The sequence below is a fragment of the Pavona decussata genome, unplaced genomic scaffold, assembly GCF_977016875.1.
Source record: "Pavona decussata unplaced genomic scaffold, jaPavDecu1.1 SCAFFOLD_87, whole genome shotgun sequence".
In the NCBI taxonomy this organism is placed as follows: domain Eukaryota; kingdom Metazoa; phylum Cnidaria; class Anthozoa; order Scleractinia; family Agariciidae; genus Pavona; species Pavona decussata.
The window spans coordinates 285,559-571,709 of record NW_028145504.1 but is presented as its reverse complement, the minus strand read 5'-3'; the positions used below and the strand labels follow the sequence as shown (position 1 = coordinate 571,709).

General features: G+C 37.8%; 17 protein-coding genes and 2 pseudogenes across 22 annotated transcripts; 9 read left to right on the top strand and 10 right to left on the bottom strand.

Annotated features, from left to right (window-relative positions):
* Positions 1–6,587: 6,587 nt before the first annotated feature.
* LOC146474629 (CUB and peptidase domain-containing protein 1 pseudogene) lies at positions 6,588–8,769 on the bottom strand (annotated as a pseudogene).
* Positions 8,770–9,205: 436 nt separating this feature from the next.
* Positions 9,206–41,701, bottom strand: LOC146474628 (MAM and LDL-receptor class A domain-containing protein 1-like). Its single transcript, XM_085116846.1, has 44 exons — positions 41,635–41,701; positions 40,296–40,442; positions 39,216–39,339; positions 38,333–38,424; positions 37,629–37,712; positions 36,266–36,408; positions 35,361–35,433; positions 34,650–34,694; positions 34,417–34,548; positions 33,895–34,124; positions 33,508–33,637; positions 32,779–32,858; positions 32,495–32,595; positions 31,694–31,935; positions 31,215–31,322; positions 28,832–29,086; positions 28,469–28,528; positions 27,894–27,953; positions 27,427–27,558; positions 26,803–27,032; positions 26,264–26,393; positions 24,168–24,247; positions 23,862–23,962; positions 23,159–23,400; positions 22,166–22,273; positions 21,449–21,703; positions 20,458–20,502; positions 20,107–20,166; positions 19,337–19,468; positions 18,391–18,620; positions 17,991–18,120; positions 17,327–17,406; positions 16,886–16,986; positions 16,081–16,322; positions 15,191–15,298; positions 14,771–15,025; positions 14,347–14,406; positions 13,648–13,779; positions 13,213–13,298; positions 12,044–12,393; positions 10,692–11,323; positions 10,112–10,243; positions 9,524–9,756; positions 9,206–9,352 (listed from the first exon to the last, which is right to left on the bottom strand). The coding sequence occupies exons 1-44, from the start codon at positions 41,699–41,701 to the stop codon at positions 9,206–9,208; spliced, it is 6,606 nt and encodes a 2,201-aa protein (XP_084972972.1).
* A 4,995-nt stretch (positions 41,702–46,696) lies between these two features.
* LOC146474627 (trypsin-3-like) lies at positions 46,697–50,588 on the top strand. Of its 2 annotated transcripts, none has more exons than XM_085116372.1 (5): positions 46,697–46,765; positions 47,352–47,544; positions 48,534–49,150; positions 49,895–50,014; positions 50,469–50,588. In XM_085116372.1, exons 1-5 carry the CDS (start codon positions 46,708–46,710, stop codon positions 50,555–50,557), a joined length of 1,077 nt encoding a protein of 358 aa, XP_084972498.1. In that variant the 5' UTR covers positions 46,697–46,707; the 3' UTR covers positions 50,558–50,588. The 2 variants fall into 2 exon arrangements, with proteins under 2 accessions (XP_084972498.1, XP_084972499.1); XM_085116373.1 differs by having other exon boundaries at positions 50,461–50,588.
* A 4,314-nt stretch (positions 50,589–54,902) lies between these two features.
* LOC146474626 (CUB and peptidase domain-containing protein 1-like) lies at positions 54,903–57,637 on the top strand. The gene is made up of 4 exons (XM_085116379.1): positions 54,903–55,003; positions 55,574–55,772; positions 56,268–56,815; positions 57,506–57,637. The coding sequence occupies exons 1-4, from the start codon at positions 54,946–54,948 to the stop codon at positions 57,508–57,510; spliced, it is 810 nt and encodes a 269-aa protein (XP_084972505.1). The 5' UTR covers positions 54,903–54,945; the 3' UTR covers positions 57,511–57,637.
* A 1,813-nt stretch (positions 57,638–59,450) lies between these two features.
* On the bottom strand, positions 59,451–64,243 carry LOC146474625 (trypsin-like). Its single transcript, XM_085116845.1, has 5 exons — positions 64,186–64,243; positions 63,095–63,287; positions 61,651–62,213; positions 60,041–60,204; positions 59,451–59,570 (listed from the first exon to the last, which is right to left on the bottom strand). The coding sequence occupies exons 1-5, from the start codon at positions 64,241–64,243 to the stop codon at positions 59,451–59,453; spliced, it is 1,098 nt and encodes a 365-aa protein (XP_084972971.1).
* A 1,831-nt stretch (positions 64,244–66,074) lies between these two features.
* LOC146474624 (uncharacterized) lies at positions 66,075–101,500 on the bottom strand. The gene is made up of 33 exons (XM_085116844.1): positions 101,342–101,500; positions 100,622–100,753; positions 99,152–99,384; positions 98,043–98,133; positions 97,108–97,303; positions 95,913–96,565; positions 95,329–95,454; positions 94,979–95,104; positions 94,512–94,637; positions 93,789–93,958; positions 93,257–93,354; positions 92,085–92,326; positions 90,875–90,982; positions 90,209–90,442; positions 88,304–89,068; positions 87,653–87,847; positions 81,268–81,399; positions 79,790–80,022; positions 78,525–78,615; positions 77,609–77,804; positions 76,417–77,069; positions 75,833–75,958; positions 75,047–75,172; positions 74,330–74,499; positions 73,799–73,896; positions 72,391–72,632; positions 71,138–71,245; positions 70,463–70,711; positions 69,759–69,901; positions 69,236–69,333; positions 68,156–68,397; positions 66,804–66,911; positions 66,075–66,370 (listed from the first exon to the last, which is right to left on the bottom strand). Exons 1-33 carry the CDS (start codon positions 101,400–101,402, stop codon positions 66,132–66,134), a joined length of 6,810 nt encoding a protein of 2,269 aa, XP_084972970.1. The 5' UTR covers positions 101,403–101,500; the 3' UTR covers positions 66,075–66,131.
* A 4,864-nt stretch (positions 101,501–106,364) lies between these two features.
* On the bottom strand, positions 106,365–130,245 carry LOC146474623 (transmembrane protease serine 9-like). The gene is made up of 21 exons (XM_085116843.1): positions 130,219–130,245; positions 129,927–130,115; positions 129,378–129,475; positions 129,040–129,047; positions 128,209–128,445; positions 126,999–127,106; positions 126,333–126,566; positions 124,429–125,193; positions 123,778–123,972; positions 117,414–117,545; positions 115,950–116,182; positions 114,778–114,924; positions 113,901–114,097; positions 112,707–113,359; positions 112,123–112,248; positions 111,306–111,431; positions 110,588–110,757; positions 110,056–110,153; positions 109,087–109,328; positions 107,104–107,211; positions 106,365–106,661 (listed from the first exon to the last, which is right to left on the bottom strand). The coding sequence occupies exons 1-21, from the start codon at positions 130,243–130,245 to the stop codon at positions 106,423–106,425; spliced, it is 4,332 nt and encodes a 1,443-aa protein (XP_084972969.1). The 3' UTR covers positions 106,365–106,422.
* Positions 130,246–131,422: 1,177 nt separating this feature from the next.
* On the bottom strand, positions 131,423–147,710 carry LOC146474622 (transmembrane protease serine 9-like). Its single transcript, XM_085116842.1, has 14 exons — positions 147,698–147,710; positions 147,348–147,473; positions 146,882–147,007; positions 146,164–146,333; positions 145,632–145,729; positions 144,663–144,904; positions 142,681–142,788; positions 142,005–142,235; positions 136,806–136,937; positions 135,327–135,559; positions 134,127–134,273; positions 133,247–133,443; positions 132,054–132,706; positions 131,423–131,595 (listed from the first exon to the last, which is right to left on the bottom strand). The coding sequence occupies exons 1-14, from the start codon at positions 147,708–147,710 to the stop codon at positions 131,423–131,425; spliced, it is 2,649 nt and encodes an 882-aa protein (XP_084972968.1).
* A 490-nt stretch (positions 147,711–148,200) lies between these two features.
* LOC146474621 (transmembrane protease serine 9-like) lies at positions 148,201–169,786 on the bottom strand. The gene is made up of 20 exons (XM_085116841.1): positions 169,622–169,786; positions 168,933–169,064; positions 167,445–167,677; positions 166,328–166,418; positions 165,393–165,588; positions 164,200–164,852; positions 163,616–163,741; positions 163,266–163,391; positions 162,799–162,924; positions 162,081–162,250; positions 161,549–161,646; positions 160,580–160,821; positions 158,518–158,625; positions 157,842–158,075; positions 153,728–153,823; positions 153,034–153,165; positions 151,549–151,781; positions 150,409–150,499; positions 149,476–149,671; positions 148,201–148,933 (listed from the first exon to the last, which is right to left on the bottom strand). The coding sequence occupies exons 1-20, from the start codon at positions 169,680–169,682 to the stop codon at positions 148,201–148,203; spliced, it is 4,077 nt and encodes a 1,358-aa protein (XP_084972967.1). The 5' UTR covers positions 169,683–169,786.
* Positions 169,787–175,435: 5,649 nt separating this feature from the next.
* Positions 175,436–177,877, top strand: LOC146474620 (CUB and peptidase domain-containing protein 1 pseudogene; annotated as a pseudogene). Its single transcript, XR_014866127.1, has 3 exons — positions 175,436–175,656; positions 176,433–177,028; positions 177,777–177,877. The product of XR_014866127.1 is annotated as a CUB and peptidase domain-containing protein 1 pseudogene (transcript).
* A 4,570-nt stretch (positions 177,878–182,447) lies between these two features.
* LOC146474619 (transmembrane protease serine 9-like) lies at positions 182,448–211,468 on the top strand. The gene is made up of 22 exons (XM_085116840.1): positions 182,448–182,577; positions 187,817–187,984; positions 188,884–189,007; positions 189,342–189,433; positions 190,128–190,211; positions 190,621–190,763; positions 192,689–192,764; positions 193,883–193,924; positions 194,508–194,639; positions 196,688–196,923; positions 197,805–197,946; positions 198,497–198,689; positions 202,726–203,354; positions 203,736–203,867; positions 204,739–204,974; positions 205,855–205,996; positions 206,894–207,019; positions 208,006–208,100; positions 208,988–209,085; positions 209,671–209,912; positions 210,907–211,014; positions 211,218–211,468. The coding sequence occupies exons 1-22, from the start codon at positions 182,448–182,450 to the stop codon at positions 211,454–211,456; spliced, it is 3,609 nt and encodes a 1,202-aa protein (XP_084972966.1). The 3' UTR covers positions 211,457–211,468.
* Positions 211,469–217,337: 5,869 nt separating this feature from the next.
* Positions 217,338–226,331, top strand: LOC146474618 (serine protease hepsin-like). Its single transcript, XM_085116839.1, has 6 exons — positions 217,338–217,398; positions 218,458–218,650; positions 222,022–222,650; positions 223,031–223,162; positions 224,949–225,184; positions 226,059–226,331. The coding sequence occupies exons 1-6, from the start codon at positions 217,338–217,340 to the stop codon at positions 226,329–226,331; spliced, it is 1,524 nt and encodes a 507-aa protein (XP_084972965.1).
* Positions 226,332–226,393: 62 nt separating this feature from the next.
* On the top strand, positions 226,394–228,488 carry LOC146474617 (CUB and peptidase domain-containing protein 1-like). The gene is made up of 3 exons (XM_085116838.1): positions 226,394–226,403; positions 226,735–226,927; positions 227,849–228,488. The coding sequence occupies exons 1-3, from the start codon at positions 226,394–226,396 to the stop codon at positions 228,486–228,488; spliced, it is 843 nt and encodes a 280-aa protein (XP_084972964.1).
* Positions 228,489–228,832: 344 nt separating this feature from the next.
* On the top strand, positions 228,833–239,951 carry LOC146474616 (chymotrypsinogen B-like). Its single transcript, XM_085116837.1, has 8 exons — positions 228,833–228,989; positions 231,308–231,543; positions 232,431–232,572; positions 234,694–234,788; positions 235,563–235,660; positions 236,281–236,522; positions 239,392–239,499; positions 239,713–239,951. The coding sequence occupies exons 1-8, from the start codon at positions 228,833–228,835 to the stop codon at positions 239,949–239,951; spliced, it is 1,317 nt and encodes a 438-aa protein (XP_084972963.1).
* A 1,689-nt stretch (positions 239,952–241,640) lies between these two features.
* Positions 241,641–252,693, bottom strand: LOC146474615 (ovochymase-1-like). Of its 3 annotated transcripts, XM_085116363.1 has the most exons (14): positions 252,637–252,693; positions 252,121–252,180; positions 251,657–251,701; positions 251,460–251,513; positions 250,366–250,564; positions 249,264–249,832; positions 248,687–248,737; positions 247,801–248,175; positions 247,273–247,311; positions 245,834–245,919; positions 244,974–245,074; positions 244,268–244,512; positions 243,318–243,425; positions 241,641–242,016 (listed from the first exon to the last, which is right to left on the bottom strand). In XM_085116363.1, exons 1-14 carry the CDS (start codon positions 252,659–252,661, stop codon positions 241,778–241,780), a joined length of 2,196 nt encoding a protein of 731 aa, XP_084972489.1. In that variant the 5' UTR covers positions 252,662–252,693; the 3' UTR covers positions 241,641–241,777. The 3 variants fall into 3 exon arrangements, with proteins under 3 accessions (XP_084972489.1, XP_084972490.1, XP_084972491.1); XM_085116364.1 differs by lacking the exon at positions 251,460–251,513; XM_085116365.1 differs by lacking the exon at positions 244,268–244,512 and having other exon boundaries at positions 241,881–242,016.
* A 630-nt stretch (positions 252,694–253,323) lies between these two features.
* LOC146474614 (zinc metalloproteinase nas-15-like) lies at positions 253,324–260,394 on the bottom strand. Its single transcript, XM_085116836.1, has 8 exons — positions 260,265–260,394; positions 259,501–259,619; positions 258,580–258,741; positions 257,326–257,449; positions 255,708–255,799; positions 254,586–254,669; positions 253,903–254,039; positions 253,324–253,473 (listed from the first exon to the last, which is right to left on the bottom strand). Exons 2-8 carry the CDS (start codon positions 259,595–259,597, stop codon positions 253,324–253,326), a joined length of 846 nt encoding a protein of 281 aa, XP_084972962.1. The 5' UTR covers positions 259,598–259,619; positions 260,265–260,394.
* A 2,942-nt stretch (positions 260,395–263,336) lies between these two features.
* Positions 263,337–275,376, bottom strand: LOC146474613 (ferrochelatase, mitochondrial-like). 2 transcript variants are annotated; one of them, XM_085116369.1, is made up of 11 exons: positions 275,250–275,376; positions 275,041–275,173; positions 271,329–271,466; positions 270,446–270,594; positions 269,303–269,375; positions 268,257–268,425; positions 266,998–267,096; positions 266,434–266,541; positions 265,416–265,580; positions 264,736–264,795; positions 263,337–263,731 (listed from the first exon to the last, which is right to left on the bottom strand). In XM_085116369.1, the coding sequence occupies exons 1-11, from the start codon at positions 275,287–275,289 to the stop codon at positions 263,597–263,599; spliced, it is 1,269 nt and encodes a 422-aa protein (XP_084972495.1). In that variant the 5' UTR covers positions 275,290–275,376; the 3' UTR covers positions 263,337–263,596. The 2 variants fall into 2 exon arrangements, with proteins under 2 accessions (XP_084972495.1, XP_084972496.1); XM_085116370.1 differs by having other exon boundaries at positions 275,041–275,152; positions 275,250–275,320.
* A 1,007-nt stretch (positions 275,377–276,383) lies between these two features.
* Positions 276,384–278,653, top strand: LOC146474612 (histamine N-methyltransferase-like). The gene is made up of 2 exons (XM_085116374.1): positions 276,384–276,461; positions 277,737–278,653. The coding sequence occupies exons 1-2, from the start codon at positions 276,422–276,424 to the stop codon at positions 278,651–278,653; spliced, it is 957 nt and encodes a 318-aa protein (XP_084972500.1). The 5' UTR covers positions 276,384–276,421.
* Positions 278,654–284,476: 5,823 nt separating this feature from the next.
* LOC146474611 (sulfotransferase 1B1-like) lies at positions 284,477–285,664 on the top strand. Its single transcript, XM_085116835.1, has 2 exons — positions 284,477–285,061; positions 285,510–285,664. The coding sequence occupies exons 1-2, from the start codon at positions 284,761–284,763 to the stop codon at positions 285,662–285,664; spliced, it is 456 nt and encodes a 151-aa protein (XP_084972961.1). The 5' UTR covers positions 284,477–284,760.
* The last annotated feature ends 487 nt before the right edge of the window (positions 285,665–286,151 follow it).

Genomic DNA, 286,151 nt, shown 5'->3' with positions numbered 1-286,151 from the left:
ATTATGACAAGTTAAAATCTATGAAGTTGTTTATATGGGAGCACTTAGTGTTCGCGACTTATTGTTGTTTGTTCAAAAATCAAAGCTTTACAAACAGACGCCTTTTACAGCAATTTTAAAACCGATCCAAACCTTTTAAGAGCTGAGAATGCAAATGTTTCAAGAGCTTCTTAAAAGTACTCTTTAATATTTGATTGCGGCTTTCAATCATCAGTTATATTTGTCAGCAATTTCTAAACTGCACGAGATAGTACTAAAATAAACCCACTTTCCTTAGATGCACTGAATTTTACAATGTTTTCTAAGTCTTCTTTACTATGGTGGATGGATCATTCTTAGCTCAAGTTGTACAAATCTGGAATAGTTTGCCTTTTCCCCTAAAAAAATAAGCTTCTATTAAATCTTTTAAAAGTATGAAGTTGTTTATATGGGAGCACTTAATGTTCGCGACTCATTGTTGTTTGTTCAAAAATCAAAGCTTTACAAACAGACGCCTTTTACAGCAATTTTTAAAACCGATCCAAACCTTTTAAGAGCTGAGAATGCAAATGTTTCAAGAGCTTCTTAAAAGTACTCTTTAATATTTGATTGCGGCTTTCAATCATCAGTTATATTTGTCAGCAATTTCTAAACTGCACGAGATAGTACTAAAATAAACCCACTTTCCTTAGATGCACTGAATTTTACAATGTTTTCTAAGTCTTCTTTACTATGATGGATGGATCATTCTTAGCTCAAGTTGTACAAATCTGGAATAGTTTGCCTTTTCCCCTAAAGAAATAAGCTTCTCTTAAATCTTTTAAAAGTGCCCTCGGCGATAATTTTTTAAAGGAGCAATAAGATTTCCCCCGTTTTTATCCATATTTCTTTCTTGTTATCGAAACATTTCATTATTATTGGTATTATTACTGTTATTGTTAGTTTTTTAATTCGGAATATTGTAGATCCTGCTGTAAATAGTTTTTAACTTTGTAATTTTCTAGTTTTATTTAGGTTTAGACAGAGGGCGACAAGTTAATTATTGTTTTTCCACTGTTGAGTGCTACCCTCTTTAAATTAAAGATTTTTATTTATACTTACGTTTGGGCTAATTTTCCGATTTAGTTCTTTAAATGGATAGTACAACACAACAGTGGTAAATGAAACGAACATTGTTATGGCAATCCTTTGAGAACGATTTAAACTCTAGCTGACAGATAAAAAGGATTTGAGGTTATTAAACATAAAAAGCTGATAAAACGAAAGATATTTTAATGAATCTTGACCACTATTAACTAGCTTTTAGGGTGCTCTAACATTGATAACGTAGATACAGTCATTTCAACTAACGTTGTCGGTTCAAAGCATGAAGCTAAAAGACAAGACCGAAAGTTTACGTGGGGTTTAATGAATAATTTCATCAAAATCAGTCATGCCTGGAGAAAACAATAGGTTGTAATTAGCAGTACAATGACTTGCACGTGCCGGGATGATTTTGATGAAATTATTCATAATAACTGTATACAATGAGTTGCTCGTTTCGGAAATACCCACAAAAGGGGGTTACCGACTTCGTTTCCCAGGTATGTTGCTTGAAAGGCCATTCAAGTTTCGAAAAATCGGTCTTCTTTTCTCCATATGATTCCAGTGTCTGTTAGCCTAAATCAAGAGAGGATCTCTTGCCTAAAAATATTGCAACTGAATACCGAGATGTGCAACTTTCTACGTCAAATTTTATGAGTGGGTCTATTGATCAAATTCATTCAACTGGTTAGCGGGATTCAGATGTCGCGTAAAAGAATTGGAAAATGTTTTACTTCCTACATTGACTTTTTTGTGGAGAATTGGAAAAGACCATTTGAAGGAGTAAACTGAAGTGCAGGCAAAGTGAACGCAACTCTCTCCAATATGTGGTTAGATTTCTAAGTGTGCGCGCGCTTGTGCGTGACGGTACGTAGCTTGACATTACGACATTAATTGCTTGCGCAGTAAAGATGCGCATAAACAATAAGTTAAGTGCTCAATTCAGATACCACAAATGCATTGAGTGAGATCTCACTTGCTGCTAAAGCCTCACTAGTTGCCAAAATGGGGACAGATTCTCTAAGCCCCACTAAGTTAAGATGGTACTAGTAAGTATATTGGATTGCTTCCAAACATTAGTCTGTTATTAAGAAACATTACATCTAAAATTAGGAGCCCTTTATGAATTTGGTCTCCGGACAGCTTGACAATTCCACAAAATGTAAAATAAGCAAAACTAACTCAGAAGCTGTATCTCAGTTTACTGAACATTGCAAACACAGTTTTAGTGCTGTTCAACATTTATATCTCCAAATGCAGCTATATCTATATTTGCACGCATCGCAAACATTTCCGACTTTATTTCAACACGTTTAAGTTAAATTTTTGGAAGGTAAATCTAGTTTCCATCGACATTGCTCTTTCGTTTGCTGCTATTCCATGTTGAAAGTTACACATATACCAGGCTACAGACCTGCGTGCAGATTCTAAAAGAGGCATTTAGGAGAACGTGTTGTCTTGAGGGATTTTAGTCTGTTCAATTTTAGTAGATCGCGCCTTATAAACATAAGTACAAATAAAAAAAAATCTGAAAACTTGAAGATCAATTTTTTTTTACCTGATAGTCAAAGATGGAATTCTGAACGTGCCGTGATTGGTAAAGTAATATCATCATGGAGTCACACAAAAAATTACTCTGAGACGAGTTTGAAGGAATAGTGAACAAAAAATCTCAGCGGAGAATTCGAAGGAAAGAAGGTTGGCTTAGCCTTTGACTCTTTATTATAACTAAGTGACCAGAATTTCAACTTGCCATCGGTCTCCTTGTTGCTCAGTTGCTAAAGCAACCGATCTGTGAGGCAAAACGCATAAATTCGACTCCAATTCAGGTTTTGGAAATCTGTAGACAACAGGCCGGAAGTTCACTAGTTCAGCAATATGACCAGTCAGTGCTCAAACATACTCACAGCCAGAAGACGGACATCTGTGGGAGAACTGTTTTCTCCTTGTTAGGAACCAATTAGCACGATGCAGTCTCAGGCAAGACGCGAGACCGTAGCCTGCCAACCACCCTTATTACATTTACAGTCGAACCTCCTCGATTGACCATTGTTTGTGAAATATCTGCAAAACCAACCACATGACCCTTTTTATCTTTTTAGATTTCTATCCACATTGTTGTTTGCCAACTGCCGTGAAAATTTAAGGGAAATAGTATATTTAGAAAAATCAAATTTTGCGCCTAAATCTAGCCAATGGACATTTTGGCGTACGTTCAGTTTTTTTGAATATCTAGGTAGTACTGGATAGGGATAGCTTTTAAACAGATTTCACATTGAAAATAATTTATGCAGAGTGAAAAAATTATATGAAATGAGCTGTTAACTATTCTTTTTAGAAAATAATTTCTGTTTTTGGTATATGCTCTATTATAGTCCTTTTTGTTAAAAAAATGGGTAAATTACCATATTTCAATTCTTCGCTTCTAAAGAACGAGCAGGGTGACCCCATCTTTTTATTTCAATTTTGTATCAAACATTTTTATTTAAGTAACTTGACGAAATATGAACAAAATTTTATGTTGGCTTTTACTTCAGAGGAAGTTCCGGTATAAAAGGGGCATGGCTTGACCATTATTACCTTCAGCTGTCAATCAACCATGAGAGCGTTAACACCTGACAAACAACACGAGTCTTTTTCGACGGCCTTTACCGATAAAATTGGCTTAGTGTAAAGTACAAACCCTGTTAAATAAATACGAACTTGTTATTGTAATTGTTGTGGTGATATTATGAAACTTTGAGGCATACCACAACTGAAATACGTCTGAATTTGCATCTCACACCCACAAAGGTGTGAAATGAAGGATGTGCTTGCACTTTAATTTTATAGCAGAAATTCTTGTTTAAAAAAATTTGGGCTGTCTAAATAGCTGCAAAGAGATCGAGATATCTCTCTTAGCTTAATAGACTTATCACATCCACTGAAAAAATGACGTCATAAGTGGTACTCCGAAAATACAAACCGCAGAATCAACGATATCGTTGGAAATATGTTATAACTAAAACTGGGCACTGTAATGTACTTTGAGAAAGACACACACTGATGCATTCTGCAATGTTGCCATGACAACACTTTGGCTTCCAAATCTCTTTCTTTCCCCTTCTTTGGTCTTTGCAAACATCGAACATTCCTTATTTTCCTGAGCAGACCAAAAAATAGTATGGATATTGCGTTCGGTTTAAACAGGACTGTGTTGTTTTCCTTAAAGAGTAAAAAAAGGGCAACATTTGGCATCAAAGCAAAAAGAAATTGGGACCAAAAGTGTTGCCATAGCAACATTACAAAATGTATTGTCCGGTGTCTTTCGTAAGGCACAATACCATGACCTAATATTTCCAGAGGTATTCTTGATTTTGTGTTTTATCTGACTTTTCTGACCACTTGTGACGTCATTAAATTCCCTCATAATATTGAAATATCTCTGCAATCAGAGGAAATATGACCAAAAGGATAATATATTCGTTCCCCTTTTTATAAAAACTTTCAGATACATTTAACTTGTCTTTCACTTCATGAAAAATGATTCAAATTGGATAACACTTGACAAAATGGAAATCTAGGACTTGGGTTTCTATCAATACAACAAAATGAGTTTGTTTAAATCCACAAGCTTCAAGAGTTTAACGGTAGCTAAAGAGAAACACCGAGGGCAATTTCTGGGTCTGTTGTATTCTTCAGAAGAAGAAACGCAGCAATGTGTATAGACATAAGATTTTTCTTGACGAATGGTCGCACGGATGTGCTTTTTGCTTTATGTTTGGTAGTTTATAAGGTAGAAAGTTTTAGTGACGTTCAACTAAAACTCGCAAACCGAAAACGGAAGTTATTATTTCCGTTGTGGCTTTCCGTCCATGCTAATACGGCACCAACTGACAGGTTGAGAACACCGCTTACGTGAGGAAGGAAGGCCAAATCATATGAAGGAAGTTCTTTCTTCCAACATTGTGAAACAATAGTATGGATAGGGCCTTAATCAGCCTAGAAATAAAAACCAACATTGACTGAGATTTAATTGGTGAAAATCTAGTATGCTTAATGATAACTACGCTGACGTTGTCTGTAGTGTCTATCTGAGGAAATTGTTGGCCTTTTATGCTGAGATATAATTTAAAATTGACCATTTTTTTTTTTATTATTTTAATTATGTCTATTTTGCCATGGACAAATGTAGCCCAGTGAACTGCAAAAACGATGCCTAAACGCTGGTGCGGACGAAATCTTCTGATGTGCCAGCTTAAACACGAGAAATCAGGTCTCAGCAAAAAAATGCAAATTGGCATTTAATGGCAATTATCAATCAAATCCCACTTAAACTGAAAAAAGAAAACAAAGAAACACACAAATTAACGGCAAAGTAGGTAAGTGGTTTTTTATGTTTCCAGTAATATTGAGACAGAGGTCAAAATAAACTGTTTACGTCACTAGAAAACATAAGCAAAGTAGTGGATTATTTTCTGGCATTTATTTCACCATTTATTTCACCAACTGACAGTTGATCAAATGACATTCGACAAAATAAAATGCAGTTATGCTTATGCTTTTTGTCCTTCTCCAGTAGTTTGCAGATCATCTTTAGGCTGCAAATGAAAAAGTGAACAAGTCATCTTATTATCCTCCCTTTTCCCATTTTGAAGTTGAAACTGAATCCATGAAACATCGACAATGTTGCGGTTTTTGTTAATTAACACTTAACGTTTTAGTCTCTGTTTTCTGTTTCTCTTTCGTGGTGTTAATTGTATCCAGCACTTTCATTCCACGCGAACAATTTTCGCACCATATGCAAATTATCTCTGTTAATTCTTATATAACATCCACTTCGTTTTCATTTTATCACTCGCCCACGTAAATCCAGCAATTGGGATCTACGATGAAGTGCCGTGGGTCATTTGGTACACACGAGGCTATCGGGCTTGAAATCCAACGATTTATTTACTAAACCCCTCGGTTTGAGTAAAATTAATTGTTGGATTTCTAGCCCGTTAGCCTCACATGTACCAAATAGCCCTCGTCACTTCAGAAAATATTTTTCGAAGAAAATTCAAGTCGATTGTAAAGCTTCGTCTTTCAGATCGAACCATATGAAATTGGTCACAGAATCATCCCGCAGTCAATCAGGGACATTTTAATATGACTTAATATAATTTCTTTCTCCTGATTCACATATGGCTTACATTAACAGGTACGCTATTAAATTGTAACTTTCCTAAATTAAACATAATGGGAAAGTTAGTTTATTTCAGTTTACAGTTTTAAACTGATTGCCTTTCTAGAGTTCTAAGAATGGTCGGTATTTAATTTCTGTTTGCTACTTATGCCGCTTTTTATTTCTTTCCGCAATCGGAATGGCCTTAGCTACCACGAGTCTCCTGTAGCTCAGTGGTAGAGCATCCGAATCAGTAATCGGAAGGTCTTAGGTTCGACTCCTGATAGAAGCACTCGGATTTTTTTCAGAGTATGGCTGTGTCATTTACTGATTAAATACGTCATTCTCAAAATATTTAAATTACCAAACGCATAAATAACTACTTACAGCACCAGCCGCATGATTTAGCACAATACTTCTTCGTCCATTTATGGTGAGTTTTACAATAACCCGGACTAGCTGCTAGAGCTGGGCACTGGTCCTTGTACCACTCGCTATCTTTGCAAACTGTACAGATGATAGAGTAACGGAAGTTATTCGTAAGAATTCACCATGTAAAACTTATCATAAAACTGATATAAACAGCTTTACCCCTTGTTTTCATGATGAATAATATGATGCTAAGGGGTTCTGTTACGCGTGAACATATTATTAAGCTTTAATCTTCAATATTTTAGCTGTATATTTCTCATGTAGGAACCTTACCCGTCGACATCTGTTTAACGCCAGAGAGGTGCATTTTTTGGATATCTTTAACTTGAACTTTTTAAAGACGTTCGCTTGTCGTTTGCCTATCGCTTTTCGCTTAGCATTTTCCATCCCGGCGGAAAAAAAATTCCCGCATTTAACTTCTAAAATTGAATAAACTTAAATAAAAAGTGAAAAAAAAAAAAAACTATCGGAAATATACATTCAGAATGTATTTGCGTCCCATGATTTTGTCACTCACCAGTTATCGTTGGAGCGGACGTTGACAGGGGTGCCTGGGTTGTTGTTGAAGGAGATGGTGTTTGTGGTGGGACAACAGTGCCATTCATTTTCCTTTGAATCCATGGCAAGAGCTCACGAACCTTAGCATACACTCCATACTTATTTGGGGCAGCACATCCATGCCCCCAACTAGTGGCTCCTTCGAGGTACCATCTGCCATTGTACTCACAAACCAATGGTCCGCCGCTGTCACCCTGGCAGGCATCGACTCCTCCTTGATCAAGACCAGCACACAGCATGGAATCATGGATTTGGCCAGGGTATCCCTTCAGACAACGTTTTTTTGAAACAAGTGGCACAGAAGCTTGCATTAAGGCATTTGGTTGACTACCTCCAGAAGACAGTGTTCCCCATCCAGTGATCCAGCACTTTTTGTTGGGGTTGTCGATGGGTAGAAAGTCATTAACAGAATGAGGCAAGCAGGCAAGGCCAACTCCTTTGCCCAGTCTAGCAGGTTGGGAGAGTTTTAGTAAAGCGATATCGTGGCTATATCTTAATGGCGAGTGGTAGCTTTCATGAGTAATGATTTGTGCAATATTTATATCTTGTTCTGTTCCAACTAATCCACTCCTCCTGTAATGGGCTCCCATTCTAAAAATCAGAAGACCAGAAATTGTTAGACAGACTTATAAAACTAGAATTACTTAATTTATATATAACTGGAATTGAATGCAATGCTATTGATTGCCACGGAAAGTTTTCTCTTCACGGCCATTACAATTTTTAAATTTGTTTGGAACAAAATGAGCATCCTAAGATCAGCTAAAACAAAAAAATCCGGCGATAACCAGGACTCCATCTTACGAGGCATTTTTTTTAATGACTTGTAATTATAGAAACCTGAAGGATCAACTGAATTCAAAATTCCCCCTCTGTTAAGACGTATTCAAAGTCACAGAGTAATACAAGCATAGTCTATGGTTATATTATTCCAATAAATTTAGACCAAGAAACAGTACTGAAGATACGTTTTTCTTTTAAGAGGGCTTCGTGAATCGATGTTTCAGAATCAAATTTAATGTCATTGTCGTTGATAATTGAGGCCCTCAAAGCGCATAAAAGAGGGCAAATGTGTGGCTCAGCAGTCTGTATATAATTATGGGATTCAAGAAAAGCAACGTTTGGCAATAGGTTGTTTATACATTTTGTTACCAGTATTTATTTAAATTATATGACAGAGGTAACCGTGGTGTTGCATTGACTTGGTGAGACATTTGTCCATTTGTTTTGGTACGCCTGGCGTAAAAAGGCACAATTTCGAGTAAGAGCTTCTAAGGTTTCTCAATTAGAAAAGGTCACTCATACCTGACTATTATGCTCGATGCTGATGTACCCCTTACACAATGAGCCGCTGTAACAACCCACAAAGGATCGACTAAGGTTCCACCACAGAACTGACGGCCGCCGGCTTTGCGTGCTAACATTGCTTGCCACGGCCAACTGTTAATATTTGCCTCTGTACCACCGACTATGCGAGTGCCACTGCTTGGACGTGAACCACAATTACCTGGTGGAAGAATTGGACGAAAAGGTATGTAAAGTTTCCCACGCGGTAAGCGTTTACGTGACATTACTTGGGATCTAGGTTTATTAATTATTTTTTTGCGTTTCGCTATGTTTAGCAGCTCATACAGTCGACTCCCGGTAACTCGAACCTTTAAGGGAAAGTGAAAAAGGTTCGAGTTATCGGGAGTTCGAGTTATCGAGGGTGCAATTATATAGAAAATGACCTGAAAGGAAAGGAAAATTGGTTCGAGTTAGCGCGAGGTTCGAGTTATCGGGAGTCGACTGTATATTCTTATATAAATTGATGTCATTATCACTCAAAATGACCCACAAATTATAAATAAAATGTATGGTTATCCCCACCCCCATCCCTTGCCTGAAGCTTTTAATCTAGCAACAGTATTTGTTTTAATAAGTCTTAACACAATTCAAGGCTTTTGAAATAGGCCTTGAAATGATTTTTTACATTATCAATGACATAATGGCAATACGCGAAATCCTCTAACCTGGATTTATTGGCGGTCCTTGACTGGGAGGTGCTGTGTTAGGAATAGTTGGCACTCCACCACATTGACCATCAGACACGGACATGTCATCAATGGCTATGTCACTTTGAAAGGAGTTTCCTACTGAAGCTATAAACACGAGCTGAAAGCAAACAGACAGTGAACAGTTTTGTTTGGGTCCAAAATAGTTTTGCCGGTGGTCCACCAATGTTTGGTCGTTCTGCCATCCGATTCCGGACAGAATCTTCATCATGCTGTACGGATTACAAACAAAAATGAAAGCCAAATCAATGAATACACCATATAAACTTACATCATAGTCCCCAGTGATTGTGATTTCCGCCTTCCTCCAAACATCTCCTTGATTTCCAACCATCCTCCATGCTCTTTTTCCACGACTATAAAGGCCGATTTCGTCCACATCATTCCCATACATATGGAAATAGAATGAAAAACAAACCGCACTTTTGGTGTTTCTTCCCTTGAATCTCAAGATAGCTACATCGCCAACTGCTCGACCAGAAGCTTCCATGTAAATATAATATCCTTTCAAAAAAAAACAACAACAACAACAACAACAATAAAGTAATAATAATAAAAATTAAAAAAGTACATAATAAAAAATGTAATTGAACGACTGCCATTCGCAATCAGCGCACAAAGGGCTATGCTAAATTTCAGCTGATAAATTTTTGCTCAATGCTCTCGTTGACAACGAATTGAGTCTAGTTTGCATAGGGGTTAATGTAATCGCATGAGAATTCGTTTGGAGACTATTTCACTGGCGACGATCGTACGAATGACGTTGTACAAAGGAGGTTTCATTTGCTGCAATACTAACCTCAAAATACCGTTATCTTTTAAGAGCTTTATATTTGCAGATATGAAAATACGCACTTACCATTTCCACTGTGATCAGTAGAAGGTCCTGTACCAGACGATGGAGTGCTGCCAGCAATCCGGCTCCAGTCAAAATCATCTGAGGTTTGTTGTTGCCATGAGCAAAGATCCCTTTCAAAATCACAGCTTGGATCTAAAGAAAAAAGAGCAAAAATACCCAAATTTGTTCGTTATTGTGGGCGGTTGGTCACGAGCAAGCTTTCTTTGACTATTTCTTTTTTACTTGTTCGTGTCAGCAGAGTGCAGAAGTTATTAAACTGTTACTAAATGGTTCAAACCCAGGAGTCATGTTATTACTACGTAAATTATATGATAATCCGGGTGTGTGTACTCCCGAGAAGGACAGATGGTATAAATATCCCTGGCTGCTGACCTTATTGGTCAACGAAGTCCAGATATTGTTAGTGGTTAATCAGTTGAGCCGTGATGTCATTGGCTGTGATACCATGACTGTAAAAAGCCGATTGGTGTGTTTCAATTCGTCTTTGTCGTTGGATATCTTTAACTTAAGTGAAAAAAAAAAAAACCTATCGGAAATATAAATTCAGAATGTATTTGCGTCCCATAATTTTGTCACTCACCTGTTGTCGTTGGAGCGGACGTTGTCAGGGGTGCCTGGGTTGTTGTTGAAGGAGATGGTGTTTGTGGTGGGAACACAGTACCATTCATTTTCTTTTGTATCCACGGCATGAGCTCACGAACCTTAGCATACACTCCATACTTATTTGGGGCAGCACATCCATGTCCCCAACTAGTGGCTCCTTCGAGGTACCATCTGCCATTGTACTCACAAACCAATGGTCCGCCGCTGTCACCCTGGCAGGCATCGACTCCTCCTTGATCAAGACCAGCACACAGCATGGAATCATGGATTTGGCCAGGGTATCCCTTCAGACAACGTTTTTTTGAAACAAGTGGCACAGAAGCTTGCATTAAGGCATTTGGTTGACTACCTCCAGAAGACAGTGTTCCCCATCCAGTGATCCAGCACTTTTTGTTGGGGTTGTCGATGGGTAGAAAGTCATTAACAGAATGAGGCAAGCAGGCAAGGCCAACTCCTTTGCCCAGTCTAGCAGGTTGGGAGAGTTTTAGTAAAGCGATATCGTGGCTATATCTTAATGGCGAGTGGTAGCTTTCATGAGTAATGATTTGTGCAATATTTATATCTTGTTCTGTTCCAACTAATCCACTCCTCCTGTAATGGGCTCCCATTCTAAAAATCAGAAGACCAGAAATTGTTAGACAGACTTATAAAACTAGAATTACTTAATTTATATATAACTGGAATTGAATGCAGTGCTATTGATTGCCACGGAAAGTTTTCTCTTCACGGCCAATACAATTTTTAAATTTGTTTGGAACAAAATGAGCATCCCAAGATCAGCTAAAACAAAAAAATCCAGCGACAACCAGTACTCCATCTTACGAGGCATTTTTTTTTTTAATGACTTGTAATTATAGAAATTAACCTGAAGGATCAGCTGAATTCAAAATTCCCCCTCTGTTAAGACGTATTCAAAGTCACTGAGTATTACAAACATAGTCTATGGTTATATTATTCCAATAAATTTAGACCAAGAAACAGTACTGAAGATACGTTTTTCTTTTAAGAGGGCTTCGTGAATCGATGTTTCAGAATCAAATTTTAATGTCATTGTCGTTGATAATTGAAGCCCTCAAAGCGTATAAAAGAGGGCAAATGTGGGGCTCAGCAGTCTTATATAAGTATAGGATTCAAGAAAAGCAACGTTTGGCAATAGGTATTTTATACATTTGTTACAAGTATTTATTTAAATTATATGACAGAGGTAACCGTGGTGTTGCATTGACTTGGTAAGACATTTGTCCATTTGTTTTGGTACGTCTGGCGTAAAAAGGCACAATTTCGAGTAAGAGCTTTTAAGGTTTCTCAATCAGAAAAGGTCACTCATACCTGACTATTATGCTCGATGCTGATGTACCCCTTACACAATGAGCCGCTGTAACAACCCACAAAGGATCGACTAAGGTTCCACCACAGAACTGACGGCCGCCGGCTTTGCGTGCTAACATTGCTTGCCACGGCCAACTGTTAATATTTGCCTCTGTACCACCGACTATGCGAGTGCCACTGCTTGGACGTGAACCACAATTACCTGGTGGAAGAATTGGACGAAAAGGTATGTAAAGTTTCCCACGCGGTAAGCGTTTACGTGACATTACTTGGGATCTAGGTTTATTAATTATTTTTTTGCGTTTCGCTATGTTTAGCAGCTCATACAGTCGACTCCCGGTAACTCGAACCTTTAAGGGAAAGTGAAAAAGGTTCGAGTTATCGGGAGTTCGAGTTATCGAAGGTAAAATCATATAGAAAATGACCTGAAAGGAAAGGAAAATTGGTTCGAGTTAGCGCGAGGTTCGAGTTATCGGGGGTCGACTCTATATTCTTATATAAATTATGTCATTATCACTCAAAATGACCCACAAATTATAAATAAAATGTATGGTTATCCCCACCCCCATCCCTTGCCTGAAGCTTTTAATCTAGCAACAGTATTTGTTTTAATAAGTTTTAACACAATTCAAGGCTTTTGAAAAAGGCCTTGAAATGATTTTTTACATTATCAATAACATAATGGCAATACGCGAAATCCTCTAACCTGGATTTATTGGCGGTCCTTGACTGGGAGGTGCTGTGTTAGGTGGAATAGTTGGCACTCCACCACATTGACCATCAGACACGGACATGTCATCAATGGCTATGTCACTCTGAAAGGAGTTTCCTACTGAAGCTATAAACACGAGCTGAAAGCAAAAAGACAGTGAACAGTTTTGTTTGGGTCCAAAATAGTTTTGCCGGTGGTCCACCAATGTTTGGTCGTTCTGCCATCCGATTCCGGACAGAATCTTCATCATGCTGTACGGATTACAAACAAAAATGAAAGCCAAATCAATGAATACACCATATAAACTTACATCATAGTCCCCAGTGATTGTGATTTCCGCCTTCCTCCAAACATCTCCTTGATTTCCAACCATCCTCCATGCTCTTTTTCCACGACTATAAAGGCCGATTTCGTCCACATCATTCCCATACATATGGAAATAGAACGAAAAACAAACCGCACTTTTGGTGTTTCTACCCTTGAATCTCAAGATAGCTACATCGCCAACTGCTCGACCAGAAGCTTCCATGTAAATATAATATCCTTTGAAAAAACAACAACAACAACAACAACAACATTAAAGTAATTAAAAATTAAAAAAGTACATAATAAAAAATGTAATTGAACGACTGCCATTCGCAATCAGCGCACACAGGCTATGCTAAAATTCAGCTGATAAATTTTTGCTCAATGCTCTCGTTGACAACGAATTGAGTCTAGTTTGCATAAGGGTTTAGTAAACCGCATGAGAATTCGTTTGGAGACTATTTCACTGGCGACGATCGTACGAATGACGTTGTACAAAGGAGGTTTCATTTGCTGCAATACTAACCTCAAAATACCGTTATCTTTTAAGAGCTTTATATTTGCAGATATGAAAATACGCACTAACCATTTCCACTGTGATCAGTAGAAGGTCCTGTACCAGACGATGGAGTGCTGCCAGTAATCCGGCTCCAGTCAAAATCATCTGAGGTTTGTTGTTGCCATGAGCAAAGATCCCTTTCAAAATCACAGCTTGGATCTAAAGAAAAAAGAGCAAAAATACCCAAATTTGTTCGTTATTGTGGGCGGTTGGTCACGAGCAAGCTTTCTTTGACTATTTCTTTTTTACTTGTTTGTGTCAGCAGAGTGCAGAAGTTATTAAACTGTTACTAAATGGTTCAAACCCAGGAGTCATGTTATTACTACGTAAATTATATGATAATCCGGGTGTGTGTACTCCCGAGAAGGACAGATGGTATAAATATCCCTGGCTGCTGACCTTATTGGTCAACGAAGTCCAGATATTGTTAGTGGTTAATCAGTTGAGCCGTGATGTCATTGGCTGTGATACCATGACTGTAAAAAGCCGATTGGTGTGTTTCAATTCGTCTTTGTCGTCCCGATGTCATCTTGTTCAAAAGTTGAAATGTCAGTTGTTGAACATGGGCACTGTCAAAAAAAGAATTAATGAATTTTGTCGCACAGAAGTTAATAGGCTATAAAGATTTTCATGTTACAATCAGCCTCAATCTTCGGATCTCTCATATAAGAGGTGAAATACAATCATCATCCTTCAAGTGTCGACATAAACACCAGCGTGACTTACCATTGGAAGATGGGACATTAGTTGTCGGCGGTGCCTGAGTTGTCGTTGGTTGTGGTGGAGCTATTTAAAAAAGTATATATAAACTGTTCGTAAAAAAAATATATCACTATTACCTTTTGTGTAATTTCTTTAATTTATCAAGTTAGCTTTATCTGTGATTGCACTTTCTTTATCTAGCCTGATAAAACTAAAAAATAATTATCATGCTCAACCTTAAGGAATATTTGCTAATTTTAGCCAACCAAGTTCCTCGGCCTCTTCGGCTAAGTATCCGGCGATATTCCACGCGATTTCGAAAGATGATCTTTGTGGATATGTCCAAAGTTTAAACAAAACGTTTAGTAAAATAACGTGAGAATATGGGGCGCAATACAACCGAATGGTTTTTCTAGAACTTGAGCAACATGTTAAACCACACTTTTACCTATACTAGGAGTAGGAGTCAGTCCCATGTTCTGATCGATCCAGTTTCTAAATTTGGCGACACGTGCAAACACTGTGTATCGCTCAGCAGCAGAGCATCTCGGGGAGCCCCAGCTAACAGCGCCCTGTAGAACCCAGTTTCCAGCAGAAGTCTGACAGACGAACGGACCACCACTATCACCATGACAACCACTTAAAATCGTTCCATTAACACCAGCACAAATCATCTTGTCAGTAATTGTTAGAGAAGAACCACCTGAAAAGAAAAATAAATAAATAAAAGGTTAACTCAGATTTACCGCGGAATGGGATTTCATTTCATAGAATAGGAATTTTCATAGAATAACTTTTACTCAGCGAGCCTCCTCAATCTTCAAGACCCCAGTAGAAGGACACTGTTCTTATAAATTTACATAATTACCTGGTGACAAAGCTAGCTTCTTTGCACACTCGGCGTTTGTAACTGTTGGCAAATGAGCTTGCTGTAAAATGTGATGAGAGCTTCCGGGATGAGCTATTTTTCCCCAGCCTACAAAAGAGATAGGCAAATTATTATTCATGTTATTATTATTATTATTATTATTATTATTATTATTATTATTATTATTATTCCAATAAAGCACATCTACCTCGCAATGGCGTACAATTCAACAATCACTGTTTATGAGGTTTCTCCCCACACCCCCCCCCCCCCCCAAAAAAAAATTATAATAATAAAGTTAAATTTTTAAAAGTGCTTTTTTCTACTGAAAGAAACTGTGGTGCTAAATCAGTAGGCTGTGGAAATGAATGCTTGGTTTTATCAACAAAGTTGCTACGGTAATTTGACCATTGTAAAGAGATTCGAGCGCTGACGTTTCAAGCGTTAGCCCTCTCCTTAGAGCGGATCCAGGAATTGCCGGATGAGCTGTGTATGAATATATACTACCCAAAATTCCTTGGTTCGCTCTGAAGAAGAACTAACGCTTGAAACGTCAGCACTTGCATCTCTTTACGGTAGCAAAATTACCTCATTAACTTTTTTTTTATAAAACTAAACAACTGATAAAATATCCATGGTAAAAGCCTTGAGCAAACACCAATTAGCCTGATTAAAGCTTAATAATTTGTTGAAACAAAAAGACAATAAAAGACCAATAACATTTCAACGAGAATGCAAAGATATCAAACTAAAAAGTTTATCTTAAAGGGCGGTACGTGACCCTGTTATTTTTTTTGAGCTTACAGAACTTTAAATTCCACCTCTTCATTTGTAATTAATTGTACAAACAAACAAACAAACACGATTCAGTGGCATAATTTTCTCCTTACCAGTTATGTAACATTTGGAACCTGCAGGAACTACTTCATTGTAAGAAGGCAAGCACACTGTCTTAACTTTGGAGGTCAAGGTGGCTGGTCTCGATAACTGTATCAAGGCGATGTCAGAATCTATTGGGATCTTATTGTAATCAGGGTGCACTATCACTTGTTTTGCCAGAATATTCTGCTCTGATACTTCATTAACCTTGCGATTGTGATCTCCGAGACGGATGGTGTAATAGCTAGCAGGTCTGAAATGGAGCAGATCTGTATTATTACATATTGATCGATTATGCAGTAATGCAAAAATAATAACAGTACCTGAAACATCCAATTCACTCATCAAAGGGCAGATGGTCTTAAGCATGACATTCTTGTTTTATAAATATGTTTACTTGTGGAATTTGGTGTGAAGGAGAACGAAGTAACTACAAACAAGCTTTATCTAAAACTGGTTTGCAATTGCATAGAGTATAATGAACAGGCCCCGATTGTTCAAAGATCGGACAACTCTATGCAGTGAATAAATCGTTATCCCGTAGATAAAATGTGCTCCAATCAATATGTTTTATCCTCTGAATAGCATCTTATTTGCTGGATAAAGTTATTTCCTCTTTAACCAACGGGGCCAGGATGATAAAGATCGATTAAAGGATGGTATAAATAATGTAATATGTAGACTGAGGTATATTCGCATTCCTGAGCCATGATGAAATCAGATTAAATATATAGGTTGTCCATTAAAAAGAGAAATGTAAATGAAGAACACATAAACTGTTTACCGTGATAATTGGGTGTGTTTCTCAGTACTTACTGTCCTCGCGAAATGCAATGCGCTGCTGTGACCACCCAATCAGGAGAGATCAGAGATCCACCACAACTGAACGACTTGGAGCTTCCTCGAAGGAGGGCGATCTAAAAGCGAATGAATAAGCAATGAAAATTTGGCATAATTTTAATGCCCTTTTTAGAATTTTCGCTAACAAAAATAGCCTGCGAATAGAGCCGCCTCTCATTCGCTTCTGCTACTACGTGCGAAATGCGAAGTAGTAGCGGGAGCGAATGAGAGGCGGCTGTATTCGCAGGCTATAACAAAAACAGTATTTTTCCTTTACTTTTAAACATTTGCAAGGGTTTATGTCCTTAGACGTCCCTTGCATTGGACGATGAAACGGATGAACAAATGATGTCCGTGAACAAGTATATTATTTTCTCCCCAAATAAAAAAATTGTTTATTCACGTCATGCATTATACCTGCCAAGGCCAATTTCCTGGTGCTGCATCAACTCCGCCAATAACTCTTGACACTGGTGAAATACCACAAGTTTGAGGCCCTGTTGTAAAAACAGATAATTCGTACTTCCCTGTAAATTTAAATTACGTGTAAAGAGAGAGAAGGGGTTACATGGAAATCTGGTCGTCTCTCTTCATAGGGTCATTATTTTTCTGCAACGAAAATCGCTCGTGATTTGTTAGCAACATTTTGCTTAACTTGAAGAAGAATCAGCCCATCACTGAAAAGAAACTTTGTGTCAGAATTATTTTTGCGCCATTCTCGTGAATTTGCTAGCTAATTCTTTTTTGGAACTGTAGGCGAGAATCTGACGTTTGCCTGTTACAAAAAAGCTGCTGCACATCAAGTTTAGAAAAAACTGCGGTCGCGTTACTGAACCTTACAGAGTAAGCTGCGTCGTTTACGTCACATTCATGTGTTTCAAACCTTTATGTGTGAACTGGCAAAAAAAATAAGCAATTCAGCTTGATCACATGCAATGTAATATTTTTCAAACAGAAACGTCAGTATGTGCTAAATCATGTTGCATGCTAACTGCTTTCGAGGAGGACCAAAATCATGAATGCGCTTTAAAAAGAATAAGGAAGATGCTTCAAATAAAACTAAGTTTACCTGGTCCCTGACTAGGGGTGGGCGGGGAAGGTGGTAGAGATGGTGAAGGTGGCACTGTACTACACGCGCCATCTGTGACGGATATATCATCGATGGCGATATCTCCTTGGTAACTGTCTCCTGTGACACCTTCAATTTTGAGCTAAGTAGAAAAAAAAACAAGTTAATCAGGTAAAAAGAGACCTATTCACTAAAAAACATCGTTTGTCATCGATTTGTTTTAATTTATTTGAAGAAATACAATTGACGTAAAAACGTTTGATGTGATTTCGGACTTCCCAAATAAAAACTTCTCAGAGTGCCTCTAACAAAAAATTCAAAGAAGACTAAGGAATTTACCATTTTTCTAGGAGTTTACTATAGTTGAAACTGAACTTTTAAAACCTTTTTAAAAACCATTGCTGTCACTTACGTCATAATTTCCTATAATTGTCACTTCCGCTTTGTTCCACCTATTTCCTTGCTGGCCACTCTTGCTCCAAATCTTTACACCATTATTAAAAAGCCTCAATGCATTTATATCAATCCCATTCATGTGATAGTAGAAAGACAGACACACCGTCCTGCTGTTTGCCGCTTTGAATTTTAATATGGCTTTATGGCGATATCTAGGGCTTGAGCTCTCAATATAGACGTAATAACCTGTTGAAATAAAGGATGGTTGAGGATGGTTTTGCCAGGAAAAATAATTCTACTTGCGAACAAAGCAATATTCTCCAAAAATTAAATTAAATTAAATTCATCGCCAGTAACTTAGGTTGTTGATTATTCAGTGTACAGGCAAGAGAAAATAAGGAAACAGTGAGGGAAACTAGGGGCGTTGGCTGGAATATGTGAATTTCACTTAATTTATCTTTAGACATCGTCTAAACGGGAGTCGGTTCCCCGAGACGTCCTCAAAAAGGTCAGTGTGACGTCAGGGGAAGTCATCGGTGCGCACCAACGTCACGTGGTGTAATTAAAATAGTGGCTGTTGAATATTCAGTATGCCTTTCCCAAGTGGCATTTACAGGCTTCTAGATACGTTTGCGGACATCCCGGGAAACAGACATCCGTTTCCACAACGCCTTAAAATAACTTGAGTTAAATTCACATATCCCAAGGGCTAATCTGTCCCCTTTTTTCACTTGGTACAGGGAGTTGGAATTGCACGCGAAGGCAAATGGAATGACAGTAAGCTGTCAAACTCAGCAAATTTTTTCCCTTACTTTTAAAACATCCTTTTGCAGAGAGGTATAATGAAACATATGAGCATTCTGTTTCACTTGCGATGATCCTTCATTTGCTGCAATACTAACCTCTAAATGATGTTAATTTTTAAGAGCTATTTGTGTGCAGATTCGAAAAAACCCACTAACCATTTCCGCTGTGATCAGTAGAAGGTCCTGTACCAGACGATGGAGTGGTGCCAGCAATCCGGCTCCAGTCAAAATCATCCGAGGTTGCTTGTTGCCATGAGCAAAGACCCGTTTCAAAATCACAGCTTGGATCTAAGATAAAAGAAGAGTCATCTTATGCATGGTTGATCACCAGAATGCTTTCTTTAATGTTTTGTTCTTTACTTGTTCTTGTCTGCAGAGTGAACAAATTGCCACATAAACTTGTTCAAAAGTTATGTCAGTTTCTTGAGCATGTGGAGTCGACAAGAAAGGAAATAATTAATTTTGTCGTATAGACACATACAGCTACAACCAGCCTGAATCTGAATCCTGATCTGCGATATCAATATTGGTAATTGAACTGAGTGGAGTGCAATTTGGTCTGAAATCATACGCGTGATTTCAAAATCAAACGAGCGCGTAGCGCGAGTTTGATTTGAAATCACAAGTATGATTTCAGACCAAAATTGCACGACACGAAGTTCAATTACCACTTAATTACATCCATTTTGAAATCACAGAGTATCATTGTCAATATTAATATTCTATTTGTGTTACTTCATTTCCATTTTGATGGGCTAAAGAAAGGATGCAATTAAGACCAAAAAATGGTGCAATTTGGGAATAAATTGCATCATTTTGGACCAATCAGATTCCAAGGATCACCAGTGATTTCAAAATGGATGTAATTAAAGGTGAAATACTATCATCATACCTTGAGTATTCACACGAACACCAGCGTCACTTACCATTGGAGGATGGGGCATTAGTTGTCGGCGGCGCCTGAGTTGTCGTTGGTTGTGGTGGAGCTATTTAAGAAAATTAGTCTGTTAGCATTAGTAATAGCTTTTGTGTATTTTCTTTTATTTATTAAGCTAGCTTTGAATGCTACAGTGTGAACGAATTTCCCGATAAACTTGTTCAAAGGTTGAAATGTCAGTTCTTGAATATATATATATTAATGAATTTTGATTGCGCAGAAGTTAATAGGCTATAAAGAATATAAAGGTACAACCAGCCTGTATCTTCCGATCTGTGATAAAAAACGTGAATACAATTATCATACTTTGAGTGTCCACATGAACACCAACGTCACTTACCATTTGTCGTCGGCGGCGCCTGAGTTGTCGTTGGTTGCGGTGGAGCTATTTAAGAAAATATAGACTGTTCGTAAAAAAAAATTAGTAATATCTTTTGTGTATTTATTTTGTTTATCAAGCCAGCTTTAACTTTGATCAACACTTTTAATGTTTGAACATTGAAACATTTTACAATTATTTCTTCATTGAACCAGCCAACCACCCAATGCTATAAAATAGATAATATGTACACGATGAAAATTCTCGGAAGAAATTTCCCGAGCCCACAGCAGAAATCGAACCCGCGACTTTACAGCCACAGAGCTATGAGCGACTCATGTGGCGATCAGATCACAGGACAAGCGTTTACAAAACATGATTCTTACTATTTTTAAATGTCTTCATTTTTCTGATTATCCAAGATATTTAAAAGATATGTTTCATTTACGCTCTAGCACCTATTTTTTAAGAGGACATAATATACTCTGTTTGCCCAAACCACTGACCACTTCTTATGATATCAATTCTTTTAGTTACTTGGCAGCAACATCTTGGAATTCTCTTCCTGACTATTACCGCATTATTTCTGATTTTACTTCTTTTCGACGACTGATATCTACTGGGAACAATAATTTACTTAAAAGGGCAGGAACTGCAAACCTTTCTACATCATGATAATTTGCAAGTTAGTTGTCTAGGTAGTTAGTTATCTTATTTGTTATATAGAATTAACTTTTTATTAAAATTACTTATTAATATAGTTGGCTCGAAGATATTAGCACTTCAGTGCTACACTGTAAATTCGAGGGTAAATAAAGTTTATTGATTGATTGATTGATTGATTGATTGATTGATTGATACGTCTCAGGACTTTTTTTCATTATCAAGTGAAGAATTGTGGGTATGTAAAAAATTCAAAGAAAACGTTAGTAAAATAAAGTAAGGGGATGAGGCGTTAGAAAAAAAAAAAAGATGAATTTCAAGTTCGAATTTGAGGAACCCGCACATTTACCTATACTAGGAGTAGGAGTCAGTCCCATGTTCTGATCGATCCAGTTTCTAAATTTGGCGACACGTGCAAACACAGAATATCGCTCAGCCGCAGAACATCTCGGGGAGCCCCAGCTTACAGCGCCCTGTAGAACCCAGTTTCCAGCAAAAGTCTGACAGACGAACGGACCACCGCTGTCACCATGACAACCACTCAGAATTGTTCCGTTAACGCCAGCACACAGCATGTTGTCAGTAATTTTTAGAGAAGAACCACCTGAAAAGAAAAAATAAAAGGTGTTAATAAACGGGTTTAAGTTGAATGAAAGGTTCTTTGCTATTCGCTGTGCCCCAGGAGAAAAATGGTCGTCAATTTCGCCGCGGAAAAGAATCAAAGGCTGGTTTCCATATGATCGCCGGATCGCAGATCGCAGATCGCAGATCGCAATAAGGTCTGCGATCGTCTGCGATCATATGGAAACCGGCCCTTAGATAGAACATGGTTCTATCTTCTGCGATCGTCTGCGATAGCGATCGCAGGATCGCAGACGATCGAAGAAGTAGTTTCCATATGATCGCAGACGATCGCAGACCTTATTGCGATCTGCGATCCGTGATCATATGGAAACCAGCCTTAAATTTTAGAGTAAACGGAATGTTTTTATTCGGCGATTCCTCTTCCCCTTCAAGATCCTAGTAGGAGGACGCGAGTTTTATTTATTAACATTTTAATAATTACCTGGTGACAAAGCTAGTTTCCTGGCACACTCGGCGTTTGAAACTGTTGGCAGATGAGCTTGTTGTAATATGTGATGAGAGCCTCCGGGATGTGCTATTTTCCCCCAGCCTATAAAAGAGATAAGCAAAACGTTATTCATGAAATTTTCAAATATAAAACACATCTACCTTACGATGGCGTCCAGTTCAACCTTTATTGTTTATGAGACAGTCCCTCTCTCAAAAAAAACCAAGTGATGAGGACATTAGTTTCTACTGAAAGAAACTATGATGCTGCCTCGTGGGAAATGGAAACGAATGCTTGGTGTTATCAACGAAGTTGATAATTCATAAGTTTTTTGGCCTCCGTAAAGGGATTTAAGTGATGACGTTTCAGGCGTTAACCTTACCTTAAAGCAGATCGAGAAATTGTGAATGGCAACTTAATATAAAATCCACCATCCCTTACAATTGATTCGCTCTGGGAAAGAGCTAACGCTCTGGACCGCAGAAATCGTATGTCTTTACCGTAGCCAAATTAAGTTATCAATAATTTAAACCCCTGTATTGTAACTTTATATAAAGTATCTTGTAAATACAGAAAGTAATTGTGTAATTAGAGAACAATGTAGCGTGAGATTTGTATTTTCAGTTGTGTAGGCAGAGTATAATTGTAAAAAAGAGTGACATTAAAAAAAAACATTTTCGATATTAAAAAAAAAAAGTTATCCAGTGCATTTCAATGATGAAACTAAAAAAACCCTTAAAATATCCATGGTAAAAGCCTTGAACAAACAATACTTGGCTTCACCAAGGATTAACAATTTGTTGAAACGACAAGCCAATAAAAGGAATCGAAGAAAGTTCAAGGATAAAAAACTGAAAAGTTCATCTTAAATAGTAGTGACTCTATTGTCTTTTTTGAGCTTACAGAGTTTCAATCCCAGCCCCTCGGTAATGCGATTAACTCAGTGTAAAACAGCGACATGCATGTTAAGCATAGTTTTCCCCTTACCAGTTATGAAGCATTTGGAACCTGTGGGAACAATTTCATTGTGAGAAGGCAAGCATACTGTCTTAACTCTTGAGGTCAAGGTGGCTGGTCTCGACAACTGAATCAGGGCGATATCAGAATCTATTGGGATCTTGTTGTAATCAGGGTGCACTATCACTTGTTTTGCTGGAATATCCTGCTCTGACACTTCTGAAACCTTGCGGTTGTGATCTCCGAGACGGACGGTGTAATAACTAGCAGGTCTAAAACAGAGCAGAGCCGTATTATTATTTTATATTGATCGATAACTCAGTAATGCAAAAATGATAGCAAAAAAAAAATCAAATTAATTCATAAAAGAGCAGACAGGTTTGAGCACCGACGTTGTTGTTGTTGTTGTTGTTTTTACATTTCGGTGGGACGAAAGACGAAGTTAATATGAACGAGCTTTATCATTCTAAAACTGGTTTGCAACTGCATAGGTCTGGTATAATTAACAAGGTGATGAAAAGAAAATGATATAAATAAAAATAACATGTAGGGGTGGTATCTTCGTCTTCATGAGCCATGATGATATCAGATTGATAAAAATATAAAATTTTGAGCATCAATTTAGAATCATGATATAGGTTTTCCATTAAAAAAAGCCATGTAAATGAAGACCTTAAACAAATCAAGAATAAACTATATGCTGTGATAAATGGATGTGTTTCTCTGTACTTACTGTCCTCGCGAAATGCAATGCGCTGCTGTGACCACCCAATCAGGAGCTATCAGAGATCCGCCACAACTGAACGACTTGGAGCTTCCACGAAGGAGGGCGATCTAAAACGATTTAATCAGCAATGACAATAAGGTGTAATTAATCAAGATAATGATCTCTCAAATATTGTCGCTATTAAGACAGAAGTAGCTTTCTTTAAGATTGAAAAATTTGACGTCATCTGGTCTTGGATGAGGATGCGGATGAAAGAATGATGTACGCGAACAAGTAAATGTTTTTCCGCAAAAAAAGTCGGTCAGTATGTACCTGCCACGGCCAATTTCCTGGTGCTGCATCAACCCCGCCAATAACTCTTGATACTGGTGAAATGCCGCAGGTTTGAGGTCCTATAATAAAAACAGATAATTTATACACTAATTCATAAATTATTGAAATTTTGGGTAAAACGATTGAACAGGTTTGTATTGGAATAGGGTGGAGAGTCATCAATTTTCTTTGTAGTAGATAATGCTTGCGATTTGTTGGCACTATTTTGGTTAACTTGACATTCTGTTATGGCTAACAAATTTCACTTCAAATTAAGAATTTTTTCATGCTTAGCTTGCGTATATCCAGTTATGGATGCACGCGGGAAGTTTGGAGAGCACGAGAGCAGCGTAAGAGTTGTCAAGGCGTAGCCGAGAGCAACTCTATCTTCTTGAGTGCTCTCCAAACTTCCCAAGTGCATCCATAACTTGATATACGCACAGCTAAAAGCATGAACCAATTCTTTTATGGCATAGTGAAAATATAGGAAATGATTCCTGGAAAACAGGTTTTTTCCTGATTAATTGCAAAATTTTCTGTACAAAAAAAAAAAAGTGAAAGTGGTTTCTCATATCGGTTTAACCTTAACGTTTCATTAAACTTTAACAAGCTCGTATAAATAGACATTTTTTTATGGTGTTGTCTATCTGTAAAAAGGTTTTTTATAACTTAGCACATACATGCTTCCTCCATCATCGGATGGACGCACGGCCGTGCGTATAATAATAATAATAATAATAATAATAATAATAATAATAATAATAATAATAAAATCTACTAGATACAGTTTGATTCTATTAAAACCTGAGTGATTTCACAGTTTGCTGTCATAAAATTGTAAAATATCAACATCTTATATATAAAAGCTAATTTATATGGGTTTGGTTCAGAAGATAAAAGAACAATTTCCACTGAAGTAATAAAATAATAACCCTCATACTAAGAATATTCTAAATAAATGCCCAGTCACAGTGTTTCCAATCGTACACTAAAATGAGAAAAATTCAGAAACCTATCAATCAACCCATAATAAAGTTTCTATAGCAGTCTAGGAAAGTCCAGCTTGGCCGTTCTCTATTTAACGTCTAAGTTCCTCCTTCTCGGGGTTCTCGATCCTCTTAGGCATAGGAGCGCGCTCCGCAAAATTACAAAGGACACTTTCGCCCTGACCCACGAAATTGTTGTGGCTTAGCTCTCTTGCTTTTTTGCTGATAATAGCTCGGCTAATCTTGAGTGGTATATCAGGCATTCGTCAGCCATCCCTCCCGTCGTTGTAAACACCAGTGGGGTGAATAATAATAATAATAATAATAATAATAATAATAATAATAATAATAATAATAATAATAATAATAATAATAATAACAATCTTTTATTAGGAAGCTCCATCGCTAAGACAGGTTTACATAGAGGTCCTAAAACTAGATATATATTGTAAAATGGCACGACTAGAAATCATAAAAATCGAAATAAGACACTTCTTAAAAATTTGCTATCTTGCTGAAATTCTTACAGTTCTCTCTAACTCAAGTAATGACGTCGATAAGAATTAGATTAGGATGCACGCGCGCTATATATGTTATAAAAAACTGTTAGTCCATATTCGCAAAGAAAGGTTAGAATTATTTGCACTGCTTTCACGTATTTACTGGTTTATTCGACCAAATGTAGGCAAAAATCTGGCGTTTTTTTTTATTTTCAGAAAACGCAAGAGAGAATCATCCTCTCTTGGAAAACGCTGTTTAATTTTTTTTTTTTTTTCAAAAAATGCGTTTGAAGTACAGAGTTACAATGGTGTTTGTGTCACATTGATGTGTTTTGAATCTTCATGAGTAAGAATAATGAACAATTCAGCTCAACCAACATATAAGAGAATCATTTTTTTGTGCAAATCATGAGTGCGCTATTCTAACATCATTTGCAAAGATGATTAGTGACGAGGAAAAATTAGAGGTTTATGTAAGAAGAAGAAGAAGAAGAAGAAGAAGAAGAAGAAGAAGAAGAAGAAGAAGAAGAAGAAGAAGAAGAAGAAGAAGAAGAAGAAGAAGAAGAAGGACAATACAATGGCTGCATGCATAGTTCACCTGGTGCCTGACTAGGGGTGGGCGGGGAAGGTGGTAGAGATGGTGAAGGTGGCACTGTACTACACGCGCCATCTTTGACGGATATGTCATCAATGGCGATATCTCCTTGGTAACTGTCTCCTGTGACACCTTCAATTTCGAGCTAAGTAGAAAAAACAAAACAAGTAACACAGGTAAAGAAGAGACCCATGCACTGAAAACAAATCGTTATTATCGATTTGTTTTACTTTAATGAAGAAATACAATTCCTAGAAACGTTTCCAGGTGTGCCTTCCCATATATTTTTTTTTCGTTATTTTTATTATCTTGCCACACAGAAAAAAATTACAAAAAGAATAGTCGTTACAGCATTTTATAAGCAGTGTCATATAAAAATCTTTTTTTCGAGTGCCTCTAATTGTTCTATGTTTGTAATGCGAGAGCTTTTTCATTTACTCAACTAAATAATCCAAAGAGCACTAAGGAATTAACCATTTTTCTATGAATTTTATGAAGTTGAAACTGAACTTTTAATACCTTTATGAAAAAAAAAAAACATCGCTGTCACTTACGTCATATTTTCCTGTAATTGTGACTTCCGCTTTCTTCCACATATTTCCTTGCTGGCCACTCTTGCTCCAAATCTTTACACCATCGTTATAAAGGTTCAATGCATTAATATCAATCCCATTCATGTGATAGTAGAAAGACAGACACACCGTCTTGCTGTTTGCCGCTTTGAATTTTAAGATGGCTTTATCGCGGTATCTAGGGCTTGAGCTCTCGATATAGACATAATAACCTGTTCATATAAAACCAGATTAATTTTATAGAAAATAATAATAAAGTGGCTGGTTCATCTCATTCTACTTCAAAGCAATATAGACCAAATATGAAATTAGATGAAATTCATCGCAATAACCTTAAGGTCGTTGATTATTATGTACAGGGTGTTGGAAATGCACGCCAAGGCAAATGGAATGGCAGTGAGCTGCCGAAATCAGCAAAATTTTGTCCATAATTTTAAACCATTCGTGTACAGTCAGAGGGTTTTAATAAGACATATGGGCTTTCTGTTTTATTTGCGACGACCTTACGAATGGCGTTGTACAAGAAGAGTTTGCCGCAATGCTAACCTCCAATGCCGTTAATGTTTAAGATCTTTTTTGTATGCAGATTCGGAAATACGCACTAACCATTTCCACTGTGATCAGTAGAAGGTCCTGTACCAGACGATGGAGTGCTACCAGCAATCCGGCTCCAGTCAAAATCATCTGAGGTTGCCTGTTGCCATGAGCAAAGACCCGTTTCAAAATCACAACTTGGATCTAAGAAAGAATGGAGCAAAATACAAGCATTTGTGTGGCATTAATGGTGGTTGACCACGAACAAGTTTTTTTTTTTTGACTAATTTTTTACTTGTTCGTCTCTACGGAGTGAACGAATTTCCCGATGAACTTGTTCAAAAGCTGAATGTCAGTTGTTGAAAATGGAGACTGTCAAAAAAAACAAAAAAGAATTAATGAATTTTGTCGCACGGAAGTTAATAGGCTATAAAGACATAAAAGGTACAACCAGCCTGAATCTTCTGATCTGCTATATCAAACGTGAAATATAATAAACATTTACTTTCAGTGTCCACATGAACACCAGCGTGACTTACCATTGGAAGATGGGGCGTTAGTTGACGGCGGCGCCTGAGTTGTCGTTGGTTGAGGTGGAGCTATTTAAAAAAAAAAACATACACCGTTTTTTTTTTTTTTTGATATAAAGGTGTATATATTATTGACTTTTATGTTACTTTTTTAAATTTATCAAACCAACTTTAACTGTAATCATCATCTCTGAAATTTAAACATTGAAAAGTTTGACAATCATTTCTCAATCAAGTAAAGATTGGGATATGAACCAACTTCAATGAAAACCTTAAGTAAAATAAAATAATGAGATGTTCGTGGTTGACCACGAACAAGCTTTCTTTGACTAATTTTTTACTTGTTCGTCTCCATGGAGTGAACGAATTTCTCGATGAACTTGTTCAAAAGTTGAAATGTCAGTTGATGAAAATGGAGACTATCAAAAAAAAGAAAAGAATTAATGAATTTTGTCGCACGGAAGTTAATAGGCTATAAAGACATAAAAGGTACAACCAGCCTGAATCTTCTGATCTGCTATATCAAACGTGAAATATAATAAACATTTACTTTCAGTGTCCACATGAACACCAGCGTGACTTACCATTGGAAGATGGGGCATTTGTGGTCGGCGGCGTCTGAGTTGTCGTTGGTTGAGATGGAGCTATTTAAAAATACATGCACTGCTTTTTAATAAAAAGGTGTATATATTATTGACTTTTATAATAAAAAAAACCTTAAAACCTTATGTGTACTTTTTAAAATTTATCAAACCAACTTTAACTGTAATCATCATCCCTGGAATTTAAACATTGAAAAATTTGACAATCATTTCCTAATCAAGTGAAGAATAGGATATGAACGAATTTCAAAGAAAACCTTAAAGTAATGAGATGGAAGGCTGTATATGCAACCAAGAGAATTGGATTTCCTTGCATTTGACAAACTTTGTAACCCACACTTTTACCTATACTAGGAGTAGGAGTCAGTCCCATGTTCTGATCGATCCAGTTTCTAAATTTAGCGACACGTGCAAACACTGTGTATCGCTCAGCAGCAGAGCATCTCGGGGAGCCCCAGCTAACAGCGCCCTGTAGAACCCAATTTCCAGCAGACGTCTGACAGACGAACGGACCACCACTGTCACCATGACAACCACTCAGAATTGTTCCATTAACGCCAGCACAGATCATGTTGTCAGTGATTTTTAGAGAAGAACCACCTGAAAAGAAAAAATGAATAAATAAAAAAATAAATAAAAGGTGCTTGAATGAAAGAATGAATGAAAGAATGAATGAATGAATAAATGAATGAATGAACGAATGAATGAACGAACGAATGAATGAATGAATGAATGAATGAACGAACGAATGAACGAATGAACGAATGAACGAATGAACGAATGAACGAATGAACGAATGAACGAATGAACGAATGAACGAATGAACGAATGAACGAATGAACGAATGAACGAATGAACGAACGAATGAATGAATGAATGAATGAATGAACGAACGAACGAACGAATGAATGAATGAATGAATGAATGAACAAACGAATGAACGAATGAACGAATGAACGAATGAACGAATGAACGAATGGACGAATGAACGAATGAACGAATGAACGAATGAACGAATGAATGAACGAACGAATGAATGAATGAATGAATGAATGAATGAACGAATGAACGAATGAACGAATGAACGAATGAACGAATGAACAAATGAACGAATGAACGAATGAACGAACGAATGAATGAATGAATGAATGAACGAATGAATGAACGAACGAACGAACGAATGAATGAATGAATGAATGAATGAATGAATGAATGAATGAATGAATGAATGAATGAACGAACGAATGAACGAATGAACGAATGAACGAATGAGCGAATGAACGAATGGACGAATGAACGAATGAACGAATGAACGAATGAACGAATGAATGAACGAACGAATGAATGAATGAATGAATGAATGAATGAATGAATGAATGAATGAATGAATGAATGAACGAATGAACGAATGAAGGAATGAACGAATGAACGAATGAACGAACGAATGAACGAATGAACGAATGAACGAATGAACGAATGAATGAATGAATGAATGAATGAATGAATGAATGAATGAATGAATGAATAAATGAATGAATGAATGAATGAATGAATGAATGAATGAATGAATGAATGAATGAATAAATGCTAATAAATGGTTTAAGTTGAACGAGAAATTATTTTCTTTTCGCGGTGCACTTGCTCAGAGATTACGTCAGAATGTAGTAACGACAAAAAGTGCACAGTTATACTTTCTGCGTATCTTCTCGGTCTCCTCGATCTATAGTTAAAAAGACCCTCAGTAAAATGGAATCAATTTCTTTTAACAGTAACAAAGACAGTCGCTGAGCTCTCGCACTGTAGAAGCGTAGGCAAAATGTTTTACCAAAAGAAAACGTCCAACACTTTTAAGCAAAAAAGAAAACAACAAGAATTCAGAATACAATCGTAAAACTGAATATAAGTTTAAAAACCTTGATTCGACTAGAATAGTCTTGATAAAAAAAAACAACAACAACAAAAACAAACAAACAAACGCAAACATATGCATTTGTCCACACAGCGCAGCGTACTTAAACAGTTTGCAAAACTTCCGTTTTCACTTAACGAACCCTGGAATTTTATTAAACACGCGGGTCATACTTCGTAACGACGTCATCTGTGTGTATCTCACTTAGGGCGTCTTCATATGATCCCGGTTACCGGGATGGCTCGGTAAGCGGGATGAATTTTGCAGTCCGTTCATATGGGAAATTTCATCCCGGTTACCGAGATGAAAAGTGGTGACGCGGTCAATCGAGCGTGACATTTACCGAACAAGCCCGGCAAGAATTTTTCATTTTTATCGGTTCTACAAACCTCAAAAGTATTATATTTTTATCTCTACTACGAAAAGGAATTATTTTGAACTAGAACATCTCAGAAATGAGCCGTAATAATCAAATATATCCGTTCTAAGACGCGAATGTTTGGTTATAGACTTCATCCTGGTAACCGGGATACCGTGTTCATATGAGAAAATTTCATGAAATTTTCGTCCCGGACTCCCGAGATCTCGGTCGCTGAAACCGAGATCTCGGTAACCGGGCTGGCCCGCCTTCTCATATGAACACATCGAATCTCGGTAAGCGGGCTAGCCCGGTCAACCGGGATCATATGAAGAGGCCCTTAATAGATCAGAGGCAAGGGCCAATCATAACCCGTGTAGATGCTTAGATGTTGTGCAAAATGAGAACTATAAAAGAAAATAACAACTGCAACAATAAATCCTACTCATTAACCTAATTACCTGGTGACAAAGCTAGTTTCCTGGCACATTCGACGTTTGTAACTGTTGGTAGATGAGCTTGTTGTAATATGTGATGAGAGCCTCCGGGATGTGCTATTTTTCCCCAGCCTACAAAAGAAATATGCAAGACGTCATTCCTCGTTAGTGTCCAATTTACAATTCAATCTTCACTGTTTACGAGACGCCTTCCCTCCGAAAATAAAGCCAGTTGATAATTTACTCATGCAAATGAATGAGGTTTTAAACCCTAAAATAAAATATTGTAAAGATTAAATATTGTTTTAGAGCAACTGACCAATAAAAGACATTCCTGTTAAAATTTCATCGAGAGTACAGGAATATCACAATAATGCTCTTTTACCTTAAATAGCGGTGACTCCGCTATCTCTGTTGAGCATACAGAATTTCAATTCCAGCCCCATTATAATATCATTAATTCAGGGTAAAACAACCACATGACAACCACAATATTTCCTTACCAGTTATGTAGCATTTGGAACCTGCGGGAACTACTTCATTGTGAGAAGGCAAGCACACTGTCTTAACTTTGGAGGTCAATGTGGCTGGCCTTGACAACTGAATCAAGGCGATATCAGAATCTATTGGGATCTTGTTGTAATCAGGGTGCACTATCACTTGTTTTGCCAGAATATTCTGCTCTGATACTTCTGTAACCTTGCGATTGTGATCTCCGAGACGGATGGTGTAATAACTAGCAGGTCTAAAGCAGAGAAGATGGTATTTATTGATGAATGACACAGTTATGCAAATTAAAATGAAAACAGCAAATATATACAATTTATTGATCAAAGAGCAGGGCGTTTTACCCACGCTTCCTTTTTTAAGGTAGGTTTATTGGCGGTATTTCCGTTGGAAGGAAAAACGAACATAGAATTTATATATAACGAACAAGATTGTAAAAAAACAACAGGAACAAAAACAACCACCATTCAACTTGAGAATTCGCCGATAGCTATCAAGCTATTCGAGGCGAACCAGAGGAAAGGTAGAAGAAAAAAAAGAAGAAATACAAAAGCATTGATCCAAAGACTACTAGACTAGTGTTTAGCATAGTCATAGATCATGATAAAAAAAAATAATAAATAAAACGAACAGGAATTTTCTTATTCCTGAGGAATTATAATATCAGATTATTGAAACGACAAACTTTTGAGAAACAATTTACAATGTATAGAGTAGGTCATAATGTCCCTGAAGAACTTAACAAATCAAGCATAAAGTATTTACCGTGATAAATGGATGTGTTTCTCGGTACTTACTGTCCTCGCGAAATGCAATGCGCTGCTGTGACCACCCAATCAGGAGCGATCAGAGACCCACCACAACTGAACGACGTGGAGCTTCCTCGAAGGAGGGCAATCTAAAACCATTTAATCAGCAATGACAATTTGATAAAATTAAAATAATGATATCTCAAATATTTTCACGAATAAAAAGGTCACTTTCTTTTGGGTTCATAAAATGTCCAAGACTATTGGTCCTTAGACGTCATCTTGTCTTGGATGACAAATAAAAATTTGTTTCTACAATTCATGCATTGTACCTGCCAAGGCCAATTTCCTGGTGCTGCATCAACTCCGCCAATAACTCTCGACACTGGTGAAATGCCACAAGTTTGAGGCCCTATTATAAAAAAAGTGATAATTTTACTTCCTTGTAACTTTAAATTATTTAAATTACGTGTAAAGAGAGAGAACGGGTTGCATGGAAAACCAGTCGTCTCCCTTCGGAGAGTCTTTAAATTTTTTTGTAGTGGAAATCCCTCGTGATGTGATAATAACATTTTGCTTGTCTTAACATTCTGTTAAAGCTGATCTGAAATTTGCCTTCCAGAAGACTATCGGCTCATCACCGAAAAGAAAGGTCAGAGTTATTTTGCACTATTCTTAAGGAAATGCACTATGCAGGAAATGTAGGCGATAATCTGGCGTTTACCTTTCCCAGAAAAACCTGTCCTGCATCAAGTTTGGAAGAAAACTGTGGTCGCATTACAGAGTAAACTCTGATGCTTACGTCACATTCCTATATATTAAATCTTTATATGTGGAAAAATAAACAATTCAGCACGATCAACATTAATACAATTAATTTTTTATGTTAACGTCAGTGTCAAACCATAAGGTACTCTAGCTGTTTTTTTTTTTTTTTCAAGAAGGACTGAAAAATCTTTGTAAAGTTAATGAGCATCGCGGAACCTTAGTAATATATTAAAGTATCATGACACATTTTATTAATAAAAGGAAGACGAAACTAAGTTCACCTGGTCCCTGACTAGGCGTGGGCGGAGTAGGTGGTAGAGACGGTGAAGGTGGCACTGTACTACACGCGCCAACTGTGACGGATATGTCATCAATGGCGATATCTCCTTGGTAACTGTCTCCTGTGACACCTTCGAATTGAAGCTAAGTAGAAAACAAGTTAAACAGGTAAAAAAGAGACCCATGCTTTGGAAAGTAGACCTTGTAATCACTTCCAGTGAGATTTCGGACTTCCCAAATAAAATGTTCTTCGAATGCCTGTAATTGTTATAACGCGAGATTTTTCCGTTTACTTGTTAAATAATCCAAAAAAAACAAAGAGTTTTGCCATTTTCCTGTGAATTTGATATAGTTGAAACTGAACTTTTCGCACCTTTATAGGAAACGTCGCTATCACTTACGTCGTATTTTCCTTTAATTGTGACTTCCGCTTTGTTCCACACATTTCCTTGTTGGCCACTCTTGCTCCAAATCTTTACACCATCGTTATAAAGGTTCAATACATTGATATCAATCCCATTCATGTGATAGTAGAAAGACAGACACACTGTCTTGCTGTTTGCCGCTTTGAATTTTAAGATAGCTTTATCGCGATATCTAGGGCTTGAGCTCTCAATATAGACATAATAACCTGTTGAAATAAAACCAGAGGATGGATTTGTTAGGAAAAAAAATTAGATTTCTTGTTCATCTTCTTCTACTAGCAATAAAGGCAATATAGACCAAAAATTAAACCAAATTAAATTCATGGCCAATGTATCTATATTGTTGGTTATGATGTACAGGATACCAGAATTGCACGTTGAAGCAAAGGAAAAAAGAATTTTTGTTTTACTTTACTCTCAACAAAAATATACTAAAAGTTTCGTTTCGTCTACAAAAGTTACCAATAGCTATTATTTGGTTAGATCATTATTACTTACCATTTCCACCATGACCAGATGAGGGACCTGTACCAGATGATGGAGTGGAGTTCTGGTATCGGTTCCAGTCAAAATCATCGTTAGTTTCTTGGCTCCACGAGCAAAGATCTTTCTCAAAATTACAGCTGGGATCTTTCAAAAAAGGACAAAAGAGGTAAATAGACAAAAATCTGATCATGTATCCTATTTTTTAACAAAAGATGTTCCTTTAATCTCAAGCTGACTAAGCTTACCAGTGGCAGTTGGTGGTGATGTTGTTGGGGGCGCCTGAGATGATCCTAGAGTAAGAAACCAAAATTTTACTTTATTAAATGAATTTTAGTGGTTAAACAATTTTTACCACTGATACATAATCCTTGTTTCAAAGGCCAAAATACACTGAGTAAGTTTTATGCTACATGTAAGACAACGTTGAGAAATCGAACGACTGGGTCAGGGTGACAATTTTCTTAAACTGGGCAGGAAAATCACAGATAGTTTGCATAAAGAGAACTAGGCGTTTTATTATTTATAATGAATTCCAAGACTTAAAGCGCTTTCCATTTTCCAGAACTGGCCAGCCAAACCAGCCAGTCTGTAAATCTAATGTGTTATTTCGAATGCATACTTCTGCAAAATCTTGAGAAATAATTACCCCGAAAATGGTCCGCGTTATTTTCGAGAGATTTAAAGGACTAGGATACAACTTATCAGTCAAATTTTTTACATTATGTTTACCGGCCTGACCGGTGAGGCCTGCCTCAAATGGAAAGCGCCCGAACCTTAGCTGAGTAGTATACGCAATATGGAAATGCTGTTTGCTCCTTCAGTGACTTCATAACCCTGCCAAGCTCTTGTCTTTGGCCCAATCTGGTTGAAATAACTGGGTACTTAACCGAAACATAATTAGCAAGATTCGAAAGCTGGTTTGCATTCATTTGGCATAAAGCTACACAAAGGACTACCTGGACAGTTGTATCGAAGATTCATCTGATTGGCGTCAATTGCACTTAATCCGTTTCTTTGACCAATAGTAACCTTAAAAGATAAATATTAAGCTAAGAAAACATGTCGTCGAAAGTAACAAATAACATAATTTTATTTAATCAGTTATGTAATTAAAATGAGTCACTTCAGGTCTTCACGTTTTGAAGCACGGTCAACGGTCATGTAAAGAGGATTGGTCAAAAACATAACGCCTTAAAGATGAGTGGAATTATTATTATTAGTAGTAGTAGTAGTAGTAGTAGTAGTAGTAGTAGTAGTAGTAGTAGTAGTAGTAGTAGTAGTAGTAGTAGTAGTAGTAGTAGTAGTAGTAGTAGTAGTAGTAGTAGTAGTAGTAGTAGTAGTAGTAGTAGTAGTAGTAGTAGTAGTAGTAGTAGTAGTAGTACTATTATTATGGTCATCATTATTTTCACAGCGTTTACATTTTTCAACAATTTTAGCATTACTTTATTGTTTTTGACTATTTTCTGGGCAGTTTGTTTGACCGACTTATACGAAATACTTTGCGACAATCTCTAAAGTGTGTAATTCTCTTTGTATTTCAATAATTTGTCAGGAGCATGACACCCTTGTAAAGCACGAAATTTTCTTGTTAATTAATTTTGTTGCTTTTTAGATTTTTTAATAGGTAGAATAGGTAGAATATTACTGAGATGGAATAGACTGGTATGTTTAAGAAAATTTGTCTTGCTTGCGAAGTCTTTTTAACTGAAACACCATGGGTAAATAAGATATGACTACAACTATGACTTAATGGCTATGCTTTCCATTCCAAAATTGCGGTTTTCCGATCACCCTGTGCATAAGGTTTGTAAAAAAAAAAAAAACAATTTTCAAAAGTGATGTGTTAAAAATATTTTCTTACCCCTGATTTCTTCGGGACAATTGTTGGTTTACCATTTTTGGAGAAATACCTCGACCCATAGTGCATGATGGATCCATAATCATAAGGCGTTCCATGGGAATCAATAATTGCAGTGCTGTATTTATTGAAGTTGTGCTTGTTTCCTACAAAACGTTGCATACACGAATTATTCATGTTTATAATGGACTCACCAGGACACATCAGTTTTCAGTAGACTTTCAGTAATCCGTTTTTTCTCCCACTCACGGTGTATGAAGCAATATTCTCTTATTCGGAAACACATCGGTTTCCTTGCGCGTCTGTGCGCCATTGGCTTTGTGTTCATATGAGTTCGACTTCACGGAATAACTGACTTAAATCGTAAGTAAGTAAGTAAGTAAGTAAGTAAGTAAGTAAGTAAGTAAGTAAGTAAGTAAGTAGGTAAGTAAGTAAGCAAAACACGAGAAGCTACGAGAGTCAACTTAAATCTCTTTGCTTAAAATTAACACGTACGACATTTGTTTTGCTTAGCATGTGCTACAACATTCCCATTTCCATCTCGGCTCTCTCGATTTTTCTATTTTCTGCTTCTCTGTTATGCTTATAAGAAAGATTCAAGTTTGGCTTTCTTTTGTGCGCACTTGCTTTGTCTCTGTACTGAGGTTTGGTCATGTAGTCAATTATTATTCATGGACTTTGATGTTACCACGTCAACCATTGCAGGAAGTTTTTTTAAGAAAATGGAAAGTTGGTTTTGAAAATAACGAGGAATTACTTTTCTTATCGTAATTGTTTCGTTTTTATATAAGCTTGTGTTAGTGTTATTTTATTGGTTTTGATTACTTTTCGACGCTTTCCGGAAGTTTTGGGGAAATCTAGAAATCTAAGAAGACTGATCCAAAATGGCCGCTGTCTGGCAATCATGGCATAATTGCCACGTTATATGACGTCATTACTTCCCGTTGCGGGCCTCAACGGAAACAACTTTGGACGAAATATCCATTCTGTTTTATTGCCATAGCTTACATACTTGAGAAGTTATGGATGAGTAGTGGAATCTGCATCCCTTGGTCCCAGAAGACAAAAACCAGCCCGTTCTAGACAGGGTTAACACGCAGCCTTTTCACTAGATTCCGCACAAGGCAAATTAAAAGATCTTGTGGAGAGGTGGACTCTTTGAGGTGATACTCAGGATCATGCTATACTCCGGCTCCATACTGCAGTTTTTTTTTTCTTTTTTAAATAAACTGCTAAAGTAAACTGTTCACTACAAAGCGAGGTGCGTCCTCTTGGATAGCTCAATGAACAAAAACGTTCTAAAAACTTCTCAGAAATCTACTTTTAATGACATGGCTTGAAAACGGAGAAAAACAGCTGGCCATACCGTCGTAGATGTTTTCAAACTTGATTTCGACGAAGTCATCACGGTCAGGTCTGGATTGTTCATGGTAGAAGCCAAGTGCGTGGCCTGTAAATGAAATAATTGCTCATAAACTGTATTTCTTGCCTCAGTTAACCTCCTTCCTCCTTCCCTCTTTCCTTCCTTCTTTTGGAACTGCTTTCTTTTAGTAGTACAGGTATCAGTAATAGCCTCACCAAACCAACCACTTTGTAACACTAACATTAACAAGCCCTCTGGAGACATGCCAAAAAGGGATTGTTTTAAACATAATAATAACTTTTTATCAATGATAATAGGGATTCTCGTAGCTGATGTCCCTATAAGCCCAATAACAGTTTTATGATACAGAAGAGATTACATCAAATCTGACATTAATACAGAGCGACTCAGCTATTCAACGGCACCTTCATTGTAGGAAAACGACATTTACAATACATGATTAAATTTTCCTTCTTTTTTTGTTAGGGAAATGTTGAGAGTTTTCTTCCAAAACAACAACAAAATTGATTCCTCTTGCCTGCTAAAGACCGAGCCGTGCAATAAATAAATGTATTATTCATCATGTCACGAACGTGGGACTAACGAAAAAAGTATGTTTCTGCAATGATCTTCCGTACCCCGGCCCCTTGGATCCATTTTTACTGAAAACCACGATGTGGCCTCATTCTCGCAATGGTTTTGCTTACCAATTTCGTGGACGATTGTACCCTTGTGCCAGCAGCCAGACGCAAGTGATAGCTGTTGTCTGCCTCCGTTCATCCCCACATATGACCAACATCTGTAAACAGAAACAAGTTAACAAACTTCTATCACAGAAGTCGATAATCGAATTGTGTCATACCGCCATACATGAGAGAAGGACATTGGACGATTATGGAAACCGCAATACCACGATAAACATGCAACAACAAACCACAAAACCGTGTTTAAAAAAAACGACAAAAGTAACGCAACCACGTTCACAATGCAAGGTTTGAACAGTTCGGTATCGTGAGAAAAATTACCCAACTCCACAGTACAGTCAACCAACATGCCTTCTTCATACATATGTGAGGTTAAAAGTAGTTGACACTCGTCGTTGTTAATCGCCCACAGTTCATAACTCGCTATAACTTAAAAAAAGGCATTTTTATGTAATGTTTAAAACACGAGGAGGAGTGGTTTTTTGGGATTTAAAACCACGAGGCGCAGCCATCTTCCTTTTAGCGAAAAAAGGTAGGGAGAATTTTTCTCTCGTTTTCCTGTATCATTCACTTCACATTTCCTTTCATTGGGCATATGCCTACATTGACATTCCATTTCTAGCAGTATGCAGGATGTTTGTCCCATGAACCTGATTTAATGGCCGTGGCTCCCATGAGTCTCCTGTAGCTCAGTGGTAGAGCAACCGAACTAGTAATCGGATAGTCTTAGGTTCAATTCCTGATAGGAGCACTCGGAATTCCTTTGTCTAAGTTTGCCTGTGTAATTACTGACTAATACATCATTCTCATCATTTAAATCATTTTAAAAGTTAGTAGGTGACAGGCAGTAAGAAAGGCATCAGTTACCATTAAATTTAGCTCCTACCCTGATCCCCTGAAAAATTCCACGTAATCGAGCTCCGTTGTTCGATTTCTGAATCGAATGCATGTCATCTTTTCCCATTCTTCCATTGCTACACGAATTCTATCCATTGCCCTCGGCTCGTTGGCTATTGGGTAACGTAAAATTGAATGTAAGCATAAGCTAAGTAAATATTAAAATACCTAAATAATGACTCTTTTTTTTTTAATTTACCGTATATTGTCCCATCAACCACCTACGATCATTGACAGGATTAATGCACGTTCCAGTAACATCAAATGTCCATACAATTGGTCGATGTTAGAGAAATGTTATGAAATACTTGCAACAAAATGAACTATCCTCATATTTGAGCTGTATCGTAAGACACAAATTACTTGTGGTTAATTTGACTATGATTTCTTGGAATAAATTAAGAAAAAATGTAATTATGTTCACCGTAAAAGACTCCAAATGCTCTAATACACTACAGTTTTCTGATATTATTTGCCCAAACTTTTTTGGGCCGGCTCTTTAAACCCAAAATCGAAGCAAAGTTTAAAGAATAGTTATGCAAGGTTCAGCTGAAAAGCAATGCACCGACACAAAAATTTGAGATTTATACTGGAGTATGACAGCCCTTGTTACTTCCAGACTTAACAGTATTTTGGTTGGTCGCCACCGTTCTGGGCTAATGAAAAATCTCCAGATCAACAATCTGCAGCTCTATCTCACTATCTCAATGCTGAGTTTTCAAAGAACGTTTTGAATGGAGGATTCGGCTTTATTCCGGATCGTTGTTATGCTTGCAATTTGATGATAGCCGGTTAGTATAACCACAATTAATTTTCATTATATTGTTCCTTTACTTTTTTCAAGAAACAAACACAATTTAGCGATGACTAAAGAGATCCTGATCTCTTCGAGGCGATGCTATATTTGATATTTTTACCTTTAGTGTAGTTGATAGTTTTATCTTTCGAATTAAACATCATTACTTTTAGAAACATCATCACTTAAAAATCAAAACTTAACGGCATTTAAACAATGATAGAATATCGTCTAGAAAATGACTGTAATATTGTACTGACTGTTTCCACTTACCCAGCGATGAATGGATGGTATATGTTAAAACTGCTCCGGTCCATTTTTTAGTCTTTATCGATCCCCGGCCTCCGTTAGCAACAGCTCTTTGTTCAAGGTTGAGCCGCATATCTCCTTCGAATAAATCTGCGTCCCCACCCACATTTTCTGTTGAAATTAAACGGAAGCAGAAAAGATGGAACAGCTGTTTCAAAATTCAGTGTCCAGCAATGCATTTTAAACTGGCTGAGATGCATGAAGATCAGACGACAACAATTTTAGTTATCACTGTTATTTTTTGTCGACTTTACCTTTGCTTGTTAAAGTAACTTTTAATTTTTACCACATAAGAACGTAATCAAAATACACTACAATCATGACGAAAATAAAGGTTGTTTTTTGTTGTTGTTGTTGTTGTTGTTGTTGTAAAGCGCGCGATCACTTAACAGGGGGAATTGGTAGTTCTTCTTCATTTCAGGCCAATTTTTTGTGGGATTAAATTTATAGCAGTTTCTTTCAACGTTATCTCCACAGAGTATCGATGTTTTACGTTATTTGATTGGCTAACTTCTCAAGATGTATAATACAATACACCATCATTGTCTATTTTTAGAAAGCCCACGTTCTGGAAACAAATAAGAAAATTACGCTTCTCTTTTTGCTGACTTTGGCGGTGGTCGACATGCCATCCTCTGCTTGGGTACTGTTGTTGTAAAGCAGTAATTATTAATAAATCGCGTCATATCATGGGAAGACCTAAGCGACAGGTTGACGAGGATGCAGCCTCGACCTTAAGAAGTAAAAATACCAGATTTGCCTCTTTGAAAAAATGTATTGTTTTAAACATTTTGCTTTGCCTTATTCAAAATATTTCTGTTTTAGCACGCCTTTTGGCCGCTCTCATCTCTTCTACTGCATCAGAAGGGTTTACGCCGACTGGCGAGCTTCTTAATGTCAATAAAAAAATCCTGAATCCTCTCCGGATGCAGATGTGAATTAATAGCCAAGTTGAATCATTTTAAATATGACGTCTTGGAATAATCGGTAACTCACCAAAAAAGTGTGGGTTTAATAATTAAAAGGACTCTCTTCCTACTTGCTGCTCCGAGCTTACTTTGCCAAGGACGAGAGTTTTCCTATTAACCTTTTTCTGTGAACCTTAATGGGCTCGTGGACAAATATATGAGAATTCAGTATGAGTAGCAAATAAATGGAATTGTCTCAAACTAGGATATGCTTTTCTAAAAATCGTCATCATGAGCATCATCATGTAATCAGCAACCAACGTGAAAGAGACCGGCTAAATAAGTGGATACACAGGAACTAGATAGTTCATTAAACTTATCAGAGAAAAACAAACCTTCTGGGTTGAAAGCAATAGTAGAAGTTAAGAAACAAAGGAAGGCCACAAACTGACCAAACCTCATGTTGGCTCCGGGCTCTGCAACAGAATGCTTTTGCAACAAGCTTGCTGATTTCAAAAGACTTATGTGAAATTACACAAAAGAGAGCCGCACTCTAACAATTGTATATTCATCTGTAGCAGTTAACCAAACATGTTTTGTTCCCGAGAACCTTTTCACAGTCAAGAGACAGAAAACATAAAGGTTTTACTTTTATCATATTTTGTTTGTTTTGTTCCTACTTGTTTAGAATTCAATAGAAGTAAGTATACTCGCTTGCAACTTAAACACGAGAATAAACATTATGTTTCAATTAATTTTGAAACTTCAAATGTATGACTGTCGTCGTTTCTCTCTGAATATGCTGTTTCCGTGTTGCCACACGGCTTCTTGGTCTACTCTTTAGTTATCGGTCAATAGAAAAAATAAAAACCTGAATACGGATATCTTTTTGAAACTCTTGCTCTATTTAAACAGCTTGTGGACCGTGCAAACTCCACAACTATGCGGTTTGAAAATATGAAATTGCTGGATTTGAACTAGGCAACTTGTGTACAATAGACGTTCTACTATCTCCTCAAGTGATCCGTTCAATTAAGAAATGTGTTCACTTACGAGTTTATCATTCACGCCTTACAAAAAAAATTACTACTGCTATTGTTATTTTAAGATGAGAATGAATCGATAAATCTGTGAGTGAACGCAAGTGTGGTGTATATAAATATTCATCGCACGAAAATATCAGTGAAATGGACCAGGAAAAACAAAATGAAACTCGTGTTGAAAGAAAGAGAACAAAGACTGATACTTGATCGAGTTTCAGCCTTCTTATCTAACACCGAAATAGTGTTTAAACCTAAAACTTGATCTAACATCAAAACGGACTGATTATTCTAACGCCCCACAATTGAAAAACAAAATTTGTTGGCCATTTTTGAAATATTTTGATTTGGGCAAATTACAAATGGCTGTGTGACCAGTTTTATGTTTCAAGTGATTTTAACAAAGGATGCGTTAATAACTAAAATCAACGTCATCGTTGTTATGGTAACAGCTGTTGCTTAGACCAACAAAAAAAATATCATTTGATCATAGTAGGTTGAAAAGGTGTAGAAATTTCCCTAGTTTATTGACAGCATAAAGCTATGATTCTTTTTTTTTATTACAGCATTAAGCAGAGATGTTTTCCGAAAATTTTCACATATCTTTTTCAGTAAATGTTCAAGATTCCATTCAATTGACGGACATTAGAAACAGGAATTCGACTGTAATTCAACTCAATTCAATTCAGTTCATTTATTTGCTATTAACCAAAAAATACAACATAAATACATTAAAGATGATACACAATATTCCTACTATTACAATATTCCTACTAAACTATTTACAAGATGAATTTTTGTAAAGGCTTGGAAGCCTATATAGAAGCCTGGGGCTTATTAACTATAGGCTTCCTGGAACTATAGGATAAACCAAAGAAGATAAGGGTACTGAATGAAAATTCCAATCATTTTTTTTAAAAGAAGAGAAAAAGAAAGAAAGAAAAAAAAAAAAAGAAAAGGCGTGTAGCTCAACAAAATGTCAATTTAACTAAGAAAGAACGAATTTTTTTAAGTCTTTTGCCAAAAAAACTGATACTTCACTGTTTTGAATTTTACGACTTAGCAAGTTGAAAAACGTAGGACCTTGACACCGAATTGAGAATTTTCTGTCCATTTCATTCTCGAAAATCATTCAACAGGACTGCCACACTAGTGTCTTTTGGATCTCTAGGGATTGGTTCCAAACCACTTATATCGTCAGCTGCAGCGCTAGCATACAAGCGAGGGCTGGTACGAGCTGAGTATATGTACTACTTGAGTGTGTTATTGCGTAAGCACATGTCTGAAATGGAATGAAATGCTATTTATCTTTCGAAACATTTCTTCTTGCTTCAAATAAATGACAGGAATTAATATTTGAGCATAGGGAGATCAATATATTTAAAGGAAAAGGGGTTTTTGGGACAACAAAGGAAAAAATTCGATCGGGGCGCGCAACCAAAGAAATTTGGTTGTGTATAAGGCTGTACCTCAAATTTCTAATAAATTCTTTATTCATAATTTTTCTGCCAAAAGTGTTGAATTTGTTACCAATATGACAACGAACATTTTCACGGTTATGTAGCTACTAGGCCATGTATTCAGAGTGAAGTATAATTGTATGTTCTATGAGTTAAGTCTGTAATTTTTGAAAATAGAAGGAAATGTAAAATAATGCTCTTGTTGTCACTTTGATCGTGAGCTTATATCACCCAGTGTTTAGTCAAATATGGTCAGAGTTTAAGCTGCTATCAGCTTCTTGTTGCACCAAAGTTTAATGTTATCTGAACCCGTACCGTACGACACTGAATACTGAGATATAAATAGTAGTTCGAAGGATATCTACTTTAAGTCCACAATCGAACGACTCGAACGAAGGCCATCCGGGATATCCGCCATCGAAACCAATAAAACAATGCTAAATTGATATAAAAAAATGAACGCTGACGAGTGCAAAAGTTTTTTTTTTTCTTAAATACAGGAATATTTCAATTTTTAAAAATCTGCCCGTCAAAATTAGATGCTATCAGGTACCCAAATTCAATGAACATCGACTTACCACACCAAATTATTCCTAGATAAATTTCTAAAAAAAGTTGCAAGGTTTGGTGGCGCTTCTCACATATTGGAAAGGTTGTAAACGTTCAAAGTCAACCCGACTAGAATCCGCCCCCCACCCTCTCCCCGATCTTGATGGGGTGAAGTTGGCTACACCGACTCATAACACTTTGTACTAGCTCTCGTAAATAACTCGTTGAAATCTAACTTTTAAAAAATTTACAGTGTATCAACCCGCCTGACACTCTAGACAGATTCACGTTGTCTGAATTCGGCCTCCTTGAATTACAGACTAGAAACTAGACTATACTCTCCAATTTACCGGTTTTTGTCTACATAATCGTTAAAGTGCCTTCATTTGTATGTTAAACCACATAATATATTCGTCTCCTAGTCTTCCCTGTAAATTGAAAGCAACATAGATCTACTAAGAATAGTTCTACCCAACAAGGCTCATATCTTTCATCTAATATCCAAAGCGCTGAACTGGAATAATGAAACCCAAACTAAAGCCTATTTACAGCCTATTTATAGAGGTAAAGATCAAGTATCTAACAAGATGGAAGAAGTATCTGAGTTGACGATTTAAAACTTCAAATTCCTTGGCCTAAAGAATTGTTACTGGAATAGTTTACAGATGAGCTATAGATAGTAATCGGTTTAATTCCCTATTCATGTACTCATGTATGGCTGGTCATAGGAAATAAATTAAAACACACTGCGTTCACCTTCAAAAAAAAAACGCACAAAAATCAATAAGTGCAGTTCTTTGCTTATACTGCGAAACAAATATTTTGACCTGTGTATTTTTAAAGGTGTCAGTATCTTTTAAAACATTTGTGCAATGGTGCAAGCCATTTTTCCCGAAGACTTAACACACCTCATCGCCCCTGACGTTATTACATATTTACAACCCAGGGTGAAAAGCATTTAATATCAAGTATGTTATCGACAATAAATAAAGACAACAACCGGTTACATCTACAATAAAAAGAAGCCAGAAAATAGCTATCAAACTACTACAACATGGTAGCAATACAAAAAGTTTAATGTAACAAGGAAAATAAAAATAAAATACAAGACTTTGTGATTGCTTTGACAAAAGGTAATTACAACTGAAGAACTACGTAACATGCAAATAATTATTTACAATTTTACTGAGGTTTATTCAGCTTTGTTAAAAGGCACATTTGATACACAATTCAGTAAAAAAGAAAACTAAGGGCTAATGTTACTGCAATATATAAAGTAACGATATATCTAATTTATGTCTCCTCTCTGCGATTGTGAGCAACATTAAAATACATCAATTTTGATTGCCATCAGCCAAGCTTGTTTGCTAGAGCGCTTCTAAAAAACCTTAAAAACATAATACAAACCCACTTCGTTTGGGGATAAAAATTTGGCCATTGTTCATGGCCGCTTTTAATTTAAAAGAACAAAACTTAAACTAATATATAAAAAAAGGGTAAGGAAAGAATCAGGTATTAAAAGCTCTAGCAAAGGTGAGGGCAAGAAAAAAGGCAAGCTAGAAAATTAAAAACAAGAAATACGAGGGTGGAAGACGGGGATGGGGGCGGGTTGATTGTTTGATTTTCCTGAAATCTGAAGTTTAAGGCTGCAGACTGAGAGGGCGAACTAATGGATAACGCACCCTTATAAAGGGTCTTTGCCTAACTATGAAAGCGAGAGAAAGTATTTTTATTGTGAGTGAACATTTGGCCAAAAGCCTCGTGATGTTGCGAAACGGTTATTGTCCTGAGAGTCTCGTGATAATTATACGATGGTGATCTGGTTCTGGTAAAGGTCCAAGGTTCAAACGAGGAACCTGGGCCATTATTTCACAACCAACTTACCCCTAGCCTGTCTCCTGTGAAAAACCTAATGGACGAAGAAACCTGGGAGGGAGACATAAAAGCTTTTATTTGGTCAAAATAAAATTCATTAAACTGTCAGACAAATAAAGTAAAAGAAAAAATTCTCCGAAACGCACTGATTGTAATCTTTTTATTACAAATAATCCAGTTTACTCGCGTACAACAATGTGGCATAAAAATGTTACCGAAAGACCGGAAGATTTATGTTTATTATGTAATTTTATCTGCCTCTGATAAATGACTATATCAGATGAAAACTTTTTACAGCTACATTAACACAAGACAGCTGTGTCCAAATCCATTGAATAGAGGTTCAACAGTTTACTAGAGCGGTATTGAGAATACAGTCTGGAGTATGACAACTTTGTTTTCAAATTGGGAATAAGTAAACCCATTTGATATTTCCTTTTGAAAGGTGTTTAGCCAGATGTTTTCACCTTATTTCTCCTGCAGGCAATAAAACCTGGGTAGCAAGTTCTTTCAATCTACTTTCAATAGTTAACGTTGCGACATCATGAATGTGTTGCTCTTGGTCGTTTCTTGCCTTCTAAGTGCCGTCGCATCTTCCGAGGGTAAGTATTTTTTATGCCTTTTTACCCCCTACATTAATTCAGAAATATCATTTGAAATCATTTCGTATTTGAGAGATTTGAAACGCACATCAAATAAAGATTACGGTCTTGCTGGTATATATCGATACATCAGCAAAAATAAAATTTGAATGGTCATCCTTAATACAAATCAGATTGGTTAAAGGGGCAGTGTCCAAATTTTTAGTGTCGCTATGAAAAGCCAGAAAAAAACGTATTTGTTTCAATGGAATCGTTAAAATAATGGTTAAGAATTGTTAACAATAAACCTACTAGTACAAAGAAACTAGTATTAATATGTTTTGGCTACGGATGGCTAGGATGGAAATGGATTGCAACTTGAAAAAATTGGCCATTTTTTTTTTCAAACTCTCCCCGTGTATTTTATAGAAGTCGCTAAAAGTCAGTGTTATGGTTCGGTTCTTCGTAGAAGAAAAACCTTAACATTTTCTTTCCTGCATTGTAAGAGCAATTTCATGTTACAAAATCGCTAATGACATTTTAATTTAGTTAACGAATGATTTAATGCATGATCTAAAATTGATATTATTGCCTTATCTCAAAACAGGAAGCTGTGGTTCTCGTCCCCAGACAAGGATTGTTGGTGGCCATGAAGCCTCGGTGAACAGTTGGCCATGGCAAGTCCAGCTAAGGACATCCTGGGGTTTCCCTTTCTGTGGAGGATCCCTGATTGATCCTTACTGGGTTGTCTCAGCGGCACATTGTGTTGTTCAAAAAAGATCAACAGACGTTGTAATCAGGTATCATTGATTTTTCATAATCGGCCAGACTATTATTATCAGACTGCCATCCTCGAGAAGGCCAAGCTATACGTAGCTTATAAGAAATGCCTGCCACCGATAATTTTCGTCACTTATATAAAATAATTTCGTTCTTCCACAAATGTTTAAAATGGCTTTGAAGTGAGGTGAGAATGATTGGTTAGTTTGTGAGGAAACAATAGTACTTGAAAAACTTTAACACGCTTCTCTAAAGCGCTTCTCTTGAAAGCTGGGCCAACGTCATAGCAATATTTTACATGCGCTTAGGATAAAAATAATCTTTTACAAAAACAGTCGTGTAGCTATATAGCTACATTGAATTTTATCTCGCGATGAAAGCTCGGCCGTACGGGAACACAGTAATTTTGCAACCCAAATACAATGAAGATTCGTTGGAATAAGCGTTTCTTTTTTTTTTTTTTCGTTTGATTGAATCATTACATAATGCAATTTTAGAGTTTTAATTGGCTTACTGGTGTCGTCAGCCATTGCCTTGACCATTCTCCTCTAAAACAGTAATTTAAAATTTTGATGAAAGCAGGGTAAAGAAAAAACATTGACACTTCTGTAAAAAGCACCTTAAAATTCATAATTAGGCAAAGTTTGAGGTTATTTTTCTTTTGAGAAATTGTTAAGTCTGAAAGTTATATAATTATACGTTTATCTGGAAACGTACAAGCTTTGCCCCTCTTCATACAAACGCCGGTATCTAGCCTATATATTATGATAAAATTCTTAAATTCCCGTACATGATATAGAAATATGCCTATATAAGTTTTCTTGTTCTTATAAAATGAAATCAACAAGATCTAACAATTAGCAGTTGCAATAAAACAATCAAAAAAACATTCCATTCACCCTTGTTTGGTATGGATAAATTATAGCCGACGGGATGCTATGCGTCTCAGTGGAGCTATCATCTCACATTCAATACGCGATGAATATGAATATGCGATTTCTTTGCATAGGTTGGGAGCACACTTCCGCAAAAACGAGCATGGATCCGTGGGTACAGAGCAAGATGTTAAAGTTGCAGAGATCATCAGCCATGAGAGTTATCACTCACCGAAGAGATACAGCCACGATATTGCATTGATCAGACTAGAGAAACCTGCCAAGATCGGCAAAGGAGTTGGTCTCGTTTGCATGCCAGATTCCAAACTGCCCTTACCAATCGATGACATCAACAAGAAGTGTTGGATAACAGGCTGGGGAACACTGTCTTCTGGCGGTTCCAGCCCGGATAAGCTAATGCAGGTCGATGTGCCACTCGTCTCAAAGGCTCGTTGCCTGAAGGGGTACCCGGGGAAGATCCATGATTCCATGCTGTGTGCTGGCCTAGATCAAGGAGGAATCGATGCTTGTCAGGGTGACAGTGGAGGTCCTCTGGTCTGTGAATACAATGGCAAATGGTACCTGGAAGGAGCCACTAGCTGGGGATACGGTTGCGCTTCTCCAATGAAGTATGGGGTGTACGCTAAGGTTCGCTACCTCAGTTCTTGGGTAAAAAGCAAAATTTCAGGCGTTGTACCTCCTTCGCCATCACTTCCGCCGAAACCAACACCTCCAAAGCCAACTTCGTCAGGTAAGTCACCTAAATATACATTAGAAAAGTAGCAAAGAAGATAAACCTTCCATGTCAGGTAAAAAAAAACCCAAGCTGCTTTAATTATTGTGACTGTCGGGTGTTCAAGAGCTATACTTTCTAAAACCTATGAATCTTCAAATCCATCAGTCGACAACATCAGTAACAAATAGAAGATTGTCTTGCAAGCGAGCTATCGGGAAAAACGCATGGCACAAACATTTAAAATTGAATGGCCCTTTCATAATTTATGATTGCATCCAAATTCTTCTTTAGACTGAAGCGCTATATATTTTTGATGTTTAAAGTTGGTTTCCTTGTTTTAGTTCTGGAATGGTCAAGAAAGTTACAAATTACCCTCGATGCCATGTAGTATTAATTGGACATAAGCAATTCAGCTTCGTGTACTTCAGGCGTACACGGAATAAACTACAATCGCGGAGAGCAGGATGTGCACAGTCTTGTAGGCGGAATCGGGAATCAGCATCCAGCACATGCCGACGCATCTTTAGGCAAGGATAGAGATGAGAATTTAGCCTAGTCAGTCAAAGTCGCGTGGTTCTGCTCTAATGGCGTGCATAATTTGCTGAACATTTACTTTGTAGAACGATCAGATACTCATTTTGAGGATATTTTCGAAGCTCCTTACAAACCTCAACCTGTTATTTACCAACCGGTTAAGAATAGATTATTCATTCAACCTGGCTCGTGCTCCTGTCATTTCATTTATTTCCATCTATCTAGATTGCAAAGACAGTGACGCTTACGCTTCCCAGTGCCCGACTCTTGCAGGGTATAAAAATTACTGCAAACATCACCACAAATGGACTAAGAAGTATTGCGCCAAATCGTGCGGCTGGTGTAGTGAGTATCCTTCTTTTGATTTATTACTTTCTAAAGGACTTGTTTTGAAAGACTGTTACCTAATTAACGTCGCCAACCGGATGAGACTTAAAGTTCAGTGCGCCTTGCATTTTTTTTCCGTTCATTTTTCCTTTGTCCTGGCCTCACTGTCATAAACGTTCCATTTAATATTTCATATAATGATACTCCGACTTCTTGCTGAAGGCTTCTTTAGCATTTATTGACTGTCCCAAGCAAATTCATATGCATGTACGTTTATGGTATAATTGAAAGTCGCCAGCTTATGCGCTTTTTGTTGACAGAGATAATATAGCTATTGAATAGAATACTGACATAGTAAATAGTGAACAAACTTTCTACTTTGTTTGAATTCGTCATTTTCCCACGCACACAAACATTGTCAATTATTTTATTCCTGACTCTATGTCCTCTTTGTTGTCTTGCAGCGTAAAAGTGACCCCAAGGAGAAAGCAACGTTGCAAATATTGTGGGGAAAAAAGTTACGTTTTAAAATTCTGGTGCTTGGTCATTGTAGTTTTATGAACTAGTTTGGAAGAATAAATTTGAAAAAGTGCTTTTCTTCGTTTGTATGATTTTTTTGTACGCGCTTCATCTATTGCACACTTTGTTGTCCTCCCACTTTGAATCAATACCTAAGCAGAATTGACGGTAAAGAAAGTTTCCAATGACTATTTCCGGTTGCTCAGTACATATCATGGCCCTCGTTGTGAATTTTCTTCCATCACTTCCCACATCGTATCACGCTCTTAATGGCACCTTTGCATTCTCTTCATGGCAAATCTAACTAAATGTACTGTGGTATTGCAATCTACTGGCGACTCTTTCAATAGCCGGTGCTGATAGCGATGGCTAGAACTTCATATTTATAGTGTAAAAACAACACACTCATTATTGATACAAGACACTCATTTATCTCGTCAAATTGCACCCCTTGACTAATTTGTTAAATTTTCTTATATTGTGCGCACTCATGATACGGGACTAGATACGAGAAGGCTCTCGACTCTGAAGTAACATTCATTACTATAAACACGTATCTCTCATCCGCACAACAGAAAACTTTGTTTATCGGTGATTGTTTAACAGGAGATGCTTCAATCAAAATGATTATTTTAGAACATCGGTGGATAATTTGCGGGTAAGGTTTGAGTAAACAAGTCCATTGAAGGATTTTATTTCAACTTTGTCGTTTGCTATCGGTTGTGTGCCTCGTAAAACTAAACGTTTCCTTGTGAGCTTAACGTAAACGCGAAAAAAGGAAAAAATGGGTATCAAATTAAGGCGGGCAGTTGTTTTGAAGTTACTCGTAGCCTGAGCAAAATTAATCCAGGCCTTTATGATCGGTAGCCAAACATCTATTCATTTTCTCGAACGTTTTTCTTCATACTTGCGTAAAAGCTGGAAGGGTAAGCGACAAGGGTAAAAAAATTGCGGGAAAATCGGGACCAAGCGATGATTGTCATTCCTCTCGTCTTTTGTAAACGTTATGTTTATATCCGGTGGATAGTAACAAAACAGAAAAAGGGGTTTGACCATATCATTCTTTCAAATTTTGCCCAGGCAATCAATGGTTGTTGTTTAGTGTAAATGGTATTTTTCATTTTTTTCACATATATTCTGATTAAGTGCTTTGTACATGTAATAAAGGAAGCACTGTTCATTTTCTATCTAAGAAAAAAGGCTCAGTTTATTCTTATGGCGAGCACACATCGAATAGACCATTTCCGAGTTGCTTTGAAGCTCATTATGAAAGCGAGGCTAAGTGCAAAGTTTTTGTTATGAAAATTAGTTTTCATTCATATGCAAACAAAACTAATTTTCATATGAAAAGTTTTTATTAAAAAAAAAGGTTGTGAATAGAACCTATTTGTAGGCTGTCGAAGATGCCGAGGACTTTTTACTGCTGCCATACAGGAGTGAAATATATAGTTCGCAACAGCAGAATACAGTTTATGAAGTAGAATCCACATGAAAATTAGCCATGTGAAATTGTTCGTGTTGAGCCAATGACGTCACTTCCTGTAATTTGAGCCTTAACTTCCGGAACAAGGCCAAGTAATGGCCGCCGTGAAATCTCGAATAAAAAGCTAAAAAAAATACTTCCAATCGCCGTAAAGGATTGAAATTTGGTAACATGAGTAAGAAGGTCATATTCTACACGAAAATGCAAAAGGATGGAAAATGAAACTTTCGTCCCAGGGGCACTTTAAAGGGGCGGGCACTGTGACGGAGATTTTGCTGTATGTTGGTCAAAACTGCTCAAGTTTTTTAATTTGAACCACTTCTCTAACACGAAATTGCTCTAAGAGCAGCGCGGAGAAAATATGAAACGATTTCTCTGAACAAGAATACACTATAAAACGTTTTGTAGCCATTTTTCCCATTATACATAGGAGGAACTTGAAAAAATTGGCTATTTTTTTTCAAGTTGCAATCCATTCCCGTGCTAGCCATCTGCAGGCAAGGATGAATGATACTAGTTTCTGTGCACTAGTAGAGATATTGTTAACAACAATTTTGGCTGATCAAAGGGACACTAAAAATAGGTGACACTGCCTCTTTAAAGGAGACTCTGTCCATCTTCCATATAAAAAGAGTTGTTTCTAGTTGTGATAAAAATGCTTATTTAGTTTCTTTGCGTTTTTATTTTTATGGAAGGACGTACGTCCAATTCAATAGTAATAAGCTTTCCCTTGCAAGAAATATTAGTTTGAGACTAAGATTCATCTGATCTGTGTAAAAACGGGTGAGATGTATGCATTAAAGCAGCTATCAGTGAGAGAGAATTTACTTTACTTAAAAAGTGACAGGCTGTCTTCAAATGTTATTGTAAAACATTTATTGGGTATTTGCTCAGTTGGGGCTTGTATAATTTTAATTTTAAACGTTTCTCAAATTTTAAGGAATGGATGCGCCATTTAACATTTTGTATGTCAGGTAAACTGTAAATAAAATGTAATTCTGTTAAAAACAGAAATAACAATGTTTACCAATAATTCAGCTTCAATTTTAAGGTGTTTAATTTCCTTTAACTTTAAAAGTGGTAATTCAACTAGTCCGTACCAAAGCTAGCTGTCTGAATGTATAATACGTCACAATTATAGAAAGATGCACTAGCTAGTGTTAAAGATGATTCAAAATTCTACTATTCACAGTGATTATAGTATCCAAAAAAGTTGAAATATTCCATACACAAAATGAATTAATATTATAATCTACTTAAACACTTTGCGACTTTTGTTCGCATTTTATTTTTTAGCCAAAAAGGTGAAAACATAGTCTTTTCAGTAATGGCTCCTTTTAAGTTCACATTTCGTACCACTAACAATCGATTTTCGTCAAAAATTTTGCCAAAATGTGCATTAAAGACAAAAGACAACGGCAACTTGGAAGAGTGTAGTTGCCGACCAAAAACTGATCCTTTTGAAACACTCAGAGGAAAACCATACAGGAAGGTGGCATGCATTTTGATCAGTTCTACGCCCGGGGTTTAAGTTAGCAAAGTGATTTTCAATAATCTATAAAGGGGGCATTACAATTTTGCAATGCACTAGCCGGTGTAAAAAACAAACGTTATCTTTCTAAGTGCATTCATCAAGTTGTTTAAATGTTTAATGTTTAAGTCAATTCAAAGACAAATAGACCGCAAATGCGAGGGCGGGATTTGTTACAAAAAGTGGTAGTAATAATGCACAAAATCACTGGAGAAGTCACTTTATTTTTGCACCTGTTTAGTAAAGCAATACTGCTTCTTTTTTATTATTTTTTTTTTAACAGTGCAAGGAGCAGTGCCAAAGCACTTGTAGGTAGTTGCTCCTCTGCAATCGACGCAAGAAATTGCGGACATTTACTTCAGAAAATTAGTTGCTTCTTCCAACTTAAGTACAAAAGACCCTTGTCATCATCAAACTGAATGAAAGATTTGTTCATACTCTCATTACGCTTTTAAACTCTCTATTTCAAAAATGATTTTTAAAACATCTGAAAACAAACAATTTGAGTGTCATTTGCTCTGTAAATTATTGGTCAGCTCTAGGAAGCAGAAATGTGTACGCTTCAACCATATTAGTTAATCTTGAAAATTAAAAAAAAAAACGTGCTTTAAAATGAAACGAAGTAATGCTACTTTATTCTATCCCAAATTTATCCCTCTCGTCTGCAGATTTAGCTCTTAAACGACTTAAACATTAAATGTGTAAACAAGCCACGTACACTTTTTAAAAGAGAAATTAAAAAATGTTCTCAATTTGCTTGTGCAATAGGTCTTGTTGCTCCTAGATAATTACAATGGACCTCATTAAACTTTATATGCAAGACCGACTAGTTTATTTTTCATCTCCATTAACAAGTAAATAAATAGCCGTTGTTAATGGCAAGTCTTTGCAAATTAAATATTTAACCAACGACAGTGTACTCAAACGGTAGTTACATACGTATGGGAATACTATTTCACGCGAACATTTAAATTCCAGCTCAGATGAGAATTACGTTAATTTTTAGAGTGGTCAGTAAGGCTCATGAGAGAACTTAAATATCTAAAAAAAAAACTGGTTTAAGAAAACGCAGTTACACGAATATAAAGGAGTTATACTGACGCTTCGGCTAATGGACTCCTGGCAAAATCGAGTTTATTTTCTATCAGCATTCATCAAGTAAATCAAAAGGCTATTGTTAATGGCCAAGTGGTTGCAAATTAAATATTTAACCATTGTAGCAGTGTACTCAAAGGTAGAAACAATAAACATTTCTTTAATTGTGTGTCATTATACAGACAGGTAGTCTCGGTGAAAGACGTTCCTAGCAGGTGTATTGAGAAATGCCCTCCGCCCTACATTTCCCTTTGTCCTAATTCCTAATAAAAGTTGATAGCCTCAGTACATGCCTTGTAGTTTGGAAGGAGATTTAACAAGATGCATCATTTCGTTCTAATACTTGCTGTAATTGCTGGATTAACATCTTTCACAGAGGGTAAGCGAAGTTTATTGATTAGCTTCTAGCAGTAGATTTAGTATTCGAAGAAATCAAAAATCTGTTTCCTTGATTTATGTTGCTTTTTTCGCGAAGAGTTTCCTTGGGTTGCTCATTAACCTATGTCCTTCTTTTTTCTCTGCAGTTTGAAGGTATTGAGTAATTCAATAAGTATTTGCACATTTTTTTCATAGTGACATAGATAGATTTTCTGAATCTTTTCTCTTGATAACAGTAAACTGCAGCCGTAAATGTTAATTGCAGCAAAAACAAAGTTTGTGTTTGTTTTACCCTAAATTAAGGCCTTACTTTGATAGTTGAAACTGAGTAAAAGTAGAAGTGAAGTAAAGTAACGGTACCACTGTGTGGTATAATTGTCCTGATTCTAGCAATATTTAGATTCAGATGCAGCTCCCTAGAAATATACAACTACTGACGGCTTTTTTAGTTGAATAGTTATTAGTAACTTTGATGAACATCCAGAGGCTTAATACTGGCTAACATATATCAGATTTAAAACAGCCCACGGAGAGAGAATCTCATTCTTCAGTGTCTTTGTTGTTTTTGCAGCTAAATGTGGCCTTAAACCACCTGGCAGTCGTATTGTTGGTGGAATTGCGGCTGCTAGAAATGAGTGGCCATGGCAGGCCATGCTGAGAGCAAAGTTTGCGGACCGCCAGTTCTGTGGGGGATCATTGATCTCTCCAAATGTTGTGGTTACTGCCGCGCATTGCGTAGATGGTGCACCAGCGAGTGCGATAGTTGTCAGGTAAACTTGCTGCGTACGGATAATTATGATTTTACCACGAAATTAATCAATCAATCAAATCGCAACATGAAAGATCATTTATGTTCCGAAAGATTACTGATTAGCGTCTTGCATTGGCCTTTTGTTGTTGATTAACAAGATTATAACGCGTGAGAGATACCACAGAAACTTCTTTCAACTCATTATTGAGATTGACTAAAATTTCAGTTGATTTTCCACAATTCAAACATACTTTAGACCTGGCCATTTTAAATTATCGTCCATGATTGTCGATAAATAGCCAAAGAGACTAACATACCGTACGTTCGGTATTTCAAGAGCTTTGATAACATGAACTTTTCACTAACAAGGGAATGTCTGCCGCCAGCTTGACGTTTCTGATAATTGTGTCAATGGCTCAAACTTTATGATGAAGTTTATGATGAACGCTACATTCAGGCGTAATACTTGATAATAATATTTCAGTCACCTTTTATATATTGCATACATATATAGAATGGGTGCCCATTACAGAGAGAACTGCTCCTTGGGAACAGAGCAAGATGTTGATGTCACTGAAATTATCGTGCACGAAAACTACAACCCAAAAAGTAACAGCCATGACGTTGCCTTGTTGAAGCTTGCCCAGCCTGTTCTTATTGGTCAAGAGGTCGATACTGTGTGCCTGCCAGATAGACGTAACTCGCTGCCAATCGATGATCTTACCAAAAGGTGCTTCATCACAGGATGGGGAACTCTTTCTTCCGGTGGATCGCAGCCAGACATGCTGTATGAAGCAAGCGTACCACTCGTGTCCAAACGCCGCTGCAAAAAAGGTTACAAAGGGATCGGAAAGATACATAAATCCATGCTGTGTGCTGGTCTGGATGAGGGTGGAATTGACTCTTGCCAGGGCGATAGTGGTGGACCACTGATGTGTGAGTTCAATGGGCGATGGTATCTGGAGGGAATCACTAGCTGGGGATACGGCTGTGCATTTCCTAAAAAATACGGAGTGTACGCAAAAGTGCGGTATCTCCAATCTTGGATTGAATCAAACATGGGTAAGATTTTATCGCTGATATAGTGCTTGAGGCCATCCGATCCGAAATGACACTACCTTGACATGCAAAAATCGCTGAAACCTTTTTACCACTTCTTTGCGTTGATTTCTATAGCGAGGTAATAAAAGCGTAATGAGGCACTTTAAGTGATGTTACGCAGACTTAAGTTGATTAACTGAACTCTGAAACAGTTCGTATGAATTTCATGACAATAAGCAATGTTTGAACTTGATTTCCAGCCTTGGCTAAGGTGTTGTGGCCTGAAAAAGTCACTTAAACCTCAACAAACACGCCCCCATAAGGTGTCACCTGAGTAGAGGGGAGAGCAAAAATATTTACAAAAACTATCCAACTCCATTAGTCTTCTTTAACTTCTCCTTTCCTGGGAGATCGGACTAAAAATCCTCATTGGCTAGTTTCAAAGGGGCTTGTTAAAATGTATTAGTTCTTCTATCACTGTATCAGAAACGTAAAATGAAATAAAATGAACAAAAATCACCACTGGCCACCATTTTTGTTCACACATGAAACTCTTCATAGTTTATAATTATAGATTTCATCCTACATGCGCACAAAGGAAAGGACATTGCGCGGTCAGTGTTTCAGTCTAGACCTCCAACTCATGTGTACTTGATTTATCATAACTTATGTATGATGTTTGATGTTATTTTCATTTTTTGTTTTATACAGCCTAACTCGACAGAGGACCAATGCCTTGCAGAGCAAAGGAAAACAGAAAAGAGAAAATAAGCGTAAAATTTAAAAGAAAGTAAAAGTCGATTTAGATTAACTAAAATAATAAAATGATTATTCCAAAATGCATATGTTTGCATTTTTTTTTTTTTGTACTTTGCGTTCTTAAGCCTGGTTTTCACTAGGACATAGGCAAAAGCAGAAGCAGAAGCAGAAGCATAAACGCCGTTTTATCACGTGAGAACACGTGCTACATAAGCATATGCACAAGCATAAGAAGAACGAACAGTACATGTTCGTCCTTCTTGTACTTATGCTTATGTTATGTTATGTCGCCGTTTTCACCAGTGAGAACAGTGACGACATAAGCACAAGCACAACACAGTCAACCATTCCGTCCGCCATCTTGCTTAACATTGAGGGGAGCTGGTATCGAGAATTCCGTCAAGAAATGGTTTTCTGCGCGTGCGTCTTTCCTTATGCTTATGTAGCAAGTGTTCTAACTTGCTTATCTTTATGCTTATGCTTATGCTTATGTTTTAGTGAAAACCAGCCTTTATATTTAGCTATACGTAGTGAAATGAATCTTTCTGTGATTGAAAATCCAACGTTTATAAGTTTATATTGTCTGTCAGGCATCGATTTTCCTTAAGAAAAGTCAAATTGAGAATTTCCACAGACATCGATGATTTGAATTTTGGCTCTGTAATTTTAGGATTGGTCAGACAATAATAGCCAAATTCAAAACTGTTGAATAAGTGGATCGGCCGATTCCCACCATATTTCTGTTGTTTGTTGCATTTGATTTAGTATAGCTATGGTAACATTGTTTTTTTCACTGGCTTCATCTCTCTGAAAACAAAGCACGGCCTCCCAATCCCTTCGCCAGAAAACTATAGCTTAAAGGAGTTAGTGAAGAAGAAGGTTCAACTAGCATAAGATTTAGACTACCGTTTCAGTGCCCTGTACAAGTTTCCCATCATTTTCAGTTTGGCTGCTCCGAAGTTGTTTCTTAGAATAAGGAATGGTAATGTCCGATCTTAAATTTTAGAGTACGCAATGGATGTTAGGCGGCGCAGAGATTTATCAACAAAAATGTTTTTAAACATTGCATTTTATTTCTACTTCTTCGACGAGAACTCGCATATTGTTTCTCTCTCTCTTTCTATCCTGAAAAGAAGGAGAAAAGGAAGAAAACTGTTACCCACCGGTGTAACTATTACGTTGCTACTTTAGGTGAGGAAACTGCCAGGCCAAAACATTAGATATATCACTGGTACCCCTCCCCTAACCATGCACGCACGCACACACACACACACAACACCCCCTTCAGATGTAAGCCCCAAAATCTCACACACCCACATTTTTTCTAAACCCTTCCAAATTATGTACCCCCCATCAAGTGTCACGGCTAACTGCTATCATCAGATATCAAACCTTATGAATTTTGAAACGCAAAATTCCCTCCAGCAATGCTCCCACTCGCCAACCCCGGGAAAATAAGTTCCTAAAAAGTCATCTGAAGGAATCTAAGCCCATTCATACGTCTTATTGTGCCATTTTTTGAAAATTTTAATAAATTAGTAAATGAACCTTTGAAATTGGTTCCTCAAGAGATTCGTTGATCATAAAATACAGTATAAATTTTATCTTCCTAGTCGTGATGGAAATTAATCCTCATGGCTTTCTTTGGAGGGAATTAAGGTTGATTGGTTGAATCTATTCATTGCTGCGTTGGTTACATTATTTTAATCCAACGACATATTTCCTTTTTATTTCAATGAAGCTTAAGAGAACGCAAGCTGTTTTGGCATATTTTTCCTATTTTGTTTCCACAAAAACATTAATTTTTCTTCTTGTTTTCTGTGGCTTAAATCAAGTTACAAAATTCCTAAAAATAATATTTAAAAAATCACGCCATAGGAGTATTCACCCATACATTTCATTCACACTTGTACTTGATGTGGATGTACTTGGAGGCATACACAGGACAAGGATTTCCATACACCTCATTAGATGCGTAAAGCCAACAAGATTCTTTTCCATCGCAGGCCTTCGCGATCTGAGGATAATAAAGATAATATCATTGATTTTATAACTTAGGTGGTAATATAAATTCTTGTAAATTCAATTGCGCGTGCGTGCTTCATATTCCCGTTGTGCACGCTAATAACGTCAGCAAAGTAATGCCTCGAGGAAAATAATTCAGTTATAAAACAATTGTTTCATGTGTCAACTGTGCGTTCATCGAGATTCGAAGCACTTGGGGGGTTTGGAGAGCACTCAAGAAGCTGGAGTACGCCTCGAGCAACTTTTCGTTATCTCGGGAATCGAACCCATATGCAACATATATTTTGAACTGCGGATGGAAAATCTGAATAGAAGAAATATCCTCGCGATTAGTACGCAACTTAAGCATTTGCGAAAAGAAAGCTTTCCGAACAGTAATAGTTGTCGATTCAATCAAGTAGTCAATTAAAGATTCGAAAACAATTTGAATCGTGTGTTGAGGCCCTAAGTGTTACTGGGTACCTTTGAACCAGAGCCAGCTGCTTTGCAGTTTGTTGTCAGTCCCATGCCACATTTAAACATCGTCGTCCTTCCATAATAAGCGGAAATAACTTTTATCTTTCTCCCATTGCACGAAATGTTCTTCCTTTTGTCTTGACAAATTATATCTTCGTGGTGATTTGAAGCTGTAAATGGAAGACAAGTTACTGGTAGTACCGTAGTTCTGTGTTTGAGCCCTTATCACTGCACGGTCAAAGCAGTCTAAACCGACAGCAGTGCAAACGTATTACCATTAAATTATATTCACGAAGATTGTGACTTCGAAAATCAAAAAAAAAGAAACTTTAAGAAATTGTGCACACATTTATGATTCGCCGAAATTAGTATATGTACAATGCAAAGTCGGAGTTGAGAGGCTTTAACTTATGACTTGAATTACTAGGTTAATGTTATTACATGTACCTAATAAGGAAAAATATTTCTGTTGGCCTTGCTACTTTCATCATCATTTATTTGCCTTAGTAAAAGAGGAAAACATTCAACTTACAGGTCAAGGTAATGGCGAGGAGACCTCAAGAAACCACAAGGCTTATAAGAGAGGCCACCTCGACTGTCATAAATATGATGCTGCGTAAGTGGAGCTTGGTCAATTTATGATTTTACAAGTAAAAACTCCAACGTTTTTTCCTTAAAGGTGAAAAAACTAGATGAAGAAGTTGTTGGGAGAGATTTCCAGATTTTGGGACCTTGGTAAACTGAAGGATTGTTAGTCCGACAAGGATGCGATCGATGGCGGTTGACTGTTCTGGTGCGATAATTATGTATTTGGCTACTTCTTAAAACAGATTCAGAAATATTGGAGGTAATAATTGATTTTGATAATGAAACAAATTTGGCTATTTGAAATGAATTAACTTGAAAAATGTCTAAGATACCCAATTTAGCAAAAACAGGAGCAGAGTGTGCTCGATAATCTGAATTGGCAATGGCTCGCACAACACGCTTTGTGGGCGACCAGGTGGAGTTACCACTAAGTTACAGTAAGTGATGTAAGGATGAATTAGCGCGTAGTACAAAGTTAGTTTTGTTTTTGAAGATGATTAAATTCGGGACCTGAATATGATACCCACTGACTTGGAAATTTGTTTACATGTAAAGCTGACGTGATGCTTCCAGGTTAGAAGCTCATCAACATAGACACCTAAGATATTTGGTCAGATTAGCTTGGTTCAGAGACTGACTTCCAAAAAAAAGAAAAATTAGTTAAGTTTCTTTTGTCGGCTAGATTTAAAGATAATCCTTTTTTTTTTTTTTTTTTTTTTGTAGATTGACCGAGAGCTTATTACATTTCAACCAAACATCAAAATTGCGTAGCTCGTCATTTAGTATGGAATGTAACTTGTTTGGGTCTTTAATGAGAGTATAAGATACCCGTGTCATCAGCAAAAAGCAAGGGCTGTGTTAATTTAGAGGCATTTAAATTTATCAGAAGCATACTAATGTATTTTTTACATCGGTGTGCAACCAATTCTCAAGTCACTTACGCAGAACTTCCACCAAATCTATAAATTTAGGAGAGGTTTGCCATTCGACATAAAACAGTCCATTTTCTAATAAAATAAGTCACTTACTCATCACGTCACCGCCTGTTGTCTTTGTTATCCAAGGAAGAAAGTGACGAATTTTGGCATACACTCCAGGGTACCCTGGGCTAGCACAACCAACTCCCCAGCTCGTGGCTCCCTCCAGATACCATCTACCATTCAACTCACAGACCAGGGGTCCACCACTATCACCCTGACAGGAGTCAATTCCACCCTCCTCCACACCTGCACACAGCATGGAGTCGTCGATCAAGCTACGAAAGCTACCAACACAGCGATCGTGTGAATAGAGAGGCACATCAACCTGCTGAAGAGAAGTCGGGCTGGCTCCACCTTGGGACAATCTTCCCCACCCTGTTATCCAACACTTCTTATTCAGGTCATCAACTGGCAAGGGAAGGCCAAGGTCTGGAATACAGGCAAGCCCAACACCTTTTCCAAGTTTGGCAGGTTTTGAGAGCTTGAGAAGGGCAACGTCGTTGCTGTTTTGTTTTGGTTTTTGATAGCTGGGGTGTATGATGATCTTTTCAACCTCCAGATCCTGTTCCGTGCCAACCTTTACTTTGTTACTCTTTGAATGTGCGCCCATTCTTCAAAAGAAAACGAGTCATTATAAATCGATCATAAATAATAAGGTATTGGATGTCATCTGAAACAGCTCTTTCTACCCCACTCACAAAAGAAAGCATAAGCATAAATTTCTCTTGTGTACATCCGTTCTGAAATCGTCCTGTTGCTGTACATGTTAGAATATCCTTACTGACTAAAAACAACTAACCCAAGTTTATTTTTAACGTTGTTAAATCTAATACGAGTTCAATAGTTCGCATGCAATCATCCTTCATTGCATCACGTTAACGATACTACTAATGCTAGTGCTACTACTACTACTACTACTTCCGCTACTATTACTACTACTACTACTACTACTACTACTACTACTACTACTACTACTACTACTACTACTACTACTACTACTACTACTACTACTACTACTACTACTACTACTACTACTACTACTACTGCTACTACTACTACTACTACTACTACTACGATGACGACGACGACGACGACGACAAAGACTGCTACTGCTACTACCGCTTTACCGTTCAGTTTAACGTCGAGATCATCTAAAGTTATATTATTTAATGTAACTGGCGAGATGCAAAGGTTCCAAACTCTTTTATCCTTGTGCGCTCAAGCCAATACGACAGATAAGTTAGTTAAAGTTTGAGCGGTTTATCCTGATTTTTGATGGCAAAAGTTACGGTAAAATACGTTTTTATGTTGATTCTATTTTGTTTTTTGCACCATTTTAATCATATTTTTGAACAAGCAATAATAAGGACGTTTATCAACAATTGCGATATATTTCTTAGTGTCTTAGTGATACTCCGGAAACCTAGTTTTCTTTCCGTCTTGTTGCAGAAAGTTTATCTAAGAGGAAAACGTAATAAATATTTCCTGTTACCTTACAATAATATCATCGGGTTTCTTACTGCCCACACAGTGTGACGCCGTCACAACCCATGATGGATGAACCAAAGTTCCTCCGCAAAACTGAGATTTCCGTGAAGTCATTATCATTGCTTGCCATGGCCAAGAATGTTTGGGCGCTGTGTGTCCACCTACAATACGAGTGTGGGGACGGGCTCCGCAGTTTCCTATTTATTAAAGCAACAATCATTTTAGATTAATTAGTTCAGATTTAACTGATGAGAAAAGTAGTTTCAAACTTAATAAAAAAAATTAAAAGCAACATTCATCTCAGATAGGTCACAGTGGTCTCCCTTTAATTTTTTTAAGAGAAATGCTTCAAGATTTCAAACTATGCCGGTATTGTGTAAAATTATGTAAGGGTAAAAATTACAAGTAAGTCTCAGTTACTGTCGTTTAAAGTTCATCCATATATCTGTGGAGAGCGTCCAATGTTTCTGGTCAATGATTAAACAAAGAAACCTTTTATCAACATTTAATGCTCTAACAGTACCAGGACGAAACCATTGAGTATGTGATTTTTTCAAGGAAAAAATACCCTTAACAGTTTGTATCTTTTTCTCCGCAATACACGGGAAGAACTCGAAAGAAAGGGCACTATTTTTCAAGATGCAATCCATTTCCATGCTATTATTCACAACCAAAGATGCCCAATACTAGTTCAGTTCTGTGCACCGGTTGGGCAATTGTTAATGAAACTAAACCTGTATGTATTATTTTAACCTTGCCATCGATATAATTATGCCTTTAAGCATTTCAAAGTGAATTTAAAAGTACTATGGCGACATTCCCCAATAACTAACATTAATTTTGAAATGGATGTGCAGTGCTTGGAATACATTTATTTCCAGTAGACGCAGCCTATTTTCTATTCAACTTAAACGACTAGAATGGTATGTTTGAAGAAAGATAAATCAGGTAATCAACGTAAGTGAGAAAATTCAGATCGATAATTGTTTATCTATCAGATATAATTTTCAAACTGAGAGCCACTGCAAGTTATCATTAAGGGGAGAGTGCAAATTCAATCAGGATTAATGATTCAATGGTCTGAAGAGAACATACCTTGCACTAAGGCATAGGGCGCCACAATCAAAGCCAAAACATACAGCAGGAGATGCATGGTATAACAGTTAACCAGAAGTAATAACTGCCTTCCATTCAGCGCAGGGTTCTTATAAAGATTATTGAATAGAAGTTTGTTTCATTCTCAAACACTGCTGCAAAAATAAAACGCTCTTGTTAAGTGCATGGGTGTCTAAATAGAAGAGGCAGCTAAGCACATCGTAAAGGTACATGCTGTTTACTTACTGTTTTCTCTTGACCGATGCCGATTATTCCTCTCCAAACCAATTTGCTTTGGCGTTTTTACGTAAATAAACATTACAGGAAAAGATATCCTGATCGTGAAGTCAATAAAGAAAATAAGCAATATTTTTATCGTTTTTATCCTAAAAACTTAAAAAGAAAACAAAACTGCAGGCGTGTAATCGATAGTAAATTTCATTGGATGTCTGTCGAAAATGAGTCGAGATAGAAAACTAATTAGTTCACCGGAAAGCTTGGCATTTCAAGGGTAACTATGTTCCCGTTCGTTTTTTATCTCGTTTTCTTCCACATTTTACTTAATTCTCAACGTAACATTGTTACAATAGTGAATAAATATTATCATATTTAGCTAGCGCATGACTTTGATCTTGCCAAATAGCCCATTTAATGCCCATTGTATGATGGAAAGAAACAGATAAATGTTTGAGCAGCTTCTGAAAATATTTCAGCTGGAATACTGATATTTGAATTTCCAGTTAGATAATTTTTTATGTTGTTGTTCAATAATCCCAAAGACTGTGAGGACTTTCTATCGGAATCGGCTTTCTTGGTTTCGATTAAAATGGTCCTTTAGGAGTCGTTGTGTAAAAGAAAAACCAAACATTTAGTGGAAATTTGATATACACAATCACCTTCTGGAGTGGAAATTGTTCAGTTTTTCAATCATTTCCGTGGACAGATTCAGATCTGACCGTGGTGACAAAGTAGAACGACTATGAAAATCAATGCAAAAATGCAGAATTTCATCGTGAGAAAGAGAAGAAGGAAAAATTACATACGAATGAAATTCTCAGATTGCAAATACGTCGTATTGATGCTACGAACAGCGCTTTCGTTGAACAGTTCGGAGAGCAAGGTCTAAAGTCTAATAAATCACAAAAATTATAACCAAAGCGGTTGTAGAAAGAAGTTAAGCGCTTCGCTAGTTTCATTTTAGCTTCCATTTACCGTGCAGACACACTTTCACCCACACCTGAGAAACGAATAAAGAGAACAATTTATTTACGTAACAATTATTTCTGTGGTGCGGGATTTGAACAAATTTCTCTGAAAATGAAGCGCGTTACAAGCGCGAGAACTCGGCCAGTGCAATAGTTGAAGTAATGGATAAAGTGCTTTGCTGATATCCAATTAACTCGGTCAGAGTGTGCGTCGCAAGCAAGACATTTGCTCACGCAGAACGAAGCTCATTTAAAAACCATGAGAACTAAACTAGTGCGATTATTGAAGCAATGATCAATTGAATGATTTTATTAATTTTCTGCATTGTTATCCGATCAACTCAGCTGGAGTATGCCTCGTCGTGCCAATTATTAAACTCTGTCCCTCCCCCAGGGTGCAAATTGCTCCTTACTTCGGTCTCGACGAAGATATCAAATCTACCGCCTGAATAGTAAAAAAAATTTTGAATGTCCCTCAAAGCGTTAAAAGTCTTTGTTTTAGCCCAAATCGTACACGGTCAACTATAAAAATACCTATTGTTCGCGAATTTGAGCCGTTTTTCTTGATACGAGCTGTAGAAAGCTTATTGTAGACAAGGCTAATAACTAACGGCAGTAAGAATTCAAATCCTAACTTAACGCACTGGGATATCTTTATCTTAAATTAGGAAAACAACAACAACATTTCAGTGCCTCAAATTTCCTTTATTTCACGCTTTAACAACTTATTTTACAAAAACTTCAAGATTTCATTGTCTGGTCAATCCAGTTCCTGAACTTAGCAACCCGTCCAAAAACAGTGTATAGCTCAGCCGCAGAGCACCTCGCGGAACCCCAACTGACGTCACCCTGGAGAACCCAATTACCGTTAGCACCCTGGCAGACGTAAGGGCCACCACTGTCTCCATGGCAACCACTAAGAATAGTGCCACTTACACCAGCGCACAGCATGTACGGGGTGATCTTAAGAGAGGATCCTCCTATTAAAGACAATAAATTGGGTTAACTAAATGTGATAGCAGAATGTCTCGGACATTAACCGAGACGATCCAACTGCAATTAAAGCAGGTCGTGATAAGTTTGTTTGTTTGTTTTTTTCGCCACACACGTTATAAAAAGCAAAATAAGAGTACAAAAATATATATTACAGAGAAGGTGGTGAGTAAGCCTTAGGAGAAACCATAGGACTTAAAGAATAAGGCTTCCTCAAATGCCGAGAGCTGAAAGGTCGGAATTAAAAGTGATTTTTTTTTTTAAAGTGGATTTTCCTGTGAGCTCTTTAAGACAGGCTTATGTTGTTTTCAAGCTTTAGTTTGTACTACCATGCGATGTAAATGTAAAGCCACTGTGATGAAAACCGCTAAGAAATTAATCTTAACCTGGACCAAAACAACAATTAATGTAACCGCGTACCTGGTGATGCTGCTAGTTTTCTTGCACATTCACTGTTGGTAACCGGTGGCATTTGGGCTTGTTGAAGAATGCTGTGGGAAGATCCTGGGTGTTTTATCTTGCCCCATCCTAAATTGAAATGAAAAAACTACACTGAGAAGTAATTTGGTGTGTTGCGTAAATATTTATTCCATTGCGACTGCTATCAGAGTTGCGAGGATTCCTGTTCGCTTAATTATTACCTCTGATGCGCAAACATGAGGACTTCCTCAGTGGGAAGGCCAGAAAACAATATCTGTCTTTATCAACTGAGTTAATAAAATAAATTTGTCAAAACACGAAACAAACGCTAAAGTGTCGAGCACTAGTCCTCTCGTTAACGAGTCCAAGTGGATACACCCAGGCGAACAGGTAATTACAGTCAAAGCTCTGCTTGCTACCACTCTCGTAAGCGATCAGCCACCATTATGAAACTCCGTTTGAATTGTCCGTTAAGTGACTTAAACTCTGTACTCAAAAGCTCTCGTAAGCAACTACGACCACTTTTGGTTATTGCCAACTTGTTGTTTCGTTACGTGACTTAAACTCTGTAATCAAAAGCTCTTGTAAGGGATCACTCAAAGATTCTGATACGTATTACGGCAACTCTCTCGTGATCACATTTACAGTAATATTGCGCTGCCTAATAATGTTTGTAGATTAAGATCTCGAATTTAAAATTCAACATGATTTACAGCTGGATCAAGGGTGTTACCCTGAAACCGAGGCTATCATAGAAAGCTTTATGCTAAAAGCTCTGGTAAGTGACCAGCTTCTATTGTTTCAGCTTTTGATCGCTTACGGGACTACATTCTCGCAAGCGACCAGTTATAGTGCGACCAGTTTTTTTCAATTCCCGAGGTGGTCGCTTACGGGACTACATTCTCGCAAGCGACCAGTTCTAGTACGACCAGGTTTTTTCAATTCCCGAGGTGGTCGCTTACGAGAGCTTCGACTGTTTAATCGAAAAGTAAACGTCTGTGGCCAATTCACCTATCAACTCAGGTTGTAAGACCAAGCATGCATTTTCTTAAGTTTTCAGACCCGAGAAACTGTACACTAACATGGTAGGCGGTTGAGTGAGCCCTGTCCTAAACTGGCATATTAATTGGGCCATCAACAGGAGATTCTATATTCCGTCTTCTCTATAACTTGTTTTTGGTTGGTATCATTTTATAAAGAATGTTTCAGAGTTTTCAAACGCCCCCTCAAAATTTAATTGCATCTTCTTTCACGGCCGATTAAATTTTCATTTGTTTAGTTAACAAGGTGAGAACTAGAGAACGAAACAGTTGCATCGCTTCCCAAGAGAACCTAGACTCTAAATAACTCACCCGTAATGTAGCATCTGGACGAGGTCGGAACCATTTCATCTTGGGTTGGCAGACACACAGTTCCAACTCGAGCGTTCAGAGTAGCCGGCCTCGACAGCTGAATCAAAGCGATGTCTTTGTCAATCGTTCTCGATGAATACTGGGGGTGTTTTATCACTCGCTTGGCTTTTATATCTTGCTCAGTTCCTTCGGAAACCAAACGGTTATGATCACCCAGGCGGATGGTGTAAAAACTGGCTGTCCTGTGGAAAAAATACAAATAATAGCCTGAACTTTATCTGTTGGTAAAAAATAACGGTTAAAAAATCCGAACGACATTTTGATGGCTCTTCGGTCACTATCAAGTTCAATGTGTGGTATAAAAATTAACATATAAAATAAATAGAGAGAAAAAGAGTGCCAATGACATAAGAGTCTAAAATATGTAAAAAGTATGTCAATTTTTTTTAAGAAAAGAGTGATAAAAGGCATGCAAGAGATTTAATGAATTAAAAACTTTTGCACGAATTGAGTCTGATTGATTATCGAGACTTGATCGTCGTTAATAAAAAAAAAACATCTCGTACACAAGACAGTCAAACTTGTTTTTGCAGGTTTTTTTTGAAACAGTAAAATTCCTGCTCAGATCCCATGGAACCCCATAGTGCTTGTCCCGAAAATGTTTGCCAACGTAGGAAGAAGGGTTTTTTATGTTCCTGGATGCACTGATATAAGTGCCAGCGAGTAAAAACAACATAACCCACATCACACAGGTGACATTCAAATTTGTAAACAAGACATTTTTGGTCCACAACCGGCGTCTTAGTCATCGTTCGGATTTTTTACCGTTAGATGTAAAAAAAAACTCATATAATTTGCTGCCTAAGTATTAAAACAATTGTCCTAAGTACAGCGCATACAGGTGTCATATCCTCATGTATTCACGTAATTCGATCAGACGCGTTGCTTTTATTGTTGGCAGTAAAACGTGGTTAAAAGTTTACTTGAACGCAATTTATGTTATTGATTTAAAAAGTTTTTTTTTTTATTTGGTTGACTACCCAGAGAAAGAACAACAGCCACCCCTCCACATTTACTTACGTTGTCGAGATGCAATGCGCTGCTGTGACAACCCAATCAGGAGCGATCAGAGATCCACCACAACTAAACGACTTGGAGCTTCCCCGAAGAAGAGCGATCTAGCAAGAGTGACAACCAAATTTAACATATTAATGTTAAGAACTCATGGTAAATACCTGTGACTTTATTTGCCTGCAGGCTTTGTACAATCTGTAATGTCATTCTAACTGGAGCCAATTTTAGGATACTATCGTGACCAAGGTTGGTCATCTAGCCTGCAATTTTAAACATATCCGAATGCAATAGCAATGCTGGGTTGTTTGACTTGACAAACCAATACGTCACGAGTCACCAATCTGAAAATCTTGCTAAAAAAAATCCTCAGTAATTGTTGGTACCTCTAGAACGAAACTTGAAATCAGGTAAAATTGTATAGAAAACGAGTTTTTTAAACTGAAACAAATTAAACGAGACTGTTTGAAATGCAATGCTCAAAAGACTTAGTTCGCCTCAGGTCAAAAATATGTTAAGCATTTCGCCTCACCTGCCAAGGCCAATTTCCTGGCTTTGCATCCACTCCTCCAATAACACGTGTCACTGGGGACCTGCCACATGACCCGGGCGCTGGAGTTGGAGGTGCCGGAGAGGGTGGCGGAGTTGGAGGTGCCGGAGAGGAAGGAGCTGGACCTTTGTTGACCAAACAAGTTTATGTTATATCATGACAGTGATCTATCGAATTGAACGCTACTTAAAATCAGCTCTCTTTATGTTTGTTTTGTCACTGTATTTAGATTTGTTTTTTACATGTTGTCCGTAGAAGACAACAGCAATGTGGTCGAGAGCTCGAACTTTCTAATGATTGCTTTTTGTTTTTAAAAAGAGAATTTGAGAGATGAATAACTTCGTATTATGGGTATTTCTCTAACTCCAACGAAACAACGTTAAACGATTAAGCGTATACACTAAAACGAGACTTGTGTTGCAGTACATTGCACAGTTTTCCTGGGCCTATGTTCATAATTCCGTATAGTAGTTTCCTTCAGAATGAAACTAACTGGGCGTATGTCAACGAACTCTCGATCGTCCGCACAATTTGGAAAATTACTCAGGCGGCCAAGTGCAACAACTAAACTTTAGCATATAATGGCCTCGTATTGGACGATTTTTTCGGAGACTTCATGAAGTCTTTTTTCTCAACTTCATAATTTTCTCAATTTCATAATCATAAGAAACAAGAATACAACCTACCAGTTGGACACATTTTACACATTGTCTGGTCAATCCAGTTCCTGAACTTAGCAACCCGTCCAAACACAGTGTATCGCTCAGTAGCAGAGCACCTCGGGGAACCCCAGCTGACGTCACCCTGGAGAACCCAATTGCCGTTAGCACCCTGGCAGACGTAAGGGCCACCACTGTCTCCATGGCAACCACTGAGAATAGTGCCACTAACACCAGCGCACAGCATGTACGGGGTGATCTTAAGAGACGATCCTCCTATTAAAGACAATAGATTGGGTTAACTAAATGTGATGCAGAATGTCTCGGACATTAACCGAGACGATCCAACCGCAATTAAGGCAGGACGTGATAAGTTTGTTTGTTTATTTCGCCACACACGTTATAAAAAGCAAAATAAGAGTACAAAAATATATATAACAGAGAAGGTGGTGAGTAAGCCTTAGGAGAAACCATAAGGCTTATAGAATAAGGCTTCCTTAAATGCCAAGAGCTGAAAGGTCGGAATTAAAAGTGAATTTTTTTTTTAAAGTGGATTTTCCGGTGAGCTCTTTAAGAAAGGCTTATGTTGTTTTCAAGATTTAGTTTGTGCTACCATGCGATGTATATGTAAAGCCACTGTGATGAAAACCGCTTAGAAATGAATGTTAACTAACCAAAACAAAAATTAATGTAACCGCGTACCTGGTGATGCTGCTAGTTTTCTTGCACATTCGCTGTTGGTGACCGGTGGCATTTGAGCTTGTTGAAGAATGCTGTGGGAAGATCCTGGGTGTTTTATCTTGCCCCATCCTAAATTGAAATGAAGAAACTACACTGAGAAGTGAGTTGGCGAGTTGCGTAAATATTTATTCCATTGCAACTGCTATCAGAAATGCGAGGATTCCTGTTCGCTTAATTTTCTCTCTGATGCGCAAACATGACTTCGTCAGTGGGAAGGCCAGAAAACAATATCTGTCTTTATCAACCGAGTTAATAAAATAGATTTGTCAAAACACGAAACAAACGCTAAAGTGTCGACCACTAGTCCTCTCGTCGACGAGTCCAAGTGGATACACCCAGGTAAAGAGGTAATTACAGTCGAAGCTCTCCTTGCGACCACTTTCGTAAGCGACCAGCTCTAGTTACGACCACCATTGTGAAACTCCGTTTGAATTGTCCGTTAAGTGACTTAAACTCTGTAATCAAAAGCTCTCGTAAGCGACCGCGACCACTTTTGGTTATTATTAACTTGTGTTTTCGTTAAGTGACTTAAACTCTGTAATCAAAGCTCTTGTAAGCGACCACTCAAAGATTCTGATACGTATCACGGCAACTCTTTCTTGATCACATTTACAGTTATATTGCACTGCCTAATAATGTTTGTAGATTAAGATCTCGAATTTAAAATTCAACATGATTTACAGCTGGATCAAGAGTGTAACCCTGAGACCGAGGCTATCATAGAAAGCTTTGTGCTAAAAGCTTTGGTAAGTGACCAGCCGTTCTATTGTTTCAGCTTTTGGTCGCTTACGAGACTACATTCTCGCAGGCGACCTTTCTATTACGGCCAGTTTTTCCAATTCCCGAGGTGGTCGCTTACGAGAGCTTCGACTGTGCAATCAAAAAGTAAACTTCTGTGTTGTAAGACCAAGCATGCAATTTCTTCAGTTTTCAGAACCGAGAAACTGTACACTAACATGGTAAGCGGTTGAGTGAGCCCTGTCCTAAACTGGGCCATCAACAGGAGATTCTATATTCCGTCTTCTCTATAACTTGTTTTTGGTTGGTACCATTTTATAAAGAATGTTTCAGAGTTTTCAAATGCCCGCTCAAAATTAAATTGCATCTTCTTTCACGGCCGATTCAATTTTCATTTGTTTAGTTAACAAGGTGAGAACTAAAGAACAAAACAGTTGCATCGCTTCCCAAGAGAACCTAGACTCTAAATAACTCACCCGTAATGTAGCATTTGGACGAGGTCGGAACCATTTCATCTTGGGTTGGTAGACACACAGTTCCAACTCGAGCGTTCAGAGTAGCCGGCCTCGACAGCTGAATCAAAGCGATGTCTTTGTCAATCGTTCTCGATGAATACTGGGGGTGTTTTATCACTCGCTTGGCTTTTATATCTTGCTCAGTTCCTTCGGAAACCAAACGGTTATGATCACCCAGGCGGATGGTGTAAAAACTGGCTGTCCTGTGGAAAAAATACAAATAATAGCCTGGCTCCAGTTGTTCAAAGGCCGGATAACTTTATCCTGTGGATAAGTCACTATCCGACACTCTCAATCTGTGCAAAGATTTCAGTATTTCCCCTTGTAAAAGCGAATATGCACACTCTAACTTCTGTTAAGTTTGGGAGAGTACGAAAACCTTGGACAACGTTTAACGTGAAGTAAATTTCAGACCCTGAATAGCGCCTTATCCACCGGATAAAGTTGTCCGGCCTTTGAACAACTGGGACCTGAACTTTAACTGTTGGTAAAAAATAACGGTTAACAAATCCGAACGACATTTTGATGGCTCTTCGGTCACTATCAAGTTCAATGTGTGGTATAAAAATTAACATATATAATAAATAGAGAGAAAAAGAGTGCCAATGACGTAAGAGTCTAAAATATGTAAAAAGTATGTCAATTTTTTTTTAGAAAAGAGTGATAAAAGGCATGCAAGAGATTTAATTAATTAAAAACTTTTGCACGAATTGAGTCTGATAGCTTATTGAGACTTGATCGTCGTAAATAAAAAAAAACATCTCGTACACAAGACAGTCAAACTTGTTTTTGCACTTTTTTTTTGAATTAGTAAAATTCCTGCTCAGATCCCATGGAACCCCATAGTGCTTGTCCCGAAAATGTTTGCCAACGTAGGAAGAAGGGTTTTTATGTTCCTCGATGCACGCATATAAGTGCCAGCGAGATAGTAAAACCAACATAACCCGCATCGCACAGGTCACATTCAAATTTGTAAACGTGACATTTTTGGCTCACAACCGGCGGCCTAGTCGTCGTTCGGATTTTTTACCGTTAGATCTTTTAAAAAATCCTTGCAAATAAGGACTTTATCTGTTGGCGGGAAAAGAATGTCTTAGTTTATCGACTGTTAATGGTTTAATTGTTTCACTTTTTATATAATTTGCTGTCTAAGTATTTAAACAATTGTCTTAATTACAGCGCATGCACATGTCATATCCTCATGTTTTCACGTAATTCGCTCAGCCGCGTTGCTTTTATTGTTGGCAGTAAAACGTCGTTAAAAGTTTACTTGAACGCAATTCATGTTATTGATTTAACCAAAGTTTTTTTTTAAATTTCGTTGACTTACCAGAGAAAGAACAACAGCCACCCCTCCACATTTACTTACGTTGTCGAGATACAATGCGCTGCTGTGACAACCCAATCAGAAGCGATCAGAGATCCACCGCAACTAAACGACTTGGAGCTTCCGCGAAGAAGAGCGATCTAGCAAGAGTGACAACCAAATTTAACATGTTAATGTTAGGAACTCATGATAAAGATTTGCGACTTTATTTGCCTGCAGTAATACTTGGCTGCAGTACAATCTGTGATGTCATTCTAACTGGAGCCAATTTTAGGATACTATCGTGACAAAGGTTGGTCATCTCTCTTGTCAACGTTAAACATATCCGAATCCTATAGCAATGCCGGGTTGTTTTACTGGACAAACAACATACGTCACGAGTAACGAATCTGAAAATCTGTTGCAGAAAGCGGTTAATTACTTAATTGTTGCTACATGTAGGACGAAACTTGAAATCAGGTAAAATTGTAAACTGAAACAAATTAAACAAGACTGGTTGAAACGCAATGATCAAAAAGGCTTAGTTTGCCTCAGGTCAAAAATGTGTTTAAGATTTGAAACATTTTGCCTCACCTGCCAAGGCCAATTTCCTGGCTTTGCATCCACTCCTCCAATAACACGTGTCACTGGGGACTTGCCACATGACCTGGGCGCTGGAGTTTGAGGTGCCGGAGAGGGTGGCGGAGTTGAAGGTACCTGAGAGGGTGGCGGAGTTGGAGGTGCCGGAGAGGAAGGAGCTGGACCTTTATTGACCAAACAAGTTTATATTATATCATAACATTGATCTATCTAATTGACCGCTACTTGAAATCAGCACTCTTTGTGTTCATTTTGTCACTGTATTTAGATTTGTTCTTTACATATTGTCCGTTGAAGACAGCAGCCATGTGGTCAAGAACTCCGCGCAGTTTTAATTGATTGCTTTTCGTTTTCAAAAAGATAATTTGACAGATAAATAACTTTGTATTATAGGTATTTGTTTTAACTCCAATAAAACGTCCTTAAATGATTAAGTATATACACTGAAACGAAGGACTTGTGTTACAGTGTATTGCACAGTTTTCCTGGGTCCATGTTCATTAGTAGTTTTCTTCAGAATGAAACTAACTAGGCGTATGTCAACGAACTCGATCGTCGGCACAATTTGGAAAAATTTATTACTCAAGCGGCTAAGTGAAACAACTAAACTTCAGCCTATAATGGCCTCGTATTGGACGAATTTTCGGAGAATTCATGAAGTCTTTTTTCTCAACCTATTTCATAATCATAAGAAAAAAGAATACAACCTACCACTTGGACACATTTTACAGGATTCTGGACAGTTTTTCTGTGCCCAGGCTTTGTTATCATTGCAGTAGTTTCCGCAGGCAGCAAGAGATGGACAAATGTCAGCGTATTTTGGATTGTTTACACAAGCTAGAGTAAACGTTTCAGAAAGATAAGTACAAACTCAAAATAAAAAACACCTTGTCATAATATAACAGCTGTTAATACAGCTCTTTGCAACAATCATTAAATTATTGCTGTAAGTTTTAAGACTAAACTTCAAAACACAAGGCATCTCAAGAAATATCGCTTGCGCAATGTACAAAACTAAATTGCAACATTTGTGTTTTTAGTTTGTGGGTCAATGCCTTGATAAATTTGAGTTATAAAGCAGTTTGAGTTATAAAGCAGTTTATTAATCGTTGTCCTGCAAGAAATATAATCAACGTCTAACACCTACCAGTAGGGCAAATGTTGCACGATTTTTGACAATTTTTCTTTGCCCATACTTTGTTAGCATTGCAGTAGTTTCCGCATGCGGCAATAGATGGACAAATGTCGGCGTATTTTGGATTGTCCACACAACCTACAGTAAGATTCCAGAAAGTTTAAAAAGCTAACATTTATGGAATACTTAAAAAAGTCATCAAAACATTTCTTCACTAAATGTAAAAAACAACTGAATTGCAGAATTTGTGTTTGTAGTTTGCGGGTCGTTCCTTTTTCCTTCGTCAATAAGTAACAATGCCTACACGTTATTTCCTTAGTCGTTGCACTGCAAGAAATATAACGAAAAAGTCAAACACTTACCAATAGGGCACATGTTGCACGATTTTTGACAATTTTTCTTTGCCCAAACTTTATTAGCATTGCAGTAGTTTCCACATGCGGCAATAGATGGACAAATGTCGGCGTATTTTGGATTGTCCACACAACCTACAGTAAAATTCCAGAAACATTAAAAAGCTAAAATTTACGAAATACTAAAAAAAGTGATCAACCCATTTCTTTACTCAGCGAATGACATTAAACTTAAGAGTTAATTAATTTTTGCAGATTTCCCCGAGAAAACGTGAAAGCAAACACAAACCATCTCAAATTCAATCAATGACTTTCGAGGAGGCATCTCAAATCTTATGCGCAGCATTTGACGAGTATAATTTTTTAGCGTCAAAGGTCATTAAACAATTGTGCGTGTTTTACTGATGTTGGCGTTTCTTCGAATAATCTACTGACGCTGGAATAATCTTGGGTAAAAGAACGTAGATGAAACATATAAGATGATCATCCGGCAGCCTTAATAAAAATCTGATTTTAACAAGTTTGCTGCTTGGTATTCAATGGCCCATTTAACGAACAATTAAGTTTGTGCATTTTTCTCTTATTAAACAAACCTGGTGTCGGAGAGGGAGTTGGAGGCTGTGGTGTGCTCGGTAGTGGTGGTGATGGCGGCTGTGTAGATGGTGATGGCGTGAGTGGTTTAGGAGTAAGTGGGTTCGAACCAACCTTGCTGAGTATCCAGGATCTCAAGTAGCCAACCTTAGCATAGACGCCGTACTTTTTAGCCGCAGCACAGCCATATCCCCAGCTGGTCACACCCTCCAGATGCCATTTATTGTTATACTCACAAACCAGCGGTCCACCACTATCACCTTGGCAGGAATCAACTCTCCCTTTGTCCAGACCAGCACATAACATGGAGTCATCAATCTTTCCCGGATAAGCCACCAAACAACGTGATTTTGACACCAGTGGAACCGAGGCTTGCTGGAGGATATTAGGTTGACTTCCGCCAGATGACAAAGTTCCCCATCCAGTTATCCAGCACCTCTTATCTTTATTGTCAATCGGAAGAACGTTGCTTGGGTTTGACACACAAACAACACCAATTCCTTTTCCGAGAAGAGCAGGCTTAGCAAGTTTGAGCATTGCAATGTCGTGGGCGTAGCGTACTGGTTTGTGATATTTTTCGTGTGGAATAATTTGGGCAACGTTGATGGTCTGCTCTGTTCCCACAGATCCACTTACTCTATAATAAGCTCCCAATCTAAAAAAAAGGTGCAATCAAATAAATTATTTACTGACGATTGAAAGTCTGAATGCAAAACAACAAACAAAGGAAAAATCTGGAAATGACCATAATTTATCCGCCTTTAAAAACAGCTGACAATGTCACACGCGCTTACAAAGAATTGCAATAGCTCAACAAGTATTTATTACTTATCTTCGCGGTTAGACGATCTACAGTTAAAGTTGCTGAAACAGTGGAGCGGAAAAACGATTGTCATATATCAAGTCCTAGGCAGAACAACTAATTAATATATCTCGAATGATGGGAAGCTAGAACACATAAGTTTTTTCTTCTCCAATACATTAAGTAACTAGCAATGACGTATTGTCTTCGTTCATACTGCAAAAATATTTTAATTTCTTTCACATGTTAGAGACCTGCAAAATATATTGGCAATCGCGCGCACCCTATCACTTAGATACCAACTACCAACTAATATGGTGGTAGTCGTATAGCAAGAAAATACTAAGAATCCTTGATTCACTGTAACTGACTGATTCTTTTTTGATACTCACTTCACTCTCAAAGATGACGGACTCCGTCCTTTGACACAATGCGCGGCTGTTACAACCCACAAGGGATGCACGAGTGACCCTCCACAGAACTGCCTACCGGAAGTACTGACCAACATTGCTTGCCATGGCCAGCTGTTAACCTTCGCGTTTTCGCCACCCACGATACGAGAGTGAGATGGTCTTGAGCCGCAACCTCCTTAAAAATGAAGAGTTTTAACGTTAAATTGTTGGATACTTCTGAGTCTTGACCAAAAGTACAAACGATCACTTTGCTGGTAAGGTTTGAAATTTATCTTAATGGACACTATGACGAAGTCCCAAACCAGTATTTTAAAAACATGTTTATACCGCCTTGATCTCTTTAAAAGTCGGCTTTAGAATTACTTGATTTTTTGCGTTGTATTGGCAAGAATCGATCATTATATATACTTTATAACATGAAGTAGTTAGGTGTCTTTTAACGCACTGTATAGTAGTATTGATCGATCGTATGTATATTTTATGATGTAAAGTAGTAGTGTCCCCAATTAGCGTACATTCCAGTACGCTAAAAGCTACGACATGTTGATAAAGTTCATTTCACTTCAATTACAATGAAACCAAGGAAGATGTTTAAAACGTTAAAAAAAGTTACCACGGCAGGCGGCATTTCTTGCAATTCTTTACACTGAGGCCTCTGAATTTGACTAATGCATTTACTTTAAAAAATATATCTTTTTGAAGGAAGAAACTTTACCAGTGAAACCAAATTATCAGCGACAAAATGTATCATTGAGAGCTTGACATGTCAAAAATGTTAAAGATTGGACCTTATCCTTATATTCTGAATAGTTTGTTAAGATAGCGATTCGTAAGAGAACGCAAACTCCATCTGGTGGAGCTGGTGTTTGTGGTGGTAATGGGTTTGGTGGCATACCTGAGCAACTTCCTGGTCTCAGTGAAAAGTCGTCAATAGCGATGTCACCTTGCCAGCTTTTACCTCTTACACCCTCAAATGTTACTTGGACCTAATATTAAAAAGAGTCATAAAATCATTGTCTGCAAGCAAACCAAATTTGTTTAAGACTTAAAATTTCATTTCAAAAGTCTCAACATTTTAGCTGAAATGCTTTTCCCGCGATAACATGCACCATCATATATGGTGACCGCCCGTTAAAACTGAGATTTTTGATCAAAATTTGTCTGAGAAAAATAAAGTCCATGTCTCCGTTTATTCCTATGATCTCAGGAAAGCGTTAAGCAATTTTGGACCTGGACTAAAACTTTTTAATCAGTGAAGCGATACTTTTGTTCCTGTATCTTAAAGGAAATCTCCACTCACGTTAAATTTTTAGAAGTATCTTATATTAAAAGTGAAGATAGCGTATTAGCGTTATTCAGTTTAAAATTGGATATAATCATGGACATTTTGATGTCGTGCCGTTATACCGTTGCCACTGTGGTCAGAAAGCAGAAGTTCTTTTATGTAGAATACTTGAGGAACCGTATGACGTAATGGAATCCAAAATGGCGGTGTGCAGAAGCTTTAAAAGCGTAACAGGCGGTAATTAAGATCCAAATTTTTCACTAGCTTTAAAATTTTACGCTATTAAAAGTATATTTTTAAGTACCTCTGATTATTTGGAAATAGTGGAAAATATAATATATTCACTAAATTTAACAATGTCAATATATGTTTTCTTTGGTATGAACAATTAAATACCTTATGGGTTATCGTACCACTCCACTTTGATTTCTCTCTAGAAGAGTTCCTTTTGAGGTCGGTTAGTTCTTGTGTTTGTTTGTTTGTTTGTTTCTGTCACTGCGCACATTTTACTTTTCACATTTATGTAATTTAATGCTATCTTTATATTACTTTTCTTATATATTGTAATTTCCTTTTGTTGTGAGCCATTGAAATAGTGCACAATAATAAAAACCTTAACCTTTGTGCCTTTTAACCTTAACCTTTGTGCCTTTTAACCTTAACCTTAACCTTAACCTTTGTGCGCATACTCATGGTGACTTCGCTGGCACCTCAAGACTTCACTTTGACTTTGATGACCACTTCCGCAGAGATTGTCCATTGACCAACAATAGCCCTTTATATTACTAAACTCACGATGATGATCACATTTTACCGACATGCTAAATACACTGGGTTCTTTTTTTGTCACGGATTTCAAAGTATGTGATACTCACACTTCCACTCGCAGTGATATCCACTTCGGCCTTCTTCCAGGCATTTCCTTGGCTTCCTGACTTGGAAAATTTTATTTGACCACCACTGTATACTTTCAGTGCACCAATATCTCTTCCATTCATGTGGTAATAGAAGGTCATGCAAAAACTACCGCTTCCAGAAGAAGTAAATGAAAGCTTGGCGTTGTCATTTGGCTGCCTTGGACTCGAAGACTCAATGTACATGTACATTCCTAAATTAAGAAAAGGAAAAGAGTGGGGAGGGGGTTATATTTCCTTAATTTAAGCAGCGCTAAATAACTAATAACTCCATGTAGCAAAATCAAACGGAGAAAGAAAATTAATTTTATTATATTTTATTGGCTTCTCCCTTGTCTTGGGTCTTACCATTTGTAGATATTTTGTGTACATCTTGGACTGATTCTATCGCATCAAAATCAGCCCTGGCCAAATTTCATCATGAAAACGAGAAAACCTTAGGCTTTTTTGTTTTGTTTCTGTTTTTTTAGTTTATTTTAACTTTTTTTATTATTTTCCTCATTTTTTTTTTTGGGGGGGGGGGGGGTTTAGCTTGCTTTTCTATGTATACTTTAGTTGTGTAACATCCGATATTAGGTAAGTTGATAACTATTTATATTTCATTGGTAAATGAAACGTCCCTGAGGGAGGTGTTCAATAAATAATACATTTTATAATATTATTTTGTGTTTGTTTTTCACCATTTATTTGCACAAGAGAACTGGAGAGGGTTTGCGAAACGTACGACGCGTCTTCCATGTTGGGCGTTAAATTGGTCACCCATCGTATTTTTTTAATTTCGTACAAATAGTTCGAAGTAAAGCAATAACAACAGAAATGACAAGTTCTTTCGTTCTTTCAGTCGAACTTCTTATTTCTTATTTTTTCTTTTTTGCTAATACCGACAAACTAATACAAGGAACCTCGAAATCTAACTTTCTCCTTACAAACAAGAGAGTGTTTCTAGGGAGTGGTCCCATTAAGATGAGTTTAAGTTAGCGAGTGCTCCAATTTTAATAGCCACAGCAGTGCTGTTCTAAGCGCCCTTTTTGCGTAAGCGCTTCTTGTTCTCCCTTCCCTGAGAGTTTTGAGGTTTTGAGAGAAAACTACCATTGCAATCTGAAGTGAAGCAGAAAAGGCTTGTATTTCAAACTCCTCTTAATTTTGTTAAGTTTTCTGAGGCTCGCTAATTATATTCTCTTTTAGAAAATTCCCGTCTTCCTCATACTTTCAGACATTTAATTTAGCTTTTAAAAGTTTTCAGCGTGCTTCCAGTAAAAAGTCAAATGAAGACCCTCTCCGTGAAGAGTGCCAGAAGCGTCGAAATAAAATTGAATAATTACTGTGATAAGAAAGAAGATGGGGTGACCTGCACCGTTTTTGCAAAGTCTTACACTGTTGGTCGAGAGGACAAAAGAATGGACAACAAAACAATGCTTATAGAGTCCATTGACACATACCTGAACCCCCATGACCTGATGATGGTCCTGTACCAGAGGATGGCGTAGACACAGACCTCAGTGTCCAGTCAAACTTGTCTGATGTTCCCTGTTTCCATCCCAAGCACAAACCGCTGTCAAAGGTGCACGACACTGAAGAGGAAGGTAAGCAGGTCATTAAGCGTAAAAACTCAGCATAACAAAGTATCTCATTCTTCTGCTTAAATAGGAATGGATTAACATACATCCCGTAAATGTCAAAGAACAACCACAATCACTAAAGAAAAAATTTTAAAACGCTGCTAATTTTTCATCTTGATTCAGGTTAACATTAATTTAATGTACAGGAGACTGTAATAATTTGTTTTCGTTGTACGCTGTTCGCCTATATGAGGTTTTAGCAGGTTAGTGTGATTTCTCAAAGTTTTTCACTAAATTTTAATCCTTCTCATAGATTCTAGTATTCTATTCCAACAAAATTGTGTAATACTTACACAATGGGCTCTTATTGCTATATCGCTAGCTGCTTAAGTGATTTAAAAGCTTAAATCGATTAGAAATAACTTGTAATAGTGTCCGAAATTCTGCTATATCTATTGTGGAGAGAGTTAAGCTATCACTGGTGCCTTCTTGCTGTTTGCAATTACAAGCAAGTTTAATTTAGGGCCTAAGCGCAAAACAAAATTTTAGGCTAACCGCGAAACAAGTACGAAAGATAAATGTTCTATAATCAATCCTGACTTACCCTCATTACTTGAGGAATAACTTCCAACAATGAAACAGCACAGGAAAATCACAGCCTTCATGTTTCTCCAGCTACCTTCTTGATACCGCAAGCTGGAGACACCTTATAACGATCAAATCAGTTCACTGTATCTCCAGGTTTGAATGTTCTGATGGTGGTTCTGACTTCAAGATAAACCTCCGTCTCTCTTGCTATCCAACTTAGCCGAATGTTAATTTTGGTGCCTTTATAACCCTTCCTTGAAAAAAGGCATGACACCTTTTTGGAATTTAATGATGAAAAAATAACTGCATGTATTTGGCAAGTGGTTAGTACAATCTTCATTTACCCTTCGGGATTACATAATTGCGTTTTGGATTACCATAACAAATTATATTGTGATGGACAACACCTTAACTGGTAGCGCAGCCGTTCAAAAGCCAAGGTCAAAAACACTATAGGAGAAAGGAAAAGTTATAATTAGACGATGATTGTACTCTTTTTAATTTCTCCTCTTGGTCATTAAGTAAAATTCTTTAGCTTTGTTTTCTGTTCTTTGTTTTGATAGATGCCCTTACAACTATGTAGTGGTATCAAACGCCAACGAAAGGCACATTGGAATTGGAATTGAAGTTTCCAAACAACTGAGACAGCAAAAATGTCCAATTAGTGTTATGAAAAAACGTGCTAACGGGAAAACAAATCAACCAAAATGCAAAAGGTTTTTGGTTTCAACTGGCACGCCTTCGTTACCAACAACTAAAATTATTCCATTTATGTAAAAGTGACACGTTCAAGCGGAAATGTCAGCTCTGTTCATTTGGCTGCCGTAGCACTGGTCACAACAGGATAAATGGTGTAAAAAGTTTGAAGCCTATAGTTTTGTTACTCTCCTTTCACTACGTATATAAAGTTTTAAACATGAAGAAAAAAAGATGAATAAGAAAGATTCGAAGTTTCGATATTAGTGTTGCCAGTAATATCATTATTGAGACAAATTTTGACATGAAGATGAATGTGATTAAAAATAACAACTCAAAAATGACATTCCAGTGGCTACATTAAAAAAATTTTCGCGCCTACATCAACCTCTTCGGCGCTCTTTAATTTCTTTAATTTGCTCTCGTTTTTATTGTTTTACGAAGATACAAGAAAGGAACGTTCAAAAACTAATCAAGATATTACAATGCGGTTTTTCACGTAAAAAAAATCGGAATAGAGACTTGTATACCATTATGGCTTTCTGTAGATGACGATGAATACACAGATCTTTCCAGTCAAGTTGCTGTATCAGTAAGCACCCAGCGACAGCATCATAAAACGAGAAAGTTAAAACGCAACACGTTTCGGAAGCTTTTGTAGTCTATCTAACACTGGCATTGACTAAATCTAATGAATCTTTGTTCTATGAATACACAGTTGATTGCAAAGTTGAATGAGCAAATTCCATAGAGCACACTTCTTGCCTGGAAGTCGCGGAAAAAAGAACCTCAATTCATGTCTAAGCGGCCAGCTACTTCGCGCATGTCTTATTTAACTGACGGAGAGAAAGGAGCAACTTGTGAAGTTAACAGTGGTAAAATTGAATCAAACCTGAACCGATGGGATATCGATCATTTTACCCTGCCTGAGAAATGAGATGCCATTAAATCGTGTTCTAGTCTACGGGCTTGCAAAATATAATTAGCAAGGTCTACTGTGGAAGATTTCTCCGTTTTTTCTTTTTAATTAAACAATTTGTTCCACTCCCATGTATTGTATATTGGCCATGTCATTTCTTCATCGAAGCCTAATTAAGAAAAGGCCCTCAAAGAGGTATTTAAAAAATAAAAGAGACGTGAGACGTGATCGGACCTCAGCATATTCAGTGAAGGCGTCTTGTCTGACTGCCGCCTCAGTCCATGTACGATCTCACCCTTCCCACCTTGACCTATGATGGCACAAGTCAGATATACCATGACACCCGCACCTCCACGCTCTCTTTTCGATCACTAGTTCTTCCAAACAAATGATATTGGAATGAGATTAGATTTGGACAAACATTTAAGAATAAAATTAGCGATAAGAGTTAATTAGCGATAAGAGTTTTGTACAACGTTTCGATGTCGCCGTGACATCATTTTCAAGTGACAAAAATAAAGTTTAAACAGTGTAATGTATGCGGTGAGATGTGTGAGGTGAATAAGACATTAAAACGGTCGCATGGGATCGAATAAGTACATTTCAAAACAAGGATTGATTACGGCTTGGCTTGAGAGTTTTTCTTCTCCTAGGAAATGGCAGAATTGTTTGTACGTTTGGGAAATTAATTTTAAAGCTGATCTATTAACAGTCTCAAAGAAAAACGCTTCGTTTAGTCAGTTGTGTCCACAAAAGCCTAAGCTCCTTTAGTCATTGCGCATATTTTTACTTTTCACATTTATGTAATTTAATGCTCTCTTTATGTTACTTTTCTTATGTGTAATAAAGTGGCTAAAGCCGTTAAACAGTGCTCAATACACCTTTTTAGTGTAGAGCTTTGAATACAAAACTGTCTGATGAGTGCGCGAGCACGAAACTCGGAGTAACAGAGAATTTTGTCTCTTTGTTACTTTTCCTATATATTGTAATTTCCTTTTGTTGTAAACCATTGAAATAGTGCATATTAATAATAAAAACCTTCACCTTAAACCTTAAGTGATAGAATCGCCGGACATGATAGTAGAACTTTAAGTGCAACAGTACATCTTTTGTTAACCTTTATTTTGCCTGGTAAAAACAGTGGTTTTTGGCTTTTCTTCTTGCTCAATAATTATGCCGCGCCGTGAGATTCAAATTATCGTAATGTAAACTGTAATGAGCGGAAGGAAGAACACCGCAAAGATCCTCATACCTTCTTCCTCCCCTTCACCTTTCTCCTCTTCTCCTATATGATAGAACTTATTTATTTATTTATTTATTTATTTTTTATTAATTCTTTTATCAAATCTTTATGTTGTTCTTGTGTAAAAATCGAGAAAATTTTCTATTAATTTTTCTCCCTCGGGTTTGAGATGGTGGTAGCACGAATATTGAAACCACTTGTCAACAATGCCATGTAACAAGGCAATATCTACCGTGCTACACGGCAATCGCAAGTACGACTTGGTTTCAAACATCGCACTAGCCCAGGGGCGGATTTATGGTGGTGGGTGAACGAGGGGGTCGCCCCCCGCTTTTTTATTATTATTATTTTTTTCTTTTAAAAAGTTTCTGTAACCGTCTTTCGAGTGGTATTAAGCACTCAACGGTTTTGAAGAAAATCCTCTTGGGGTACGTGTTCCGAGCCTTAACATTTGGTCCAAATTCTCCCAGAATGTTGGTAAAACAGAATCTCCACAAAGACGAATTTTTCATTGTGGTCGTTGAACAGTTCTGAGAGCAAGGTCTAAAGTCTAATAAATTACAAAATCATAACCAAAGCGGTTGTTGAAAGATGTTAAACGCTTCGTTAGTTTCATTCTAGCTTTCATTTCCAATGCAGACAAATTCTCACCCGCGCCTGAGAAACGAATAAAGAGAACAATTTATTTGCGTAACAATTATTTTTGTGGCGCGGGATTTGAACGAATTTCTCTGTTAAAAGCGCGAGAACTCGACCAGTGCAATTGTTGAAGCACTGGATAAAGTCCTTTGCTGATATCCAATTAACTCGGCCAGAGTGTGCGTCGAAAGCAAAACATTTGCTCACGCAGAACGAAGCTCATTTAAAAACCATGAGAACTAAACTAGTGCGATTATTGAAGCAATGATCACCTGAATGATCTTATTAATTTTCTGCATTGTTATCCGATCAACTCAGCTGGAGTATGCCTCGTCGTGCCAATTATTAAACTCTGTCCCTCCCCCAGGGTGCAAATTGCTCCTTACTTCGGTCTCGCCGTAGATATCAAGTCTACCGCCTGAATAGTAATAGCAAAAAATTGAATTTCTCTAAAAGTGTTAAAAGTCTTTGTTTTAGCCCAAATCGTACACGGTCAACTATAACAATACCTATTGTTCGCGAATTTGAGCCGTTTTTCTTGATACGAGTTGCAGAAAGCTTATTGTAGACAAGGCTAATAACTAACGGCAGTAAGAATTCAAATCCTAAGTTAACGCACTGGGATTTTTTTTTTTTTTAATGCAAATCTTTATTGGAAATAACAAGATTACAATTTGTAGTTTTACATTTCAGAAATACACACAGTTACACAACACTGGACACATGCACAAAAAACGTACACACAAACACAAGTTGTAACAGGCATGTTAAATATAGACTAAGTAGACTAAGTCACCTTCATTACAGTATAGACATTCTTTGTTATTTTCAATACCAAAGTAATACAATTCCTTCTTTGTAACAATAATTCTATGTAAAAATTTATAACAGAATTCTCTAAGTTTAGGTTCCTTACAGATTATCTTCAATTTACTAAAATAGCAAGGCCAACTCAAATTCATCGACTGAATTTCGTGTTCCCATTTCCTTGAACCAGTAGCCTTAGTTACAAATTTTTTTGTAATAAGCCAATAGAAATCTTTGCTTTTCACCTTGAGTAAGTTTATTGAAACTGTAGATGCGAATGTAAACCAGCCGTAAATTTCAACGTTTATTTCGACACGAGGCAGCGTGAGACAAACTCGCAATTCCAGTTACACCGATGGGCCTTAATAAAAGTCGACTTAACTGCCATTTAAACCATGAAAACTAATAAACCTTAGTGAACTTAAAATTGAGGTAAGAACTCGGTGGCCCTCGTGGTAAACATTAAAGGCCACCTATGCGCATGCCCGAAACTAAATGTCTGCTCAGGGGACCCAGCTGGGAAACGCGAAGCCCAGCAGTAACAGAAACAGTTGGCGACAGAGAGAATATAAAGTTGTCTTTTTCGAATTTGCGTTTGTTAAGCGAGGTCTGACTTGCCTTTTCTCGCAGATGTTTCGGAATTGCTGCAAGGACTTGAAAATATCGAAGAAAATTGCACTTAAGGTGACGGTATTTTTGGAGGAATTCCTGGTAGGAAAGAAATTTCCCCTCATCATTTAAAACATCCCGGATAGAGAATATACCATTAAGATGCCATTCGTTGTAATAAAATGGCTTCCCGTTTATTAAGATTTCTCTATTATTAAATAGCACTAAATCTTGCTCTTGGTAATATCCATACAACTGTTTTAACTCCAACATGTGGATTAGGATTTCTTTATAAAAAAGTGGAAGGTCAATCTGTTTAATAAAATGGTTATCGTAATTACATCGAAGTAAGAAGTTAAGTCCACCGTACCTTTTAAAATAATAGCTTGGGATATATGACCAAGATTCATCTGAGCAGTTTTCACTTTTTAAAAGTCTGGGTATCCATGCTAAATTAAGGGACTTAAATGTAGTCAGAATATTTGGTACGCGCAAACCGCCATCCATATAGTCCTGGTACATTACTTGCCTTTTTATTTTATCAGGTTTTTTGTTCCATATAAAATTAAATAAATAGTTGGTGATCAACTTGACGCTCGCTTCTATAGGCATGCTCGACATTGAAGCCGAATAAATCAGCTGTGGAACTCCTAAGCTTTTAAAAATTAGACATCTACCAAGTAGAGTTAGACTTCGGGATCTCCAGAAGTTAAGCCGGTTGTCCATTTTCTCAATTTTTTCGGTAATGTTCTTCTTGTAGTTACCTTTTTCATCGTAAGAAATAAAAATACCAAGAGTTCTGACGGGATCTTTAGTCCATTTTAGACCCAACGGTTTAGAATCACTAAAACGCCAAGGTCCCAGCCATAGTGCTTTTGTTTTAGACTGGTTAAGCTTCAATCCCGATACACGTTCAAAGACATTGAGTAAGGCAATGGCATTTTCAACTGAATTTAGATCTTTACATAATAAGGAGGTGTCATCAGCAAATTGACTAATTTTGAATTCGTAACCGTGGATTTTTATCCCCTGTATATTTTGATGTTGTCGTATCTTACTCGCTAAAATTTCCGCTCCTAGAATAAAGAGGAGAGGGGATAATGGACAGCCTTGTCTAACTCCTCTAGACAATGGAAAGGATTCTGTACAAAAGCCATTGTTTAAGACTGAACTTTCACTTTTAGCGTACAAAATTGAGATCCAACGTTTGATACTTTCACCAAAGTTGAATACAATAAGAGTCTGTTGAATAAAGGGCCATTCCAGGGAATCAAAAGCTTTCCTAAAATCAAGCAAAAGAAGGATTCCCGGAATGTTTTGCCGTTTTGTTTGTTCAAGAACGTCTGTTAACAAACGAATGTTCTGCCCGATGTATCATCCGGTTTGGTCTGGATTAATTAACTTCGGTAGTATACTTTCTATTCTTTTAGCAATAACTTTAGATGCGATCTTATAGTCGACATTTAATAAAGTGATGGGGCGCCAATTTGACAGAAACAATAAGTTAGAATCTTCTTTTGGAACAAGTGTTATGACACCTCTTCTTTGAGAAATTGACAGCTCGCCAACGTCGTAAGAAGCATTAAGACTGTTCAATAGATCCTGACCAAGAATTTCAAAAAAACAGTTGAAGAATTCAACAGTATAACCATCTTCTCCTGGAGACTTTCCTAATTTAAATGTCCTCAATATATTCTGGCATTCTTCAAGAGTTAGCTTTCCTTCAATTTCATCCCTTTCATCGTCAGATAGTTTCGGCAGGTCTAGATTGGCAGTAAAGTTATTGAAGTCACTGTCATCGCTTTTATCACTATCCACCTCCGATTTATATAAATCAGCATAATAAGAGTGAATTTCGCACATGATTTCTTTTTCATCTACAATGACATTACCGTCGGGATCTGGTTTAAGTTCCGCAATGACCTTCGTGTTAAAATTCCTTTTTTCTATGTTGAAGAAGTATTTGGTCGGCTTCTCGCCTTCCTCCGTCCAACGCACTTCAGAACGAAATATTGCCCCTTTTCCTCTAGTGTCATAAATGGCCTGAAGATCGCGTTTCAACCGATCGTATTCGTTTAGTTCAGGGTCGATGTTTTGAAGGCCATTACTGTTTGTAATCAACGTATCAATTTCATCCAAACGTTTTTGAATGGCTGTTTCCACATTCCTACTCTGCTTAGCTTTGTATTTAGAATAAGGAATTGTTAGGCTTCTGATTTCTATTTTGATTAACTCCCATTTGAGTCTTTTTTTCCTCAATGTCATTAAATTTTTCTTTTATTTTTGGATAATTGTTCTTGATTAAATTTACATATTTCTCATCTTCAAGCAAAGAATTGTTAAATTTCCATAGGCCAGGGCCGCGACAACAATTGCTAATTTTTAATTTTAGTCGGACCGCTTTGTGATCAGGAGCTATAGAAGTTCTTGAGTCGGTAGCAAGAACGAATTTCATAATGGAAGTTGACACCAGTAAAAAATCTATTCTTGATTTGACTTTTAGATATTTAGATTCGTACGTAAAACTTTTTTTAGATGGGTTCTTCTTCCTAAGTACGTCGGAGAGATTCAACTCTTCCATCATTAATAACAATTTGTCACGATAGGTTGTTGGTTTCCATTGCGCGCCACCTTTTTTATCAATACGCTCCAAGGTTACATTCCAGTCACCGCCAATAATTACGTTATCAATTTCGGCATTGCTTAGCAATGCCTCATTGGATAAAGTTGTTCTGTTGCACCAAGTTATTAGGAGCATAAATGTTGCAAATAGAGAGTTTTACCTTATGAATAATCAAGTTGATGATTACGATCCTCCCTTCTGGATCGCTGAAATGGCTGGTGACGGATAGATCATAAGAAGAGTTAATCAGAATACAAACTCCTTTCTGACGATTGGTCCCATGGGAGAAAAAGTTGCCACCTCCCCATTCATTTTTCCATACTACTTCATCTTTTGGTTCAGAGTATGTTTCTTGTAGGAGATAAAATAAACATTTTTGGCTCTTCAAATAACTGAAAATACTTCTTCTTTTAAGTTGGCTTTTCAAGCCTCTCACGTTCAAAGAAAGTAAACTGCACTTAGCTAAATCTAACATGTCGGAGAAAAAAAAAACACAATATTACATCAACACCCAAAACACAGGTACACAAACAACCCAATAATAGGACACTAGGCACAAGAACACAAACATAAAGTCTATGAAATCAAGAGGCACTGGGATATCTTTATCTTAAACTGGGAAAATACGACAACATTTCAGTGCCTCAAATTTCCTTTATTTCACGCTTTAACAACTTATTTTACAAAAAGATTCAAGATTTCATTGTCTGGTCAATCCAGTTCCTGAACTTAGCAACCCGTCCAAACACAGTGTATAGCTCAGCCGCAGAGCACCTCGCGGAGCCCCAACTGACGTCACCCTGGAGAACCCAATTGCCGTTAGCACCTTGGCAGACGTAAGGGCCACCACTGTCTCCATGGCAACCACTGAGAATAGTGCCATTTACACCAGCGCACAGCATGTACGGGGTGATCTTAAGAGAGGATCCTCCTATTAGAGACAATAGATTGGGTTAACTAAATGTGATAGCAGAATGTCTCGGACATAAACCGAGACGATCCAACTGAAATTAAAGCGGGTCGTGATAAGTTTGTTTGTTTGTTTATTTCGCCACACACGTTATAAAAAGCAAAATAAAAGTACAAAAATATATATTACAGAGAAGGTGGTGAGTAAGCCTTAGGAGAAACCATAGGACTAATAGAATAAGGCTTCCTCAAATGCCGAGAGCTGAAAGGTCGGAATTAAAAGTGAATTTTTTTTTAAAGTGAATTTTCCTGTGAGCTCTTTAAGAAAGGCTTATGTTGTTTTCAAGCTTAAGTTTGTACTACCATGCGATGTAAATGTAAAGCCACTGTGATGAAAACCGCTTAGAAATTAATCTTAACCTGAACCAAAACAACAATTAATGTAACCGCGTACCTGGTGATGCTGCTAGTTTTCTTGCACATTCACTGTTGGTGACCGGTGGCATTTGAGCTTGTTGAAGGATGCTGTGGGAAGATCCTGGGTGTTTTATCTTCCCCCATCCTAAATTGAAATGAAAAAACTACACTGAGAAGTGATTTAGTGTGTTGTGTAAATATTTATTCCATTGCAACTGCTATCAGAGTTGCGAGGATTCCTGTTCGCTTAATTATTCTCTCTGATGCTCAAACATGAAGATTTCGTCAGTGGGAAGGCCAGAAAACAATATCTGTCTTTATCAACTGAGTTAATAAAATAGATTTGTCAAAACACGAAACAAACAAAGTGTCGACCACTAGTCCTCTCGTCAACGAGTCCAAGTGGATACACCCAGGTAAAGAGGTAATTAGAGTCGAAGCTCTGCTTGCGACCACTCTCGTAAGCGACCAGCTCTAGTTTCGACCACCATTGTGAAACTCCGTTTGAATTGTCCGTTAAGTGACTTAAACTCTGTAATCAAAAACTCCTGTAAGCGACCACGAAAAGATTCTGATACTTATTACGGCAACTCTTTCTTGATCACATTTAAAGTAATATTGCGCTGCCTAATAATGTTTGTAGATTAAGATCTCGAATTTAAAATTCAACATGATTTACAGCTGGATCAAGAGTGTTACCCCGAGACCAAGGCTATCATAGAAAGCTATATGCAAAAAGCCTTGGTAAGTGACCAGCCGTTCTATTGTTTAAGCTATTGGTCGCTTACGAGACTACATTCTCGCAGGCGACCTTTCTATTACGACCAGTTTTTCTAATACCCGAGGTGGTCGCTTACGACAGCTTCGACTGTGCGATCAAAAAGTAAACGTCTGTGTCCAATTTACCTATCAACTCAGGTTGTAAGACCAAGAATGCAATTTCTTCAGTTTTCAGAACCGAGAAACTGTACACTAACATGGTAGGCGGTTGAGTGAGCCCTGTCCTAAACTGGCATATTAATTGGGCCATCAACAGGAGATTCTATATTCCGTCTTCTCTATAACTTGTTTTTGGTTGGTATCATTTTATAAAGAATGTTTCAGAGTTTTCAAATGCCCGCTCAAAATTAAATTGCATCTTCTTTCACGGCCGATTCAATTTTCATTTGTTTAGTTAACAAGGTGAGAACTAGAGAACAAAACAGTTGCATCGCTTCCCAAGAGAAGCTAGACTCTAAATAACTCACCGGTAATGTAGCATTTGGACGAGGTCGGAACCATTTCATCTTGGGTTGGTAGACACACAGTTCCAACTCGAGCGTTCAGAGTAGCCGGCCTCGACAGCTGAATCAAAGCGATGTCTTTTTCAATCGTTCTCGATGAATACTGGGGGTGTTTTATCACTCGCTTGGCTTTTATATCTTGCTCAGTTCCTTCGGAAACCAAACGGTTATGATCACCCAGGCGGATGGTGTAAAAACTGGCTGTCCTGTGGAAAAAATACAAATAATAGCCTGAACTTTATCTGTTGGTAAAAAATAACGGTTAACAAATCCGAACGACATTTTGATGGCTCTTCGGTCACTATCAAGTTCAATGTGTGGTATAAAAATTAACATATATAATAAATAGAGAGAAAAAGAGTGCCAATGACGTAAGAGTCTAAAATATGTAAAAAGTATGTCAAATTTTTTTTAGAAAAGAGTGATAAAAGGCATGCAAGAGATTTAATTAATTAAAAACTTTTGCACAAATTGAGTCTGATTGATTATTGTGACTTGATCGTCGTTAATAAAAAAAACATCACGTTCACAAGACAGTCAAACTTGTTTTTGCACTTTTTTTTTGAATAAGTAAAATTCCTGCTCAGATCCCATGGAACCCCATAGTGCTTGTCCCGAAAATGTTTGCCAACGTAGGAAGAAGGGTTTTTTATGTTCCTCGATGCGCTGATATAAGTGCCAGCGAGATAATAAAACCAACATAACCCGCATCGCACAGGTCACATTCAAATTTGTAAACGTGACATTTTTGGCTCACAACCGGCGGCCTAGCCGTCGTTCGGATTTTTTACCGTTAGATCTTTTTAAAAATCCTTGCAGATAAGGACTTTATCTGTTGGCGGGAAAAGAATGTCTTAGTTTATCGACTGTTAATGGTTTAATTGTTTCACTTTTTATATAATTAGCTGTCTAAGTATTTAAACAATTCTCTTAATTACAGCGCATGCACGTGTCATATCCTCATGTATTCACGTAATTCGCTAGGCCGCGTTGCTTTTATTGTTGGCAGTAAAACGTCGTTAAAAGTTTACTGACTTGAACGCACAATTAATGTTATTGATTTAACCAAAGTTTTTTTTTAAATTTCGTTGACTACCCAGAGAAAGAACAACAGCCACCCCTCCACATTTACTTACGTTGTCGAGATACAATGCGCTGCTGTGACAACCCAATCAGGAGCGATCAGAGATCCACCGCAACTAAACGACTTGGAGCTTCCGCGAAGAAGAGCGATCTAGCAAGAGTGACAACCAAATTTAACATATTAATGTTAATAACTCATGGTAAAGACCTGCGACTTTATTTGCCTGCAGTAATACTTGGCTGCAGTACAATCTGTGATGTCATTCTAACTGGAGCCAATTTTAGGATACTATCATGACAAAGGTTGGTCATCTCTCTTGTCAACGTTAGACATATCCGAATGCTATAGCAATGCCGGGTTGTTTTACTGGACAAACAACATACGTCACGAGTAACGAATCTGAAAATCTTGTTGCAGAAAGCGGTTAATTACTTAATTGTTGCTACATGTAGGGCGAAACTTGAAATCAGGTAAAATTGTAAACTGAAACAAATTAAACAAGACTGGTTGAAACGCAATGATCAAAAAGACTTAGTTTGCCTCAGGTCAAAAATGTGTTTAAGATTTGAAACATTTTGCCTCACCTGCCAAGGCCAATTTCCTGGCTTTGCATCCACTCCTCCAATAACACGTGTCACTGGGGACTTGCCACATGGCCTGGGCGCTGGAGTTTGAGGTGCCGGAGAGGGTGGCGGAGTTGAAGGTACCTGAGAGGGTGGCGGAGTTGGAGGTGCCGGAGAGGAAGGAGCTGGACCTTTAATGACCAAACAAGTTTATATTATATCATAACATTGATCTATGCAATTGACCGCTACTTGAAATCAGCACTCTTTTTGTTCATTTTGTCACTGTATTTAGATTTGTTCTTTACATATTGTCCGTTGAAGACAGCAGCCATGTGGTCAAGAACTCCGCGCAGTTTTAATTGATTGCTTTTTGTTTTCAAAAAGATAATTTGACAGATAAATAACTTTGTATTATAGGTATTTGTTTTAACTCCAATAAAACATCGTTAAATGATTAAGTATATACACTGAAACGAAGGACTTGTGTTACAGTGTATTGCACAGTTTTCCTGGGTCCATGTTCATTTTTCCTTATAGTAGTTTTCTTCAGAATGAAACTAACTAGGCGTATGTCAACGAACTCGATCGTCCGCACAATTTGGAAAAATTTATTAGTCAAGCGGCTAAGTGACACAACTAAACCTCAGCCTATAATGGCCTCGTATTGGACGATTTTTTCGGAGATTTCATGTCTTTTTCTCAACCTATTTCATAATCATAAGAAAAAAGAATACAACCTACCAGTTGGACACATTTTACAGGATTCTGGACAGTTTTTCTGTGCCCAGCCTTTGTTATCATTGCAGTAGTTTCCGCAGGCAGCAAGAGATGGACAAATGTCAGCGTATTTTGGATTGTTTACACAAGCTAGAGTAAAAGTTTCAGAAAGATAAGTACAAACTCAAAATAAAAAACACCATGTCATAATATAACAGCTGTTCATACAGTTCATTGCAACAATCATTAAATTATTGCTGCGAGTTTTGAGACTGAACTGCAAAACACAAGGCATCTCAAGAAATATGGCTTGCGCAATGTACAAAACTTAATTGCAAAATTTGTGCTTTTAGTTTTTGGGTCGTCCCTTTTCCCTCGTTCAGTTATTATAACAGTGCCTTGAGAAATTTGCGTTATAACGTTGTTTATTTACAAGTTGTTTCTTTAGTCGTCGTTCTGCAAGAAATATAATGAAAACGTCTAACACCTACCAGTAGGGCACATGTTGCACGATTTTGGACAATTTTTCTTTGCCCATACTTTGTTAGCATTGCAGTAGTTTCCGCATGCGGCAATAGATGGACAAATGTCGGCGTATTTTGGGTTGTCCACACAACCTACAGTAAGATTTCAGAAAGTTTAAAAAGCTAACATTTATGACATACTTAAAAAAGTCATCAAAACATTTCTTCACTAAATGTACAAAACAACTGAATGGCAGAATTTGTGTTTGTAGTTTGCGGGTCGTCCCTTTTTCCTTCGTCATTAAGTAACAATGCCTACACGTTATTTCCTTAGTCGTTGCACTGCAAGAAATAGAACGAAAAAGTCAAACACTTACCAATAGGGCACATGTTGCACGATTTTTGACAATTTTTCTTTGCCCAAACTTTATTAGCATTGCAGTAGTTTCCACATGCGGCAATAGATGGACAAATGTCGGCGTATTTTGGATTGTCCACACAACCTACAGTAAAATTCCAGAAACATTAAAAAGCTAAAATTTATGAAATACTAAAAAAAGTGATCAACCCATTTCTTTACTCAGCGAATGACATTAAACTTAAGAGTTAATTAATTTTTGCAGATTTCCCCGAGAAAACGTGAAAGCAAACACAAACCATCTCAAATTCAATCAATCACTTTCGAGGAGGCATCTCAAATCTTATGCGCAGCATTTCACGAGTACAATTTTTTAGCGTCAAAGGTCATTAAACAATTGTGCGTGTGTTACTGATGTTGGCGTTTCTTTGAATAATCTACTGACGCTGGAATAATCTTGGGTAAAAGAACGTAGATGAAATATATAAGATGATCATCCGGCAGCCTTAATAAAAATCTGATTTTAACAAGTTTGCTGCTTGGTATTCAATGACCCATTTAACGAACAATTAAGTTTGTGCATTTTTCTCTTATTAAACAAACCTGGTGTCGGAGAGGGAGTTGGAGGCTGTGGTGTGCTCGGTGGTGGTGGTGATGGCGGCTGTGTAGATGGTGATGGCGTGGGTGGTTTAGGAGTAAGTGGGTTCGAACCAACCTTGCTGAGTATCCAGGATCTCAAGTAGCCAACCTTAGCATATACGCCGTACTTTTTAGCCGCAGCACAGCCATATCCCCAGCTGGTCACACCCTCCAGATGCCAGTTATTGTTATACTCACAAACCAGCGGTCCACCACTATCACCTTGGCAGGAATCAACTCCCCCTTTGTCCAGACCAGCACATAACATGGAGTCATCAATCTTTCCCGGATAAGCCACCAAACAACGTGATTTTGACACCAGTGGAACCGACGCTTGCTGGAGGATATTAGGTTGACTTCCGCCAGATGACAAAGTTCCCCATCCAGTTATCCAGCACCTCTTATCTTTATTGTCAATCGGAAGAACGTTGCTTGGGTTTGACACACAAACAACACCAATTCCTTTTCCGAGAAGAGCAGGCTTAGTAAGTTTGAGCATTGCAATGTCGTGGGCGTAGCGTACTGGTTTGTGATATTTTTCGTGTGGAATAATTTGGGCAACGTTGATGGTCTGCTCTGTTCCCACAGATCCACTTACTCTATAATAAGCTCCCAATCTAAAAAAAAAAAGGTGCAATCAAATAAATTATTTACTGACGATTGAAAGTCTGAATGCAAAACAACAAACAAAGGAAAAATCTGGAAATGACCATAATTTATCCGCCTTTAAAAACAGCTGACAATGTCACACGCGCTTACAAAGAATTGCAATAGCTCAACAAGTATTTATTACTTATCTTCGCGGTTAGACGATCTACAGTTAAAGTTGCTGAAACAGTGGAGCGGAAAAACGATTGTCATATATCAAGTCCTAGGCAGAACAACTAATTAATATATCTCGAATGATGGGAAGCTAGAACACATAACTTTTTTCTTCTCCAATACGTTAAGTAACTAGCAATGACGTATTGTCTTCGTTCATACTGCAAAAATATTTTAAATTCTTTCACATGTTAGAGACCTGCAAAATATATTGGCAATCGCGCGCACCCTATCACTTAGATACCAACTACCAACTAATATGGTGGTAGTCGTATAGCAAGAAAATACTAAGAATCCTTGATGCACTGTAACTGACTGATTCTTTTTTGATACTCACTTCACTCTCAAAGATGACGGACTCCGTCCTTTGACACAATGCGCGGCTGTTACAACCCACAAGGGATGCACGAGTGACCCTCCACAGAACTGCCTACCGGAAATACTGACCAACATTGCTTGCCATGGCCAGCTGTTAACCTTCGCGTTTTCGCCACCCACGATACGAGAGTGAGATGGTCTTGAGCCGCAACCTCCTTAAAAATGAAGAGTTTTAGCGTTAAATTGTAGGATACTTCTCAGTCTTGACCAAAAGTCCAAACGATCACTTTGCTGGTAAGGTTTGAAATTGTTTTCAATTATCTTAATAGACACTTTAACGAAGTCCCAAACCAGTATTTTAACCAGCACAGAAACATGTTTATACCGCCTTGATCTCTTTAAAAGTCGGCTTTAGAATTACTTGATTTTTTGCGTTGTATTGGCAAGAATCGATCATTATGTATACTTTATAATGTGAAGTAGTTAGGTGTCTTTTAACTCACTGTATAGTAGTATTGATCGATCGTATGTATATTTTATCATGTAAAGTAGTAGTGTCCCCAATTAGCGTACATTCCAGTACGCTAAAAGCTACGACATGTTGATAAAGTTCATTTCATTTCAATTACAATGAAACCAAGGAAGATGTTTAAAACGTTAAAAAAAAGTTACAACGACAGGCGACATTTCTTGCAATTCTTTACACTGAGGTCTCGGAATTTGAATAATGCATTTACTTCAAAAAATATATCTTTTCGAAGGAAGAAACTTTACCAGTGAAACCAAATTATCAGCGACAAAATGTATCATTAAGAGCTTGACATGTCAAAAATGTTAAAGATTGGACCTTGTCCTTATATTCTGAATAGTTTGTTAAGATAGCGATTCGTAAGAGAACGCAAACTCCATCTCGTGGAGCTGGTGTTTGTGGTGGCAATGGGTTTGGTGGCATACCTGAGCAACTTCCTGGTCTCAGTGAAAAGTCGTCAATAGCGATGTCACCTTGCCAGCTTTTACCTCTTACACCCTCAAATGTTACTTGGACCTAATATTAAAAAGAGTCATAAAATCATTGTCTGCAAGCAAACCAAATTTATTTAAGACTTAAAATTTCATTTCAAAAGTCTCAACATTTTAGCTGAAATGCTTTTCCCGCGATAACACCGTCATATATGGTGACCGCCCGTTAAAACTGAAATTTTTGATCAAAATTTGTCTGAGAAAAATAAAGTCCATGTCTCCGTTTATTTCTATGCTCTCAGGAAAGGGTTAAGCAATTTTGGACCTGGACTAAAACTTTTTAATCAGTGAAGCGATACTTTTGTTTCTGTATCTTGAAGGAAATCTCCACTCACGTTAAATTTTTAGAAGTATCTTATATTGAAAGTGGAGATAGCGTATTAGCATTATTCAGTTTGAAATTGGATATGATTATTGACATTTTGATGTCGTGCCGTTATAAAGTTGCCACTGTGGTCAGAAAGCAAGTTCTTTTATGTAGAATACTTGAGGAACCGTATGACGTAATGGAATCCAAAATGGCGGTGTCCAGAAGCTTTAAAAGCGTAAAAGGCGGTAATAGATCCAAATTTTTAACTAGCTATAAAATTTTACGCTATTAAAAGTATATTTTTAAGTACCTCTGATTATTTGGAAATAGTGGAAAATATAATTTATTCACTAAATTTAACAATGTCAATATATGTTTTCTTTGGTATGAACAATTAAATACCTTATGGGTTATCCTACCACTCCACTTTGATTTCTCTCGAGAAGAGTTCCTTTTGAGGTCCGTTAGTTCTTGTGTTTGTTTGTTTCTGTCACAAGAATTAATTTTGTGCACATACTCATGGTGACTTCGCTGGCAACCGGGTCGAATCCTCAAGACTTCTCTTTGACTTTGATGACGACTTTCGCAGAGATTGTCCAGTGCTACCAACAGCCCTTATTATTACTAAACTCACGATGATGATCACATTTTACCGACATGCTAAATACACTGGGTTCTTTTTTTGTCACGGATTTCAAAGAGCAGTGAAAAATTTTAAGTTTGTGATACTCACACTTCCACTCGCAGTGATATCCACTTCGGCCTTCTTCCAGGCATTTCCTTGGCTTCCTGACTTGGAAAATTTTATCTGACCACCACTGTATACTTTCAGTGCACCAATATCTCTTCCATTCATGTGGTAATAGAAGGTCATGCAAAAACTACCGCTTCCAGCAGAAGTAAATGAAAGCTTGGCGTTGTCATTTGGCCGCCTTGGACTCGAAGACTCAATGTACATGTACATTCCTAAATTAAGAAAAGGAGGAGAGTGGGGAGGGGGTTATATTTCATTAATTTAAGCAGCGTTAAATAACTAATAACTCCATGTAGCAAAATTAAACGGAGAAAGAAAATTAATTTTATTATATTTTATTGGCTTCTCCCTTGTCTTGGGTTTTCCCAATTGTAGATATTTTGTGTACATCTTGGACTGATTCTATCGCATCAAAATCAGCCCTGACCAAATTTCATCATGAAAACGAGAAAACCTTAGGCTTTTTTTTAATTTTTTTTTTTTTTTTAGTTTATTTTACCTCTTTTTTTATTATTTTCCTCATTTTTGGGGGGTTTAGCTTGCTTTTCTATGTATACTTTAGTTGTGTAACATCCGATATTAGGTAAGTTGATAACTATTTATATTTTATTGGTAGATGAAACGTCCCCCTGTGGGGAGTGTTCAATAAATGTTACATTTCGTAATACTATTTTGTGTTTGTTCTTCACCATTTATTTGCACAAGAGAACAAGAGAGGGTTTACGAAACGTACGACGCGTCTTCCATGCTGCGCGTTAAATTGGTCACCCATCGAATTTTTTTAATTTCGTACAAATAGTTCGAAGCAAAGCAATAACAACCGGAACGACAAGTTCTTTCGTTCTTTCAGTCGAACTTTTTATTTCTTATTTTTTCTTTTTTGCTAATACCGACAAACTAAAACAAGGAACCTCGAAATCTAACTTTCTCCTTACAAACAAGAGAGTGTTTCTAGGAAGTGGTCTCATTAAGATGAGTTTTAGTTAGCAAGTGCTCCAATTTTAATAGCCACAGGAGTGCTGTTCTAAGCGCCCTTTTTGCGTAAGCGCTTCTTGTTCTCCCTTCCCTGAGAGTTTTGAGGTTTTGAGAGACATCTACCATTGCAATCTGAAGTGAAGCAGAAAAGGCTTGTATTTCAAACTCCTCTTAATTTTGTTAAGTTTTCTGAGGCTCGCTAATTATATTCTCTTTTAGAAAATTCCCGTGTTGCTCATACTTTTTAAGGCATTTAATTTAGCTTTTAAAAGTTTTCAGCGTGCTTCCAGTAAAAACTCAAATGAAGACCCTCTCCGTGAAGAGTGCCAGAAGCGTCGAAATAAAATTGAATAATTACTGTAATAAAAAAGAAGATGAGGCGACCTGCACCGTTTTGCAACGTCTTACACTGTTGGTCGAGAGGACAAAAGAACGGACAACAAAACAATGCTTATAGAGTCCATTGACACATACCTGAACCCCCATGACCTGATGATGGTCCTGTACCAGAGGATGGCGTAGAGACAGACCTCAGTCTCCAGTCAAACTTGTCTGATGTTTCCTGTTTCCATCCCAAGCACAAACCGCTGTCAAAGGTGCACGACACTGAAGTGGAAGGTAAGCAGGTCATTAAGCGTAAAAACTCAGCATAACAAAGTATCTCATTCTTCTGCTTAAATAGGAATGGATTAACATACATCCCGTAAATGTCAAAGAACAACCACAATCACTAAACAAAAAATTGTAAAACTCTGCTTATTTTTCATCTTGATTCAGGTTAAGATTAATTAAATGCATAGAAAACTGTAATAATTTGTTTTCGTTGTATGCTGTTCGCCTATATGAGGTTTTAGCAGCTTTGCGTGATTTCTCAAAGTTTTTCACTAAATTTTAATCCTTCTCATAGTTTCTATTCTATTCCAACAAAATTGTGTAATACTTACACAATGGGCTCTTATTGCTATATCGCTAGCTGCTTAAGTGATTTAAAAGCTTAGATCGATTAGAAATAACGTGTAATAGTGTCCGAAATTCTGCTATATCTATTGTGGAGAGAGTTAAGCTATCACTGGTGCCTTCTTGCTGTTTGCAATTACAAGCGAGTTTAATTTAGGGCCTAAGCGCAAAACAAAATTTAGGCTAACCGCGAAACGAGTACGACAGATAAATGTTCTATAATCAATCCTGACTTACCCTCATTGCTCGAGGAATAACTTCCAACAATGAAACAGCACAGGAAAATCACAGCCTTCATGTTTCTCCAGCTATCCTCTTAATACCGCAAGCTGGAGACACCTTATAACGATCAAATCAGTCCACTGTGTCTCCAGGTTTGAATAATCTGATGGTGGTTCTGACTTCAAGATAAACCTCCGTCTCTCTTGCTATCCAACTTAGCCGAATGTTAATTTTGGTGGCCTTTATAACCCTTCCTTGGGAAAGGCATGACACCTTTTTAGAATTTAATGATGAAAAATAACTGCGTTTATTTGGCAAGTGGTTATTACAATCTTCATTTACCCTTCGGGATTACGTAATTGCGTTTTGCATTACCATAACAAATTATATTGTGATGGACCGACACCTTAACTTGAAGCGCAGCCATTCAAAAGCCAAGGTCAAGAACACTATAGGAGAAAGCAAAAGTTATAATTAGACGATGATTGTACTCTTTTTAATTTCTCCTCTTGGTCATTAAGTAAAATTCTTTAGATTTGTTTTCTGTTCTTTGTTTTGATAGATGCCCTTACAACTATGTAGTGGTATCAAACGCAAACGAAAGACACATTGGAATTGGAATTGAAGTTTCCAAACAACTGAGACAGCAAAAATGTCGAAAAAGTGTTATGAAAAAACGTGCTAACGGGAAAACAAATCAACCAAAATGCAAAAGGATTTTTGGTTTCAACTGGCACGCCTTCATTACCAACAACTAAAATTATTCCATTTATGTAAAAGTGACACGTTCAAGCGGAAATGTCAGCTCTGTTCATTTGGCTGCCGTAGCACTGATCACAACAGGATAAATGGTGTAAAAAGTTTAATGCCTATAGTTTTGTTACTCTCCTTTCACTACGTATATAAAGTTTTAAACATGAATAAAAAAGATAAATAAGAAAGATTCGAAGTTTCAATATTAGTGTTGCCAGTAATATCATTATTGAGACAAATTTTGACATGGAGATGAATGTGAATAAAATTAACAACTCAAAAATGACATTCCAGTGTCTACATTAAAAAATTTTCCGCGCCTACATCAACCTCATTGGGGCTCTTTAATTTCTTTAATTCCTCGCGAAGCGAGGGCCGAAGGCCCGAGCGTAGCGAGGTTAATAAATTTGTCGGGCCGAGCCGGCCCGAGCGGAGCTAAGCCGCGCGAATTCGAGCGAAAAATATATTTATATATATATATATGTTGATATATGTTTATATCTTTGAAGGTGTCCGCACAATGACGTCAGACTGTCTGGCGTCGTCTGGAGCAAAATTTGCATACATCGAAAAAGATATGCGTGCATGATCAAATTTCAACTGCAATGTTCATCAATATTCACTGGATACAGAACTATCTCTCCAGAATCTTTTTCCCTTTCTTTTATAAATCTTTTTTGTGAAAGATTGCATTAAAGAAATTACACGTTTTGTGGCCGCGGTGAATAATTTTCCGTGGGAAATAAATTGATCGAACACGACAGTGCTGCACGCCCGTTGTACATTACGTCTCGACAGAAATAGATTTTCAACCGCAAACTAGCCCGTGGAACTACGAAAACACTATGCTCATCAAAAAGAAATCTTATGCGCCTTTTAATCTCCTCGTTTGATGCTACAATACGAGTAAAGAGGGCTTTTCACCCAGCCCCAGCTTCGCGAGGTTTTGCGAGTCACGTATTTCTAGTTTGCTCTCGTTTTTTATTGTTTTATCGAATATACAAGAAAGGAACGGGCAAAAACTGATCAAGATACTACAATGCGGTTTTTCACGTAAAAAAAAATTCGGAATAGAGACTTGTATACTATTATGGCTTTCTGTATATGACGATGAGTACACAGATCTTTCCAGTCAAGTTGCTGTCTCTGTAAGCACCCAGCAACAGCATCGTAAAACGAGAAAGTTAAAACGCGGCACGTTTCGGAAGCTTTTGAAGTCTATCTCACACTGGCATTGACTAAATCTAATGAATCTTTGTTCTATGAATACACAGTTGATTGCAAAGTTGAGCGAGCAAATTCCATAGAGCACCCTTCTTGCCTGGAAGTCGCGGAAAAAAGAACCTTAATTCATGTCTAAGCGGTCAGCTACTTCGCGCATGTCTTAATTTTGAACTGACGGAGAGAAAGAAGCAACTTGTGAAGTTAACAGTGGTAAAATTGAATCAAACCTGAACCGATGGGATATCGATCATTTTACCCTGCCTGGGAAATGAGATGCCATTAAATCGCGTTCTAGTCTACGGGCTTGCAAAATATACAATACATGGGAGTGGAACAAATTTGTTCCACTCCCATGTATTGTATATTGCACATGTCATTTCTTCATCGAAGCCTAATTGACAAAAGGCCCTCAAAGAGGTATTGAAAAAATAAAAGAGACATGAGACGTGAGACGTGATCGGACCTCAGCATATTCAGTGAAGGCGTCTTGTCTGACTTCCGCCTCAGTCCATGTACGATCTCACCCTTCCCACCTAGACCTATGATGGCACAAGTCAGATATACCATGACACCCGGACCTCCACGCTCTCTTTTCGAACACGAGTTCTTCCAAGCAAATGATACTGAGATTAGATTTGGACAAACATTTAAGAATAAAATTAGCGATAAGAGTTTTGTACAACGTTTCGGTGTCACCATGACATCATTTTCAAGTGACAAAAATAAAGTTTAAACAGTGTAATGTATGCGGTGAGATGTGTGAGGTGAATAAGACATTAAAACGGTCGCATGGGATCGAATAAGTACATTTCAAAACAAGGATTGATATACGGCTTGGCTTGAGAGTTTTTCTTCTCATAGAAAATGGCAGAATTGTTTGTACGTTTGGGAAATTAATTTTAAAGCTGATCTATTAACAGTCTCAAAGAAAAATGCTTGGTTTAGTCAGTTGTGTCCACAAAAGCCTAAGCTCCTTTAGTCACTGCGCACATTTTTACTTTTCACATTTATGTAATTTAATGCTGTCTTTATGTTACTTTTCTTATGTGTAATAAAGTGGCTAAGGCCGTTAAACAGTGCTCAATACACTTTTTAAGTGTAGAGCTTTGAATACAATACTGTCTGATGAGTGCGCGAGCACGAAACTCGGAGTAACAGAGAATTTTGTCTCTTTGTTACTTTTCCTATATATTGTAATTTCCTTTTGTTGTAAACCATTGAAATAGTGCATATTAATAATAAAAACCTTCACCTTAAACCTTAAGTGATAGAATCGCCGGACATGATAGTAGGACTTTAGGTGCAACAGTACATCTTTTGTTAACCTTTATTTTGCCTGGTAAAAACAGTGGTTTTTGGCTTTTCTTCTTGCTCAATAATTATGCCGCGCCGTGAGATTCAAATTATCGTAATGTAAACTGTAATGAGCGGAAGGAAGAACACCGCAAAGATCCCCATACCTTCTTCCTCCCCTTCACCTTTCTCCTCTTCTCCTATATGATAGAACTTATTTATTTATTTATTTATTTTTTATTAATTCTTTTATCAAATCTTTATGTTGTTCTTGTGTAAAAATCGAGAAAATTTTCTATTAATTTTTCTCCCTCGGGTTTGAGATGGTGGTAGCACGAATATTGAAACCACTTGTCAACAATGCCATGTAACAAGGCAATATCTACCGTGCTACACGGGAATCGGAAGTACGACTTGGTTTCAAACATCGCACTAGCCCAGGGGCGGATTTATGGTGGTGGGTGAACGAGGGGGTCGCCCCCCTCTTTTTTATTATTATTGTTTTTTTTTCTTTTAAAAAGTTTCTGTAACCGTCTTTCGAGTCGTATTAAGCACTCAACAGTTTTGAAGAAAATCCTCTTGAGGTACGTGTTCCGAGCCTTAACATTTGGTCTAAATTCTCCCAGAATATTGGTAAAACAGAATCTTCACAAAGACGAATTTTTCATTGTGGTCTTTGAACCGTTCTAAGAGGAAGGTGTAAAGTCTAATAAATCACAAAATCATAGCCAAAGCGGTTGTTGAAAGAAGTTAAACGCCTCGCTAGTTTCATTTTAGATTCCATTTCCCATGCAGACAAATTCTCACCCGCGCCTGAGAAACGAATATAGAGAACAATTTATCACGTGGCTTTCAATTTGTCGCCAAACTCGCTAGAATTTGTCAATCGTGTAGCCAACCCCTCGCGATAGCGACGCGACAAAATTTGAAAAAACGCATCACCTGCGCGAGCAAAAAATAGCTTCTGTGGCCGCGGCTTAAGCGTGAGAACTCGGCTACTAAACTAGTGCGATTATTGAAGCAATGATCACTTTAATGATTTTTTAATTTTCTGCAAGTATATCCGATAGCAACCCTCTCGCGCTGGCGACGGGACAAAATTTGAAAAAAATTGCATCACCTGCGCGAGCAAAAAATCGCTTGTGTGGCCGCGGCTTAAGCGTGAGAACTCGGCAAGCGCAATTGTTGAAGCACTGGATAAAGTGCTTTGCTGATATCCAATGAACTCGGCCAGAGTGTGCGTTGCAAGGAAAACATTTGCTCACGCAGAACGAAGCGCATTGGCTAAACTAGTGCAATTATTGAAGCAATGATCACCTGAATGATTTTATTAATTTTCTGCATTTATATCCGATCAACTCAGCTGGAGTATGCCTCGTGAACAAAACTTTCGCTTAACCCTCGACCCAGCGCTCTTGGTTTCGTCGTGCCAATTATTAAACTCTGTCCCCCTCCCCCACCCCACAGGGTGCAAATTACTCCTTCCTTCGGTCTCGTCGAAGATATCAAGTCTCCCGCCTGAATAGTAATAGAAAAATTTTGATTTTCCCACGCGTGTCGAAAGTCTTTGTTTTAGCCTAAATCCTACACGGTCAAAAACGACCAACTATAACAAAAGCTATCGTTTGCGAATTGGAGCCGTTTTTTTTTTATACGAGCTGCAGGAAGCTTATTGTAAACAAAGCTAATAACTACCGGCAATAAGAATTCAAATCCTATGTTAACGCACTGGGATATCTTTATCTTAAATTAGGAAAATACGACAACATTTCAGTGCCTTAAATTTCCTTTATTTCACGCTTTATCAACTTATTTTACAAAAAGATTTAAGATTTCATTGTCTGGTCAATCCAGTTCCGGAACTTAGCAACCCGTCCAAACACAGTGTATCGCTCAGTAGCAGAGCACCTCGGGGAACCCCAGCTGACGTCACCCTGGAGAACCCAATTGCCGTTAGCACCCTGGCAGACGTAAGGGCCACCACTGTCTCCATGGCAACCACTGAGAATAGTGCCATTTACACCAGCGCACAGCATGTACGGGGTGATCTTAAGAGAGGATCCTCCTATTTAAGACAATAGATTGGGTTAACTAAATGTCATAGCAGAATGTCTCAGACATTAACCGAGACGATCCAACTGCAATTAAAGCGGGTCGTGATAAGTTTGTTTGTTTGTGTGTTTGTTTGTTCATTTTGCCACACACGTTATAAAAAGCAAAATAAGAGTACAAAAGTATATATTTCAGAGAAGGTGGTGAGTAAGCCTTAGGAGAAACCAAATGGCTTATAGAATAAGGCTTCCTTAAATGCCGAGAGCTGAAAGGTCGGAATTAAAACTGATGTTTTTAAAAATGTGGATTTTCCGGTGAGCTCTTTAAGAAAGGCTTATGCTGTTTTCAAGCTTTAGTTTGTGCTACCATGAGATGTAGATGTAAAGCCACTGTGATGAAAACCGCTTAGAAATTAATCTTAATTAACCAAAACAACAATTAATGTAACCGCGTACCTGGTGATGCTGCTAGTTTTCTTGCACATTCGCTGTTGGTGACCGGTGGCATTTGAGCTTGTTGAAGAATGCTGTGGGAAGATCCTGGGTGTTTTATCTTGCCCCATCCTAAATTGAAATGAAAAATCTACACTGAGAAGTGAGTTGACGAGTTGCATAAACATTTATTCCATTGCAACTGCTATCAGAGTTGCGAGGATTCCTGTTCGCTTAATTATTCTCTCTGATGCGCAAACATGAGGACTTCGTCAGTGGGAAGGCCAGAAAACAATATCTGTCTTTATCAACTGAGTTTATAAAATAAATTTGTCAAAACACGATACGAACGCTAAAGTGTCGAGCACTAGTCCTTTCTCCAACGAGTCCAAGTGGATACACTCAGGCGAAGAGGTAATTACAGTCGAAGCTCTCCTTGCGACCACTCTCGTAAGCGACCAGCTCTAGTTACGACCACCATTGTGAAACTCCGTTTGAATTGTCCGTTAAGTGACTTAAACTCTGTAATCAAAGCTCTTGTAAGCGACCATTCAAAGATTCTGATACGTATCACGGCAACTCTTTCTTGATCACATTTACAGTAATATTGCACTGCCTAATAATGTTTGTAGATTAAGATCTCGAATTTAAAATTCAACATGATTTACAGCTGGATCAAGAGTGTAACCCTGAGACCAAGGCTATCGTAGAAAGCTTTATGCTAAAAGCTCTGGTAAGTGACCAGCTTCTATTGTTTCAGCTTTTGATCGCTTACGGGACTAGATTTTCACAAGCGACCAGTTATAGTGCGACCAGTTTTTTTAATTCCCGAGGTGGTCGCTTACGAGAGCTTCGACTGTACAATCAATACGTAGGTGTCTGTAACCAATTTACCTATCCAGGGGCGTAGCGTGGGATTTTGAAGATGTACAAAAGAAAATAAATTTTTCGTAAGCGCCAACGGCGCTTACAACTAGGGGGGTGTGGGGGCATTTTGAAATTTAGGGTCTCGGAAATGCCATCTCCTGGTTTTTCTGCTGGGCATTTTCAATAAGTAATGCGGCAAAAATGCAGTAGAAAGTTGTTTATTTGAACCGTTTCCCTAGTGATTTCTGTAAGCTACAGTGTTCCGAAAAGAAAAAAAAAATACAAAGACAATGAAGACAGGTCACAAGCAAAGGGCGAGGCGTCGACCCTTAAGACGGGTTAATTCGTTACCAACCTGTCAATATCAACGTTCTTATGTTTATGTATATGAAATATTGCTAGGGAGCTTAATCTTTCGTCCATCACCGTACTTCGCAGAGGAGATTTTAGTCTTTTCATGCTGCTGAAGCCACGTGCGGCAGTGCATGTAGACACAGGATAAGTTAACAATGTTACGAGAGCAACATAGTACACCGGGATAAAATTGGGAGTTTGCGTGATCAAGAGTCTTAACCAAAGTCTGCGGCGTCGCATTCAGATCCATGCCACTCAATTTGTGCTTCCATCTTGTGAGGCGTTTTTCCTATTTTTGCTTACCAATGGGAATGCTAATAAAAAACACCAGTATAATGTGAAAATATGAAATTATTTCCCAGCAAATTGAATGAGAAAAAAAGTCTTATCTCAGATCTCAGCTGTAAGCACGGGCGTACGTGCGTATATGGACGCTACACCCCTGCTATTAACTCAGGTTGTAAGACCAAGCATGCATTTTCTTAAGTTTTCAGACCCGAGAAACTGTACACTAACATGATAGGCGGTTGAGTGAGCCCTGTCCTAAACTGGCATCTTAATTGGGCCATCAACAGGAGATTCTATATTCCGCCTTCTCTATAACTTGTTTTTGGTTGCTACTATTTTATAAAGAATGTTTCAGAGTTTTCAAACGCCCGCTCAAAATTAAATTGCATCTTCTTTCACGGCCGATTCAATTTTCATTTGTTTAGTTAACAAGGTGAGAACTAGAGATCGAAACAGTTGCATCGCTTCCCAAGAGAACCTAGACTCTAAATAACTCACCCGTAATGTAGCATCTGGACGAGGTCGGAACCATTTCATCTTGGGTAGGTAGACACACAGTTCCAACTCGAGCGTTCAGAGTAGCCGGCCTCGACAGCTGAATCAAAGCGATGTCTTTGTCAAGCGTTCTCGATGAATACTGGGGGTGTTTTATCACTCGCCTGGCTGTTATATCTTGTTCAGTTCCCTCGGAAACAAAACGGTTATGATCACCCAGGCGGATGGTGTAAAAACTGGCTGTCCTGTGGAAAAAATTACAAATAATAGCCTGTTGGTAAAAATTAACGGTTAAAAAATCCGAACGACATTTTGACTGCTCCTCGGTCATTATCAAGTTCAATGTGTGGAAAAAAAAATGTAGATATATCATAAATAGAGAAAAAGAGTGCCAATGACGTAAGAATCTAAAATATGTAAAAAGTATGTCAATTTTTTTAGAAAAGAGTGATAAAAGGCATGCAAGAGATTTTAATTAATTAAAAACTTTTGCACGAATTAAGTCTGATTGATTATCGAGACTTGATCGTCGTTAATAAAAAAAACATCTCGTACACAAGACAGTCAAAGTTGCTTTTGCACTTCGTTTTTTGAAACAGTAAAATTGCTGCTCAGATCCCATGGAACCCCATAGTGCTCAGTTGTCCCGAAAATGTTTGTCAACGGAGGAAGAAGGGTTTTTATGTTCCTCTATGCGCTGATATAAGTGCCAGCGAGCTAGTAAAACCAACATAACCCGCATTGCACAGGTCACATTCAAATTTGTAAACGTGACATTTTTGGCTCACAACCGGCGGCCTAGTCGTATTCACGTAATTCGCTCAGCCGCGTTCCTTTTATTGTTGGTAGTAAAACGTCTTTAAAAGTTTACTTGAACGCACAATTAATGTTATTGATTTAACCAAAGTTTTTTTTAAAATTTCGTTGACTACCCAGAGAAACAACAACAGCCACCCCTCCACATTTACTTACGTTGTCGAGATACAATGCGCTGCTGTGACAACCCAATCAGGAGCGATCAGAGATCCACCGCAACTGAACGACTTGGAGCTTCCGCGAAGAAGAGCGATCTAGCAAGAGTGACAACCAAATTTAACATATTAATGTTAAGAACTCATGGTAAAGACCTGCGACTTTATTTGCCTGCAGTAATAATTGGCTGCAGTACAATCTGTGATGTCATTCTAACTGGAGTCAATTTTAGGATACTATCGTGACAAAGGTTGGTCATCTCTCTTGTCAACGTTAAACATATCCGAATGCTATAGCAATGCCGGGTTGTTTTACTGGACAAACAACATACGTCACGAGTAACGAATCTGAAAATCTTGTTGCAGAAAGCGGTTAATTACTTAATTGTTGATACATGTAGGACGAAACTTGAAATCAGGTAAAATTGTAAACTGAAACAAATTAAACAAGACTGGTTGAAACGCAATGATCAAAAAGGCTTAGTTTGCCTCAGGTCAAAAATGTGTTTAAGATTTGAAACATTTTGCCTCACCTGCCAAGGCCAATTTCCTGGCTTTGCATCCACTCCTCCAATAACACGTGTCACTGGGGACTTGCCACATGACCTGGGCGCTGGAGTTTGAGGTGCCGGAGAGGGTGGCGGAGTTGAAGGTACCTGAGAGGGTGGCGGAGTTGGAGGTGCCGGAGAGGAAGGAGCTGGACCTTTATTGACCAAACAAGTTTATATTATATCATAACATTGATCTATCTAATTGACCGCTACTTGAAATCAGCACTCTTTGTGTTCATTTTGTCACTGTATTTAGATTTGTTCTTTACATATTGTCCGTTGAAGACAGCAGCCATGTGGTCGAAAACTCCGCGCAGTTTTAATTGATTGCTTTTTGTTTTCAAAAAGATAATTTGACAGATAAATAACTTTGTATTATAGGTATTTGTTTTAACTCCAATAAAACATCGTTAAATGATTAAGTATATACACTGAAACGAAGGAATTGTGTTACAGTGTATTGCACAGTTTTCCTGGGTCCATGTTCATTAGTAGTTTTCTTCAGAATGAAACTAACTGGGCGTATGTCAACGAACTCGATCGTCGGCACAATTTGGAAAAATTTATTACTCAAGCGGCTAAGTCAAACAACTAAACTTCAGCCTATAATGGCCTCGTATCGGACGATTTTTTCGGAGATTTCATGAAGTGTTTTTTCTCAACCTATTTCATTATCATAAAAAAAAAGAATACAACCTACCAGTTGGACACATTTTACAGGATTCTGGACAGTTTTTCTGTGCCCAGCCTTTGTTATCATTGCAGTAGTTTCCGCAGGCAGCAAGAGATGGACAAATGTCAGCGTATTTTGGATTGTTTACACAAGCTAGAGTAAAAGTTTCAGAAAGATAAGTACAAATGCAAAATAAAAAACACCATGTCATAATATAACAGCTGTTTATACAGTTCATTGCAACAATCATTAAATTATTGCTGCGAGTTTTGAGACTGAACTGCAAAACACAAGGCATCTCAAGAAATATCGCTTGCGCAATGTACAAAACTTAATTGCAAAATTTGTGTTTTTAGTTTTTGGGTCGTCCCTTTTCCCTCGTTCAGTTATTGTAACAGTGCCTTGAGAAATTTGCGTTATAACGTTGTTTATTTGCACGTTGTTTCTTTAGTCGTTGTTCTGCAAGAAATATAATGAAAACGTCTACCACCTACCAGTAGGGCACATGTTGCACGATTTTGGACAATTTTTCTTCGCCCATACTTTGTTAGCATTGCAGTAGTTTCCGCATGCGGCAATAGATGGACAAATGTCGGCGTATTTTGGGTTGTCCACACAACCTACAGATGGATTTCAGGAAGTTTAAAAAGCTAACATTTATGACATACTTAAAAAAGTCATCAAAACATTTCTTCACTAAATGTACAAAACAACTGAATTGCAGAATTTGTGTTTGTAGTTTGCGGGTCGTCCCTTTTTCCTTCGTCATTAAGTAACAATGCCTACACGTTATTTCCTTAGTCGTTGCACTGCAAGAAATAGAACGAAAAAGTCAAACACTTACCAATAGGGCACATGTTGCACGATTTTTGACAATTTTTCTTCGCCCATACTTTATTAGCATTGCAGTAGTTTCCACATGCGGCAATAGATGGACAAATGTCGGCGTATTTTGGATTGTCCACACAACCTACAGTAAAATTCCAGAAACATTAAAAAGCTAAAATTTATGAAATACTAAAAAAAGTGATCAACCCATTTCTTTACTCAGCGAATGACATTAAACTTAAGAGTTAATTAATTTTTGCAGATTTCCCCGAGAAAACGTGAAAGCAAACACAAACCATCTCAAATTCAATCAATCACTTTCGAGGAGGCATCTCAAATCTTATGCGCAGCATTTGACGAGTACAATTTTTTAGCGTCAAAGGTCATTAAACAATTGTGCGTGTGATACTGATGTTGGCGTTTCTTCGAATAATCTACTGACGCTGGAATAATCTTGGGTAAAAGAACGTAGATGAAATATATAAGATGATCATCCGGCAGCCTTAATAAAAATCTGATTTTAACAAGTTTGCTGCTTGGTATTCAATGACCCATTTAACGAACAATTAAGTTTGTGCATTTTTCTCTTATTAAACAAACCTGGTGTCGGAGAGGGAGTTGGAAGCTGTGGTGTGCTCGGTGGTGGTGGTGATGGCAGCTGTGTAGATGGTGATGGCGTGGGTGGTTTAGGAGTAAGTGGGTTCGAAACAACCTTGCTGAGTATCCAGGATCTCAAGTAGCCAACCTTAGCATAGACGCCGTACTTTTTAGGCGCAGCACAGCCATATCCCCAGCTGGTCACACCCTCCAGATGCCATTTATTGTTATACTCACAAACCAGCGGTCCACCACTATCACCTTGGCAGGAATCAACTCCCCCTTTGTCCAGACCAGCACATAACATGGAGTCATCAATCTTTCCCGGATAAGCCACCAAACAACGTGATTTTGACACCAGTGGAACCGACGCTTGCTGGAGGATATTAGGTTGACTTCCGCCAGATGACAAAGTTCCCCATCCAGTTATCCAGCACCTCTTATCTTTATTGTCAATCGGAAGAACGTTGCTTGGGTTTGACACACAAACAACACCAATTCCTTTTCCGAGAACAGCAGGCTTAGCAAGTTTGAGCATTGCAATGTCGTGGGCGTAGCGTACTGGTTTGTGATATTTTTCGTGTGGAATAATTTGGGCAACGTTGATGGTCTGCTCTGTTCCCACAGATCCACTTACTCTATAATAAGCTCCCAATCTAAAAGAAAAAGGTGCAATCAAATAAATTATTTACTGACGATTGAAAGTCTGAATGCAAAACAACAAACAAAGGAAAAATCTGGAAATGACCATAATTTATCCGCCTTTAAAAACAGCTGACAATGTCACACGCGCTTACAAAGAATTGCAATAGCTCAACAAGTATTTATTACTTATCTTCGCGGTTAGACGATCTACAGTTTAAGTTGCTGAAACAGTGGAGCGGAAAAACGATTGTCATATATCAAGTCCTAGGCAGAACAACTAATTAATATATCTCGAATGATGGGAAGCTAGAACACATAACTTTTTTCTTCTCCAATACATTAAGTAACTAGCAATGACGTATTGTCTTCGTTCATACTGCAAAAATATTTTAATTTCTTTCACATGTTAGAGACCTGCAAAATATATTGGCAATCGCGCGCACCCTATCACTTAGATACCAACTACCAACTAATATGGTGGTAGTCGTATAGCAAGAAAATACTAAGAATCCTTGATGCACCGTAACTGACTGATCCTTTTTTGATACTCACTTCACTCTCAAAGATGACGGACTCCGTCCTTTGACACAATGCGCGGCTGTTACAACCCACAAGGGATGCACGAGTGACCCTCCACAGAACTGCCTACCGGAAGTACTGACCAACATTGCTTGCCATGGCCAGCTGTTAACCTTCGCGTTTTCGCCACCCACGATACGAGAGTGAGATGGTCTTGAGCCGCAACCTCCTTAAAAATGAAGAGTTTTAACGTTAAATTGTTGGATACTTCTCAGTCTTGACCAAAAGTCCAAACGATCACTTTGCTGGTAAGGTTTGAAATTGTTTTTAATTATCTTAATGGACACTATAACGAAGTCCCAAACCAGTATTTTAACCAGCACAGAAACATGTTTATACCACCTTGATCTCTTTAAAAGTCGGCTTTAGAATTACTTGATTTTTTGCGTTGTATTGGCAAGAATCGATCATTATATATACTTTATAATATGAAGTAGTTAGGTGTCTTTTAACGCACTGTATAGTCGTATTGATCGATCGTATGTATATTTTATGATGTTAAGTAGTAGTGTCCCCAATTAGCGTACATTCCAGTACGCTAAAAGCTACGACATGTTGATAAAGTTCATTTCATTTCAATTACAATGAAACCAAGGAAGATGTTTAAAACGTTAAAAAAAGTTACAACGACAGGCGGTATTTCTTGCAATTCTTTACACTGAGGCCTCTGAATTTGACTAATGCATTTACTTTAAAAAATATATCTTTTTGAAGGAAGAAACTTTACCAGTGAAACAAATTATCAGCGACAAAATGTATCATTGAGAGCTTGACATGTCAAAAATGTTAAAGATTGGACCTTATCCTTATATTCTGAATAGTTTGTTCAGATAGCGATTCGTAAGAGAACGCAAACTCCATCTGGTGGAGCTGGTGTTTGTGGTGGCAATGGGTTTGGTGGCATACCTGAGCAACTTCCTGGTCTCAGTGAAAAGTCGTCAATAGCGATGTCACCTTGCCAGCTTTTACCTCTTACACCCTCAAATGTTACTTGGACCTAATATTAAAAAGAGTCATAAAATCATTGTCTGCAAGCAAACCAAATTTGTTTAAGACTTAAAATTTCATTTCAAAAGTCTCAACATTTTAGCTGAAATGCTTTTCCCGCGATAACATGCACCATCATATATGGTGACCGCCCGTTAAAACTGAGATTTTTGATCAAAATTTGTCTGAGAAAAATAAAGTCCATGTCTCCGTTTATTCCTATGATCTCAGGAAAGCGTTAAGCAATTTTGGACCTGGACTAAAACTTTTTAATCAGTGAAGCGATACTTTTGTTCCTGTATCTTAAAAGGAAATCTCCACTCACATTAAATTTCTTAGAAGTATCTATATTGAAAGTGGAGATAGCGTATTAGCGTTATTCAGTTTAAAATTGGATATAATCATTGACATTTTGATGTCGTGCCGTTATACCGTTGCCACTGTGGTCAGAAAGCAGAAGATCTTTTATGTAGAATACTTGAGGAACCGTATGACGTAATGGAATCCAAAATGGCGGTGTGCAGAAGCTTTAAAAGCGTAAAAGGCGGTAATAGATCCAAATTTTTAACTAGCTTTAAAATTTTACGCTATTAAAAGTATATTTTTAAGTACCTCTGATTATTTGGAAATAGTGGAAAATATAATATATTCACTAAATTTAACAATGTCAATATATGTTTTCTTTGGTATGAACAATTAAATACCTTATGGGTTATCCTACCACTCCACTTTGATTTCTATCTAGAAGAGTTCCTTTTGAGGTCCGTTAGTTCTTGTGTTTGTTTGTTTCTGTCACAAGAATTAATTTTGTGCACATACTCATGGTGACTTCGCTGGCAACCGGGTCGAATCCTCAAGACTTCTCTTTGACTTTGATGACGACTTTCGCAGAGATTGTCCAGTGCTACCAACAGCCCTTATTATTACTAAACTCACGATGATGATCACATTTTACCGACATGCTAAATACACTGGGTTCTTTTTTTGTCACGGATTTCAAAGAGCAGTGAAAAATTTTCAGTTTGTGATACTCACACTTCCACTCGCAGTGATATCCACTTCGGCCTTCTTCCAGGCATTTCCTTGGCTTCCTGACTTGGAAAATTTTATCTGACCACCACTGTATACTTTCAGTGCACCAATATCTCTTCCATTCATGTGGTAATAGAAGGTCATGCAAAAACTACCGCTTCCAGCAGAAGTAAATGAAAGCTTGGCGTTGTCATTTGGCCGTCTTGGACTCGAAGACTCAATGTACATGTACATTCCTAAATTAAGAAAAGGAGAAGAGTGGCGAGGGGGTTATATTTCATTAATTTAAGCAGCGTTAAATAACTAATAACTCCATGTAGCAAAATTAAACGGAGAAAGAAAATTAATTTTATTATATTTTATTGGCTTCTCCCTTGTCTTGGGTTTTCCCAATTGTAGATATTTTGTGTACATCTTGGACTGATTCTATCGCATCAAAATCAGCCCTGACCAAATTTCATCATGAAAACGAGAAAACCTTAGGCTTTTTTTTATTTAATTTTTTTTTAGTTTATTTTACCTCTTTTTTTATTATTTTCCTCATTTTTGGGGGGTTTAGCTTGCTTTTCTATGTATACTTTAGTTGTGTAACATCCGATATTAGGTAAGTTGATAACTATTTATATTTTATTGGTAGATGAAACGTCCCCCTGTGGGGAGTGTTCAATAAATGTTACATTTCGTAATACTATTTTGTGTTTGTTCTTCACCATTTATTTGCACAAGAGAACAAGAGAGGGTTTACGAAACGTACGATGCGTCTTCCATGTTGCGCGTTAAATTGGTCACCCATCGAATTTTTTTAATTTCGTACAAATAGTTCGAAGCAAAGCAATAACAACAGGAACGACAAGTTCTTTCGTTCTTTCAGTCGAACTTTTTATTTCTTATTTTTTCTTTTTTGCTAATACCGACAAACTAATACAAGGAACCTCGAAATCTAACTTTCTCCTTACAAACAAGAGAGTGTTTCTAGGAAGTGGTCCCATTAAGATGAGTTTTAGTTAGCAAGTGCTCCAATTTTAATAGCCACAGGAGTGCTGTTCTAAGCACCCTTTTTGCGTAAGCGCTTCTTGTTCTCCCTTCCCTGAGAGTTTTGAGGTTTTGAGAGACAAGTACCCTTGAAATCTGTAGTGAAGCAGGAAAGGCTTGTATTACAACTCCGCTTAATTTTGTTAAGTTTTCTAAGGCTCGTTAATTATATTCTCTTTTAGAAAATTCCCGTGTTGCTTATACTTGAAGGCTTTTAATTTAGCTTTTAAAAGTTTTCAGCGTGCTTCCAGTAAAAACTCAAATGAAGACCCTCTCCGTGAAGAGTGCCAGAAGCGTCGAAATAAAATTGAATAATTACTGTGATAAAAAACAAGATGAGGCGACCTGCACCGTTTTGCAACGTCTTACACTGTTGGTCGAGAGGACAAAAGAACGGACAACAAAACAATGCTTATAGAGTCCATTGACACATACCTGAACCCCCATGACCTGATGATGGTCCTGTACCAGAGGATGGCGTAGAGACAGACCTCAGTGTCCAGTCAAACTTGTCTGATGTTTCCTGTTTCCATCCCAAGCACAAACCGCTGTCAAAGGTGCACGACACTGAAGAGGAAGGTAAGCAGGTCATTTAGCGTAAAAACTCAGCATAACAAAGTATCTCATTCTTCTGCTTAAATAGAAATGGATTAACATACATCCCGTAAAAGTCAAAGAAACAACCACAATCACTAAAGAAAACTCTGCTAATTTTTCATCTTGATTCAGGTTAAGATTAATTAAATGTAACTATAGGAAACTGTAATAATTTGTTTCCGTTGTATGCTGTTCGCTTATATGAGGTTTTAGCAGCTTTGTGTGATTTCTCAAAGTTTTTCACTAAATTTCAATTCTTCTCATGGATTCTATTCTATTCCAACACAATTGTGTAATACTTACACAATGGGCTCTTATTGCTATATCGCTAACTGCGAAAGTGATTTAAAAGCTTAGATCGATTAGAAATAACGTGTAATAGTGTCCGAAATTCGGCTGTATCTATTGTGGAGAGAGTTAAGCTATCACTGGTGCCTTCTTGCTGTTTGCAATTACAAGTGAGTTTAATTTAGGGCGCGCCTAAGCGCAAAAACAAAATTTTAGGCTAACCGCGAAACAAGTACGAAAGATAAATGTTCTATAATCAATCCTGACTTACCCTCATTGCTCGAGGAATAACTTCCAACAATGAAACAGCACAGGAAAATCACAGTCTTGATACCGCAAGCTGGAGACACCTTATAACGTTCAAATCAGTTCACTGTATCTCCAGGTTTGAATGTTCTGATGGTGGTTCTGACTTCAAGATAAACCTCCGTCTCTCTTGTTATCCAACTTAGCCGAATGTTAATTTTGGTGGCCTTTATAACCCTTCCTTGGTAAAGGCATGACACCTTTTTGGAATTTAATGATGAAAAAATAACTGCATGTATTTGGCAAGTGGTAAGTACAATCTTCATTTACCCTTCGGGATTACGTAATTGCGTTTTGCATTACCATAACAAATTATATTGTGATGGACAACACCTTAACTGGTAGCGCAGCCATTCAAAAGCCAAGGCAAAAGAACACTATAGGAGAAAGGAAAAGTTATAATTAGACGATGATTGTACTCTTTTTAATTTCTCCTGTTGGTCATTAAGTAAAATTCTTTAGCTTTGTTTTCTGTTCTTTGTTTTGATAAATGCCCTTACAACTATGTAGTGGTATCAAACGCAACCGAAAGACGCATTGGAATTGGAATTGAAGTTTCCAAACAACTGAGACAGCAAAAATGTCGAATTAGTGTTATTAAAAAACGTGCTAACGGGAAAACAAATCAACCAAAATGCAAAAGGTTTTTGGTTTCAACTGGCACGTCTTCATTACCAACAACTAAAATTATTCCATTTATGTAAAACTGACACGTTCAAGCGGAAATGTCAGCTCTGTTCATTTGGCTGCCGTAGCACTGGTCACAACAGGATAAATGGTGTAAAAAGTTTGATGCCTATAGTTTTGTTACTCTACTTTCACTACGTATATAAAGTTTTAAACATGAATAAAAAAAGATGAATAAGAAAGATTCGAAGTTTCGATATTAGTTGTGCCAGTAATATCATTATTAAGACCAATTTTGACATGAAGATGAATGTGAATAAAATTAACAACTCAAAAATGACATTCCAGTGTCTACATTAAAAAAAATTTTAGGCGCCTACATCAACCTCTTCGGCGCTCTTTAATTTCTTTAATTTGCTCTCGTTTTTATTGTTTTATCGAATATACAAGAAAGGAACGTTCAAAAACTAATCAAGATATTACAATGCTGTTTTTCAAGTAAAAAAAAAAATCGGAATAGAGACTTGTATACCATTATGGCTTTCTGTATATGACGATGAGTACACAGATCTTTCCAGTCAAGTTGCTGTATCAGTAAGCACCCAGCAACAGCATCATAAAACGAGAAAGTTAAAACGCGGCACGTTTCGGAAGCTTTTGTCGTCTATCTAACACTGGCATTGACTAAATCTAATAAATCTTTGTTCTATGAATACACAGTTGATTGCAAAGTTGAATGAGCAAATTCCATAGAGCACACTTCTTGCCTGGAAGTCGCGGAAAAAAGAACCTCAATTCATGTCTAAGCGGCCAGCTACTTCGCGCATGTCTTAAGTTAACTGACGGAAAGAAAGGAGCAACTTGTGAAGTTAACAGTGGTAAAATTGAATCAAACCTGAACCGATGGGATATCGATCATTTTACCCTGCCTGAGAAATGAGATGCCATTAAATCGTGTTCTAGTCTACGGGCTTGCAAAATGTAATTAGCAAGGTCTACTGTGGAAGATTTCTCCGTTTTTTATTTTTAATTAAACAATTTGTTCCACTCCCATGTTTGTATATTGGCCATGTCATTTCTTCATCGAAGCCTAATTAAGAAAAGGCCCTCAAAGAGGTATTTAAAAAATAAAAGAGACGTAAGACGTGATCGGACCTCAGCATATTCAGTGAAGGCGTCTTGTCTGACTTCCGCCTTAGTCCATGTACGATCTCACCCTTCCCACCTTGACCTATGATGGCACAAATCAGATATACCATGACACCCGCACCTCCACGCTCTCTTTTCGATCACTAGTTCTTCCAAACAAATGATATTGGAATGAGATTAGATTTGGACAAACATTTAAGAATAAAATTAGCGATAACAGTTAATTAGCGATAAGAGTTTTGTACAACGTTTCGATGTCGCCGTGACATCATTTTCAAGTGACAAACATAAAGTTTAAACAGTGTAATGTATGCGGTGAGATGTGTGAGGTGAATAAGACATTAAAACGGTCGCATGGGATCGAATAAGTACATTTCAAAACAAGGATTGATTACGGCTTGGCTTGAGAGTTTTTCTTCTCCTAGGAAATGGCAGAATTGTTTGTACGTTTGGGAAATTAATTTTAAAGCTGATCTATTAACAGTCTCAAAGAAAAACGCTTCGTTTAGTCAGTTGTGTCCACAAAAGCCTAAGCTCCTTTAGTCATTGCGCATATTTTTCCTTTCACATTTATGTAATTTAATGCTCTCTTTATGTTACTTTTCTCATGTGTAATAAAGTGGCTAAAGCCGTTAAACAGTGCTCAATACACCTTTTTAGTGTAGAGCTTTGAATACAAAACTGTCTGATGAGTGCGCGAGCACGAAACTCGGAGTAACAGAGAATTTTGTGTCTTTGTTACTTTTCCTATATATTGTAATTTCCTTTTGTTGTAAACCATTGAAATAGTGCATATTAATAATAAAAACCTTCACCTTAAACCTTAAGTGATAGAATCGCCGGACATGATAGTAGAACTTTAAGTGCAACAGTACATCTTTTGTTAACCTTTATTTTGCCTGGTAAAAACAGTGGTTTTTGGCTTTTCTTCTTGCTCAATAATTATGCCGCGCCGTGAGATTCAAATTATCGTAATGTAAACTGTAATGAGCGGAAGGAAGAACACCGCAAAGATCCCCATACCTTCTTCCTCCCCTTCACCTTTCTCCTCTTCTCCTATATGATAGAACTTATTTATTTATTTATTTATTTTTTATTAATTCTTTTATCAAATCTTTATGTTGTTCTTGTGTAAAAATCGAGAAAATTTTCTATTAATTATTCTCCCTCGGGTTTGAGATGGTGGTAGCACGAATATTGAAACCACTTGTCAGTGAATGCCATGTAACAAGGCAATATCTACCGTGCTACAAGGCAATCGCAAGTACGACTTGGTTTCAAACATCGCACTAGCCCAGGGGCGGATTTATGGTGGTGGGTGAACGAGGGGGTCGCCCCCCGCTTTTTTATTATTATTATTTTTTTCTTTTAAAAAGTTTCTGTAACCGTCTTTCGAGTGGTATTAAGCACTCAACGGTTTTGGAGAAAATCCTCTTGAGGTACGTGTTCCGAGCCTTAACATTTGGTCCAAATTCTCCCAGAATGTTGGTAAAACAGAATCTCCACAAAGACGAATTTTTCATTGTGGTCGTTGAACAGTTCTGAGAGCAAGGTCTAAAGTCTAATAAATTACAAAATCATAACCAAAGCGGTTGTTGAAAGATGTTAAACGCTTCGTTAGTTTCATTCTAGCTTTCATTTCCAATGCAGACAAATTCTCACCCGCGCCTGAGAAACGAATAAAGAGAACAATTTATTTGCGTAACAATTATTTTTGTGGCGCGGGATTTGAACGAATTTCTCTGTTAAAAGCGCGAGAACTCGACCAGTGCAATTGTTGAAGCACTGGATAAAGTCCTTTGCTGATATCCAATTAACTCGGCCAGAGTGTGCGTCGAAAGCAAAACATTTGCTCACGCAGAACGAAGCTCATTTAAAAACCATGAGCACTAAACTAGTGCGATTATTGAAGCAATGATCACCTGAATGATCTTATTAATTTTCTGCATCAGGTTATCCGATCAACTCAGCTGGAGTATGCCTCGTCGTGCCAATTATTAAACTCTGTCCCTCCCCCAGGGTGCAAATTGCTCCTTACTTCGGTCTCGCCGTAGATATCAAGTCTACCGCCTGAATAGTAATAGCAAAAAATTGAATTTCTCTAAAAATTGTTAAAAGTCTTTGTTTTAGCCCAAATCGTACACGGTCAACTATAACAATACCTATTGTTCGCGAATTTGAGCCGTTTTTCTTGATACGAGTTGCAGAAAGCTTATTGTAGACAAGGCTAATAACTAACGGCAGTAAGAATTCAAATCCTAAGTTAACGCACTGGGATTTTTTTTTTTTTAATGCAAATCTTTATTGGAAATAACAAGATTACAATTTGTAGTTTTACATTTCAGAAATACACACAGTTACACAACACTGGACACATGCACAAAAAACGTACACACAAACACAAGTTGTAACAGGCATGTTAAATATAGACTAAGTAGACTAAGTCACCTTCATTACAGTATAGACATTCTTTGTTATTTTCAATACCAAAGTAATACAATTCCTTCTTTGTAACAATAATTCTATGTAAAAATTTATAATAGAATTCTCTAAGTTTAGGTTCCTTACAGATTATCTTCAATTTACTAAAATAGCAAGGCCAACTCAAATTCATCGACTGAATTTCGTGTTCCCATTTCCTTGAACCAGTAGCCTTAGTTACAAATTTTTTTGTAATAAGCCAATAGAAATCTTTGCTTTTCACCTTGAGTAAGTTTATTGAAACAGTAGATGCGAATGTAAACCAGCCGTAAATTTCAACGTTTATTTCGACACGAGGCAGCGTGAGACAAACTCGCAATTCCAGTTACACCGATGGGCCTTAATAAAAGTCGACTTAACTGCCATTTAAACCATGAAAACTAATAAACCTTAGTGAACTTAAAATTGAGGTAAGAACTCGGTGGCCCTCGTGGTAAACATTAAAGGCCACCTATGCGCATGCCCGAAACTAAATGTCTGCTCAGGGGACCCAGCTGGGAAACGCGAAGCCCAGCAGTAACAGAAACAGTTGGCGACAGAGAGAATATAAAGTTGTCTTTTTCGAATTTGCGTTTGTTAAGCGAGGTCTGACTTGCCTTTTCTCGCAGATGTTTCGGAATTGCTGCAAGGACTTGAAAATATCGAAGAAAATTGCACTTAAGGTGACGGTATTTTTGGAGGAATTCCTGGTAGGAAAGAAATTTCCCCTCATCATTTAAAACATCCCGGATAGAGAATATACCATTAAGATGCCATTCGTTGTAATAAAATGGCTTCCCGTTTATTAAGATTTCTCTATTATTAAATAGCACTAAATCTTGCTCTTGGTAATATCCATACAACTGTTTTAACTCCAACATGTGGATTAGGATTTCTTTATAAAAAAGTGGAAGGTCAATCTGTTTAATAAAATGGTTATCGTAATTACATCGAAGTAAGAAGTTAAGTCCACCGTACCTTTTAAAATAATAGCTTGGGATATATGACCAAGATTCATCTGAGCAGTTTTCACTTTTTAAAAGTCTGGGTATCCATGCTAAATTAAGGGACTTAAATGTAGTCAGAATATTTGGTACGCGCAAACCGCCATCCATATAGTCCTGGTACATTACTTGCCTTTTTATTTTATCAGGTTTTTTGTTCCATATAAAATTAAATAAATAGTTGGTGATCAACTTGACGCTCGCTTCTATAGGCATGCTCGACATTGAAGCCGAATAAATCAGCTGTGGAACTCCTAAGCTTTTAAAAATTAGACATCTACCAAGTAGAGTTAGACTTCGGGATCTCCAGGAGTTAAGCCGGTTGTCCATTTTCTCAATTTTTTCGGTAATGTTCTTCTTGTAGTTACCTTTTTCATCGTAAGAAATAAAAATACCAAGAGTTCTGACGGGATCTTTAGTCCATTTTAGACCCAACGGTTTAGAATCACTAAAACGCCAAGGTCCCAGCCATAGTGCTTTTGTTTTAGACTGGTTAAGCTTCAATCCCGATACACGCTCAAAGACATTGAGTAAGGCAATGGCATTTTCAACTGAATTTAGATCTTTACATAATAAGGAGGTGTCATCAGCAAATTGACTAATTTTGAATTCGTAACCGTGGATTTTTATCCCCTGTATATTTTGATGTTGTCGTATCTTACTCGCTAAAATTTCCGCTCCTAGAATAAAGAGGAGAGGGGATAATGGACAGCCTTGTCTAACTCCTCTAGACAATGGAAAGGATTCTGTACAAAAGCCATTGTTTAAGACTGAACTTTCACTTTTAGCGTACAAAATTGAGATCCAAGGTTTGATACTTTCACCAAAGTTGAATACAGAAAGAGTCTGTTGAATAAAGGGCCATTCCAGGGAATCAAAAGCTTTCCTAAAATCAAGCAAAAGAAGGATTCCCGGAATGTTTTGCCGTTTTGTTTGTTCAAGAACGTCTGTTAACAAACGAATGTTCTGCCCGATGTATCATCCGGTTTGGTCTGGATTAATTAACTTCGGTAGTATACTTTCTATTCTTTTAGCAATAACTTTAGATGCGATCTTATAGTCGACATTTAATAAAGTGATGGGGCGCCAATTTGACAGAAACAATAAGTTAGAATCTTCTTTTGGAACAAGTGTTATGACACCTCTTCTTTGAGAAATTGACAGCTCGCCAACGTCGTAAGAAGCATTAAGACTGTTCAATAGATCCTGACCAAGAATTTCAAAAAAACAGTTGAAGAATTCAACAGTATAACCATCTTCTCCTGGAGACTTTCCTAATTTAAATGTCCTCAATATATTCTGGCATTCTTCAAGAGTTAGCTTTCCTTCAATTTCATCCCTTTCATCGTCAGATAGTTTCGGCAGTTCTAGATTGGCAGTAAAGTTATTGAAGTCACTGTCATCGCTTTTATCACTATCCACCTCCGATTTATATAAATCAGCATAGTAAGAGTGAATTTCGCACATGATTTCTTTTTCATCTACAATGACATTACCGTCGGGATCTGGTTTAAGTTCCGCAATGACCTTCGTGTTAAAATTCCTTTTTTCTATGTTGAAGAAGTATTTGGTCGGCTTCTCGCCTTCCTCCGTCCAACGCACTTTAGAACGAAATATTGCCCCTTTTCCTCTAGTGTCATAAATGGCCTGAAGATCGCGTTTCAACCGATCGTATTCTTTTAGTTCAGGGTCGATGTTTTGAAGGCCATTACTGTTTGTAATCAACGTATCAATTTCATCCAAACGTTTTTGAATGGCTGTTTCCACATTCCTACTCTGCTTAGCTTTGTATTTAGAATAAGGAATTGTTAGGCTTCTGATTTCTATTTTGATTAACTCCCATTTGAGTCTTTTTGTCCTCAATGTCATTATATTTTTCTTTTATTTTTGGATAATTGTTCTTGATTAAATTTACATATTTCTCATCTTCAAGCAAAGAATTGTTAAATTTCCATAGGCCAGGGCCGCGACAACAATTGCTAATTTTTAATTTTAGTCGGACCGCTTTGTGATCAGGAGCTATAGAAGTTCTTGAGTCGGTAGCAAGAACGAATTTCATAATGGAAGTTGACACCAGAAAAAAATCTATTCTTGATTTGACTTTTAGATATTTAGATTCGTACGTAAAACTTTTTTTAGATGGGTTCTTCTTCCTAAATACGTCGGAGAGATTCAACTCTTCCATCATTAATAACAATTTGTCACGATAGGTTGTTGGTTTCCATTGCGCGCCACCTTTTTTATCAATACGCTCCAAGGTTACATTCCAGTCACCGCCAATAATTACGTTATCAATTTCGGCATTGCTTAGCAATGCCTCATTGGATAAAGTTGTTCTGTTGCACCAAGTTATTAGGAGCATAAATGTTGCAAATAGAGAGTTTTACCTTATGAATAATCAAGTTGATGATTACGATCCTCCCTTCTGGATCGCTGAAATGGCTGGTGACGGATAGATCATAAGAAGAGTTAATCAGAATACAAACTCCTTTCTGACGATTGGTCCCATGGGAGAAAAAGTTGCCACCCCCCCATTCATTTTTCCATACTACTTCATCTTTTGGTTCAGAGTATGTTTCTTGTAGGAGATAAAATAAACATTTTTGGCTCTTCAAATAACTGAAAATACTTCTTCTTTTAAGTTGCCTTTTCAAGCCTCTCACGTTCAAAGAAAGTAAACTGCACTTAGCTAAATCTAACATTTCGGAGAAAAAAAAACACAATATTACATCAACACCCAAAACACAGGTACACAAACAACCCAATAATAGGACGCTAGGCACAAGAACACAAACATAAAGTCTATGAAATCAAGAGGCACTGGGATATCTTTATCTTAAACTGGGAAAATACGACAACATTTCAGTGCCTCATATTTCCTTTATTTCACGCTTTAACAACTTATTTTACAAAAAGATTCAAGATTTCATTGTCTGGTCAATCCAGTTCCTGAACTTAGCAACCCGTCCAAACACAGTGTATAGCTCAGCCGCAGAGCACCTCGCGGAGCCCCAACTGACGTCACCCTGGAGAACCCAATTGCCGTTAGCACCTTGGCAGACGTAAGGGCCACCACTGTCTCCATGGCAACCACTGAGAATAGTGCCATTTACACCAGCGCACAGCATGTACGGGGTGATCTTAAGAGAGGATCCTCCTATTAAAGACAATAGATTGGGTTAACTAAATGTGATAGCAGAATGTCTCGGACATTAACCGAGACGATCCAACTGCAGTTAAAGCAGGTCGTGATAAGTTTGTTTGTTTGTTTTTTTCGCCACACACGTTATAAAAAGCAAAATAAAAGTACAAAAATATATATTACAGAGAAGGTGGTGAGTAAGCCTTAGGAGAAACCATAGGACTAATAGAATAAGGCTTCCTTAAATGCCGAGAGCTGAAAGGTCGGAATTAAAAGTGAATTTTTTTTTAAAGTGAATTTTCCTGTGAGCTCTTTAAGAAAGGCTTATGTTGTTTTCAAGCTTAAGTTTGTACTACCATGCGATGTAAATGTAAAGCCACTGTGATGAAAACCGCTTAGAAATTAATCTTAACCTGAACCAAAACAACAATTAATGTAACCGCGTACCTGGTGATGCTGCTAGTTTTCTTGCACATTCACTGTTGGTGACCGGTGGCATTTGAGCTTGTTGAAGGATGCTGTGGGAAGATCCTGGGTGTTTTATCTTGCCCCATCCTAAATTGAAATGAAAAAACTACACTGAGAAGTGATTTAGTGTGTTGTGTAAATATTTATTCCATTGCAACTGCTATCAGAGTTGCGAGGATTCCTGTTCGCTTAATTATTCTCTCTGATGCTCAAACATGAAGATTTCGTCAGTGGGAAGGCCAGAAAACAATATCTGTCTTTATCAACTGAGTTAATAAAATAGATTTGTCAAAACACGAAACAAACAAAGTGTCGACCACTAGTCCTCTCGTCAACGAGTCCAAGTGGATACACCCAGGTAAAGAGGTAATTAGAGTCGAAGCTCTGCTTGCGACCACTCTCGTAAGCGACCAGCTCTAGTTTCGACCACCATTGTGAAACTCCGTTTGAATTGTCCGTTAAGTGACTTAAACTCTGTAATCAAAAACTCCTGTAAGCGACCACGAAAAGATTCTTATACTTATTACGGCAACTCTTTCTTGATCACATTTAAAGTAATATTGCGCTGCCTTATAATGTTTGTAGATTAAGATCTCGAATTTAAAATTAAACATGATTTACAGCTGGATCAAGAGTGTTACCCCGAGACCGAGGCTATCATAGAAAGCTATATGCAAAAAGCTTTGGTAACTGACCAGCCGTTCTATTGTTTCAGCTATTGGCCGCTTACGAGACTACATTCTCACAGGCGACCTTTCTATTACGACCAGTTTTTCCAATTCCCGAGGTGGTTGCTTACGAGAGCTTTGACTGTACAATCAAAAAGTAAACGTCTGTGTCCAATTTACCTATCAACTCAGGTTGTAAGACCAAGAATGCAATTTCTTCAGTTTTCAGAACCGAGAAACTGTACACTAACATGGTAGGCGGTTGAGTGAGCCCTGTCCTAAACTGGCATATTAATTGGGCCATCAACAGGAGATTCTATATTCCGTCTTCTCTATAACTTGTTTTTGGTTGCTACTATTTTATAAAGAATGTTTCAGAGTTTTCAAATGCCCGCTCAAAATTAAATTGCATCTTCTTTCACGGCCGATTCAATTTTCATTTGTTTAGTTAACAAGGTGAGAACTAGAGAACAAAACAGTTGCATCGCTTCCCAAGAGAAGCTAGACTCTAAATAACTCACCCGTAATGTAGCATTTGGACGAGGTCGGAACCATTTCATCTTGGGTTGGTAGACACACAGTTCCAACTCGAGCGTTCAGAGTAGCCGGCCTCGACAGCTGAATCAAAGCGATGTCTTTGTCAATCGTTCTCGATGAATACTGGGGGTGTTTTATCACTCGCTTGGCTTTTATATCTTGCTCAGTGCCTTCGGAAACCAAACGGTTATGATCACCCAGGCGGATGTTGTAAAAACTGGCTGTCCTGTGGAAAAAATACAAATAATAGCCTGAGCTTTATCTGTTGGTAAAAAATAACGGTTAAAAAATCCGAACGACATTTTGATGGCTCTTCGGTCACTATCAAGTTCAATGTGTGGTATAAAAATTAACATATATAATAAATAGAGAGAAAAAGAGTGCCAATGACGTCAGAGTCTAAAATATGTAAAAAGTATGTCAAATTTTTTTTAGAAAAGAGTGATAAAAGGCATGCAAGAGATTTAATTAATTAAAAACTTTTGCACAAATTGAGTCTGATTGATTATTGTGACTTGATCGTCGTTAATAAAAAAAACATCACGTACACAAGACAGTCAAAGTTGCTTTTGCACTTTGTTTTTTGAAACAGTAAAATTCCTGCTCAGATCCCATGGAACCCCATAGTGCTCAGTTGTCCCGAAAATGTTTGCCAACGGAGGAAGAAGGGTTTTTATGTTCCTCTATGCGCTGATATAAGTGTCAGCGAGATAGTAAAACCAACATAACCCGCATTGCACAGGTCACATTCAAATTTGTAAACGTGACATTTTTGGCTCACAACCGGCGGCCTAGTCGTCGTTCGGATTTTTTACCGTTAGATCTTTTAAAAAATCCTTGCAGATAAGGACTTTATCTGTTGGCGGGAAAAGAATGTCTTAGTTTATCGACTGTCGATGGTTTAATTGTTTCACTTTTTATATAATTTGCTGTCTAAGTATTTAAACAATTGTCTTAATTACAGCGCATGCAGTTGTCATATCCTCATGTATTCACGTAATTCGCTCAGCCGCGTTGCTTTTATTGTTGGCAGTAAAACGTCGTTAAAAGTTTACTTGAACGCACAATTAATGTTATTGATTTAACCAAAGTTTTTTTTAAAATTTGGTTGACTACCCAGAGAAAGAACAACCACCCCTCCACATTTACTTACGTTGTCGAGATACAATGCGCTGCTGTGACAACCCAATCAGGAGCGATCAGAGACCCTCCGCAACTAAACGACTTGGAGCTTCCCCGAAGAAGGGCGATCTAGCAAGAGTGACAACCAAATTTAACATATTAATGTTAAAAACTCATGGTAAAGACCTGTGACTTTATTTGCCTGCAGCAATACTTGGCTGCAGTACAATCTGTGATGTCATTGTAACTGGAGCCAATTTTAGGATACTATCGCGACAAAGGTTGGTTATCTCTCTTGTCAACGTTAAACATATCCGAATGCTATAGCAAGGCCGGGTTGTTTTACTGGACAAACAACATACGTCACGAGTAACCAATCTGAAAATCTTGTTGTAGAAAACAGTTAATTACTTAATTGTTGCTACATCTAGGACGAAACTTGAAATCAGGTAAAGTTGTATAGAAAACGAGTTATTTAAACTGAAACAAATTAAACAAGACTGGTTGAAATGCAATGATCAAAAGGCTTAGTTTGCCTCAGGTCAAAAATGTGTTTAAGATTTGAAACATTTTGCCTCACCTGCCAAGGCCAATTTCCTGGCTTTGCATCCACTCCTCCAATAACACGTGTCACTGGGGACCTTCCACATGACCCGGGCCCTGGAGTTTGAGGTGCCGGAGAGGGTGGCGGAGTTGAAGGTTCCTGAGAGGGTGGCGGAGTTGGAGGTGCCGAAGAAGAAGGAGCTGGACCTTTATTGACCAAACAAGTCTATATTATATCATAACATTGATCTATCTAATTCAATTCAACGCTACTTAAAATCAGCACTCTTTGTGTTCGTTTTGTCACTGTATTTAGATTTGTTCTTTACATATTGTCCATTGAAGACAGCAGCCATGTGGTCAAGAACTCGCAGTTTTAATTGATTGCTTTTTGTTTTCAAAAAGATAATTTGACAGATGAATAACTTCGTATTATAGGTATTTGTTTTAACTCCAATAAAACATCGTTAAATGATTAAGTATATACACTGAAACGAAGGAATTGTGTTAAAGTGCATTGCACAGTTTTCCTGGGTCTATGTTCATTTTTCCTCATAGTAGTTTTCTTCAGAATGAAACTAACTGGGCGTATGTCAACGAACTCGATCGTCCGCACAATTTGGAAAAATTACTCAAGCAGCTAAGTGAAACAATTAAACCTCAGCCTATAATGGCCTCGTATTGGACAATTTTTTCGGAGATTTCATGAAGTCTTTTTTTCTCAACCTATTTCATAATCATAAGAAAAAAGAATACAACCTACCAGTTGGACACATTTTACAGGATTCTGGACAGTTTTTCTGTGCCCAGCCTTTGTTATCATTGCAGTAGTTTCCGCAGGCAGCAAGAGATGGACAAATGTCAGCGTATTTTGGATTGTTTACACAAGCTGGAGTAAAAGTTTCAGAAAGATAAGTACAAACTCAAAATAAAAAACGCCATGTCATAATATAACAGCTGTTTATACAGTTCATTGCAACAATCATTAAATTATTGCTGCGAGTTTTGAGACTGACCTGCAAAACACAAGGCATCTCAAGAAAAATCGCTTGCGCAATGTACAAAACTTAATTGCAAAATTTGTGTTTTTAGTTTTTAGGTCGTCCCTTTTCCCTCGTTCAGTTATTATAACAGTGCCTTGAGAAATTTGCGTTATAACGTTGTTTATTTGCACGTTGTTTCTTTTGTCGTCGTTCTGCAAGAAATATAATGAAAACGTCTAACACCTACCAGTAGGGCACATGTTGCACGATTTTGGACAATTTTTCTTTGCCCATACTTTGTTAGCATTGCAGTAGTTTCCGCATGCGGCAATAGATGGACAAATGTCGGCGTATTTTGGGTTGTCCACACAATCTACAGTAAGATTTCAGAAAGTTTAAAAAGCTAACATTTATGACATACTTAAAAAAGTAATCAAAACATTTCTTCACTAAATGTACAAAACAACTGAATTGCAGAATTTGTGTTTGTAGTTTGCGGGTCGTCCCTTTTTCCTTCGTCATTAAGTAACAATGCCTACACGTTATTTCCTTAGTCGTTGCACTGCAAGAAATAGAACGAAAAAGTCAAACACTTACCAATAGGGCACATGTTGCACGATTTTTGACAATTTTTCTTCGCCCATACTTTATTAGCATTGCAGTAGTTTCCACATGCGGCAATAGATGGACAAATGTCGGCGTATTTTGGATTGTCCACACAACCTACAGTAAAATTCCAGAAACATTAAAAAGCTAAAATTTATGAAATACTAAAAAAAGTGATCAACCCATTTCTTTACTCAGCGAATGACATTAAACTTAAGAGTTAATTAATTTTTGCAGATTTCCCCGAGAAAACGTGAAAGCAAACACAAACCATCTCAAATTCAATCAATCACTTTCGAGGAGGCATCTCAAATCTTATGCGCAGCATTTGACGAGTACAATTTTTTAGCGTCAAAGGTCATTAAACAATTGTGCGTGTGTTACTGATGTTGGCGTTTCTTCGAATAATCTACTGACGCTGGAATAATCTTGGGTAAAAGAACGTAGATGAAATATATAAGATGATCATCCGGCAGCCTTAATAAAAATCTGATTTTAACAAGTTTGCTGCTTGGTATTCAATGACCCATTTAACGAACAATTAAGTTTGTGCATTTTTCTCTTATTAAACAAACCTGGTGTCGGAGAGGGAGTTGGAGGCAGTGGTGTGCTCGGTGGTGGTGGTGATGGCGGCTGTGTAGATGGTGATGGCGTGGGTGGTTTAGGAGTAAGTGGGTTCGAACCAACCTTGCTGAGTATCCAGGATCTCAAGTAGCCAACCTTAGCATAGACGCCGTACTTTTTAGCCGCAGCACAGCCATATCCCCAGCTGGTCACACCCTCCAGATGCCATTTATTGTTATACTCACAAACCAGCGGTCCACCACTATCACCTTGGCAGGAATCAACTCCCCCTTTGTCCAGACCAGCACATAACATGGAGTCATCAATCTTTCCCGGATAAGCCACCAAACAACGTGATTTTGACACCAGTGGAACCGACGCTTGCTGGAGGATATTAGGTTGACTTCCGCCAGATGACAAAGTTCCCCATCCAGTTATCCAGCACCTCTTATCTTTATTGTCAATCGGAAGAACGTTGCTTGGGTTTGACACACAAACAACACCAATTCCTTTTCCGAGAACAGCAGGCTTCGCAAGTTTGAGCATTGCAATGTCGTGGGCGTAGCGTACTGGTTTGTGATATTTTTCGTGTGGAATAATTTGGGCAACGTTGATGGTCTGCTCTGTTCCCGCAGATCCACTTACTCTATAATAAGCTCCCAATCTAAAAAAAAAGGTGCAATCAAATAAATTATTTACTGACGATTGAAAGTCTGAATGCAAAACAACAAACAAAGGAAAAATCTGGAAATGACCATAATTTATCCGCCTTTAAAAACAGCTGACAATGTCACACGCGCTTACAAAGAATTGTAATAGCTCAACAAGTATTTATTACTTATCTTCGCGGTTAGACGATCTACAGTTAAAGTTGCTGAAACAGTGGAGCGGAAAAACGATTGTCATATATCAAGTCCTAGGCAGAACAACTAATTAATATATCTCGAATGATGGGAAGCTAGAACACACAAGTTTTTTCTTTTCCAATACATTAAGTAACTAGCAATGACGTATTGTCTTCGTTCATACTGCAAAAATATTTTAATTTCTTTCACATGTTAGAGACCTGCAAAATATATTGGCAATCGCGCGCACCCTATCACTTAGATACCAACTACCAACTAATATGGTGATAGTCGTATAGCAAGAAAATACTAAGAATCGTTGATGCACTGTAACTGACTCATTCTTTTTTGATACTCACTTCACTCTGAAAGATGACGGACTCCGTCCTTTGACACAATGCGCGGCTGTTACAACCCACAAGGGATGCACGAGTGACCCTCCACAGAACTGCCTACCGGAAGTACTGACCAACATTGCTTGCCATGGCCAGCTGTTAACCTTCGCGTTTTCGCCTCCCACGATACGAGAGTGAGATGGTCTTGAGCCGCAACCTCCTTAAAAATGAAGAGTTTTAACGTTAAATTGTTGGATACTTCTCAGTCTTGACCAAAAGTCCAAACGATCACTTGTTTGCTGGTAAGGTTTGAAATTGTTTTTAATTATCTTAATGGACACTATAACGAAGTCCCAAACCAGTATTTTAACCAGCACAGAAACATGTTTATACCGCCTTGATCTCTTTAAAAGTCGGCTTTAGAATTACTTGATTTTTTGCGTTGTATTGGCAAGAATCGATCATTATATATACTTTATAATATGAAGTAGTTAGGTGTCTTTTAACGCACTGTATAATAGTATTGATCGATCGTATGTATATTTTATGATGTAAAGTGGTAGTGTCCCCAATTAGCGTACATTCCAGTACGCTAAAAGCTACGACATGTTGATAAAGTTCATTTCATTTCAATTACAATGAAACCAAGGAAGATGTTTAAAACGTTAAAAAAAGTTACAACGACAGGCGGCATTTCTTGCAATTCTTTACACTGAGGCCTCTGAATTTGACTAATGCATTTACTTTAAAAAATATATCTTTTTGAAGGAAGAAACTTTACCAGTGAAACAAATTATCAGCGACAAAATGTATCATTGAGAGCTTGACATGTCAAAAATGTTAAAGATTGGACCTTATCCTTATATTCTGAATAGTTTGTTAAGATAACGATTCGTAAGAGAACGCAAACTCCATCTGGTGGAGCTGGTGTTTGTGGTGGTAATGGGTTTGGTGGCATACCTGAGCAACTTCCTGGTCTCAGTGAAAAGTCGTCAATAGCGATGTCACCTTGCCAGCTTTTACCTCTTACACCCTCAAATGTTACTTGGACCTAATATTAAAAAGAGTCATAAAATCATTGTCTGCAAGCAAACCAAATTTGTTTAAGACTTAAAATTTCATTTCAAAAGTCTCAACATTTTAGCTGAAATGCTTTTCCCGCGATAACATGCACCATCATATATGGTGACCGCCCGTTAAAACTGAGATTTTTGATCAAAATTTGTCTGAGAAAAATAAAGTCCATGTCTCCGTTTATTCCTATGATCTCAGGAAAGCGTTAAGCAATTTTGGACCTGGACTAAAACTTTTTAATCAGTGAAACGATACTTTTGTTCCTGTATCTTAAAGGAAATCTCCACTCACATTAAATTTTTAGAAGTATCTTATATTGAAAGTGGAGATAGCGTATTAGCGTTATTCAGTTTAAAATTGGATATAATCATTTCCATTCTGATGTCGTGCCGTTATACCGTTGCCACTGTGGTCAGAAAGCAGAAGTTCTTTTATGTAGAATACTTGAGGAACCGTATAACGTAATGGAATCCAAAATGGCGGTGTGCAGAAGCTTTAAAAGCGTAAAAGGCGGTAATAGATCCAAATTTTTAACTAGCTTTAAAATTTTACGCTATTAAAAGTATATTTTTAAGTACCTTTGATTATTTGGAAATAGTGGAAAATATAATATATTCACTAAATTTAACAATGTCAATATATGTTTTCTTTGGTATGAACAATTAAATACCTTATGGGTTATCCTACCACTCCACTTTGATTTCTATCTAGAAGAGTTCCTTTTGAGGTCGGTTAGTTCTTGTGTTTGTTTGTTTGTTTGTTTGTTTGTCTGTTTGTTTGTTACTGTCACAAGAATTAATTTTGTGCGCATACTCATGGTGACTTCGCTGGCAACCGGGTCGAATCCTCAAGACTTCACTTTGACTTTGATGACCACTTCCGCAGAGATTGTCCATTGACCAACAATAGCCCTTTATATTACTAAACTCACGATGATGATCACATTTTACCGACATGCTAAATACACTGGGTTCTTTTTTTGTCACGGATTTCAAAGAGCAGTGAAAAATTTTAAGTATGTGATACTCACACTTCCACTCGCAGTGATATCCACTTCGGCCTTCTTCCAGGCATTTCCTTGGCTTCCTGACTTGGAAAATTTTATTTGACCACCACTGTATACTTTCAGTGCACCAATATCTCTTCCATTCATGTGGTAAAAGAAGGTCATGCAAAAACTACCGCTTCCAGAAGAAGTAAATGAAAGCTTGGCGTTGTCATTTGGCCGCCTTGGACTCGAAGACTCAATGTACATGTACATTCCTAAATTAAGAAAAGGGAAAGAGTGGGGAGGGGGTTATGTTTCCTTAATTCAAGCAGCGCTAAATAACTAATAACTCCATGTAGCAAAATCAAACGGAGAAAGAAAATTAATTTTATTATATTTTATTGGCTTCTCCTTTGTCTTGGGTCTTACCATTTGTAGATATTTTGTGTACATCTTGGACTGATTCTATCGCATCAAAATCAGCCCTGGCCAAATTTCATCATGAAAACTAGAAAACCTTAGGCTTTTTTGTTTTGTTTTTGTTTTTTTAGTTTATTTAACTCTTTTTTTATTATTTTCCTCATTTTTTTTTTTGGGGGGGGGGGAGGGGGTTTAGCTTGCTTTTCTATGTATACTTTAGTTATGTAACATCCGATATTAGGTAAGTTGATAACTATTTATATTTTATTGGTAAATGAAACGTCCCTGTGGGGGGTGTTTAATAAATAATACATTTTATAATATTATTTTGTGTTTGTTTTTCACCATTTATTTGCACAAGAGAACTGGAGAGGGTTTGCGAAACGTACGACGCGTCTTCCATGTTAGGCGTTAAATTGGTCACCCATCGTAATTTTTAATTTCATACAAATAGTTCGAAGTAAAGCAATAACAACAGGAATGATAAGTTCTTTCGTTCTTTCAGTCGAACTTCTTATTTCTTATTTTTTCTTTTTTGCTAATACCGACACACTAATACAAGGAACCTCGAAATCTAACTTTCTCCTTACAAACAAGAGAGTGTTTCTAGGAAGTGATCCCATTAAGATGAGTTTTAGTTAGCAAGTGCTCCAATTTTAATAGCCACAGAAGTGCTGTTCTAAGCACCCTTTTTGCGTAAGCGCTTCTTGTTCTCCCTTCCCTGAGAGTTTTGAGGTTTTGAGAGACAATTACCTTTAAAATCTGTAGTGAAGCAGAAAAGGCTAGTATTACAACTCCTCTTAATTTTGTTAAGTTTTCTGAGGCTCATTAATTAAATTCTCTTTTAGAAAATTCCCGTCTTGCTCATACTTGAAGGCATTTAATTTAGCTTTTAAAAGTTTTCAGCGTGCTTCCAGTAAAAACTCAAATGAAGACCCTCTCCGTGAAGAGTGCCAGAAGCGTCGAAATAAAATTGAATAATTACTGTGATAAAAAAGAAGATGAGGCGACCTGCACCGTTTTGCAACGTCTTACACTGTTGGTCGAGAGGACAAAAGAACGGACAACAAAACAATGCTTATAGAGTCCATTGACACATACCTGAACCCCCATGACCTGATGATGGTCCTGTACCAGAGGATGGCGTAGACACAGACCTCAGTGTCCAGTCAAACTTGTCTGATGTTTCCTGTTTCCATCCCAAGCACAAACCGCTGTCAAAGGTGCACGACACTGAAGAGGAAGGTAAGCAGGTCATTAAGCGTAAAAACTCAGCATAACAAAGTATCTCATTCTTCTGCTTAAATAGGAATGGATTAACATACATCCCGTAAATGTCAAAGAACAACCACAATCACTACACAAAAAATTGTAAAACTCTGCTTATTTTTCATCTTGATTCAGGTTAAGATTAATTAAATGCATAGAAAACTGTAATAATTTGTTTTCGTTGTATGCTGTTCGCCTATATGAGGTTTTAGCAGCTTTGCGTGATTTCTCAAAGTTTTTCACTAAATTTTAATCCTTCTCATAGTTTCTATTCTATTCCAACAAAATTGTGTAATACTTACACAATGGGCTCTTATTGCTATATCGCTAGCTGCTTAAGTGATTTAAAAGCTTAGATCGATTAGAAATAACGTGTAATAGTGTCCGAAATTCGGCTGTATCTATTGTGGAGAGAGTTAAGCTATCACTGGTGCCTTCTTGCTGTTTGCAATTAGAAGTGAGTTTAATTTAGGGCGCGCCTAAGCGCAAAAACAAAATTTTAGGCTAACCGCGAAACAAGTACGAAAGATAAATGTTCTATAATCAATCCTGACTTACCCTCATTGCTTGAGGAATAACTTCCAACAATGAAACAGCACAGGAAAATCACAGCCTTCATGTTTCTCCAGCTATCCTCTTAATACCGCCAGCTGGAGACACCTTATAACGATCAAATCAGTCCACTGTGTCTCCAGGTTTGAATAATCTGATGGTGGTTCTGACTTCAAGATAAACCTCCGTCTCTCTTGCTATCCAACTTAGCCGAATGTTAATTTTGGTGGCCTTTATAACCCTTCCTTGGGAAAGGCATGACACCTTTTTAGAATTTAATGATGAAAAATAACTGCGTTTATTTGGCAAGTGGTTAGTGCAATCTTCATTTACCCTTCGGGATTACGTAATTGCGTTTTGCATTACCATAACAAATTATATTGTGATGGACCGACACCTTAACTTGTAGCGCAGCCATTCAAAAGCCAAGGTCAAGAACACTATAGGAGAAAGCAAAAGTTATAATTAGACGATGATTGTACTCTTTTTAATTTCTCCTCTTGGTCATTAAGCAAAATTCTTTAGATTTGTTTTCTGTTCTTTGTTTTGATAGATGCCCTTACAACTATGTAGTGGTATCAAACGCAAACGAAAGACACATTGGAATTGGAATTGAAGTTTCCAAACAACTGAGACAGCAAAAATGTCGAAAAAGTGTTATGAAAAAACGTGCTAACGGGAAAACAAATCAACCAAAATGCAAAAGGATTTTTGGTTTCAACTGGCACGCCTTCATTACCAACAACTAAAATTATTCCATTTATGTAAAAGTGACACGTTCAAGCGGAAATGTCAGCTCTGTTCATTTGGCTGCCGTAGCACTGATCACAACAGGATAAATGGTGTAAAAAGTTTAATGCCTATAGTTTTGTTACTCTCCTTTCACTACCTATATAAAGTTTTAAACATGAATAAAAAAGATAAATAAGAAAGATTCGAAGTTTCAATATTAGTGTTGCCAGTAATATCATTATTGAGACAAATTTTGACATGGAGATGAATGTGAATAAAATTAACAACTCAAAAATGACATTCCAGTGTCTACATTAAAAAATTTTCCGCGCCTACATCAACCTCATTGGGGCTCTTTAATTTCTTTAATTTGCTCTCGTTTTTATTGTTTTATCGAGTATACAAGAAAGGAACGGGCAAAAACTGATCAAGATACTACAATGCGGTTTTTCACGTAAAAAAAAATTCGGAATAGAGGCTTGTATACCATTATGGCTGTCTGTATATGACGATGAGTACACAGATCTTTCCAGTCAAGTTGCTGTCTCTGTAAGCACCCAGCAACAGCATCGTAAAACGAGAAAGTTAAAACGCGGAAGGTTTCGGAAGCTTTTGAAGTCTATCTCACACTGGCATTGACTAAATCTAATGAATCTTTGTTCTATGAATACACAGTTGATTGCAAAGTTGAGCGAGCAAATTCCATAGAGCACCCTTCTTGCCTGGAAGTCGCGGAAAAAAGAACCTTAATTCATGTCTAAGCGGTCAGCTACTTCGCGCATGTCTTAATTTTGAACTGACGGAGAGAAAGAAGCAACTTGTGAAGTTAACAGTGGTAAAATTGAATCAAACCTGAACCGATGGGATATCGATCATTTTACCCTGCCTGGGAAATGAGATGCCATTAAATCGCGTTCTAGTCTACGGGCTTGCAAAATATACAATACATGGGAGTGGAACAAATTTGTTCCACTCCCATGTATTGTATATTGCACATGTCATTTCTTCATCGAAGCCTAATTGACAAAAGGCCCTCAAAGAGGTATTGAAAAAATAAAAGAGACATGAGACGTGAGACGTGATCGGACCTCAGCATATTCAGTGAAGGCGTCTTGTCTGACTTCCGCCTCAGTCCATGTACGATCTCACCCTTCCCACCTAGACCTATGATGGCACAAGTCAGATATACCATGACACCCGGACCTCCACGCTCTCTTTTCGAACACGAGTTCTTCCAAGCAAATGATACTGAGATTAGATTTGGACAAACATTTAAGAATAAAATTAGCGATAAGAGTTTTGTACAACGTTTCGGTGTCACCATGACATCATTTTCAAGTGACAAAAATAAAGTTTAAACAGTGTAATGTATGCGGTGAGATGTGTGAGGTGAATAAGACATTAAAACGGTCGCATGGGATCGAATAAGTACATTTCAAAACAAGGATTGATATACGGCTTGGCTTGAGAGTTTTTCTTCTCATAGAAAATGGCAGAATTGTTTGTACGTTTGGGAAATTAATTTTAAAGCTGATCTATTAACAGTCTCAAAGAAAAATGCTTGGTTTAGTCAGTTGTGTCCACAAAAGCCTAAGCTCCTTTAGTCACTGCGCACATTTTTACTTTTCACATTTATGTAATTTAATGCTGTCTTTATGTTACTTTTCTTATGTGTAATAAAGTGGCTAAGGCCGTTAAACAGTGCTCAATACACTTTTTAAGTGTAGAGCTTTGAATACAATACTGTCTGATGAGTGCGCGAGCACGAAACTCGGAGTAACAGAGAATTTTGTCTCTTTGTTACTTTTCCTATATATTGTAATTTCCTTTTGTTGTAAACCATTGAAATAGTGCATATTAATAATAAAAACCTTCACCTTAAACCTTAAGTGATAGAATCGCCGGACATGATAGTAGGACTTTAGGTGCAACAGTACATCTTTTGTTAACCTTTATTTTGCCTGGTAAAAACAGTGGTTTTTGGCTTTTCTTCTTGCTCAATAATTATGCCGCGCCGTGAGATTCAAATTATCGTAATGTAAACTGTAATGAGCGGAAGGAAGAACACCGCAAAGATCCCCATACCTTCTTCCTCCCCTTCACCTTTCTCCTCTTCTCCTATATGATAGAACTTATTTATTTATTTATTTTTTATTAATTCTTTTATCAAATCTTTATGTTGTTCTTGTGTAAAAATCGAGAAAATTTTCTATTAATTTTTCTCCCTCGGGTTTGAGATGGTGGTAGCACGAATATTGAAACCACTTGTCAACAATGCCATGTAACAAGGCAATATCTACCGTGCTACACGGGAATCGGAAGTACGACTTGGTTTCAAACATCGCACTAGCCCAGGGGCGGATTTATGGTGGTGGGTGAACGAGGGGGTCGCCCCCCTCTTTTTTATTATTATTGTTTTTTTTTTTTTCTTTTAAAAAGTTTCTGTAACCGTCTTTCGAGTCGTATTAAGCACTCAACAGTTTTGAAGAAAATCCTCTTGAGGTACGTGTTCCGAGCCTTAACATTTGGTCTAAATTCTCCCAGAATATTGGTAAAACAGAATCTCCACAAAGACGAATTTTTCATTGTGGTCGTTGAACCGTTCTAAGAGGAAGGTGTAAAGTCTAATAAATCACAAAATCATAGCCAAAGCGGTTGTTGAAAGAAGTTAAACGCCTCGCTAGTTTCATTTTAGATTCCATTTCCCATGCAGACAAATTCTCACCCGCGCCTGAGAAACGAATATAGAGAACAATTTATCACGTGGCTTTCAATTTGTCGCCAAACTCGCTAGAATTTGTCAATCGTGTAGCCACCCCCTCGCGATAGCGACGCGACAAAATTTGAAAAAACGCATCACCTGCGCGAGCAAAAAATAGCTTCTGTGGCCGCGGCTTAAGCGTGAGAACTCGGCTACTAAACTAGTGCGATTATTGAAGCAATGATCACTTTAATGATTTTTTAATTTTCTGCAATTATATCCGATAGCAACCCTCTCGCGCTGGCGACGGGACAAAATTTGAAAAAAATTGCATCACCTGCGCGAGCAAAAAATCGCTTGTGTGGCCGCGGCTTAAGCGCGAGAACTCGGCAAGCGCAATTGTTGAAGCACTGGATAAAGTGCTTTGCTGATATCCAATGAACTCGGCCAGAGTGTGCGTTGCAAGGAAAACATTTGCTCACGCAGAACGAAGCGCATTGGCTAAACTAGTGCAATTATTGAAGCAATGATCACCTGAATGATTTTATTAATTTCTGCATTTATATCCGATCAACTCAGCTGGAGTATGCCTCGTGAACAAAACTTTCGCTTAACCCTCGACCCAGCGCTCTTGGTTTCGTCGTGCCAATTATTAAACTCTGTCCCCCTCCCCCACCCCACAGGGTGCAAATTACTCCTTCCTTCGGTCTCGTCGAAGATATCAAGTCTCCCGCCTGAATAGTAATAGAAAAATTTTGATTTTCCCACGCGTGTCGAAAGTCTTTGTTTTAGCCTAAATCCTACACGGTCAAAAACGACCAACTATAACAAAAGCTATCGTTTGCGAATTGGAGCCGTTTTTTTTTATACGAGCTGCAGGAAGCTTATTGTAAACAAAGCTAATAACTACCGGCAATAAGAATTCAAATCCTATCTTAACGCACTGGGATATCTTTATCTTAAATTAGGAAAATACGACAACATTTCAGTGCCTTAAATTTCCTTTATTTCACGCTTTATCAACTTATTTTACAAAAAGATTTAAGATTTCATTGTCTGGTCAATCCAGTTCCGGAACTTAGCAACCCGTCCAAACACAGTGTATCGCTCAGTAGCAGAGCACCTCGGGGAACCCCAGCTGACGTCACCCTGGAGAACCCAATTGCCGTTAGCACCCTGGCAGACGTAAGGGCCACCACTGTCTCCATGGCAACCACTGAGAATAGTGCCATTTACACCAGCGCACAGCATGTACGGGGTGATCTTAAGAGAGGATCCTCCTATTAAAGACAATAGATTGGGTTAACTAAATGTCATAGCAGAATGTCTCAGACATTAACCGAGACGATCCAACTGCAATTAAAGCGGGTCGTGATTAGTTTGTTTGTTTGTGTGTTTGTTTGTTCATTTTGCCACACACGTTATAAAAAGCAAAATAAGAGTACCAAAGTATATATTACAGAGAAGGTGGTGAGTAAGCCTTAGGAGAAACCAAATGGCTTATAGAATAAGGCTTCCTTAAATGCCGAGAGCTGAAAGATCGGAATTAAAACTGATGTTTTTAAAAAAGTGGATTTTCCGGTGAGCTCTTTAAGAAAGGCTTATGCTGTTTTCAAGCTTTAGTTTGTGCTACCATGAGATGTAGATGTAAAGCCACTGTGATGAAAACCGCTTAGAAATTAATCTTAACTAACCAAAACAACAATTAATGTAACCGCGTACCTGGTGATGCTGCTAGTTTTCTTGCACATTCGCTGTTGGTGACCGGTGGCATTTGAGCTTGTTGAAGAATGCTGTGGGAAGATCCTGGGTGTTTTATCTTGCCCCATCCTAAATTGAAATGAAAAATCTACACTGAGAAGTGAGTTGACGAGTTGCATAAACATTTATTCCATTGCAACTGCTATCAGAGTTGCGAGGATTCCTGTTCGCTTAATTATTCTCTCTGATGCGCAAACATGAGGACTTCGTCAGTGGGAAGGCCAGAAAACAATATCTGTCTTTATCAACTGAGTTAATAAAATAAATATGTCAAAACACGATACGAACGCTAAAGTGTCGAGCACTAGTCCTTTCTCCAACGAGTCCAAGTGGATACACTCAGGCGAAGAGGTAATTACAGTCGAAGCTCTCCTTGCGACCACTCTCGTAAGCGACCAGCTCTACTTACGACCACCATTGTGAAACTCCGTTTGAATTGTCCGTTAAGTGACTTAAACTCTGTAATCAAAGCTCTTGTAAGCGACCATTCAAAGATTCTGATACGTATCACGGCAACTCTTTCTTGATCACATTTACAGTAATATTGCACTGCCTAATAATGTTTGTAGATTAAGATCTCGAATTTAAAATTCAACATGATTTACAGCTGGATCAAGAGTGTAACCCTGAGACCAAGGCTATCGTAGAAAGCTTTATGCTAAAATCTCTGGTAAGTGACCAGCTTCTATTGTTTCAGCTTTTGATCGCTTACGGGACTACATTTTCGCAAGCGACCAGTTATAGTGCGACCAGTTTTTTTAATTCCCGAGGTGGTCGCTTACGAGAGCTTCGACTGTACAATCAATACGTAGGTCTCTGTAACCAATTTACCTATCCAGGGGCGTAGCGTGGGATTTTGAAGATGTACAAAAGAAAATAAATTTTTCGTAAGCGCCAACGGCGCTTACAACTAGGGGGGTGTGGGGGCATTTTGAAATTTAGGGTCTCGGAAATGCCATCTCCTGGTTTTTCTGCTGGGCATTTTCAATAAGTAATGCGGCAAAAATGCAGTAGAAAGTTGTTTATTTGAACCGTTTCCCTAGTGATTTCTGTAAGCTACAGTGTTCCGAAAAGAAAAAAAAATACAAAGACAATGAAGACAGGTCACAAGCAAAGGGCGAGGCGTCGACCCTTAAGACGGGTTAATTCGTTACCAACCTGTCAATATCAACGTTCTTATGTTTATGTATATGAAATATTGCTAGGGAGCTTAATCTTTCGTCCGTCACCGTACTTCGCAGAGGAGATTTTAGTGTTTTCATGCTACTGAAGCCACGTGCGGCAGTGCATGTAGACACAGGATAAGTTAACAATGTTACGAGAGCAACATAGTACGCCGGGATAAAATTGGGAGTTTGCGTGATCAAGAGTCTTAACCAAAGTCTGCGGCGTCGCATTCAGATCCATGCCACTCAATTTGTGCTTCCATCTTGTGAGGCGTTTTTCCTATTTTTGCTTACCAATGGGAATGCTAATAAAAAACACCAGTATAATGTAAAAATATGAAATTATTTCCCAGCAAATTGAATGAGAAAAAAAGTTTTATCTCAGATCTCAGCTGTAAGCACGGGCGTACGTGCGTATATGGACGCTACACCCCTGCTATTAACTCAGGTTGTAAGACCAAGCATGCATTTTCTTAAGTTTTCAGACCCGAGAAACTGTACACTAACATGATAGGCGGTTGAGTGAGCCCTGTCCTAAACTGGCATCTTAATTGGGCCATCAACAGGAGATTCTATATTCCGCCTTCTCTATAACTTGTTTTTGGTTGGTATCATTTTATAAAGAATGTTTCAGAGTTTTCAAACGCCCGCTCAAAATTAAATTGCATCTTCTTTCACGGCCGATTCAATTTTCATTTGTTTAGTTAACAAGGTGAGAACTAGAGATCGAAACAGTTGCATCGCTTCCCAAGAGAACCTAGACTCTAAATAACTCACCCGTAATGTAGCATCTGGACGAGGTCGGAACCATTTCATCTTGGGTAGGTAGACACACAGTTCCAACTCGAGCGTTCAGAGTAGCCGGCCTCGACAGCTGAATCAAAGCGATGTCTTTGTCAAGCGTTCTCGATGAATACTGGGGGTGTTTTATCACTCGCCTGGCTGTTATATCTTGTTCAGTTCCCTCGGAAACAAAACGGTTATGATCACCCAGGCGGATGGTGTAAAAACTGGCTGTCCTGTGGAAAAAATTACAAATAATAGCCTGTTGGTAAAAATTAACGGTTAAAAAATCCGAACGACATTTTGACTGCTCCTCGGTCATTATCAAGTTCAATGTGTGGAAAAAAAAATGTAGATATATCATAAATAGAGAAAAAGAGTGCCAATGACGTAAGAATCTAAAATATGTAAAAAGTATGTCAATTTTTTTAGAAAAGAGTGATAAAAAGCATGCAAGAGATTTTAATTAATTAAAAACTTTTGCACGAATTAAGTCTGATTGATTATCGAGACTTGATCGTCGTTAATAAAAAAAACATCTCGTACACAAGACAGTCAAAGTTGCTTTTGCACTTTGTTTTTTGAAACAGTAAAATTCCTGCTCAGATCCCATGGAACCCCATAGTGCTCAGTTGTCCCGAAAATGTTTGTCAACGGAGGAAGAAGGGTTTTTATGTTCCTCTATGCGCTGATATAAGTGCCAGCGAGCTAGTAAAACCAACATAACCCGCATTGCACAGGTCACATTCAAATTTGTAAACGTGACATTTTTGGCTCACAACCGGCGGCCTAGTCGTATTCACGTAATTCGCTCAGCCGCGTTGCTTTTATTGTTGGTAGTAAAACGTCTTTAAAAGTTTACTTGAACGCACAATTAATGTTATTGATTTAACCAAAGTTTTTTTTAAAATTTCGTTGACTACCCAGAGAAACAACAACAGCCACCCCTCCACATTTACTTACGTTGTCGAGATACAATGCGCTGCTGTGACAACCCAATCAGGAGCGATCAGAGATCCACCGCAACTGAACGACTTGGAGCTTCCGCGAAGAAGAGCGATCTAGCAAGAGTGACAACCAAATTTAACATATTAATGTTAAGAACTCATGGTAAAGACCTGCGACTTTATTTGCCTGCAGTAATAATTGGCTGCAGTACAATCTGTGATGTCATTCTAACTGGAGTCAATTTTAGGATACTATCGTGACAAAGGTTGGTCATCTCTCTTGTCAACGTTAAACATATCCGAATGCTATAGCAATGCCGGGTTGTTTTACTGGACAAACAACATACGTCACGAGTAACGAATCTGAAAATCTTGTTGCAGAAAGCGGTTAATTACTTAATTGTTGATACATGTAGGACGAAACTTGAAATCAGGTAAAATTGTAAACTGAAACAAATTAAACAAGACTGGTTGAAACGCAATGATCAAAAAGGCTTAGTTTGCCTCAGGTCAAAAATGTGTTTAAGATTTGAAACATTTTGCCTCACCTGCCAAGGCCAATTTCCTGGCTTTGCATCCACTCCTCCAATAACACGTGTCACTGGGGACTTGCCACATGACCTGGGCGCTGGAGTTTGAGGTGCCGGAGAGGGTGGCGGAGTTGAAGGTACCTGAGAGGGTGGCGGAGTTGGAGGTGCCGGAGAGGAAGGAGCTGGACCTTTATTGACCAAACAAGTTTATATTATATCATAACATTGATCTATCTAATTGACCGCTACTTGAAATCAGCACTCTTTGTGTTCATTTTGTCGCTGTATTTAGATTTGTTCTTTACATATTGTCCGTTGAAGACAGCAGCCATGTGGTCGAGAACTCCGCGCAGTTTTAATTGATTGCTTTTTGTTTTCAAAAAGATAATTTGACAGATAAATAACTTTGTATTATAGGTATTTGTTTTAACTCCAATAAAACATCGTTAAATGATTAAGTATATACACTGAAACGAAGGAATTGTGTTACAGTGTATTGCACAGTTTTCCTGGGTCCATGTTCATTAGTAGTTTTCTTCAGAATGAAACTAACTAGGCGTATGTCAACGAACTCGATCGTCGGCACAATTTGGAAAAATTTATTAGTCAAGCGGCTAAGTCAAACAACTAAACTTCAGCCTATAATGGCCTCGTATTGGACGATTTTTTCGGAGATTTCATGAAGTGTTTTTTCTCAACCTATTTCATAATCATAAGAAAAAAGAATACAACCTACCAGTTGGACACATTTTACAGGATTCTGGACAGTTTTTCTGTGCCCAGCCTTTGTTATCATTACAGTAGTTTCCGCATGCAGCAAGAGATGGACAAATGTCAGCGTATTTTGGATTGTTTACACAAGCTAGAGTAAAAGTTTCAGAAAGATAAGTACAAACTCAAAATAAAAACACCATATCATGATATAACAGCTGTTTATACAGCTCATTGCAACAATCATTAAATCATTGCTGCGAGTTTTGAGACTGAACTGCAACACACAAGGCATCTCAAGAAATATCGCTTGCGCAATGTACAAAACGTAATTGCAAAATTTGTGTTTTTAGTTTTTGGGTGGTCCCTTTTCCCTCGTTCAGTTATTATAACAGTGCCTTGAGAAATTTGCGTTATAACGTTGTTTATTTGCACGTTGTTTCTTTAGTCGTCGTTCTGCAAGAAATATAATGAAAACGTCTAACACCTACCAGTAGGGCACATGTTGCACGATTTTGGACAATTTTTCTTTGCCCATACTTTGTTAGCATTGCAGTAGTTTCCGCATGCGGCAATAGATGGACAAATGTCGGCGTATTTTGGGTTGTCCACACAACCTACAGTAAGATTTCAGAAAGTTTAAAAAGCTAACATTTATGACATACTTAAAAAAGTCATCAAAACATTTCTTCACTAAATGTACAAAAAAACTGAATTGCAGAATTTGTGTTTGTAGTTTGCGGGTCGTCCCTTTTTCCTTCGTCATTAAGTAACAATGCCTACACGTTATTTCCTTAGTCGTTGCACTGCAAGAAATAGAACAAAAAAGTCAAACACTTACCAATAGGGCACATGTTGCACGATTTTTGACAATTTTTCTTTGCCAAACTTTATTAGCATTGCAGTAGTTTCCACATGCAGCAATAGATGGACAAATGTCGGCGTATTTTGGATTGTCCACACAACCTACAGTAAAATTCCAGAAACATTAAAAAGCTAAAATTTATGAAATACTAAAAAAAGTGATCAACCCATTTCTTTACTCAGCGAATGACATTAAACTTAAGATTTAATTAATTTTTGCAGATTTCCCCGAGAAAACGTGAAAGCAAACACAAACCATCTCAAATTCAATCAATCACTTTCGAGGAGGCATCTCAAATCTTATGCGCAGCATTTGACGAGTACAATTTTTTAGCGTCAAAGGTCATTAAACAATTGTGCGTGTGTTACTGATGTTGGCGTTTCTTCGAATAATCTACTGACGCTGGAATAATCTTGGGTAAAAGAACGCAGATGAAATATATAAGATGATCATCCGGCAGCCTTAATAAAAATCTGATTTTAACAAGTTTGCTGCTTGGTATTCAATGACCCATTTAACGAACAATTAAGTTTGTGCATTTTTCTCTTATTAAACAAACCTGGTGTCGGAGAGGGAGTTGGAGGCTGTGGTGTGCTCGGTGGTGGTGGTGATGGCGGCTGTGTAGATGGTGATGGCGTGGGTGGTCTAGGAGTAAGTGGGCTAGAACCAACCTTGCTGAGTATCCAGGATCTCAAGTAGCCAACCTTAGCATAGACGCCGTACTTTTTAGCCGCAGCACAGCCATATCCCCAGCTGGTCACACCCTCCAGATGCCATTTATTGTTATACTCACAAACCAGCGGTCCACCACTATCACCTTGGCAGGAATCAACTCCCCCTTTGTCCAGACCAGCACATAACATGGAGTCATCAATCTTTCCCGGATAAGCCACCAAACAACGTGATTTTGACACCAGTGGAACCGACGCTTGCTGGAGGATATTAGGTTGACTTCCGCCAGATGACAAAGTTCCCCATCCAGTTATCCAGCACCTCTTATCTTTATTGTCAATCGGAAGAACGTTGCTTGGGTTTGACACACAAACAACACCAATTCCTTTTCCGAGAAGAGCAGGCTTAGCAAGTTTGAGCATTGCAATGTCGTGGGCGTAGCGTACTGGTTTGTGATATTTTTCGTGTAGAATAATTTGGGCAACGTTGATGGTCTGCTCTGTTCCCACAGATCCACTTACTCTATAATAAGCTCCCAATCTAAAAAAAAAGGTGCAATCAAATAAATTATTTACTGACGATTGAAAGTCTGAATGCAAAACAACAAACAAAGGAAAAATCTGGAAATGACCATAATTTATCCGCTTTTAAAAACAGCTGACAATGTCACACGCGCTTACAAAGAATTGCAATAGCTCAACAAGTATTTATTACTTATCTTCGCGGTTAGACGATCTACAGTTAAAGTTGCTGAAACAGTGGAGCGGAAAAACGATTGTCATATATCAAGTCCTAGGCAGAACAACTAATTAATATATCTCGAATGATGGGAAGCTAGAACACACAAGTTTTTTCTTCTCCAATACATTTAGTAACTAGCAATGACGTATTGTCTTCGTTCATACTGCAAAAATATTTTAATTTCTTTCACATGTTAGAGACCTGCAAAATATATTGGCAATCGCGCGCACCCTATCACTTAGATACCAACTACCAACTAAAATATGGTGGTAGTCGTAGAGCAAGAAAATGCTAAGAATCCTTGATGCACTGTAACTGACTGATTCTTTTTTGATACTCACTTCACTCTCAAAGATGACGGACTCCGTCCTTTGACACAATGCGCGGCTGTTACAACCCACAAGGGATGCACGAGTGACCCTCCACAGAACTGCCTACCGGAAGTACTGACCAACATTGCTTGCCATGGCCAGCTGTTAACCTTCGCGTTTTCGCCACCCACGATACGAGAGTGAGATGGTCTTGAGCCGCAACCTCCTTAAAAATAAAGAGTTTTAACGTTAAATTGTTGGATACTTCTCAGTCTTGACCAAAAGTCCAAACGATCACTTTGCTGGTAAGGTTTGAAATTGTTTTTAATTATCTTAATGGACACTATAACGAAGTCCCAAACCAGTATTTTAACCAGCACAGAAACATGTTTATACGGCCTTGATCTCTTTAAAAGTCGGCTTTAGAATTACTTGATTTTTTGCGTTGTATTGGCAAGAATCGATCATTATATATACTTTATAATATGAAGTAGTTAGGTGTCTTTTAACGCACTGTATAGTAGTATTGATCGATCGTATGTATATTTTATGATGTAAAGTAGTAGTGTCCCCAATTAGCGTACATTCCAGTACGCTAAAAGCTACGACATGTTGATAAAGTTCATTTCATTTCAATTACAATGAAACCAAGGAAGATGTTTAAAACGTTAAAAAAAGTTACAACGACAGGCGGCATTTCTTGCAATTCTTTACACTGAGGCCTCTGAATTTGACTAATGCATTTACTTTAAAAAATATATCTTTTTGAAGGAAGAAACTTTACCAGTGAAACAAATTATCAGCGACAAAATGTATCATTGAGAGCTTGACATGTCAAAAATGTTAAAGATTGGACCTTATCCTTATATTCTGAATAGTTTTTTAAGATAGCGATTCGTAAGAGAACGCAAACTCCATCTGGTGGAGCTGGTGTTTGTGGTGGCAATGGGTTTGGTGGCATACCTGAGCAACTTCCTGGTCTCAGTGAAAAGTCGTCAATAGCGATGTCACCTTGCCAGCTTTTACCTCTTACACCCTCAAATGTTACTTGGACCTAATATTAAAAAGAGTCATAAAATCATTGTCTGCAAGCAAACCAAATTTGTTTAAGACTTAAAATTTCATTTCAAAAGTCTCAACATTTTAGCTGAAATGCTTTTCCCGTGATAGCATGCACCATCATATATGGTGACCGCCCGTTAAAACTGAGATTTTTGATCAAAATTTGTCTGAGAAAAATAAAGTCTATGTCTCCGTTTATTCCTATGATCTCAGGAAAGCGTTAAGCAATTTTGGACCTGGACTAAAACTTTTTAATCAGTGAAGCGATACTCTTGTTCCTGTACCTTAAAGGAAATCGCCACTCACGTTAAATTTTTAGAAGTATCTTATATTAAAAGTGGAGATAGCGTATTAGCGTTATTCAGTTTTAAATTGGATATAATCATTGACATTTTGATGTCGTGCCGTTATACCGTTGCCACTGTGGTCAGAAAGCAGAAGATCTTTTATGTAGAATACTTGAGGAACCGTATGACGTAATGGAATCCAAAATGGCGGTGTGCAGAAGCTTTAAAAGCGTAAAAGGCGGTAATAGATCCAAATTTTGAACTAGCTTTAAAATTTTACGCTATTAAAAGTATATTTTTAAGTACCTCTGATTATTTGGAAATAGTGGAAAATATAATATATTCACTAAATTTAACAATGTCAATATATGTTTTCTTTGGTATGAACAATTAAATACCTTATGGATTATCCTACCACTCCACTTTGATTTCTATCTAGAAGAGTTCCTTTTGAGGTCGGTTAGTTCTTGTGTTTGTTTGTTTGTTTGTTTTTTTGTTTGTTTGTTACTGTCACAAGAATTAATTTTGTGCGCATACTCATGGTGACTTCGCTGGCAACCGGGTCGAATCCTCAAGACTTCACTTTGACTTTGATGACCACTTTCGCAGAGATTGTCCATTGACCAACAATAGCCCTTTATATTACTAAACTCACGATGATGATCACATTTTACCGACATGCTAAATACACTGGGTTCTTTTTTTGTCACGGATTTCAAAGAGCAGTGAAAAATTTTAAGTATGTGATACTCACACTTCCACTCGCAGTGATATCCACTTCGGCCTTCTTCCAGGCATTTCCTTGGCTTCCTGACTTGGAAAATTTTATTTGACCACCACTGTATACTTTCAGTGCACCAATATCTCTTCCATTCATGTGGTAAAAGAAGGTCATGCAAAAACTACCGCTTCCAGAAGAAGTAAATGAAAGCTTGGCGTTGTCATTTGGCCGCCTTGGACTCGAAGACTCAATGTACATGTACATTCCTAAATTAAGAAAAGGAAAAGAGTGGGGAGGGGGTTATGTTTCCTTAATTCAAGCAGCGCTAAATAACTAATAACTCCATGTAGCAAAATCAAACGGAGAAAGAAAATTAATTTTATCATATTTTATTGGCTTCTCCCTTGTCTTGGGTCTTGCCATTTGTAGATATTTTGTGTACATCTTGGACTGATTCTATCGCATCAAAATCAACCCTGGCCAAATTTCATCATGAAAACTAGAAAACCTTAGGCTTTTTTGTTTTGTTTTTGTTTTTTTAGTTTATTTAACTCTTTTTTTATTATTTTCCTCATTTTTTTTTTTTTGGGGGGGGGGGGGAGGGGGTTTAGCTTGCTTTTCTATGTATACTTTAGTTATGTAACATCCGATATTAGGTAAGTTGATAATTATTTATATTTTATTGGTAAATGAAACGTCCCTGTGCGGGGTGTTTAATAAATAATACATTTTATAATATTATTTTGTATTTGTTTTTCACCATTTATTTGCACAAAAGAACTAGAGAGGGTTTGCGAAACGTACGACGCGTCTTCCATGTTAGGCGTTAAATTGGTCACCCATCGTATTTTTTTAATTTCGTACAAATAGTTCGAAGTAAAGCAATAACAACAGAAATGACAAGTTCTTTCGTTCTTTCAGTCGAACTTCTTATTTCTTATTTTTTCTTTTTTGCTAATACCGACACACTAATACAAGGAACCTCGAAATCTAACTTTCTCCTTACAAACAAGAGAGTGTTTCTAGGAAGTGGTCCCATTAAGATAAGTTTTACTTAGCAAGTGCTCCAATTTTAATAGCCACAGGAGTGCTGTTCTAAGCGCCCTTTTTGCGTAAGCGCTTCTTGTTCTCCCTTCCCTGAGAGTTTTGAGGTTTTGAGACACAATTACCTTTAAAATCTGTAGTGAAGCAGAAAAGGCTTGTATTACAAACTCCGCTTAATTTTGTTAAGTTTTTTGAGGCTTGTTAATTATTTTCTCTTTTAAAAAATTCCCGTCTCGCTCATACTTTAAGACATTTAATTTAGCTTTTAAAAGTTTTCAGCGTGCTTCCAGTGAAAACTCAAATGAAGACCCTCTCCGTGAAGAGTGCCAGAAGCGTCGAAATAAAATTGAATAATTACTGTGATAAAAAAGAAGATGGGGTGACCTGCACCGTTTTGCAACGTCTTACACTGTTGGTCGAGAGGACAAAAGAACGGACAACAAAACAATGCTTATAGAGTCCATTGACACATACCTGAACCCCCATGACCTGATGATGGTCCTGTACCAGAGGATGGCGTAGACACAGACCTCAGTGTCCAGTCAAACTTGTCTGATGTTTCCTGTTTCCATCCCAAGCACAAACCGCTGTCAAAGGTGCACGACACTGAAGAGGAAGGTAAGCAGGTCATTAAGCGTAAAAACTCAGCATAACAGTGTCTCATTCTTCTGCTTAAATAGGAATGGATTAACATACATCCCGTAAATGTCAAAGAACAACCACAATCTCTAAAGAAAAAATTGTAAAACTCTGCTAATTTTTCATCTTGATTCAGGTTAAGATTAATTAAATGCATAGAAAACTGTAATAATTTGTTTTCGTTGTATGCTTTTCGCGTGATTTCTCAAAGTTTTTCACTAAATTTTAATCCTTCTCATAGTTTCTATTCTATTGCAACAAAATTGTGTAATACTTACACAATGGGCTGTTATTGCTATATCGCTAGCTGCTTAAGTGATTTAAAAGCTTAGATCGATTAGAAATAACGTGTAATAGTGTCCGAAATTCTGCTATATCTATTGTGGAGAGAGTTAAGCTATCACTGGTGCCTTCTTGCTGTTTGCAATTACAAGCGAGTTTAATTTAGGGCCTAAGCGCAAAACAAAATTTTAGGCTAACCGCGAAACAAGTACGACAGATAAATGTTCTATAATCAATCCTGACTTACCCTCATTGCTCGAGGAATAACTTCCAACAATGAAACAGCACAGGAAAATCACAGCCTTCATGTTTCTCCAGCTATCCTCTTTTAAAATACCGCAAGCTGGAGACACCTTATAACGATCAAATCAGTTCACTGTGTCTCCAGGTTTGAATAATCTGATGGTGGTTCTGACTTCAAGATAAACCTCCGTCTCTCTTGCTATCCAACTTAGCCGAATGTTAATTTTGGTGGCCTTTATAACCCTTCCTTGGGAGAGGCATGACACCTTTTTGGAATTTAATGATGAAAAATAACTGCGTTTATTTGGCAAGTGGTTAGTACAATCTTCATTTACCCTTCGGGATTACGTAATTGCGTTTTGCATTACCATAACAAATTATATTGTGATGGACAACACCTTAACTGGTAGCGCAGCCATTCAAAAGCCAAGGTCAAGAACACTATAGGAGAAATGAAAAGTTATAATTAGACGATGATTGCACTCTTTTTAATTTCTCCTCTTGGTCATTAAGTAAAATTCTTTAGCTTTGTTTTCTGTTCTTTGTTTTGATAGATGCCCCTACAACTATGTAGTGGTATCAAAGGCAAACGAAAGACACATTGGGATTGGAATTGAAGTTTCCAAACAACTGAGACAGCAAAAATGTCCAATTAGTGTTATGAAAAAACGTGCTAACGGGAAAACAAATCAACCAAAATGCAAAAGGTTTTTGATTTCAACTGGCACGCCTTCATTACCAACAACTAAAATTATTCCATTTATGTAAAAGTGACACGTTCAAGCGGAAATGTCAGCTCTGTTCATTTGGCTGCCGTAGCACTGGTCACAACAGGATAAATGGTGTAAAAAGTTTGATGCCTATAGTTTTGTTACTCTCCTTTAACTACGTATATAAAGTTTTAAACATGAATAAAAAAAAAAGATGAATAAGAAAGATTCGAAGTTTCAATATTAGTGTTGCCAGTAATATCATTATTAAGACAAATTTTGACATGGAGATGAATGTGCATAAAATTAATAACTCAAAAATGACATTCCAGTGGCTACATTAAAAAAATTTTTAACGCCTACATCAACCTCTTCGGCGCCCTTTAATTTCTTTAATTTGCTCTCGTTTTTATTGTTTTATCGAATATACAAGAAAGGAACGGGCAAAAACTAATCAAGATATTACAATGCGGTTTTTCACGTAAAAAAAATTCGGAATAGAGGCTTGTATACCATTATGGCTGTCTGTATATGACGATGAGTACACAGATCTTTCCAGTCAAGTTGCTGTATCAGTAAGCACCCAGCAACAGCATAGTAAAACGAGAAAGTTAAAACGCGGCACGTTTCGGAAGCTTTTGTCGTCTATCTAACACTTGCATTGACTAAATCTAATAAATCTTTGTTCTATGAATACACAGTTGATTGCATTAAGTTGAATGAGCAAATTCCATAGAGCACACTTCTTGCCTGGAAGTTGCGGAAAAAAGAACCTCAATTCATGTTTTAGCGGCCAGCTACTTCGCGCATGTCTTAATTTAACTGACGGAGAGAAAGGAGCAACTTGTGAAGTTAACAGTGGTAAAATTGAATCAAACCTGAACCGATGGGATATCGAGCATTATACCCTGCCTGAGAAATGAGATGCCATTAAATCGTGTTCTAGTCTACGGGCTTGCAAAATATAATTAGCAAGGTCAAGTATGGAAGATTTCTCCGTTTTTTCTTTTTAATTAAACAATTTGTTCCACTCCCATGTATTGTATATTTCCCATGTCATTTCTTCATCGAAGCCTAAATAACAAAACGCCCTCAAAGAGGTATTTAAAAAATAAAAGAGACCTGAGACGTGAAACGTGATCGGACCTCAGCATATTCAGTGAAGGCGTCTTGTCTGACTGCCGCCTCAGTCCATGTACGATCTCACCACCTATGATGGCACAAGTCAGATATACCATGACACTCGGAACTCCACGCTCTCTTTTCAATCACGAGTTCTTCCAAACAAATGATATAGGAATGAGATTAGGTTTGGACAAATATTTACGAATAAAATTAGCGATAAGAGTTTTGTACAACGTTTCGATGTCACCATGACATCATTTTCAAGTGACAAAAATAAAGTTTAAACAGTGTAATGTATGCGGTGAGATGTGTGAGGTGAATAAGACATTAAAACGGTTGCATGGGATCGAATAAGTACATTTCAAAACAAGGATTGTATACGGCTTGGCTTGAGAGTTTTTCTTCCCCTAGAAAATGGCAGAATTGTTTGTACGTTTGGGAAATTAATTTTAAAGCTGATCTATTAACAGTCTCAAAGAAAAACGCTTGGTTTAGTCAGTTGTGTCCACAAAAGCCTAAGCTCCTTTGGTCACTGCGCACATTTTTACTTTTCACATTTTTGTAATTTAATGCTGTCTTTTTGTTACTTTTCTTATATATTGTAATTTCCTTTTGTTGTAAACCATTGAAATAGTGCATAGTAATAATAAAAACCTTCACCTTAAACCTTAAGTGATAGAATCGCCGGACATGATAGTAGAACTTTAGGTGCAACAGTACATCTTTTGTTAACCTTTATTTTGCCTGGTAAAAACAGTGGTTTTTGGCTTTTCTTCTTGCTCAATAATTATGCCGCACCGTGAGATTCAAATTATCGAAATAAATAGTGCCGTTGAAACTGTAATGACCGGAAGGAAGAACACCGCAAAGATCCCCATACCTTCTTCCTCCCCTTCACCTTTCTCCTCTTCTCCTATATGATAGAACTTATTTATTCATTTATTTATTTATTTTTTATTAATTCTTTTATCAAATCTTTATGTTGTTCTTGTATAAAATTCGAGAAAATTTTCTATTAATTTTTCTTCCTCGGGTTTGAGATGGCGGTAGCACGAATATTGAAACCACTTGTCAGCAATGCCATGTAACAAGGCAATACCTACCGTGCTACACGGCAATGAGATGGATGACTTGGTTTCAAACATCGCACTAGCCCAGGGGCGGATTTATGGTGGTGGGTAAACGAGGGGGTCGCTCCCCGCTTTTTTATTTTATTTTTTTTCCTTTAAAAAGTTTCTGTAACCGTCTTTCGAGTGGTATTAAGCACTCAACGGTTTTGATGAAAATCCTCTTGAGGTACGTGTTCCGAGCCTTAACATTTGGTCTAAATTCTCCCAGAATATTGGTAAAACAGAATCTCCACAAACACGAATTTTTCATTGTGGTCGTTGGACAGTTCTGAGAGCAAGGTCTAAAGTTTAATAAATCACAAAATCATAACCAAAGCGGTTGCTGAAAGAAGTTAAACGCTTCGCTAGTTTCATTTTAGCTTCCATTTCCCATGCATACAAATTCGCACCCGCGTCTGAGAAATGAATAAAGAGAACAATTTATCTGCGTAACAATTAATTTTGTGGCGCGGGATTTGAACGAATTTCTCTGTTAAAAGCGCGAGAACTCGGCCAGTGCAATTGTTGAAGTACTGGATAAAGTGCTTTGCTGATATTCAATTAACTCGGCCAGAGTGTGCGTCGCAAGCAAAACATCTGCTCACGCAGAACGAAGCGCATTCAACTAAACTAGTGCGATTATTGAAGCAATGATCACCTGAATGATTTTATTAATGTTCTGCATTTATATCCGATCAACTCAGCTGGAGTATGCCTCGTGAACAAAACTTTCGCTTAACCCTCACCCCAGCGCTCTTGGTTTCGTCGTGCCAATTATTAAACTCCACCCCCCCCCCCCCCCCTAACACAGGGTGCAAATTACTCCTTGCTTCGGTCTCGTCGAAGATATCAAGTCTCCCACCTGAATGGTAATAGAAAAATTTTGATTTTCCCTCGCGTGTTAAAAGTCTTTGTTTTAGCCTAAATCGTACACGGTCAAAAACGACCAACTATAACAAAAGCTATCGTTTGCGAATTGGAGCCGTTTTTCTTGATACGAGCTGCATGAAGCTTATTGTAAACAAGGCTAATAACTACCGGCAATAAGAATTCAAATCCTATGTTAACGCACTGGGATATCTTTATCTTAAATTAGGAAAATACGACAACATTTCAGTGCCTTAAATTTCCTTTATTTCACGCTTTATCAACTTATTTTACAAAAAGATTTAAGATTTCATTGTCTGGTCAATCCAGTTCCGGAACTTAGCAACCCGTCCAAACACAGTGTATCGCTCAGTAGCAGAGCACCTCGGGGAACCCCAACTGACGTCACCCTGGAGAACCCAATTGCCGTTAGCACCCTGGCAGACGTAAGGGCCACCACTGTCTCCATGGCAACCACTGAGAATAGTGCCATTTACACCAGCGCACAGCATGTACGGGGTGATCTTAAGAGAGGATCCTCCTATTAAAGACAATAGATTGGGTTAACTAAATGTCATAGCAGAATGTCTCAGACATTAACCGAGACGATCCAACTGCAATTAAAGCGGGTCGTGATAAGTTTGTTTGTTTGTGTGTTTGTTTGTTCATTTCGCCACACACGTTATTCAAAGCAAAATAAGAGTACAAAAGTGTATATTACAGAGAAGGTGGTGAGTAAGCCTTAGGAGAAACCAAAGGGCTTATAGAATAAGGCTTCCTTAAATGCCGAGAGCTGAAAGGTCGGAGGTAAAACTGATGTTTTTAAAAAGGTGGATTTTCCGGTGAGCTCTTTAATAAAGGCTTATGCTGTTTTCAAGCTTTAGTTTGTGCTACCATGAGATGTAGATGTAAAACCACTGTGATGAAAACCGCTTAGAAATTAATCTTAACTAACCAAAACAACAATTAATGTAACCGCGTACCTGGTGATGCTGCTAGTTTTCTTGCACATTCGCTGTTGGTGACCGGTGGCATTTGGGCTTGTTGAAGAATGCTGTGGGAAGATCCTGGGTGTTTTATCTTGCCCCATCCTAAATTGAAATGAAAAATCTACACTGAGAAGTGAGTTGACGAGTTGCATAAATATTTATTCCATTGCAACTGCTATCAGAGTTGCGAGGATTCCTGTTCGCTTAATTATTCTCTCTGATGCGCAAACATGAGGACTTCGTCAGTGGGAAGGCCAGAAAACAATATCTGTCTTTATTATCTGAGTTAATAAAATAAATTTGTCAAAACACGATACAAACGCTAAAGTGTCGAGCACTAGTCCTTTCTTCAAAGAGTCAAGTGGATACACCCAGGCGAAGAGGTAATTACAGTCGAAGCTCTCCTTGCTATCACTCTCGTAAGCGACCAGCTCTAGTTACGACCACCATTGTGAAACTCCGTTTGAATTGTCCGTTAAGTGACTTAAACTCTGTAATCAAAAGCTCTCGTAAGCGAACGCGACCACTTTTGATTATTATTAACTTGTGTTTTCGTTAAGTGACTTAAACTCTGTAATCTAAGCACTTGTAAGCGACCATTCAAAGATTCTGATACGTATCACGGCAACTCTTTCTTGATCACATTTACAGTAATATTGCACTGCCTAATAATGTTTGTAGATTAAGATCTCGAATTTAAAATTCAACATGATTTACAGCTGGATCAAGAGTGTAACCCTGAGACCAAGGCTATCGTAGAAAGCTTTATGCTAAAAGCTCTGGTAAGTGACCAGCTTCTATTGTTTCAGCTTTTGATCGCTTACGGGACTACATTTTCGCAAGCGACCAGTTATAGTGCGACCAGTTTTTTTAATTCCCGAGGTGGTCGCTTACGAGAGCTTCGACTGTACAATCAATACGTAGGTGTCTGTAACCAATTTACCTATCCAGGGGCGTAGCGTGGGATTTTGAAGATGTACAAAAGAAAATAAATTTTTCGTAAGCGCCAACGGCGCTTACAACTAGGGGGGTGTGGGGGCATTTTGAAATTTAGGGTCTCGGAAATGCCATCTCCTGGTTTTTCTGCTGGGCATTTTCAATAAGTAATGCGGCAAAAATGCAGTAGAAAGTTGTTTATTTGAACCGTTTCCCTAGTGATTTCTGTAAGCTACAGTGTTCCGAAAAGAAAAAAAAAATACAAAGACAATGAAGACAGGTCACAAGCAAAGGGCGAGGCGTCGACCCTTAAGACGGGTTAATTCGTTACCAACCTGTCAATATCAACGTTCTTATGTTTCTGTATATGAAATATTGCTAGGGAGCTTAATCTTTCGTCCGTCACCGTACTTCGCAGAGGAGATTTTAGTCTTTTCATGCTACTGAAGCCACGTGCGGCAGTGCATGTAGACACAGGATAAGTTAACAATGTTACGAGAGCAACATAGTACACCGGGATAAAATTGGGAGTTTGCGTGATCAAGAGTCTTAACCAAAGTCTGCGGCGTCGCATTCAGATCCATGCCACTCAATTTGTGCTTCCATCTTGTGAGGCGTTTTTCCTATTTTTGCTTACCAATGGGAATGCTAATAAAAAACACCAGTATAATGTGAAAATATGAAATTATTTCCCAGCAAATTGAATGAGAAAAAAAGTTTTATCTCAGATCTCAGCTGTAAGCACGGGCGTACGTGCGTATATGGACGCTACACCCCTGCTATTAACTCAGGTTGTAAGACCAAGCATGCATTTTCTTAAGTTTTCAGACCCGAGAAACTGTACACTAACATGATAGGCGGTTGAGTGAGCCCTGTCCTAAACTGGCATCTTAATTGGGCCATCAACAGGAGATTCTATATTCCGCCTTCTCTATAACTTGTTTTTGGTTGGTATCATTTTATAAAGAATGTTTCAGAGTTTTCAAACGCCCGCTCAAAATTAAATTGCATCTTCTTTCACGGCCGATTCAATTTTCATTTGTTTAGTTAACAAGGTGAGAACTAGAGAACGAAACAGTTGCATCGCTTCCCAAGAGAACCTAGACTCTAAATAACTCACCCGTAATGTAGCATCTGGACGAGGTCGGAACCATTTCATCTTGGGTAGGTAGACACACAGTTCCAACTCGAGCGTTCAGAGTAGCCGGCCTCGACAGCTGAATCAAAGCGATGTCTTTGTCAAGCGTTCTCGATGAATACTGGGGGTGTTTTATCACTCGCTTGGCTGTTATATCTTGTTCAGTTCCCTCGGAAACTAAACGGTTATGATCACCCAGGCGGATGGTGTAAAAACTGGCTGTCCTGTGGAAAAAATTACAAATAATAGCCTGTTGGTAAAAATTAACGGTTAAAAAATCTGAACGACATTTTGACTGCTCCTCGGTCATTATCAAGTTCAATGTGTGGAAAAAAAAATGTAGATATATCATAAATAGAGAAAAAGAGTGCCAATGACGTAAGAATCTAAAATATGTAAAAAGTATGTCAATTTTTTTAGAAAAGAGTGATAAAAAGCATGCAAGAGATTTTAATTAATTAAAAACTTTTGCACGAATTAAGTCTGATTGATTATCGAGACTTGATCGTCGTTAATAAAAAAAACATCTCGTACACAAGACAGTCAAAGTTGCTTTTGCACTTTGTTTTTTGAAACAGTAAAATTCCTGCTCAGATCCCATGGAACCCCATAGTGCTCAGTTGTCCCGAAAATGTTTGTCAACGGAGGAAGAAGGGTTTTTATGTTCCTCTATGCGCTGATATAAGTGCCAGCGAGCTAGTAAAACCAACATAACCCGCATTGCACAGGTCACATTCAAATTTGTAAACGTGACATTTTTGGCTCACAACCGGCGGCCTAGTCGTATTCACGTAATTCGCTCAGCCGCGTTGCTTTTATTGTTGGTAGTAAAACGTCTTTAAAAGTTTACTTGAACGCACAATTAATGTTATTGATTTAACCAAAGTTTTTTTTAAAATTTCGTTGACTACCCAGAGAAACAACAACAGCCACCCCTCCACATTTACTTACGTTGTCGAGATACAATGCGCTGCTGTGACAACCCAATCAGGAGCGATCAGAGATCCACCGCAACTGAACGACTTGGAGCTTCCGCGAAGAAGAGCGATCTAGCAAGAGTGACAACCAAATTTAACATATTAATGTTAAGAACTCATGGTAAAGACCTGCGACTTTATTTGCCTGCAGTAATAATTGGCTGCAGTACAATCTGTGATGTCATTCTAACTGGAGTCAATTTTAGGATACTATCGTGACAAAGGTTGGTCATCTCTCTTGTCAACGTTAAACATATCCGAATGCTATAGCAATGCCGGGTTGTTTTACTGGACAAACAACATACGTCACGAGTAACGAATCTGAAAATCTTGTTGCAGAAGGCGGTTAATTACTTAATTGTTGATACATGTAGGACGAAACTTGAAATCAGGTAAAATTGTAAACTGAAACAAATTAAACAAGACTGGTTGAAACGCAATGATCAAAAAGGCTTAGTTTGCCTCAGGTCAAAAATGTGTTTAAGATTTGAAACATTTTGCCTCACCTGCCAAGGCCAATTTCCTGGCTTTGCATCCACTCCTCCAATAACACGTGTCACTGGGGACTTGCCACATGACCTGGGCGCTGGAGTTTGAGGTGCCGGAGAGGGTGGCGGAGTTGAAGGTACCTGAGAGGGTGGCGGAGTTGGAGGTGCCGGAGAGGAAGGAGCTGGACCTTTATTGACCAAACAAGTTTATATTATATCATAACATTGATCTATCTAATTGACCGCTACTTGAAATCAGCACTCTTTGTGTTCATTTTGTCACTGTATTTAGATTTGTTCTTTACATATTGTCCGTTGAAGACAGCAGCCATGTGGTCGAGAACTCCGCGCAGTTTTAATTGATTGCTTTTTGTTTTCAAAAAGATAATTTGACAGATAAATAACTTTGTATTATAGGTATTTGTTTTAACTCCAATAAAACATCGTTAAATGATTAAGTATATACACTGAAACGAAGGAATTGTGTTACAGTGTATTGCACAGTTTTCCTGGGTCCATGTTCATTAGTAGTTTTCTTCAGAATGAAACTAACTAGGCGTATGTCAACGAACTCGATCGTCCGCACAATTTGGAAAAATTTATTACTCAAGCGGCTAAGTGAAACAACTAAACTTCAGCCTATAATGGCCTCGTATTGGACGATTTTTTCGGAGATTTCATGAAGCGTTTTTTCTCAACCTATTTCATAATCATAAGAAAAAAGAATACAACCTACCAGTTGGACACATTTTACAGGATTCTGGACAGTTTTTCTGTGCCCAGCCTTTGTTATCATTGCAGTAGTTTCCGCAGGCAGCAAGAGATGGACAAATGTCAGCGTATTTTGGATTGTTTACACAAGCTAGAGTAAAAGTTTCAGAAAGATAAGTACAAACTCAAAATAAAAAACACCATATCATAATATAACAGCTGTTTATACAGTTCATTGCAACAATCATTAAATCATTGCTGCGAGTTTTGAGACTGAACTGCAACACACAAGGCATCTCAAGAAATATCGCTTGCGCAATGTACAAAACGTAATTGCAAAATTTGTGTTTTTAGTTTTTGGGTGGTCCCTTTTCCCTCGTTCAGTTATTATAACAGTGCCTTGAGAAATTTGCGTTATAACGTTGTTTATTTGCACGTTGTTTCTTTAGTCGTCGTTCTGCAAGAAATATAATGAAAACGTCTAACACCTACCAGTAGGGCACATGTTGCACGATTTTGGACAATTTTTCTTTGCCCATACTTTGTTAGCATTGCAGTAGTTTCCGCATGCGGCAATAGATGGACAAATGTCGGCGTATTTTGGGTTGTCCACACAACCTACAGTAAGATTTCAGAAAGTTTAAAAAGCTAACATTTATGACATACTTAAAAAAGTCATCAAAACATTTCTTCACTAAATGTACAAAACAACTGAATTGCAGAATTTGTGTTTGTAGTTTGCGGGTCGTCCCTTTTTCCTTCGTCATTAAGTAACAATGCCTACACGTTATTTCCTTAGTCGTTGCACTGCAAGAAATAGAACAAAAAAGTCAAACACTTACCAATAGGGCACATGTTGCACGATTTTTGACAATTTTTCTTTGCCCAAACTTTATTAGCATTGCAGTAGTTTCCACATGCAGCAATAGATGGACAAATGTCGGCGTATTTTGGATTGTCCACACAACCTACAATAAAATTCCAGAAACATTAAAAAGCTAAAATTTATGAAATACTAAAAAAAGTGATCAACCCATTTCTTTACTCAGCGAATGACATTAAACTTAAGAGTTAATTAATTTTTGCAGATTTCCCCGAGAAAACGTGAAAGCAAACACAAACCATCTCAAATTCAATCAATCACTTTCGAGGAGGCATCTCAAATCTTATGCGCAGCATTTGACGAGTACAATTTTTTAGCGTCAAAGGTCATTAAACAATTGTGCGTGTGTTACTGATGTTGGCGTTTCTTCGAATAATCTACTGACGCTGGAATAATCTTGGGTAAAAGAACGCAGATGAAATATATAAGATGATCATCCGGCAGCCTTAATAAAAATCTGATTTTAACAAGTTTGCTGCTTGGTATTCAATGACCCATTTAACGAACAATTAAGTTTGTGCATTTTTCTCTTATTAAACAAACCTGGTGTCGGAGAGGGAGTTGGAGGCTGTGGTGTGCTCGGTGGTGGTGGTGATGGCGGCTGTGTAGATGGTGATGGCGTGGGTGGTCTAGGAGTAAGTGGGTTAGAACCAACCTTGCTGAGTATCCAGGATCTCAAGTAGCCAACCTTAGCATAGACGCCGTACTTTTTAGCCGCAGCACAGCCATATCCCCAGCTGGTCACACCCTCCAGATGCCATTTATTGTTATACTCACAAACCAGCGGTCCACCACTATCACCTTGGCAGGAATCAACTCCCCCTTTGTCCAGACCAGCACATAACATGGAGTCATCAATCTTTCCCGGATAAGCCACCAAACAACGTGATTTTGACACCAGTGGAACCGAGGCTTGCTGGAGGATATTAGGTTGACTTCCGCCAGATGACAAAGTTCCCCATCCAGTTATCCAGCACCTCTTATCTTTATTGTCAATCGGAAGAACGTTGCTTGGGTTTGACACACAAACAACACCAATTCCTTTTCCGAGAAGAGCAGGCTTAGCAAGTTTGAGCATTGCAATGTCGTGGGCGTAGCGTACTGGTTTGTGATATTTTTCGTGTGGAATAATTTGGGCAACGTTGATGGTCTGCTCTGTTCCCACAGATCCACTTACTCTATAATAAGCTCCCAATCTAAAAAAAAAGGTGCAATCAAATAAATTATTTACTGACGATTGAAAGTCTGAATGCAAAACAACAAACAAAGGAAAAATCTGGAAATGACCATAATTTATCCGCCTTTAAAAACAGCTGACAATGTCACACGCGCTTACAAAGAATTGCAATAGCTCAACAAGTATTTATTACTTATCTTCGCGGTTAGACAATCTACAGTTAAAGTTGCTGAAACAGTGGAGCGGAAAAACGATTGTCATATATCAAGTCCTAGGCAGAACAACTAATTAATATATCTCGAATGATGGGAAGCTAGAGCACATAAGTTTTTTCTTCTCCAATACATTAAGTAACTAGCAATGACGTATTGTCTTCGTTCATACCGCAAAAATATTTTAATTTCTTTCACATGTTAGAGACCTGCAAAATATATTGGCAATCGCGCGCACCCTATCACTTAGATACCAACTACCAACTAATATGGTGGTAGTCGTATAGCAAGAAAATGCTAAGAATCCTTGATGCACTGTAACTGACTGATTCTTTTTTGATACTCACTTCACTCTCAAAGATGACGGACTCCGTCCTTTGACACAATGCGCGGCTGTTACAACCCACAAGGGATGCACGAGTGACCCTCCACAGAACTGCCTACCGGAAGTACTGACCAACATTGCTTGCCATGGCCAGCTGTTAACCTTCGCGTTTTCGCCACCCACGATACGAGAGTGAGATGGTCTTGAGCCGCAACCTCCTTAAAAATAAAGAGTTTTAACGTTAAATTGTTGGATACTTCTCAGTCTTGACCAAAAGTCCAAACGATCACTTTGCTGGTAAGGTTTGAAATTGTTTTTAATTATCTTAATGGACACTATAACGAAGTCCCAAACCAGTATTTTAACCAGCACAGAAACATGTTTATACGGCCTTGATCTCTTTAAAAGTCGGCTTTAGAATTACTTGATTTTTTGCGTTGTATTGGCAAGAATCGATCATTATATATACTTTATAATATGAAGTAGTTAGGTGTCTTTTAACGCACTGTATAGTAGTATTGATCGATCGTATGTATATTTTATGATGTAAAGTAGTAGTGTCCCCAATTAGCGTACATTCCAGTACGCTAAAAGCTACGACATGTTGATAAAGTTCATTTCATTTCAATTACAATGAAACCAAGGAAGATGTTTAAAACGTTAAAAAAAGTTACAACGACAGGCGGCATTTCTTGCAATTCTTTACACTGAGGCCTCTGAATTTGACTAATGCCGATTTACTTTAAAAAATATATCTTTTTGAAGGAAGAAACTTTACCAGTGAAACAAATTATCAGCGACAAAATGTATCATTGAGAGCTTGACATGTCAAAAATGTTAAAGATTGGACCTTATCCTTATATTCTGAATAGTTTTTTAAGACAGCGATTCGTAAGAGAACGCAAACTCCATCTGGTGGAGCTGGTGTTTGTGGTGGCAATGGGTTTGGTGGCATACCTGAGCAACTTCCTGGTCTCAGTGAAAAGTCGTCAATAGCGATGTCACCTTGCCAGCTTTTACCTCTTACACCCTCAAATGTTACTTGGACCTAATATTAAAAAGAGTCATAAAATCATTGTCTGCAAGCAAACCAAATTTGTTTAAGACTTAAAATTTTATTTCAAAAGTCTCAACATTTTAGCTGAAATGCTTTTCCCGTGATAGCATGCACCATCATATATGGTGACCGCCCGTTAAAACTGAGATTTTTGATCAAAATTTGTCTGAGAAAAATAAAGTCTATGTCTCCGTTTATTCCTATGATCTCAGGAAAGCGTTAAGCAATTTTGGACCTGGACTAAAACTTTTTAATCAGTGAAGCGATACTTTTGTTCCTGTATCTTAAAAGGAACTCTCCACTCACATTAAATTTTTAGAAGTATCTTATATTGAAAGTGGAGATAGCGTATTAGCGTTATTCAGTTTAAAATTGGATATAATCATTGACATTTTGATGTCGTGCCGTTATACCGTTGCCACTGTGGTCAGAAAGCAGAAGATCTTTTATGTAGAATACTTGAGGAACCGTATGACGTAATGGAATCCAAAATGGCGGTGTGCAGAAGCTTTAAAAGCGTAAAAGGCGGTAATAGATCCAAATTTTGAACTAGCTTTAAAATTTTACGCTATTAAAAGTATATTTTTAAGTACCTCTGATTATTTGGAAATAGTGGAAAATATAATATATTCACTAAATTTAACAATGTCAATATATGTTTTCTTTGGTATGAACAATTAAATACCTTATGGGTTATCCTACCACTCCACTTTGATTTCTCTCTAGAAGAGTTCCTTTTGAGGTCGGTTAGTTTTTGTGTTTGTTTGTTTCTGTCACAAGAATTATTTTTGTGCGCATACTCATGGTGACTTCGCTGGCAACCGGGTCGAATCCTCAAGACTTCACTTTGACTTTGATGACCACTTCCGCAGAGATTGTCCATTGACCAACAATAGCCCTTTATACTACTAAACTCACGATGATGATCACATTTTACCGACATGCTAAATACACTGGGTTCTTTTTTTGTCACGGATTTCAAAGAGCAGTGAAAAATTTTAAGTATGTGATACTCACACTTCCAACCGCAGTGATATCCACTTCGGCCTTCTTCCAGGCATTTCCTTGGCTTCCTGACTTGGAAAATTTTATTTGACCACCACTGTATACTTTCAGTGCACCAATATCTCCTCCATTCATGTGGTAATAGAAGGTCATGCAAAAACTACCGCTTCCAGCAGAAGTAAATGAAAGCTTGGCGTTGTCATTTGGCCGCCTTGGACTCGAAGACTCAATGTACATGTACATTCCTAAATTAAGAAAAGGAGAAGAGTGGGAAGGGGGTTATATTTCCTTAATTTAAGCAGCGTTAAATAACTAATAACTCCATGTAGCAAAATCAAACGGAGAAAGAAAATTAATTTTATTATATTTTATTGGCTTCTCCCTTGTATTGGGTCTTACCATTTGTAGGTATTTTGTGTACATCTTGGACTGATTCTATCGCATCAAAATCAGCCCTGACCAAATTTCATCATGAGAACGAGAAAACCTTAGGCTTTTTTGTTTCGTTTTTTTTTTTTTTAGTTTATTTTAACTCTTTTTTTTTTATTTTCATCATTTTTTTTTTTTTTGGGGGGGGGGGGGGGGGTTTAGCATGCTTTTCTATGTATACTTTAATTGTGTAACATCCGATATTAGGTAAGTTGATAACTATTTATATTTTATTGGTAAATGAAACGTCCCTGAGGGGGGTGTTCAATAAATAATCCATTTTATAGTATTATTTTGTGTTTGTTTTTCACCATTTATTTGCACAAGAGAACTGGAGAGGGTTTGCAAAACGTACGACGCGTCTTCCATGTTGGGCGTTAAATTGGTCACCCATCGTATTTTTTTAATTTCGTACAAATAGTTCGAAGTAAAGCAATAACAACAGAAATGAAAAGTTCTTTCGTTCTTTCAGTCGAACTTCTTATTTCTTATTTTTTCTTTTTTGCTAATACCGACACACTAATACAAGGAACCTCGAAATTTAACTTTCTCCTTACAAACAAGAGAGTGTTTCTAGGAAGTGGTCCCCTAAAGATGAGTTTTAGTTAGCAAGTGCTCCAATTTTAATAGCCACAGAAGTGCTGTTCTAAGCACCCTTTTTGCGTAAGCGCTTCTTGTTCTCCCTTCCCTGAGAGTTTTGAGGTTTTGAGAGACAACTACCCTTGAAATCTGTGGTGAAGCAGAAAAGGCTTGTATTACAAACTCCGCTTAATTTTGTTAAGTTTTCTGAGGCTCGTTAATTATATTCTCTTTTAGAAAATTCCCGTCTTGCTCATACTTTTTAAGGCATTTAATTTAGCTTTTAAAAGTTTTCAGCGTGCTTCCAGTAAAAACTCAAATGAAGACCCTCTCCGTGAAGAGTGCCAGAAGCGTCGAAATAAAATTGAATAATTACTGTGATAAAAAAGAAGATGGGGTGACCTGCACCGTTTTGCAACGTCTTACACTGTTGGTCGAGAGGACAAAAGAACGGACAACAAAACAATGCTTATAGAGTCCATTGACACATACCTGAACCCCCATGACCTGATGATGGTCCTGTACCAGAGGATGGCGTAGACACAGACCTCAGTGTCCAGTCAAACTTGTCTGATGTTTCCTGTTTCCATCCCAAGCACAAACCGCTGTCAAAGGTGCACGACACTGAAGAGGAAGGTAAGCAGGTCATTAAGCGTAAAAACTCAGCATAACAAAGTATCTCATTCTTCTGCTTAAATAGGAATGGATTAACATACATCCCGTAAAAGTCAAAGAACAACCACAATCACTAAAGAAAACTCTGCTAATTTTTCATCTTGATTCAGGTTAAGATTAATTAAATGTATAGTAAACTGTAATAATTTGTTTTCGTTGTATGCTGTTCGCCTATACGAGGTTTTAGCAGCTTTCTGTGATTTCTCAAAGTTTTTCACTAAATTTCAATTCTTCTCATAGATTCTATTCTATTCCAACAAAATTGTGTAATACTTACGCAATGGGCTCTTATTGCTATATCGCTAACTGCTAAAGTGATTTAAAAGTGTAATAGTGTCCGAAATTCGGCTGTATCTATTGTGGAGAGAGTTAAGCTATCACTGGTGCCTTCTTGCTGTTTGCAATTACAAGCGAGTTTAATTGAGGGCCTAAGCGCAAAACAAAATTTTAGGTTAACCGCGAAACAAGTACGAAAGATAAATGTTCTATAATCAGTCCTGACTAACCGTCATTGCTCGAGGAATAACTTCCAACAATGAAACAGCACAGAAAAATCACAGCCTTCATGTTTCTCCAGCTATCCTCTTAATACCGCAAGCTGGAGACACCTTATAACGATCAAATCAGTTCACTGTATCTCCAGGTTTGAATGTTCTGATGGTGGTTCTGACTTCAAGATAATCTTCCGTCTCTCTTGCTATCTAACTTAGCCGAATGTTAATTTTGGTGCCTTTATAACCCTTCCTTGAAAAAAGGCATGACACCTTTTTGGAATTTAATGATGAAAAAATAACTGCATGTATTTGGCAAGTGGTTAGTACAATCTTCATTTACCCTTCGGGATTACGTAATTGCGTTTTGCATTACCATAACAAATTATATTGTGATGGACAACACCTTAGCTGGTAGCGCAGCCATTCAAAAGCCAAGGTCAAGAACATTACAGGAGAAAGCAAAAAGTTATAATTAGACGATGATTGTACTCTTTTTAATTTCTCCTCTTGGTCATTAAGTAAAATTCTTTAGCTTTGTTTTCTGTTCTTTGTTTTGATAGATGCTCTTACAACTATGTAGTGGTATCAAACGCAAACGAAAGACACATTGGAATTGGAATTGAAGTTTCCAAACAACTGAGACAGCAAAAATGTCCAATTCGTGTGATGAAAAAACGTGCTAACGGGAAAACAAATCAACCAAAATGCAAAAGGTTTTTGGTTTCAACTGGCACGCCTTCATTACCAACAACTAAAATTATTCCATTTATGTAAAAGTGAGACGTTCAAGCGGAAATGTCAGCTTTGTTCATTTGGCTGCCGTAGCACTGGTCACAACAGGATAAATGGTGTAAAAAGTTTGGTGCCTATAGTTTTGTTACTCTCCTTTCACTACGTATATAAAGTTTTAAACATGAATAAAAAAAGATGAATAAGAAAGATTCGAAGTTTCAATATTAATGTTGCCAATAATATCATTATTGAGACAAATTTTGACATGAAGATGAATGTGATTAAAAGTAACAACTCAAAAATGACATTCCAGTGTCTCCATTAACAAATTTTTCGCGCCTACATCAACCTCTTCGGCGCCCTTTAATTTCTTTAATTTGCTCTCGTTTTTATTGTTTTATCGAATATACAAGAAAGGAACGGGCAAAAACTAATCAAGATATTACAATGCTGTTTTTCAAGTAAAAAAAAAAAATTCGGAATAGAGACTTGTATACCATTATGGCTTTCTGTATATGACGATGAGTACACAGATCTTTCCAGTCAAGTTGCTGTATCAGTAAGCACCCAGCAACAGCATCATAAAACGAGAAAGTTAAAACGCGGTACGTTTCGGAAGCTTTTGTAGTCTATCTAACACTGGCATTGACTAAATCTAACGAATCTTTGTTCTATGAATACACAGTTGATTGCAAAGTTGAGCGAGCAAATTCCATAGAGCACACTTCTTGCCTGGAAGTCGCGGAAAAAAGAACCTCAATTCATGTCTAACCGGCCAGCTACTTCGCGCATGTCTTAATTTTGAACTGACGGAGAGAAAGGAGCAACTTGTGAAGTTAACAGTGGTAAAATTGAATCAAACCGGAGCCGATGGGATATCGATCATTTTACCCTGCCTGAGAAATGAGATGCCATTAAATCGTGTTCTAGTCTACGGGCTTGCAAAATATAATTAGCAAGGTCTACTGTGGAAGATTTCTCCGTTTTTTTCTTTTTAATTAAACAATTTGTTCCACTCCCATGTATTGTATATTGCCCATGTCATTTCTTCATCGAAGCCTAATTAACAAAAGGCCCTCAAAGAGGTATTGAAAAAATAAGAGACGTGAGACGTGAGACTTGATCGCACCTCAGCATATTCAGTGAAGGCGTCTTGTCTGACTGCCGCCTCAGTCCATGTACGATCTCACCCTTCCCACCTAGACCTATGATGGCACAAGTCAGATATACCATGACATCCAGACCTCCACGCTCTCTTTTCGATCACCAGAAAGAATTGAGAAATTTTTCTACTAATTTTTTTTCCTCAGGTTTTAGAAGGTGGTAGCACGAATATTGAAACCACTTGTCAGCAATGCCATGTAACAAGGCAATATCTACCGTGCTACACGGCAATGAGAAGCAAGAATTGGTTTCAAACATCGCACTAGCCCAGGGGCGGATTTATGGTGGTGGGTGAACGAGGGGGTCGCCCCCCGCTTTTTTATTTTTTTTTTTCCTTTAAAAAGTTTTTGTAACCGTCTTTCGAGTGGTATTAAGCACTCAACAGTTTTGAAGAAAAATCCTCCTGACGTATGTGTTTCGAGCCTTAACATTTGGTCCAAATTCTCCCAGAATATTATTAAACAGAATCTCTACAAAGATGAATTTTTCATTGGGGTGGGAGGGAGGATCGCCATTGCGCTCTCGCCACAATTTATTCGGCCCTCCTTTTCTAAATTTTCAGGATCGGCCGCTGGGCTACTGCCGTGCCGAATTTAATTCATAAATTATGGATGAAATGTAACTACATTACAAAACTTGATTAATTGCATGGCTATCTTGGATTTATTCCCACTGTTGTTAATTTGGACTCCGATAGCTGCGTTAAAAATTATCAAGTTTTAACATCGGCTGTTGAAGACAATATGTCCTAAAAACGTACCTTTGTTTCCGCTTGTTAAATGAAACTGACGCCAAGTAGATTCTAAACAACAGAAACATAACAGCCAAGGGCTAAATTGCATATCGTTAAAGTGCATTAACTACAGCGGAACAAAAAAAATGGTGCGCATGTTCTTAAAGTACTGGTTTAGACAAGCCCTCTTCTTAACCTGATTTAATATCCAGTGGACCAAAATGACAGTTTGAAGCAAAATGGAGGATTGGTGAATCAGTCAGTAGAGTTCAGCATCGATAACATTGTATTTGAATTTGAAATGGAGAAATTAAATTCATTCTACAACAATGTCTTGAGGAGTGCAGAAGAACCATTTCAAAAAAGCCTTAATTGACAAAGTATAGACAAATAGGGCCTTGAATCAAAGCTGCGTTGTCCCAATCTTAAGTTTGTCAACAAAGAGTCATTTGCAGAGATTGCTGACGTAGGAAGTCGTTTATTCAGCCTGCCGGTATTCAAAGCTTTGTTATACTGACCGCTAACAAGTCTTTCAATGACAAAATGCGCACTTTCAGCTTGTTGTCGAGCTACCATTTTACACAACATTAAAATCCTACCAAAATAAGATGTTACCAAGAAGAATTTATTCCCGGCAACAAAATTTTCCACTGTTGGTGGCTGGAGGACAGTTAATTGGTGCTCCCAAAGTAGCGAGCGGCTTCTATTTTTATTGAAAACAGCTTCAATGTGTTAATTGTGGCTGGACATTAAAGTAGGGGTGAATAAAGCAATCAATTAACAGAGCAAACCATTTTTATCCTGAGCTGCAGGTCATTGTTTAACCTTGTTTGCGTTAGCAGCAGGTGAATACTAAAGAAGATATATTTTATCGATTCCAAGGGTTCCTACTTTCACAGTAGTAGTGGGGACAACATGAAGGTTATAATTTTGTTGTGCTGTTCGTTCTTTGGAACCGGTTTATCCTCAAATGGTAAGTACGCAAGGCTTTGTTCAAACTATATTTTAGCAATCTAATTTAACTTGTGATATTCAACGTTTTGTCCTGCTCATTCTGAAATAAAATGAGTTTTAGCCATTTTTAAAAAGAGAAACTGTTAAGTTTTCCTGTTTTACTATTTCCACAATCAATTGACAGGTAAGACCGGAAAACCTATCAAGAATATTATTTGCTGTAATGTGAACTGTCCCTTCCCAAATCTTAAACCATGATTTATGGTATTCACCCTTTTAGACACCTGACTACAAATTCTGGAAGGCCCTTTCTGTTAATATTAGGTCCTTTTCGACACTTGAATGCAGGACAAAGATCAAATAGGGTGTTAGCTTTTCACCATCATAAGCTGATTATGTATGGCGTGTAATTTCATATATACAATATTTTAATATTTTATTTTATTTTACTCAGTTTTGAGCATGCAAAGCGAAACTCTGAATTTCGAGTTTAAATAAATTCCATGACGTTAATAGGTATAGTGTATGTATGTGACGTACGCGTGGCTTACTCTTGTAATGCGCACAGTCTTATGTCATACACTAAATATTTTACGTTCTAACAGTGTTCATAAGTCTCAATAAATGGCCAAACTGAACCTTTCTTAACTGACTCTCAGCATGAAGTATTTCCTTGGTATTTTCTGCCAGTCTCAGCCTCAACTTTGTTATAAAAAGGTTTTTAATAGAAAAAAAAGAACGTCTGAGTAAAAGGACAAATAGGGGGATCATGTTGGATTGGGCAGCTAGAACCAGTGGACCTTGAATCAAAGCTGCATTGTCTCGATCTAAAGTTGTTAACAAAGAGCCGTTGCAGACACTGCTGACGGAGGAAGTCAGCGTTTATTCAGCCTGTATTCATAGTTTGTTACAATTGTAAGCATGTTTTATAACCTCAAGCTCATACGGTCCGTGTCGAGTTACCATGACACACGTCATTAAAATTTGGCACAATACGACCAAAATAAGATGCTTTCAAGAAGAATTTATTCTCAACACTGTTCATGAGTGAATGGAGGACATTTTGTCAGCGCTAAACTAGCTAAGTAGTGAGCTACTTCTATTTTTTATTGGAAACTGGCTAGACAGTGTTAATTGTGGTTAAACATTAAAGAAGCGGAGATAAAAGCAATCAATTAACAGAGCAAACCATTTTTATCCAAAGCTGCGGCACATTGTTAAACTTTGTTTGCGTTAGCAGCAGGTGGATACCAGAGACGATATTTTTTTATTTTAGCGTTAAAATGGGGAGCAGTGATAACGCATTAGTGAGACCACTCGCCTCTCACCAATGTGACTCGTTCGGGTTCGATTACCTGACTCGGCGTCATATGTGGGTTGAGTTTGTTGTTGGTTCTCGTCCTTGCTCCGAGAGGATTTTCTCCGGTTTTCCTTTCTCCTCGAAAACAAACATTTCCAATTCCAATTTCATCTGGAGAGTGCCTTCATACTGTAAAGTGCATTTGATTATCTCGTCATGGATCTATGCACTATAGAAATTTACAGATTTAAATGCATAACAGTGTATACGTACGGAACTTGTTTCTTCTTTGAAGTTTTCTTTTATCAGAAAAATGCGTGGCTACGTACCCCGAATTTTGTTTTGGATTTCAATAGCTGTTGCTAATATCTACTTTTTCTACGTAGTCATAAACCCTCCAAAAAAACTTTTGAACTACAATGTAGTATCAAAGATCCTTATATGATGACGCACCCGGTCCTCAGGGTCATTCTCTCTCGAGGCAATTTGACCTAATTTCCCTAATTTTTCTCGAACTGTCACGTAATGTTTCGAAATGCGCGAGAAAAACAATTTGTGATCTTGATACTAGAAGAGATAAAATGGACTCTACTTACTCCACTACTCTTTGTACTCAAAAAGGAAAATGAATTCCTATTTATTGTGCCTTTCATCTGGTAAAAATAATAAATGCAGATCCCAGAAGGAAGGAGTGTTGTCCTCACCTTAATTTTCATGCCGTGATCTAAATATCGTTCTGATGTGATGGATCGCGTTACCGTAACGAACACGGGAAAAAATCCAAAACTTTCTGTCTCGCTACTAACTAAAAGACAAAGATGTTGAAAACGAACAGGGAGTAATTGAGAAATTCAAGGGCGGAACACTTGTGCTAAGTTCCTTCTAATGTCCTCTAATTATAGTTGTAGTTCATGTTCACTAAACTCGCAGCACTCTATACTGAATGCGGTATGCTAACTTCTTTCGTACTCTCAAACAAGCAGCCTGTGGATCCGGGCCTCCTAAATCTCGTATCGTGGGTGGCGAAAATGCAAAGGTTAACAGCTGGCCATGGCAAGCAATGTTGGTCACCACTTCCGGTAGGCAGTTCTGTGGAGGGTCACTCGTGCATCCCTTGTGGGTTGTAACAGCTGCACATTGTCTCGGTGGAAGAATGAGAGTAAAGTAAGTCTCATTTCTAACTTCTAATTAGCATTTGCAGAGATGTAGAATTCTTGTGAACGCCATTTATGTTGGACTCAGTCTCTACCTTTTCTTTATATTGGAAAAATTACCATATTCCCTCTCCTTCGTTATTTACTTTCATCATTTGGTAAACAATTCGCTGAACAATTCAAAACAAACTCAACCGAAGTTGCGTCCCAGACTTTTAAAGCTAAAATTAGGTAACTTGCGTTTCAAAGCAAGGATATTCTACAAAAGAAGATGTTCTATAACTATTTTTGAATCCTACATTTTTCTTAGTTATGACATTTCCAGTGTTGCGTCTGAAACATTAAAGGGGCTGCAACATAAGAAATTGTTGTTTTTCATTTATTTATTTATTTATTTATTTATTTATTTATTTATTTATTTATTTATTTATTTATTTATTTATTTAAATTTTTGTTTGGAAGGGGGGGTCGAAAATATCTTGTTTTTTTTGTTTTGTTTTGTTTTTGTTTGTTTTTTTGAAAGATAAATAGCTTTTAGCATATCGGTAATGCGCCTAGATTACCGAAAGAGAAGATGCTATGTGATTTTCTCAAACGAGGCACAACTAATAATCAGGGTTTTTTTTGGCGAATTTCGCACAGAAGGCGCGAGAGGAGAGCATGAAAAAATTAGCCCAATTTTTGGTAAAATTTTCTGGATTTTCTTGATTCTAGCGGGTTCTCTATCTCGAACGATTTTTTCTCCCTACAAGAGAATTGCATTTAATTTTAATTTTAATGTAATAGAGTTGGAGCACACTTCAGAACAAGCGGGTCAGTGGGAACAGAGCAGACCATCAACGTGGTACGAGTCATTCGCCACGAAAGATATAACAAACCAACACGATTTGCCAACGACATAGCTCTGCTGAGACTTGAAAAGCCTGCTGTTCTTGGGAAAGGGGTTGGTCTCGTTTGTTTGTCAAACCCAAACCATACTCTTCCAATTGACAATCAAAACAAGAAGTGTTGGATAACTGGATGGGGAACTTTGTCATCGGGTGGAGGAAGCCCCAATGTACTCCAGGAAGCCTCGGTTCCACTGGTCTCTAAATCGCGTTGTTTGGTGGCTTATCCAAGAAAGATCGATGACTCCATGTTATGTGCTGGTCTGGACAAAGGAGGAGTTGATTCCTGCCAAGGTGATAGTGGTGGACCCCTGGTTTGTGAGTATAACAATAAATGGCATCTGGAGGGTGTCACCAGCTGGGGATATGGCTGCGCTGCAGCTAAACAGTATGGCGTCTATGCTAAAGTTCGTCATCTAAGGTCGTGGGTGCTCAGCAAGATAGGTGGCATAGAGCCTCCACCGCCAGGTACTCCACCTCCACCCCCAAAGCCAGGTAATGTCTGTGTGTCAAAGTGGTTGCTAAAACGTGTCAATAATTCCATCGTGAAACATTTCAGTCATTACTGCATGCTCATTTTGGATTGAGGTATAAAATCATTGCTTGGGATTGAAACCAAGCTAAGCTTCTTCGGAAAAAAGGTAAGATTTACACCTTTGTTTTGATATAAAGGGCACCCTAACAGGAAAATGAAAGAAAATTCATCTTATGTGTCTACTGCATTAATTAAGTAGCAAAAAAAAAAAACGTAAAAGAAAAAAAGGAGGTTTAACCTCAAAACACTGGCACCCGGCAATAGTTACTTTCGGTGGATATCTGTAAATTGCCTCAGAAATTCTTCGGAAAGTGAATTTGAACGTTTTCCTCGCGAAATGTCTTAATACTGAAAAATAATTTCTTTCATTTTCGAAGAAGCAAATATACCGTTAAAAATGCGAAAAAAAATTTCAGATAGAATTTTCGAAAAAGCAGCGGCAGCTCGTAAATTTGGGGAATAAAATTATTTTACCTTAAAAAAATTCTGCGACTTGTATTTTTAACTTAAGCATCTAAACAGATCAATCTGTACTACTGCTGATATCTCTTTAAAAGGGCACAACACCGATCTGGGAACACAGGAGACAGCGTTTTAAATATTTTGCTTACTGATTTTCTTGTTGGGTGCTCAGTCTCTCAAAATTTCGTTACTTTGGAAAACTAGTTCCTTTCGTTTTGTAATTATATTCTTTGAATTTTGTGACAGGTTGTCTTCAACTGAACAAAAAGGCTGTGAAGAAGACACTGAAGGCGTGTAAGAAGGAAAAAGGTTGCAAGATCTGCATAAGTAAGGAAAGCTCACAATAAATATTACCAAAATGGAGAAAAAATGGAGGCTTATTGGAAATGGGAGGAGGTTTCGCTTATTAGACGGGTGGGGTGGGATGGGGTGAGATTGGCTTGTAGTTTTCCTTTATCAAGAAGGCCAAGACTGAGAGTGGATCATGATTGCACGTCTAGACTGGGTTTTCCGAAAGAACTAGTTTAAACGTCCAATCAGACGCGATTTGAGCTAACGTATTGCTGTATTTCTATATTTCTCGGGGGAGGGCAGGGATGGCGTAAGAAGTGAGAGCACTCGCCTCCCACCAATTTAGGCCCGGTTCGATTCCCGGACTTGGCGCTATATGTGAGAAGATTTTTCGTTGGTTCTCACTTTCGTCAAAACCCGGTTTTTATCCGGGTACTCCCTGAAAACCATCATTCTAAATTCCAATTCGATCTGTAGAGTGTCGCCAATAAGTCCATACATTGTCACTTAAATAAAGTGATCTTAATTCGCCTTTGAACAACTTGGCCATGAGGCACTTTAATTACCTGGCCCCGGCTGTTCAAAGAGCGGATAACTTTATCCAGCGAATACGTCGCTATCCAGCTAATAAAATGTATTGGTTGGAGTACATTTCCTCTGCTGGATTGTAATTTAACACTGGATAGAGTTATCCGCTGTTTGAACTACCAGTGCCTGGACAATGGCGACATGAATGCATCGAAACGTCCGTTTTTGTCTTTTAGTTTTATTTTTCTTTAAATTGGAACTGGAAAAAAAAAGGACTTTTCAGCTCCTCCCTCATTAACCAGCACCCTTTTGAAAAAAAAAAACGTTTATACTGTTATGAAGTGGAATTTCATTATTTAGTAATTTAGAGAGTTGAGTTATTTTAGTTGTATGACTTAATAACTTGTGACCTTGGCTTGGACCTCTGTGAAAGTTCCAGTCCTTAGTATGTTGCCTTTAATTGTCGTTCCTTCCAAGTTTTGATTGGATACCTGTTATTTTCATGTCTGGTCGTGTACTCAACTATAGTTTTGGGAGTTTTCTTTGTTGAGTGATTCTGAAAGTTCCCACGGTCAGCTGACCCAAACATGACTACACGTCAGGTGTATAGCCGTAAACCCTTTGTAATAAAGTCAGTTGCAGTTGTGTTGAGTTGCAGTTAGTTTTAGAAGACTCTTGGTACTTTTCCTGCAGCGAGACACATTCGGAGTATTCAATAATACACATACATGGGGATAACGTTTATACGAGTAGTGATAAATGTTAACCCTTGTTTAATTTAAAGAAGTACTCTAGGTTTACGTTTTAAGATTTAGAAGGAACCAAGTAAACAGATAAAAAAAAAATAGTAATAATTATGTGAAAACTGTCAAACAGTACGTTTGCCAGTAGAAGCATAAAACCATGGTAAGAAACACCAGGGCCCATTTGTTCAAAGCCCGATTAAGCTAATCCTGGATTAACGTGAACTTTGATTCCAGTTTAATTACTATCGGTAAAAATTCTTCTAAAAGATTCTTTGCTCTCAGTTTTGACTTAGACTTTTCTTTACCTTTCGCTTGAAATTAGCCTTTAAAACCACTTTTCAAGAGCGAGATGAAAGCCTCAATTAAGTTTAAATCGTAGATTAGTGTTAATCGGCTTTCGAACAACCCGGCTCAGAAGTTTACGAACAATTTTAGATCCCCAGTGTAAATTTATCTATTTACACACTTTTATTACCGATCGGATGTACCTTTCCAATTTATTATTTTAACATCGTAGCAAAATCGCAGTTCCCGTTTTTTTTAAAGTACAATGATTTTGATAATAAGCTTATAGTATTTTTTAATTGTCTAGACTGTCTTAACATTCTGAAATGCTAATAACAAATGTAATTACTTTTCAGAATCTGGTGGATGTACATTTGGTGACTCTGGAAATTTGGGTATAACAAATTAACTGTAAATTATTCACCTATAGATCTCTGCGCTGCCAGCTATTTTTACATAATATTTTCCTCCTGGAAAACACTGATACAGCATAGTGCTAGTTAATTTGAAGGTTAAGATAAAAGTCAGTATTCATGTACAGTTGATATTAGATAGATCGAGGATACTAGCGTTCAGTTTACGGTAAACGTCAAAATTTACGTTTGCTCTTCACAAATAATTAGTAGGTGACAACGCGAAACTTCTCCACTTCACATAGAGACGAAAAATAGCGAGTGGCAAAAATGGGGCAATCATGGTCACCTGCTCATTTTTCCGTTTGTTGTTGCCGTAAACGTGATGACACTAAATCTGAGTATTGACTTAAAAAGAGTGAATTGGATCCATGGCAGGAAGAAATTTGAAATGAAATCTTGGGAATGTTAACGGAAGGTGTGACCTTGAGGTGACAAAGATATAAACTGCAGTGGTAGAATAATTATGACAAGTTTATTACTTTCTCATTCGTTCACAGTTAACATGGAATTAAAGGGCTCTCAAATAGACAAAAAAGACAGAATGAAATTAATGGAGCTGGCAAAGAAACCATGCAGTGGCTGCAACATTTGCAAAGAGTCTAAAGGTTTGTGGGTGTTCTTTTCTTTTCTGTTCGTCTATTTTTTCATCCATCCATCCATTCATGAAGGCAATTAGAGCCATGATTTTGATTTAGTTAGAGAAAGCAGTTGCTTCAATTACTGGATCAATCACTTTTCAGGCGTAAAAGCTACAATACTCAATTATTCCACAGAACCATATTCTTTATATGGCAGGATCTTTGTTTACATATTGAGCAGGAGTCATGCACTTAAACCTATGTTAAATGCATCGGGAGAAATGAACTTTAAAAGTTTGAAAATTTTACCAAGAATTTACGGCTGGGTATCAGTACTTGCCACCCAGCCTTATATATTTAGTTGTGACGAGTTTTGAAAGCTTATTTCTCTGAGAATATTTAAGATATTGAACGTTGATATTTAAATTTCTCGTAGTCATCTGATGAAGACCAGCAACATGGCGGTCGAAACGTCGCGATCCACATCTATGTGACTCAAACACCTCTCATAATATTATCTTTGTTGTCTCAATAGCATGAAACAAGTTTACAGAGACACAGCAGACAGTCCAACCATGGAACTGGAAGCTGCAGGGAGATATCCTCTAACAGTGTTGCGATTAATTAATCCGTGTATTACTGAAAGAAATAAACCTTGGGGATTTAATCACTGAACACTGGCTGTTATGTTTTTATAAAACAAACAAATAAGGGGGTTAGTTTTTAAAGAAACAGTGCTGATGAGTCGGAGGGGAACTTGAAGCGAACATTTGGCTTTATGAGGGAAATTTATCCATCGTGGATCGAGGTCACATTGCGTTATGACGTCAGTTGATAAAACCTAACGTTATATATAAAACAGCCTGTGATAGCGTGATTTATTTTTCTCTGTTCGTAAGCAGGCGGTATCCTGAAAATCCTGCAATCTGATTGGCTCCGGGAGCGGATAGAATTTTCTTATCTGTGACCACGGTCACGGTAACCGGAATCTGCCGCAAAATCGAGAAGTGAAATCAATTTACTCTATCGCGCGTGGTGAAACGTTGGAGTTTTTCCTCTTGAAATGAAACTTTTCGCGCACTAAAAGATGTAAAACGAAGGAAAAAATCAGGAATGGAATAAAAGGGCGGGTTATTCTCCAAAGAGGTGAATATTAACGTGATTTTGTTGACAAAACGTAACTTAAACAATTTAACTATAAATCATTGCGATAAAATTGAAAAGTTTAAAACCATCTTGGTTAAAAGTTTCAAAAGGGACGACGTTTCGACGTTCGCCTAACGTCATTATCAAGTCAAGAATGAATGAAGTAAGAACAACTATAAATGTAAAAAGAATTCCTAAGAGACACGAATAACGAGCGAACATTGGTGATGATAATGCAATGAGGTACGTATTCACACGCAAAGTCATGGCGCGAATAAAGTCTTTCTGAGTATTTACCTCAGGGTTCAATTTCTTAATGAACAACATCTCAAAAATTAGGCAATCAAACTTTGATCTGCATTCCTTCAGAACAGAGAATTGTTGGTCATCCAAATCAGTCTTGGATAGACAATGTTCCTCAAGATGCCTCCTGATCGCAAAATATTTGTGTTCGTTGATGCACTGGTATAAATAACGGGCGGTGTACCCGACATAATCGTCGCACAAATCACATTAAAATTTGTATGATCACGCATTTATTGTTAACAATAGAGAGATTCTTCTCTTTTAGAGCGAAAACTTGGCCAATCTTCTTAGTTTCTTAATCTTCTTAATTCGGACACCAACGTTAGCGCTCAAAATTTGCAGTTGCCTCTTGACGGAGTTAGCTGTTTGCTGATCTTTAAATGTTAGCGGGGCCAAGATGGTAGGGCTGTCGTCTCTTGTATTCTTGGCTGCATCGATGTTATCAATATTATACTAAAACTTGTTGATCGCTGAATTGATCAACTTAATTGGGTAGTCGAGGTTAAGAAAAGTAGAGCGGAACTTGTTGCACTCATCAGAAAATGCAGTAGGAATAGATGACAGTTGATGTGCACGCTAGATCATAATGTTGAGCAAGCAGTCTTTGTGTCATTTGTCCTCATGGCTGTGGTGGTGCAGAGGCAAGCTAGTGTTCGTGGACTTTCTGTAGACTGGTGTTTCGAGCCTGATGCCACTTTTAGTTATTTTAATGCCAACAAAAGAGATGGTATTCTGTTCAGCTATCTCCATGGTAAATTTCAAGTTTCGGTGGCAAGAGTTCAATTTGTCGAGGAAAATGTTAGCTTTGTTGAGTTCAGGCATGATGCTCAATGTGTCGTCAGGGGCGTAGCTCCCGTTAAGCCAGTAAGCCAGGGCTTACAAACTTTTCTTGGTATATTTATTATGCGATTATTTTTTTTATATATATTTCATAGAATTAGTTTTTTTGGGTGATTTTGTTACGAAAAAGTAGAAAGCCTCCCAATTTACAAGAGAAAACCCCTGGGAACACGGTTGACAAGATGGGAGAGTAGGTCTGATGCGTTTCATGTCTTCCTTGCAGCGTTCCCAGTCGTACTTCAGGCGCTCGAGATCTTGCCCCAGAATGGCTATGGAAAGGCAAGGGGATACTTATGCTCTACCGATCAGTTTGATTTTATTATTGCTCTATATATGCAGCAGAGCAATGTCTTTTCCAACGCAGTTGCCTTGTCAACTATGGAAAGAGCGTAGATCTCATCGAGGCATCCCAGGAACCGGGCGAAAGTCGTGATAAATGTCACGAAAGCTGAGAAAGGCGATTCGTCGGTTTGCAAAACAGATTGCAGCTGAGTTTGACATTTGGCCATGCATGCCAAGAGCAACTGGAAGGCAGCAATACAGGATGATTGTCACAAACCCAGAGACCAACTGGCAGAGAGCAGTGCATAATCGCTCTTATTGATCATCTCACTCAAGAAACGAATGACAGGCTATTATCACAGAACGATCGCTTCCTTGGCCAGTACACACACTTATGAATTTGAAAGACATGATTCGGATACAACCGTATCCATCATCAGTTTCGGGATGTTAGAAGTTGTGAGAAAACAACAAGCGGTAGAAAATTACAATAATGAACAATGTAGCTAAAAACCTGTTAAATAATACTAAAGGAAATACAAAACAATGATTGGACAGTGTGGCTGATTACAAAAACAGTTGTGAAAAAAATTGCATAATACTGTTTATTGAAAGCAAGTAACTACCATTCGGATAAACCTGGGTTTGAAAAAGACGTCATATCCGCTACACACGGCCCTTGGAACAGTCTGTCTTAGTAAAAGGCCCGCTTATACGATACAAACTAACTTCCGAGTTGGGATTTCGGGTTGGATTTTCAAGTTAGGATTCAGTCGAATTGGATTTTCGAGCAAGTATGTAGAGTCGGTTTTTTCGAGGTGGTTACTAGTAATCCAACTGCAACAAATCGGCTAGTTTGTCTGTAAACCGTCTCGTAGATTTCCAGTCCAATACAGTCAACAAAAGAATTCCTGTAGGGGTGAAGTTAGTTTTTTTGTCTTTTTATCCGAAGCATGGGATTATAATTTGAAAAGAACGCGATTGTTGAAATGATACCGAGAACTCATCTCTATCATTTCTAAAGAATCGAAAACTGAAGAGATCCACAAGATTAGGATCGAAACCGCAGTCTTGCCTGACCATAGCCTAAAATGCCACATAATTTACTAACGGCCGAAGGACTCGTACCAGCCCCTGGCCAGAGCAACACAGAAGAATTGCCTAATCATTCTATGACGTAATCAAAACACAGGAGGAAAATACTAAGCTACCGCAACACAAACCCCACAATTACAGAGCGGAGCGATAACAAAATCAAAGCCGTAACTAAAGCGGCCTTTAGCCCTCAATTTAACCCATTGCATAGCTTTCAAAGAAGATACAATGTTAAAGAAAGGATCAAGATACAAATAACCGTGATAAGAAAAACAACATCTCGCCACAGAAGCTAATAGCCGGGCCCTGCGATACAAAAGCTGCAAGATAATGATTATTAAACGGTTCAAATCCTATCCTTACAAAGATAAAAAGAGACTCAGGCTACACTGTCACAAGACCCACTGAACCAAATGCCACAAACGGCATAAGGACGACAGTCGCTAAAGATAAACAACAGAAGTCAAATAGGTTGAACGCATAACCCAGAAGTGACCTTTGAGATCAAAATACAAAATAAGAAGAAAATCCAGCGCTAAAAGAAAATTTACAGGTAGCACCGCTCATTTCATAGAGAAAAGGGTGTTCTCTGAAAGACATACCCGTGAGGGCAAAACTTTTATTTAGGCTAAAACACGTACATGAGAATTGCGCAGGCCTGTCAACCCCATTATTGCCTCGTTCTCCTCGATCGTCTTAAAAAGACCTCAAGACGATGTGCAACACCACTGAAACTTATTGGAAACCCCGCCAAAAAACTCCTAACTCGAAAATCCAACTCAAAATCCTAACTCGGTAAATAAGCAACCTTCGTTTATACTTATGATTTTTCTCACTCTGCTTTAAAGAACGGGTGTCACCTACTTTTAGTGTCAGTTTTGAATAGGGAAAAAACACATTTGATCAATGGAAACTTTAAAATAATGACAGCTTTTAATAAAAATGCTCCTACTACAACTTCGAAAAAATTGGCCAACTGAAATAATTTCATATTTACCCCACGGTTCCCTGAGAGCGGGTTTCAATTTAAAGAAGGGGTTCTTTGTAAAATATTTGGGCAAAATCTCCGTGACAGCATCCCGTTAATGTAATTTAAACACAAATCAATGAACAATTTAAGTTCGTCGGGATTTTCATATTAACTCATTTGTTTTCTTTTGTTGAAGGCGAAGAGTTGCCGGTGGCATTTTTGTGCAGGCCTTGTTTATTCAGCAATCAGTAGTACCTGTATTCCATTAAAAGAAAACAAAACATATTTATTTATGGTAATAATGTTTAAATGTAGTCCAAATATTTAAAAGTAGTCAAAAGCGGCGTTGTAAATGGTTGGTAATGAGCCTGAAATGTGTACGGTAATTTTACATCAGGCGAATTGCGTTTGGTGTAAGCTAGTGTCAACATCTGCTTAGCTACTTCATATTTAATCAAACAAAATGAATGATGTATTGATATTATTAAACACTTACTGTCTTTACCAACAAATGCTGACAGTTTCCAATTTTCCTTGTAAGGAAACTGTTTGAAGTGAACGAACAACTAATACTGTGTATTTTAAATAAAAATTAGCTGTTTCACCAGCGACGTTCTTTTTTCGAGGTTCTAAACGTCATAGTGCATTTTAAACTTATTTTCTGGAGTTGAAAAAAATGTTTTTCGACTATTTTTACCTTGATTTCATGGAGTAAGACCATCATACTTAATTGTCGCTGTAGTTCTCTTTCCCTTTTCTTGGTGGTTTTAAGAAGACTACATCACGCTCATTTATGCACTTTTGTTCAATCAAATTTTCAAATTCTCCTCAATTGTTGCATCTTTGACAATGAAATGAAATGATTGATTCATAACTGGAACACTACTTACGTACTTTGACACAAGTAAAGTTATTGTTGTTTCTTACGTTCCATTATAAGAGGTGGGAAAGGCATTCAAAGGATGGTGCCTCTTTATATAATGGTATTTATGCGCGATTTACGATTAGGCGCGAAAAGCCGGTCTTTCCAACGGCACGTATTTTCAGAGAGAATTAAACAACAATTATTCTAAGAGGCTTTGAAAATTAAAATCATCCGTACGAACTACGTAGTTACCCCTAATTTTTTTTAGCACCATAGTAACTCTTTGCTCTGCTTTTCCTGCATAATAATAAACCATGTTACTGATGCAAAATACGTTTGTATCCGGAGGCACCGTCCTGAAGAAGACCCAGACTAAAATCAAGGGTAGAGTTATCTCTAAAACTTAAGTCATTATACCTTAACCCTCCCTACAACTATTATATTTTGACAGTCATCCCTAATTCCTTAAATAATTTCGCCCCCGTGCTTTGTCCTATAAAGTGGGCTTCAGGTTGTCTATTGTGGTGTTAATTGTGACTAAATATTAGAGTAACCATGATAAAGAGATCGTTTCCACCAAACTTTGTTGTATAACCGTTTGATGACCTCGTTAAACTATGTTTGCATTCGGAGCGGCTGTATACGTTTAAGACTGCATAAATGAAAGAACATTTACGGCAAACGTTACTCGTATTCAACATTTGGAGTAGGATGAAGATTGTAATCTTGGTTTGCTGTTTCATTGTTGGGAGTTTTTCCTCGCATCCAGAGGGTAAGTCAAGATTTTATGTCATTACACAGTTGTTATCAAAATCTTTTAATCCACAGCAGTAACGGAAAAGAAAAAATACACAGATTCTGTATTTTTTAAGTAGTTTTCACTATTCAATTTTAGCAATCAACAGTATATTTATGACAATAACTGAAAAACGTTTTAACCAGACTTTAATACCATTTTGTTGTTAGATTTCTCGAATCCTCACTTGAATTCTCAGGAGATTTATTTTCTCTTTTTCTTGCAAAAAGCAGAAAGGCACAGGATATACTTAATTCGCCTCACTGCAAAGTCAGAAAAGTCGACTTAATTCAGAACATGTAATTCACTCGCTGTTGACTTGAAAGCCTTTTTGCTAAACAGTAGATACTGAAATAACTGTGAGCGATTTTTCTTGTGGCGTGTACACGTTTACTTGCAGTTTCCTAGGATTAATATTAAATTAATATAACATCGAAATGCTATTGATATTTACTATTTTGTAGACGATAACTGAGATTTCCATTTGCGAATGTCATCTAACTTGGCAAAGAAATGGTCGGAAAACCGAAAATATCTGCATACAACTTGAATTCCAGAGTTGAGAACAATGGCAAAGTGAATTAAAATGAACAGGAAAAAGGGTTCATTATCTGAACCTGATAAGGTTTAAGATCGGGATTATTAATTTTTTGCTATTGCAGGTCTATGTAGATTCTTAAAAAAACTTACGCCCTGTTCATACTTTTAGACTAAAGTTCCGGGGTCCGTGTTTCAGGCATGAGAACTGCAATAGACTTAACAAACTTTTTTTTTGTCCCTAACCATATTTCTCGACACCGTTCGTGGATATGGCAATGAGCACTACCTTAATGGACCAGTCCTTGCACGGACATAGGTCTGAACGGGATTTTTTCGTACTTTTTCCCTATGCCTCCCTACGATACAATAAACAAAATAGGCAGCGCTAAATGGACGAACAAACGGCGTTCTTGGTTCATGCCACCCAGGCGCATAGTCTGAAAAGGGCCTTACATTGCTTTCAAATGTACTGTATACGCATTCATTTGTGACAAGCATGCTCCTAGCTTCTTCACACCGATCGAATACTCTTACCACTAGCCTCAAGTAAGACTCTTGGCGATTTAAGTTATAAAGTATTGCTCTCTTATGTCCTCTTGCAGAGAATTTAGACTTGAGTCGCACCGAGACATGTGCTAAAGAACTCCATGACGGTGACATAAAGTTGACTGAAGAACAAAGACTTGTGATAGAAGGGAAGTCAAGAGCAGCTATAAGAAACAAAAAGTGGCCAAATGGTGTTCTAGTTTACAAGATTGAGAGCTCATTGTGTAAGTATAACCCTCATTCGTTTGTGCACCCCAGCATTCCTTGAATTAGGAAGAGTATTTCATTACAATGATTACAAATAATATTTAAGACAAATCGTGTAAAATTATAAAATTTACACTTTTATGAAATTTCAGGTTTTTTAAAAAGACAGAACCATCAAAATTAACTTTCAGAAAGTTTAGTTATGATTCACGGGTAATTCAAACATGGTATTTCAGTCGTTAATAAATAAAAAATGTTTGCAAAAATTATTGTTCTTCTCGAACAAGCATTTGGTGTCAACGATAAACACCGAAGTTGTCACAGATACATTAATTAAGCGAGGCCGTACATAGCGGAGGGCAGTCATCTTGGCACGGTTTTTTAAGTTTTTTTTGTTCTCTAGTTATCGTTGTAGCATGTTATAGAGCTATGCAACTTGGCACGGTAATAAAAGGCTTAACTTGTACTTAAACCATGGCTGTGTTTTTGCAAATGCTTCGCTTTACTGTTATAGTACGTTTAAATTGTGGGAGCTCAGTGATTTCCCCCTTTTGTTTATAGCAGTGTATCGACTGTGTTTTGAATTTACCATTAAATGAAAGGCAATGTTTGGTTCAAGCTAAACAAGGTGTTTATGCTATAATAAATCATGACAATTTAAGACAAAAAGCTTCCTTTAAAGGTCTTAAAGCCAACTTTCTGAGTAGGGGTGTAAACAAAAACGTCCAACTGTAAACCTTGTCTGTATACGAGAGATCCCTTTGAGGGGTGTGCGGAGTTTACACCCATCCCCCCCAAACAAAAACTCCTAGGTACGTCCCTATCAAGCTATTTAAAATCAATAAAATTTGAAACACTTTTACATTTTTTTATATAAGTCCAATAAATATGGCCATCTCCTTTCAATTCATTGCAGCATCTTCCGGTACCGCAATGTCAGCAATTCGACAAGGCTTTGCTGAATGGACCCAGAACACTTGTATTACGTTTAAGGAGAGGACCAACGAGAGAGACTATGTTTCCTTCTTCAAAGGATCAGGGTTAGTAATTTTTGTCACGTGTATATATGTTAAATGCAAGTTTGCCTACCCAGATATGATTTATATTCTTTTCATGTTTGCCTGTGCCATATAAAGGTTTCCTCAACAATATCACATGTGTTCCGTGTGGGTTATATTTTATAGACAGGAATTTTAACATGAAGAAGTCCTCTCCAAAATCAACCTACGTTGATATTTCACCTTTCTGCTCTGAAAACGTCATATATCTTAAAAAATTTTTACAGAAAGTAGCTAATTTTATGCCAGAACACACTTGAACTTTCTTAATTACCAAGAAAGAAATTGTGGAGTTAAGTATATTATTTTCTTTCAGTTGTTGGTCTTACGTTGGAAAAATAGGGAATAAACAGCAATTATCCCTTGCGACAGGCTGCTGGTCTAGGGGAATAGTTGCTCACGAGATAGGTAAGTTATATGATGGACTTGAGTGGTATTTGTTTGGAGGGGGGAGGATGGATTCTGAAGGTGACGTATTTGGACACTTTTAATTTATAACTATGTGACTTTTTCAGAAATTTATCAGAGGACAATTAAGTGTAGTTGGTCATATTTCATCAGTTGAATTTGATGTTACCATGGCAAATTATGACAGCCAGGAATAATCCGATTGTTAATGAATTAAAATTTCTTCTCTCTCTCTCTCTCTCTCTCTCTCTCTCTCTCTCTCTCTCTCTCTCTCTCTCTCTCTCTCTCTCTCTCTCTCTCTCTCTCTCTGGATGAATTCGCGTTCTTCTTATCAGGTTTTGATAACTTTTTGGTAGTGTCTGACGTCTTGGGTTAATTCGGTTGGCGGATTCGCCGATTTGGGAATCATGATAAAAATACCACGTTGTATGATGACATCAGTTCCTATTGCAGACCTCAAAAGGAAAAACCAAGGGTCATACAATTCCTCCCCTAGGTTTTATCCCTAAAACTTTAAATAATAAACGCGGAGTTACGAATGGAGGGGAGCTGAATCTGCTAATCGTGAACGTCATTAACCAAGCTTTTTTGTTTTATGGTTTCTTTTGGGCGAGACGTGTTTGAGCTAAGACCCCATTGCAAGAGGAAACGATTATCCATAGTTAAAGCCAGACACAAAATGTTTATTTTACAGGGCATGCCTTGGGATTTTTTCACGAGCAGTCAAGAACTGACAGAGATCAATACGTCAGAATTAATTATGCCAACATCGTTGATTGTAAGTATGCTTTACTGTTGTTCAAACGAAGTATGAAACCCAAACCAAAGAGATTGTAAATAATTGTATAAGATGTTATGTTCATCTAGTTTCCGTAATGGGGCTAACGATCAAGAATAGAATGCTTCAGCTGTCTCTGAAGCTGGGCTCTCGTTAATTAAAAAGATTGAGATTTTGTTTGTGGGAGCTTTAGGCTCTCAAAATTACAGACGTTAAATCGCTAAAGTATGAAATGTTCGGTTACGGCGTAAAATAGACTTAAGAAGGCAACGAGTCAGAGGCGAGCGCTACTGTCGTCGTCAAGATCTACTGTTAATAGACAAAATGTAAATTACAGAATGTCTACAAATTATGTATTAAGGACCTAAATGAAAAAGAATAATAAATCTAAATTAACTATGTTCAACAGCTGCAAAGGGTAACTTCAACAAGTACGGTGCGAATGTGATCACCACGATGGGAACGGTTTATGACTATGGTTCAGTGATGCATTATGGAGAAAGATACTTTTCCAAGAACGGAAGACCAACCATAACGCCTTTGCAATCCGGGGTAAGTGGGAGAAAAAAATTACTACTGGAGCTGTTCCATAAATTAATTGGAGCTATGAAACTTATTCACGTTTGTATATTATAATCTCCGTATTGTGATTGAATGACTTTCTCATTAACAAAAGAGTGAGACTAAGGCCCTATCCACCCTATGTAATCGCTTTCAAAAGTGTCTGTCCAGATATCCACAATAAAACGTCCGAAAACGATGGAAACAACTGGGCCTAAGATTGCGTATATATCAGTCACATCACAAGACCATCCGCCATCTTGAACCGATGGCATGTAATGTTATTTACGTCACCGTTTTCAAAAGTCTCCATTTTCATCCGTCCACACTAAAAACAAAGTGTTTTCAAAAGTACAGTCTCCGCTTTTTAAAGTACTTTTATATAGCTTATATATGTGCCTGTTTGTCCATAAGAGCTTCGTAAGGGTACTTGCGTCCAGTTCGCACTCTTCACTTTGGGAAATGTCATATTTTTAATCATAAATGTTTCTTTTCTTTGAGTTATGTGTCTCCATAAAGCTGAAAAACCAAACCGTTCTCGAAAGTCTCCGTTTTTATAGGTATTTTCGGACGTTTTGGTGTGGACGATACGCGAAAACGTATCAAACAGCATGCGTTTTCGGGTGTGTTTACATAATACCGCTGGGCTGCGACTTTCATTCCGGTACGAGTTCATCCCGGTTCCCTCTTGTGACTCTGTATATGTTTTCATGACATCTGTTCAAAATGTCATAATGGTGCAAGTGCACTACGGTTCTCGTACCTGATTGAACCTGATCGAAATTGCTGCAACCTAGGTTTGCTTCAGGAACAGACCTTAAAACGCAACGAATCAGTGGCGCGCATTGCCGTCGTGGTTAAGACTTGAAAAACATATGGATCCAGAATGCCTAACTTCAGTTGAAGAGAGTGACAAGTCTAACTTACCTAGGGGATAAAAGCAATATGGCGACTCGTTAATACCAGTGCGAGTTTTCACATGTATAAACACCCCCTACAACAAATCGCAGTCTCGCTCACACGCGGTTGTACATGCACGCTTGCATCTACATAAAATAATTTACCAAAGTTGTGATTGGTTCAATGGATTGTTTGCGATTTCAATTGTGTTCATTCACCTTTAGTTCGTTTTTTGATATTCTTACTATCTCTCGCCGAATTCTCCATGACTATACTGGAAAGAAATATGACTCAGCAGTCATGACGCACCTGACCACCTGAGCGGGAGGCGTAATAAGAGTCAATTGAATTACAGATCTTATTTTTTCCAGCTGGTTATCGACTTATTTTGGCCAACAAACAGACCGAGTTATACGGAAAACTTACATATTAACTTGCATATGAAAACATACATATTAAAAAATAAAAACAAAAAAAAAACTCAGAAATCAAGGGAAAGACTTGAGAGAGAATTTTATCGCTGAGTCATATTTCTACATGGAGACCTTTGAAGAGAAAGCAATAGAATCCGCGCCCTGCAAACCTAAGATCTGGAAGCGATACGTGGACGATACCTCCACCATCCTGGACCGAGACAAAGTTGACAGCTTTCTACAACACCTCAACAATCGCAACCGACCATCCGTTTCACCATTGAAACCGAGAATGACAGCAAGATCGCCTTTCTCGACGCGTCAGTTAATTTTTTACCACTTGAATGGAGTAGTACTTTGCTTCTTACAATTGGCATCAAATCATCGCGGAAATTAATTGACTTAATGAATTCAAAGTTGAAAAGGAGCTCGTTTCCTCAGTATTTTAAGCTGACATGTATACCTGTAATAGTTTAAGGCATAAATTGGGCTACTAGTATTCTGTACGACTCAACACTGAAACAAACGACCACAACAACGACAAAAACATACGTTCACATAGAGAATTCTTGAGCTAACTGTATATTATTTTTTGTTTGTTAGGTTTCCATTGGCAACCGCCAAGGGATCAGTAAGATCGATGCTCAAGAGATGGGCTTGTTGTACGGCTGTAAAACTGGTAATTGTATTTTCTTTGATACCTTTGAGGAATTATGATCTGCAAGTTTACTGGTCTTACCGTTTGGTTTGCGAGACATATTGGGGAAATAGTCAAAAATAATCTTCGGTAGTGTCTGTATGTACTCTCCCCTCCCGAATTTTTTTCACGCCTTTGAGGAAGGTAGTTTTAATGATCAGCGACCTCTCTGTTAGAAGAAAAAATTGAAAGGGGATTCAAGCATGCTACATGCTAATCAATTTAGTGTCATTTAATTTTATCGCCAGGCTTAAAGCATACTAGACTTTTCACAGTCCTCCTATTTTTCCGTGGGATTCTCGAGACCGGTACGCTTCGATGGAACCGCCGCCATCTTGGTTTGTAAAAGCGAGCGCGGTCTGGGGAGAGTGTCTAAACTACCGAGGGGAGCGGGAGTGGGTGTTAATATTACTCGCTTTAACAAACCAACGGCAGCTCCATCGAAGCGTACCGGTCTCGAGAATCCCACGGAAAAAAAGGTAGACTGTGAACAGTCTAAAAGCATACCAGCACATTTCTTTCACTGCGTAGGAACTTTCTCACATGGTCCTATTTTAAGAGTCTCACCACGGGGTAGCTGTACATTGGATTCATGGTTTGAAACTCCCGCTGGGAGAATCACTTGTCATGACCCCTTCCCTTAGGCTTGCGTTCTCCCTCATTGACCGTCCCGCCGCACTTACTACTAGCATTTTTTTTCATCAAGAATAGTTGTTGAAGTGGTAGCGAGGTTTTCAAGTTCAACTTTACTGTTGTTTTTCCATGGTGCTCAGTGGAATATCCGAGCCAAACCACTGACAACAGAAGTAGTGTAAACGCTTTGCACGTACCGAGTAATTAGTAGGTTCAATTGCATGGGCTAATTTACAAGTTGCATCCTCTCGGCCGGTTTCTTTTTCCCTTTTGCTGAGGTGAAAATCGGCGTGATTCAAAAAAATCTGTAACATGCCGCAGATGTTTATAAAATTAACCGATTTCACACATTTTATATGTAGATTGGGCCAAGTGAGTCCGATTAATCGATGCAACTGTCAACTCAAATACTGTTTTGGCCTTTTCTTGTAACTTTTAACATAACAACAAATCAATGTTTATTTCAGCAACACCAGCCCCACCGACGGGAGGACCTCCCACCAATCCATGTAAGTTGAGCTTTATCATAAATGTCAGGAACCCATGCCTAGTAGCTTCCATCTTTATTCATTTCTTGAATCAACCTTTTCCATAGTATATTTATTTTTAGAAATGCTTTTCCGGCGAAATGGTATGCCTATTGAGTGGGTATTTGGTATGAGAGGGGCTCCGGGTTGTAGGATCTACATAAACGGCAGGCAATTCACTACTTCACTCTGTGTATTTTCAATTTGGTAGGCTGAAAAATAATGTAATAATAATGTGCAAATATCGACGTAACACGTGATCAACAACCCTAAATGATGATAATAACAATAATAATAATAATAATAATAATAATAATAACACTAGTCTGTTTCAATTTTCTGTACATATTACAAGTTTCAACTTTTCTGCTCCTTTCTGGGTCAAAACCTTGAACACGTTCAAGAACTTGGGTTGAAAAACTTGAAACAGTAATATAAACCATCGACCATTTTGTCCTTCGGTTCTGGAATTCACTTGTCAGTATTTCTCAACCTAATTTCAATTCATAAGCAAAGAATATGACACTGTCTTTGCGCTTTATGACCTTCTTACCTTCCTCTCCAGTGTCGTGCACCTTTGACAGCGGTTTGTGCTCGGGATGGAAACAGGAAACATCAGACAAGTTTGACTGGACACTGAGGTCTGGCTCTACAACATCCTCCGGTACAGGACCATCAGCAGGTCATGGTGGATCAGGTGTGTATAAAAATTTATTTTTGTTTAACTTGTGACTTTCTTCTTACGCTACAGCTTTTTGATCGTCCATTGTTCTTTTTAGTGTTTATTGATTACAATGTATACACTTTTTGACTATAATTATAATGACGTTAAGCCAACTTCGAAAAGTCGTCGTTTTTAAGCCATTTTTTGAAACTCTTAAAAAAGATTTTAAGTAATGTTTTAACACAACTTTATAGTCAAACGTTTTATAAACGATATAGCGTACGGCCTACTGAGATCAAGTTTCTTTTTATGGACTCAAAATAGGCCGCCTATTGTTGCAGACAGGACATTTACTATGAGTTGACTAAATAATAAAAAATTCGATAAAATATAAGAAATGCTGATGAGAATACGACAAGGTCCAGTAAAACTTGTACAGAGATGAACCTCGAAACTTAAATTTCATTAAGCTTCGTTATTATTCTGTTCAATCACAAAACTCTAACGACGGAGAGTATTACTTGTTTACGTACGCCCATTTCAAAATTGGAGCGGTCAGTCAGAAGTCAGGGCCTATTGTAAGAATTGGGATAAATACGGTCAATCTTTGCATTACTAAATTTATGTAGCCATAAAAAGGGGGTTTGGGGCAGTCGGAGGATCTTTTATCATTATTCTTATCATTATTATTATTATTATTATTATTATTATTATTATTATTATTATTATTATTATTATTATTATTATTATGGCTCAGGACACAGATCTCGTTTGAACTCTTAAGATCGGTACATGCATGCGTCAGAGGTTCGCGTACGCCGTTTTGTAGCAAGATAAAGTAATCATTAGACTGTGAAATAAATGTCGCTTGTGCAGATATCTGAAATACGTGTCTATATGCGTTTATACTTAGGGCTTTTTATGGACACTGGCTAAGCCGTCATTAGTATAATTCGATTGTATGACTTTGATATCTCTGCATGATGGAATTCTTTATTTTATAGTTTTGAACTTTTATTATTAATTATATCTATTTCCTCTTCTTTTATGTAAGGTTAAGTTGCTTCTATTTTTTAGAATTTGTCAATGAATAGTGTTTTAACAGCAGGTTGTTTGTAAATAGGATTTTGATTGAGGTTTTGTAATAAAGATTTTATATATTATTATTATTATTATTATTATTATTATTATTATTATTATTATTATTATTATTAATATTATTATTATTATTTGCAATTGAAGTAAGAAAAACATGCAAATGCACACACACGAGGCCGTTTTTTATCTTTGCCTTTACTATTTGACATACTTTTCGTTAGAAATGACATCTATCGGACACCATCAACACTTAAAAAACATTCAACATAACCAGACAACCGCATAAAGATTATAAACTCGCCATTTTTGAGAGCCTCACCGAGGGAGTATGACCGCCATCTTACCCAGACCCAGTCCCCAGGTTGTTTGTAAATAGGATTTTGATTGAGGTTTTGTAATAAAGATTTTATATATTATTATTATTATTATTATTATTATTATTATTATTATTATTATTATTATTATTTGCAATTGAAGTAAGAAAAACATGCAAATGCACACACACACATATCCCTAGAAGGTTCGGCTGCTTCGCTTACATTATACACATACAGTAATCTTACTTTTTACAATTTAATTATGAATAAAGGTTCAACCTAAACATCCTCCAGGCGGTTGGAGGATACAGTTAACTAAAAAGAAGATCCTGAGTCAGAATGGGGACGACAAAGAGTACCCTATACTTTATTCTTATTAGTTTGTATTCTTATCATAAACGATCTTTTCACACTCCCGCTGACGTCTCTGTTTGCATTTGCGACCTGGAAGAAGTTTCGACCCGTTTTTTCTTAACGGGTGGTAGTTTTTTCGTATCAACTAGTCCCATGTGTTTTTCATCGTGTTAAGTTTTCGACACCTAAACTTTTCGATTTTATGGAAATGAACATTGTGCCCGTAAAACAGTCTTTTACTCCTGAAATACTTTCGGAAGGTTTTAGAAACTCTCGTCTGGAATTCATTTGATTGCTTTCTGTCTTTTCAAGGAAAATACATGTACATTGAGACTTCGAGTCCAAGGGTGCCAAATGACAACGCCAAGCTTTCATTTACTTCTGCTGGAAGCGGTAGTTTTTGCATGACCTTCTATTACCACATGAATGGAGGAGCTGTTGGTGCATTGAAAGTATACAGTGGTGGTCAGATAAAATTTTCCAAGTCAGGAAGCCAAGGAACTGACTGGCAGAAAGCCGAGGTTGACATCACTGCAAGCGGAAGTGCCGTAAGTATGACGTATTTTCGAGACAGTTTCTAGTAATCCATGCTGCAAAACTTAAATATTAACTTGCATATGAAAACATAGTATATTAAAATATAAAAAAAAAGACAAAACAAAACACACTTAAAAGGACAACAAAATTAAAAATTTTAAATTTACTGGAATCTGAAAAAACCAAACATCTTCGAATCGAAACCGTTTGTCTCTACTGCCAGATGAATTCAAGTGGTCGTTCATCAACTGACGTCGACTTTACTGTTCATTATCCGTTCATACCAAAGGAAAAACACAAAATGAACAAAGCTTCTCTAGCAGGTGGTTCACATGTCATGAGCTAATCAAACGCGCTACCGGCCAGGACTAGGATATTTTAAAACAACTTGCAAATGCAGCACGGCAGTCAACAACAAGTACAAAATAAGGTGATGGGCACCGCAGGAATTGAATGATGTATTACTTGCGCCAAAAGAAATCAGAAAACCAAGCCAGCTTTTCATATAAAATTCTCTTCCGTAAATTTTCTTTCGCATTTTATTTTTCAAGTTTGTTTTAACAATTTGTTATGACTTGGGTTCAATTGAGGTAGCTTCTGAAAAACCCAATATCAAAAAAAAAACCCAATATTAAAAATGGCAGATCCAATACATACGGCCGCTGTGACAACATATTCATTAGAGAACACAATGCAAGCTCGATTGGTAATAAAACGAGGTGAGAAAGATTGTAATACGATATTTGCAATTGATCAAAGATCCGGCAGTGCTCAATGACTAATTTAGGACATTTATTTTTGTTTTAGATATTAATTATCGTGTTCCATGATCAGTCATGAAAAAGTTTGCTTTATTGCCCGACCCTGATATCACTACTCTCTTTGTTTTAAGGTCCAAGTGTTGTTTGAGGGGGTGAGAGGATCAAGCTGGCAAGGGGACATCGCCATTGATGACTTTTCACTGAGGCCAGGACGTTGCTCAGGCTTACCACCAACTCCACCCCCACCACAAACACCAGCTCCGCCACCTGGAGGTTTAGTTGATGTTTCAGTATTGATAGTACACAGCTGTGAGCTTAAGAATGAAAGGAAGCCAGCTTCCTCTCAACACCCTCTATACGAGCTTTTTGTAGCCGTGATTCATTTGTTTACATCCAATCCAGTTTAAAGCGTTTACCTGAACTTGTCATGCAACATTTTGAATATAAGAAGATTTAAATCGTTTCTTTTGCTCCTTCCTAATATGTCCGAAGGCATATACTTTCTTTCTTTCTTATATATTCTTTTAAGCGTCGTTTAGACAGTTCTTATAGAGTATTTCTCACTTTTCGGACGAACTAAACAACTTTTCCAGTTTAGTTGCCGTTCCTGCTTATCCAAGGCCAGACCAAACAAACTTCTTTGCAAAGAGATCCGGGTGGCTAAAACATGCTTCGGTGTTGCTAACAATAGGTCCTTTTGCCATGAGAGTGTCCAAAAAGAGCTCTGTAAACAATTTTGAAAACATCTCAAAGTACTGATCACTATCTTCCGTGTTCAAAGGAAATAAACGAGGATGTAACGATAAGATTCTTCATTTTTAAGATTGCGGATCTAGACCATCTCACTCTCGTATCGTGGGTGGCGATAATGCAAAGATTAACGGATGGCCATGGCAAGCAATGTTGGTCACCACTTCTGGCAGGCAGTTCTGTGGAGGGTCACTGGTGGATCCCTTGTGGGTTGTAACAGCCGCACATTGTGTCAAAGGACGGAGTCCGTCATCTTTGAGAGTGAAGTGAGTATTTAAGAATAATCAACTGTTCGAGTCCTAGTGTTTACAAGGCGACTGTTTTAGAAATAACGTATTTAGTGTCATCTTAGAACAGGAATGCGCGCGATTACCCATGCGTATTGAAGACCTCTCTAACATTTTGAACCCCCAAAGAAGACACCACTTTATTTTAAATCTAATTAAATTATGGTATTTGAAAAGTAATGTAACTCTTTTACCACAGGGTCTTGCTCTTACTGAAGACGAGAGGCCGTGCCTTACGAAATGTTGCAAAAATATATATATTCCCTAACCTTGAAATCAGCCTTGCACTTTTTTTTCCATTATTTAACCCCAAAAAATTCCTAATCATTGGTGAACAAGTTGAAATCACTTTCTTGACAAGGTTGGTTACCATAGCAACAGTGTAGCATGTTAGAAAACACCTCTAATTTTTACTTTAAGTGAATATTACTCGTGATATACGAGCTAGGTGTTCCGATTTTTGTTTCAAGACTGCGACTTTTTTACTTTGCAGAAAGTTGACTGATTGGAGTGGCATCGATTTTTAGTTATAGCCACTTAAAGCTAAAACCAGGCGTGTGTATGAAAACGTTATACTTTTGCTATGGCAACCTATTATATCAAGAAAACAAACATAACCTGTTCACCTATAATAAGCAATTTCTTTGATATCATTACTATTACATCAGCTGCGAAAGGGTGATCTTATTAATCTGTTAAGGTGTAAGTTCCTGACAGTAATGGAACAGGTGTCAGCCACTTTAAGCTGAAGGATGTTACCTTCGAACAAAATTCTTTAATTGGTCCTTCTGGCTAGGATAGGATAGTGGGTAATATTCAGATTTTCCTCTGTGCTGTCTTGTTCACCTAAATTGTGGTTCACCAGACCATTTTCAGCTTTTTTTCATATTTTGTATCACTGCAACTGTAAGTCCATCGTGACATTTTCAGTGGTCAATTCCGATGACTGGGGACATTAGATCGTCAACGAAACTGAGAGAGTTCAAATCCAGATTTTTTAAGCATGCCCAAGTTATCGTAATTTGGGCTGAATTTCACTCGCTCGCTCGCTCGCTCGCTCGCTCGCTCGCTCGATCCAATGCAAACGTTATATTAATTTAATCGGAATTTAATCAAAATTATAAGTTATTCATGAGTCTACGTATAGCGCTTGTATTCACCATCAACCGCCATTACGGGACAAAAAATAAGAGCGTAAAATCACTCGACGACTAACTTATTCTTAAAAGTAAACACTAGTAGGTGTGTTGTCTGCTAAATCCTTCCATTGACTGAAACTACTGTGAAACTTAGGGACAACTTGTCATTTTAGTGACTAAAAGCGCCCCGTTTAAAGCCGCTCAAGGCCGAAATTGTCGTCCAAGTCAACAGGGATTTCCCGCAAAATGGAAGCAGAAAATATGATGGAGAAACGTCTGACGGTGTTCTCTGTTCATTCGCGTGTTCGTTTTTGGCGGTCCGAAGTAATTTGACCGTTAAAATCCTAGCGCCACAGGTGCAAGATAATTAAAAACCCTCAACAACTTATAAATACAGAAATTAATCTCTCGTTCAGAAGTTGTGGACAATATTGTTTAGTGGCGTAGCTCGCTGACTTAGACGCAAAGGGTTCCGAAGTAACGGAGAATTTTTTTTTTCTTTTCTTTTCTTTTTTGTTTTATACCTCGCTGCTAATTACTTCTGCATTCGTGAGTTGGCTCACAGGAGCCTTTGAATAACATATTTTATCATTCAACACATTGTAACACTGCCCAAATATGGTCATGGTTAATACAATATACTTCGTCCGCACATAACAGATATCCTGCGTTATAATCCATCAAATATTTTCGCTCGCGCGCGATTGGTCTAAACGCCTCACGTGACCGAATATACCCCAGCTAAAACTGGGGAATATCCGAGAATATTCCCCAAGTGATATTCCCCAATTTCAAAAACTTCAAGGAGCGTCAAGTTTGCAATTCAAATGAATGTCAAGATGGGTGGACGGTTTGCTTTCGTGACAGAAGAAGAGTTAAACCTGATGGTCGATAAACCAGTACCAGAAAACAACATACGCTCTAAACGTTTTTGACGGTAAGCTGTTCGTAAACGAAATGTTGAAATACTCAAGCTCGTATTTGCGACATTTTCTCTTGGTTTGAACTCTGTTTAACAGTCCTTGAATTAAAAATGTGGTAAAACCGAAAAATATGAAAGGCGAAAAGTTTTACCCTATCTCATTTAAGAGTATTTATGGTTTTCTTCCAGTCTGGCGGAATGAGAAAGCCATCAACAAGCTATTAAACGAGTTTTATTAATAAGCTCGAAGCTCGCTCACACGACGGCAGGTATTACAGTTGTAATTCAATGAGAGCAATTCGTGCTGGCCTGGATATAAGGAATTTAAATAACGAAAACATAAATTTCAGTACCATTACTGACAGAGTTCAAACAGGTAAATGATGTTATCAATGCTCACCTGGTCGAGATCGCTCGCGAGCATAAAATCTCGTCCACGAAACAAAAACCAGCCATGATACCCCGAGATGTCGAAATTCTCTACGAAGAGAAGCAGCTTGTCCTACTCTCGAGCAACAAGTTTAATCCTCAGTGATTGTGAACGACTTCGTTGCTGGCTCCATTCAATGTCAAGTTAGCAAAGAAAGCGCTTTGATGGAATCCAGCAAAAACAACCGGTGGCGTCGTATTCGACTGCAGGTTCAGCTTCGATTTCTTCACAGGTCGTTTTCAGCTAGCAAATTCCACAATTGTATTTTCGAGTGCTGCTCCAACTGAACACGAGATAAAGGAAGAGAACGACAAAGCGCCGGCTGTTTCGTTGACGGCAGTTTACACTTTTTACGGAATGCGATACTTTACAGTTTTTCGTTTTCAGTGATCTTTAGCTTGTTTTTGAAAGGTAGTTAAATTCCCTGTAACCTTATCCGCCACTTGTATCTTACTTTTGTCTTTCACGGAATTAAACAAGTTTACTTTCCTTTCAAATGTTTTACCTTTTCCCCAAACAAACGCTTTCGACCTGAAGCGAAATCTGACGTGGAGACGTGGAGATTTTGGAAGCCAACTGACAAACTTTGACGTGATTGACATATGACAGAATGGCAGATCCTGCTGATTCCTGCGAGATTCCCGCATGTTGCGAAAAGTATTTGAAGGATAACAAACACAATAGCCTCCGTTTGACTTTAAAAATATGCTCAGATATTTGTCCTTGGACATTATCTGCTCCTTGAAGCTCACAGTTTTCCTCGAGTTTCGCTTTCGGAAAACTGTTCGCTTCGCGGAACAGATAATGTCCGCGGACAAATATCTGAGCATATTTTCGCGCCAAATGGGGGCTATTGTTCATATATACGTAATTTGGTCTAACGGGAAGAAAAATGGCAGAGCGCTTTCAAAAAGTAACCACCTCAAAACTACACCAAATTATTAATAATGCTGTTTAATAAAACACAAAGAAGAACCAAGTTTGCTGTCAAGATTTGTAATGGTTAGTGTAAAAACTTTTACTGCTTAAGCTTACCTTTTTGTTTATGAACTGGCAAATTACAGTTCAGCATTATTTTTTTTTTTTTTTTTTGCTAGACTTTTGTATTGTCCCGTAGTCTAGCAAAGACTCGGAAATTACAAACAGTACTTTCTTAGAATGGTGCTCGCAACAATTAAACAGAGGTCTCGAGTCGTCTTAAAGAGATGGAGAAAACCACCTAAGAAAACCGATCTCGGAAAGTGCCTCGTGAAATTTTATCTCTCTGGTAGACAGGATAATTGTTAAGTATTCATGCGAGTTCTTACCATATATGTATCTAGTAGGGCAAATTTTAACTATTGTAATTGAATCCCTATTTGTTTGTAACTTTTATGTAAAGGGCCTCTCTGAAAACAACCATGTTGTGAGAGAGCACCCTCTATACCTATTATAAATGTTTCCTAGTTATGTCGCATGGGTAGGATTCCCACTTTTCACAACACAAATGTTTTGTTTTTTCCTGTTTGATTATACCCTGTCTAGATTGGGAGCTCATTATAGAGTAAGTGGGTCTGTTGGTACAGAGCAGACCATCGACGTTCAACAAATTATTAATCATGAAAATTATCACAAACCAATACAATACGCCCACGACATAGCACTGCTCAAACTTAAAAGCCCTGCTGTCCTTGGGAAAGGAGTTGGCCTTGTTTGTTTGCCAAATCCAAGCAACGCTCTTCCAATTGACAACCCAAGCAAGAGGTGCTGGATAACTGGATGGGGAACTTTGTCATCGGGTGGAAGTCAACCTAATATCCTCCAGCAAGCCTCGGTTCCACTGGTGTCAAAATCGCGTTGTTTGGTGGCTTATCCGGGAAAGATTGATGACTCCATGTTATGTGCTGGTCTAGACAAAGGAGGAGTTGATTCCTGCCAAGGTGATAGTGGTGGACCGCTGGTTTGTGATTATAACAATAAATGGCATCTGGAGGGTGTCACCAGCTGGGGATATGGCTGTGCTATGGCTAAGAAGTATGGTGTTTACGCTAAGGTTGGTGAAGTTAGGTCATGGATATTAACAAAGACTGGAATAACCCCGCCTAGTCCAAAACCACCAACTGCGCAACCGCCAACTCCACCGCCGCCGGCAACTCCACAACCGCCACAAAAAGGTATAGAATAGAGATGTTTGTTTGCTTCCTCTCGAAGTATAAGCCGAAATTACATTTCACCCAGAAATGAAAATACGCCAAAGATAGGTTTTAAACGTGATCCGAGACGTAAAGTTGTATGTGCTACTGATTTTAAATTGCCAATGTTTATTAATCAATAAAAATAAATTTGCTTCGCGTCACTTCTATGGGTGGATTGCAGTGCCGCCATGTTGTTGGACAAACCAAAAGAAAATTTGCTCACATATAGTTTGCCCTCGCCCATTTTTTTCCTTCAAATCTGAAATTCACTTGTCAGTATTTCTCAACCTAATTTTAATTCATCTGCAAAGAATAGGACACTGTGTTTGTGATTTATGACCTTCTTACCTTCCTCTCCAGTGTCGTGCACCTTTGACAGCGGTTTGTGCTCGGGATGGAAACAGGAAACATCAGACAAGTTTGACTGGACACTGAGGTCTGGCTCTACAACATCCTCCGGTACAGGACCATCAACAGGTCATGGGGGTTCAGGTGTGTATGAAAATTTCTTTTTGTTTAACTTATGACTTTCTTCTTACGTTACACTTTTTTGATCGCCCATTGTTCTTTTTAGTGTTAATGGATTACAATGTATACACTTTTTGACTATAATTATAATGACGTTAAGCCAACGTCGAAAAGTCGTCGTTTTTTAGCCATTCTTCGACACCTTAAAAAGATTTGAAGTAATGTTTTAACACAACTTTATAGTCAAACGTTTTATAAACGATATAGCGTACGGCCTACTGAGATCAAGTTTCTTTTTATGGACTCCAAATAGGCCGCCTATTGTTGAACACAGGACATTTACCATGAGTTGACTAAATACTAAATACTTCGATAAAATATGTGAAATGCTGATGAGAATACGACAAGGTCCAGAAAACTTGTGCAGAGATGTGAGATGAACCTCGAAACATAAATCGGTCATTAAGCATCGTTATTATTCTGTTCAATCACAAAACTCTGATCACGGAGAGTATTACGTGTTTCCCTACGCTCATTTCAAAATTGGAGCAGTTATCAGAACTCAGGGCCTATTGTAAGAATTGGGATAAAAACGGTGACTCTTTGCATTACTAAATTTATGCAGCCATAAAAACGGGGGTTGGGGCGGTCAAAGGATCTTTTATTATTATTATTATTATTATTATTATTATTATTATTATTATTATTATTATTATTATTATTATTATTATTATTATTATTATTCCTATCCTGTTAAGTTTTCGACGCCTAAGCTTTTCGATTTTATGGGAATGAACATTGTGCCCGTAAAATAGTCTTTTACTCCAGAAATACTTTCGGAAGGTTTTAGAAACTCTCGTCTGGAATTCATTTGATTGCTTTCTGTCTTTTCAAGGAAAATACATGTACATTGAGACTTCGAGTCCAAGGGTGCCAAATGACAACGCCAAGCTTTCATTTACTTCTGCTGGAAGCGGTAGTTTTTGCATGACCTTCTATTACCACATGAATGGAAGAGATATTGGTGCACTGAAAGTATACAGTGGTGGTCAGATAAAATTTTCCAAGTCAGGAAGCCAAGGAAATGCCTGGAAAAAAGCCGAGGTTGACATCGCTGGAAGTGGAAGTGCCGTAAGTATGACGTATTTTCGAGACTGTTTCTGGTAATCCATGCTGCAAAACTTACATATTAACTTTCACATGAAAACATATAGCATATTAAAAGAAAAAGAAAGACAAAACAAAACACACATAAAAGAACAACAAAATTAAAATTTTAAATTTCCTGGAATCTGGAAAAAAAACCAAGCGTCTTCGAATCGAAACCCTCTGCTCTTCTGCCAGATGAATTCAAGTGGTCGTTCATCAACTGACGTGGACTTTGCTGTTCATTATCCGTTCATATCGAATGGAAAACACAAAATGAACAAAGCTTTTTTAGCAGGTGGTTGACATGTCATGAGCTAATCAAACGCGCTATCGGCTAGGACTAGGTTTCTTAAAACAACTTGCAAATGCCTCACGGCAGGTAAGACCAAGTTATTAAAATGCCAAACAAAAAATAACGTGATGGGCACCGCAGGAATTGAGTGATGTCTCACCTGCGCCCAAAAAAATAAGAAATCCAAGCCAGTTTTTCATATAAAATTCTCCTTCGTAAATTTTCTTTGGCATTGTACTTTTCTCGTTTGTTTTAGCAACTTGTTATGACTTGGGTTCAATTGAGGTAGTTTCTGGAAAACCCAATCAGATCTAGAATGGCAGACCCAATACATGGCCGCTATGACAACATTTTCTGTAGAGAACACAAGGAAAGTTCCATTTGTAATAAAACGAGGTGACAAAGACTGTAATAGAATGTTTGCAACAGATCAAAGGTCAACGAAAGTAATTGCACTGCTCAATGACTAATTAAGGACATGAAATATATTAATTATTGTGTTCCATGATCAGTCATGAAAAAGTCTGCTTTATCGCCCAACCCTAATATCATTACTCTCTTTGTTTTAAGGTCCAAGTGTTGTTTGAGGGGGTGAGAGGAGCAAGCTGGCAAGGGGACATCGCCATTGACGACTTTTCACTGAGGCCAGGAAGTTGCTCAGGCGTACCACCAACCCCACCCCCACCACAAACACCAGCTCCGCCACCTGGAGGTTTGGTTGATGTTTTTCAGTATTGATAGCACACAGCTGTGAGCTTATACCCTGTGTGCGAGCTTTTTGTAGGCAGGATTCATTTGTTAACTTCCAGTCCAGTTTAAAGCGTTTACCTGAAACTTGTCATATAACATTTTGAATATAAGAAGATGTTTAAAAATCGTTTCTTTTACTCATTCCTAATGTCCGAAGGCAAATACTTTCTTTCTTTCTTTCTTATATATTCTTTTAAGTGTCATTTGAACTGTTCAGTTCAGTTCAGTTCCAAAAGAGTATTTCTCACTTTTCAGACGAACTAAACAACTTTTTCAGTTACGTTTTTCAGTTTAGTTTATTCCTACTTATCCAAGGCCAGACCAAACAAACTTCTTTGCAAAGAGATCAGGTGGCTTAAACATGCTTCAGTTTTGCCATAAGAGTGTCTAAAAAGAGCACCGTAAACAATTTTGAAAACATCTCAAAGTACTGATCACTATCTTCCGTGTTCAAAGGAAGTAAACGAAGATATGACGATAAAATTTTTCATTTTTGAGATTGCGGATCTAGACCATCTCACTCTCGTATCGTGGGTGGCGATAATGCAAAGATCAACAAATGGCCATGGCAGGCAACGTTGGTCACCGCCGCTTCTGGCAGGCAGTTCTGTAAAGGGTCACTTTATAATATTTTTACGGCCATTTGTGAAAAAGAAAACTTTGATAATTCTCTTATTGAGCTTATCAAAAACTTTTGCTAAGCAAAATATGTTCTGTACCTTAGGATTCTAAAAGGAATAGTAAAGTTCAGATTGTCATTTACACTGTAGGAAGACGAACAAGCAGACTTTTTACCAAACATGAGCCCATTCCCAATTTAATTATTAACACGCTGAATCTTTCTGGTATATTTCTTTAGGTTGTGAGGACAGTACAACATTTGCATTCGTCTGTCCACATGTTGCTTCTTGTGGAAACTTCTGCAATCAAAACAAAGCGTGGGCACAGAAAAACTGTCCAAAATCCTGCAACATGTGTCCCATTGGTAGGTTAATAGTGCTTTGATTTCCTTCATAACATGAACATGAACAAATAACTCACTGAAAAAAGACACGTTCTTTGACAAAAACTAACACGATCTTACGTTTCTAATTAACGAAGACCTCGAAAAAATCTTCACAAAGGGATTACATTCGGAAACAGCGAGGCGGGTTCAAAATTATTTGAAACTACTACAATGACTAATGGGCCTCCCTTACACGCGCTCTTTTTCTTGTCACGCAATCGTTCCCCTTACAAAAATTGAGTGACGAATCAAAAGAGGCTACGACTTATGTTTACACGCGCATGATCTTTTTTACACTGTTTCGGTTGTACTAGAAAGTCTCTCGATATGTATGTAATGGTTATAGGCACAATTGCAATATCAGTTTATAAAGCTTAGCAAATTCAAAGGGCCATTTGAAATTAAACTTTTCTTCTTCAAAAACAAACAAACAAATTAGCAAAGAAAGACTGTATGCTCTAATGCTGTATGCTGAAATGTCAGGCTTCTTCCCATCCGCTGTCCACATGGGGAGTAAATCGTGATGTCAAATTGCACCGCCGCATTAATGTTCTGTGGAATGATAATAAATTTAGGTCCAAAAAATAAGTGACCTTAGCATTTAACCATGCTGATGCTTAGAACTATTTAGTCGTTGCTGTGGTCACTTCAAGTCACCCCAGGAGGCTACCAAGTGGCTGAGCGATTAACTTCGCTGAACTTGAAATCCGGCGCTCGCTTGTTCAGGTCCCGCTACGGCCGCTAGATGGACTTGAAGTTTCTAGGAATCCCCGAGATCAACTGCTCGGCGACGCTTGTAAATTAGTCAATTGGTCCACCTCCTGTCAACCTGGATTTCCAATTTTGTCATGTTCAATTTTAACCACTTTTTTGTTAAGGTTAAATACGAGGCAACCTTTGCACATTGCGCTATAAACACTGACTGAGAGAAGATAAAGGTTCATATTAATTATTATTATCATTAGTTCCTCCCACTTCGGCTCCAGGGTCATGTGGCAAGTCCCCAGTGACTCGTGTTATTGGAGGAGTGGATGCAAAGCCAGGAAATTGGCCTTGGCAGGTGAGGCCAGATAATTCTATATATTATTTAAGACATTGCGTCAGGCAAATTTTTGATTTTTATTCAGCTAAGCTCACTTTTTTCCCTTTAAATATTTTATACACAGTTGACGAACGCGTGACCTACTACTTACTTTAATCACCACACTGAACTAGGAAGATTGAATGTGGACTTGAAATCTTAGATAAATGTGGAACAACTATTTCTTTTGCACCGAATTCTGCAGATGGATGGCACTTCGCGCGCTTTGCATGTCAAAATAAAACTAGCAGCATTGTTTTCAATTTTCCAACGCTGAAAGAATAACTAGGGACATAATATATAAACCTTGATAAAGAAAGCCTTTAAACCAGCGGGGCATCTGTTGGAGTGCGCCCCAACGTCGTCCACCTCTACAGTGTATATTTGCGTTCAAGTGTATGATAATTTAATTGACTGTACATAACTTTTGTATAAGGACGAGAGACCTGTTAAGACTCCCTCAAGAACTAAGAAGTTTCAATGCATTTTAAAACTAATGGGGCGAAACATGGATCACAATCCCTAGGACTATTAGATCATTGAAAAATCCTCTACAGAGCTCAAGGGAACATTTTTAAATATCAATAATATTTCCAGTCCGTTTTAGTTTGGAACTTAGTACTTATTTATTTTAATGTCCTTACTATAAATAATAATTTAATGTAAACACATTAAAACCATTGAAACCAGCCCTCCTGAACCGGACATCTCCTCTATCAATATTGTTCAAATAAATCAGTGTCTCAAAAATGGTCCGCCGTTCAAGCGAGGTTTAAAATAAGAGCAGGAGCCAAATAGAAGAGGTATGCTTAGATCCTGAGTCGCTACTATTAAACACTGTTAATTTTTATGTTCTTTTACATTAGATCGCCCTCCTGCGAGGAAGCTCCAAGTCGTTCAGTTGTGGTGGATCTCTGATCGCTCCTGATTGGGTGGTCACAGCAGCGCATTGTATTTCTACAACGTAAGTAAATGCGGGAATGTGGCTGTTGCTCTTTCTCAACCAAATAAATAAGAAAACAAAACCTGCCGTTAAATAAATAATATTAATTGCGTTCAAGCAAACTATTAACCACGTTTGCTGCCAACAATAGAAGCAACGCGTCTGATCGAATTACGTGAATCCACGAGAATATGCTGGCATATGACACCTGCATGCGGTGTCATCAGGAGAACTGTTTTAATAAGGCAGCAAATTAATTTTATAAAAGTGAAATAATTAAACCATTCACAATCAATTAACAAAGCCATTACTTTTTTCCCCAAACAGATGAAAATTCAGGACTCAGTTGTTCAAAGTCCCATTAAGCTAGTTCTGGTTTAATTTGAACTTTGATTCGAGTTTATTGACTAATCCATAACGATTCTCCCAAAAGATTTTTGTCCTTTAGTTTTGCCTTGGACGTTTCTTTAGCATTAGCTAAAACTTACCCGTCCATAAAATTTTTAACGAGCGAGATAAACACCTTGGTTAACTTTAATCATAGATTAGCGTTAATCGGCTTTCGAACAACCGGACCCAAGATGTTACTTGTAATTTATTCCACAGGACAGCCAGTTATTACACCATCCGCCTGGGTGATCATAACCGTTTGGTTTCCGAAGGAACTGAACAAGATATAACAGCCAAGCGAGTGATAAAACACCCCCAGTATTCATCGCGCACGATTGACAAAGACATTGCTTTGATTCAGCTGTCGAGGCCGGCTACTCTGAACGTTCGAGTTGGAACTGTGTGTCTACCAACCCAAGATGAAATGGTTCCGACCTCGTCCAGATGCTACATTACAGGTGAGTTGATTTAGAAATTCTAGCCTCTCTCGGCACTAAATGCATGCAGCATTGCGCGCTATAATATTCTGCTTTCGAGGTAAACAAATGAAATAGAATCAGAGAAGAAAAGATGGAGTAAATCCTTTTAAGCGAGCGTTTACAAACGAAATCGTCAGTATTTTTTTCTGATGGTTGTCACAAAGTAAAACTTAGACGCCTCGTTAGAAAATTCCCAAGTTTTTTTCTCTGCGAGCTTTTGGGAGGGTTCCTTTATGTCCAACATATCATCGATACGCCAAAGAAAGAAACGCTAACGTGTATTGTCTGCGCCTGTGTTGACAATTTGATGTTTTACGGGTTGACTAGACTTGTTCTAGTAGTATCTAATACTTTCTCGTCAGATAAAAGAGACATACAAAATTAATTGTACCAAAGAGTATAATGCACGTACAAAGCCAGTATTTTGCTTATCAAAACAACTATTTACTGACGTTCTCGTTGACGCCGCCGTCGTCGCTACTTAATGCCCTAACGTCGTGAAAAAAAAAAAATCAAAGTTTTAAGCAGAGCGTGGGCACTCGACAGTTTTTTTTTTTCCCTTCTTTTTTTTTTTTTCTGGCATTGGACGGCGTTGCTACTGACGATATTCCTAGATAAGTCGTTCACATTGTGCAAGTTGAACGGATTAGAATAATCACAATTAAAACAAAGTAGCTAAGATGATATGAATATTTATTTCTAAGTGACATTTTTGCTGGCGTTGCCGTCGTGCGATACGAATTGGCCACATTCGTTTTGGTATCAGAATGCCACATAACGTATTGAAGGATCCTTGAATCGGTAACTTTTTTATTGGACCCACTTTACGTTGAGAGAATCAACAAGCAAATGGGAATCCTTGTAGCACTGATAGCAGTTGTGATAAAAATTGATATTCCACCGCGCTCAAAATTCAATTATAAAGAATTATTAATTATTTTTTTTTTTTTTACTTTTTTACATTTTCATTTAGGATGGGGCAAGATAAAACACCCAGGATCTTCTCACAACATTCTTCAGCAAGCTCAAATGCCACCGGTCACCAACAGCGAATGTGCAAGAAAACTAGCGGCATCACCAGGTACGCGACTGAAGTCATTTTTTTTTATTTTTATTTTTAAATAGGCTTGCATCACTTGAAAGATCCATCACAATGACTTTATGCTCTCATAGCATTGTGGGACAAAACAAAATCGACATAAGAAGTATGCGTTTTCCCTCTCAGTTAATGTCCGAGACATTTTGTTATTACGTTTAGTTGACCCGATCTATTGTTTTTAATAGGAGGATCGTCTCTTCAGATCACTCAATACATGCTGTGCGCTGGTGTCAGTGGCACTATTCTCAGTGGCTGCCATGGAGACAGTGGTGGCCCTTACGTCTGCCAGGGTGCTAACGGCAATTGGGTTCTCCAGGGTGACGTCAGCTGGGGTTCCCCGAGGTGCTCTGCTACTGAGCGATACACTGTGTTTGGACGGGTTGCTAAGTTCCGGAACTGGATCGATCAGACAATGAAATCTTGAAATTTGTGTGATAAAAATTGATAAAGCGTGAAATAAAGGAAATCTATGGCATGAAAACTCTTGTTAATTTTATCTTGCTCACCTCAGAATAAATGTATCCCAATACGGGAAGATTTAACAGTCTTCAGAGGAATACCAGTAGCTCAAGAACTGTCGTGTTAAGTTTTGTACGCAGTCAGATCAGCCTTGCATTTGAGCTACTTGTATTTATTTTTGGCTGAATAGATCTTTTACAGATCCTGCGTATACTTGCAACATTTCCGTTTTCCGGTCCTTTGCAGTTTATTTTTTAAAAGAATGCATGAATAAAGAAACGAACAATGGATGGACGGACGGACGGACGGACGGACGGATGGACGAACAGTGAATGAATGAACGGACGGACGGACGAAGGAACGAACGAACGAACGAACGAACGAACAAACGAATGAATGAATGAATGAATGAATGAATGAATGAATGAATGAATGAATGAATGAATGAATGAATGAATGAATGAATGAATGAATGAATGAATGAATGAATGAAAGTGACTGGCAAAATGGGAAGATTGGACTTTGAAGAATTCGAAAATATTTTTGAAAGTTTTTCTTGCAATTCCTCTTCTGTTGTATCAGAATTTATACAGTGCACTGTGTAAAACTCGCGTTTTGATTGGTCTAGAGGAGTGTGTGATTAGAGTATAGACGCACGATTGACGTCATCGAGTGGTGTGACCGGCGCACGTGATCAGAGTCTAGAGTCCAGCGAGAGCGACTGATCAACAAAGTTTTGCAAACTGTTTTTGAGAGTAGCGGACAAACACAGGCAAATTTTCTCAGGAAAGGAAAACTGTCCAATAAAAAAATGAACAAAGACTGTTGAGAGTGACCTCAACCAGGATAGGAAAGCTAGAACTTTGTTGTGACGTAAAAAGGAAGCAAATATTTGTCGAAATATGTCGCCGATAGAAATCCGGTAATGGCAAGTCATCGATTACAAATCGCAGTGAAGCGACTTACATGCTGTAATATTTTGGTGTCAGGATTTCCTTCTGGAATAAAGGTTAGTTTTGAAAATATTGTTAGTGAAATTCTTTTGGATTACACTCTAACTTGGAAGATCACAATACATGTGTGCAGTAGTCCAAAACTGAGTTTGCTGGAAAGTTTTTGACTCAGTTCAGGCAACGTGATGCTCGCTCACGAAATGTGTTGAAATGTCTTGGTTATTGTATAAAACAAATAGATTCCATTTTGCCGTGGGTCTGCACTCTGATAACGCACAGAGGACATCAAAACGTGGTGAGAACATCAGTCACGCTACTCACCTGCGGCTCGTAGCGTACTTCTTTGTTCTTACCACGTTTTGACGTCATCTGTGCGTTATCAGAGTACAGACGTACGGCAAAATGGAATCTATTTGTTAATTAGTATAGATCTACTAGCGTTCTTTCAGGAATGCTGTTCTCTTATTGGCTGCGCTACTCACCTACCTATTCTGTTGTAGATAGTGAGCAGAGTGGTAGCGCGTGGCGTCACCTTTTTATATCATTATTCAATAAAAACGTGAATTTGTCTTGTTGTCAAGTTTTGAACAACTTGAACATTTATACTAACACAATTAGATTATTCGCCCTTGATTTTTATGGGTGATAGTTGATTTGGGCTTCACTCTTATCAACTATCACATGATTGAAGTTTCAATCTTATAAATCTAATTGTTAAAGAGTTTACTTTTAAGCAATAGAGGACTTTTTCCGTGTTTACGTAGCCTCATCTAAAACACAAGGGGGGTTGGGAGGATTCGAGACAGATAACTGACAGATAACTGTCTCGAATTCTCCCAACTCCCCGAGTGTTTAGATGAGGCTATGTAAACACGGGAAAAAAGTCCTCCATTGCTTTTATAAAATATTTCTAAAAAAATAATTCGACAAATGATGGGAAATTTTGTTTATTTATTTCTTGATTGAAATAGATGTTCTCAGTTCACGCTCTGGACAATCATTTTTGCTACTAGCCAATGAAAACGCGCATCTAATAACACATGAACCAATCAAAATTTGCGTTATAAAAGTCAAAATCAAGTTGAAATTTGTGGCAAGCGTCAGCGAGCCCTGTGTGGATGAGGAGATTTCAGCTTTGAATTCTCGTGAATCTTACAGAAAAATACCGAACAATCGGTGAAAACTAGAAGAAATGTTCAAAATATACGATTCTGTAAGGAAAGAACTTCAAGATGAGGAGTTTATTTAAGCTGGAAATGAATGTCACTGTGCATGGTCGCTCTTGAAAGCTACGTGAACTTGCCCGATGTGGCAGCCTGAGATGGCTGAGAAGTCGAATCGCTCATCGTGCCTTGTGAAGTTTTGCTGTTTAGGAATCTTAGCACAAGCAGCGGATCCAGACTGTGAAGTTGTTGCTGGTAATAGTAATCGTAGCAGTAGATTATTACGCTGAGAAAGTCTCAGAGAAAATACATTTTATACAAATTTGACAGCCAAAACACGGCAACCGGTCGTACAAAGTTTGATTTGAAACATTTATAGTCTGTAGCATATAATTTTGTGTTCGCTTTCGTGTACATTTTTTGAATAAAGAATGTCTTTTAGAGAATATCCTTGTGATACTTAGATGCAAAACCTTGAAAAAAAGTTTACTGCGTATTTGTTGCAATTTTGTCTTCTTCACTTGAGCTCCCTCGACGAGGTCGTCTAGCGAGGCAGGCAAAGAGCTGTGGTTCTTCTTTCTTTTGCTTTTTTCTCCTCGGGTTCAGGGGGGAGGAGACAGGCAAATCCCGATCAAAATTTTGGGAAATTTGTCACCATTTCCTTAACAGTTGTACTTAAAATTACGTTGCGAGTCTTGCGAAAGCTTTGAAATGTTTTCAAATTGTGCCGGGAGACACAGAAAGCGTGACGTGACAAGCGTGTTTACATACTCTCATCTAAACACACCTATCGACCAATGAGAGCGCGCGTACTATCTCAAATATTTTATAAAATATTTTATGTCCAGAAATTCTTTTCCCACAACAAAAACTGGACACAGAATTTGCTGCTTTAAATTTCGTACTGATCTTCTTGTCAGTACAAAAAAGACAAAAAATGTCATATTTTACTTGCATTATCTATCGCAAACTTTCAAGGGAGCTAGCAAGAAATCGAAAGAATTTACAGAAACTCAAACCTGTGGCCCGCATTCTTGTAACTGAGCTCATTGTTGTGTGGAATCAGGTATTTGAGAGACTGGTTACTTTACATTTCTGTACAAAAAGACACAGGAACATTCCCTTTCGTGCTTTTGTATGTGCCTTTCCTAATAAGCGAATTTTATGGGCTTAATTACCATATTCTGTTCACTGATGAACAGCAATTACGCGCGCCACGTGTGTCCGACTAAAGTGTTCCTTCTCGAATTTGGCAGCAGTCGGAGCAAATATGTTCTGAGACCTTTAACCCCATGAGACCTGCTTACCACATGTTTCACCTATAACTTAGTGGTTAGAGCATTTAGACCAGTAACTGGAAGGTCGTGGGTTCGATTCCTGCTGAGGGCAGGAAGCTTACGTAGTAAGCTGGGGGCTCAGAAAAATTTTTCTGAGAATTTTCACCGTGTACATATCATCTTTTTCAAAAAAGTAAATAAATGTTACCGAAATTTCTTAATAGTATGAGAAAAATACACATTCTTATGAATTTGAAATACATGATTCGGATACAAAAAATAAATGAATATTACCGAAATTTCTTAATGAGAGAGATATAAAACATTTGAGAAAAATACACACACTTTTGAATTTGAAAGACATGATTCGGATACAACCGTATCCATCATCAATTTCGGGATGTTAGAATGAACAATGTAGCTTATTACATGTTACATAATACCAAAAGGGAATACTAGAAAACAGTGATTGAACGATGTGGCTGATTACAAGAACAGGTGTGAAAAAAATTGCATAATACTGTTTATTGAAAGCACGTAACTTCCACTCGGATTAACCTGGGTTTGATAAAGACGCCATATCCGCTACATTGAGTTTAAAAGAAACCCTCCCAGCGTTTTTTTGCGTAATGGAGGTTTAATTGAACACAGCCCTTGGAACAGTCTGTCGTAGTAAAAGGCCCGTTCATACTTTTGACTTTCCTCGCTCTGCTTTAAAGAAGCATTGGACATCACCAATTTTTAGTGCCAGTTTGAATAGCGAAAAAACATATTTGATCAACGGAAACTATAAAAGAATGGCACAGTTTTTATTAAAAATAGTCCTACTACAACTTCGAAAAAATTGGCCAACTGAAATCATTTCATATTTTCCTGCCGGTTCTTTGAGAAAGCGGTTTCAATTTAAAGAAGGTTTTTTTTTTTATTTGGGCAAAATCTCCGTGACAATATCCCGTTAACGTATACTTAAATACACATCAATGAACAATTTAAGTTTGTCGGGATTTTCATATTAACTCATTTGTTTTCTTTTGTTGAAGGCGAAGAGTTGCCGGTAGTATTTCTGTGGAGGTCTTGTTTATTCAGCAATCCGCGGTGCCTTTATTTCATTAAAAGAAAACAAAACATATTTATTTACGGTAATAATGTTCAAATGTAGTCCAAATATTCAAAAGTAGTCAAATGCGGTGTTGTAAAAGGTTGGTAATGAACTTGAATTGTGTACGGTAATTTTACATTAGGCTTAACATCTGCTTAGCTACTTCATATTTAATCAAACAAAAAAAAAGATGTATTGATATTATTAAGCGCTTACTGTCTTTATCAACAGATGCTAACAGTTTCCAATTTTCGTTGTAAAGCCTTGACACTTCAAACAGTTTCGGAAACTGTTTGAAGTGAACGAACAGCTAATACTGTGTATTTTATTGAAAAAGTATCTCTTTTACCAGCGACGTTCTTTTTTGTGAGGTTCTAAACGAAATAATCTTAAAAATTTATTTTCTGGAGTTGAAAAAAAAAAAAAGTTTCTCGACTATTTTTACCTTGATTTAATTGAGTAAGACCATCACACTTAATAGTTGCTGTAGTTCTCTTTCCCTTTTCTTAGTGGTTTTAAGAAGACTATATCACGCTCATTTATGCACTTTTGTTACATTAAATTTTCAAATTTTCCCCAATTGTTGCATCTTTGACAATGAAATGAAATGATTGATTCATACCTGGAACACTACCGGCTTACGTACTTTCACACAAATAAGGTTATAGTTGTTTTTTACGTTCCATTACAAGAGATGGGAAAGGCATTCCGAGGATGGTGCCTCTTTATATAATGGTATTTATGCGCGATTTACGGCTAGGCGGGAAAAGCCGATCTTACCAACGGCACGTATTTCCAGAGAGAATTAAACAACAATAATTCTAAGAGGCTTTGAAAATTAAAATTATCCGTACGAACTACGTAGTTACCCCTAATTTTGTTTAGCACCATAGCAAATTTTTTGATCTGCTTTTCCTGCATAATAATAAACCATGTTACTGATGCAAAATACGTTTGTATCCGGAGGCACCGTCGTGAAGAAGACCCAGACTAAAATCAAGGGTAGAGATATCTCTAAAACTCAAGTAATTATACCTTAACCCTCCCTACAATTATTATATTGTGACAGTCATCCCTTATCCTTAAAATAATTTCGTGAATTAACTTTCAAATCCCTGAGGCCCCCGTGCTTTGTCCTATAACGTGGGCTTCAGGTTGTCTATTGTAGTGTTAATTGTGACTAAATATTAGAGTAACCATGACAAAGAGATCGTTTCCTCCAAACTTTGTTGTATAACCGTTTTATGACCTCGTTAAACTATGTTTGCATTCGGAGCAGCTGTATACGTTTAAGACTGCATAAATGAAAGAACATTTACAGCAAACGTTACTCGTATTCAACATTTGGAGCAGGATGAAGATTGTGATTTTGGTTTGCTGTTTCATTGTTGGGAGTTTTTCCTCGCACTCAAAGGGTAAGTCAAGATTTTATGTCATTACACAGTTGTTATCAAAATCTTTTAATCCACGGCAGTAATGGAAAAGAAAATATACACAGATTCTGTATTTTTTAAGTAGTTTTAACTATTCAATTTTAGCAATCAACAGTATATTTAGGACAATTACTGAAAAACGTTTTAACCAGACTTTAATACCATTTCGTTGTTAGATTTTTCGAATCCTCACTTGAATTCTCAGGAGATTTATTTTCTCTTTCTTTTGCAAAAAACAGAAAGGCACAAAATATACTTAATTCGCCCCACAGCAAAGTCAGAAAAGTCGACTTAATCCAGAACATGTAATTCACTCGCTGTTGACTTGAAAGTCTTTTTGCTAAACAGTAGATACTGAAATAACTGTGAGCGATTTTTCTTGTGGCGTGTACACGTTTACTTGCAGTTTCCTAGGATTAATATTAAATTGATATAACATCGAAATGCTATTGATATTGACTATTTTGTAGAAGATAACTGCGATTTCCATTTGCGAATGTCATCCAACTTGGCAAAGAAATGGTCGGAAAACCGAAAATATCTGCACAAATCCTAAATTTCAGAGTTGAGAACAATGGCAGAATGAATTAAAATGAACAAGAAAAAGGGTTCATTATCTAAACTTGATAAGGTTTAAGATCGGGATTATTGATTTTTTGCTATTGTAGGTCTATGTAGATTCTAAAAAAAATTTACGCCCTGTTCTTATATAATTCTTATATAATGTTCTGTTTTTATACAATTATTTTTAGCGTCATTTAAACAGTTCTAATAGAGTATTTCTTACTTTTCGGACCAATTAAACAACTTTTCCAGTTTAGTTGCCGTTCCTGCTTATCCAAGGTCAGAACAAACAAACTTCTTTGCAAAGAGATCAGGTGGCTTAAACATGCTTGAATGTTGCAAATAATATATACTTTCCTTTTGCCACAAGAGTGTCCAAAATGAGCTCTGAAAACACTTTTGAAAACACCTCAAAGTACTGATCACTATCTTCCGTGTTCAAAGGAAGTAAACGATAAAATTCTTTATTTTTTTAAGATTGCGGATCTAGACCATCTCACTCTCGTATCGTGGGTGGCGATGATGCAAAGATTAACGGCTGGCCATGGCAAGCAATGTTGGTCACCACTTCCGGTAGGCAGTTCTGTGGAGGGTCACTGGTGGATCCCTTGTGGGTTGTAACAGCCGCACATTGTGTCCAAGGACGGAATCCGTCATTTTTGAGAGTGAAGTGAGTATTTAAAAATAATCAACTGTTCAATTCCTAAAGTTTACAAGGCGACTGCTTTATAAATTACGTATTTAGTGTCATCTTAGAACAGGAATGCGTGCGATTGCCCATGCGTATTGAAGACCTGTCTAACATCTTGAACCATCAAAGGAGACACCACTTTATTTTAATACTAATCAAATAATGGTATTTGTAAAGTAATGTAACTCTTCACAGGGTCTTGCTCTTCCTGAAGAAGAAAGGCCGTGCCTTTCGAAATATTGCAAAAATATATTTTTTCCTCACCTTTCCATTAATCATTGGTGAACAAGTCGAAATCACTTTCTTGACAAAGTAGGTTACTATAGCAACAGTGTAGCTTGTTAGAAAACACTTCTTATTTTTACTTTAAGTGAATATTACTCACGATATACGAGCTAGGTGATCCGATTTTTGTTACAAGACTGTGATTAACATGTTCAGATACAACTTTTTGCAACGTCTAAACGAAATCGTAGTGAATGATCCTTAGCCACCGAAGTTTTTGAAAATTTAAAGTGGTTCTGAACCCTTACCTACAATTTTTTTTAACTTTGCAGAAAGTTGACTGATTGGAGTGGCATCGTTTTTTAGTTATAGCCACTTAAAGCTAAAACCAGGCGTGTGTATAAAAACGTTATACTTTTGCTATGGCAACCTATTATATCAAGGAAACAAACATAACCTGTTCACCTATAATGAGTAATTTCTTTGATGTCATTACTGTTACATCAGCTGCTAAAGGGTGATCTTATTTATAAGTTCCTGACAGTAATGGAACAGGTGTCAGCAACTTTAAGCTGAAGGATGTTACCTTTGAACAAAATTCTTTAATTGGTCCTTCTGGCTAGGATAGGATAGAGGGTAATATTCAGATTTTCCTCTGTGCTTTCTTGTTCACTTCAACTGTAGTTCACCTGACCATTTTCAGCTTTTTTCATATTTTATATTACTGCAACTGTAAGTCCATCGTGACATTTTCGGTGGTCAATTCCGATGACTGGGGACATTAGATCGTCAACGAAACTGAGAGAGTTCAAATCCAGATTTTTTAAGCATGCCCAATGAACGAGTTATCGTAATTTGGGATGAATTTCACTCGCTCGTTCGCTCGCTCGATCGAATGCAAACTTTATATTAATTTAATCGGAATTTAATCAAAATCATAAATTATTCATGAGTCTGCGTATAGTTTTTCTATTCACCATCAGCCGCCATTACGGGACAAAAAACAAGGGCGTAAAATCACTCATTCTTAAGAGTAAACACTAGTAGGTGTGTTGTCTGCTAACTCCTTCCATTGACGGGAAACTACAGTGAAACTAAGGGACAACTTCTTACTTTAGTGACTGAAAGCGCCGCGTTTAAAACCGCTCAAGGCCGAGATTGTCGTCCAAGTCTACAGGGATTTCCCGCAAAATGGAAGCAGAAAATGTGATGGAGAAACGTTGACGGTGTTCTCTGCTCATTCGCGTGTTCGTTTTTCGCGGTCCGAAGTAATTTGACCGTTAAAATCCTAGCGCCACAGGTGCCAGATAATTCAAAACCCTCAACAACTTACAAATACAGAAATTAATCTCTCGTTCAGAAGTTGTGGACAATATTGTTTAGTGGCGTAGCTCGCTGACTTAGACGCAAAGAGTCCCGAAGTAACGGAGAACTTTTTTTTCTTTTTTCTTTTGGCTTTTATAAAACAACCATTCCAAAAGCTCCAAACAATTTCCAAACTTAAAACTTTCTTACAAAATACAAAACAATTCAAGGAGCTCAATCTTGCTGAGGGCAACGGCTAAAAATCTACTTGAAGTGGCCTAGGATGTGGAATAAGATGCCAGGGACGCCCCTTATTTAGCCATTGTGGCTTATATTTCGAGTTCTGGGCCAACAAAACACAATGCAAACAATGTTTTATACCTTGCTGCTATTTACTTCTGCATTCGTGAGTTGGCTCACAGGTGCCTTTGAATAACATATTTTATTTTTCAACACATTGTTACACTGCCCAAATATGGTCATGGTGAACACAATATACTTCGTCCGCACATAACAGATATCCTGCGATATACGTAATTTGGTCTATCGGGAAGAAAAATGGCAGAGCGCTTTCAAAAAGTAACCACCTTACAGGTACACCAAATTATTGATAATGCTGTTTCATAAAACACAAAGAAGACAACGAAGTTTGCTGTCAAGATTTGTAATGGTTAGTGCAAAAACTCTTACTGCATAAGCTTACCTTTTTGTTTATGAACTGGCAAATTACAGTTCAGCGATTTTTTTTTTTTTTTGGCTAGACTTTTGTATTGTCCCGTAATGTAGCAAAGACTCGGAAATTACAAACAGTATTTTCTTAGATTGGTACTCGCAACAATTAAACAGAGTTCTCGACTCGTCTTGAAGAGATGGAGAAAACCACCTTACAAAACCGAGCTTGCAAAGTGCCTCGAGAAAGTTTATCTCTCTGGTAGACAAAAAGATAGAAGTAGTACAAGGCAATTCCTCTCAGAAGCATTAGAACTGGCTGAAAAAACCCGTTTATTATCATAACAGATCCAGAGTTGTTACAAGCAACGCGTACGTCACTAGACTCGTTTGTCAAAACACCGAGGAAAGATCATGGTGGAATTGCTTGCGTAGTAAACAAAGAAACACTCACGTAAGAAATCGTTGAAAAGCTTTCCCAGTCTGTTCAGCTGCAGCTCGGTTCAGCTGACGCAACAAATCCTTGGCAACTTGAAAATACTGTTTGGTTTCAGCTTTTGAGGAAATAACTTTGTGGACATTTTTACCGGAGCGATTGGCGCACTAGACGAGTACTCAATTTCGAAGCAAGTTCAGACAACGCTCTCGATTTTATTCAAACTTAAACAAACCTGCCACTTTCATTCATCCACGTCCGCGCGCGGTCAAATGTTACAAGTTTCTTTTTTGACAAATAAAGATCGTCTCCAGCTCTTCTGCTATAAACCTGTGCTTTGTTATCAATTTGTTGAATAATAAAACAATTATCCTGCTCGATCATACGTAGTATCGCCTGATTTTAGCCAACTCGGCCTACGGCATCGTCGGCTAAGTATCAGGCGATATTCCGCACAGTTTTGCAGGATAATTGTTAAGTATTTATGCGAGTTCTTATTACATGTGTATCTAGTAGGGCAAATTTTAACTATTGTAATTGAATCTCTATTTGTTTGTAACTTTTATGTAAAGGGCCTCTCTGAAAACAACCATGTTGTGAGAGAGCACCCTGTACACCTATTATAAATGTTTCCTAGTTATGTCGCATGGGTAGGATTCCCACTTTTCACAACACAAATGTTTTGTTTCTTCCTGTTTGATTATACCCTGTCTAGATTGGGAGCTCATTATAGAGTAAGTGGGTCTGTGGGTACAGAGCAGACCATCGACGTTCAACAAATTATTAATCATGAAAATTATCACAAACCAATGCGCTACGCCCACGACATAGCACTGCTCAAACTTAAAAGCCCTGCTGTCCTTGGGAAAGGAGTTGGCCTTGTTTGTTTGCCAAATCCAAGCAACGCTCTTCCAATTGACAACGCAAGCAAGAGGTGCTGGATAACTGGATGGGGAACTTTGTCATCGGGTGGAAGTCAACCTAATATCCTCCAGCAAGCCTCGGTTCCACTGGTGTCAAAATCGCGTTGTTTGGTGGCTTATCCGGGAAAGATTCATGACTCCATGTTATGTGCTGGTCTGGACAAAGGAGGAGTTGATGCCTGCCAAGGTGATAGTGGTGGACCGCTGGTTTGTGATTATAACAATAAATGGCATCTGGAGGGTGTCACCAGCTGGGGATATGGCTGTGCTATGGCTAAGAAGTATGGTGTTTATGCTAAGGTTGGTGAAGTGAGGTCATGGATATTAACAAAGATTGGAATAACCCCGCCTAGTCCAAAACCACCAACTGCGCAACCGCCAACTCCACCGCCGCCGGCAACTCCACCACCGACACAAAAAGGTATACAATAGAGATGTTTGTTTGCCTCCTCTCGAAGAATAAGCCAAAATTACATTTCACCCAGAAATGAAAATAAGCCAAAGATAAGTTTTAAACGTGATCCGACACGTAATGATATATGTGCTACTAATTTTAAATTGGCAACGTTTATTAATCAATCAAAAAATATTTGCTTCGCTTCACTTCTATGGGTGGATTTCAGTGCCGCCATGTTGTTGGACAAACCAAAAGAAAATTTGCTCACATATAGTTTGCCCTCGCCCATTTTTTCCTTCAGTTCTGGAATTCACTTGTCAGTATTTCTCAACCTAATTTTAATTAATCTGCAAAGAATAGGACACTGTGTTTGTGATTTATGACCTTCTTACCTTCCTCTCCAGTGTCGTGCACCTTTGACAGCGGTTTGTGCTCGGGATGGAAACAGGAAACATCAGACAAATTTGACTGGACACTGAGGTCTGGCTCTACAACATCCTCCGGTACAGGACCATCAGCAGGTCATGGTGGATCAGGTGAGTATAAAAATTTAATTTTGTTTAACTTGTGACTTTCTTCTTACGCTACAGCTTTTTGATCGTCCATTGTTTTTTTTAGTGTTTATTGATTACAATGTATACACTTTTTGACTATAATTATAGTGACGTTAAGCCAACGTTCAAAAGTCGTCGTTTTTTAGCCAGTTTTTGAAACTCTTAAAAAAGATTTTAAGTAATGTTTTAACACAACTTTATAGTCAAACGTTTCTTAAACGATATAGCGTACGGCCTACTGAGATCAAGTTTCTTTTTATGGACTCCAAATAGGCCACCTATTGTTGTAGACAGGACATTTACTATGAGTTGACTAAATAATAAAAAATTCGATAAAATATGAGAAATGCTGATGAGAATACGACAAGGTCCTGTAAAACTTGTACAGAGATGTGAGATGAACCTCGAAACATAAATGTCATTAAGCTTCGTTATTATTCTGTTCAAACACAAAACTCTAACGACGGAGAGTATTACGTGTTTACGTACGCCCATTTCAAAATTGGAGCGGTTATCAGAAGTCAGGGCCTATTGTAAGAATTGTGATAAATACGGTCAATCTTTGCATTACTAAATTTATGAAGCCATAAAAAGGGGGATTAGGGCAGTCGGAGGATCTTTTATCATTATTATTATTATTATTATTATTATTATTATTATTATTATTATTATTATTATTATTATGGCTCAGGACACAGATCTCGTTTGAACTCTTAAGATCGGTACATGCATGCGTCAGAGGTTCGCGTACGCCGTTTTGTAGCAAGATAAAGTAATCATTAGACTGTGAAATAAATGTCGCTTGTGCAGATATCTGAAATACGTGTCTATATGCGTTTATACTTGGGGCTTTTTATGGACACTGGCTAAGCCGTCATTAGTATAATTCGATTGTATGACCTTGATATCTCTGCATGATGGAATTCTTTATTTTATAGTTTTGAACTTTTATTATTAATTGTATCTATTTCCTCTTCTTTTATGTAAGGTTAAATTGCTTCTATTTTTTAGAATTTGTCAATGACTAGTGTTTTAACAGCAGGTTGTTTGCAAATAGGATTTTGATTGAGGTTTTGTAATAAAGATTTTATATATTATTATTATTATTATTATTATTATTATTATTATTATTATTATTATTAGTATTAGTATTAGTATTATTATTATTATTATTATTATTATAATTATTATTATTATTATTATTATTATTATTATTATTATTATTATTATAAGTATTATTATTATTATTATTTGCAATTGAAGTAAGAAAAACATGCAAATGCACACACACACATATCCCTAGCAGGTTCGGTGCTTCGCTTACATTATACACATACAGTAATCTTACTTTTTACAATTTAATTATGAATAAAGGTTCAACCTAAACATCCTCCGGGCGGTTGGAGGATACAATTAACTAAAAAGAAGATCTTGAGTCAGAATGGGGACGACAAAGAGTACCCTATACTTTATTCTTATTAGTTTGTATTCTTATCATAAACGATCTTTTCACACTCCCGCTGACGTCTCTGTTTGAATTTGCGACCTGGAAGAAGTTTCGACCCGTTTTTTCTTAACGGGTGGTAGTTTTTTCGTATCAACTAGTCCCATGTGTTTTTCATCGTGTTAAGTTTTCGACGCCTGAGCTTTTCGATTTTATGGAAATGAACATTGTGCCCGTAAAACAGTCTTTTACTCCTGAAATACTTTCGGAAGGTTTTAGAAACTCTCGTCTGGGATTCATTTGATTGCTATCTGTCTTTTCAAGGAAAATACATTTACATTGAGACTTCGAGTCCAAGGGTGCCAAATGACAACGCCAAGCTTTCATTTACTTCTGCTGGAAGCGGTAGTTTTTGCATGACCTTCTATTACCACATGAAGGGAGGAGCTATTGGTGCATTGAAAGTATACAGTGGTGGTCAGATAAAATTTTCCAAGTCAGGAAGCCAAGGAACTGACTGGCAGAAAGCCGAGGTTGACATCACTGCAAGCGGAAGTGCCGTAAGTACGACGTATTTACGAGACAGTTTCTAGTAATCCATGCTGCAAAACTTAAATATTAACTTGCATATGAAAACATAGTATATTAAAATATAAAAAAAAAGACAAAACAAAACACACTTAAAAGGACAACAAAATTAAAAATTTTAAATTTTCTGGAATCTGAAAAAACCAAACATCTTCGAATCGAAACCGTTTGTCTCTACTGCCAGATGAATTCAAGTGGTCGTTCATCAACTGACGTCGACTTTACTGTTCATTATCCGTTCATACCAAAGGAAAAACACAATATGAGCAAAGCTTCTCTAGCAGGTGGTTCACATGTCATGAGCTAATCAAACGCGCTACCGGCCAGGACTAGGATATTTTAAAACAACTTGCAAATGCAGCACGGCAGTCAAAAACAAGTAAAAAATAAGGTGATGGGCACCGCAGGAATTGAATGATGTATTACTTGCGCCAAAATAAAATCAGAAAACCAAGCCAGCTTTTCATATAAAATTCTCTTCCGTAAATTTTCTGTCGCATTTTATTTTTCAAGTTTGTTTTAGCAATTTGTTATGACTTGGGTTCAATTGAGGTAGTTTCTGAAAAACCCACTATTAAAAATGGCAGATTCAATACATACGGCCGCTGTGACAACATATTCATTAGAGAACACAATGAAAGCTCGATTGGTAATAAAACGAGGTGAGAAAGATTGTAATACGATGTTTGCAATTGATCAAAGATCCTAGGGAGGAATTGCAGTGCTCAATGACTAATTTAGGACATTTATTTTTGTTTTAGATATTAATTATCGTGTTCCATGATCAGTCATGAAAAAGTTTGCTTTATCGCCCGACCCTGATATCACTACTCTCTTTGTTTTAAGGTCCAAGTGTTGTTTGAAGGGGTTAGAGGATCAAGCTGGCAAGGGGACATCGCCATTGACGATTTTTCACTGAGGCCAGGAAGTTGCTCAGGCTTACCACCAACTCCACCTCCACCACAAACACCAGCTCCGCCACCTGGAGGTTTGGTTGATGTTTCAGTATTGATAGCACACAGCTGTGAGCTTAATAATCAAAGGAAGCCAGATTCCTTGCAACACCCTCTGTACGAGCTTTTTGTAATCCATCCAATCCAGTTTAAAGCGTTTATCTGAACTTGTCATGCAACATTTTGAATATAAGAAGATTTAAATCGTTTCTTTTGCTCATTCCTGATATGTCGGAAGGCAAATGCTTTCTTTCTTTCTTATATATTCTTTTAAGCGTCGTTTAAACAGTTCTAATAGAGTATTTCTCACTTTTTGGACGAACTAAACAACTTTTCCAGTTTAGTTACCGTTCCTGCTTATCCAAGGCCAGACCAAACAAACTTCTTTGCAAAGAGATCCGGGTGGCTAAAACATGCTTCAGTGTTGCTAATAATACTTTCCTTTAGCCATAAGAGTGTTCAAAAAGAGCTCTGTAAACACACTTGAAAACTTCTCAAAAGAGTGATCACTATCTTCCGTGTTCAAAGGAAATAAACGAGGATGTAACGATAAGTTCTTCATTTTTAAGATTGCGGCTCAAGACCATCTCACTCTCGTATCGTGGGCGGCGATAATGCAAAGGTTAACAGCTGGCCATGGCAAGCAATGTTGGTCACCACTTCCGGTAGGCAGTTCTGTGGAGGGTCACTCGTGCATCCCTTGTGGGTTGTAACAGCTGCTCATTGTGTCCATGGACGGAGTCCGTCATCTTTGAGAGTGACGTGAGTATTTAAAAATAATCAACTGTTCAATTCCTAAAGTTTACAAGGCGACTGCTTTATAAATTACGTATTTAGTGTCATCTTAGAACAGGAATGCGCGCGATTGCCTGTGCGTATTGAAGACCTTTGTAACATTTTAACCCATCAAAGGAGACACCACTTTATTTTAAATCTAATTAAATAATGGTATTTGAAAAGTAATGTAACTATTTTACCACAGGGTCTTGCTCTTACTTAAGAAGAGAGGCCGTGCCTTTTAAAATATTTTAAAATATATATTTCCCTGAACTTGAAATCAGCCTTGCACGTTTTTTCCATTATTTAACCCCAAAAAATTGTTAATCATTAGTAAACAAGTCGAAAACACTTTCTTGACAAGGCTTGTTACCATAGCAACAGTGTAGCATGTTAGAAAACTAGTTTAAGTGAATATTACTCAAGATATACGAGCTAGGTAATCCGATTTCTGTTACAAGACTGCGAATTAACATGTTCAGATACAACTTTTTGCAACGTTTAAACGAAATCGTAGAGAATGGTCTGGAGCCACCTAAGCTTTTGAAAATTTTAACTGGCTCTGAACCCCTAACTACAATTTGCAGAAAGGTGACTGATTGTCGGCCAACGGCTTCGTCGGCTAAGTATCAGGCGATATTCCGCGCGATTTCACAGGATAATTGTTAAGTATTCATGCGAGTTCTTATCATATGTGTATCTAGTAGGGCAAATTTTAACTATTGTAATTGAATCTCTAATCGTTTATAACTTTTATGTAAAGGACCTCTCTGAAAACAACCATGTTGTGAGAGAGCACCCTGTATACCTATTATAAATGTTTCCTAGTTATGTCGCATGGGTAGGATTCCCACTTTTCACAACACAAATGTTTTGTTTCTTCCTGTTTGATTATACCCTGTCTAGATTGGGAGCTCATTATAGAGTAAGTGGGTCTGTGGGTACAGAGCAGACCATCGACGTTCAACAAATTATTAATCATGAAAATTATCACAAACCAATGCGCTACGCCCACGACATAGCACTGCTCAAACTTAAAAGCCCTGCTGTCCTTGGGAAAGGAGTTGGCCTTGTTTGTTTGCCAAATCCAAGCAACGCTCTTCCAATTGACAACGCAAGCAAGAGGTGCTGGATAACTGGATGGGGAACTTTGTCATCGGGTGGAAGTCAACCTAATATCCTCCAGCAAGCCTCGGTTCCACTGGTGTCAAAATCGCGTTGTTTGGTGGCTTATCCGGGAAAGATTCATGACTCCATGTTATGTGCTGGTCTAGACAAAGGAGGAGTTGATGCCTGCCAAGGTGATAGTGGTGGACCGCTGGTTTGTGATTATAACAATAAATGGCATCTGGAGGGTGTCACCAGCTGGGGACATGGCTGCGCTGCGGCTAAGAAGTATGGTGTTTATGCTAAGGTTGGTGAAGTGAGGTCATGGATATTAACCAAGATTGGAATAACCCCGCCTAGTCCAAAACCACCAACTGCGCAACCGCCAACTCCACCGCCGCCGGCAACTCCACAACCGCCACAAAAAGGTATAGAATAGAGATGTTTGTTTGCTTCCTCTCGAAGAATAAGCCGAAATTACATTTCACCCATAAATGAAAATACGCCAAAGATAAGTTTTAAACGTGATCCGAGACGTAAAGATGTATATGCTACTAATTTTAAATTGCCAACGTTTATTAATCATTAAAAATAAATTTGCTTCGCTTCACTTCTATTGGTGGATTGCAGTGTCGCCATGTTGTTGGACAAACCAAGAGAAAATTTGCTCACATATAGTTTGCCCTCGCCCATTTTTTCCTTCAAATCTGAAATTCACTTGTCAGTATTTCTCAACCTAATTTTAATTCAACTGCAAAGAATAGGACACTGTGTTTGTGATTTATGACCTTCTTACCTTCCTCTCCAGTGTCGTGCACCTTTGACAGCGGTTTGTGCTCGGGATGGAAACAGGAAACATCAGACAAGTTTGACTGGACACTGAGGTCTGGCTCTACACCATCCTCTGGTACAGGACCATCAGCAGGTCATGGTGGATCAGGTGTGTGTAAAATTTCTTTTTGTTTAACTTGTGACTTTCTTCAGTCTTACGTTACAACTTTTTGATCGCCCATTGTTCTTTTTAGTGTTTATTGATTAAAACGTATACACTTTTTGACCATAATTAAAATGACGTTTAGCTGTCGTCGAAAATTCGTCGTATTTTAGCCATCTTTGAAATCTTAAAAAGATTTTGAGTAATGTTTTATCACAACTTTATAGTTAAACGTTTTTTCAAACGATATAGCGTACGGCCGATCAAGTTTCTTTTTATGGACTCCAAATAGGCCACCTATTGTTGAACACAGGAGATTTACCATGCGTTGACTAAATACTAAATACTTCGGGAAAAAAAGAGAAATGATTATGAGAATACGACAAGGTCCAGTAAAACTTGTAAAGAGATATGAGATGAACCTCGAAACACAAATGTCATTAAGCTTCGTTATTATTCTGTTCAATCACAAAACTCTAATGGCGGAGGGTATTACGTGTTTACGTGTAAGGGGCTTTCCCTGGTATGTACGCATAATTTAAAATTGGAGCGGTTATCAGAAGTCAGCGCCTATTGTAAGAATACGGTGATAAATACGGTGACGATATTATTCGTATAATTATTATTATTATTATTTTTTATTATTATTATTATCATTATCATTATCATTATCATTATCATTATCATTATCATTATCATTATCATTGTTATTATTATTATTATTATTATTGTTATTACTATTATTATTAGTATTATTATTATTTGAGAGATGCTTATTTTGTTTATTTCTTTTTTTCTTTTCTTTTTTAAAAAAAATGTCATGAAGTTTTTAAAAAATTAACTTCGGCATTTATAAATCAGTTCCACTTGAAAATATCAAGTGGAACTGATTTATAAATGCCGAAGTTAATTTTTTAAAAACTTCATGACATTTTTTTTTTTTCTTTTTCTTTACAAAAACATTATTGCTTGAAAATATTATCATTCTTTTTAATCGAAATAAATTGTGAATAGGTTTTTTTAATCGCTCTTTTTTATATACTTTTAACTTGTAAATAGCAATTTTTTATTTTTAATTATTATAATTATTATTATTATTATTATTATTATTATTATTAATATTATTATTATTATTATTATTATTATTATTATTATTATTATTATTATCATTATTTGCAATTGAAGTAAGAAAAACATCCAAATATTTTGAAAGTTTCGTTGTCCAACGCGTCAACAGTCAGAAACACACACCAAAACGAATTCAGCACTTGGAACACATAACTTTTATTCAACTTAAGGCAGAGAGAGGGGACAATGCGCATTTGCTTATATAACGTAGCAGAACTTTCTGGAATCATAACATGCCAAAAACTGGTTTAACCGGTAATTTCCTGCCTTACGAACATCACAGTTGGCTCAAAATAGCTTCGGGAAACTTCTGGAAACCTGGACAGTTTATGAGTGCGTAAATAGTCTCTATCTCTATATTTCTTACACACACGTATCCCTAGAGGGTTGGAAGCTTAACATACATTATATACGTAGAGTAACTTTGAAGCATTACAATAAGTGAATACAGTTAACTACAATAAGTAATATAACATATTATACAGCTTATTAAATTTACTTTTTTTCGATTTAAATATGACTAAATGTTCTACCTAAACGTCCTCCAGGCGGTTTGAGGATACAATTAACTAAAAAGAGGATCTTGAGTTAGAATGGGGACGACAAAGAGTACCCTATACTTTATTCTTATTAGCTTTTTTTCTTATCATAAACGGTTCTTTCACACTCCCGCTGACGTGTGTTTGAATTTGCAACCTGGAAGAATTTTCGACCCGTTTCTTCTTAATGGGTTGTGGTTTTTATGTATCAACTAGTCCCATGTGCTTTTAGACAAGGCTGTGGATCTAGGCCATAACCTAAGATATTGTAAGACGAACCCAGCGCACCTCAGAATTTAATTTGACCTAACTCAACTTAATCTAACTTGGCATATTTTGACTGTATACATAGGGCATGTGTTTTGAATTTCTTTTTTTCTTCTTCTCCTTTTTTTATTGTAATATTACGGTAATTCTTTCGCCAAAGTAAATTATTATTATTATTATTATTATTATTATTATTATTATTATTATTATTATTATTATTATTATTATTATTATTATTATTATCCAGTTAAGTTTTTGACGCCTAAGCTTTTTTGATTTTATGGCAATGAACATTGTGCCCGTAAAATAGTCTTTTACTCCAGAAATACTTTCGGAAGGTTTTAGAAACTCTCGTCTGGAAATCATTTGATTGCTTTCTGTCTTTTCAAGGAAAATACATGTACATTGAGACTTCGAGTCCAAGGGTGCCAAATGACAACGCCAAGCTTTCATTTACTTCTGCTGGAAGCGGTGGTTTTTGCATGACCTTCTATTACCACATGAATGGAGGAGCTATTGGTGCATTGAAAGTATACAGTGGTGGTCAGATAAAATTTTCCAAGTCAGGAAGCCAAGGAACTGACTGGAAGAAAGCCGAGGTTGACATCACTGCAAGCGGAAGTGCCGTAAGTATGACGTATTTACGAGACTGTTTCTGGTAATCCATGCTGCAAAACTTACATATTAACTTGCACATGAAAACATAGCATATTAAAAGAAAAAGAAAGACAAAACAAAACACACTTATAAGAACAACAAAAGTTAAAAATTTTAAATTTCCTGGAATCTGGAAAAAAAAAACCAAACGTCTTCGAATCGAAACCCTCTGCTCTTCTGCCAGATGAATTCAAGTGGTCGTTCATCAACTGACGTGGACTTTGCTGTTCATTATTCGTTCATACCAAATGGAAAACACAAAATGAATAAAGCTTTTCTAGAAGGTGGTTGACATGTCATGAGCTAATCAAACGCGCTATCGGCCAGGACTAGGTTTTTTTAAAACAACTTGCAAATGCCTCACAGCAGGCAAGACCAAGTCATTAAAATGCCAAACAAAAAATAAGGTGATGAGTACCGCAGGAATTGAATGATGATGTATCACCTGCGCCAAAAAAATTAGAAAACCAAGCCAGTTTTTCACAAAAAATTCTCCTCCGTAAAATTTCTTTGGCATTCTACTTTTCTCGTTTGTTTTAGCAATTTGTTATGACTTCAGTTCAATTGAGGTAGTTTCTGAAAAACGCAATCAGATCTAGAATGGCAGACCCAATACATGAGGCCGCTGTGACAACATATTCTGTAGAGAACACAATGAAAGTTCCATTTGTAATAAAACGAGCTGACAAAGACTGTAATAGAATGTTTGCAACAGATCAAAGATCAACGAAAGTAATTGCAGTGCTCAATGACTAATTAAGGACATGAAATATATTAATTATCGTGTTCCACGATCAGTCATGAAAAAGTTTGCTTTATCGCCCAACCCTAATATCACTACTCTCTTTGTTTTAAGGTCCAAGTGTTGTTTGAGGGGGTTAGAGGATCAAGCTGGCAAGGGGACATCGCCATTGACGACTTTTCACTGAGGCCAGGAAGTTGCTCAGGCTTACCACCAACCCCACCCCCACCACAAACACCAGCTCCGCCACCTGGAGGTTTGGTTGATGTTTCAGTATTGATAGCACACAGCTGTGAGCTTAATAATCAAAGGAAGCCAGCTTCCTTGCAACACCCTGTGTACGAGCTTTTTGTAGGCATGATTCATTTGTTAATATCCAATCCAGTTTAAAGCGTTTACCTGAAACTTGTCATGTAACATTTTGAATATAAGAAGATGTTTAAAAATCGTTTCTTTTGCTCATTCCTAATGTCCGAAGGCAAATACTTTCTTTCTTTTTTCTTTCTTTCTTTCTTTCTTTTTTGTGTATTCTTTTAAGTGTCATTTGAACTTTTCAGTTCAGTTCAGTTCAGTTCCAAAAGAGTATTTCTCACTTTTCGGACGAACTAAACAACTTTTCCAGTTAAGTTTTTCACTTTAATTTATTCCTACTTATCCAAGGCCAGACCAAACAAATTTCTTTGCAAAGAGATCAGATGGCTTAAACATGCTTTAGTGTTGCTAATAATAATACTTTCCTTTTGCCATAAGAGTGTGCAAAAATAGCTCCGTAAACAATTTTGAAAACATCTCAAAGTACTGATCACTATCTTCCCTGTTCACAGGAAGTAAATGAAGATATAGCGAAGATATAACTTCATTTTCAAGATTGCGGATGTAGACCATCTCACCCTCGTATCGTGGGTGGCGATAATGCAAAGATTAACAAATGGCCATGGCAGGCAACGTTGGTCACCGCCGCTTCTGGCAGGCAGTTCTGTGAAGGGTCACTTTATAATTTTTTTACGGCCAATTGTGAAATAGAAAACTTTGATAATTCTCTTATTGAGCTTATCAAAAACTTTTGCTTAGCAAAATATGTTCTGTACCTTAGGATTCTAAAAGAAATAGTTAAGTTCAGATTGTCATTTACACTGTAGGAAGACGAACAAGCAGACTTTTTACCAAACATGAGCCCATTCCCAATTTCATTATTAACACGCTGAAACTGTCTGGTATATTTCTTCAGGTTGTGAGGACAGTACAACATTTGCATTCGTCTGTCCACATGTTGCTTCTTGTGGAAACTTCTGCAATCAAAACAAAGCGTGGGCACAGAAAAACTGTCAAAAATCCTGCAACATGTGTCCCATTGGTAGGTTAATAGTGCTTTGATTTCCTTCATAACATGAACATGAACAAATAACTCACTGAAAAAAGACACGTTCTTAGACAAAAACTAACACGATCTTACGTTTATAACTAACGAAGACCACCAAAAAATCTTCACAAAGGGATTACATTCGAAAACGGCAAGGCAGGTTCAAAATTATTTGAAACTACTGCAATGACTAATTGGCCTCCCTCGCACACGCTCTTTTTCTCGTCACGCAATCGTTCTCTTACAAAAATTGTGTGACGAATCAAAAGAGGCTACAAGCGCATGATCTTTTTTACAATGTTTACAATGAAAGAGATATATATGTAATGGTTATAGGCACAATTACAATATCAGTTTATAAAGCTTAGCAAATTCAAAGGGCCAATTGAAATTAAACTTTTCTCCTTCAAAAACAAACAAACAAATAAGCAAGGAAATACTGTATGCTCTAATGCTGTATGCTGAAATGTCAGGCTTTTTCCCATCCGCTGTTCACATGGGGAATAAATCGTGATGTCAAATTGCAGCGCCGCATTAATGTTCTGTGAAATGATAATAAATTTAGGTCCAAAATAAGTGACCTTAGCATTTAACCATGCTGATGCTTAGGACTATTTAGTTTTGCTGTGGTCACTTCAAGTCACCCCAGGAGGCTACCAAGTGGCCGAGCGATTAACTTGACTGAACTTGAAATCCGGCGCTCGCTTGGTCATTTCCCACTATGGCCGCTAGATGGAGTTGAAGTTTCTAGGAATCCCCGAGATCAACTGCTCGGTGACGCCTGTAAATAGTCAATTGTTCCACCTCCTGCCAGCTTGGATTTCCAATTTTGTCATGTTCAGTTTGAACTACTTTTTTTTAAAAGTTAAATACGAGGCAACCTTTGCACATTGCGCTATAAACACTGACTGAGAGAAGATAAAGGTTCATATTAATTATTATTATTATTATTATTATTATTATTATTATTATTATTATTATTATTATTATTATTATTATTATTATTATTATTATTAGTTCCTCCCACTTCGGCTCCAGGGTCATGTGGCAAGTCCCCAGTGACTCGTGTTATTGGAGGAGTGGATGCAAAGCCAGGAAATTGGCCTTGGCAGGTGAGGCCAAATAATTCTATATATTGTTTAAAACATTGCGTCAGGAAAACTTTTTTATTTTTATTCAGCTAAGCTCACTTTTTTCCCTTTAAATATGTTATACACAGTTATCAAACGCGTGACCTGCTTCGTACTTTAATCACCATACTGAACTAGAAAAACTGGACTCGAAATCTTAGATAAATGTGGAAAAAAAACTATTTCTTTTGCACCAAATTCTGCGGATGGCTGGCACTTCGCGTGCTTTGCATGTCAAAATAGGACTAGCAGCATTGTTTTCAATTTCAAAATAATTTACTAAATGATTTCAGCATACATTGACTGTACATACCTTTTGGATAAGGACGAAGGACCTGTTAAGGCTCCCTCAAGAACTAAGAAGTTTCAAGTGCATTTTAAAATTAGTGGGGCAAACATGGATCACAATCCCTAGGACTATTAGATGGTTGGAAAACTCTCTAAAGAGCTCAAAGGAACATTTTTAAATATCAAAAAATTTTTTCAGTCCGTTCTAGTTTGGAACTTTTTACTTATTTATATTTGTGTCCTTACTATAAATAATAATTTAATGTAAACACATTAAAACCATTCAAACCAGCACCCCTAAACCGGAAATTTCCTCTATCAATATTGTTCAAATAAATAAGTGTCTCCAAAATGGTCCACCGTTCGAGCGAGGTTTAAAAAAAGACCAGTAGCCACATAGAAGAAGTATGTTTAGATCCTGAGTCCCTATTATTAAACACAGTTAATTTTTATATTCTTTTATATTAGATCGCCCTCCTTCGAGGAAGCTCCAAGTCGTTCAGTTGTGGTGGATCTCTGATCGCTCCTGATTGGGTTGTCACAGCAGCGCATTGTATTTCTACAACGTAAGTAAATGCGGGAATGTGGCTGTTGTTCTTTCTCTGGGTAGTTAACCAAATAAATAAGAAAACAAAACTTGCTGTTAAATAAATAATATTAATTGCGTTCAAGCAAACTATTAACCACGTTTGCTGCCAACAATAGAAGCAACGCGTCTGGTCGAATTACGTGAATTCACGAGAATATGCTGGCATATGCCACCTGCATGCGGTGTTATTAGGAGAACTGTTTTAATACGTATAATAAGGCAGCAAATTTTACAAAAGTGAAATAATTAAACCATTTCCAGTCAATAAACCAGGCCATTACTTTTTCCCCCGATAGATAAATATTCAGGACTCAGTTGTTGAAAGTCCGATTAAGCTAATCCTGGTTTAACTAGAACTTTGATTCGAGTTTATTGACTAATCCATAACGATTCTCCCAAAAGATTTTTGTCCTTTAGTTTTGCCTTGGACGTTTCTTTAGCATTAGCTAAAACTTACCTCCCCCCCCCCCCCCCTCCCCCACCCCGATAACATTTTTAACGAGGGAGATAAAAACCTTGGTTAACTTTAATCATAGATCAGCGTTAATTGACTTTCGAACAACCGGACCCAAGCTGTTACTTGTAATTTATCCACAGGACAGCCAGTTATTACACCATCCGCCTAGGTGATCATAACCGTTTGGTTTCCGAAGGAACTGAACAAGATATAACAGCCAAGCGAGTGATAAAACACCCCCAATATTCATCGAGAACGATTGACAAAGACATCGCTTTGATTCAGCTGTCGAGGCCGGCTACTCTGAACGCTCGAGTTGGAACTGTGTGTCTGCCAGCCCAAGATGAAATGGTTCCGACCTCGTCCAGATGCTACATTACAGGTGAGTTGATTTAAAAATTCTAGCCTCTCTCGACACTAGATGCATGCATCATTGCGCGCTATAATATTCTGCTTTCGAGGTAAACAAATGAAATAGAATCAGAGAAGAAAAGGTGGGGTAAATCCTTTCGAGCAAGCGTTTACAAACGAAAACGTCAGTATTTTTTTCTGATGGTTGTCACAGAGTAAAAGTTAGACGCCTCGTTAGAAAATTCCCAAGTTTTTTTCTCTGCGAGCTTTTTGGAGGTTTTCTTTATGTCCAACAGATATTCAATACGCCAAGAAAAGGAACGCTAACGTGTACTGTCTGCGCCTATGTTGACAATTTGATGTTTTACGGGTTGAGTAGACTTGTTTTAGTAGTATCTAATGCTTTCATGTCAAATAAAAGAGGCATATAAAAATTAATTGTACCAAAGAGTATAATGCACGTGCAAAGCCAGTATGTTGCTTAACAAAATACCTATTTGCTGATATTCTCGTTGACGCCGTCGTCGTTGCTACTTAATGCCCTAACGTCGTGAAAAAAAATTCAAAGTTTTAAGCAGAGCGTGGGCACTCGACGGTTTTTTTTTCCTTCTTTTTTTTCTGGCATTGGACGGCCGGCGTTGCTACTGACGATATTCCTGGATAAGTCGTTCACAATGTGCAAGTTGAACGGATTGGAATACTCACAAAGTAGCTAAGATGATATGAATATTTATTTCTAAGTGACATTTTTGCTGGCGTTACCGTCGTGCGATACGAATTGGTCACATTCGTTTTGGCATCAAAATGCCACATAACGTATTGAAGGATCTGTACAGGCCCTCAAATGATCCCCGGACCGGAAATGATCCCCAATTTGGACCGCAAATGATCCCCGGACGGGAAATGATCCCCAAATTGGACCACAAATGATCCCCGACCGGATTTCGTCGCCTCATCAATAAATATAGAATGGAATGGACTTGGGAATTTGGACATTGTATTTAAACTTTATACACTTAATTTTTTTTCTTATAACGCAACAATCATTTTATTTAAACGCTTTGCATGCAAATTTTTTAGTCTAAAAATTACAGTGTAGCTGCTAAGTGCAAATAAAAAGAAAATCAATAGTCCTATAAACTGGAATATACATGTATATTTTTAACTTGTACGATTACAACGCCAAAAATGGGTACGAATTTTACGAAAATCCTTTTTTTTAATAGGGCTAACAATACGAAATGAATCTTAACAGTACAACCGAAAGGCCGTTAACTGGATAAAATATTGTTTTTGTTATTTCTTCGATACATCTGTGAAACCTAAGATCAAATGAGAACCAGAGGAGACGAGAATTTAAATACTCTATGCAAACACAACAAAAATTTAAGGCGGGTCATTGATGACTTTAGCAAGTTTAAAAAAAAAAAAAAAAAATTTTCTCCGAACTTCTTTGCGGTATGTGTTGATTCATACACAAATAAAAATAAAAAAAAAAATAATAATAATAATAATCATGCAAGGGCACTTTAAGCATAACTATCTAAGTCGTCCAAAATTGATTTCATCGTGTAAATATGTTAATATCATTTCGGGCTAATACGATTCCCAGTCTTCCTTTAAACAATTTTCGCGAAACACACTGTCGTCGGCATAGACCTGCATGAGTCTTTACTAAAACATACCTCTTTTTTCTTTTCAGGCGTCTCTTTCTTGTCAGATTTGTCATTATCTCCTATACCGTAAATACTGGGAAAAAAAAGCGAAAGCAAGCGCAAGGGGAAACAGCAAATTCAACCACGCCATTTTCCCACAGTAACCTGGTTTAAATAATGAGCTCTGTTCACTCCAAATAGCCGTCGCTTTCGCAAGTGAGGATTGTTTCCTTGTTCTCACGCCTCCAAAAAAAACAACAACAAAAAAAAAAAATCTCATGTGCACAGGTAGTCCCAGCTCAAGCTGTGAGCTATGATCATCTTGTGACGGTCTCTTGTGCAATAGCAGTCACGGCGCAAGTATGGGAATGTTTTCCCATACTTGTGCCGTGACCGCTATTGCACTTTATAATCAGGCCTAGGAAGTAGAAATACTGTAAAGTTCTTAGAAGGTATGTCATTTTTATTAAGAACTTTACAGTATTTCTACTTCGTAAACCCGATCGTAAATATTCCCATACAAACTGTCATATTTTCGCAGTGACAGCTATTGCTCAAGTGATAATCGCTCACAGCTTGAGGTTGGGCCACCTATAAGCGTATGTTGGACTGTCGAAAGGGTTCCGATAAAGTTTGTTAATTGCACGACCTAGATCAAGGAGAAAAATTCAATTTCGTTTTAAAAGAGTTAAGTATCCTATCTAACATTTCTAAAACAGAGTTTTAAAATATTGAAGCAATAGCTAATTGCGAAGGAAAATGTATTTTCAAATCAAAGGTGTAATAATCTCCGAGACTGACACGTTAAAATCAATAGAATTTATGTTTTGTCCAAAAATTAAATATTGCCAGGTTAATTTTGTCTTTTGGCACAGCACGTTTACCGGTTTCTATTGTTGTTATAAAATCCTGAGGAATTTGTGTTTTCCTCATATATCCGTGAACTGACGTGGAGTCCAGGACATTCCTTCGTTTTGCGGTACGTTTTATTAGAATCACTTCCGGTCCGGGGATCATTTGCGGTCCAATTTGGGGATCATTTCCCGTCCGGGGATCATTTGCGGGCCGGGCCTGTACAGATCCTTGAATCGGTAAAGCTTTTATTCGACCCATTTTACGTTGAGAGAATCAACAAGCAAATGGGAATCCTTGTAGCACTGATAGCAGTTGTAATAAGAATTAATATTCCACCGCGCTCAAAACTCAGTTATAAAGATGTATTTTTTCCTTTACATTTTCATTTAGGATGGGGCAAGATAAAACACCCAGGATCTTCTCACAACATTCTTCAGCAAGCTCAAATGCCACCGGTCACCAACAGCGAATGTGCAAGAAAACTAGCGGCATCACCAGGTACGCGACTGAAGTCATTTTTTTTTTGTTTTTAAGTAGGTTTGTATCACTTGAAAGATCCATCGCAATCACCTTATGCTCTCATAGCATGGTGGGACAAAACAAAATCGTCATAAGAAGTATGCCATTCATTAAAGAGTTCATTCCCTCTCGGCAAATGTCCGAGACATTCTGCTATCACGTTTAGTTAACCCGATCTATTGTTTTTAATAGGAGGATCGTCTCTTCAGATCACTCAATACATGCTGTGCGCTGGTGTCAGTGGCACTATTCTCAGTGGCTGCCATGGAGACAGTGGTGGCCCTTACGTCTGCCAGGGTGCTAACGGCAATTGGGTTCTCCAGGGTGACGTCAGCTGGGGTTCCCCGAGGTGCTCTGCTACTGAGCGATACACTGTGTTTGGAAGGGTTGCTAAGTTCCGGAACTGGATCGATCAGACAATGAAATCTTGAAATTTGTGTGATAAAAATTGATAAAGCGTGGAATAAAGGAAATCTATGGCATGAAAACTCTTGTTAATTTTATCTTGCTCTCCTCAGAATAAATGTATCCCAATACGGGAAGATTTGAATTCTTGCGACAGTCTTTAGAAGAATAACAGTAGCCCAAGAACTGTCGTGTTAAGTTTTGTACGCAGTCAGATCAGCCTTGCGGTTATTTGAGCTACTTGTATTTATTTTTGGCTAAATAGATCTTTTACAGATCCTGCATATGCTTGCAGCTTTTTCGTTTTGCGGTCCTTTGCAGTTTATTCTTTAAAGGAATGCATGAATGAACAAACAAACAATGGATGGCTGGACGGACGGACAGATGGACGAACGAAGAATGAACGAATAAATAAATGAACGAACGAACGAAGGGACGGTCAGGGGACGGACGGTCGGTCGGTCGGTCGGTCGGACGGACGGACTGACGGACGGACAGACGGACGGACGGACGGACGGACGGACGGACGGACGGATGGATGGATGGTTGGTTGGTTGGACGGACGGCTGGACGGACGGACGGACGGACGGACGGACGGACGGGACGGATGGATGGATGGATGGATGGATGGATGAATGAATGAATGAATGAATGAATGAATGAATGAATGAATGAATGAATGAATGAATGAATGAATGAATGAATGAGTGAATGAATGAATGAATGAATGAATGACACGTATTACAAACCATTTTAAACAAAAGCTAGCTTTTGTTATGGAAACAACCAAATAGGTCATTGAACAATCCCTTCCCTGTCCTTCCCTGTTTAGCAACATATTGAGGTCGAGAGGGGGGAGGCACAGAAAAAATGTTAGAGATAATGTGGCGCGACAATTGTTGCCGTGCATTTGAATAAGGTCCCCATGATGTCCTGCAATAAAATCCATGTGTTCTATACAACACATAAATTGTTTTCGTATTAAATACCTTTTCTTTTTTACTAATTTGAACAAAAAAGGCTCAGAATTACGGGAAATTTTCGCGGCACTAAATCCAAATATTGACATTCTTTTTTGATGTCGCATACAGTATTTAGCAAAATATATCATTCTTCCCGGAATCTTAGAAAGGTCACGTTCAAACGTACCAAACCTAACGATTATTAGCTAAAACAAACGTTTTTTCTCATTTTCATTCGGTTCTGCACAAGTGTAGCTTCTCGAATTTGGTATTCATTTGTAAGTAATTAGTACTTAGTTATCCTTGTTTTCTGTTTGTAATAACGAGGTTGCCTCCCAAAATAATAAGAGTCTATTGTTTAGCGGTTACGTAGCCGACTCGGTTGCCTCAAAGACAGCGTGTCCGGTAACTCTCATTCTAAACCTAATAATCAAAGATTATATGTTCGATGATCCCGATCCCCTGCTCTTAATCCCTTGCCAAGTTGGTGCCCTACAAAATCTGCGGAGGATGCCAGATACGAGTCCCAAGATCCCTTCATTCATAGTCCCATATAATCTAGACTTAAGTTGTATTAGGAGTACGTTCCTTTTACGTCGAACGTAATAAACATCCTGTATTCATGTATAAAACGTTAATTGGTCTCCTTTGCACGGGTCTTGAATGTAATTGTTGGAAAAAGTCACTGAATTCACTCAGTATTAAGAAAACTAAAACCGGTTGAGAAAATAATGGGACTGCACACTTCTTGAACACAATTGTGATTTAATTATTACATTGAGGCAACGTAACTTATAGGCGCTTTACGAACAATCAACATGCTAATCAGAAATACTAAAGAAGATGCACGATTACAATATTTTCAACAGGCTTGTGACTTCATTTCACTTTTACGAGTTCATGACGGAATCAATCCACTTTCTAAACTTTGCAACACGAGCAAATACCGTGTAGCGGTCGAGCGCAGAACATGCTGGGGATCCCCAGCTCACCACTCCCTGAAGAACCCATTGATTGTCGGATTTCTGGCAAACGTAAGGCCCTCCACTGTCTCCGTGACAACCCCCGACAAATGAACCATGTTTGCCTGCACACAGCATTTGGAAAGTTATGTTTAATAAGTGGCCACCTGCGATACAAAAAAGGCACAAAAATATTCAGCCAAATTTCTTCATAAGCTGAGTATGAACATTTAATTTTGTTCTGTTGAAAAATAACTGCACGTAGAATGTCTAATACTCATTGCATTTGTAAACTGTAAAGTAGAGAAGTTCACCAAACGGAATTTATTTTATCTTATTATGATAAAAGTAATCAAAATGATCTTAAAATCACCGCGCCTCACAGGAAGCCATTGAAATCCCGTAATACCAACGTGTTGTGACAGACCCATGGACGGAACACACCAAGCAAGCACATGCATTTTGAACACGTTGGCAGCTTTAAGATAAGACTGTTGGATCAGCTAAGTAGTTACACAGGTAAACGGTTACAATAATTGAGCCTGAATAAGTGTTTCTGTGCCTTTTTTTTCTTAGACAACATTGCAAAGGTATTATGTGAGTGCACATTGTAAGTTTTGAAGCAAGCCAAACAGCAAGGTCTCTAGCTTCGCCAACCGGAAGAAAAAATACATTGCGATTATGACCAATAAACTTCTCTCTTTTAATAAAAAATGGTCCAACTTTTTAAACAATTAATGTTTAGAGTCTAGCTGTGCAAAGGCATATACTATCCATTTGTAAGCAACTAAATTAAATTCATTAATTTGTAAGTAATTGTATTGTATCGTAGTGTTAGTATTGTTCTTAGTAGCGTAGGTATCGTTTCGTTTTGTTAGTAATATCGCATTGTAAGTAGTTTCGTATTTTTTTTTTTAGCGCTGTATTATAAAAAGTATCAACCTTAACAAGTAGCATTTCTTAACAAGCGTGTTGTAATTTGTTTGAGCACTCAATAAAAAAAAAATAAAAAAATAAAAAAATAAAAAATAAAAAAATAAATAAAAATAAAAACCGGAAGAGATATTGACAGATCCAACTTTCTTTATCTCTCTTGAAGACTAGGGGTTGTAAATAAAGAAACTGTGGTGCTGCATTGGAGAGGGGTGGAAACGAAAATTTAGTTTTATCAATTTAGTCGATAGGTAATTAGGCCACTGTATAGAAATTCCAGAACTGACAGTGACGAAATTACCTTATCAACTCAGTTTCTGAATCCACTAAAAACACTCTTTGCAGACTAGATAACCAAGGGAGGGAGCCCAAAAGACTGGAACGAGCAAAACAGCTACCCGCCGGGAGAGAACCAAGCGGGAGGAGGTTTTCTCCTTCTTGTTTCCTTTGTCTCGTCTCGTCGATCTTGTTTAGTTTCTTCGCTGTCACTCACTTGCTTCACTAGGCAGAACGAGACAGTAGTTTAGAGTCTTACCTGGAGATTCAGCCAACTTAGCGGCACATTCTTCATTACTAACGGGTGGAATCTCGGCCTGCTGCAGAATGCTGTGTGCAGATCCTTGATTGCTGATCTTGCCCCACCCTAGAAGGAAACACAGAAAACGAGTGAGCGAATACCCTCAGACAAAAACTCTCTACCACTGACACAATGGGCTAAAGAAGGAAGACTTTTATTGTAGTAAACTGACCAGACCAATTTAAGGGAAGAAATTAATGCCTTTAATGGTTGAAAGTAAAGCTTGTCACGGCGTAAAGAGAAACGACACAATGGCGTAATGGGGATTGGTTGAAACGAAACGAAGGGCGTGCTTTCTACGGGAAATATTCCGGAATATCAGTAAACTGAGAAAAGTCATTGCAATACTAAACACCAAAATATATCTAAACCGACCTTTCAAGACATTTTGGGATCAACGTGCCCTTCTTTGCTGTCATGTGCGCTATTTATTTCCTAACGTGTTTGTTCACCATCATGTCTTAAATGGCTACAAATGGACGTTCAATACTACTGAGCCTTCTTTTTTCCTTTCTCGGATGTTTTTAAAAACAAAAGAGTTGTTACTTCCTGCTAGATATTAAATATCTTTTAGATGTGCCTCGGCTTTCATAACATTTTTTAAACATCCGTTGACCATCACAAACTTCACATTATTTTTGGTAATTTTCGTGGTAGCTGCGCACACACTCTGCTAACACGTTCGATAATGAACGGAACGTTTCGAGAAGTATTTCCTAACATTTTAGTAGCCTTTTTTTTGCGCCAACCTCCATTATGTTTTAAGTGAGACCAAATGAGGGCAACAATTATTTAAAACATGTAAAAGAAGAGAAGACATACGTGTACGAAGGCGGTTTTCTGATTTCCGAGATATTAAATACTCCTTTTAGATATTACCCAAAAAGGAGCGTAAAATGGTTTTTAACCTGTAATATAGCACTTTGCTGCAGATGACACTTGTTCATCCGAACTTGGAAGGCAAACAATTCCAACTTTTTTATCCATTGAGGCTGATCTAGCCAACTGGACCATGGCGATGTCGTTATTAAAAGAGCTGGGTTTATTATAGTCCGGGTGAGTTATCACTCGTTTTCCCAGGATATCCTGTTCAGACCCCTCAATAAGGTACCGATTATATTCTCCAAGACGTATTGTGTAGAAATTTGCAGGCCTAAAAAAATGAGAGCGTAGTTCATGAGCAAAATACCAAGTAAGGAAATTGCAGGCCAGTTTTGCTACACGGTAATGCAACTGGTAACGTCATTTATGTGCTGTACTTTAATGAGCGCTGAAGTACTGCCCTTCAAAAAATACCCACAATATTACTGATGTCAGGAAGACCTAGTGAAAATATATAAAATATAATTCAGTTCATATACTTATACAGCCATTTATTCATCCCCCAATGAATACTACTAATTCACAAAATGACAATTTCCCAGTTGGCTTGCGGACAGCTCAGTTGGTAGAGCACTGCACCGGTGTCGCAGAGGTCATGTGTTCGAATTCCGTTGAAGCCTAGATTTTTTCAGATATTGTTTTCGCAACTGCTTAAGTTGCATATACAACTGCAATGGTCTTGCACCGGTCAACAAACGCAGTTACACCCACAAAAGTCGGCATTTAACATACTGTCCTGGCGAAATGCAATGCGCTGCTGTAACCACCCAATCAGGAGCGATCAGAGATCCGCCACAACTGAACGACTTTGAGGATCCTTTGAGAAGAGCGATCTGTGATACAATAAAATCATAACAAAAGGTGATCATAAAAGTGTATAATTTTTTATAGAGCGGTTTTCAATAGCCCAATTTCGATATTTTAAAATTCTAACTTGGCTACGAGGCTTGAGGGAATCGAACAAAAAAAAATTAATTATTCATCTCTGAGGCTCAATGTAATTTTTCTTGTTCTATTCCCCTAATAAGCCTCATGGCCAGGTTCCAATTTTAATATATCGAAATTGGTCTATTGAGTGTCTTAAAACCCAAACCAAAGTAACTCTGGCCAATCACAACATTCGCAAGCAGTGCACTGAACCAATCAGTATTCGAAGTAAATGCATTTCTCAAACTGGTGCCAAGCGCGGGGAAATCCGTGCGCAAAAGCCACCATGCGCAATGAGCAAATCAGACCATGAAGCCACTACATCCGAACCAGAGCCAAGCGCGGGAAAAGAGCGCAAGAAAGTCACTATTGATTTCAATTATTTTCTCATTGGTTGAGTGAAATTTCTTTCCACACTCAATTGGAAACTGCTCGAATCAACAGTTCAAAAATAAAACGAAGAAAAAGCGAACCAAACTCATTAAGGGAATCACACCGCAATAAGAACAGCTCAATATTCGTATTATCGAAAAAGTTGGAGCAACAATACAATAAGAATAATTATGAACTTCAAACGAAAACTTAAAGCGAAACTTTAAGGAATCAATGGTCGTATTTCCGCAATTTAACTTGGAATTACAACTAAATGTTTATATTTGTGGTACCTGCCATGGCCACTGGCCAACTTGAGAATTGACTCCCCCAATGACGCGCGATGCCACAGAAGAAATACCGCAGCGAGGCGATGGAGCTGGAAACATAAAAATTATTAACTTATATACAATAGGCCTTATCACGGTTTTCGACGCCATTTTGACGAGTAGGCAAACAGGCTCGAAATAACAGTGTTTGTATGGAAATCCGATGTCAAATAATTTTCATAAAACATCGCTTCTGAAAAATTCATAAATTGAAACCTTTTGGCAATAGGAAAAGGATTTTAAGAAAACAATTGGAGGGATATAGCTGTGCCAGAAAGCGTCCAGTCGTGTTTTGAACTTTCCATACATTTGCCTGTTAGCGAACCAGCCGTGAACTGCTTTAAAAATAGCTCGCGGGAAAAAAATACAGGGAAATGTATGGAAAGTTCAAAACACGACTGGACGCTTTCTGGCACAGCTACATTCCTCCAAAATTTTTTCTTAAAATCCTTTTTCTAGTGCCAAAAGTTTCCAACTCATGAATTTTTCAGAAAAGATGTTTTATGAAAATTATTTGACATCTGATTTCCATACAAACACTTATATTTCGAGCCTGTTTGCCTACTCGTCAAAATGGCGTCGAAAACCGTGATAAGGCCTATAAAAAGAACTATGTAACTTGCTTGATCTTTTAGTACTTTTACTCACAGTTAAATGTATACCATGAAAGTTTGTGTATTTAAAATTAACTTCTTAGCAGGTTCACAGCTTAGTTAGTGGGTGAAATGCAAAGCTATTGAATAGCCTGCGTAGCTGGCGTGATGTTGGATGAGGGCGAATTGGGTTGTGAAGCCGAGCAGCGAAGACGCGAGAGGAATGGGGAAGAGCCGATCTTCTCGCGGCGTAGCGGTAGCGGTTTACGCCTCAAAAATTTAATATTGGAACACGAGCAACACCGCTAGCAACGCGGATTATTATTGAGAGAACTGAGACAGCTGAACTAAAGTTTCTTTGTGACCCAAGATGTTTTTTTTTTCCTTCTTTTGTGACTTTAAAAATTAATTTCTCCTTTATTATAAAACACCAATACATCTGTTTGTTTTCGCCAGTCAAGTTAGACATCCAAATTTATCGAATTCTTCTCTAATATACATTGACGTTAACACTAGCCAAAAGAGGTGTTACAAAACGTGCTTGCTGCAAAATAAGAGAAGAAGGGAAGGGCTTCCCCGTAACTTTGACACCCGGACAAAATTACAACTGAAAAAAAAAACAGAGCTGTTATGCATGTGAAACTGGGAAAGGAAAAATTAAGGACGGAAATCACAAGGGGCTGACTACATTACAAGGTAGTACCACAACCAGAGCATCAAGAAAGAGAGAAGTGTGAAATAAACAATTGTCATATGACTGGAGAATGTTGATACTCAGCTTTACAAGCTAGCGCTCAAGAGTCTATTTACCTGTAGTTGTGGCGTTTGGCACTAGTGTGGTGTTTGCAACTGAAATTAAAAGATCGAAACGTAGAAACTTTAGCGTCGCTAAACTGACGTTAACTGACTTCGTAAAAATGAGACTTGTTGATTCAATTGAAATATGTTATATCAGTCAATCTATACCCGGCCAACTTAAATTTAATTAAGAGTCACCTATACTCGCTACTACACTGCATCAAGTTTACTTTCTTTAATTCCAAACCTTTAATTATTTTTATTTCCCTCGCCTACATAGGCACGCACTGACTAGGAAAAAAGCTATCGAAATTCAATTTAGCAGATCTTTTGGGAAACAAAGGTCACAAACTAAACGAAAATTTGGGCTCATCACCAATACTTTCATGCTTCCCTGTTGAAAGTAATAACAATTTTAAGAACCAAGAAAGATTTGTTTTTTGTGTAATAATACAATTGACTTTATCTTTAAGGGACATTGGGCTTCAATGTTTCAAGAACTCCTTAACAGATCTTTAATTTATTTCTCCTTCTCTCTACCTGATGTTTCTCCATTTCCGCAATAACGCAAACGACATCTGGGAGGTTTCTTCAATTCATACACGTAGTAACCACTGCAGTTACGGACACGGATGTTTAAATACCAATGACAACAATTCTCTGCCCAATGAAAACACACTTGAACATTGAAAGCACTCTGAGCCACTGTAGGGTGATCACCCTTCATCCAGCCTGGCGCATTTGTACCGCAGTGGTTTATATCTACGCAAGTGGTAGCCATTTGATTGCCAGCATCCCCTTGGAATCTGTACCATCCTGGAGTTAATACATCATCACACTGGGATTGTTCTCTTCGTCTGCTGGTCGATGCTCTGCCGCTGTCCTCGAGATTAGTGTAGTGGGAACATTCTGAAGCTAACAAAAACGGTAACTAAAGATGTGCATTAGAACAGCGCCTCTTCTACTAGTCTATTTTCATTGGTCTTTGTAGCCTGTAGCTGCTATTTTTATTAGTGTTAGGGGATCGTTCAACTATTTTTCGATCCTTGTTTGGCAAAGCTAAATGTTCACCCAAAAGGTCAGAATAATCTAGTATCAGATTCTCCTAGCCGCCATAAATTTAATAGATTCCTCCTAACAAGATACTTCATCGAAAGGAACATAAATTACATTAATTACCACAACAGATATACAAAAAATACAGTTGAACAGTTTTTATAGAATGCTCATTTAAAAAAAATCCCTGAACAGACCGTTAAAAAATAAAGATGGCGTGTCAAGCAAATTTCACTTATGTTGACGGAAATTTCTCTTTCATATTGGGTGCAGTTATGCAAAATTTCAAACGCTTGAACCAACAAGTGAGTGCGGATTTCGAGAATATAAATGGAGTATATATGCTTAAACAATTTAATTATTTTTATACCTTGTTGAGATGTTGGACTCACGCTTGGTGCTGTTGTGGAAACTGGTTGTCCTAGAGGATAGATGAATAGACATACACAACTTGTAATAGTAAAATAGGAACATGCAAGTTTCTAAATTCACTTTTAACTAAAAATAAATCATGCGCGGTGTTTTTAAGCAAGTTTTAGTTTGCTTTTGAAAGGTTATCGCAATTTATGTAAAACAAACCATAACTAAAGATAAACGTTTGCTTCTCGAGTTGTAACTTGAGGATGAAGTTACATTATATTGTCAGACAAGTCTGTGATCTGATGAACTCGAAAGCGCGAAATTGTCGTTGTTGTTGTTGTTGTTGTTGTTTTAAAACTGGGTTGTCCGTTTGCACTGATTTTGTCGCATGGTTTTGTTGTGGTTGGTTTTCTTATTTATGTTTTTAAGCTCTTGTTGTTGTTTCTTTGATTTAAGAGGGATTCGTGCACGTGAATTTTGTCCCTAAGAGATAAGTATATTAAAACTCACTTTTCCTCTCCATCAGAGTATCTATTTTGATGATTAATCTCCATAACTTTGTCATTTTATTCTATCTCACAGCACACCTGTTTCTGGTGATGAAAGTTTCATTGTGTCCTTTAACCATTTTGTAAACTGACGCACTTTTGCATAAACTCCGAATTTGGCAGCTGCGGCACACCCCCATCCCCAGCTTGTGACTCCCTCAAGAAACCACCGATGCGGAAGATACTCGCAAACCAAGGGCCCTCCACTGTCACCCTGACAGGCATCTATGCCTCCTTGATCCAGACCTGCACACAACATAGAATCGTCGATTCTGCTGGGGTAGGCTGCAAGACATCGTTCTTTCGAAACCAGAGGAACTTTAGCTTGCAATAACACATTTGGCTGGTTTCCACCAGAAGCCAACGTTCCCCATCCAGTAATGAAACATTTAGATTTGTTAGAAAAAGAGAGATCGTGTTCACTGCTTCCCAAGCAGACAAGCCCAATCCCTTTTCCAAGTCTGGCAGGTTCTGCAAGCTTGAGAAGAGCGACGTCGTTAGCCAAGTGAATTGGCTTGTTGTAGCTTGGATGGCGAATGATCGTTGAAACTTGTACGTCCTGCTCTGTTCCGATATTGGTACTTGGCATTCTGTAGTGGGCTCCAAGCCTAAACCATAAATGCAAGATTTTGAAAGGGTATTATATTATTACACCTCGTCAACTGAGCTACAAATTCACAACTAACACATGTTCGGAGATCCAGGGGAACAGTAGACGTGGCGAGGGTAAATCGACACAAATCCGACTTTCCCTCACCTAGTCTATGTGCCTCTTGGCCTCCAGTCCAAGGAAAGAAGGCGTGTGAAGAGAAACATAGGTCAAGAGAAAGCGATTGTTTCGTTTGCATAATTGTGTGACCACAGGAAAGCTTTTCTTTTCTTTTCGTTTTTAAATTCTTGCTTGGTCACAAGTATGATTTCGTACCGAGACCTGAAAAAACAGACGCCAGTTAATCAGATTCGAGAATTTTGTTACACTTTATTGATTAAGATCAAAGCTAACCTTGCTTGGTTTCATGGAGCTGTTTGTATATAAAGTGAAAGACAATGGTGATAAGATTGGTTTCGTCTCACGACTCGATTGACTATTGAATATGGTCCATTAAGAAGGTGAGTGTGTTCATACAGATTTGTAATTCACCTGACATGAAAGCTTGATATAGATTTCTCTTGAACACAGTGAGCTGCAGTTATGACCCAAAGAGGATGCACCAAGGAGCCCCCACAGAACTGGTTTCCTGATGAAATTAACATCACCTGCCACGGCCAACTATTTCTTGGAGCCTCGGATCCTCCCACAATTCGACCTTGAAAAGCTTTGAATCCACAGACTGAAGGTTCTGAAGAAATAATTTTTATAGTTTAGTAACAGGTAGACATTTACTGTATTGCAAATACTACACACACTCTGATTGGCTAAATAAACATTGTCTATTAAAATTCCAGTGTGAACGTTGAACAAAAAAGTACAGAGTAAAATTACGAGGGAAAACTTATCAAACACAAATACAACTCTTTTACGGAATAGGCTTGCATATAAGCTCATGTATGGCGGACAATATTAAGTGGAATAATTGTTTTCTGATATATGAATCGTTCGATCAAATCACAATTATCCTTTGTCATGAGGGAAGCAAGAGAAGAAAGATGTATTGATGTTCTTCTTTATATACCTTTCCAAAATAAAATTAAGATCGTGACGGTGTATTATGTCGGCGCATACCTTGAGTAGACTACCCTTTTATTCAATAACCTCCAGAAAAATATCCAATTCCAGCCCATGACGTCTAAAGAAGCTCCCCCCCCCCTCCATTGGCTAAAATCTTTGCTGTGTTGTAGCCCTCCCCCCCCCCCCCCCTCCCACTCCCCAATCACTTCTCGGTTAGAAAGATTTTGCTATAGAAAGCTATAGTAAAATATTTTTTGAAAGAAATTTTATGATCACTATATTTGTCGCCATCTTAAACACACATAATGTGGTTATGCAATGCAATTGCCCTGCCTGGGTTAAGTGGCAACAATTTCAAATGATGTATAAACTGAAAAACCGTTCTCATGTAGAAGGTCAGTATAAACCATGAACGATAAGACCCAACAGCTTGCTGGGAAACGTTAGACCTATGAGCTTATTAATGCATGCTGATTAGATTACCCATAATGCCAACGGGTCATATCGTTCCCACCTTGCACGGGACAACGTTTTTTAAATCTAGAAAGTTGAGAAATCCAACTTACTTGGTGTGGGTGGATATGGTGAATGTGGCGGACTGGAAGGAACTGGAGGAAATGCTAGAACACAGCAAAAATATCATCTTAGTATTTGATGTAGAAGGAACTTGTCCAAGAGAAACAATTATACGCCCCGCACTTGCCATGGCTCGTTAGCGGCCAACGGTCAAAATGATGTATGCAGGAAGAAAAATCCGACTTACTTGGTGTGAATGAATGTGGTGGACTGGGAGGAACTGGAGGAGTAACTAGAACACAACAAAAATGTTATTTGAAGATTTTATGCAGAAGGACATTTTCTTGGAGGAAAGATTCTGCGACGTAGTGATTATAGTTAGAGTTAACGTCCAATAATAATAATAATAATAATAATAATAATAATAATAATAAAGGTGCTTCTGGCGTTTAACCATCGCCAAAAAATAACGCCCTCACATTCCACAGCTTCGGTTTTCTTCAGTGAGGGCCAGAGGACATGAGACGAAAGAAATTGACAAACGACTAAAAGTACTACAAATCCAAAACAAAAGAGATGAAATGTGTTTCGGTACTCACAAAAAGATCTTGAAAAAAAGTTGTCTGAAAGTTAGTATCCCACAAACGTCATGAACACCCTGCACACGTTCCTCAGTGTCTCCAGACATTTACTGCTCATTGTGATACTTACCAGTCGTGACGGGTGGAGCATTTGGCTTCGTCGGAGGTCGGGAAGGAGGAAGAGGAATACCTGGAATTGTAAGACATGAAGACGTGGCCAGATAAGTTATCCAAGGTAAGACATGATCATGATCGATATTTTCTTATATTGGATTGCAGTATTGTCTTATTTCTTTTAGATGGTTAGATGATTTTAAAAAGTGTTAGCATTCATAGTCTTATGATGTGTGCTTGCCTTAGGTTATGAATCCGAAAATTCGTCTCTATGGAATTATTTTAAAGTGATCAAGTGACCATTTTTTTCTCGCACAAACGTAATTGGCTACTAGCTGACTGTGTTCCATGTGAACTGATAATAAAGTTTGTCGGCAACACCATTCCCTGAGTCTCCGATCAGATATTATTCGGCCTGTTAACCAATCTTATTTCTTAATTGACTAATTGCAGTACTGAATGCATATTTAAATACTACGCAGATAAAGGGAACATATATTAATGTTATGTTTCCCTGAATTCGTATACTAACCGGTTGAAGACGAATTGTTCAGCATTGCGGTGGGTGATGAGGGAGAAGGCGTGGATACTGTTGCTACTAGGATTTTTAAAAAACAAAAAAGACAAAACCCGATTACCTGACGACAATCGAATCCTAAAAGCGGAAGTGTCATTTTTTTTTTACCTCCGGCTTTTGTTAAAGGTGGTGACATAAGCCCTTAACTAAGCAAAAAATAATAATTCTAGAACAACGAGAGCAAGGAAACAATTCGTGATCTCAGGCTGTTCTAGCGCATTTTGGAAACAAAAATGCGATAACTTGAAAAACATTAACCTAACGTTTTTCAAGTTTCAGTCTATTTCAATCACTCTGTCTCTGGCCAGAGGTACCAATCGACAGTTTTGTCATACTGGGGTGGTAACTTATACGTAAACTAGACAATATATTTTTTGTGGTTTCTTTTGACAGACAACATTTTGGGGTTTTGAAATGTCATCAAATTCGCGTGTTATTTAACTGGCTGGACGCTCTACATTTTGAGCTGCTGGACCACTCGGTTCAAAGGTCTAAAACTTGCTTTTCGCCTCTGACTCTATTCTCTTGTAAAAAAAGTCTTTGGTTTAGATCGCTGCAAATCGTACGACAAGAATGGTGTCTTACACCATAAGGTATCTAAGTACCTTTGGTTAATTTGTTTATTATAGTTAGCAAACAACCTTAAAGCGAAAACTGTATTGCTTTGAAGTAAGTTACTACCGTAACTCTGTTTTGAAAAAAATACTTACAGGAACTACATATATCCTTGTATAACAAATTTATTTTAATTGCGTCCAATGTGCTCAAGCCTTCCCTCTGTCCAATGGTAACCTACAGAAGAACAAAATTTATTACGTTAAAGCGATTTTCAATCGTGTGTCGTAAAACTAAATTCAACTGAGTGATCACTCTGGTCAATAACGGAGAACGTAAGCAGCCCAATGAACCTGTCCAATCAGAACAATGCAGTTGAATGGTGCCAAGTGCGGGAAAGGGTGTGTGAGCCGGGCGCGATTGGTTTTGGTTTGCCTTCCAATTGGTTGAGAAAGTGGCGCTGGCGCGAGTGTTATTTTTTAACCAATCACACGGCTTAGTAACCAACTCTAAAAGGAACACGAAGTTTCTTTGAACACTCAATAAAAAACCGCTTGATACAGCTGAATTAGTCCATTGCAAAAAGTAATAATCGGATTGGTTCCCCACTGAGAAGCACTGCTCAAAGATTGATTTTTAGCAAGCTAAAGGCGACTGTTCACTTACCCGAGATTTCTTGGCAACGATTGTTGGCCTTCCGTTTTTGGAAAAGAATCTTGGTCCATAATGCATCACGCTCTGGTAATCGTACGGAGTCCCTTGAGAGTCAATTGACGCGTGCTTTTTGAAGTTATCTTCTGCAGCTACACGACAAGAGTAAAGAACAGTAAGGACATTAAGAACTATTTATGTCCGTAACCATGAATTGCGAAAGCATACGATTAAAAGGCTTTCCGAAAGAACAAGAAAAACTTCAAGAACGAAGAAATATTTAAAATGTGAAGCCTTTTGTTTTCTGTGTGTTCGCTTTAAATTTGTTTACTTTTTTTCATTTGTTGACTTTTTTGTTTATTTGTTTATTGGTTTGTTTGTTTAGAGGTTACAGTTATTCCAAAATCAAGGCTGTGATAAAGTTGTGATTTTTTTTTCAGTGGTTAAGAATCCATATCGCGATTGCAATGGATATTTCTCCGGTGCTGCCTTGAAATGAATTACAAATAAACTGAGCTCTGTAAGTCAGCTAGTTTTAAAATGGCTGTTTGCGTTTTAGAAAATCAGTCCCATTTCAAACTGGAATAAAAATAAGGGAGCTCATCTATTCTGCTATAGATTGCTCATCAATTCTGCTTGTGACTGAATTTTTCTGTCTTTCATATCTGGCTAACCTTCCTGGTTCTTTTAACTCTTACCCTCCATAATATTTTTCCACCTGATAGTCACAAAATAATCTCTGTCGAGGCGCGACTGTTCGTGAAAGCATCCTAGTGCGTGAGCTGTTAAACAAATGGGAACAAATAATTACACAATATTTGCATGAGATCGGTAAGTCAGAATACAACCCTTTCACGCTCTCTAATGCCATCTTCGTTTCTGGAAAAACACGGCTAAATATTTACAGTTTACAAATGAGCGGGATTTTGGACTACTTTAAGAGTCCGTAAATCTGGCCGTTCCAAATAAAAGAAATTCTTTGAATAATAGAATTCGTGAACAACCATTCCAAATTGTCTAATGTTGCCCGCATATTTTACTACCTACTAATAGGTGTTTGTATGAAGTTTTAGAATTTCCTTTACAGCCGTTATAGTCTGAATCTTTCCTCTATAAATCAATTGGCAAAAGTATTGTTTGCTTTTTCACCACACACGTTACAAAAAAGCAAAATAAGAGTACAAAAAATATTATATATTACAGAGAAAGTGGCGAGGAAGACTTAGGAGAAACCATAAGACTTCTAAGTAATCTTAGGAAAGGTATCTTTTCGGAAACAAATTCGATGGTAAAATCTGATACGATCTGAGAGGAGTTATAGTGGTTCAGATATCGTCAAAATCACATACATTTAAAGTCTTTGCCACCCACCAGCCAACCCTCCCCCACCCCCACCCCCCCCAACCAAAGTGGTGTCAGGAACCGTAAAAAAGGTCTACAATTAAATTCGTAGAAGAACAAATTACTGGAAGCTTTTCTTTAATTCTCATTAGATGGTCAATCTAACGTAATAAAATAAAATGAGTTAAAATTAAATTAATTGAAACTAGGCCAAACTTTTGCGTACGCTAAGGTTTTATTTCTTAAAAATGTATCACTCTTACGTTTTACTGTTCAACAGAGGACGAAAGTTTACAAATATCAATTTTTTCTAACAAAAAAAAAAGCAAAAAGCAATAAATGGAGTGTACTGATTTTGAATGCAAATAGGATCATTTTAGCCTGGCCCATAGACATTCTTGTTCTCGCAAAAGAGAAAGGGAAAGTATTTGGCCGGGAGCAAGTATTTTCATTGATTTAGAATCAACGTCCCAACTTACCAATCTCGTGTACTACAGTACCGCGAAACCAGCAGTTTTGGGTGAGTGAGAGAAGTTGTTTTGATCCAGTTTTTCCAACATATGACCAGCATCTGAAATAAGAACAAAACAGAACGCCTACCTAAGTAATAAAGCTGATTGTGCAGACTCGTACCCAGTCGCTATTTACGTGTTTTGTGGGGTGAGAAGATTGGATACGAGGATGGATTGAGGCGCGCGGGGTGTCATGGGAAGAGGCGAAGGAAAAATAGCGACTGGCAGATTCGTTTGACAGATCCGTGCAATCGTGCCTGGAACCGTGCAGTGCTCTTTTTCAAGAAAACGGAGTAATTTTAGACATTTCTTGCACTTAAAATTCACTGCCGGTTCTAGTTTGGTATTTAACGCGCTAAAGCGTTCGTCCGATGAGTTATTTCTTTTTTGTTTGCTTGTAATGTCGTGCTGCCGTAATGGCTTCTTCGCGGGATGACGATGTGGGTGATTTGGACAGTTCTTTCAGTGAATTGTGGATCGAAGGTTAGTATCACAGTTATATTTCGTCTTTCCGCGAATATTCCCGCGAAGAAGCCATTACCGCAGCACGACATTACAAGCCAACAAAAAAGAAATCACTCTTCGGACGAACGCCATATTGGATCGAAATCTGCCAGTCGTTCTTTTTCCTTCGCCTCTTCCCTTGACACCCCGCGCGCCTCAATCCATCCTCGTATCAAATCTTCTCATCCAACAAAACACGTAAATAGCGACTGGGTATGTGTCTACTGATTATGTAAAGCCCGATTTCGTTGCAGTGTACAATGTTGGCCCCGCCGTCGTGACCGCTGACGTTTTCATATAACTTAACGACATTAATGGAAGGCTCGTCTCAGCTCGAAGCATTTAGAGGCCAACGAGAGCTGACTGGTTTAAGTAGCGAATCCCATCCAAAATAGTTTATCGTCTTTCAGCAAGGAATTGGCTTTTCCTGATTTTTCCAGGCATGTAATATCCATGCATGTAATATGTAAAACGTATGTAATATGTAAAACGTTTGTTTGGTTGGTTGGTTGGTTGGTTGGTTGGTTGGTGATAAACTGGAAGGTGGAGTTGACATGCCAGAGATCAAAGCTTTAGTAAACAGACGTCGTTTCGGGGTGTTATTTTTCTCTCATAAATGGACCCAATTTATACTGAAGACTTAAAACGTTGTCTGAATAAAATTTTTTATAAAAAAAAAATCCAAACTTTCGACTGTTTGACCTACAGTCTTCGTCGGGTAAAATGAAATGAAAAGGTTCGATAAACTATGGCTCATCTTGGTTATACGGCGCTTCCTTATTTCAACAGACACAATTTATATCACAAATAAGACAAATTTCATGAAAGACACAGAACCATATGAATTCGCAAGTACTGTTCATTAGCTTTCATTTGGAAAATCATGATTTCGTCCAGGAATCTAAAGTTACTTTGTAAAGCATAATGAGTAGCGCAACACTTAAGGAGTCCATCGAGATTCAAATTATAAAATCATCTTGTGTAATGAATACCACCACAGGTACCTTCAGATTTCATCAACGGACTAAATCACATGCACAAAAAGTGGTGCGATATGGAAGTAACAACAGATAAAACCCACCCTTCTCCATGAAAGAACGATACATAAGCATCTTCATTTTTTCTTCTCTGAAATCTGATGCAAGTTTTTCGCTCAAATTCCCCCATAGCTCGCCATATTGCAGTCACAGCCCTCATGTCTTTGGCTGTAACGTAAGAATAAAAGGGTTTAATATCCGGGTAGCAGTTATTCTGTGAGCAAAGGTTCCTTGGTCGCGCTATCTTTGCTCTCCGGTACACAGGACAACCAAGGAACGTTTGCTCACAGGGTGTGCAACAAAATGAGAATTAACTGGAACTATTTGAACAAAATAAAGATTTTGACTAAGATACAAATTCTTTGAAAAAATAAAAAACGAACGGTCCCAGAATCTTTTTCGCATTAACTAGGATTAATTTATTTAAACTATCGATTTTCTGAAAACAAGATGCCTGCTACACTGGCATTACGCGTGATGCTGGGGCTGATTCATTTATTCCAACTGTATGCTTCGCCGATTGATAAATCTATCCTTGCTAATGGAATAGTTTGAGTCACGACGATCGCGTTACGTTGTTTCCCTTGTATTACGTGACCCAGACTTTCACTGGAAATTTTTGAAATTCCATTACGGTAACATAAGCTTCTCAATGACCTCTTTTCAGTCTCGCGTCGTGGTCTAAGACTGTCAAACAAAGCACAATTCCTTCGCCAGGAACTCACCAATTTCCACCGTTTTAAATGTCGGGTGCTTCTAAGAAGTTATTCTTTCGATTCACCGCTTCAAAATGGTGAAATTTCCGTTTGAAAACGGCACACTAGAGTCCAGAACATGTTATAAACAATATGGCGCCACAATTTAATGCAATTTTAATGAAGAAATCAAATGATGCGTTGACGTCACCCAGGTAAGGGTGAGTGGGTCCCCTCCCTCGCGATATAAGCGACAAAAAAGGATTTTGATTGGCCTTCTTTTGTTGAAGACAATCAGGACAATACATCCTGGGTAGGAGAGGGGATAGTTTAATGAATAAATTAATGTACACATTTGTAGCTACGAGGAAGAAAAAAAAAAAACGGAAAAAAAAAAAAAAAGAAATCGACCCGTTTTTAGACATGGTATGCCCCTTCAGGGCATCCGGCGTAAAAAGAATATTTTGAGAGAACGTATGCGCATTCAGGCGTCTCTCTTTTTGCTTACGTTCACTAGAAATCATTATTACACGCACAAGTTGTTTTAACAACAATTAAAATTAAAATTAAAATTGCGGTAGGGGTGATGTGGAGTACTCTTACCTAGGGATGGGTCAATATCAAATATTAGCACCCCTCCAGGCCAGAGCTTTGTGGCTTTAAAGCTTGTATGTCCCCGAAATCTAGCGAGAAGTTCCAGCTTCTGGTCTACAGTTAGTTTCATGTCACCCTCAATAAGATCAATATCTTCAGTCAGCAAGTTTTCTGTGGAAACAAACGAAAGGCAACACGCTTTTACCTTAGTTTGGGCCACAATCTCAAAGTGTCCTAGCGTGACTTCTAAAGTATTACTCGAAACAAAAAGTTAATATATAGTCAGGCACTGCATATCGGGATTGGTCTGCCGGTGGTAAGAAAGATCTAAAACGACTTCTCGCACGGTTAATTGCCCCTGCTTCAAGTTAGCAATAGTTGTAAAAGATATATGGCTGACCAAATGTAATGTTACTAGTTAAGAAAACAGTAAAACTGTCTGAAATACATATAAGTATTTTTTTTCTTAGCCGCTGGACAACGCAGAGGAAGACAATAATTTCTTATGTTTTACTGAAAAAATTAGCGGTGACGCTTAGGAGGCACTATAAAAGATGGAATTGAGAAATATAAGTTGCTTTGTTGACATCGCAACATCAATCGGCACTGCGACTTATGGGGCTACTGCTAGCTACAACGTCCTAGCAAACTTTTTTAAGGGGGCACTGCACCTGAAAACCTATGTTTTGCTTAGAATTCTCTTCAAAGTTTTTACCAATTTAAAACTGATATCACAAAATGTTTTTGTGCTTCGAGAACGTTTTTAGGCAGAGCAAGGGGTGTCATTAAATTTCTGAGAACAAATACTGGACAATTACAATTACAAATTCATTCAGTTCAATTATTTTACGAGTAGGATTTGTGATCCCTGTTCATTCGAATGAAGAAACTAAAATTGAAGAAGTCTCGTTTTATTGCAGTTGAGCTTACCTTCAACAGAACAGAATCCAGAGGCAATCAACAGAATGAACACCAATGCGTATGACATCTTCCCCACTGGCAATAAGAGCATAAAATTATGTTCCATTTTACCGGCCTGTACCTCTTCGCTGTAATAAAACAAGCAATTAATTACCGAGCTTTATTGTTTAGCGTTGAGGCTTCCCGTTAGTAAGAAGTAGAGCAAAATCCTGCAAGTAAAGGCTCCTCTTATCCGATGCTCCACTGAAGATGATTGGAAATTAAGACTCGCTAGATCAGTACATGTATAGATGTATTGACTTACGATGAACACCACGTTAAATCATTTGTTCACCCACGCTCTCTCTCCGACTAGGGCATACCTTTTGCGGGGATGCGACTAAAAATGCCGCGACAGTAAGTAATCTCGGATTGGCTCAGACGGAGGGCTAACGCTCAAGACGTGAGCAGTCGAATCTCTTTACAGTGGCCGAATGTTATCAACTCTGTTGATAAACCAAACATTCAGTTCGCACCGATTGAGTTCAGAATTGAGCTGCTCGTCATAGGCGCAAGAAAGCAGAAAGGTTTTCTGGCGTTGAAATGCCTTACTGAAAATCGTTTTCATAAAAAGGAGCAGCCGCTAAACTGAGCTATGTCGAGCCGTAAAATTATCTCTCGTTGAACGTTTGTCAAATGCTAAACCCTCCGGTAACACACTCATAAATTATCAAAGGAAGGTTTTAGTCCCACATAAGATACTAAATTTAAATGTTACGAATAAATGGACGTACCTTCTCTTTAACAGAGTTTAGAACATCTTCACTCAAGAACAGCCAAGTTATAGGTCACACTTCAAGTTTTCTTACATTTTATGAAAAGATAATTAATTCAGAGCTTTTTTTAATAGATCAGCGAACGAACTTTGGTCCGTCTTGAATTTAATGTGGCCATGAAAATGCAAGAAGAAACAGGCTACTTTTGTCTACTTTTGTCACTTTTTGGACTAGAGGGTGCTAACAAGAGAGCCCAACAGGACCAAAGAACAATAGGTGCCTGAAATAAATGATGATTGTTGTAGCAGTGACAATTGTGAACATTTGTGAAGATGATTGACCATGGAGCAACCCACCCACTCCCACTACCCTCCGCCTCCTAACACAGACGAGTGAGTCAACATTGTTTATCGATAACTAGTAGACGTCATTTTGGATAGTATTATTACATCACTTTGGTATCTCAGACAACAGCTGTAGAGGGGGGTTCATTTATTTCACACTATTTACATAAAATTAACATAGAAAGAAAAGTAGAGTTACAACAGATGATTACAAGATAAAATAATAAGCCATTTCCGAGTTGCTGTGAACCTCACTATGAAAGCGAGGCTAAGTGCAAAACTTTTCATATGAAAATTAGATTTGTTCGCATATGAATGAAAACTAATTTTCATAACAAAAACTTTGCACTTAACCTCGCTTACACAATGAGGTTCAAAGCAACTCGGAAATGGTCTATTACAGTACAGATTATAAAATGTGTGTGGTGGTCGAAGTAGCACGAAAGGCTTTCTAGTTGACCACCACCTACTTTTAAGTAAACAAAGAAATGACACTGAGCTTTATTGGGATATTAGAAAATGTAGGAAATGTTTGTAGAACCTAGGATTAATGTACAGGAGATCACGACACAAACTCTATGGCTAACAATGTTGACTTTTTGGACTCTCCTCGACACTTCGTCCGTTTTTCCGATCTAGGACAGCGGATAATTCTCGGTAACGCGCTCATCAACACAGTGTATCACGCCGGCGGAGAGCAACAGTTTTGGTTTACATCTATTGATTTAATACAGTAAACAAGAATCTAATCAAACAAGGAAACTAGCCCATGATCCCAGATCCATAATCCCATAAACCCAAGACGAAATTGGTCATATTTCTAAAGCGATCGTTCGTCCTAAAATAATGTAAGGTCTCCCTGTTTATGGCGCATGCCAAGCAATTTGAATTACTGCACAATACTTCCTGGAAAGATGTTTTAAGAGGCGTTACTCCTCAAAATTTTACAATATCAACGAGCTCTTGGAAAAATGTGATAAGAAACTTTTCAATAAAATTAGCAGCGACGGTTCTCACCCGTTGTACCATATGTTGCCCCAAGCTAAAGCGTCCTCCCTTAGATTAAGAAGAAGTACTAATCAGTTACCTAGGATAAACACCAAACGTTTTAAAAGTAGCTTTTTTAATAGGCTTAGGTTTAGATACAATTTAGTATTATGAATTTCTTACTGTAAGCGCCTCGACTAATTGATTTAAGTTTTTTTTCAAATTCATGTATCTTAACAGTGCGAATGAAATTCGGCTTCTGATCCATGACATGGTTTTAACATATTGCTTCCCTTTCTTGATAGCAATCAGCACCGCTATTATTATTATTATTATTATTATTATTATTATTATTATTATTTATTTTTTTTAATTTTTAAATAATTCTTTATTAAAATATTCCACACAAATTGCACTATTTATATCGTGAAATGGATAACAACTCAAGACATTCTCAGTTTACATTGCATTGTCCAGCCTATTATTATTATTATTATTATTATTATTATTATTATTATTATTATTATTATTATTATTATTATTATTAATCTGAAGTGTTAAAACGCTGAAACGAAAAGAAAGGGCATATTGAACACTCCTTACCTTCCGAGGTCCTGACATTTTTCACATTACATTTCCGGCTTGAGGCCTCCCCACAAAGCTAGACGCGCTTTGTTTAGAATAATTACCAAGTTCATTAACCCGCACCACCTTCAGTATTGCCACGATTTGTACTAACAAAGTCAACAAAACCAAACACTGTCTCTCGAATTTATTCAGTAAAACTGTTGTTTACATGATTCATTACAAACTCTGGCATAAAAGCAGTCGCCCCGCGGCGGTGTAAAGAACAAGGGATTGGACCAAACACTTCGGGAACTGGTCATAACAAGTTTGTTCGAAGAGGACCCACCTTGTCTGGGGTAGGGGGGTTATCAAAAACACCACCCATCTCATGAACATTACCAACAAAATTTTATTGGCTTTAAAATTTGAGTTGACACAGAAATATTCAGCAAGCAAGAGCCAGCATTGCTAGACAAAAAAGAAAAGTGATGTTTGAATCTCATCGTAATTTTTTTACTGCTGGATAGAGGACAAAGACACCATCTTTTGAAGTTGAGGATGTGAGGTGCAGGCAGAGACCAACATCTATTTTGGGGTTTGGTGGACCCTGTTCGAGTATAGCTAGTTTTGACCACTTCCCTTAGAAGACCAAAAGTACGCTCTACCTCTGTTTTCCACTCTGATTTACATGTATTCATCGCATTCGATTACTTTTTAATTCAATAGCTAAAAGTGTTGACGGTGTTTTTAGAACCTACATGCGCACAACTGTATCTCTCTTTTTTTTTTTTTTTTTTTTTTCAACTGTATCTCTTTGCTTGGCCTTACTGCTCAGTGATACCTGCGTGCAAAAGTAAATGTCGCGTCCCTGCGAAGTCTGTTTCTCAAGTCTGTAGACCCACCATTAGCACAGCCATTAAAACGCGTACACGTTAAATTTACTTATTTAGGAGACTCCAGTTATCTTAAATCTCGGCGATCCCAAACTAGTCGCTATCCTGGAGGAAAACGCCCTCCCTTGGACACTGATTACAGTAATTCACTAGCTATCACGAACTCCCGCTTTGTCAACTTTTTTTCTTGAGTGTTCGGGCTCGCGCGTTTCCACCGTACTTATAGCTGTAGTTAGGCAGAGAATGCAACTGGGAAACGCAAGTCCACAAGACGAGTTAAAGAAACACACCTTTTAACGTTTGTTTTGTTTGGTTGTTTTAATTTTCGCTTTCCAGATTTCTTGACGCTTCGCTGCTGGAACTGCCAGGCACGTACGCTACAATGAGGCCACAGTTCAAGTTACTACCCCCGCTAACAATCAAATAATCAAGGCGTGCTCTTATCCTTAGTAACTTCTTCATCCCGGGAATTTCTCTTTCTCGATATGTCTCGATATTCTCTTGGAGTTTGTACGGAGGAGAGAAGCTGTATCTATGGTCCATCCCTATTCTTTACGTGTTAAATCGTTTGGTTTAAAAAGAAATCTTTAGCGAGCCCACAGGTGGGATTCACACACATGGGACAGCGGAGAGGAAGCTGGCGAGAGCAGCTTATTCCTGACTCCAAATGAGCTTTAACAACATCAGCCATCGCCTGACAAAACAACATAAAAGGAAACATAAAACTCAAGATTGTCCTTTCCAGTGCCACAGCTAATTCTCAAATCAATTACTGTAGTACCAACTTAAAAGTAAAAAGAATTTGAATTTCTTGTTTTTGTAACAGTAGACGCATTCTCGTTCCCAGAGCCCCAACGTTTTTTTTTTTTAATTGTTGAACGAGTGGCCCTGGGTCCATCCAAAAATATCTTTTTTTCATTGGCTGTCGAAAACCTGATGCGCCATAAGGTGAAAAATGCTACGCTTCTGCGCATTTGTCTTTACTTCCTAATACTGAGCAGTACTGAGCAATAATAATACTGAGCAAGCGCAATGGTAATTTATCACACTGAGCGTGCGCTACCGGATGTCGTGAAATTCACGACATCCGGTAACGGCTGTTACCAGGGCCTACGATCCAACTGCAGACCAAAAGATCGTAGGCTCTGGGAACAAGGATGCAGTAGACGCAACATAGCGCACATGATTAAGCCTCAAACCGACTGTTTGGAATCCGGATGTTAATCCGGACTAAACTTTGAATGAAATTGTGCTTAGCCTCAGATAGGCGACATCAAAATAAAAGCCCAGTAAACTTGCGGCTCTACTGACTGACGAAGAACCTTGGTGATTTGCCTTGCCATTAATGAAAAAGCTTCATGTACGCCCATCAGAGGTATTGTGTACATGGCCCTGCCCCAATTAACCAGTAGCCCATATTTCCGTAGGGTGGCGTTTAGACAAAAACGTTGCGGCGATCAGTTACGCTTCACCAATATCCCACATAAATTAAGATCAGTTAAAAGTGAACCTGAGTTTCACTTTACAACAGCGATAGGAATAATGCCAGACCGAACTGAAACAAATTCATGAACAGCTTCATAAGCAATCTCCCAGTAGTTGCGCGGTTTGGAGCATCACACCAGTATGGGGTATCCGTGATGGTTCACGACGATAACAAACTGCACACAGTTTACTTCATTCTAAGAATGTTCTTACCTGGATAAATGTAGGACTGTCATTCAATGAAGCGGCTCGACGAATATTTTCAATGCCAGCCTGTTAAAACCACACAATACAGATCAACTTAAATACAACAGCACATGCCCTGTGTTTTTCGTTGAGAGGAAAGACCTCTCCTAAAGTCGCCTGTGATGAGGATATAGTGCAGGCAGGACAAAAGGAAAAGATCACAGACGAACCCCTTGTATTTTCTGGTGGAGATTTCCAAGTCCTTAAACAATTTCAGATGCGAACTTGTCATTCTCCGCAGCTGTTTATCAAGTTGCCATCTAAAATCCATAGCTGTTTTCAGACCGGGTCTTTGCGTATCTAAAGCGTTTGTCGTACATTATCATATTGAATGATGGCAACTAATTCATGTTAAGGTACCATATAGTCACCAACATAACCCAATCCTAACCCTCGATATAGTCACCCTTACCTTACCATGAATTATATGCATTGAATGATAGTTTTAAGTTACTTTTCCTTGTCTTTTCCTTTGAAAATTAAAAACGATAAATTATGTTGATGTACTTTATATAAACTTGCACAGTATTAGCTGTGAGGGTACCGGGTTTTAAATGTAAATTTTCAAGATAGTTTACATGTACACGACATGAACCAATTTGAATGCAGAATGTTTAATTTTGTACTTTATACTTCATGTAACTCACCTCATGAGCCACTTCTTCTGCATACTCTATGTCCAGTTCATGAAGTGTTTCAATGTGGTCAGAAGTGAATGCAATGGGGACCAAAAGAATGTTCTTTTTCCCTTTCTTTGCAAGGCCCTTTATGGCATCTTCTGTCTGAGGCCCTAACCAGGGCATGGGACCAACCTGACGGAGATCCACAGGTGTCATTCAACATGAACAAGACACCTGAAGGACCTTTTAGCACCTATCTTCCATATAACAATTATTTCAAAGATTCATTAATAATTCATAAGTTTAATGACCTACCAAATGGTTGATGAAACATCACATGCAGTGGTTTTAAAACCCGATAAGACCTCTCCCTTATTAAAATGCGGTGTTTAATGTTTTTCTCGTATGCTAATTTCCATCGTTCACAAAAGCATCATTGTTATGAACTCTCTTGACACACGCTTTTCCAGGAATGTTTTTGAAGCCGTTCAAAAAACTCGCAGCGCATGTTTTATTGGGTCTAAAACCACTTACTGCCCAGGACACACGAGTTGTACATTAATGAAGCAACTTTCAAAAGTGGGAATTTACTGCACTTTTTTGCGGCAATCTCAAGGTCATCTTGAACTCCTTGTTAATCAGCCTATGGCCAAGTACTCCATGATAGTATGTAAGCAAATCCTTTGGGATGCAAGGTTTGGTTATGGAAAACAGATAAAGAGGAAGCCATAAGAAAGTTGTTAAAAATTAATTTCAAACTTTGTCAAGGGCTATAGAACCAGTAAATACTGCAAGCCGTCCCACAAATTGAGTATTAATGCTTGCCATCACAATTTTTAACTAACATGGCTTCTGGGCTTCCAATAAATGCCCAAATTTTGAAGAAATTCATGGAAAATTAAGCTTAGATCTTAAATATGCCCTTAGGACAACCACTAACTCAAGCATACCTGCTTACCATTGACCACCAAACCTTCATGGAAAATTTAGCTAAGATTTTAAACATGCCCTTAGCACCACCACTCACTTAAACATGGCTACCTACCTTTGACTGCCATACAAGTCTGTATGGGTGTGAGTGGTTCAATGTCTCCATAACTCGCTGAACAGTGGCAGCTACTTCTTGAGGGTAAGGATCACCTCTCTCCACAACCTGTCAACCCAAGAGCCAACATTATTACCACAGCCTGTACTTTCTTTAATGGAGTAAGGATGGTGCAGTGGTGAGAGCACTCGCTTAACACCGATGTGGCCCAGGTTTGATTCTCAGAGTTGACGCCATATGTGGGCTGAGTTTGTTGTCGGTTCTTGTCCCTGAGCAAGGGTTTTTCTGCAGGTTCTCTCACCGCCAGTTTTCCTCCCTCCACAAAAACCCACATAATTTTCCAAATCCCAATTCGACCAGGAAACAGGGGACAAAATTAATAGCCACTCTGTGGATGTACCACTGAAAATTCCCCTTTATTTATTTATTTCATTTGGACAAGGAAAAGATTCTATGAATTTTCTACATCTGATCCCCAAGCTACAAGTGGTTCAAGTACATACATGCCAATGTTGTTTCAACAATATCAAACTACTTTAGACAAAAGTACACACACTGTAGTACCTTCATTGGCAGTGAATGGGCAGAAAACAGGATTACTACATCATTCTGGACGTCTGCAGGGAACTTCTGTAACTCAGCTTGAACATTCTCTGCAAAGGCCTACATATCAAAAGAGCAACAAGTTTATAGCAACAGTATGTGTACATGGCTGAAGACATTTATTTTTTGGAGGCCAAGTTAAACACAGGTGACATTTATGCAACTTGTAGAAGTCCAACAACAAATATACACTGTGCATGTAACTACTACAAGGAACATAAATTACCTTGCAACAAAATTTCATGTTGCAAGTTGCATGTATCAGTCTAGTATAGTTTTATTTCGCATTCTAACTTCTATGTGACAGATTCATAACACATTTCACCTTTTCGAATAACAAATATTTTCTTCCCAATGTCAGAATGGAACGAAGAAGATTAAGTCTTCATCCATGACGTCACCTTTTAGTTACATGTAAGTGACCATCCAGCCTGTACGTTGAGGGTCATGGGTTCACTCCCCACTGGGGACTCAAAATATTATTTTCTTTGTGCCAAACTTCTGACATACAGACTACTAAGTTTTCCTTTACAAGTATTTCATGACCATACTTAAAAAATTCACCATTGATCAACACTTCACAAATAATTTTTTCCATGGTTGAACCTTCCTCATTTTTACAGCCACGGTGCTTTTTTTCATGTATATGGTCATGAATATAATGAACTAAACATTCCACCAACACAAGACTTGACCTTTGATTGTTTGGAGGGAGAGGAAACAAACAAAAAAAAAACATTTGCATGTATTTCCAATTATATAGACTACAAGTAATTGTAAAAAGAGTTGAAATACTGCCTTTTATTGACTTCATTTTACAGACTCCCCATTCCCGTATTTGTTCCCCTTCCTCCCTCCTTATCAATGTTGAACGAAATTTGTAATGACATTCCACAAACCGTGCTACTACATTGAAAGGGGGTGGGGGGGACCTTGAAATGTATTACATTGTTCATTTACCTTTTAGAGTGAGTTTTTTGCATCAAGTAGGAAAAAAGCTAAGAGTGTCTCAAGGTTTTTGCAACTCTGCTTGTAGCAGCCCATGTGTCAATCTCGTACCCAGAGTCTTCAGGCTTTTTGGTCAGCGGGGCAACGCCGGGAAGACTTCCCGGCGTTGCCCCACTGACCAAAAAGCCTGAAGACTCTGGGTACGAGATTGCCCATGTGTACGACCCCACCACATCATCTACATGAAGTACCTGATATCAATATACAGATACCTGCACTAATCCTGGGTGTGTAGGCCATCTGTCTATCACACTCCATTTCATGGAGGGATTATGTCCTTTCTGCTGGTAATGTCTGTAGATGGCATTCAAACTGCTGCCAGTTGTGGAGCAGGAATATTGAGGATACTGAGTGAATGCCACTGCTCTCTCTATTCCATCACTGAACAAACAAGGACAGAATTTTAAAAACAAAATCAGAGGTGCCAGGGCTTACATATAATACATGTACATGACTTTATCTTAGCATCAAAGTGTTGGGCACTGTAGCAAGATATTGGGGACGTTATAAATCAGAGAAATAATTACATAACATTTGTTAAAAACACCAACTGGTGGGAGGCAAAACAGTTGACTATTTACAGTACAAAGCGTGACCTCCAAGAACCTCCAGATTGCAAATCCTAACTCTGAAATTAAATTAATTCTTAAAACTTTTGTACTTGAAAAAACTGAAACAAATAATTTCTTAAAAAATAAAATGCTATGAAATACAATGTAGATGATAATTATGTACAAGATCGAAATTCTTGAAAAAAATTTCCGAACCCCCAGCAGGAATTGAACACACGACCTTCCAGTAACTAGTTTGGATGCTCTAACCACTGAGCTATGGGTGACTCATGTGGTGAGCAGGTCACAGGCTTGGGGTTATAAGTCTCAGGACTTCCCATCTCGTGAGTACACTGGACACCCATCATATTACGCTAATTACCTGCCTAAACACGAAATAACCTGCACCTCGCAAGCACATTAAATAAGCGTTGTGTACACTTAGAAATTAAGAGAACCAGAAAACCACCCAATGCTATGAAATAGATGATATGTACAGGATTAAAATTCTCTGAAAAAAATTTTCTACTCTTGTTGAGGTTTGTCATTGGTTATTAAAATTGTGTGGCTTTCATGCAACTTGTAAACTACCTGTGAGCCCTGAGTGTCCCCAACAAGGTCCTCTCTGTATCAGATGTCTAGATTCATGAACTAATAAGATAGTTACATACAAGTAAATATTCTCAACAAATGTTAATTACATGTACCTTTCCATCTGATCAAGAGTATCCTCCGTCAGGGGATTCACGTAACGAAATCCAATGTAAAACTTGTGAGGGGCTAAAAAGAAGATAATGTACAGAGAATAAATACAAAACTGTAACTCTCCATGGGTGCACATTGAGATAGAATTTTTTTCTTTTAAGAACAAGTACTGTATGAATAATCTACCTTTTATGTTCACTGGCCTGTTGTGGAACAACCTACCAGAGGACATACATATACAAACTGTACAGTGTAAGAACAACTGCCCAGGTGGAAATCTTATTAAGATCTTATTATTAAGACCTTAAACAGCATCATAAGATTTATTATAAAGTATCTTATGAGAATTTGCAATATCTTACAAGTTCTTTTAAGAAACTTACAAGAATCCTTTAAGTATCTTACAAGGTTCTTACAAGAATCTTACAAGTTTCTTACAAGTATCTTGATAAGAGAAAATTACTACATGTTGTATGTAAGATCTTGTTAAGAAACTTAATAAGAATCTTGTAAGATTCTTGATAAGTTTTCCACCTGGGTACATTAGCCTGCTTTGTTTTAAAATTAAACCGAAAACTTATTATTTGTGCAAGTTTTTCTATGATTAGTTTCTTAATTTTTATCTGAGTGTATAACTATATAAATTTCTTCTCATTTTTTTTCAGAGTACATGTATCTAGGGAGGATAGGGAATGAAAAAGACATCAACAGAAAATAAAATCGTATGTACACTCTGCAACTTACAGTGAATTAAATTCTTGTTTTTAAAAACACATAAACAAGTGAAAACAAACGATAAAACCAAAGAACATTTCAGAGTCGTCATGACACCATTGTCAAGTTCAAAGTGATAGAAATAAATAAAGTCAATGTCAGAAATTTATTTATTTCTATCACTTAGAACTTGACAATGGCGTCATGACGACTCTGAAACGTTGTTCGGTTTTATCATTTGTTTTCACTTGTTTATGTATAACTAAATCTTCACTTATAAGGTTTTTAAAACTATCATTGTTAATGCCATTACCGTATCTCTCTGCATTCTCTTGAGTAAATATTTGCTATTTTGATTTTGGTTATTTAAGGTAGAATTTCTTGTTTGTGCTGCCATAAAGTACATAGCTAAAGACAGAAAGAAAACATACCAGTTTCTGGACACATCTCATCAAGCAGTTTTACCATTCCTTCTCCTTGTTTCTCAGTCCACATTTTGATTGGAGAGCCTCCACCAATCTTTTGGTACTGTTCTTGGATTTTTGGAGTTCTTCTTCTTGCAATCCAAGCTGCCATCTTACTGTAATGTTCAAACATTTAAAGAATTTCATAATGGCAACAATGGAACAGAGGATAATCAATAGATGTAATAATTATTGTCCCTGAAATCTCACAGTCAAGTACATTGAACGGCTCAGTGTATAACCAACCGATTTCAGATCACTTTTTGTTGTTTTACTTGTACAGTGCTCAGATTCACCGGTGGAGTTTTTGCATGTGGCCTTGAATTGCTTCAGGAGATGTTGCTCCAATGTTTTATCAGCTGCTTGGCTCTTCATTTTGTGACAAAAGCAGAAACCTTCCCCATAATCATAGGTCTTTACTGTAAATGAATTTTGCAGTTCCAGAAAAAATCCATACCTCTCCCATGAAAGGTCACTGGAAATTGCTAGTGGGAGGCAGTCTTAAAAGCCAAAACTTTAGAAGCAAAGTATGAAGCTACACTGAATTTCCTTGGGGGAGCTCGAGGGAGGGTGTAAAATAAAAAACCTTATGTGGGGGGAGAAGGGATATTTTCTGGAACTGCACAATGCAAAATAGCAGATAAAACATTGGAGCAATGATTCCTGAAGGAATTCAAGGCACATGCAAAAACTCTGGTGAATCTGAGTAGACTGACACAAAATAATACCACAAACAACTCACTTATGATCTCAACTAATCCAGTATAAAACAAACAAACAATTCAGTAACTGTTTTTACAAAATAATAATAAAAAAAATTTGAATAACAATAATACTGCTTTTCACTGACCTTTGAGCTGGTAACACCATAAGATCCCGATCAGAAAAGAGACGCAACAGGAAATCATGTACTTCATTTGTTGTTTCAGGGCCACCCATATTTAACAGCATTATTCCAGTTTTTGGCTTTGAGTTGACTTGAGCAGAACTTAAACACAATAGGGTGCAATTTATTTCATGGACCGTTTCACTGTCTTGTAAATGTAAACACTGTACTATTACAATGAAGACAGACATTTTGATTATGCAAAAAGGTCAAGTATGTATGTTAAGGTTCCAGTCTGCCTTTCTTTAACTCTTTCAGAATAATAATGCCCCTGCACACGCTCAATCTCATTAACTTCTAGCATTCTCTGTAGACTGGTTAAGGACAGTGCCTACTATTGTTACTGGGCATACGTTCTGCGCATCTCATGATACTCGAGTTTCCTATGAGTGGTGGCTACTAATGCAGGAATACTTTTGCACGGTGAAAGCAGAACTTAGCAAGCGCTTTTGGTATCCAAAAAGAAAATCGAGGGTAACCATGCATTCTCAAAGATTTAATTAAGCTTCAATTTGAAAAAAAAATGCCACATGACAACTTCATGTCAGTGTGTACCCATGTTTCGTGGGTCATTCAGTATTCATATATTGATGCTATTGTTTAGACTCATTGCCTATTCATCTGTGTTAACATCAGATGTCACTCGGGAATGTAAGTCTGCTATAGAAATCAGAAGGCCCTTTGAGGAAATGTGTGACAATTTCCTTTTCTTTATCATCTGAGAATGAACAAAAGATTCTTTAATCACCCAACAAATGTTGAATTTGGAAAGAATATTAAATATAAAGTTGGTTCACCTTCGCCCTCCTAAGCTTGAACGGGAGTGCAAGATTGAGGCTTGTTAACTTTAATCTACTAGTATGCTAGGCAAATAATCTTATTGTAAAACGAAAAGTAGCACTGAGTTCCAAATTCATAAAGAAGGCTCAGATGCACTTGAAATACCTCAAATTGAGTGTTTTAAATTTAAAAAACAGTGCATGCAAGACCCCGAGCGCATGCTCGCTCTCTACGTCAATCACATTGGACATGCACTCATCTCACACACATTAATTCTTGCAAATGTTCCCGAAAGTATCTCAGGTCGATTCATAAAGACGTTTTCAAAGCTGTCGAACTGCAGCTTTGCTTTGGTAATCTTTTTTAAACTTCATTTTAAGCCTATAATCTAGACTGTATGTGCTTATTGGAACGATCTTGAATATCGTATGTTAACACGACAAAAATAGTATTTCTTGTAGCTTTAAATATCTTTTTAAAAAACTCAGGATGTTCAGTGTTCACAGTAATGTTAAAACTCAAGGGTTCATTTGATTTATTTTAAGAAGAAAGTGAAATTTATCAAGCAAACTTTTTTTTCTGTAAGGAATAACTTCAATTCAAAATCTAAATGAGAAAGAGCAGTTGGCTGCTCAGCTGACAGCGCGCAATTGAGAAATCTTGATTAAAGAAACCCATTCAAAACTCATTTTACAGCCATCAAAACGACCTCATTTAAAAAAATACAAATACAAAAATAGCCTTTTCGGTACACAAGCACGGAAAAAGAGTTCAAACTGCCGGTAATGACAAACAAAAGTCAAATTTCAGCCTAAAGTGATCAAAAATCCTTGTTCAAGATCTCTTTTTGAAGCTCTGAAAATGCTCTATTTTGATAAATACATACATGTACATGTATAACAAACTTGAAAACATTTAGTGAAAAAACCTAAATGCATGAAAAGTCCCAAGTCATTGTATGCAGTTTATTCACACAAAAGAATATGCTTATAAACTCTACCGCTCATGGCCTCTAAATGGCGCTACTGTTCCATTCCTTTGAAACCCCTTCAGGTCCTCATCCAAAATATCTACATTTTTTCAAAACGAATTAAACTGAAATTATTCAACATGCTTTCAGTGGCTCCCAAAGTGAATACCCATAGGAAAAAAAACGACCATTCAAGCGCGCTACAACATCCAGTGGTACATGTATGACCCATTTCTTAATGACACACTTAAAATAGGCGTGAAGTTGTAATGATACATTGCTTTGTATTTTACTGCTTTTTTAGAATAATCGTTGCTTAATTATCTCTAAAAAATGGGTGGTTACTCCAAGTTTTCTTTTTGGATTTCCATAGCCTAGTTGCTAAGATCTGGGCACTAATTTACCGCATAGCCATAAACCGCACGAAAATACTTAGGTGTTAGTAGGCACAATCCTTAAGGTTCTTCCCTTGAAATAAAAGTTGACGTAAAATATGTATTATGTTAAAATTATAATTGTTCACTAGCATGCGCATGTAACGAAACATGCAATGAAAAAGAAGGGGTCATTGTGCCCACGAAAATAGAGCCGTTGGCACTTGATCTAAACATTCAAAAGCAATAACAACTTGCTAAAGAGCAACACTAAGGCATCGATGACATTTTCAGAAGACATTGATGGTTTTTCAATCTATATTAACAAAATAATCGCAGTGGCTATTCGTACGGCACCCGTACGGCGACTTGTATTTGCTATTTGTACGGGAGTCCGAAGATTTCATAGGATTTCTCTGTAATTCCTGATTCTCGCTTATCGAAATTATTATATTTACCTTTAGAAGGAATAAGCGAATCCAGTGAGTGCCCTTTCTTTGAGCGAGGTAAGTTTTCGTACTCTCTGCTCACCAAGCAAACGAGCCACTCGCGACACTTGGAATTGTTTTGCGCTATATTCACGCATACGTCACGCGATTAGAAGAGACCGTACAGCGACTGGTATTTGCTATTCATTTGGGATTCCTATAAGTATCAGTAAAAATTATCATTAAATTTAAGAATCGCTAACCTGGTTGAGAAATTCAGACAACTGATCCTGACCGGTGGTATACTGATTAAGCAGTTCCGTGGACTCCCGTATTCCCAACCTGCGTGATGCTATTCGTACGGCCAGAAAGCCGCGAAATGGGAGTTTCACTTAATGGAAGAATTTACCTATTGGACACTCGCATTTCCGTACAGAAATTATGTTGAAGATAACAGAACACACCTCTCCTTCTGACACAGGTATAAATTTTCACTGCAATGAATGAAACTGCGCCTACTATAGACGGAAGAAGAATTCCCGTATGAATAGCAAAAATGCGAATAATTCGTACGGGATTACCAACGTGAGTTCAAATTCATTGAATTACCAAGTTGTCACTTACCCCCCGATCCAAGCCAGTGTATTATAACTATTTATAAGATATAAGAAATTCTTTTCACACATTTTTAAGCTACAGCGTACTAATTGTAGCCAGTTGATCTGTGAAGAAGAGGTTGCGTGACATGTGCGAGTTTATGTTAGTAGCTCGCAAAAAGTTTGAAGTGTCGCTAGTGGCTCGTTCGCTTAGTGAGCAGAGAGTACGCAAACTTATCTCGCTCAAAGAAAGGGCACTCACTGGATTCGCTTATTCCTTCTAAAGGTAAATATAATAATTTCGATAAGCGAGAATCAGGAATTACAGAGAAATCCTATGAAATCTTCGGACTCCCGTACGAATAGTAAATACAAGTCGCCGTACGGGTGCCGTACGAATAGCCACTGCGTAAAATAATTACGTAACTATAGCTTTGATTACCGTCGACAGCACAAGGACTAAACGGCAAGGGGAAGATTAAACAAATTGCAAAAAAACATCTATGGACATTACCTACTGTACATTACCTTTCAACTTTTGCTTGAGGAATTCCATTCGCAGCAGAAGTAGAAGAAGTAGTTATACTACTGCATCTCCAAACACATGGAAACGAATCGCCGAGAAGTTGACGTGTTTGGGCTGACAAACAGAGCGAGGCATCTGCAACATGTAACAGGGCATGATATAAAGAGACAAAAAATATCTACTTTTAAAAGATCTATTCTCAAATACTCACTGCAATTTGCCCGAAGTTTCCAAACAAATCGAAAAGCCATTTCCACACAAGTATGCAATATCAGGCAAAAAGAATTAAGCAACAGGCGCACAGATCAAACAGACAGGAAAACTGGGAACGAGTGTTGTAATTTCATCCCCAGTCTTCTGCCACCACAAGTGGCGTGACGGGGGTTTCTATCGCCCTTCATAGTTGCCCCGAGCCAACTATCAAGGGCGATAGAAACCAAGATCGAGCCGTCTAATTGTTTTAGCATACCTCAGTGATCGATCTATCAAACCAAAAAATGTTTTGATTCAAATTACAACACTCGTTCCCAGTTTCCCTGTCTGTTTGATCTGTGCGCCTGTCGCTTAAGGTGGCCGAACACAGTTTGCTCATGCTTTACAGATTCTGTTAGTGATGCTATTAAGCGCGCGCTAGGGTTGTGGTAAGCAAATACTATCGATGCCTCGATTTTGTACTAAATGGATCACAAAGGTAAGCCTTAGCTCTTAAAATAACTCAGTTTCTTGTTTGTGAATCCTTCTTCATTTATCGCCGAACAAAAAAAGTGAGTTCACGAAGAGCTGAGCCTTTTTGTACGCTTTTCATCTTTGCTGAGATAATCTAATTAAAAGCCACGCATGCGCATTTGAGCAAAAAATTGTGACTGGTTGTTTTAATGGAAATTAACTGTTTTCTAAGGAACCGCTCGTTAGAATTTCGTGAAATTTGACAAAACAGTAGTTCTCTTAAAGCGTAATTCGCCTACAAACAAAAAACAAAATCTAACAGAGGGTGTCTTCAAAAAACATTAAAGTGCGAAACCAACATTTGGAGGAGATCTCTCTGTTAAAATTACATGAAAGCAGCGTCGCTGTGTCAGTATTTTGTGAGTTTTCCTGGATACAAAAAATGGAAAAAATCTAACGACTGCATTTTCTAAAAATTAAGGAAAACCTTTATTTGTGGATGGTTATTAGCTCGCTCTGTTGCCATGGCAACGGCACCTTACTCAACAAGAGGTATCAAAATTTATTCCTTGTTAGTTAATTTTGTACCATGCTAATTTCGGGTACTCAGAAGTACGTAGTTTTCAAATAATGTTTACTAACACCTGTATACTTGAAAACTGTGTTCGGCCACCTTAATCACTTTTGCCTGATATTGCATTGCATACTTGTGGGGAAATGGCTTTTCGATTTGTTTGGAAACTTCGGGCAAATTGCAGTAAGTATTTGAGAATAGATCTTTTAAAAGTAGATATTTTTTGTCTCTTTGTATCATGCCCTGTCACAAAAAGAAAACTCAAGGAAAATAATATTCTAAAATCTATCAGTTTTGCTAAAGCTTCCTGCAGCATCCCCAACAAATCTTTAGACTTTGAATATTTTGAATGTTGACTTTTGAATATTTATCTATTTTAGCTACGTGTATCATTATCTATTTAACCGTTGTTGTTTAAATTATATTTAGGTGTGTATTGATTGATCATTTTAGATAGCGCAGGTCCACATCAGGACTTAATGTCTTGCCAATTCCCCAACCTGCTTTACCAAATAAACTATGTATGTATGTATGTCTATGTATGTATGTATGCAATGGTGCATGCTAAATTGCGTGCGCTCTGACAAAGTGGCGCATTTGCAAAGTTCATTCATAAGAAATAAAAAATGAATAAAAAATCTACACAGTGATCTCGCCATACATTGCGCAGTCTCAGAAACTTGCAAACCGTAGAAGGAAATTAATGATGTTAAGCTCAAACTAAGCATAATTTCAAAGTCCTTTTCATTTTCAAATTCTGGAAAAGAGTTGACAGCAAAGTACAATTGGCTGAATACACTCTTTTTCTTTCAGGCTGAATTTTCTTATTTTTCTGTTGATGTTAGACTGAAAATATTCTTGTGAATTTCTGTTTTAGAATGCATTGGGTATCAATTACAAGTGTCTTGGTGTTCATTCATCGATTAACTGTCATTAGCATCGAACATTTGGCTAGTGCAGGTTTTTATCGTTTTATTGGCTAGTTTTGCGGTTTGGAGAAAGGAAGAATTTATACAGTTTAGTTAAAAACATATAATTGTATCGTATTTACAAATTTTCAACACACAAATTATATTCTTTTCAAAATAAAAATTTAGCTGCGGCAGGCAAATTCTCTTGGGGCCTTAAGGGTTGGCTGCAAACAATACTTCTAAAAATCTATCTACATGGCACTTATGCAAAGCAGGCTCTGAGTCTAAATAGGTTTTGTAATGATAATTTAGATGCATTATAGTTGTTTTAGTTTAGTATAGAAAAGGTGTTTGTAAACCCTAATGAGTTGACCATGTTTAAATAAAGTTATTCATTCATTCATGCGCGATTACAAAAGACCGCCATTACGCAAGTAGACTTTACAAGTCACAAGTCGAGCTAGCTCAGAGAGCGCAAAGAGCGATCGTTACCCTGGGAACAAGGTCGGTTTCCTAATTTCATTTGTGGCACTTGTACTTTTTGCAGGGTGTATTGCAAGAATGTCAGGTTGCTCGCTTATTTCGTGCCCTGAATCCTATTTTCTCTCCTTAAAAAGTTGTTATGCCTCATCAGAACATGGCAGTCCAGTTCCAGAGTGCATTAAAGACCACGTCGCCCGATTAATCAGGGGTTATGTTGGTAGGCATCTCCATTCACCGTTTCGTATTCTCGGTGTTGGAAGCGGAGAAGGTAGCAGCGATCTGTCCTTCCTTGAAATGCTGAGTGGAATCCCACAACAAAAAGTTGACAAATGTCAATTCTTTCAGCGCACCATCGAACCAGACAAAAACGTGCTGCAAGTATTTCGTGCCAAAGCAGGAGATTTACCAGAAAGTTTGAAGACCAGAGCTGACATTGAATTTGAATGGTGCCCTATGACGTTCCAAGAGTACGTTGAGCAAAAAAAGAAAGTTGATGTGAAATTTGACGTGGTCCACTTTTTTCACAGCCTCTACTACGTTGGTCTTGAAGCAGCACTGAAGCACTGCTATGATAAAGAGCTTGGGGCTAATGGTGTAATTATTTGTGGCATTTCAGGAGAAGAGAGTGCTTTTGTTAAGTATTCCAAGGCATTTTCTTCTCAAGGTTTGATTTTGAACCCAGGAGCTTATTACAGCAGCAAGGATATCACAGATGTGGCAAAAAAGAATGGCTGGAAATATGCAGAATGCCCAGGGGAGCACATGAACTGCAATATAACAGCCATCTTTGATCGTTCCTCTGTGGAGGGAAATCATTTGTTGGATTTCCTAACACATTGGGTTAATGTACGTGTCACCGCTAGCCAGGAAAATTTACAGGAGATTCTTAACTTCTGGGAAAATGAATGCATCGAGGATATTCCTGGAGTAAAGAAAGTCAAGATGGTGCTTCGCATGATTGTAATTTTTAAGGAAACGTGAAGTTTTTATTGCAGAATGCTATGAGACATAGCAGCTTTGCTTCTACAAACAAGCGACACATTTTTCAATAGGCAGAATGTGATTGACTGTTCACTGGTGCATTTTGTTGAATTAACATGTACCTCCAATTGATTCACTGATACCTAACTTCACTTTACGGGCCAGTTTACTGATTTTCACCGTAAAGTGAAGAAGGACTCTTATTTTAAGGAACTTGATTTTAGCGCACAGTCGGCCTAGTCACTGCCGAGGCACTACCAAGATTTCAAATGGTTCTAGATATTTTACATTTTATGCCTTAATTGCTGTAGTCAATTATTTTGTGTTCTGTAAGTAATGTTATCACTATTTTAATATAGTTTCATATTGTAATTATTTTCACGCGACCCCACAAGCTCTGAGCTTTAAATCCTATTGTGTCTAAATAAAGGAAATGTATGTACGTATGTATGTATGTATCTATTCATCATTGTAAGATTAGTAGCTACAATCACATTGTACCAGTACAAAACTTATGCAAATACTAGCCTCTCACCCCAAGAAGAGAACTTCCTTGCAAGCTTCATGTATGCAAATACTAACTATACTCAGGTGTACAAAATGGATCCAATTTGTTGTTACACTTTTTTGGACTCTCTCTTTTGCAGATGCCTTGCTTTCACCCTAATGCAAAGGGACAAATAAGGGGGTGTTCCATGTGAAAACTTCCACTGGCGCAAATTTTATACCAGTGTGGCAAGTGATTTCGTACCATGTTTACATTAAGGAATGAGATTTCATAAGTACTGCATGTACACAAGGGGACACTTCATGTCAGACGACGTGATTGTGATACCATATTCTTGGATAATTTGGATGTTGAATACAGACTGTGCATTTGCTACCCGCTCTATACTCCTGGGAGAGTAATTTCATGCTGGAATGAACAGTCAATGACTCACTCCTGTATGAAATTTTCTGCTGGTATCATGTAAATGAATACGGAGCCACAAGAGGAAACTGTGAACTCATACTGGAATGGAAGTTATGTAAACACCCCCCTCACTTGTAGCTTCAGTTGATTCAGGCCTCTTAAGTCTCACGAGTTTGCTACGAGACTCACGGTTTTCAGTTCAGTCTCATGGTCTCAGGACAAGGCACAAAAATCTCACAATAAACAGAGTCACAAGCTGAAAGGATATAATTTCCTTTATAATTTCATTTTTGGCTTGCTTAGGTGACTTTCTTTTTCTCTGTGCAAATCAATCCATAGTTAGTAAAGAACCCTCAGTTAATCTGTCTGTTCACTGGCAACGCAGTCCATGACCATATTTAGAAGACATGTGCCAAATTAGGTTTTCATTACCAGTCTCTCGCATTTTGGTCACTCACATTTTCAAAATGGCGGAAATTGCACTTTTTTTTGATCAGCACCTGTGTTTACTTGGTTTTGTCTGCCGGTCGATCAATGTCCAAATTTTTTAACCTAGGTCCCCAGATTTTAAGTGTTTTGAGGTTGAGAGGTCTGTTGATTGACTGGTACCTATTTATTCTTCAACATTGTAGATAGTGGCTACAATCACATTATGCAAATGCTAGCCTGCAAACAACCTCTCACCCCAGGAAGAGAGCTTCCTTGCAAGCTTCATGTATGCAAATGCTAAACTGTACTGGTGGTATACAAAATTTTCACTGAAGTCTAATTTGTTCTGGTAAATTTGTTTGGACTCTCTCCTCTGCATGCAGAGTCCTATTTCACACTCGCGCGGAGACAAATAAGAGAATGGAGAGAGTGAAATAATGAGGACTGCTGGGAAACATTCTTCCTGCCATCCACCACACCCCTTTTTCTCGTGTTTCATTTCCTCCTTTTGCTCATTTTTTTTTTTCTCTGGAGAAGCCTTTGCAGAGCAGAGAGCTTATATGGATCAGTGCGAACCATGGCAAAACAAGCGCAGTGGAAAATCCAGCAAGAAGTTAATACATCATAGTGGTACACTTTTGGGACCAGTACTTGTGTAAAACTCGACATGCTTCTAACTCAGGTAATCCCCAATGATTGGCTTATTGCCTTTTCTTGTGGAGGAAGAATAGCAGAATTGGTGCCATGAGATAATATTCAAATAAAGTAGAGGAGACATAGTTGTGAAATGTCCGAGAAACGCTATGTTCAGCTACGTGGAAAATCTTCCTTTGGCTCCAGTGGATATGAAGTTAAACCATGTTGTGTGTTAGTAGTACTTCGACATGCCATAAATGGGCTGATTTGTGGACATCCTTATGTCACATTGTTTCTGCAGGATTCTCTAGTCTCCTAGCAAAAACAAACAATGGTGTTATTGATATTATTGACACATACCAAAAACTTGTTGTTTGCTTGCCTACACTGATTGGGTTGAGTGCATTTGATGATCCAGATCCCAGACTCTCTCCTTCCTGATGTCATCCGCCCCTGCAAAACATCCTGCAGGGGATGCCAGATACGCATCCCAAGATCCATTCATTCAATCAATGTTCCATACAATCTCGACTCCAATCTGTATTAGGACTCATAGTGTGTTGTTTCTACGTCGAACGCAATTAAAAATGCACGATTACGTCTTACTTATTCAGTGCCATCTGTTGGTTTTCTCTCACCACACTGACACACTCATAAAGTTATTCATTCATTCATTCATTAAGTATTAAAATCAATGTTGACTTGTAACAAGTGATTGTTAATAATAATAATGATAATAATAATAATAATAATGATGATAATAATAATAATAATAATAATAATAATAATAATAATAGTAATAATAAATTCACTTCAGATCACTTTAGCACTTACAATGTGTGTGGAAGTTTTAAAAGAAGTACTGATAACTTGACTCTGGCTCGAACTTGGCTCGTGCTACAAGTAAACTTTCTTTGACACCTTTAATTTTTGTGTGCTTTCGTAGTTTTACAGTTCGCTTTCATAAAAGATGCCAGTGATAAATAATCCACAGTGCCGTGTAGGATTCTGTATCTGTATTTTCTTTACACCGCCCAGCTCTTCAGTGAAAATCCTTACTTAGTCGTCATCGTTCTTGAGAGATGTAAATCAGTATCGCTACTAAAACCTTTCCATAAAACAGTGCAACACAAAGTTAGTGCAGATTTTTTTTCGGTTTTCGTTGGTACAAAACGATATCAGTATGGTATTGGACCCGTATTGGGCACGGCAATCTGCCGTTCTATAAGATGGCACTTAGCCTGCCGACACAGACGTATTTCATGCTGTCGTTTCTCTCCGCCGGGAGAAAGGCGGAAGAAAAGCGACAGCCGGATATCTGTGTTCGCAGGCTACGGGCACTCGAACTTCGCGAAATATTTCTTCATCGGTTATTTCGATACTATGCCCATCATTATATGGGAAATTTAGCATCTTACTCCTTGCAGGGGGGTTAGTTAGGTTAGGGTTATGCACCAGTCAATGTAAACCCCCGCACCCCCCCGGCCGGGACATAGCGGGGCATTTGCGGGGAATTTTCCGTTATTTGATGAGCGAAAGGGCCGCAGGTGTCGGGGACTTTGACCTCTTTTGCACACCATCCAAGAACAGTGGGGGAGTGGACCGGGGTATTTTCCACCAAAATGTCAATGTCAATTCTTGACTGGGTCAAGAATCGTTAATCCGGCAAGATGGCGGCTTTTGGCCATGAAAAGAAGGTAAGAGTCGTTTTATCTTAATCACCTTATATCTTTGGCTGAATATGCCATCCATCTTTAAAGGGGAAGTATCACGAAAATTTGATATCATTTCAAAACCCAAAAATGTTTGTCTGACAACAGAAACAAAAAAATGATGTCTAGTTTTGTTATAAATTGACAAACAAGAAGCTGTTTTCAGCTTATACTCGAGCCATATTTGACTGCGTGGTGCGTAAGCCTACAATCTTTTAGCAGTGATAACCTCCAGCATCGCTAATTCCTCCAAATAGATAGATACAGTGATATGGTGAGGCAATAAGTAACCACCAGATAGAATTGCATTTCTTGCAGTCAGAATGAAATACAGGGGAAAACGACATTTGTCATACAAATGCTTTTTATAATCACTGGGCTTTAATCCTTACGTTTTCACCTTTTGTGTAGAGACAAAAACCATTTGTACGGTCCTGATATGTATGTGACGCCGTATCAACGACGGATCGTAATTTCCGGTATGATCTAGGGTAACGTTACGCATCACGCGTACATTATCCTTGTACGTTTTTCAATATTTCGCTGGTTATATTTTTAAATGAAATTCAAGGGAAAGCATTTGTTATTCACCTTTCATTTGAAGACAGAAACCGTTTCTACATGATTGTTTTTCTATAGTAAACAAGAGACATCTTTATCTATCTTGGCCCGCAGGGTCATAGACTGATTTAGTTGCCAAATTTTCAGTTAAACAAAACTTACCTTCAGGAACTAAAAAAAGCTAACTAAATAAAAAACGATAAAAACCTTTCAAATTTTTAAAGTGCTGGTGATGAAAAGATGACAAAGGGAATGGTTGAAAAACTTGAAAAGTTAAAAGATGCACAAACGACACTATAAAAATTGACATATAAACAGATTAAGTTTCTTCGTGTCTGTTCATCGCCTAAAGTTTAAGAGCCTTCGCCTTGGAAATAGAAAATGCCTCTCCAGGTAAGCCAATGCCGTTTCTGTTAAAGTTGATAAATTCTAGAGGAATAAGTCTTATTTTTAGTCATTTGTGTCTTGCATCTGCCATCCTGTATGTGACACGTCATGTGGTGAACTTGCGTAGAACTTGCGTAGAAAACGCTTGCGACGATGGCTTCAACTCGTCTCCTCAAGGACTTAACATATACCTGCCAACTCTCACGCCTTAGGCGTGAGTCTCACGCCTGCGGGTTGAAAACTTCGATCTCACGCCGGCTCACGCTTGTGGGCCAATTTCTCACGCGTGATTGAAGAATGTGAGTTGTTGCCGTCTTGCTTGACACAGTTTCCGAAAATGTGTTAACTCAGACCCATGTATAAGGAACGAAAACCATGTGTAACATGAATAAATGACAATACCTTCCTCGCGATGGTGAAAAGCACTGGGAGCGAACTCGCGTTTATACGAGTCCTAAAGCGGCCTTCACACGGCAAACTAAAGTTGGCAAACTCGTGTTGGCAAACTCAAGTTGGTGTGTGTGAACGGCACAAAAACAGTCGGCAAACACGTTGGCAAACTGTTGGCGACAAATAGAACTTGCCTCTATTCTCGCCAACTTTTTCACCAACTTTTTCGTGTTGGTAAACTCGTATTTGACGCTCCAAGGGTGGGATTTCTACTGATATAAGGTTTCGTTCAAACCTTTCTATTTTGCCAGCGCTTTCTGTTTCTTCTTCGGCGATTAACATACAATAGGACCAAGACACAAGCGGCAACTCTTCGTGAGTGCCACTGCACTACGTCGGCCATGTTGCAAATTTAGCGTGTTGTGAACGCACGAGTTTGCCAACTTTTTGAAGTTCGCCAACACGAGTTTGCCAACTTTAGTTTGCCGTGTGAAAGCCGCTTAAGACTTCGGCCGTCTTCGGAAGACTAAGCGGACTTCTTCGGGAATCTTCGGAAATGATCGTGTCGTCTTCAAAAATCCCAGCACTCCCAGGATAAAAATCTCACGCCTATGTCTCAGACAAAGTTGGCAGGTGTAATGTTGTGCAAAAACGAGCCCGGTGGGCCTTATTTTTTCTTGCATTTTTTTCGTAACATGATTACCAACTGGATGAAGTTTGAGAAATTTTTTATTACTTGCACTTTTAAAGGGGAATCGCCTTAAGGGGTTAAGGTTAGCTTTTTAGATGGGTTTTGGGGTACTACACACATCACATGCTATTATTGTAAAGAGTAATTAATATTTTAAAATGTTTGCTTGTGGCTATTATATAAATACAATTCATTGTATGGATGTGATCGATAGCCTTAAAATGCCTCTTCCATAAATCAAACAATTATAAACTGCCAAAAACTATAAATTAATAATTCATGTTAACTAACACGTTCTCTTTAACTGTCAGGAACGACATGGACTCAAGAAATAGTTTGGCAGATAGTTAATGATGGCAAAATCGATTATCGACGGCTGGATATCCGAATGCCATGGGTAGATGGAATGATTATCAATTGTTTTCCTGTGTACCCCTACCTAGCGGAAACACCTGACATGATGCATAAAAAGTTTGAAAGCTTCCCGTCACCACGGGTATTTAAAACACATCTTCCTTATGATCTGCTTCCCAAGCCCTGCAGTGACCAGGCTAGCAAGCCACATCATATCTATGTTATGCGTAATCCTAAGGATACTATGGTGTCTTGGTATCATCATAATCTCAAATTTAACTTTGAACCAGAGCCCACCTGGGATGAATTCTTTGAGTCATTCTTAAAAGGAGAAGGTATGTTACCAAAAGAAATTATATACAGTCACGTACGCATTTAACTGTTACTCATCGCAGTGGTAGATCCAGGTCCTTCAAGTTAGCTGGAGGCCTACTCTCAAACACTCGACTTTCTTCTCTTTGAGAAATGAAATATCTTAGTGCCTTGCTCCAATAGGCCTAGGCCATTTAGTTTAAAACTAAAATGAAGGGGGGAGGTTGAACAGTGGTCTCCACAAAGGAGTTTGAAATAAAAACAGATTCTCCCTGTGTGAAAACAAAAATTACAACATTGTCGCAATAGTGTCACAATGGTATCACCAATATCACATACAATTTTTATAGTATTTCGACTATATTTGCAAGAAGAGTCAAAATGGCCTCAATAGTCACCTCTAATTAGAACAGTACTGCATGATTGGTTCTCTTGCTTATATTTGTTGGTTTTTTTTTTTTTACTTTCTAGTATTTTATGGTTCATGGTTTGATCATGTATTAGGGTGGTGGAAACACAAGGATGATCCAAACATCTTGTTTCTGAAGTATGAGGAAATGAAACAGGTAACTATACCTGCCAACTCTCACGCATCATGCGTGTCGAGTCTCACGCCTGCGGACTAAAGACATCCATCTCACACATCAAGGACAATTTCTCACGCCTGACTAACACATGATTAATAACAATTACTCCCAACAAGGCGCTAAATGTTGACTTTGCTAACGGTATCACAACACGCTAAAATTTTCACAAAAGCTTGAAAATGTCTACAATCCGTTGAAATCAGAAGTGTTCAAAGGTCGTCGGAACATCTTCGGACATTTTCGGCAACATTCAGAAGTCTTCGGAAAATTGTCGGAAATCTTTGGAAGTGGCTGGGACATTTTCGGAAATAACGGTCATGACAAGACAAAACTCTCACGCATTTGACCCCAAAAAAGTTGGCAGGTATATTAACACCAATTTAAAATAAATGGTTTAAACTAACTTCTCAACTGAAAATTGAAGTTTATGTATATCAGCATTGTGGAGGATATCTTTTTATTTGTACTGCAAGGGTTAATGTTTTCTACTAAGCAAGGATAATGTCCTGGAGTAATGTCCACTGAC

What these genes read in the sequence shown, in the direction of transcription:
- LOC146474628 (XM_085116846.1), bottom strand. Translation starts at nt 41,701, where the DNA reads ATGAGGTTTGGTCAGTTTGTGGCCTTCCTTTGTTTCTTAACTTCTACT. An exon ending in TTGTCCCGAAGAAATCAGGG is followed by an intron (nt 35,434 to 36,265) that starts GTAAGAAAATAT and finishes TTATCTTTTAAG; the next exon opens with GTTACTATTGGTCAAAGAAA. An exon ending in AAATGCCCCATCTTCCAATG is followed by an intron (nt 27,954 to 28,468) that starts GTAAGTCACGCT and finishes TTTTTTAAATAG; the next exon opens with CTCCACCTCAACCAACGACA.
- LOC146474627 (XM_085116372.1), top strand. Translation starts at nt 46,708, where the DNA reads ATGAATGTGTTGCTCTTGGTCGTTTCTTGCCTTCTAAGTGCCGTCGCA. An exon ending in TGCCGTCGCATCTTCCGAGG is followed by an intron (nt 46,766 to 47,351) that starts GTAAGTATTTTT and finishes ATCTCAAAACAG; the next exon opens with GAAGCTGTGGTTCTCGTCCC. An exon ending in CAAATCGTGCGGCTGGTGTA is followed by an intron (nt 50,015 to 50,468) that starts GTGAGTATCCTT and finishes GCAGCGTAAAAG; the next exon opens with TGACCCCAAGGAGAAAGCAA.
- LOC146474626 (XM_085116379.1), top strand. Translation starts at nt 54,946, where the DNA reads ATGCATCATTTCGTTCTAATACTTGCTGTAATTGCTGGATTAACATCT. An exon ending in ATTAACATCTTTCACAGAGG is followed by an intron (nt 55,004 to 55,573) that starts GTAAGCGAAGTT and finishes TTGTTTTTGCAG; the next exon opens with CTAAATGTGGCCTTAAACCA. An exon ending in GCGAGTGCGATAGTTGTCAG is followed by an intron (nt 55,773 to 56,267) that starts GTAAACTTGCTG and finishes ATACATATATAG; the next exon opens with AATGGGTGCCCATTACAGAG.
- LOC146474625 (XM_085116845.1), bottom strand. Translation starts at nt 64,243, where the DNA reads ATGCATCTCCTGCTGTATGTTTTGGCTTTGATTGTGGCGCCCTATGCC. An exon ending in CCCGATGATATTATTGTAAG is followed by an intron (nt 62,214 to 63,094) that starts GTAACAGGAAAT and finishes TTTCTTTTGAAG; the next exon opens with AATGGGCGCACATTCAAAGA. An exon ending in AACAGGCGGTGACGTGATGA is followed by an intron (nt 60,205 to 61,650) that starts GTAAGTGACTTA and finishes TTCCATTTACAG; the next exon opens with CTTCAAATCACCACGAAGAT.
- LOC146474624 (XM_085116844.1), bottom strand. Translation starts at nt 101,402, where the DNA reads ATGAAGGCTGTGATTTTCCTGTGCTGTTTCATTGTTGGAAGTTATTCC. An exon ending in AACTCCCTCTCCGACACCAG is followed by an intron (nt 95,455 to 95,912) that starts GTTTGTTTAATA and finishes ATTTTACTGTAG; the next exon opens with GTTGTGTGGACAATCCAAAA. An exon ending in GCGCATTGTATCTCGACAAC is followed by an intron (nt 92,327 to 93,256) that starts GTAAGTAAATGT and finishes TTTTTTCCACAG; the next exon opens with GACAGCCAGTTTTTACACCA.
- LOC146474623 (XM_085116843.1), bottom strand. Translation starts at nt 130,245, where the DNA reads ATGGCTGCTGTCTTCAATGGACAATAT. An exon ending in CTGTCTTCAATGGACAATAT is followed by an intron (nt 130,116 to 130,218) that starts GTAAAGAACAAA and finishes GATATAATATAG; the next exon opens with ACTTGTTTGGTCAATAAAGG. An exon ending in ATATCACTGCGAGTGGAAGT is followed by an intron (nt 114,925 to 115,949) that starts GTGAGTATCACA and finishes TTTTAATATTAG; the next exon opens with GTCCAAGTAACATTTGAGGG.
- LOC146474622 (XM_085116842.1), bottom strand. An exon ending in AAAACTAGCAGCATCACCAG is followed by an intron (nt 142,236 to 142,680) that starts GTACGCGGTTAC and finishes CTTTAATAGGAG; the next exon opens with GATCCTCTCTTAAGATCACC. An exon ending in CTCCACCAGATGGAGTTTGC is followed by an intron (nt 133,444 to 134,126) that starts GTTCTCTTACGA and finishes CTTCATTTTTAA; the next exon opens with GGAGGTTGCGGCTCAAGACC.
- LOC146474621 (XM_085116841.1), bottom strand. Translation starts at nt 169,682, where the DNA reads ATGAAGGCTGTGATTTTTCTGTGCTGTTTCATTGTTGGAAGTTATTCC. An exon ending in GTCCAGATGCTACATTACGG is followed by an intron (nt 158,626 to 160,579) that starts GTGAGTTATTTA and finishes ATTTCAATTTAG; the next exon opens with GATGGGGCAAGATAAAACAC. An exon ending in CCGTCATCTTTGAGAGTGAA is followed by an intron (nt 148,934 to 149,475) that starts GTGAGTATCAAA and finishes CTTTTTTTTTAG; the next exon opens with ATTGGGAGCTTATTATAGAG.
- LOC146474619 (XM_085116840.1), top strand. Translation starts at nt 182,448, where the DNA reads ATGGCTGTGGTGGTGCAGAGGCAAGCTAGTGTTCGTGGACTTTCTGTA. An exon ending in GTTGTACGGCTGTAAAACTG is followed by an intron (nt 192,765 to 193,882) that starts GTAATTGTATTT and finishes TGTTTATTTCAG; the next exon opens with CAACACCAGCCCCACCGACG. An exon ending in TCCACAACCGCCACAAAAAG is followed by an intron (nt 203,355 to 203,735) that starts GTATAGAATAGA and finishes CTTCCTCTCCAG; the next exon opens with TGTCGTGCACCTTTGACAGC.
- LOC146474618 (XM_085116839.1), top strand. Translation starts at nt 217,338, where the DNA reads ATGAAGATTGTGATTTTGGTTTGCTGTTTCATTGTTGGGAGTTTTTCC. An exon ending in TTTTTCCTCGCACTCAAAGG is followed by an intron (nt 217,399 to 218,457) that starts GTAAGTCAAGAT and finishes TATTTTTTTAAG; the next exon opens with ATTGCGGATCTAGACCATCT. An exon ending in AGCAGGTCATGGTGGATCAG is followed by an intron (nt 223,163 to 224,948) that starts GTGAGTATAAAA and finishes TGTCTTTTCAAG; the next exon opens with GAAAATACATTTACATTGAG.
- LOC146474617 (XM_085116838.1), top strand. An exon ending in CCGTCATCTTTGAGAGTGAC is followed by an intron (nt 226,928 to 227,848) that starts GTGAGTATTTAA and finishes TACCCTGTCTAG; the next exon opens with ATTGGGAGCTCATTATAGAG.
- LOC146474616 (XM_085116837.1), top strand. Translation starts at nt 228,833, where the DNA reads ATGACCTTCTTACCTTCCTCTCCAGTGTCGTGCACCTTTGACAGCGGT. An exon ending in TCACTGCAAGCGGAAGTGCC is followed by an intron (nt 231,544 to 232,430) that starts GTAAGTATGACG and finishes CTTTGTTTTAAG; the next exon opens with GTCCAAGTGTTGTTTGAGGG. An exon ending in ACCAGCTCCGCCACCTGGAG is followed by an intron (nt 232,573 to 234,693) that starts GTTTGGTTGATG and finishes TATTATTATTAG; the next exon opens with TTCCTCCCACTTCGGCTCCA.
- LOC146474615 (XM_085116363.1), bottom strand. Translation starts at nt 252,661, where the DNA reads ATGCTGAACAATTCGTCTTCAACCG. An exon ending in ACCACATTCATTCACACCAA is followed by an intron (nt 251,514 to 251,656) that starts GTAAGTCGGATT and finishes GCTGTGTTCTAG; the next exon opens with CATTTCCTCCAGTTCCTTCC. An exon ending in GAGTCCAACATCTCAACAAG is followed by an intron (nt 248,176 to 248,686) that starts GTATAAAAATAA and finishes CGTTTTTGTTAG; the next exon opens with CTTCAGAATGTTCCCACTAC.
- LOC146474614 (XM_085116836.1), bottom strand. Translation starts at nt 259,597, where the DNA reads ATGGAACATAATTTTATGCTCTTATTGCCAGTGGGGAAGATGTCATAC. An exon ending in TGATATTGACCCATCCCTAG is followed by an intron (nt 257,450 to 258,579) that starts GTAAGAGTACTC and finishes CTTACGTTACAG; the next exon opens with CCAAAGACATGAGGGCTGTG. An exon ending in TACTGTAGTACACGAGATTG is followed by an intron (nt 254,670 to 255,707) that starts GTAAGTTGGGAC and finishes TTTGTTTAACAG; the next exon opens with CTCACGCACTAGGATGCTTT.
- LOC146474613 (XM_085116369.1), bottom strand. Translation starts at nt 275,289, where the DNA reads ATGGCTTTTCGATTTGTTTGGAAACTTCGGGCAAATTGCA. An exon ending in CCTCAAGCAAAAGTTGAAAG is followed by an intron (nt 271,467 to 275,040) that starts GTAATGTACAGT and finishes ATTGTGTTTAAG; the next exon opens with TTCTGCTCAAGTCAACTCAA. An exon ending in CACACCCAGGATTAGTGCAG is followed by an intron (nt 267,097 to 268,256) that starts GTATCTGTATAT and finishes TTTGATATGTAG; the next exon opens with GCCTTTGCAGAGAATGTTCA.
- LOC146474612 (XM_085116374.1), top strand. Translation starts at nt 276,422, where the DNA reads ATGGCTTTTCGATTTGTTTGGAAACTTCGGGCAAATTGCA. An exon ending in GAAACTTCGGGCAAATTGCA is followed by an intron (nt 276,462 to 277,736) that starts GTAAGTATTTGA and finishes TACTTTTTGCAG; the next exon opens with GGTGTATTGCAAGAATGTCA.
- LOC146474611 (XM_085116835.1), top strand. Translation starts at nt 284,761, where the DNA reads ATGCCATGGGTAGATGGAATGATTATCAATTGTTTTCCTGTGTACCCC. An exon ending in GTCATTCTTAAAAGGAGAAG is followed by an intron (nt 285,062 to 285,509) that starts GTATGTTACCAA and finishes TTTACTTTCTAG; the next exon opens with TATTTTATGGTTCATGGTTT.